The sequence below is a fragment of the Monodelphis domestica genome, chromosome 4 (assembly GCF_027887165.1).
Source record: "Monodelphis domestica isolate mMonDom1 chromosome 4, mMonDom1.pri, whole genome shotgun sequence".
Lineage (NCBI taxonomy): Eukaryota > Metazoa > Chordata > Mammalia > Didelphimorphia > Didelphidae > Monodelphis > Monodelphis domestica.
In genome coordinates, this window is record NC_077230.1 from 142,668,800 (window position 1) to 142,957,157 (window position 288,358).

Sequence of the window (288,358 nt, forward strand, 5' to 3'; positions counted from 1 at the left end):
GCTCTGTATTTTGTATTTTGGCTCCATAGAATGTGTCCAGAGTCGCCCCTTTCTTCTTATTTTTCTTGGTATTTTGGGGCTTCTGTGCTTCTGTGGAGTTTGTCATCTCTGAACGTGGAGGATTGGCTTTTCTTGTCTTTGTCTGGTGATCAGAGGCTTTAGTCCTGGGCAGATGTTGGTTCTATGAGCGTTCCCTGGGTTAAACTGAATATGCCTCACTGGAACTGGAATGGAAGGGTCGGACCACGAGGCCACACTCTCCCCCTGGCTCGATTTCCGGAAGTTGCCTTCAGAATCCCTGGCCGTGAGGCTGTTTCGTCGGCCTGCGGGGGGATGGGCTGCCGCTTCCCCAAGCTCCGAGAGCACAGACTTTCACTGAGACTTGGATAGCAGGATCCAGCCCGTGAGGCTGTCTTGCCCGCCCTGAGGGTTGCTGTTGTTTTGACTAGCTCTCTGCAGCGGAGGCCCCAGGCAGTAACTTTCACCCGGACCGACAGGCTCTTTGCAGCGGAGGCCCCAGGCAGTAACTTTCACCCGGACCAACAGGCTCTTTGACCAACCCGGCTCTTTGCAGCGGAAGCCCCAGGCAGTAACTTTCACCCGGACTGGGACTTGGGTAGAAGACCCTGAGGGTTGTTGTTCCTCAGACCCTGCTCTCTGAGCCCGGCGCGGCTGCCGCTTCCGGGAGCCTTGGACTCTGCGCTCCTACCCCTGAGGTCCGAGGGATCTCGGGTTCTGGCTTTTAAGGGGAGCCGTACCTTTTGAACCGGGTCCAGGTCCAGGAGGAGGGTTCCCAGGGTCTGTGCTGTTGATCGTTTTGAATTTCGGCGCCTTAGGAGCTTCTAGTTTGAGATCGGTCGGGAAGGGTTTTCCGGAGATCTGAACTTCAGCTTTCTCTAAGCCGCCATCTTCTCTAGGATTTTTTAAGTAGACCATCATGTTATCTGCAAAGAGTGATAACTTGGCCTCCTCCTTGCCTATTTTGGTGCCTTCAATATCTTTTTCTTCTCTAATTGCTACTGCTAGTGTTTCTTGTACAATGTCAAATAGTAGAGGTGATAATGGGCATCCTTGTTTCACTCCTGATCTTATTGGGAATGCATCTGGTTTATCCCCATTGCAGATGATATTAGCTGATGGTTTTAGATATATACTGTTTATTATTTTTAGGAATGACCCTTCTATTCCTATGCTTTCTAGAGTTTTTAATAGGAATGGGTGTTGTATTTTATCAAAGGCCTTTTCTGCATCTATTGAGATAATCATGTGGTTCTTGTTGGTTTGGTTGTTGATGTGGTCAATTATGTGTATGGTTTTCCTAATACTGAACCAGCCCTGCATCCCTGGTATAAATCCTACTTGATCATGGTGGATGACCCTTCTGATCACTAGCTGGAGTCTTTTTGCTAGTATCCTATTTATGATTTTTGCATCTATATTCATTAGGGAGATTGGTCTATAATTTTCTTTCTCTGTTTTTGACCTGCCTGGTTTTGGAATCAGTACCATGTTTGTGTCATAAAAGGAGTTTGGTAGAACTCCCTCTTTGCTTATTATGTCAAATAGTTTGTATAGTATTGGGATTAACTGTTCTCTGAATGTTTGATAAAATTCACTGGTGAATCCATCAGGCCCTGGGGATTTTTTCTTAGGAAGTTCTTTGATGGCCTGTTGGATTTCATTTTCTGATATGGGATTATTTAAGAATTCTATTTCTTCTTCTGTTAGTCTAGGCAGTTTGTATTTTTGTATATATTCATCCATATCACCTAAATTGGTGTATTTATTGCCATATCCTTGGGCAAAGTAATTTTTAATGATTGCCTTAATTTCCTCTTAATCAGAGGTGATGCCCCCCTTTTCATCTCTGATGCTGTTAATTTGCTTTTCTTCCTTCCTTTTTTTATTTATTAATTTTTATTTATTTTTTCATTTGAAAAGTTTTGTTTAATTAATTAATTTAGAATATTTCCCCATGGTTACATGATTCATGTTCTTTCCCTCCCCTCCTGCTAACCTCATCCCATAGCCATTGAACAATTTCACTGGGTTTTACATGTGTCATTGATCAAGACCTATTTCCATATTATTAATGTTTGGACCAGGTTATCATTTAGAGTCCTCATCCCCAATCAGATCCCCTTTGAGTCATGTGAGCAAGCAGTTGTTTTTCTTCTGTGCTTCTACTTCAACCATGAAGAAAAATCCTTTTATTTTATTTATTTATTTATTAAATTTTAATTTTAAACATTATTTTATTTGGTCATTTCCAAACATTATTCACTTGAAACAAAGATAATTTTCTTTTCTTTCCCTCCCCCCCCACCACCTTTCCTTCTCCCATAGCCGACGCACGATTCCACTAGTTATCACATGTGTTCTTGACTTGAACCTATTTCCCTGTTGTTGGTATTTGCATTAGAGTGTTCATTTAGAGTCTCTCCTCAGTCATATTGACTCAACCACTGTAGTCAAGCTGTTGCTTTTCATTGGTGTTTTTACTCCCACAATTTATCCTCTGCTTGTGGATAGTATTTTTTTAGGTCCCTGCAGATTGTTCAGGGACATGGCATTGACACTAATGGAGAAGTCCATTACTTTCTATTCTCTTAGCCAATACCAAATTGTTTTGATGACTGCTGCTTTGTAATATAGTTTAAGGTCTGGGACTGCTAGGCCCCCATTATTTGTGTTTTTTTTTTTTCATTATTTCCCTGGATATCCTTGATCTTTGTTATTCCAAATGAACTTTGTTATGGTTTTTTCTAAATCAGTAAAGAAATATTTTGGGAGTTCCATGGGTATGACACTAAATAGATAAATAAGTTTGGATAGGATGGTCATTTTTATTATATTGGCTCGTCCTACCCATGAGCAGTTAATGTTCTTCCAATTGTTCAAGTCTAGTTTTAGGTGTGTGGAAAGTGTTTTGTAGTTGTGTTCATATAGTCCCTGTGTTTATCTCAGGAGATAGATTCCTAAGTATTTTATTTTGTCTAAGATAATTTTGAATGGGATTTCTCTTTCTAGTTTTTGCTGCTGAGCTGTGTTAGAATTATATAGAAATGCTGGTGACTTATATGGGTTTATTTTGTATCCTGCAACTTAGCTAAAGTTTTTGATTATTTCGATTAGCTTCCTTCCTTTTTTTTAATTAGATTGACCAGTACTTTGTCTATTTTGTTTGTTTTTTCAAAGTACCAGCTTCTTGTCTTATTTATTAAATCAATAGTTCTATCACTTTTGATTTTATTAATTTCTCCCTTAATTTTTAGGATTTCTAGTTTGGTTTTCTGCTGGGGGTTTTTAATTTGATTGCTTTCGAGTTTTTTTTTTATTTGCATTTCCAATTGATTGATCTCTGCTCTCCCTAGTTTGTTAATATATGCACTCAGGGATATGAATTTACCTCTGATTACCGCTTTGGCTGCATCCCAAAAGGTTTGAAAGGATGTCTCGCCATTGTCATTTTCCTCGATGAAATTATTAATTGTTTCTATGATTTCTTCTCTAACAACGATTTTGGAGTATCATATTGTTTAATTTCCAATTAGTTTTTGATTTGGTTTTCCATGTACCATTACTGATCATTATTTGTATTGCCCAGTGGTCTGAAAAGGCTGCATTTATTATTTCTGCTTTTCTGCATTTGTGTGCCATGTTTCTGTGACCGAATGTATGATCAATCTTTGTGAATGTGCCACGTGGTGCTGAGAAGAAGATGTATTCCTTTTTATCCCTATTTATTTTTCTCCATATGTCTATTAATTCTAATTTTTCTAAGATTTCATTCACTTATTTTACCTCTTTCTTATTTATTTTTTAATTTGATTTATTTAAATTTGAGGTCTGAACTTTTGCTGCTTCTACTCCGCCAGCTTGACCGGAAGTCCTCTAGTGTTTTTAATAAGAAAAAGTGCTGTATTTTTTCAAATCCTTTTTCTGCATCTATTGATAAAATAATTTGGTTTTTGTCAGTTTGCTCATTGATATGGTCAATTTTGTGGATGGTTTTCCTAATATTGAACCATCCTAGCATTCCTAGTATAAATCCCACCTGATCATAATGAATAACCCTCATGATCACTTACTAGAGTCTTTTTGCTAGTATTCTATTTAAGATTTTTGCATCTATGTTCATTAAGGAGATTGGTCTACACTTTTCTTTCTCTGTTTTTGATCTGCCTGGCTTTGGAATCAGTACCATATTTGTGTCCTAAAAGGAATTTGGTAGAACTCCCTCCTTGCTTATTATGTGATATAGTTTGTATAATATTGGAATTAGTTTTTATTTGAATGTTTGATAGAATTCACTTGTGAATCCATCAGGCCCTGTTGATTATTTCCCAGGGAGTTCATTGATGGTTTGTTCAATTTCTTTTTCTGATGTGGGATTATTTATGAATTCTATTTGTACTTCTGTTAATCTAGGCAATTTATACTTTTGAAAATATTCATCTACATCACCTTGATTGCCATATTTGTTGCCATATAATTGGGCAAAATAGTTTTTAATGATTTCCTTTTTTTTTCTCTTCATTGGAGGTTAGGTTTCCCTTTTCAACTATGATACTGTTAATTTGGTTTTCTTCTTTCTTTTTTTATTAGATTCACCAGTACTTTGTCTATTTTGTTTGTTTTTTTCAAAATACAAGCTTTTAGTCTTATTTATTAGTTCAATAGTTCTTTCACTTTTGATTTTATTAATTTCTCCCTTAATTTTTAAAATCTCTAATTTAGTTTTCATCTGGGGATTTTTGATTTGTTTACTTTCTAGTTTTTTTTTTATTTGCATGCCTAATTCTTTGATGTCTGCCCTCCCTCATTTGTTAATATATGAACTCAAAGATATAAATTTGCCCCTGAATACTGCTTTGACTTCATTCCATAGATTTTGAAAGGATGTCTGATCAATGTCATTTTTTTCAATGAAATTAGTGTTTCTATGATTTGTTTTCTAACTAACCAATTTTGGAGAATCATATTATTAATTTTCAATTAATTTTTGATTTACCTCTCCATGTACCCTTACTAATTATTATTTTTATAGCATTATGATCTGGAAAGGTTGCATTTATTATTTCTGATTTTCTGCATTTGTTTGCCATGTTTTTATGCCCTAGTATGTGGTCAATCTTTGTGAATGTACCATGTGCTGCTGAAAAGGTATATTCCTTTTTATCCCTATTTATTTTCCTCCATGTATCTACTAACTCTAATTTTTCTAAGATTTCATTCACTTCTCTTACCTCTTTCTTGTTTATTTTTTATTTGATTTTTCTATATTTGATAGTGTTAAGTTCAGGTCTCCCACTATTATAATTTTACTATCTATTTCCTACAACTCCACTAGTTTCTCCTTTAGAAATTTGGATAATATACAATTTGGTGTATACATTTTGAGTACTGATATTTCCTCATTGTCGATAATACCTTCTATCAGGATGTAATTTCCTTCCTTTAATAAGCTTCCCCTTCTACCCCCTCCCTTTTTGTTCCCTTCTTATTTTTTTAGCATCTGTTATGTTCCCTCCCCCTCTCTTTCCCTTTTTTGTACTCCCCACCCCCCTACTGCACTTACTTTTTTCTTTCTTACTTTCCCTGTAGTGTAAGATAGAATTCAATACACCAATGGATCTAGATGCTCTTCCCACTCAGAACTGATTTCACTGAGAGTAAGGTTTAAGTATTACCTATTAGCTCCCTCTTCCTCTCCTTCTTATAAGAGTATCCTTCTCCTCCCTTTCCAATGTGTATCTTTGTGTGATGAGGATTATCTTATTTATTTTATTTCTTCAAGTATCTCTTGGTGCCAATTTTGATCATGACCTCCATTTTTCTTTTTTATAAATATCATCCTAAAGTATTTATTACTCCAATCTCTTTCTGTTGATGATTCCTCTAATTACTATTACATTGAATAACATTTTTTAGAGTTACAAATAACATTTTCCCTACATACTAATATAAATAATTTGATTTTATTGAAGCTCTTAAAGAAGAAAGTTTGAATAAAAAAGCATTTTCCCCCTTTTCCCTCTCTTATTTACCATTTTCATGTTTCTCTTGAACTTTGTGTTTGTGTATCAAACTTTCCACTTAGTTCTGGTCTTTTCTTTACAAATACTTGGAAATCTTCTATTTTGTTGAATGCCCATACTTTCCTCTGGAAGTATATAGTCACTTTGGATGGATAGGTGATTTAGGTCTAAGACCCAATTCTCTTGTCTTTCTGAATATCATATTCTGTAACAGTTAAAATTAGTTTCTCTCTCCTAGAAATATTATATTTTTAGAGGTTTATTATAGGTTAAGGATTAAAGAATATACAAGTAAGAGAAGCATGTGCTAGGTGGACTGAGAAGCTCATTTTAACCTCACCTACATCATGAAAGAGACCCAACTGCTTGCAAGCGGAAACAGAAAAAAAAGAGTCCCAGTAGCCTTTACAGCCAGGTTAAATAGAGATTTTTGACCTCACCCAGGTAGAAATCTCAGTGGGATTAGAGGGCATTCTGGGAGCTAGCTAGGACTCCTGGGGATTGGTGTCCTGGATTCAAATCTCTATTTTTACACTTCACCATATGATCATTTGGGAAAAAAATATTTTCCCCCCCAAAGGATAATGAAAACATAATCATTTTAAAGATTACAATAATTTGCGAATAAGAGAAAAAAAAAGAACAAAACCAATAATTTCTGGACGCATTGACAAAAAAACAGTTAGGGGGCAGTCCTCTTTGGCATGAAAGTATACATACAAATAAATGTTCAATCAACCACACCCAAAGTTCATTCTTGTGCAGCTTGTGGTCTGGAGGCTTCTTCATGGTATCTTCCCCAACAGTTCAATTTCTGTATTCAGAGAGGTATCATCTTTCTTTACCTAAAATTCTTCTTAAAAGGAATTTAAATAATAATATTTTTTTTTTACATTTCCCCATGTTGTGCGTGATTGAAAAAAAAACAAGATCACTTAGCATGCGTGGCTGAGTTATGAGGTATATGAATCAATTGGCAAGAGAAATTAAAGACATCAGAAAAATCCAAAAGAAAAAGAAAATTTCTTAATGAAGATATAGGCTATCAAAGTCATGTGTATAAATTATAAGTAAAAGAAAAAAAATCTATAACAGGTCATTGAATCAGGGCCCAATTAAAAAGATCTAAGCAAGTAAGCATTTACCCAATCAGTAGCCAGGATTACAAAAAGTTACCACACTATAAAAGACAGAAAAAAAGGACCAGATTATAGAAGCCAAGTAGTAGCCAGTTTGGGGATACTCATCTGTGAGTATTTTCAGAGTGAGTGTGGACACAAGGAAAGCCTATGTTGTAACAAATGTTAAACACAGTAACCTTGAGTCTTCACACTAGGTTCAAGTCCTTAGTATTGGCTTAGAAGTGCATCAATCCATCCTGGATTGGCTTTTCTTTGGCCCTGTGCAATGGCTCTTTTGTGTGTATCTTGTCCTGGAATCAGACAGAATTAAGTAGAATCCCATAATTTTTTTATAATAATTACTGGCATCATTTTTATAGTCTCAAGCTTTTGGGGCATGTATTGACAAATATATTTAAAACTTATATTACTGCAAACTCAAAAAGCCAAAGAAAGTCTAAATGCTGATGACATGTGCTTCAAACATAAAAAGGAGAGAAAAATAAAAAACTGAAATACTATATTGCACATGCAAGAAAAATATAATAAGAGTTTTAAAAAATTCAAAAACCTAGCTTGTAATAATTGACACACTGTGTCAGGTAAGAAAATGTAGAATACAAGGCTTTCTCACCAAAAATGTGATCCATTTCCTCTTCATATCTGGTCATGATCCACTGTGAGTGAAAGCAAATGAATTGAGCAGTAGTACAAATATGTAGTTATCAATATCCCCAAAATTCTCAGTAGCTCAATTAAGCACAATAGCAAACAACAACACTATCATATTTTATATAAGTTGCTGTATGGCATTTTTAAAAGCCTATGAATCGATGGATATTCATCATAAGTTTTTACAATTGTAGCAAATCTTTCAACGTTGGTAATAAACATATTTTTAAACAAAGTAAAACTCATGTTGGGTTTAGAACATCATCAATAAATCTAGATATCATTCTGGTGGAAGTAAAGTAATGAAATGAAGAGTTATAAATGAGAGGTGCTCATTTTGGAGGCTTTTTAGGCATACAAATGCCCTGAGATTAACTGCCCCAACATCCATTCACATATTTAGAAATGCGGGAAGGTCGGGGGTCATAAAATGTATTTCACTTCAGCTACTAGAATAGGCCTTACACCTCATGTTAGGGGCAGGCAAAAATGACCAGAAATTGTTAAAAAATTCCAAAAATCATGTTTAAAAAAACCCTTAAAATCAATAGAGATATTTAGCACATTAATTTTCCAAAGGTTGTTATACATTTGTAACCAGTTCTGATGAAATTCATCTATCCTCTATGTGACAAATTACAAAGGCAAAAATAGAAAAGCTGGTTTTTATATGGACTTAATTACAATGATATTTGTCTAATATGGTTATAGGGGGAAAGCAACATAATTTAACAGTATTTAAAACTCAGTACATTAAAATGAACAGTATAACAGAATAATGTTGAATTCAGTAATATATGAACTTAAAATCACAAAGTTAAATCTTAAACAAAGCAAACAGTAAAATGCAATAGAATACAAAGATTTGTATAAACCATTGGAGTCTGAAATGCCTTAAAAATATAACCTCCACTCTCTTTAAAGTTCCTTTGGGTTTTATCCATTTAGATGCCTATTCTCAGAAGGTGGAGTGCTAAGGGCTAAGCAATTGGGGGCCAAGCGATCTGCTCAGGGCCACACCGCCTTTAAGTGTCTCAGGCCAGATTCCAACCAAAGACCTCCCGTCTCTAGGCCTGGCTCTCAGTCCACTAAGACACCCAGCTGCCTCCCCAAAGTTAGCTAAAAGGTTGTACAGAGCTGAATTTTTTTCCCTGACAAGCATGTGAAGTCAATAAAAGGATCAATGCAATTAAAAGATATCCTTGTAAAATAGCCATGTTTTAAAGTTCCTGCTTGGGAAAAAAAAAAAAAAAACTTTCTTCTTTCCCTTTTTCTCTCTCCCCTCCTATGTTCCACCCACGTGGAGGCCAATACCCCCATTTTTTACCAGCTGGTTTTTTATCCTGAAGAAACTGGGTCTGCTACTGGAAGCCTGGGTGATGAGCTGGCTGGGGTCATGCAGGAGGGTCTGGGGCACAGAAACAGGCAGGTAGCGGCCAGCGGATGGCTGCAGGCAGGAACACAGGCAAGCAGGGCCAAGAGATCGGGCACCAGGTGAGAACAGAGAGAGGCCAGGAGCAGGAGCCAGAGCCAGAGCAGGCAGCTGGGGTGGTCAGGGCTGTGACCAGGTGATTTATATTGAATCAAGAAAGTCCAAAGCAGATGGCTGCCAGCAGGACCTGATCAAGTTGGTTGTCTAAAAAAGCATCTTGGAGAAACATGGCTTAGAAATCATTATCTAGGTTATCTTTCTTTAAAAAAATTTTTTTGAGAAGTTCTCATCCAATGTAGTGGTCACCATAACTGTAACAGTTAAAATTGGTTTCTCTCTGTTAGAAGTATTATATTTTAGAGGTTTATTAAAGGTTAAAGAATAAAGAATTTACTAGTAAGAGAAGTACATGCTAGGTGGGCTGAGAGGCCCAATTTAATCTCACCTACATCATGAAAGAGACCTATCTGCTTGCAAGCAGAAACAGGAAAAGAGTCCCAGTAGCCTTTACAGCCAGTTTAAATAGAGATTTTTTACCTCACCCAGGTGGAAATCTCAGTGGTATTAGAGGGCATTCTGGGAGCTAGTAAGGACTCCTGGGGATTGGAGTCCTGGATTCAAATCTATATTTTTACAATTCTAAGCTTTGAGGTCCTTTAATGTGGAAGCTGACAGATCTTGTGTAGTCCTGATTGGGGCTTCTTGATATCTGAATCATCTCTTTTTGGCTTCTTGTAAAATTTTCTCCTTAGTCTGGAAGCTCTTGAATTTGACAATTATATTCCTGGGAGTTACATTTTGAGGATTTTGAGTAAAGGGTGTTTTATGAACTCTTTCAATTTTAATTTTGCCCCCTTGTTCAAGAACATCAGGGCAGTTTTCTTGGATAATTTCTTGTAGTATGATGGCAAGATTTCTCTTTAGTTCTGGTTTTCCAGGTAGACCAATGATTCTCAAATTGTCTCTTTGTGCTCTATTTTCCTGATCTGTCATATTTTCAGTAATATATTTTATATTTTCTCCTATTTTGTCAGACTTTGCTTTATTAATTCTTGCTGTTTTGCAAGATCATTGACTTCCAATTGCCTAATTCTGGTCTTTCAAGACTGGTTTTCCCTTTTTGGTTTAGTCTATCCTGCTTTTTTTGGCTTCCAGATGTTTCTCCAATTGGGAGTTCTTGTCCTTTAAACTATTATTTTCTTTTTGAACTATTTCCCACTTTTCTTGCCAGAAGGCTTCCATCTTTTTGTTAAGTTCTAATTTAAAATTTTCAAGAGCTTGTAGACTATTTCCATTTTTTGGAAGGTTTTGGTGCATTTATTTGTATTCCCTTTTCTATTTCCTCTTAAGCCTGGGTTTTTACTCTGTAAAAATTATCCAGGTTCAACCCTTTTTTCTTGTTTTATCTTGGTGTTGGAAAGTTGTTCCTGGGCACTGTTTGACATTACTGTGGTGGTTTTTCCTTCCCTTTCCATTTAGAAATCTGAGTGAGATGGACAGGCTCTCTGTGTTTGGAGCTAAAGAGAAAGGATTTTGGCTGAGGCAAGCTCCTGAGTCTCTGCAGCTTCAGCTGTTTGCTGCCCCTCTCTGTGCTATCTCCCTGCTGGTACCAATGTCTGAGCTCCTCAGTCTTGTGGGGTCTCAGGTCTAACTGCTCTCAGGGGTAGGTCCTCAGTGGTCTCAGTCAACTACCAAGGACCCAGAGGTTCCCCTCACTTTCTCCAGAGCCTCCCCTCACTCACTTACTGATTTTAGGGCATGCTGACTCTGACTGACTCTGTAGGTGGGTTGGGGGAGGGTGGATCAGCTCACATTTTGGTCAAAGCTTTTTCACCCCTTATGATGTGGAAATGCCCAAATTCCACGTACCTTCAATGCTGCCACCTACTGTAGAGTCCCTTTGCTCATATAAATTTGGGTTTTTTGAGTTTTTTGAGGTAGTCTGTATTGGTAGATGGTGAAGAGAGGAAGAGTCTTGTGTCTAGATTGATGCCATGTTTACCCAGAAGTCCCTTTCATATCTTTATATCTAATCCATCACCACTTTTCCTATGATATCTCCATTCATGCCTATGTCACACATCCTTTTTGATCTTATCTTGGTTAATTTTGTAAGAGACTGGCCTGTATCTAATTTCTACCAAATTACTTTCCATTTTTCCCAACAATTTTTTACTAAATAGTGAATAGTGCTTAAATCTCTCTACAATCTGCTTCCAACCTATCTCTTCAGGCTTGTCTCACATTAATCCCCTTTACATTCTATAATGCAGTCAAATTTAATTAACAGCTTTTAATATTTTTTATAATCTCTCTTTATACATTTTCTTAAACTTTCCCCTATTTCTAGGATCATCTCTCTCCTAATCTCCTCTTTTCAGAATAATTATTATCTTTGAAGGTTAAATGTAGATATAACATTCTTCCTGAAGCTACCACCCCCATTTTAATAATTTCTCCCCCTTTAAATTGCCTTATATCTATGGAGATTATTTTTTTTGCTCAAAAAGAAGAGTCATAATTAGGAGTACAAGACACCTCTTAGGTTCTACAAGCTTTACCCATAAGAAGACTTTTAATTATCATGTTTAGCAGTGCCCTGAAACCACCTCTTACTGACTAGAGACACAGGTAATTTTCATTATATTTAAATGACAGAAATCAATAATCCTAGACTTAAGAAAGTATCAAAAATGAACATTTAACATAATAGTGTGCATATACATTTTTGTTGTTGAAGATTTATCAGTTCCTTATCATTGTTCAGACACTTTAGATGTATCTAACTCATCATGATCCTTTTTGAGGTTTTCTTAGTGAAGATACTGGAGTGGTTTGTCATTTTCTTCTCTATCATATTTTATAGATGTGGAAACTGAGGCAAACTGGGCTTCGACTTGCCCAGGATCACATCACACAGGTGGAAAGTGTCTGGGACTGGGTCTGAACTTTGGTCTTCCTGACTGTAGCCAGGCATTCTATTTACTTCACTTTCAAGTTGTACCTCCTCAATACAGCTCTATAAACAGAATTTGACAAGCAGGGGGGCTATAGAAGATTGAGGGAATGAAGTCATCCCCAGACTGAAGACCTAGGGACCTAAGGCTACTGATGTTGCTATTGCTGCTGATAAACTAAGTGCCATTTATATAGTATTTTATGATTTATAGAGTATATTATATCCATTATATTGTTTGAGCCTCACAACCTTTGTGTAGGCAACCCACAAAGTAGAATGCTAAACACCTTTCTAAGAGATATAGGATATTTGCCCTGACCCCTGAGACTTTCAGAAGCTACTTTTGAGCTATGGCAATGGTGTAACATGAATACAGCAAGAATAAGGTATATTAACACCATCACAAATATGTAATTAAATAAATATTTGCATTTCATTTCATCAGAAAATGTTTAATTTTCATCTTTGTGTTCCTGAAATCTAGCACTGTACCTTATACTCCATAAGGAATTAAGTTCAACTATATCACTTTTTATTATGAAACCAAGAGGTTTTATTTTTTTTAAGTTTCTTATTGGTTTGGATAAAAGCTAAATTTAAATTAGCAATTAGATGTTATAATCAATACCTTGTCTCTTGCTCAAATACATGCATTCTGATTTGCATTCATGGAGATATTGCCCACTCACCCCCTTTCATTTACCCATATTTACTAAATTTCTCTTCCTGAGGGTTTTTTTCCCTATATTTCATAATCTGTTTCTTGGAAGTCCATTAATTGTATTCAGGTTTGTGTTCTTAAATATGTCCATTTAATATTTACCTCACAGTGACTATTTAATGCCAGCTATATTTTGGAAAAGGGAATGTCCATAGTAGACTTCCTTTTTTTTTTTACTATTATTTTCTTCTTGGAAAGTTTCAGCTCTTAAAAAAGACAAAACCAGCAAAGTACTTGTCATTTTTTTAAATTGCTGTAGTGGGTTCTTTCTGGCATTTGGAAAAAGATTGTATATTTATTATTTGATTTATTTTACTGTCTCTGCTAGAACATTTGGTTTTGTGTATTTTAAACAGAGAAAGAAATTATTTAATAAGTAGTATCCATCAAAACAACCTAGAAACCACTTAAGATGTTGGTACTAAAACGCAGTCAAGATAGTTTTCCTGTCCAAGTGTTTCTGAGTGCTTCACCCACTAAAAAGATGACAAGAAAATTAAGAAGAAGAAACAGAAAAGGGAATTGAATTGGAAATTTGATGTTAAATATTTTTACCTACTCAAAAAAATAGACACCCCAGATAGAATAGCTTTGCATTTGATGGTAATGGTTTATAACATTTGGTCCAGTTGTTAATGTTTAATGTACTGCAGCAGAACAGTTATAAAAGTAGTACTGAAACATGGTCTTGTTATATAAAGGCAAAATTTGAGATGTGAGTTAGATTGACTCCTAGTGTGCCTTTCACATAGTAGGTACTTAATAAATATTTACTTATTTGAAATTTCTCCCTGATATTATAGTAGACAGAGTCACTTCAGCATACCAGCTTTTATTTATTGAAACTTCTATTAGAACATCAATACATTTGTGAACTCTACCAATGGACCAGCATTTAGACCAGTGGCAGAGGGAATATGCTGGAAATTTCAACAGAGGAAAATATTTAATAGTAACTTTTATAAATACAAGTGGATATTTTGATGTCAATCAATTCCACTTCCTAGATTTTAAGGAATAATTTGCGTCAAGGTACCTGCGCTTGAATCTTAGCAATTTTTTAAAAAAATTCTCTGTATGAGGTAAAACAAGTTACTTAACTTCCCTCATCTGTTTTTCTCAGTGAGAATGGACCATGTCATCTCTAAGGCCCTTTTCTAGGTCTATTTTTTTAAGTCTATCATTCTATGTATTTTTATGCATTATTTATCTTTCTCAAAGCTATTAGGTATAAATGCACATGGGACAAAATCTTTATCTTTGGCATGCTGCAAATACCTCTTCTTAGCTTTCCATGCATATTCTTTGAATTTTTTCTGACAGAAGATTTATGAAGGAACATGAATTGCATAGCCAAAATAATTCATTGTAATGAACCTTGAACACCAGTTAAGGCTAGCTCAGTAGAGAAGACCATATTATTTGATCTAGAAGGAACCTTGGATATCATCTATTCCAATCTCTCGTTTAATATATAAGGAAACCGAAGCACAAGAAGTAGAATTTTCTAAAAGTCAAATAGCTTAATAGGAGAGAGGACTTTGGTTCACATTTTCTGATGCCAAATCCAGTACTATTCCCACTCTACCATCTTGTTTATATTGAAACAAGAAAATTTAAGGAGGTGGAATAGAAATTTCCAACTTGAAATTTGGCCAGAAAATAGGGCCTAACACACACCCACACCCCCTCCTTCAGCAATATGTTCCATTCTATTTTAATTGACCACACATGGTTGGGTCTTCAGTTTCTTAGCTCAATGCAAATAAGAGAAGGGTGGGGCTAGAGCCCCAAATTCTAAACCTAGTCCTGCTGTTGCTACTGCTATTTATTCACCTTTTTATTGCTTCAGTTTCTTCCCATCCACACTTTTCTATGTGAGTTTATAGAAATAATCCCAAATGATTATAAAGCATTTGATACACAGTACTCTTAGCATGATAAATCAATATTATAATAATAAGTATTATCGCTTTAAAAAGAGCATGCTCATTATAAGAATATGAAGAGAGCATGGAGAGGGGAAGAAAATATTACCTTTAGAGCAGGAGAGATACTAAAATAAGACAGAACCATATAAGCCTTTTCATTTCATGGATTTTCTAGTCCCAGCTGCTGCCAATAGTTCTACTCCTTTCTGTGCCAGAATTAACACACCTTTGGGGCATGATTAAATCCCCAGTCTCTAACCTATGTGAAACATTTCTTCTGATAAAGGGGTAAACTAGCTGCCTTGAAAGGAAACCTGAGTCACTAAAGATCCTGTCAGCTGTATTCTTCCAAGCATGGGAAGATAGAAAGCAAATGGGATATTGGGACTGGAGGACCAGGATTACACATACACACATATACACACACATGAATGCACACACACATGCACATGTACACACAAGATGGCAGTACTTTCTCCCAACACATGGAATTGATGATATGTTTAGAAGGGGATAAATGCTAACATATATATATATATATATAATATAAATATATGTGTGTATCATGTGCATATATACATATGTATGTGTGCATATGTATATATGTATGCATATATATATATATACATATATAATTTTAGGTATAGATTGAGGTGGGGGAGCAGCAGTGGTTTAGTGAATAGAGTACTGGGCCTGAGAGATCAGGAAGATCTGAATTCAAATATGGCCTCAAATACTTCCTACCTCTGTGATCCTGGGTATGTACTTTAACCTCTCTTTGCCTGACAAAAGATGTCATTGCCAAACCACTCTAGTAATATTTCCAAGGAAACTCTGAGAATACCTATGGCCCTTAGAGTCATGAAGAGTTGGAAATGAATAACTATATACATATATATATATATATACACACACATATATATTATATACATACCTCTATGCACCTATGCACATACTAAAGAGGCTGAAACTTTGGGGAGAGGGAGATGAAAGGATGGACAGGGATACAGGCTCCTTCTGATAAGTACAACTGGCCCTGTCCTTTTATTCTAGTAGAACACTTCTGACAAATCTTATTTCTAATAAACTCTTTAGATTATCTCAGTTATCTATATTACCTTGTGATCCTTTGTTAGGACCACAAGGGCAAAAGTCATCACAAGAAAGGACTAGGGCAGGGCTTAAATACTAACACCTCCATCCCAATATTAGAGAGAGGTTGCTCTTATGAGGTCATAATTGCAAGCCATGCATATATTTCATAACTATGTTTCCAAGGGCATAATTGCCCTGAATTTAGGGCTTTTTAAATCTGCATCATCAACTATGAATTGAATATAGCAACCCTTAGGGTTACACATGTATCATATGTATTCATCCTTCCTCTCTCACTTGCTTTCCTTCTCTACACCATCCTATCTGGAACACATGGATATGTGAAAAAACTAACAAGATACTTTACTAGCACAAGTATGAGCCTACATGGTATACCCATAGCCATTGTCATGGGAACTAAGTAAGGATGAAGAAGCTTTCTGCTGGACAGATAAAAAATCCTATGTTTTCCTAGCTTCTAGGAATGTTGGACTTCATCTGGGATAGGCTATTCAGAGAAAGGAAGAGATGAAGGTATAACCAACAGCTGCAGAAAAGGCCATATTGGACTAGAAGAGGGAGAGGAATATGGGCAAATCACTCTCAGATTACTGAGGATTATGACTAACGAGTTCTGATGATCAGATGGAGATGAAATATGAGTAGAGGACAGTAGAATAGCAAGAATGCCAAAACTTTGGCATGCACAAAACCAAGTCAAAATGGTTATTAGATATCCCCCTTCTGGGGGTCATCTACTCGTTAAATGCCTGATCATTCACTTCCCTTTTCAATAGTTCTTTCTATTCTATTTGGGTAGAAACTGAGCATTGTAAGATTCCTTTAAATATTTACTTTCATTCTTGGGCCTATGATAGTCTTTTAATAAAATGTTTTGGCCTGCAAGCCCAGCTTACTGTTTGTTGAATATTCAGAGAGATAAGTAAAAAGAATTTCCCCTTTCAAGTTAGAAGTTCCTTTTGCTCAGTGAATGAGGGATAGTGGAAGAGCTCACTTGTGGCAGTGTAGGGACAAATAAACTTCATAGCAATACCAAAGAACAACTGTAAATTACCCCAAAAGATCATGAGCCAAGAGGAAAAAAAATGATAGACATTTTCATCTCCTGTCTGGTTCCTACCTGGAGACTTTTAAGAAAAGTAAAGCATCAGGAACAAGAATAAGCACTGACAGCTGGAGAACTTCAATAGAACAGGCTTAGCTGTTAGTGTTTAGTTTCTTGCATCTGGTAGTTGGAAAAATTAAAATTGTAATAAGATTAGAGTTGATGTATAAACTGATGCTTTTGGAGCTTTAAGTTTTGCAACATATTTTCCTATGCTACTTCATTTATACAACTCTGTGAGACTGGTTCTCTCACTTTCCACATTTTACATATGAGGAAACCAAGACTAAAAGAGGATAAATAATTCATCCAGGATGATAAAGCATGCAAGTATCTAAATTTGGGTTTGAATCTAGGTCTTCCTGACTACCCCCAACCCCACTCCTTGCTTTTGGTCTGGCTGGTATGTCCTGTTGTCTCCTTTCCCAGCATTCCAAGTAAGCCTTATCCAAGTAAGTGCTCATTACTACTTATAATGTTTTTCTTCATGAATTTTAGTTGTGTTCAACTTTTTATGAGCCCATTTGGAGTTTTCTTTGCAAAGATACTAGAGTGGATTGCCATTTCCTTCAACAGATCATTTTATATATGAGGAAATTCAGCCAAACAGGGTTTAGTAATTTGCCCAGAATCACACAGCTAGGAAGTGTCTGAGGGCAGATTTCAATCAAGGTCTTCCTAATTCTAGGCCTGGATCTCTATTCACTGTGCCACCTAGCTGTCTATACTAGATCCCTCCAAACAGATGCACAATGCCACTACTTTTTAAGATAATGACTTATGGAGATTAGTAGATCTGCTCACAGTGGGGAGCAGGGAGTAATGAAAGGAAAATAAAAGAATAGGAAAATTTTATGTGGATATTTTTAAAATGAGCCCTTTAAAATAGATTATCAGACCTTGGTTCGGTAAATAGAATCTTGGATTTGAAATCAGGTAACTGGGTCTTATATTGCTACTTCTGCCATATACCACTTACAAGTTGTTTAATCTCTCAACTGGAGTTTCCTCATCTATAAATAACATACATACATACATACACACACACACACACACACACACACACACACACACACACACATATATATATATATATATATATATATCTCAATATCAATACTTGCATTACCAGCCTTCATAGAGTCAATATGAAGAAAATTATCAATAATTTTAAAGCAGTATATGAATATTAACTATCATATTATAATTTCTACCTCCTTTCCTCTAGGTATGACTATACCTCTCACTTCTATTCATGGTTCTTCAGATTGGATTTCTTTAATTCCCTTAACTTTTTAAGGCTACCTTTGTTCTTATATTATAAAACTATTTTGATTCCACCTGTAAATGGAAAAAATGATTCTGAAAGAAATACAGTGTAAATTCTATTCTCTTCCCTCTAATCACTAATGTGAAGATTAAAATTAACTCTCCCCTGATTATGAAGATTAAAATTTTATCCCCTGCCTATTTTTTAGATTTAATCACCAAAAGTGTAAACACCCTGCTTAAAAGTTGAATATTATAAAAATTTTAATTTATATCTTTATATAGTAAAAAGTATATTTTAGAAGTTTATTAAACAATCATTAGAAATCAAGGAATAAAGAGGATACAAATTAAAAATGACATGCCCATGGCTGATTAGCCATTTTTCAAATTTCCCCACCTTACCATCATCACCACTGATGCTACATTATGCCCAAAAAGAGGAAGAGCCTCAATGCCTACTCTCTTTATCCTCTGTCTACAGGAAGTATGTAATGACAGGAAGTCATCAGTCTTTTGGGATATGTAGTCCTTTTTTAGGGTAACAGATTTTCAATTTTATAATATGGAGATCTGCCCATTTTTAGATCTAATCACCAAAAGTGTAAACATCCCACTTAATCATTAAGTGGGAGGTCTGTGACCTATGTGTGCAATACTAGGTGATGAATCAGAATTAAACTAACTGCCCCTGGGCAGTCCTAAAACAAAGCTTCAACTGTGATTGGTAGATGTTAAATTAGGAGAAGACATAGGAAGTTATGCAAAAGAAGTGTCTTTAAAAGGAGCCATCACTTCCTGTGAGAGATAGTTCTTCAGTCTTTGGAAATGGAGACTGGAACCCAACACCTTGTTCCTGGTGAGGCTGTTCTCAACTCTCTTCCTTTGAACTGATATGTGGTGAGTTAAAAGCTGACCCTTAACTGCTGGATTTATTGAAAAAATTTACTTCTTGAGAGAGACTTAGATATCTTACCTTATCCTCTCTCCGATTTTCTTAATTCACTCTTTCTACACTTTGTAAATAAATTGGAAATAAATCTTTTTAATAAATTAAATTCCTGGCAACCACACTCTTAAATAATCCAGTCCAAACCTTTTAAAATTAACCCCTTCCCCCTTTACACTAAGGACAGTCCAGACTCCAGATGGACCATTTCTTTGCTGATGGTAAATTAAATCAGACCTGCATATTGTCAATTATGTGGAATCAATGTGTAAAATTGAGATTTGAACTCTGGACTTCAATCCCCACAAGCCCTTGCTCCACTTCCCCAAAATGCTATTTAATCTCATGGGAATTCTGAGGTGGGCTGAGATCGAGAAAGGATTTAACCTGGTGGTAAAGGTTTTTGGGTATCTTTTTGGACTTCCATTTTGGAGCAGACGTGGCTCTTTCCATAATGTAGGTGAGGTCTTGTCTAGGCCTCTGGCCTAGGCACATTTTCCTTATCCTGTATTTTCTTTAATCATTAATCCTTAATAAACCTCTAAAAATATAATACTCCTTGCAGAGAGAAACTAATTTCAGATGCCTCAGTCTCCCCTAAATTTTAACTGTTACAGTTGGCATAACCACTTCAGGAGCAAAAAACTCTCAATCTTCTGATTTCTTTTCTGATCTTTAGTTCAACTTTTAATATCTAGTACCTAGAAATTTTTCTGAGCCTCATCACTCTGGCCAAGGTGATTTTTTTACCCTAGCAAAGCTGCTGCTCGATCCAGACTTGTTGCATTTGCTGCCCACCCTAACCGGCTCAGCCACTTTTGCCTGCCAGAGTTCAGCCTCGATCCAGACCTGATTCAACCAAGATTGCAATCACCTGGTACTTGATCTCCCAGCCCTGCCTGCCTGTTTCTGCTCCCCAGACCCACGAGTGTGACCCTAGCCGGCTCATCACCCAGCTCCTTGGAGCATACCTCTCAGGATTCATTTCTACCAGCTGGTAACTATTGGCCACGTCGGCGGATGGTAGCAGGGGAGAGAGAGAAAAGGGAGAGAGAAGAACCAGACTTTTCAAATACACTTTTAAGCAATGGGCTGTTTAAAAGGATACCTTTTGACTGTTATGGTAATTTCATTGATTTCACCTGCGTGCCAGAAGAAAGATTCAGCCCAAAGATTCAACTTTGAGGAGGCAAATGGGTGGCTCAGTGAACTGATAGCCAGGCCTACAGACATGAGGTCCTGAGTTAAAATCTGGCCTCAGATACTTCCCAGCTGTGGGGCCCTGAGCAGATCCCTTAAACCCCATTGCCTAGCCCTTACCACTCTACCTTCTGACAATAGGCATTTAAATGGATAAGAACCCAAGGAACTTAAAGACTGGAGGTTCTAAGGCATTTCAGACTCCAATGGTTTATAAAAAATAATCTCTGTATTGCATTTTGATATTTACTTTGTTTAAGGTTTAACTTTGTGATTTTAAGTTCATATATTACTGGATTCAATATTATTATGTTACACTGAAGGTTGATTGAATTTATTTTTAAAGTACTGAGTTTTAAAATTCTGTTGTTTTCCCCCTATAACTGTGCTGAACAAATATTATTGAATAAGTCCATATATGAAAAAAACAAAACAGCTTTTTTCCATTTTTGCCTTTGTCACATAGAGGATGGTTGTACTTCAGAACTGGTTACAATTGTATAAAACCTTTGGAAAAATTAATGTGCTAAATATCTCAAATGATTTTAAGGGTTTTTTAAATATGATTTTTGGAATTTTTTTAACAATCTCTGGCTATTTTTGCCTGCCCCTACCACGAGGTAAGGCCCATTCTAGTAGCTGAAGTGAAATATATTTTATAACCCCCAACCTTCCCTCATTTCTAAATACGTGAATGGAAGTTGGGGCAGTTAATCTCAGGGTATTGGTATCCCTAAATAAGCCTCCAAAAAAGGAGCATCCATTTATTTATACTCTTCAGCTCATTACTTTACTTGCACCAGAATGATATATAGATTTCTTGATTATGTTCTTAACCGAAAATGAGTTTTACTTTGTTTTAAAAATATGTTTAATTACCAAGGGTGAAAGATTGCTATGATTGTAAAAACTTGTGACAAATATCCATCAATTCATAGGTTTTTAAAAATGCCATACAGCAACTTATGTGAAATGTGAAAGTGTTTGTTTGCTATTGTAATTGATTGGGCTATTGAGAATGTGGGCGATATTGATACCTACATATTTGTACTACTGTATTTTTAAAAATGAAAAATTGTTAACCTTGTTCAATTCATTTGCCTTCTACTCACAGTATTCATGGCCAGATATTAAGAGGAAATGGATCTCATTTTTGGTGAGAAAGCCTTGCATTTTATATTTTCTTAGCTGACACAGTGTCAATGATTATAAGCTACATTTTTGAATTTTTAAAGCTCTTTTACTATTATATTTTTCTTGCATGTGTAATATACTATTTCAGTATTTTTTAATTTTTCTCTCCTTTTTATATTTGAAGTACATGTCACCAGCATTAAGATTTTCTTTAACCTTTTGATTTTTCAGTAATATAAATTTAAAACACATTTGTCAGAGAATGCCCAGAAAGGCTTGTGACTATAAAAATGATGCCACTAATTATTCAAAAATGATGGGACTTTGCTTAATGATTCTGTCTGATTCCAGGACAAGATATACACAACAGAGCCATTGCACAGAGCCAAAGAAAAGCCAATCCAGGATGGATTGATGCACTTCTAGGTCAATACAAAGGTCTTGAACCTAGTGTGAAGACTCGAAGTTACTGTGTTTATCATTGCTAGACATAGGCTTTCGTTGTGTCCACACTCACTCTGAAGATACTCACAGAGGGGTATCCCCAAACTTGGCTCCTACTTGGCTCATATAATCTGGTCCCCTTTTCTGCCTCTTATAGTGTGGTACCTTTCTGTAGTCCCGGCCACTGACTGGGTAAATGCATCATTGCTTAGATCATTTTAATTGGGCCCTGATTCAAGGACCCGCTATAGATTTATTTTTCTTTTACTTGGAATTTTTACACATAAGACTTTGATAGTCTATATTTTCATCCAGAAATCTTTCTCTTTTTTTGGATTTTTCTGATGTCTTTTTAATATATCTTGCCAATTGATTTATATACCTCATACCTCAGCCATGCATCCCTCAGTGATCCTTTTTTTTTAAATCACCATCTTAATGGGGGGAATGTAAAAAATACCATTATTTAAATTGCAAAGTTTAAATTCCTTTTGAAAAGAATTTTAGGTAAAGAAGATGCTACCTCTCTGAATCCAGAAACTGAACTGTTGGAGAAGCCACCATGAAGAAGCCTCCAGACCACAAGTTGCTCAAAATGGAACTTTGGGTGTGGTTGATTGAACATTTATTTGTATGTATACTTTTATGCCAAAGGGGACTGCCCCCTCACTGGCTTTCTGTCAATGTGTCCAGTAATTATTGGTTTTATTCTTTTTTTTTCTTATCCTCAAATTATTTTAATCTTTAAATTGATTATGTTTTTATGATCCTTTGGGGAAGGACTTCTTCCCAGAGGATCAAATGGGGGAAATGTAAAATTGAGATTTGAACTCTGGACTTCAATCCCCACAAGCCCTTGCTCCACTTCCCCAAAATGCTTTGTAATCTCACAGGAATTCTGAGGTGGGCTGAGATCGAGAAAGGATTTAACCTGGTGGTAAAGGTTTTTGGGTCTCTTTTTGAACTTCTGTTTTGGAGCAGACATGACTCTTTCCATAATGTAGGTGAGGTCTTGTCTAGGCCTCTGGCCTAGGCACGTTTTCCTCATCCTGTATTTTCTTTAATCCTTAATAAACCTCTAAAAATATAATACTCCTTGCAGAAACTAATTTCAGATGCCTCAGTCTCCCCTAAATTTTAATCTTTACAAATGTGAAAAGTAAGTTAATTTTTTTCACTTGTTAAATTTATATAATTCCCCTAAGATCTCATCAACATAATAATGTACACATGGCAAAATCCTTGACCTCCAGAAATTATCCTTCTGAAGATAAAACAAGAATGTACAAGTCTTCAGCTCATCTTTGGCATAAATGCTTCAAATTGGTGTGGACATTTTTAGATCAATCTTTGTCTCCAGTGCCAAATAACAGAAAAAAATTGCTTTAATTAGTTTCTCTAAAGAAAATAATTATTCTAAATTTGGTTTTCAAAGTGGATATTCATTTTGAAGGGCCTAATTACTATTGTGGAGCATTCCAGATGATCTCAATATAGGTCTCGGGTGAAAATATTATAGTTTCAAGAAACAATGGCAATTTCAGACAATATATAAAGACAGGATTTCAAAAGGAAGGTGATAGATTTGTGGAATCTTATTTTAACATACACATTAGTTCTGAATATTGTTTATTATGTATTACATTAATCCTAGCATTTTCTAAATAATGAGTTTGCTTTTAAAGATATTTAACTTAAATACAAATAGACAATGAATTATCTATCAAGAGACTATAAAAATGATGCTTCTGGAACTGAACATAAGCAATTAAATAGTAAGGTATTACCCTTATTTTCCCTGTAAAATAGTACATAAATCTACTCAAGTCATTACTTGGATTCATTACCTTCCTTGTTTTGTCTTTCTCCTGGGTAAATACTTAGTTCTAAAATCTTTAATTTTTATTATTTTGAACACTTTCCCCTCTTACTATATATGTTTTCAATAGCTGCTATAGTTGAAAATTATATCACCTTGTGGCCAACCAGCTGATGCATCTTGATAATCTTAATTAGTTTAGTTTACAAACAACTAGGATCTCTGTCTATGACCCCACAGCTAAAGCTTTCTCACCTTGACAGGACCCTCCAGAGTTTGAACTCTACTCATAGACTCTACTAAATCAGGGTCTTCTGATGTCATGATGTGTCAGGGCTAGATAACAACTGAGATTAAATACTTGCCTAATCTCTATCACATTATAATTTACTATCCTATAGAAAAAATCAAAATGATATATTTGGAAATAGAAATGGTAGAGAAAAAAATAAAACCTGGAATCAGTATGGATGAATATGGTAAGACAATGCGATCATCTTTGGGCAGCTTTACAATCAGCAAAATTACTTTTAATAAAGATAAATGCAAAGTACAGTACTTTAGTACAGCAATCTAACTACAAAAGTTTAAGGCCCTTGCCTTGCAGAGAGAAAGCAATATCTGTAAAAAGGTGATTTTCCCTGGAATTCAAGTTCAATATGGATCAGTAATATGAGGAAGCAACTAAAGAACCTTAATCAGAGTTATCTGATCTCTAAGAGCTTCACTCTTTCAGTCAATAAACTAGTTTCCTCATCTATAAAATGAGTGAGCTTGACCCACAAATCCCCTCTCATTCTAAAGCTATGGTCATATCTAATGAGCTTTGATTGCATACCATTACTCTAAGAAATTAAAAAAGTTATTATTATTTACATAGACAATTTGAGATTTTTCCAAAATGTAATTTTATCTTTACTTATTTTTCTAATTCTAATGTATGCTACATTTGGGCCCTACAAGGACAAAAACCACAACCATAGACTCATACAAATCCTCATTCACTGACAAAAAGGCAGTCTCCAACACGGATGCTACAGCAGCACTGAGTATCTTATCTTCAGCTAGTCCTTCATCTGTCTGCATTGCATTCATTTTTTTAAACTTTAGTTTCTCTGATAAAGAGCTCATTTCTCAAATATATATAGAACTAAGCCAATTTCACACACACACACACACACACACACACACAATTTACACCTTTCCACTAAATTTACTAAAATCTAACAAAACTGACTTATTTACAATTCTTCAAATACAGCACTCTATCTCTGGAATGTTCTAGTCCAGTGATGGCAAACCAATGGCATGCGTTCCAAAAAGGGCACATAGAGCCCTCTCTGTGGGTATGCCTGCAGTCACCAATCAGAGTTCATTACTAGAGAGCCAGAGGGATTCAGGGCAGAAGTGTTCTCATTCTCCTCTCCATGCATTCCTCACTTCACCAGTCCCTTTGTCCATTGGTCCAATGGGAGCACTTCCTCCTTCCCTTGCCTAGGGTAAGGAGTGGGTAGGTGGGGTTCATATACTGTGGGAAAGTATGGCACAGATGGCAGCCTGTTGATTCTGCAATGAAGAGGATTCCTGAAGTGGGATTGTAGGAGAGCAAAGTTTGAGGGGACCATAGCTCACAGCATGACACATAGCTGGAGGGGAGCAGAGTTGGAGAAGAGCATAATACTTGGGCAATGTTTCTCCCCCCTCCATACATACCTCTCATCACCCACCCCTCTGCCCAGCAGCACAATGGGAGTGTTCCCTCCCTCCCCTGTCTGAGGTAAGACCAGGGGTACAGCGGCAGTAATCTGGGGCAGGACCCAGTATTCTGTCTCTAAAAGGTTTGTCCTCATTGTATGAGCCCCTCATTTCTTCTTGGTTTCCCTAATTCCTTTTAAGAATCAATTCAAGCCACAGCTTCTTCAGAAAGCTTTCCCAGTCCCTTTACCCCTAGTCTTCACAGCTGTTTGCACAAATTACTTTCATCTACTTTGTATATTTATTGTATTTATTTAGCCATTTGCATATTGTCTATTCTATTAGAATGTATGTTCCTTGCCAGTAGGGAATGTTTGTGTTTTCCTTTGTATCTTCAGTGCTCAGCCTAATGTCTGGCACATAGACAGTGCTTTCTATAAATGCTTGTTGGGTTGACTGATTAATCAATGGTCTCATGTAGTTTTCCAAAAATCTTCTCATATGCATGTCTAAGGACACATTGTATTATGGTTTAAACTCCTAATAGGTGCTTTCATTCCTTACACGTTGTGCTCAGGATCTCTATGTTGGATTCTAATTTGCAGGGTGCTATTTTACATTATTGGTGAAAATTCAGTCTCATCTAAAAACTATTGCTTTCTGAGAAACATACTCTTCAAATGCACATATAAAAAGATGTGTTTGTTGTGGACCTCTTTGCAAACTGAATACATTGCTACAGTCATTGCGAGAAGTGATGCAAGAAGCCAGGATTTTCAATGAGGCTAGGACTTCTTTTCTGAATTCAACTTGTATGAACTATTCTACTTACACTCAAGTTCACCAAATCATTTCAATAAATATTTATTGAGCAACTAATATGCACAAAATACAGAGATAGATACTGGGGATCAAAATCCAAATGAAGGAGAAAAAGTCTCTCCCTAAGGATCTTTAATATTATAGCTGATCAAATAAGTAGAAAAATTGGCAATATTTTGGAGAAAGGTATAAAAGAAGGAAATATTTTTGTTTCATGTCTGGCTAGAAACTTCAGATTTATAAAATAGTGGCATCATTCAGCTTTCTACATGACTTCAAGAACTCCAAATTTAGTATGTGTGTAGCGCGCGCTTGTGTGTGTGTGTGTGTGTGTGTGTGTGTGTGTGTGTACTATCTCTCCCATTGATTCCTAAGAAGACCAACTTGCTAAACCATGATTGAGAATGAAGGACATCCATAGGTAAACAGTTCAAGAGCACTAATTGTTAAAGCCAAAAAATAAAGTTACAAATTCTACACATCAGGGTTTGACATAAACCAAATGGGATTATATAGTTGTCAATACATGATCTTGCATCTGTCTTTGTCCATCCCACCCATACATGCATTTCAATCATCACACCAAAATCCATAAGAAACATCTTCCCATAGGAAGGATAACTTGTTTAGACAAGCAGTTCTAAAAGGTCCCTTAAAGCAAGTGGCATTACTCTGAAAGAGTAATACAAACTTGATGTGCAGCCAAGATGTTTGAAAAAGGATTAATCACATCATTGATTAAGAAGTCCAATTGATTATAAAATTTTAATGCTCTAAAACATGCCACTCTAGTTATTTCCTCTGCACCCACTGACATATAATTACTTTAAAGAAGTTTCTTGATTTGCACTGTGACTTCAGGGAATGAAAAGAAATGAAGTAGAAATACATTGATGGTTATGATGAGTGAAGAGGTCAACTGAACTGGCTCTGCACTTTGTAGGCACTGAATTGGGAGGTGGTGACTTCTATAAAAAAGATCATTACCATAGGAAGAGAAAAATAAAAAATTTCAAAATGGAGGGCAGGAAAGGATAAGAAATTCAATTTTCATGAATAGCATCCAGGTGGATTTCCTATTTTTTTTTAAATTTCCCACTAGAGAATTCTTTGCTAAGTTAAATTTTTCCTTGAGATCTATAAGTATGTTCCCTTGTTACCTCGTCTTAGAGTACTAAGTTTAAGAAGTCATTAACTAAACAACAATTTAGACATACAAAATATATTTGAGTCCCAAGTAAATCAGTTTTAAGGAAGAAGGAAAGATATTTAAAAATCAGGGCCTAATATATCTTCTTATAAGTTAATATTTGTGTGGTTTAGGGGCACAGTATGAATGAAAGAAGTGGCATATTCCTGAAATAAGGGAAAAGTGGTCTCTTTATTCCTAGCAATGGAGAAATAGAATGTTTTTACTAAATGATATTGCCTCACACTGTAAATATATAAAGACCCATATATAATAATTGTTTCTTCCTCTAGCTTTTGTATCTTTTTATTACTGAAAAGTGTTAGTGTGCTCCTTATTTTGCTTTGACTGCAACCCCCTATTTTTATCCCCATTTATATTTACTCACATCATTTGTTTCAAAGAGCTTCTAGGTCTCAGAAGCAAAACAGAACTCACATTTTCTCATGGATGGTAATGTCATTTACATTTTTTTTAATGTTGGCAGGCAGAGGAAATGCACAAAAAGGGCAGCTTTTCAGAAATATCAATGAACCTAGTAACTTTAGACATTTAAGTTAATAAGACTGTAAGCTGGAACAGTAACCCAGGCTAGAAATGAAATGACAATGGCCATCTAGTTTTATGCTTCAGAACATACACTTATTAATATCTGAATTTAAAAGGAAGCCCCCCTTTTTTCCCTGGCACTCTAATATGCAATAAAGAATGTCAAAACTAGGCACATACATTCCATGGCATTTATGTCTTTCTCTGAAATGTTTATCAGTAGCAAGTGTCAGAGACAGGACACTGGGGTAACGTGTTCCTACAATCTATACAGAGAATCAGAATTTCACACCTCAAAAAGCTAGACACCATTAGGTGGAATGATCTGGTGAAGAGGTCACTGAACCAGAAACCAGAATACCTGAATTCTACCCCCAACTGACTCCTCTGACTTATTGTGTCATTTTATGGAGGACACTGACTCTATCTATCCTTTAGTTTCTCATCTTGCCAAACATAGAATAGTAACAATCTGCCCTGTCTACATACTCTGGGTGAATTATATAATGTCTTTAAATTTCATGGGTTTTTGTTTTTGTTTGATTATTTTAGGAATACAGAACATATAATTTCAAGATATGGGTATATATCGGAATTAGGGAATGTTATAACCTATTTTCTTTTATGAATCTTCATAATAATATAACTTATTTTATGACTCATCATAAAATTCCCTGCCACACTCCCAGCCTAAAGAAGTCTCTAACTCTTCAATTATTTTTCTAGATTTCTCTTTTACCCCCTAAGTCTTCTATATGCATGAATGTGGTATTCTGTGCTCCAGCCACTAGTACTGTCCTGGTGAACCTATGGCATGTGTGCCAGAAGGGCCACTCAAAGCCCTCTCTGTGGGCAGGTGCATTGTCACTCAGCACAGAGTTCACCAGAGTACATTATTAGAAATTCAGAGGGAGCTGAGACCAGGCTGCTTTCTTCCCCCTCTCTGTGGGTTCCTGAAGACATTTCTCATATCACCTGTACCACTAAAAGGTCCATCATCACTATCATAGAGTATAAAGAGAGACAGCATGCCCTAGCCATGTTGAGGAACCTATGGCACATAGGGGGCTTCTCTCCTCCCCATCTCCAGGCACACATGAGGACATTTGTCTCATGACCTTTCCCTCTGCCTAGCAGCCCCATGGGAGTGCTTCTTCCCTCCCCTGTCTGGGGTAAAGGGGTGGCTCACATGTGTTGTGAAGGTTGTAGTTTGGGTACTTATTCTCTAAAAGTTTTGCCATCTCTGCCGAAGTAGGACCAAATCATTTTTCTAGATCTGAAAAGATACTCAAAGGTCTGTGAGAGTAAAAATGAACTAATACTCCAATTTTCAGAGGTCATACAGTCAAACCCACTAATTTTACATGTAAGTAAGCAGAGGGTTAAAAATGAATAAGTAATTTATACAATCTCACAAGATAGTAACTCTCAGAGATGGAATCCAAAATCACCTGCCTGAATCTGAATCTATTTTGAAGATTGTTAAGCTCTTTACAGGTAGAAATTGTGACATTTTTCATTTTTCTTCATTCAGTAACCTAAATGTATAATATACTTAAATGAGCTCATGTATTAATTTTTGCGCCTTGGATCAAGACACAAAAACCCAGGGCAAATAGAAGGAAGAAACATTCTCCTCAATAAAGAGGCAAGGCAGGAATGGGACAAAAATCTCAAACAACCAGCCATTGCTAAAGAGATCACCTCATGGTGTGTTTAGGGATATGTAAAGAAAGGGAAAGGAGAAGAGTTTTTTTAATTACAGGAAGGAACTAGAATTGGGGTTCTCTGATGGGGAAGTCACAGTGATCATCTCAGTACCCTTCTGCATGGTAGAGCATCACAGCTAAGACAAGAGATCAATGAATGTCACATCAGAGACATGGGAAGTTATAGCAAAAGTCAAGTGAAAGATTACTTACTGGAAGAGGAAATGTGGCCCTATAAATTGTTAGACTTAAAATAGTTTTGAGTGTTAAATAGTTGTAGATAAGAGAGTGGGAGCCATAAACTGTGATAATTAAAATGTTTGGGAGCAAGGGAAATATATAACAATTATGACCGCTGAAATATGTTTTCTACTGTGTCTTGGTTTTATATAAATATAAGATGGTCACCAGGGAATATATTCCCAATTTATGAATATGCCCAAGCCAACTGGGTTTTATAGAGAAATTTAATTTATAATACACTGATTAATCAATAGAGAAAGAGAGAAAGTAAGAAAGGAATAAGAATGAAGGGCCTCAAGCCAATAAGGCCTAGACCTCAGTCCTAAGAGATAAATCAGTCAGTTGGTTTTATCACTCACCCAAGATCTCTCTAGGTAAGGCTTCTCATGCCAACCTCAGGCTCCACCTTCAAGAGAGCCTCCTTTCAAGAAATGTTTCCAGAGAATTCTCCTCCTGACTCCTCCTGAGTTCTCCTTCCACAGCCTCCTTCAAGACCCCTCCAGGAGCTCTCCCCCCAGGACCTCTCTCCTCTCAGACCTCCTTCCGAGCATCAACCTTCCTCTCAGACCTCCTTCAGAGCAAACCTCCTCCTCTCAGACCTCCTTCAGAGCAAACTTCCTCTCCCTCCATCCTCAGACCTCTCTATCTTTAAGCAAAAAATCTAAGTTCCCTCCCCTCAGTTCTCACATCTACCAATCACTGTCGATGTCTCCCCTGTGACAATAGTGGCTCTAGCTTAACCCAGGACAGCCCAGAGGTCTGCCCCCTTTGCACATGTCTGTTGAAGGTCATATTCTCAAATAATTAAATCTTGATCTTAGCTGCAGCCCTTCCTAAATCCTGTTATTCTGAGTAGGGTGGAGATTGTAGTTTCCAAGACCTGGTTCTGTCATTCCAAGTATCTCTATTGTATCAATTCTAAAATCAATCATGACTCAAAGAACTTCCTGTTCTATGCTTAAGCATAGGTCAAAGCCCTTTCCATTGTTTAGCAAAAAGGTTTCTGTCCTAAAGTAGTCTTAAGTAGGGAGGAGAAGGACTCTCCCATGCCAAAGAGTTTCATATTCCCATAGAGTTCTTACTATCAGTAGGAGATTTTTTTTAAGTATGAAATTTCCCAATGGGGAAATTTCCAACATTCATAAGTCTAAGAAATTTTAAGGTTTACAAAATGTAATCACACTAAGTAAAACTTCAGTGGTCCCATTCTACTTATAATTCTGATGCTTAGTGGATATTTATTTATTAGATTATATGAAGAAAACTTTTGTATCTCTTCTAGCATACTTAGCTCCTTTCCCATGCAAGTTTCATATTTTTATTCAGACAAGTGAAGTATTATATTCTGAGACTTGGATCCATGAGAGAAAGTCATCATAATAGCCCACTGTAGCAGGGTTGTCATATTGTTATGCTAATCATTTCAAATTCTTGTCAAGCTTCTAACATGATATAGATCCTAATATCTGACTGAGATAACAGTCTTCTTTTTCATTCCTTAGATACAGTAAAGAAAATGCAAATAGATCATCTTTTCCTTTTGCCTAATTTAGATTGGATTCATCCCCCAAAAGGTAATTTCTTAAGAATAGATCATTTTCTTCTTTTAATGCTGTTAGTGCTCAATAAATAATTAATTATTAGAGAGAGATTCATTAGTTGCTAGGAGGCTAGCCACCAGGCATAAACTGCAATAGTGGATAATCTTGAGAAAATAACTGCATAATGTAAAATAATGGCATTAAAAGAAAGAAAGAAAAAGCTAGGAGCTTTCTGTACAAAATCATGTCTGCCATGTTCCTTAAATCCTAAAGAAATACAAAACAAAGAGAGGTAATCATCTTTGCTTTTTTCATTTAAGGAAATCATTCTATAGCAAATGACTGATATGGGAAAATCAAATTCATAAATACATAAATGGTTGTGGTATTTGTTGTTGTTGTTATAACAGATAACTTTGAATAAGTAAACCTTCTTGAGATACTGAGCATTTCCTGTGGGATTGCTGGCAATACTTGAGAATAAGGAAAGAGATTTTGAATATTTCTACCAACTTTAAACAACATAATGGAAGAGATTCTCTCAGTTACAAGCTACTCTCTTATTTTATGTTAGGCACCTGGAACATGGGAGACTTTGGGTATTCTGAGTTGTTGGCAGGCCCTAGGTTATAGGGACATTGAAAACATCTAGACTACAAACTTCTGACTTGGTTTAGAAGAAGAAAAGCCAAATTGGAGCTGAAAGAGAGCAATGGAATATGTTGGAAATTTTATTTTCCAAAGAAATAGTCATATTGGAGTATTGGGTAATCTTTATAGACATTTTCAAATGCACTGAATGTATATCAGTGCTAGGCAAAAGGAGACTGGGAAATATTTCCACAGAATAACAGAGAGTAGGATGAAAAAGCACATGAGAAATTTTTAAAAATGCATTGAAAATAAGCTACCATTTCATTTCATTGCTCAAAACCTTGATGTCTCTTGAATTTTTGAGAATACCATCATATAAGCCATATATTTTTACCCTACTTCCTACCTCATACCCACAAAGATTTTAATTACTATTTAGAAGAACAAAATTAATGTGTACCTTTCAGAATTTTTCCTACTTTGATAGCTTTCATTCATCTTCTACTACCAATATATCTCCTCTTTCTTTTTTTTTCATGCTTACTCATCTAAAGTGAGTCTTTGATTTTGAACCCACAAAACAGTGTTGCTGTTTTTGACAGCCTACTTTTCAAGATATTTTAAAACAAAAGAAAAAATAACATAACATTAAATGTTTAGTGCTTAATTTCAGAGTATCAAAAGGGGAAAGGTTTGCTTGTACAAAAATATTTATAACTACTCTTTTTGTGGTATCAAAGAATTGGAAATTAAAGGGATGCCCCTCAATTGGGGAATGGCTGAAGAAACTGTGCTATATGACAGTGATGGAATACTATTGCATCATAAGAAATGGTGGACAAGATGATTTCAAAAAGAGTTGCAAAGATCTACATGAACTGATGTGGAGTGAAATAAGCAGAACTAGAAAAACATTATATATAGTAACGGCTATACTGTGGAATCCTCAGCTGTGGCAGACTTTGCTACGAAGAGCAATGATCCAAGACAATTCTGAGGTACCTATGACAAAGAATGTTATCCACCTAAAGAAAAAACTCTGTTGGAGGTTGAATGCAGATCAAAGCTTGCAATTTTTTGCTTTAATTTAATTTGAATTTTTTTTGTTGGTTTTAGATGATTCTCCTCTAACAAAAACAAGTAAGACAATATGCTTTGCATGATTATAGATATATAACCCAGATCAATTGCTTGCCAGCTCATAGATGGAGGAAGGAAGGGAAGAAGGGAAAATTTTTGAACCATATAACCTCAGAAACTTATGTGGAAATTTATTATGTGTAATTTGTAAAAATAAATATATTGTTCTACATAAAGAATTAATTAAACAAAGCATTTGGTCTTCTTTCTTATTAAAGCAAGATTTGAACCCAGGACCTCTCACTTCTAGGTCTGGCTCTCAATCCACTGAACTACCTAGATGGCCCCTCTATCTTTTATTTCAAATAATTCTAATGCTTTATTTTTGGAAAGTTCATTTATGGCCTCCTTAATTTCTTTTTCCTAAAATATGTTCATTTAATTTTTTTTAAATTCAATAGCAAATTTCTACATAAGTTTTCAAAAGTTATATGATCCATATTGTCCCCTCCCTTTATCCTTCCCTGCTCTTGGAGCTGACAAGCAATTCAATCTGGATTATACATATATTATCATGCAACACATATTTCCTTATTATTTATTTTCATAAGAAAATAATCTCATAAAACCAAAACTCAAAAATATATACTCAAATAAACAAATGATAAATCATATATTTTCAACTGTATTTCTATTCTAACAGTTCTTTATCTGAAGTTAGAAAGCATTGTTTTTGATAAATCCTCAGAATTATCCTGGATTATTGGCTGGTTAGCCATTTTTTAGTCAACTTCACTCACCACCCTCAATGCTGATTCTATATCAGAGAGAGGGAGCCACCAAAGCCCATGCCCTTTATGCTCTGTCTACAGGAAGTACATAATGACAGGAAGTCAGTGGGCTCTTAGAACATGTAGTTCTTTTTTAGGGTAACAGATTTTCAATCATATAGTGCCTGTGAATTGGAAATAGTTCCAGCAACACCAGATAAAAATCATCAGTCATTTCTTCACTATGACTAGAGGGAAGCTAATGGGTAATCTCTATGGCCTTGGTATTAATAATCAAGGGTATCTTCAGTAACTGACCTAATAAATTACCAGTATCTTTACCAAAAAAGAAAATGATATTAGTATAGCATGGTCCATTCTGGATGGGTTTTGTGTTATTTTTGCTTTTTCTTTTGTTTTGCTTTTAGAAATGACTAATCTTTCTAAATGTTAGACTTTTTCATGGAATCAAAGGCTAGCTTAGCAACTTACCCTTTGAAGACCCCACTCTTTTCTCTTTCTCAAAAAGTGAAATGACATTTGACCACCTCCAGTCCTGTGGCACTGATTCTATTTCCCTGGTCTTCCAGAGGAAGTCATGTAATCTCAAACTCCAATGTGTTATAAAGGAGGGAGACCCTGCGGTGTTAATACAGATGGGTGATCAGGAATTTTATGCAATCTGATCCCACAGGGTACTTCCCTCTGAGACAGAGTGTAAATATGTTTATACTCTCAGTCTTAAGTCAGTATAATCTGGTGGACAAGGTAACTCAATTATGTGGAAGAAAGGCCCTGTGATGACGGTCTACAAGGATTTTCCAAGCAGAGCTATTCTCTCCACTGTCTGAGAGCAGAGATTGCATCACCCTCAGCCTAGGCCAACATAAATAGATCAGACTGTGTGTTAGAACAACAGGGTTTATTCAGGAAGATGTCAAGGAAGGCTGTTAGGAAAGTGGGTTAAGGAGAAATACCTATTTCTAAAAATGGCTCCCTTGATGTCCCCTTATGTCTTCTCAGTGAAGACTCTTCTTTGCTTAGCAAGCTGAGGCAACTGTCCCCTGCTCTCTCTAACTCTGGATCCCCTTGCCAAATGTCTAACCTTAACTAAAAATCCACTCAGGAGTAAGAGTTTGTTAGAACAGACTTGTAACTCAGGAACCTTGGAGTCGAAGTGGTCTGGTTCACCTCTGAAATGAAACCCTCTCAGAGGCTCCCTTAGTCAGTTCAAACTTATTCCCTTCTCTGGTTATCTTTTCATATGCAGAAGTAGAGAGGAATCAGGTACTTATTCAATGGTAGAGAGGAATCAGCAGCAGCTTCTGTTCATGACTGGAACAGGATGGGAATGGGGTTTGGGGAAAGTTAGAGATCTCCCTAAGAAGCCCTGAGCTGGCTCTCAGAGTTGGCTTCATCCCTCAATCCTTCAATTGAGTCCCCCAGTTTAACCATTGGAATCCTCAGAACTCTTCCTTCCAGAATTCTAAATAGGTTTACCCCTGATTGTGTAAGTGCATCCAATTCCATTCCCCTTTGCTGTCAACCTGATTTTCTTCCTTTAAGTTCCTTATCCCAAATGGATCCGTGGTTTTATCATTGTGGTGTTTCCCCCAACATGGTAGTTCACACCATCCTGCTCAGCATGAGTCTATATTCTCTCCCTAATCCAATCACATATTCACATAATGTATTTTTTCAGCTTTTCTGGACATTCCAAGGATATCAAAGATGTATAACATTATACATACATTAAATACTTCCTGTGTGCCTGGCACTCTTCTAAGGAATGAGGAAAAGAGAAAAAGTTAAAATCATTCCTGTTTTGAGGAGAAAAGGTATATTTCAAAAAATACAATGTTAATACTGAATAGATAGAATGTAGCCTTAGAGACCAAAATAACAGCAGTCAAAAGAGACCAGGAAAGGCATCCTGAGGAGGAGGAGCACTGAATCTTACAGGAAGTCAATGATTCTAAGAATATGAGATTGTAAGAGACAGTATTCCAGTCTGGCTAACAGTGAAAAAGATAAATATAGATAACTGTCCTTAACATTCATCACCAACCTCAGTTCATTCTGGGCATTAGCAGTACAAATATTATTACTTGAAGAAATAGGTATTATTGAAGCATTAGGATGTCCCCATAGACATTTTCAATGTGCTGAATTTTCACAAATTCAAGGCAAAAAGATTTGAAAATGAAATAAAACATCTCATAGCATAACAGAAAATGACATGAAAATGTTAGGTAGAAAAGGAATAGAACTGTCAGGATTGTAACTTAATAAGAAGCAGCAATATCAAAGTAATGTGCTCCTTCCTACCCACTCTCTGTCTTCTTACTCTTGTGGCAATTTGTTATAATACTGGCATATGGGAACAAGACTAAAACCAAATTTTTCATAAAATCACTTCTTTCATTGACTTAAAATTCTTTAAGTCAGCCATTTTTTTCCTTAATGCATCAATGTTTGCAGTAATATATTTGACTCATGCCATCTCCAAACCAGGAGACAGTACCATATTGGGGGAGAAGAAATTTGCATTTGAAATAGCTAAGAATAGTTATATAGGAATAGAACTAGCAATTATAGATCACCCATGCTATACTAACTACTCTGTTAAGTTCTTTACAAATATTGTATACTTTGATTCTCACAATAACCTTGTTAGGAAAGTGCTGATATTATCTGATTTTTACAGTTAAGGAAACAGAGGCAACCAGAGTTTGAATTACTTGACCAGTATCACACAGCTAGCAAGTATCCAAAGCTGGATTTGAACTCCAGTGTTCTTGACCCCCAGCCGATTGTTCTATCCACCATCCCATCTGGCTGCTTCTATGGAAGGATTCTTACTTTCCACAAAATCTCTTTCTAGCAACTGTCTTTTATTATCAAATCTCCTTCAAATATAACTTTGGAATTTGAAAGATCAATATAAAAAAGTTCATTGAGAATGATCAATAATTAAAACTAGACCTGTCCCACCTTCAGTCCCTGTGGACTAATGCATCCAGGGAAAGTGTGATGATTTGGAATATGTACCATACTACTTTAGCATATATCATCTCATTTCTTGCCAAAACACCAATGTGAAAGTTGTTTTTCATGTACTACATACCCCTGCCTACTTTAGTAGGGCAGCAGTCCTTTGATTTTCCACACACTGCCTTCTGGCTCAAATCTTCTGCTATGTCACCATGGTCTCTACCAAATTCCCCAGATGCAGTGACCATTCTCATTCAGCCTGACATTGCTGAGCTCAGTTGCCATACAGGATGGGGGTGGGGCAGTCTTGGGTGACATAACCATGGTGGTAGGCCCTGTGGAGGTGGGTACCATAGAGACCAGTCCAACCTCTTCCATCTAGGTTGTAGAGAACACTTCAGAGGATGAGCAGTCCATCACTTAACTCCACCCATTCAGGATCCAATGCTGAGGAGAATGAGAGCAAGGCTTTCATCTTTAAGATTGAGATAAGTACAAAAGAGAAAATTGTGTCCAAAATAGAAGAGCACCAGCACCAAATAGACAATAGAGTGATTGTGATCCTAGAAAATTATCTGAAATCTGTGACTAGGAGACACATTCTTTGGAAATTTAACAGTTTGCTCATTTTACTACTCTTAAGCTCATTTCCACATAGGATCCTTTTGTTCTGTTTTGTTTATTCCAATTAAAAAATTCTTACATGTTCATAAAACAGTAATACAATGTTAGACCTGAACTGGACCTAAATGATTATTCAATTCAATTTCTTAATTTTATAGATGAGAAAAAGAAAGTTGAAAAGATACTTCTCCAAACCCATACTAATTAGTAACAAAAACAGGACAAGAAACAAGATCTCTTAAATATCAAATCTCCTCTTCAATCCTTCTTTCAGCAGATAGATTTGACTTAACTAAGAACTTGACTAAGAGCACTAAAATTGAATGATTTGTTTCCCCATTCCCTCCATTGCATTCCTTTAAGCTTCTCTACTTTCACATTCTTCCTTACAGTGTCAGAATATGCAAAGGCCTTTCCTTATGAGAGAAAATTTGTTCTACTTGTGACCTTGAAAGGTTCCCCTCCTTTCTTCTTGAGGAACATGTTACATGAATCATTTCTACTTTGCTTTTTTCTTCCACAATTTCTCCCTCTTTATTGGTTCTTGGTCCTGACTATGAAAGTTAAGGTTTCCTACTGTGAGACAAATTTCCATTACCTCTTCTACCACCTCAAGTCCCTTTTACTTTCTCTTGCCCTTTACTTTTTCAAATGTTAATTCCAAGATTTAGTTCTTAGTTTGGGTACTTACTAACTATATGACTATGGGGAAGTCATTTAACCTCTCAATGCTTCAGTTTCCCAACCTGCAAAATCAGGAGAAAGGGAACAAACATTTATATGGATCCTTCTATGTTCCAGGTATTGTGTTGCTATTAACCCTATTTTACAATAGAGGAAACTGAGGTAAAGAGAGCTTAAGTCACCTGATGAGAGTCACACAGCTTACAAGTATCCAATGATGGATGAAAGACTTAAGTCTTTATGACTCAAGGCCCATCATTCTATCCATTGTGCCATGTATTTGCCTCTAAATTACAATAATGGTGCTTATACAGGGGCAGTTAGGTGGTTAAGTAGATAGAGCACTGGACTTGGAATACAAATTTGGTCCCAGACTCTTACTAGGTATGTGACCCTGGAAAGTCACTTAAACCTGTTTTTCTCGGTTTCCTCATCTGTCAAATAACCTGGAGATGGAAAAAAGCAAACCATTAGAGTATCTTCACCAAGAAATCCCCAAATGGAATCATGAAGAATCAGCTATGATTGAAATAAAGGAAAAAACAAATGCTTATGCCACTCACCTTGCATGATTGTTAAAAAAAAAGCACTTTGTAGAGTTTTGACCTTTTATTTAGACTTGACTTGTAATTTCATTATTATAAAGAACTATCAGTGAAGAAATATTTTCTAGTAATGTGGATTAACAACTGTCCTGCAATTTGCAGTTTTACGGTCACCTAGGTTACACTGAGATGGTACAACTTTGCCTCAATCACTCTACTTGTATGTCAGGGAGCTGGAATTTAGACCCAGTCTGAGCTCTAAAGCAGCTCTTTATCTACTATGCCATGCTGCTTCCATGAACTCGTTCTTTTTGACTGTGATCCTAATGTATATCAGGGTCTCTCAGTGGCCTTCTTTCCCTCTCTCTATTCCTTTATAGGCTTTCTTGCTTCTTTTCAACTTCTCCTTCCTCTCCTTCCCTTGACTCTCTACAGAGCACAAGTCCTTCTAATTCAATACTTGCTGCTGTGCCTCTAAAAGGTAACCTTCAATATTTTATTAGAAAATGAAACTGACAGCTGCCTAATGATCCCAGGAGAAGGCACTCCCAGTTCATTGTGACCTCCAAACATTTGGGGAGGCAATTTAATAGGATCACAGTGGGAGAGGTCCCACAAAGCCACTGCTGTAACTAAGGTTTGAAGAAATGGCCACTTCTGTGCCTCCTCTTTGCTTTGAGCATAGCCATGGGGTCTAACTGTCATTTGCTCCCAGTGCAGCTGGCTTCTCAATTTCATTTTTATTTAAAAAACTAACAAAGAGCATTAAGCAGCATCCTGTTTAATTTCCCATAGAAAAGCAACAGTTTCAAGGAGCCTACTGGTAGAAAGCTATTTCAGTGTGCAGTTGTGCCAAGTGTATGTGCCAGAGTAAAAAGAAACTTTTTATTCTGTCTCATGTATATTATATATATATATACATATATATTTAATATTTCATAATATATATATATATATGTGTGTGACAGGTTAATACCATGGATTTTTGTTTCATTTGCCAATAAAATAGCTAATCAGAGCGTGTTAGACCAGTGGAGGGAAGTAAAATGAGTTAACTGACAGGTGGCAAAGGACAGCATATTTCAACCTTCTTTGGGGTTTAGTGTTATTTTAGTGTAGCTCTGGGGACTACAAAATGCACCCCTCCACCCCCCACCCCTGCTGCCCTTGACTTCCCCATCTGCCAAGAATGCATTTTCCTGTTTTCATTTACTCTTTTTTTTTGACTTTTTAAACATTATTTTATTTGGTTATTTACAAACATTATTCATTGGAAACAACGATCATTATATTTTCCTCCCCCTGCACCCCTCCCACCACTTCTCCCATGGTTATGGAATGGTTAGCATTCTGCTAGGACTATGTTGAACTAGGAGTCAATTATTACTAGGCTTCAACTATATTATACAACCTCCTTGAATAGTTTTAATGTAAAAAAATTGCTTTGGGAAAATCTTCTGCTTTCAAATTTAATAAGACTCTCATACTTTTGGATAACCACACCTAGGACAATTATTGATTAAATCTGTACTCTGTGCTATTTGTTGCATCTTGTCAATGTGAACTCCTGTTGTCCTTGACATGTCTAGAAAATGATTCCCCATGAATCCAGGTTTCTATTAGCCTTACTGCTTTCCCTTCCTTATTTTGTCTTTTCACTGTGTATGTTTTAAAACCAAAGATGGCCCATTAAGAGAAGTAAGTAGCATTGGTCTGAAATACCTGAGAATTCAATACCAGGAAATCCCAAGAAAGGATCCATGGCTGAACAAAAATAAGGTCACAGAAATGAATATTCAGTTTCTGTGGCTTTGACACAAGTTGAAACCTCTTGACAGAGTATCATCGGAAAATTAGTAGTCCCTTGAAACATTAATAAGATTCTGATCACAAATAGGATGAGAGAGTATATGAGTATGTAGGTGAGGAAAATTTCAGTAAATTATGTATTGATTATTTTTTGATTAGATTCTTTTTCTTCAAGTAATTTCTGCCATTGGTTACTAGAGAAATGTTTTAAAAGGGCTCTCTGAATACTAATGGTTAATGCTATTTTCAATAGATGACATAAATTTATATTAATGAATGACTGCTTTTAACCCAGACCTTTAGCTAATTAAGTTGATACATGATATTAGGAAAATCCCTTTTCAGGACTGAAGTCAATAATATTACATCTGGTAAAGGCTTTGAGGAAAGATTTTTATGTTTCCCAGAAAAAAAAGGGTGTCCAACTAGGTCACAATTAGTAAGAATAAAAGTCAATGTTATGTCTTCTGAGAAAAACTGCTTAGATATAGGATCTAAGTATAATACCAATCTCTAAATGCGGTATATGCATCCATTCTTTCATTTATTATTGATCTCCCAAGACCCTAGCCTTCTATGAATTCTGACCCATGACATTTGAAAGTGAATTACATCTGTAACATATGTATATATGAACTCTTTCCCCAATAATACATAGAGCCAAGGGAGTCCCATGTTTACTAGGGAGGGAGTATGGGGGATTCGTCAGCCCCTATTTCACAGATATCTTTGCCCACAATGTGCTGCCAAATGGCACAAATTCTGATCATACTGAAGAACCTCTGCTCCACAGGAAATTTTAAAAGATATACAAGTTTGAGTTTGGTGTAGAAACAGTGGCACAGGAAGCTAAAATTTAGCCTTTAGCAATAATATTATGAATTTTTTTCTATATTCCTCTACAGCAATGTGAGAGATCCATCAAAAAATCAATAAGCATTTATCATGTGACTACTAAGTGCTGTTATAGTAAAACTGTTATAGGGAAGGATTTAGGGAAAGGTTTCAGGGAAGGGTAACAGAAAATAACACTAATAAAATAAATAACAGAGGTATATTTAATTAAAAGGATAAAGGGAATTGAAGGGGATTTAGGGAAGTGCTACTTCTATTAAGCCACCCAGGTATCAAACCTAAATAAAACTAAACTACAAGGGGTTAGTAATGTCCACGGGACCAGATTCTCACAAACTCCAGATGGTTGGATCAGACAGCAGAGTCAAGATGTAGTGTCCTCACAAGATCCCAAAGGGGAGAAGGTTCTCACCATTCACATTGACCACCAATATGAAGGGGAACACTCACTCAACCTTACTTGATAATCCAAAGTCCTTGACAGCTCCTCAAATGGTTTCTTCAGGGAGACCACTAGGCATACCTTCCAGTCTGACTAGCTTGAGAGAAAAAGAGACTTTCCAACTGCCTTAGAATCCTGACCCAGTCAAGGTCTGTGGACTTTTGATCTGCACCATCCCAGGCTGCCAGCCTCCATTGCTATGCTCTGCTAGAATTCCTTTCTTACATTGCTAGGCACTGTACTAAATTGTGAAGACACATAAATAAATGGGATACAGTTTTTGCCCTTGATGAGGTAATATTATAAAGGAGGAGATAGCAGACATATGTAAAATTGAGAAGAGTACACAATGGATATTTAGTAATTTGGGAGTGTGGGAAGGAAAGGTTTCATGTAGAAGGAGGCACTTGAGAAAGTTGTGAAGGAAAACAAAGATTCTGGCAACTAGAGGTGAGGAGAGAGGGTAGTTTTGGCCATAAGAACATTCAGTACAAAGACAAACATACAGAAAATGGATATGGGTAGATTAATAAATTGATCAGTTTGGCTGGATCATACATTTGATAGAGGGAAAGGTAGAGGAGGGGAAGAATAGAAAAGTCAAAAGAGGAAAAATTTTAAAAGATCATAAATGTGAAACAGATGAATATTCATGATCCTACTGAAAACTTTAGGAAAATTTCTTTGAAAGTTATATGGAGGTTGGAGTGGAGTAAAGGGACATTTGAGGCAGGAGCATGAAATAGGGAGCCATCTATTTTTAGGCATATTTTAAATTAAAAAATTTTCTTCCAATTATATGTAAAACAATTTTAACATTTGTTTTTTTCTTTAAGTTCCAATTTCTCTCTCCCTGTCTATTCTCTCTCATATTTTAGAAAGCAAGCAATGTGATATGGAATTATACATCTGCATTCATGCAAAATATGTTACCATATTAGCCATGTTTGAAAGAAAGGAAGGAAAGAAGGGAAGGAGGGTGGGAGGGAGGAAGGAGAGAGAGGAAAGGAAAAATATGGTTTGATTTACAATTAGGATTCCAATATTTCCACTGGGGATGAATAAACTTTTATGACAGATGCTTCAGAATTATCTTGCATCATTGTTATGTTGAGAGTAAAGTCATTCACAATTAATCATCATAAAATATTGCTTTTACTGTGTACTATGTTCTTCTGGTTCTACTCACTTCTCTTTGCATCAAATCATATAAGTCTTTCCTGGTTTTCTAAAATAATTTCACTAAAAGTTCTTATACCCCAGACACTTCCCAGCTGTGTGACCCTGGGCAAGTCACTTGACCCCCATTGCCTAGCCCTTACCACTCTTGTGCCTTGGAGCCAATATACAGTATTGACTCCAAGACGGAAGGTAAGGGTTTAAAAAAATAAAGTTCTTATACCCACATATATTCCAAAACAATCACATACCAATACCTTTTCAGCCATTATCCAATTGATGAAAGTCCCTAAATTTCAAATTTTGCCACCTCCTAAATAATTGCTATAAATACTTCTATATAGGTAGATTTCCTTTTTGTATTTTAATCTCTTTATGATCCAGAGCTAGTAGTGGTATTGCTGTTTAAAGCACAGTTTTATAATCCTTTGTGATGAAAAAATTTTGGATGAACACCCCATTTGACAGAACCTGCTGGGAAAAGTAGAAAACAGTATGGATAAATTAGACAGAGACCAACATCTCTTGACATATACCAAGGTAACATCAAAATGGATACATGATTTAGAATTAAAGATTGATACCAGAAACAAATTTGAGAAACACAAAATAGTTCAACTGTTATACCTATAGATAAGAGAAGAAGTTAGGTCAAAACAAGTTTTAGAGAACATCATGAGACATAAAGTAAATAATTTTGACTAGTGCACAAATAAAAACAATGCAACCAAGATTAAAAGGCAAACAACAAAAAGGAAAATATTTATAACAAATCTCTCTGATAAGGTTTAATTTCTGAAATATTTAGAGAACTGAGTTAAATTTATAAGAATATAGAGTATTGCTCAACTGAGAAATGGTCAAGAGATATAAAAAAGGCAATTCTCAGATAAAAAATTAAGATGATATTTAATCTTATTAAAAATGCTCCAAATAATTTTGATTAGGAAAATAAAAATTAAAACAACTCTGAGGTAGCACCTCACTCCTACTAGACTGGCTAATAGGACAATAGGAATATGAGTAGTATTGGAGTGGATGAAGAAAAAGGAGGACACTAATACATTCTTGGCATGGATATGAACTGATGTAATCATTCTAGATTATCTAGATCCAGATATCTAAATTATCTAGAGCCTATCTAGATCCATCCCAAAGCACCATCAAACTATGTATACACTTTGACCCTTCAATACTACTACTAGGTCATTATCTCAATGGTATTAACAATAGGAGAATGTAACCTAACTATATAAAAATATTTATATGGCAGCTCTTTTTGTGGTGTGAGAGAACTAAGAACTGAAGGGATTTTCCTTAATTAGAGAACAGTAGAACATATGATGGTTTAAGCTTATAATGGAATATTATAATGCCATAAGAAATGATGAACAAGATAAACATATACACACAAATGCACACATACACACAAACCTGGAAAGACTTATTTGAAGTGATGCAAAGTGATGTGAGCAGTACAAAAAAAAACATCATATAGAGTAACAACAATAATGTATGATCAACTGAGTGACAACTTTTTTGAACAAGGCAACAGTCCAAGGGACTCATGACAAAAATATCCACTGCCAAGAAGGGGCAGATGACATCTCTTTGCAGATTGAAACATAGTGATCTTTATTTCTTCCAGTGTAAGCAATATGTGTCTTGTTTCACAACATGACAAACATAGATTTATGTATCATATTATAATATATCTACAATCTATCTCATATTATCTGCCTCCTTGGGAGGAGGAAAGGGTGGGATAGACAGAGAGAACATTAATTACAAAAGGCCAGAAAACAAATACTGAAATTTTTATTAATGTGAAATCTGAAAAAATATTACTATTACAAATAAAAACTTAAAAGAAGTGACAGAAGATAACAAGAAGTCAAGAGCTAACAGTATACTTAGGCTATAGCCACATACTTAAAAACAAAAAAAAACCTATAAATATATAGTAATATATGTGAGAATTACCAGAACACACATCTCATTCTTTCTTTTGAGTCACAGGATCATAGTCAGAGAGGTAGAAGAGGGCACAGAGGTCTTCCAGTTTTCCTAAATTAGTAAGACATTGCTTATCAACTAAAATATTCTTTCCTTTTCTGACTGTATATCTGTATGGGTCTGGCTTTTTTCATATGCTTCAAACAAAACAACTCATCATAACAAAGTGAATGGAAAAGCCAACAGGAGACATCACTGTCTTCCATTGTAAGTCAAACATTAAAGAGATATGAAAAAAATGCAAACAATGGTACTGTAATCACTATAAAGAGAGATGACATTATACGTGAAGAGGAAGAAATATATGCAAAAGTTGTGAATCTAGAAATGTACAAATTTGACAATAACTTGAATATGTCAAATGAATGAGAATGAGAAGTCAAGAATGACACTAAAATTTTGAACTTTAGTGACTAAAAATAGCAATGCCTTTTGTAGTAATGTGGAAGAAGATTAAGTTTGGAGAAATGGAATAATGATGAGATCTATTTTAAATGTGTAGATTTTTGTCTATTTGACATCTAGTTGAAAATGTCTAAATCAAAATTGGTGTCAAGGGGTTGGAGATCAAAAGAGAGAATAGAGATGGCTAGATTGGAGTCATCTGCATAGAGATAATCCTGTACCCACAGGAGCAGATGAGGTCACCAAGATTAATAAAAACAAAAACAATAATAAATAATAGCAAACATTTAGAATATACTTTTAAGTTTTGTAGAGTGCTTAAAACACACTATCTCATTTAAGGAGAGGAGAGGAGAGAAGAGAAGAGAAGAGAAGAGAAGAGAAGAGAAGAGAAGAGAAGAGAAGAGAAGAGAAGAGAAGAGAAGAGAAGAGAAGAGAAGAGAAGAGAAGAGAAGAGAAGAGAAGAGAAGAGAAGAGAAGAGAAGAGAAGAGAAGAGAAGAGAAGAGAAGAGAAGAGAAGAGAAGAGAAGAGAAGAGAAGAGAAGAGAAGAGAAGAGAAGAGAAGAGAAGAGAAGAGAAGAGAAGAGGAGGGGAGGGGAGGGGAGGGGAGGGGAGGGGAGGGGAGGGAAAGGGAGGGGAGGGGAGGGAAAGGGAGGGGAGGGGAGGTAGAGCAGGGGAGATAGGACATTGCATGGATGATGTTTTAGCAAAGGAAAATAAAGAGGAGTGGTCAGACAGGTATAAGAATTAGAAAAGAGCAGTACAGTGATCCCTCACCTATCAAAGGAATTATTTTCTAAAGACCCCAGATAGATGAAAATCCATGAAGCAGCAGATGAGCAAATAGACTGATGCTACAGTCACTGAGCCAATCAGCTCCCAAGATACAGAACATAGCTCTGTGATTGGTCTCCTTTCATTCCATCAGTCAATAGTGAGTCATATACAATATCATGTTAGCAAACTTGCTGAAGTGGTAGTTGCATACTGCATTTCCATTGTTTATAGTACAGTATTCACAAGTAAAATCCCATAATATAGTGAAAACACTGAGATATAAAATTATATATATATATATATGTTTTCATATATAGATGGATACAGAATTATATATATATACATAGATAGAGAATTGTAATTCTGTATCTCAGAGATTGTATATATGTATATGTATATGTATATATATATATATATATGTATATATAATTTTTAAACCCATGATAACAGTGCAGCCAGGATAAGTGAACTGCAATATAGTAAGGGAAAATTATACTACAAAAATTCAGCAAAGGAGGCAAAGAAAATAGAGGAAAAATGTTGAGAAACTAATTGTACTTAGATAAATAAAGGAGTTTGATTGCTTAAGGAAGGAAAAGTTTGGGGTAAAAGTTATTAGAACTGGTAGGATCTAGTGGATTTAAAAAAATTTATTTGGTCAATTTCAAACATTATTTTTTGGTTACAAAAATAATATTCTATTCCTCCCTCCCCTCCCCCCGCCCTTCCCGAAGCAGACATGCAATTCCACTGGGTATTACATATGTCCTTGATCAGAACCTATTTCCATGCTGTTGATGTTTCCCCTAGGATGTTCATTTAGGCTCTATATCCCCAATCATATCCCCCTTGACCCATGTAATCAAGCAGTTGTTTTTCTTCTGTGTTTTTTCTCCCACAGTTTTTCCTCTGAATGTGGATGGTGCTCTTTCTCATAGATCCCTCCCAGTTGTTCAGGATCACTGCATTGCCACTAATGGAGAAGTCCATTACATTCAATTGTACCACAGTGTATCAGTCTTTGTGTACAATGTTCCCCTGGTTCTGCTCCTTTCACTCTGCATCAGTTCCTGGAGGTCATTCCAGTTACCATGGAATTCCTCCACTTCATTATTCCTTTTAGTACAATAGTGTTCCATCACCAACAGATTACCAATTTGTTCAGCCATTCCCCAATTGAAAGGCATGCCCTCATTTTCCAATTTTTTGCCACCACAAAGAGAGCAGCTATGAATATTCTTGTACATGTATTTTCCTTATTATCTCTTTGGGGTACAAAACCAGCAGTGCAATGGCTGGATCAAAGGGCAGACCGTCTTTTAGCACCTTTTGGGCATATTTCCAAATTGCCTTCCAGAATGGTTGGATCAGTTCACAACTCCACCAGCAATGCATTAATATCCCCACTTTGCCACATCCCCTCCAGCACTCATTACTTTCCATTGCTGTCATGTAAGCCAATCTGCTAGGTGTGAGGTTATACCTCAGAGTTGTTTTGATTTGCATCTCTCTGATTATAAGAGATTTAGAACACTTTTTCATGTGCTTATTAATAGTTTTGATTTCTTTGACTGAAAATGGCCTATTCATGTCCCTTGCCCATTTATCAATTGAGGATTGGCTTGATTTTTTTTGTACAATTGATTTAGCTCTTTGTAAATTTGAGTAGTTAGACTTTTGTCAGAGGTTTTTGTTATGAAGATTGTTTCCCAATTTGTTACTTCCCTTCTTATTTTGGTTACATTGGTTTTGTTTGTACAAAAACTTTTTAATTTGATGTAATCAAAATTATTTATTTTATTTTGTAACTGTTTCTAAGTCTTGCTTGATTTTAAAATCTTTCCTTTCCCATAGGTCTGACATGTATAGTATTCTGTGTTCACCTAATTTACTTATAGTTTCCTTCTTTATGTTCAAGTCATTCACCCATTCTGAGTTGATCTTGGTGTAGGGTGTGAGGTGTTGATCCAAACTTTATTTCTCACATGCTGTCTTCCAATTTTCTCATCAGTTTTTATCAAATAGTGGATTTTTGTCCCAAAATCTGGGATCTTTGGGCTTGTCATAGACTATCTTGTTGGGGTCACTTGCCCAAGTCTATTCCACTGATCCTCCTTTCTGTCTCTTAGCCAGTACCAAATTGTTTTGATGAACACTGCTTTATAGTATAGTTTGAGATCTGGGCCTGTAAGGACCCCTTCCTTCACATTTTTTTTCATTATTTCCCTGTATATACTTGATCTTTTGTTCTTCCAAATGAACTTTGTTATGTTTTTACTAATTCAGTAAAAAAGTTTTTTGGTAGTTCAATTGGCATGACACTAAATAAGTAAATTAATTTTGGCAGGATGGTCATTTTTATTATGTTTGCTCGTTTACCCATGAGGAGTTAATGTTTTTCCAGTTGCTTAGATCTAGTTTTAGTTATGTGGAGAGTGTTTTGTAGTTGTTTTCATGTAGTTCCTGTATTTGTCTCAGCAGATAGATTCCCAAGTATTTTATTTTGTCTAAGGTCATTTTAAATGGAATTTCTCTTTCTAATTCTTGCTGCTGAAATGTGTTGGAGACATATAGAAATGCTGATGAGTTGTGTGGGTTTGTTCTGTATCCTGCACCATTGCTAAAGTTGTTGATTATTTCCACTAGCTTTTTGGTTGATCTAGTAGATTTTTTTAAGGAAAAACACTTGTAAAGAGTGGGAAAGAAACAATATATAGGACATTAGGGTAAGGTATGATACCAAGAGTACTTGATGAAAAAGATAGGATGCATGCAGAGGGACTAAAAAGTTGTCCAGCACTCTCTTTGAGGCACTAGAGAAAGGAGACATTTATTTCTACAATTCAACAAACATTTAGAGCTACTGATAAAAGGTGCTACATGCAAGGTACCTATTTAAGGTTTGAAGTACACAAAGATGAAAAAGAAAGTCTCTTCCTACCTTCTGGGAGCTTCTTTGCAGTTAATGTATTGAAGAGAATATTTATAATCTGCTTAAATTCCTTGTCATTTGTCTTGCTAGTCTGTTTTATTTTTCCCATGTTATTTGATATAATCTCTTGCAGAAATGTATTGTTGAGGACCCTACCTATAGCTGATGATATCCCAAAAGGTTCTCTGAACCTCAGCTCAAAGTTCTACTACATATCCAACTTTACTCTTTATTATTCATTGATTTCTATCCTTTGTTAATCATTATTCCCTCCCAGCAATATTGTTAAACATGAGTTTAAGGATTATATTTTTCACTTCTCTTTTTTCGTCTGGTAACACATAGCTTAAGGTATAAAATGTATGAAAGACAAAACATATAACTAAGCTTTAGATTAGTAGGTTCAAGAATTATACTTTTAATTTGCTAAGTGAATGCTTAGAACTTTGTATCAAACTTGAGAATAAATAGTAATCAAAGAATATCAATCTCTCCCTCCCACTCCATCTCTCTTGTGCTTCCTCTTTCTCCATATATATATATATGTACATATATATATACATATATATATATATATATATATATATATATATAGTTTCTTAATGAGATCAGACATAAAACCTTGTATGTAAAATATTGTTACTAACCACAAGAGGTCTCTCTTCTTTTTGTCTGAACTGGTTCTCTACAAATCTTTGCTAATGTCCTTTTTCTGCAGGGATCTTTCCTCCTCACCTTCCTATATAGCACTGCAACTGTATCTTGATGAAGCTTCTTATGGTTCAACTCCAGACAGTCATTTTCGGGTAATTAATTTAACTTCTGAGCACTCAAATTGAATTTTTAGAGAAATTTGCACAGATTATTTTTCTTCCTTTCCCCCATTTGCAACTACAAGTAGGCTCAAGTTACCATCATCTCACCTAAAGAGATATTTTAGTTGTTATTTATTATATGAAAACAATTTCAAAACTAATTTTGATCATCTTATTTGTTATAGCTACTTTATACATATTGGAAATTATATTATATCACTTCCATATAAAATAACCATAAAAACTTGTATCTAATCAGATAGTTACTAAATTCCTTTCTAGCTTCTAAATTGCATGATGCCATGAGAAAGTATTATTTTTCTCCTGTGTATAGGATGTTTCTTATTGAGCTTGCTAATATATTTTCTTAAACATATCTTTCTTTGTAGATTGCTTTTTATAGTGCAAGGTTCTGACAGGAAGGGGCAAAGGGACATTGCCATTTTTCTGGGTGAAATCCCTGTGTAAATCTTACCGACATGGATTTTTAGTGGGACTACTGACTGAGACTTACTCATCCAGAGAAAGTTAATAGGATAACTATAACCAAACCAGCATGATTTTTACATTTAATGTTAATAGTAATGAGGTCCAATTTGGCAAATTCAAGACTCAGTGGAAAAATGTATCACAGACTCGTCACTTTGTTCTCTTTCTTTTTCTTTGCTTTTACATTCTTTTCATGAAAACTTCAAAGAGGGAAAAATAGAGATTAGAGGGGAAAAGACACAACATTTAGAACAAAGAAAAATGTCCAAGAAGCTATGAAAAAGGAAAGAAAAATGACCAATAAGTGTTTAAATTTTTTTTAAATCATTAATTATGCATTATGTTTTTATATGTATAATGTAAGTTATAGTCATTTTATGGTATAGAGCATAGAGAGTCCATTTAAGGTCAAGAAGATCTGAGCTGCAGACTTGCCTTGATCCTTAATCTCTGCATGACCTTGAAAAAGTCACTTAACCTCTCGATACCGTAATAGTCCTCTAGCACTTTGAGTTCCAGTTAAACTATTGATTCATTCTGACAAAAGAAAGAGACTTCTTTTGATTGAACTCCTCACTGGGAAGTAAAATATTGAAATTGATGAAATCAAAAGTCTGGCTAAATATTTTGAGATACATGTATGCCTCTGTCTATATGTATGTGTGTATATATATATATATATATATATATAAAACATTACAATAAGAAAAAATGCTACATGGAAGCAAAAAACAAAACCACATGTTCTCAATACTTTATTTTAGTAATAGAAGTAGAAATAATAATACTAATTTGAACATAGAGATTTAAGGCTAATAAAGCACCTTTGTCAAAACAAATGTATGAATTAGAAAGTGTTATATAAACATTGGTTATTATTAATAGGAGTGTTATAAATACTAATAACATCATTACATGAATCCAAGGCAACCAAGCACCAGGGTCTAAGAATTACTAAAGAGCACCTTGTAGCAGGGTCAGGTTGTAAAGCCTGATTTCCAAAAAGTCACTGCTCTCCCACCCATGTGTCTACTACACTGAAGGAGGGAAAGAAGTATATTAGTATTTCATGCTTATTTATATCTCCAGATAAGGTCCAGTTTGTTCCACTAAAGGGAGATTTTTTTAAGTTACCTCTAGGTATTCCACTGGGGTTTGGAGCTATGATGGAAATTAAAATTCAGAGCTTAAGTCATGTATAGAAAACACCGAACTGTGCTTTTTCTTTTAGGGTTGTCTCAGTCATGTCTAACTTTTTGTCTCTCCATTTGGGATTTTCTTGGCAAAGATACTGGAATGGTTTGCCATTTCCTTCTCCAGGTCCTTTTACAGAGTAATCTGAGGCAATCGGTTAAGTGAATTGTCCAGGGTGGTGTAGCAGGTAACTGTCAGGCCAGATTTAAACTCAAGAAGATGAGTCTTCCTGATCTTAGGCCTAGAACTCTATCCATTACCCTAACCAACTGCTCCTATGATCTAGAACAATGACCTAGCTAAATTTCCCAGTGACTTCTGGTGAAATGGGTCATGTATGCATGTGTGTGTGTGTGTGTGTGTGTGTGTGTGTGCATGAATTTATATCAGGATTGTGTATATATATATATATATGTATATCAGGAGACCTTATTGATAGGACATATATATTGATTTCTTTACATTCACACATACTGTCTCCCTTCCCTGTTTAGTAGGTAGGCTTTCATATTATTGGGCAGCCAAACCCTGCTTGTGGTGCAGTTGAATATGTTAAGCCTGAATAGCTTGTTTAGAGGAAATCAATTCCACAGTCAAATGGCTTTTGGGATTTTTCTTTTTCTTTTAAATTTCTCTCTCTTTTTTTTTTTGAATTTTATTCAGTCAATTTAGAACATTATTTCTTGGTTACAAGAATCATAGTATTTCCCTCCCTCCCCTCCCCTCACCCTTCCCATAGCACATGCACAATTCCACTGGGTATTACATGTGTCCTTGATCAGAACCTATTTCCATGTTGTTGATGTTTGCACTAGGATGTTCATTTGGAGTCTACATCCCCAATCATATGGGATTTTTCTTTTGAAGGATGTACACAACTAAATTTCACAAAGGATCTAGCCAAAAGAATGTTTTGGAGTTGGCCATTTTATTTTATTTTTATTAGAAAAAGGAAGAATTTGGATGGTGCAAGGTCCTTCACAGTATGATCTATTTAAAGTTTTCTTTGATGTTAGCTACTGTTTCTCATACCTTTCTCCTTTTTGGTCATATGTAAAGTGGCTGGATAAAGTCATTCAAAGGGCACTTGCTTCACTTTCACAGAACCCAAATATATACCTGAAAAAATCAAAAGAGAAAACTTCACATACCCACCTTAGCATCTCAAACATAAGGTAAGGCATGTAATGAAGGTTGTATTTTTTGAACAAATGAAAAAGAAAACTTTATGATTAATAAGTCACTGCTCTGACTTTTGTTCTGTAACTTTTTAATGAACACTGATATCTGAGGAGTAGAGAGTTTTCTTCATTCACTCAAATGTGTGACATAAAGTTTCCACTCAGAGTTGAGGGGGGGAAGAGTGAAAGAGGAGAGAGAGAAAATGAGACAGACGTGTGGAGCACACAGATAACAAGGAAATGGTTTCCGTGGCAACAAGAGTACTTTGGATAGTTTCAGACAAGAGTACAACTGGGTACAAAGTATCTGATTAAAATTTATTGCAGGGAAGGAAACAGAGCAAACGTTAACAGATCTACAGTGTGTACTAGGGATCTAAATGTGACCAAGATAAAAATCATTTGAAGGATTTCTATCTAATTGAAATTATATTTTCTGCTGTGAAATAAAGTGTGGGTATGGAAAAAATCCAAATGACTCTGTTGATATATGTATTATAGAAATCATAATCCATTATCCAATTTAAAAATGGTGAATAAATAAAAAGACCAACTGGAAAAGCTCCAGAGAATTAGAGGAGAAATTAATGAGTCTTCCCTAGAGATTTCATTCCTTTAGAGAAGAGTGACATTCCTTTCTCCTGCCTGGAATTCTGAAGGCTGTGATTTTTAACAGGTAACTTCAAGCAAAATGACTGAGTCAATGATTCTTTGTAAACCTTTTGCCTTTTCATCACCTCAAAACTGCTAGAAATGTGCCAAATAAAAATACTCACAAGGAAAATTTCAAAGGGAAAAGAGAACCACAAAATGAGCAAGTCAAGAAACAAAAGATCTTAATATGATAAATTAATTCTATGTGTTAAAAGAAATTAAGAATTCTCTAGAACAAATTAATAAGACTGCAATTATAGATATCACAAAATGGGAATGAAACAATAAGATCCCTGAGTGGGTTAGGGACTGAATAAACAAACTGAGAGAAGTGATTTGGAGAAACTGAAATGATGAGAAATTGACAGTTTAGAACTGGGTTGAGAAAATCTTAAGAAAATAGTAGAAAAAGAGATTTGAGGCAGAAGCAAAGACAGAAACACAAAAATACAGACATATTCCAGTGGGCCACATTTGCTTATTTGTTGGATTGTTTGTTTTTTCAATAAGAATGTCACTTGAGATCTCTACAATCCTCTGCCATTGACCTTGAAGACAAAGCTCAGTGAGACCATTTAAGCATAATTGGTCCCCCAGAAAACCATAATGGACCAAGGAGCTGGGTTTTAATAGGTTGTTTACTGATGTTGATTCCAAAAAAGTAGTTTCAAACCATTAACTTTAAAATAGATGATTCATTTTTATTTGGAAGACTACAATTTGCTGTAGTTATGAGCTTTCAATGAGAAAAGCCAATTTCAATATGTCACATGCAATTATGACCCACTTGATTTTTCTAGATTGAGTGCAAGAAGAAGGCAGGAAGTAGAGTGATCTGTAGCAAATGGGGTTGTGGGTGATATTGAAGAGAAATGAGCATGTGGCAGATGGAAAAAGGATCAGAAATGAAGAGACAAAGGGAAAAAGATAAGTTTCAGGGTCAACATGCAAACAATAAACAAGTACTTATGGAAAGAGTAGGTCTGTATATCAAGATATAGGGGATCATAGAAAGAAAGTATCTCCTAAATGAAAAAGATCACCTGCATTAATTCATTGGGAAAACAACAAAATTGTTTCTGTTATTCTTCAATGTTACTATTCATTCTCCCCCAAGACTACTATAATAGAACCATATTGTGGAGTCAGGAAGCTTAGAGTAAAGGAAATGAATATTTGTAAAGATACTGACAACTAAAGCTTGCTTTAACATATGGAATTTCACATCCATGTTTCTTTTCATTGGTAGTATAATCTTACCCTATAAGAGCATATACTTTTGCCTAAAAATCATAAACTATGAAGTGAATCAAGGTTCTTATTAATGATGTCTAATTGTATTTGGAGCATTTTCTTTCCTTTGCATTGTTGTTGGCAAGTGTTTAATTATTGCTTATTGAATTGAATGATCTATTTATATCATAGAACTGTATAAAAACTGCAGGAAGTCACAAAAACTTGAATGTAACAAATTGCTCAGTGAATTTTATATAAAGCACCACTCAAGGGTCAGAATATATTCATGATTTTGTACATCCTTGAGTTTCCATTAGTCCTATATTGGAACCCTGAAGGAACTTATCTGTAGTTTAATTTCTTCCTGCATCAGCTCATGCTTTAAAAGCACATGGAGATCTTTTATTGAAAAGACCTAGGCAAGCACAAAACTGTTTTGTTTCATTCCTATTGCCTCGAGTTCTCAGTTAAAAATAGGTTTTAAAATGAATTAAAACCTCTATTTCTGAAGTTAACGATAGCTCTGGAAATACCAAAAAACTCCTGGAACTAATTCTTCCCAATAGCTCACATTTTCGACAGCTGGAGGGTTTTTTTCTCCTTTAATTGTGATTGGGAATTTAAAATATACAGTAAATAGAATCATAGTCCAAAACGTAAAGATTGTCCACTTCTCAATTTATTCTTGCCTTCTCTCTCAAGTACTCATTTTGGAAGATAACCCATTAAAATTTTAGAAAGAAATAAATATGTTTACATCTGTCCTAATTTTTAATTCTTCATTGTTCAGCTTTGTAAAATTATGTTTACATAGGTCAGTTTACTAGAGGACTGTAACCTTGGAATAAAAGGAAATTTATGCTGATGTAGAAAATTATAAACATTTCCCATTTTATAAAATTAGCATAACCACAATGGAACCAATTATTTTAATGCTAATTGACTAGCAGTTAAAATCTAATAGTTTAATATATAGTTAATTACTAATGTATTTCCATTAACATTCAGTGTGAAGTCTAATTCAATTCAGTAAGTATCCATTGTGCTCTCAGCACCATGTTGGGTTGGTCCTGTGAGGAAGTCAAATAATTCATTGGACCCTGCTTTCAAAGAATCTACAACTTCCCTGTGAAGACCAAACATAATACAAGAGGGTATATGTAAGTTCCAAATGATTGGTACAGGCAGTGCATGCTATATAAATTCAAGGAAAGAAAACAGCAATATAAGCTGGAATTCATAGGGGAGATTTCAGGGAAGAAGTGAGATTTGAGCTTTGAAAGGAAAAAAAAGATTCTTATAGATAAAGAAGAAAGAGAAAAAACATGAGGTAAAGCTTGAAGGTGGGAATAAATAAGATGTTAAGGTGATTGTAATCAACCTGACTGTAACCAAGCGCTCCAAGTAAAAAGTATGTTAAATGAAGTTGGATAGGTAGAGTGAAGGCAGATCATCAACACCAACCATGGAGTTAATTCTTATAGTGAATAGGGCACTAATGTAAGTGTAGTACAAAGGCAAGTAAGAAAGAAACTACTTGCTGCACTATTCCATGGTTCTATCAGTGTAGCTATGCCCTGGACTATATGAGATGCTGGAATGTTAATCATTTGTCATGTCAGAACTGACCTTCTTGTCTTATCTCTATGATATCTCTTCTTTTTCTAATTCCAACTGATTTTTCAAAGTTGACCTCAAACACCACTAAGGCAGTTTGGTACAGTGGAATGAGTACTTGCTCTAAATTCAAAGGATTTAGGTTCCAATTGTGCCTCTGACAATTATTACTTATATATCCAAGGAAAGTAATCTAACATCCCTGGGTTTGTTTCATCTTGGGTAGATGAACTATAAAGTCCTTTGCAGATCTACATCTGTGATCCTATAATTATAGGCTGTTTAAAGTTAGAAGGGGCCTTAGCAGCATAGTTCAGCTCCCTTGAGGCCAAAGAGGACACTAAAGCTTAAATGATGTGTCCAAAAGTAATATACAAGAATACAGAAGTTCAGTCCTTAAATCTGAATCTTCTAATTCAAAATCCAACAAACATTCATTGCCTTTTTCTTTGAAGCCTTCCCTAATATCATTAGTCACCTTTTCCCTTAAACCTCACAAAACACCTCATTTTATATTGCTACATATTCTTTAAAGCCAATGTTGAATATTAAATTTTAGAAAAAATATTTTAGCATTTTTATATACAAACCTCACATCTATAAGTAAAATACTTCTTAAAAACATATTTTTAAAAGATAGAATTCTCTTATCTGAAATAATATCAAAGTTGAATATGAGGGCAATTGATGCAGCTAGGATGACTGCCTTTTTTCAGTGAGTCCATTTTTTTAAGATCACTCTAGCCAACAAAAGTTAAAGTAATATGTCACAAGTCTACTACTCCATTTAATATTTTGGATTTTAGCCAGAAGTTGTCCAGATTTCTTTCCTTCCATAACTGTTCAGATGCCTACAGGAACACTTGGAGGAAATTTAATGCTTATGGCATGAGGCTTTTCATAAGAGTCTTAGCTCTCATCCTCATTGCATTGTTTTACATTATATTACTGATAAATATACTGAGCTTAAGGAACAACTTATCTTTGCAACCTCATCAATTTAAAAGCTACATTTGACTTAATTAATAGTGAGAGTTTATGGGAAAAGCTTTTATCAATGGGCATTGGTTTAAGATATCTTGGCCTCTTAAAGAACATGCACTCTGATAATTGGTCTAAGATCATGTTTGAGAGAACAGGTCACTTTATGTACTCTTCCAAGTAATAGAGAAGTCAGGTAAGGTTGCATCCTGACACAGCCACTTTTTCCTTTATTGTGCTGAAATGATATATCTCAGATAGAATAGACCTCCCCCAGGAACTTATTTTAGGATTGCTGGAGATTTAGAAAACAAATACCAAATAAATTCATAAGCAAGTAGACTTATTGTCATCTGTGCTACCTCTGTCAATTTCCCCCAGTTTTCTTCATTTTCCTATATGATCCCTTGCCATACATCCACATTGGATAATCTTTGAATCAAAAGTAATAGAAAGTGCAAGGGGCTCAAAAAATTCTTGAAGAAGAAAAAAGTACTCCATTGAGAAAGATAGGGAAAAAGGAAATTAGAGAAATTTAGACTGATACTTTCTTTTGAGTTTAAAGATGGTACTATTGGTTCATTTTTTTTGTAGCACAATATATTTAATTATCATTTGTTTTGAATAGTACATTCTCTCCACAATGTGCATTAGAATGAATGAATGGGTAAGGAGAAAATTATTAAGCTCCCACTATGCACCAGGTACTATTCTATGTGTAAGAGGTATAAATTCAAAGGATAGTCCATACCCTTAAGGAGCTTACACTTTAAAAGATGAAACAAAAATACACGAGGAGAGTGATGGCCTAGAAAGGGTGAAGTCATAAGGATGACGATGAGGATAATTGTGTAATTGAATGATGGACTTTTAGAATATTATTTTATAAGAAAGGTAGAAAGAGGAGGGGATATCCATGTATCAAGATGATGGAAAGATAATGCAATTTGTTCTTAGGGCTGACTAGATGTCAGTTGTTCTCATCAATCAGCAAAACTCCAGTGCTCTCTTCAGTAGAACAGATACTAAAATCAGCAAAGCTCCCAGGGAAAAGCTAGAGATCCCATTAGCAAGGTATGAAGAAGTGATGGTAAACCTTTTAGGGATAGAGTGTCAGGCCCCATCCCCAACCCCAGACCAGGCCAAGTGCGGTGCCCATCCCCACCTGTGACCCTGTGCACCTGCCCCTCCTTTTTACCCAACATAGCGGAGGGAGAAAGTGCTCCCAGTGGGCTGCTGGGCAGAGGGGAGAGTGAAGTGAGGAATGTCCTCAGCAAGTATAGAAAGTGGAAGAAGCATGTCAGGAGCACTCTGCTCTGCCACCTGTGAGCACCCACCTTACCCACTGTGTGCTCTCATTATGCTACTTGGCAGAGGGGTGGGTGAAGTAAAAAAAGTCATCAGGCAAAGTGGAGAGGGGGTGAGGAGCAGTTCCACCAGAGTCCCTCTGACTTTCTAGTAACCAAATGGGGTGGGATTGGAGGGAGGCCCCATTGCCACAGAGAGCACTCTGTGTGCCATCTTTTTTATCCATGCCATAGGATTGCCATAACTGTTATAGAGTCAGAAGTTTTAATTCCTATACTTTTAAGGCATTATTTTGCAAAATTGTTGCATATATGTATAATATTCTCCTATTAACCTCAGTGAAGGCAAGACCTATTTATTGCTTCTTACCTATGTACTCCTTCCATCAAGTATATTTTTCTATGTGCAATATATATTTATTAATTGGTAAACTGAATCATTAAATTAAATGTCAACAGACCTAGGAAATAAATGGGACATAAAGAGAAGAAAGGAGACTCTCTGCCTTATTCTTACTATTATTTCTATTATCAACTCTAATGTCTGCCATGTGTATAACAGAGCTCTGATACTTTCAATTTGTTTCATCTTAGACAAATCACTTAGTCATTTTGGGTGGACCTAAGCCTCCCCATTTGTAAAATGCAGAGCTTGAATTAGAGGATCTCTAATATCCACAGCTCCACTCAAATTTATCTCGCCTATTCTCTTTTATCTCCTTTTTTATAATATTTTCCTTAAAGATACTTTATTACCTTCTCCTCTAATAACAGTAATAATGATAACTAGCATTTATATAATGCTATGTTTAAAATATCTCCCCAAAACATGCCTGTCTCTCCTTTGACACTACTACCACCCTCATGTAGGCCCTCATCACCTCACACTTGGACTACTGCACTAACCTGCTGATAAATCCCTGCCTTAAATCTCCACTGTAATCATCCTCCATTCAGTCACCCAAGTGATTTTCCTCAAGTGTAGGTATGACCATGTCACTCCCTATTGGTCAACTCTAATAGTTCCTCATTGTCTCCAGATTCAAATACACAATCTTCTGCTTGTGGTTCAAAACTCTTCATAATATACCTCTCCTACAATACCAACCCTTTGACCCAATACTTTACCACATATTCTTCCATATAGTGACACTAGCTTCATTGCTATTTCACAGCACAATCTGAAATACTATCCTTTCTTATATCCACCTACTTGCTTCCCTGGAATTCTTTTTTTAATTATCTATTTTTTAGTATTACTCCAAGGTTACGTGATTCATGTCCTTTCGCTTCCCTCTTCCCTTCCCCCTCCTGGAGTTGACAATCAATTCTACTGGGTATACATGCATTATCATTCAATATCTATATGTCTTTAAATCTCAACTAAAATCCCATCATCTTTTAGAAGGCCTTTCCTTCCCCTCTGTTGTAGAGCCTTCCTTCTTCTATTTATTCTGTATATAGCTTATTCATATATGTGTGTGTATATATATATATATATAGATAGATAGATAGATAGATAGATAGATATATTATATAGTGGGATCTTTGAGATAAGGGCCCATTTTATTTCTTTTTGAATCCATACAACTTAATGCAGTGCCTGGCACATAGTAGGTTCTATAAGGATTAAACGGTAGGAGCTTGACAAAAGTAATGAAAGCAGTTTAATAAAACACTTAATTTGAGAAGTATAGAAAGAAACTAGAGAAAGAAGAAAGAGAGATTATTATTCTAATATCCTATGACTATACTTAAGTTCCTAATACTAACTAAAATTTCTAAAACCTTACTTCTAACTGTATTCTCAGGACAGGTTCTTCTGCCTGGCACACCAGTTCTAATCTACTCTACTCTGTAAAATATTCACTAACTACTTATCTTTCCAAATAAACATTCACCAATCACAAACTCCCTCATTCAGTTTCTATACCCAACTCTCAGACAGATCTCCTGTTCTCTAGAGATCTAGAGGCAAAAGGCCTCTAACTCCCAAATTTATCTTCCTTAACTTCCTTGTCTTCTAGGTAACAGAATCCTCAACTCTGGCTCATTGGTACCTGCCAGTTCTGTTCCACTTAGAAATATTTCTGCTCTCTTGCCTTTTAAAGAGACAAAGGGAGAGATTGAGAAAATCCCTTTAATATATCCCCCTGTGATCATTTGGGATACTAGTTTCCCCAGTAGATCTTTCAAACAAAACTATCTTAAACTCTATATTAGAAACAGTTCTAAATTAAAAAAACAAACAAACTATTGATTGAGGTATTAATTAGAATGTTATTGAAAAGTACTATCTAATTTTATCCCCATAAAACTCTGATAAACTCTTTTAGAGCAGAAACTCCACTCTTTTTAATCCTTGAGTAATATGAAAACAGGGCAGTCTCTTTCATATGGAAAGGAATCCATTATTTTGTTTTCATTCAAATGAGTCCATTCTGTGGAAGGCAAATAAAATTCTGAAAATTATAAATATATATTGGTATTAAAAAATTGGTGCATTTTTGTTTATAAGACTACTTGAGATTATATGATTATTTCTCTAGCAGAAAAAGATAATATGCAGAAAATGAATCTAGGTAGCTCCTATAATTATTTATAGTCATATAGAATATGGCCATGCTTCAATGGAAAAATTGTCAAGTGTAAGAAGTTCCAAGTAATGATACTTGGAATCCCACTAACTAGCTCTGTGTTTTTGACAGTCACCTTCCTTCTTAAAGTATCAATTTGTTCATTTGTATAATGAGTAAACATATGTCGGTAGCACAGTGAATAGAGTGTTGGGTCTGAAATCAAGAAGATTCATCTTTATGAATTCAAATCTGGTCTCAGACATTTACTAGCCTCATGACTCTGAGCAAATCCTTTAAACCTCTTTGTCTCAGTTTTCTCATCTGTAAGATGATCTGGATAAGGAAATGGCAAACCACTGAAGTATGTTTGCCTAGAAAATGCCCCAAATAAGATCATGAAGAATTGGACATGACTGAAATGACCCAAGAACGACAACCAAACAATAAGTGTATTTGGATAAAGTGATGTAAAATGTGAAGCACTCCTTTAGTTCCACAGTTGTCTGAATTGATTGATGAAATAGATGGCATTGACTTGAATGAGGATAAAAATATTCCTAAAATGTCCTCAATGTAGTGATACATTCAGGCAAATTAGCAATGGGGGATATAACTCAGAGCTGGAGATAGTCAAGAATAAATGCTTAATTTAATGTACAATATATGTTGCAATAAGAAAAATGTACTAGGATTTCCATAAGTTGCTTTGAAGCAATAAATGCAATACACTTGTCATAAGATGATTTATTGTATAGATAAGAGCAAAAAAGCAAATAAGACAAATGAAATGACAAATGAAGTCAAACTTTAGCCAGGTAGGAATGATTCATAAATGTCTTATGTCATTCAGTAATAAACAGATCAACTCACAAGCAAAATCCCTTTTTAAAAATTGTTATATGGGATATATTTTTAAACCATTGGTTATCATTATAATTAGTACCATATTACACCTTTACATAGCTTAATACTTTAGACTTCAAAGTTCCATTGGAGGTCAGAAGAAATGTTTGGTAGCTCCTCCATACTTTGCCCCATGTCTACTGAACTGGAAAAAGTTTCCCTGAAGAAGGAAACATTGACCCTTCAAAAAAACAAAATGCAAATGACAGCTTCATGTGATAGTGAATGTTATGAAAAAAGATGATCCTGTCCCCAAGAAGGCAGATCATATGATATAGGTTATGGATACATTATCATATAATACATACTTCTATGTTCATCATGTGAAATAAGACACAGATCAAATAATGAAATGTTTCATCTTGTATTCAGACTCTGTCTATTCCTTCTACTATAGCAGATATCCTTTATCATGAGTCTTGGAGTTTTCATGGATTCTTGTCTAGTTGATAATAGTTAAAAATTCACAGTAGATTATCATGTATTATTGTTGTTGCTATATACAACATTCTCTTGGTTCTGCTCCCTATACCTTATATCACTTATGTCTTTCCAGATTTTTTTGATGACCATTTTGTTTGTCATTTCTTATGGCACAATAGTATTCCATTAAAAATGTAAACCACAACTTGTTCAGCTATTCCCCAGTTGGTAGAAATCCCTTCAGTTTCTATTTATTTGCCACCCCCAAAGGGCTACTATAAATAATTTTGTACAGTTGGGCTCTTTCCCCATCTTTAATCTGGCAGCAATATTGTTTAGCCAATGGGTATGCATAGTTTGATGGCCCTTTAAGTGTATGTTCCAGATTGTTCTTCAGAATGGATGTATTAGTTCATAGTTACACCAGAAGTGTATTTAGTGATGACCACATTTTCCACATCCTTTCCAACATTCATAATTTTCCTTTTTTTCATGTCATCAGTCTGATATGTGTATGAGTTAATACCTCAGAGTTGTTTTAATTTGCATATCACTAACCAATAGTGATTTGGGGTATTTTTTCATACGGCTAAACATAGTTTTAATTTCTTCATATGAAGAATCCTATTCTTAACTTTTGACCATTTGTCAGATGGGAAATGCTTTATATTCTTATACATTTAATTCAGTTATCTATATAGTTGAGAAATAAACCCTTTGTCAGAAAGACTTCTAATAAAGATTCATTCCCAGTTTATGGTTTGCTTTTTAATTTTAGTAACATTATTTTTATTTCTGCAGAAAATTGAAATTTAATGTAATAAAGTTATCTATTTTATCTTATAATGTTATCTAAGTTTTTTTAACTAAATTCTTCCCTTATTCATACATCTGACAAGTAAACTATGCTGTATTTCCCTAATTTATTAATTTCTAATTTTCTCATTCTTCTTAAAAATAAACCTTTACATTCCATCTTAGAGTCAATATTGTGTATTGGTTCCAAGTCAGAAGAATGGTAAGGGCTAAGCAGTGTGGGTTGAGTGAATTACCCAGGTTCACAAAACATGGAAGTGTCTGAGGGCAGATTTACACCTAGGATCTCCATTCTCTAGACCTGGCTCTCAATCCACTGAGCATCCCAGCTGCCTGTCTAAACTTATTGTTAAATCAAATATTCATTTTGACTTTACCATGGGATTTGGTATGAGAAGTTGGTCTCTGTCTACTGTGAATTCCTGCCATGATTTTTTTTCCAATTTTACAAGAATTTTTTTTCAACAAAGTTCTTCTAAAACTTGGATCTTTATGTTTTTCAAACACTAGCTTAATATGACCATTTACCATTAAATGTTGAGAGTGCCATCCAAAAAAAGCTAGTAAAATGTGTTTTAAGCAAAAATGTGAAGCATATGATGAGCCAGAAAAAGTGTTATATATTTGAATCTATGCCTCTGCTAGAGCAGAAATATAACCATTCGTGATTGCTTCATTTACATTCGATTTCTATTTTCAAAGTCATTCTTTAATATTTTGTAATCAGACATCAAGTAAACTGAAAGGCAGATATATCATTACCAAATTATCTTTCCTTGCCCATAACCACCATTTTTCTCCAATACTCTAAAGTCTCTCATCTTTGATTTTTTTTTTCAATTGATAGTTGGTAGATGTAACCTTGTGTGCTTGGGATGTAAGATTAGTGTGAACTTGGAAGTTAATGAGTTTCAATAAGTTACAAGTCATTTGTGTCTGCACCAAGTCTGGCACCAATGTAGAGCCTAAGAGCCTTGGGGAGTCCCCCACAGTGCCTAAGGAAGGATGAACTGGCCCAGGTTAGAAATGGAGCAGATTGGGACAACTCCAAGAGATTCATGATGAAAAAGGCTCTCTACTGCCATAGAAGTACCTGATAGAATCTAAATTCAGATTGACGCATATCATTCTTCACTTTATCTCATCCATGACTTTTTCTACTAGCTCACCTCTTGCAGGTATTTTCAAATGAGATAATATAAGTAAATATTTTTGAAAAAAACTTAAGTCACTATGTAAATATAGTTTTCACATTTTCATAGAATTTTTAACACAGTTGAATCTGGTGAAGGTTTGTTTTTATAGAAGTTTTATTTCAACATGCTAGTAAGCAGCAGGAGAAGGACTTAGGGATAATAGAGATCAATGGTGAACAATGGAAAGGACCCAAGATGGTACCTTTCTGAGAAATAATAATATTGTAAGAACAAATGGAGGTATTTGAGTCAAGAAATAGATGAGAAAATTTACAATAGGGGACTAAAGAAAAATAGCATGTGTTTAAGAGAAAGATGTGTATCTTTTCACTCAACTATCTGATGAAAGAATTGTTTCAGTTGATAGTGGAGCAAGAGGCAGGAGGTCTTTGAGGAGGTAATTGAATACCAAAAAAAAAAAGAAAAGATGATCTGAAGTTGTATATAAAAACTACTAAATTCTAAAAATATTAAAAGATAAGTTTCATAGGATAGATTGAACTAACATGACAAGTTCATTGTAGGCTGTGAATGAAAATATACCCATTGCAACTAGACAGATAAGTTTTGATGGGATATGGAAATGAAATTATTTCCATAGCTGCTGGTTTTCAATTTTGTAAGAAATACTGAAAAACAATACAACCATAACCATACACATATTTACCTATATCTATAGCTCTATGTATATTATCTACGTTTACAGAAATAATTTTCCCCATCAGTGAAGAAGCAAGCTATGTGTATGCCAATACAGCTATCCAACTCATTTGGAAAGATGGTAGGACTAGTTTGAATTTAGGCAAGTGTCAGATTATTTACCAGTGACAATTAGCAGAGTTTCTATATAACAGTTGTAAATAAAATCATGAGGTATTTACTTAATATCTTTTCTGCACCTAGCAAAGGACTAAACCCAGAGATGAAGGACAAAAAGTAGGCCCAGCCTTCAAAGAATTTGGTTACTGTTACCAGAGACAGTATAATGGAAGTTCTTGAGAATATAATTTATAATTCACTTTTCCTAGTTAACCAAGTTCAGCAATACTTGGAGGCCATTATCATAGATACCTTCATCACCCTTGCCTGCCACCTCCTGAAGACCTGACCCAACACATATTTGAAAAGATATTTTACCATCCTTTCTACTAGATAAGAGCTTAAATTTAATTACAGTAAGCCTAAAATTATAGCTTTTGGGAAAAAGTCACATACTAAATCCTGGTTTATAGATAACCATAAAATTGAAAAAGTTCATACTTAGACCCAACCTAGAACTGACTTTTAATACCAAAAATGACTGGACAGACCACCACAGATTAAGGTAAAAGGAAAATTATTTCTCTCATGGGTTGCTGTCTCTTTAACACTGGTGAACAATGAATTGCTGCTGTTTGTTATGTCCAGGGCTGCAGTAAGTCTGGAGAAAATGTTTTATATTTGTAAATGGCAAAGGTAATTTGGATAGTTAAAGGCAATTCAAAATTAATTGGCATAAGTACCAGGCTATTTTAATATCTCCAAATTACAATATCCAAGAAATAAATATGTCCAGTTCACCTTTGTTCGACTTTCTGCCATATACTCTTGTACATGTTCCAAGACAATAAAAACCAATTATGTTCTTTTTGCTCCTTTTTCTTTTCTTTATGTTTTTGAAGAGCAATTTAGAATATCATTTGAAAACTTTCTTCTTTTTGTGAACTTCAAATGACTTGAAAATTTCCAAAGATTTGGACAAGTATGAGTGTAGGGAAGGATGTAGGAGACTCAATAGGATCTGAAGCAAAGCTTTCCTTTAAAAAATACATATATTCTGAATGAAGTTAAAGAAAAAAAATTGATTCTGGCACATAATTCTTTACCTCCCACCATCAATAGCTACCTCATTCTAATTCTAAATCATACTCCCATTTTTTCTCCTCTTCATTATAGAAATCCAGAGACAGAATTTTAAAACTCGGAGAAAATGTAGGAATTCTGATATCTATGAGTTCCATTTAACATGTCCTCCTCTACTCTCTTTATGCACATCTTAGCCTAAATTGACAGCTACATTTTTTGTAGAAAAATAACACCTTTTCATCATGTCCCTCAAACTAATTTTGAAAGAATTGTCTAACTGCTAATAATATTTGGGGAATCTCTGCTATTTGCAATGCCCTTCAGAACTACCTTGGTGTGATTTAGAGAATTTAGGACAGTTAGGTATAATGGATAGAGTGCCAACCCTAAAGTCATGAGGAACTGAGTTCAAATCCAGCCTCAGACACTTACTGGCTATAAAGCTGAATGGGGGTGGATATGGAAAGGAAGGGAAAAGACACTAGATCCCTCTCAGACTCAGCTTTTTTTATCTAAAAATTGTGTTAATGACAACTATTTCTCAAGGTGGTTGTTAAAAAGTGAATGAGATATTTGTAAAGAGCTTTGTAAATTTTAATGAAAAATATAAAATAATAGCTATTTATTGTTTTTAGTAATGGAAAGATCACTGTTTGAAAGTCAGGAAACCTACATTCCAATCATGAAAAACTTAATGTGTTCATAAAAGGGATCTATTAAACTATTAAACAAACCCTTCAACATTTTATCATGTAAAATATTCAACATTTTCTAGGAAGTTATCTCCAAAGTTTTTCACTCATGCTCCAGGAATCAATGGGAAGAATTGATATAATTCTGATCTGTGCTATGAAGGTCTTTGACTCAATTGATCCACCATAGAATGTGGTCAGTCTCCTTGAGTGGATGGAGTAATAAAAGTAGAGACTCCATGGTCAGGTGGATGCTGTAGAAAGACAGGGAAACAAAAGGTGTTCTTGAATTAAAAGAAACTCTAAAGGGATATTGTTTCAGCAGTGCTAAATGAAGATGTCAGTAGCCATGTTTCTTTTATACTGCCTAGATTAAAAGTACCCTTTTTACTTTTCTGAGAAGAGATTCAATATTTGGGCAGCTAAAATTGCAGAGACTATAAGTTTGGGGGAAAGCCTGAAATGTAGAGAATAAGTATCTATTCATCAAAATATATATGATTGAGGTTGAGTAATAGGGTAGTTCCCCAAATACACTCAGTGATATGATAGTGATTTGAACATACATTCAACATGCTAATTCTTAGTCTACTGTGTAAACTCTAGGGAAAAATTTCATACATGTCATGGACAATCCTTAAGTTTTTTGCTAATATAACAAAATCACACTGTACACAAATACATGTAGAGTATAACATGTCAGCTAATTTAAAAAAAATTTCAAGTTAATAAGAGAACCCTCTATCAGGCATATATAAGGGGAAATAAACCTCTTCTGAAAATGTATTTCTTATTCTTTTAAAGAGAGGAAATAATTCACTCCAAGAAGAATTCCAATTATTTGTATTGAATGCTCATGGGGTATGTAATCTAGAAGATTTTCTTTATTATGGAAAAATGTGTTTTCTGTATGTGCTATGTGAGCCTTATTGCATCTTCTGTATTCTTGTTTTCTCCACTCTTTAAATAGACCATTGCCAGCTTATGCCCAATTTGGTGCATTTTATCAGTTAACCTTTGACATAGTCACACACAAAATTCCTTTCAATGCCTATTAGTTTGTTAAAACACGAATTGTGAAATTCTAGAGGCCATGGTGACTAAATAAATGATAGTGAATCTTTCCATAACTGATATTATTGTTTAAACAATAAACAAATTTGGGAATTTAGAAGGCTATCCAACTTCTCCATATTTTTGGTTCTATCTCTTTTTCTTGCCTTTTATCTATAATCCCAAATGACTCAATGATATTGACTTTTTATACATGAGAGACATAAATGATAATGTGAGATCAAGGTTGGTAGTATAATCTGGAGGAAAGACATGACCTGCCAGTTGGGTGATTTGAATTTTTTTACCTATCTATGATATTAACTAGCCACAGGATCTTAGGCAAACCTTGATCTTCATTATTTCACAATTTCAGGTACAAGATTACACATATGTAAGAGAGTATAAATATAGCTGAAGGACAGAATAATTGTTTGTCTTTAAGCTAAAACCTGTTTGGGGGAGAACTGGAAAAAAGTATCAATTAAGGATTTTAATGTGTGTGATCAAGTAAGTAAGATGGCAATTATACAAAATTATATAAAATAAGTATAATAAAATCCTCTAAAGGCTGTTCTAAGACAACTCTGATGATGCCAGATCCTATAATGATTATTTCCAGACCTGTCCAGTGTCATTTTATAACATGGTAAATTTTATATTTGATTATGTTTATGGATTAAAGAAAAAGCCAATCCCCAAAACATTGTTTCAAATTATGATTATACACATGATTCTCATGATAATTTTTACCTTTTAATCCTTTTTGGATCCCAGGATTTCATGTATGGTAACATTTATGTTTATAATATATATATCTAATATGCATATTATATAATACACACTATATATATATATATGTGTGTGTGTGTGTGTGTGTGTGTGTGTGTGTGTGTGTGTATCATTTATCCTATTGCTTACAACAACACAGGAAGCAATCCATCCATATCTTCCCATCCTTTCCATCTCTTCCCACCAGTTAATTATAGGGGATTATTACATATTTCCTGATATCCTACTGATGTTTTTTAAAAGTTAAAATTAAAATCTCAATAGTATTATATTTTAATAGATTTATTAATGATCATTAGAAATCAAGGAATAAAGAAGAATCAAAATAAAGATGATGTTCCCATGGCTGGTAAGCCATTTTTTAGTCAACCCCACTTACCACCATCAATGCTGATTCTACATCAGAGAGAGGGAGACTCTAAAGCCCACACCCTTTATCCTCTGTCTATAGGAAGCATGGACTGACAGGAAGTCAGTGGGTGCTTAGGATATGTACATCATACATTCCCCCCTGAGACTTGCAGAAGACTAGTCTTTCCAGTGGGTCTTGTAAATATACCATCTTTGAACTTGCAATAATTTGAGAATAAGAGGAAAAGAGAACAAAACCAATAATTGCTAGGCACATTGATAAAAAATCCAGTTAGAGGGCAGTCCCCTTTGGTATAAGAGTATACATTCAAATTAAATATTCAATAAACCTTCAGTTCAATCAACCACACCCAAAGTTCATTCTGGATCTTCTCGATATAGCTTGTCTTCTGTGGAAGCATCTTCATGGTGCCATCTAAGTAGAGTTCATTTTCTGGATTTGGATACGTAGCATTTTCCTTAACCTAAAATTACTCTCAAAAAGAATATAAAATTTGCCATTTAAAATAATAATAATACATTCTCCCCTGAAGAGGATGTTGAAAAACACAGGGATCATTTAGGGATTCATGGCCAAATTATGAGGTATATGAATCAATTGGCAAGAGAAATCAAAAACATCAAAAAAATCCAAATAAAAAAAAGATAATGTCTGGATGAAATATAGACTATCAAAGTCATATGTGTAAAATTTCTAAGTAAAGGAAAAATAAATCCATAACAGGTCCTTGAATCTGGGCCCAATTAAAATAATTTAAACAATTATGCATTTACCCAATCAGTAGCTGGGACTACAGAAAGTTTGCCACAGCACAAAAGACAGAAAAGGGACTAGATTATAGGAGTCAGGTAGGAGACGAATTTGAGATACTTTGTAGAATGTGGGACAAGGAAGACCTGCCTTTCACACATCTTAAAAAGCCACAACCTCAAACCCCAAACAAGTTCAAATCCGCTTGTCTTGGCTTAAAATTTTCATGAATCACATTGGGTTTGTTTGGTCTCTCTGACCTTGTGCTCAACAGGAACTACTGTACAGTTTATCTTTGTGCTTCTTTGGCACTGTGCAATGGCTCTTTTTATATTCTCTTGTCCTGGAATCAGACAGAATCATTAAGCAAACTCTGATGAATCCTTTTTAAACAATCAGTGTAATCATTTTTATAGTCTCAAGCTTTTGGGGCATGCATTGACATTATAGCAAATATATTTTAAACTTATATTACTGCAAAATAAAAAAAAGTGAAAGAAAATTTTCTTAGTGCTGGTGACATGTGCTTCAAATACAAAATGGAGAGAAAAATGAAACTGAAATAGTATATTTCACATGCAAGCAGAAACAATAATAAAAGTTTTTAAAACCAAAAATATATGGCTTACAATCATTGACACTCTGTCATGTAAGGAAATGTAGAATATAAAGGTTTCTCACCAAAAATTAGATCCATTTCCTTTTCAAACCTGACCATGATCCACTATGAGTACAAGCAAATGATTTTCACAAAGTAACAGTTTTTTATAAAGAAAAATAGTAAAACATGTAATGCACATTCAAAAAGTATCAAAGTCCCCAAAATTACAATTGTCCATTTAATGACAATAGCTAACAAACCCACTATCATATTTCATATAAGTTGCTGTATGACCAAAGGGAAAAAAAAAAACAACCCTATGAACTGATGGATATTTCTCACAATTTTTACAAGCATAACAAATCTTTCAACCTTGGCAAGTATACTTTTTTAACAATGTAAAATTTATTTGGGACTAGAACATCACCAAGAAGTCTAGATTATTCTGGTGGAAGTAAATTAAACTGAAGAATTTTGCAAGAGCTCTTTTTGGTTTCCTACATCATAGAAATACCTTGGTAGGAACATTTCTTTGTTTCTCTGCCTTTAATACAACATTGTTTAAAATATAAATATTAAAAAACTCATCCATTCACAAACCACTAAATAATTAAAATTATTTCTGAAGACCCCTTAACATTATAATTAAATTCTTAGCTTACTGAATTCTCTAAAGGTTGTTAGCCAGGTTGAGCCCATCCATCATCTATGTGACAATTAGCAAATGCAAAATGGAAAAATAAAGGCTGTTTATGGGCTTTTATGATATTTTACAATATTTTGTTCAGTAGTCATAAGGGAAAGGTAATAGAATATATCTAATAGTTAAAACACAGTAGATTAAAATGATTCAGTGTAACAGAAGTGTATCAAATACATTTAATATATGAACTTAAAACAACAAAATTAAATCTTAAACAAAACAATCTGCAAAATACAATAAGATACAGAGACTTTCATTTAAAAAATGGAGTCTGAAAAGGCTTAAAATTTCACCTCCAGAAAAAGGAACCTTTAAAGTTCCTTTTTCCAAAATCAGATCCCTATTGTCAGCACTGTGGTATTTCCCATAGTGAGGGAGAACATGGGTTTTAGGAATCTCAAACTGGGCAAGCCCAAAAGGCAAAGGGTTGTAGGGGGATGAATTTCTCTCCTGAATCTCAGGAAAGATAATTGAAAGGATCAAAATGAAAAAAAATCCTAAAGCTGGAGGCTGCTTGAAAAAGGTAATGCAGTGCTCTTTCATAGAATATGCCATGATTGTAATCAATTTCTTGTTTGGAAGAGTCTCTTCCTTCTTCCTTTCCCCCTTGAGGTAGAATGCTAATTTCCCCAGAGGGAATTAGGAGGCTAATCATTGCCTAAGGAAAAAAAAAAACACACTGTTTTTTTTTTGTTTGTTTGTTTATTTTGTTTTGTTTACCATCTGACCTGAGGAGCAACTCCAAGGACTTCTAGATTCTTGGTGGCAGCCATCAGCCCAGCAGAGGTAGCAACAGCAATCAGGGTCATGGTGGAGGATAATTTAGGATCAGAGCTGGAGATCAGGAAGAGGATGTCTGGAAGCCAGGGGCCAGAGCCTGAAGATCAAGAGGAAGCAGTATCAGCAACCCTATATTCAGCAACAAGGAGGAACAAAAGAGGAATGAGGAATGAAGGACTCAAGCAGTTGGAGGAGAGAAGTGTTTTATTTCTTCTTTGCCAAGAGTCCTCCTGATAAAAATAGCTCAGCCAGTAGGGAGAGCAAGCAACTCAGACAAAAAGTAGGAAAAGAAAAACACAGCAGCTCCAGAGAGAGTTGGAGTTTGCAAAAGTAGGTGGGGTGGGCAAAAAGCCTTGGCAGGAGAAATGTGACTTAAAATATTTTATCTAGGCTATCTTAAAAATTTGAGAGGTTTTTCTTTGACTAGTGGCTGCCATCAATGTAAAAGTTAAAATTAGATATCAATAATACTATTATATTTTAAGAGATTTATTAATGATCATTAGAAATCAAGGAAAAAAGAAGATACAAAATAAAGATCATGTGCCTATGACTGTTTAGCAATTTTTAGTCAACCCCACTCACCATCATCAATGCTGATTCTACATCAGAGAGAGGGAGACTCCAAAGCCCAAACCCTTTATCCTCTGTCTATAGAAAGTATGTAATGACACAAAGTCAGTGGGCTTTTGGGATATGTAGTTCTTTTTTAGTGTAACAGATTTTCAATCATACAGTCTCAAGGAGATCAGTGAAGCATAAGGGTTGTGCACTGGATAGCTGTCATTCATCCTATAGGACTGACTCAACATCTTTTCTTTTATTCCTGAATCAAATCTGGCTAAACTTTTGTCAACAAAAGAATGGAAATAACAATAGAACCTATCCCTCAGGATGTTGTAAGAATCAAATAAAATAACATTAATAAAGCACATAGCACAGGGTCCAACATAGTAGGAACTTAATAAATGTTTTTTTTTCTCTTCTCCATCTCCCTCTCTCCATCACTGTGTTGAATTGTTGTCATATTCCGCAATTCACTACCACTCAATATTATTATTAAAAAAATATGTAAAATCATAAGCTTTTAGTTCTGGGAGAAGTTTTGTATTATTAAAGTAATTATGTGGTTTCTTCAAGTAAATTCAACCTATTTTTATTTTTGTTTAACTCTATGTCATGAGACCAGTTCATTTCTATCCAATTATTGTGGTTCTCTCTGTTTCTCTCTGTTTCTCAGTCTCTGTCTCTGTCTATATCTCTGTCTCTGTTTCTCTGCCTTTTGCCCAGTTTTGGAGAGGTTGCTTTACTTATGAAGGTTCACGGACTAGCACTTAGGGCTGGAATGGTGGTATCAGTGAGAACATTCATGGAGTTTTGAAACCCTGTATATGAGAAATACTTCATAAAATTAAAAAAAAATAACATTTAGAAGATGAATCAGTCTTGCATAATTGCCCTGTTTTGTTTTGCATTATCTCTATTGGAAGCTAATATTTCAAGTGATGACCCCAATATTCTATTCTTATCTTTGTGTTCCAAAACTTATTTTATACTATTATAGAAATCATGCTGATCTTTCATCTTAAACTTAGTTTTTTAAATATTGGGATACTAATTTACAATATGTCCAAGGATACATAAACTACTATATTGGGATTTTTAGTTTAAAAAATATATATGTATATATGATTTTATTTTATATATTGTCTATTACTCCAAGATCACAAGTTCTATATCTCTGATAAAATCCACACATGACAGGAAAAGATACAATGGCCTCTCAGCATTTTATCACTTTCCCTTTGATAGAAAACCCTGCTTTATAAAAGAAACATCAGAAAAATGAAGGAAAGCATTCAATTTATTATTTCATCATTGGGTATAACAAAGATAATTTAACATTCTTTATTTTCAGTTCTCTTTATAAATGCAGCCCAAGTGCCAGAAGTTAAAGATTAACTATACTAATTGAAATGCAAAGAAACAAATATATAATATAATTATCCAGTTTAAAGTTTAAAAAATTTTGAAGATATTTCTATGTGAAAAATCTGTTCAGACATTTCTTAACACATGTCATATTATAGAGAGAAATGAGCACCAATTTTTCTTGTGTTGCAAGTACCCAACAAAATATGGTTTTCCATTGCGAATTTGTAACTAGGCCCCATATTTTTAACATTGCCATTTTTCTTTTGATTACTGTATTCCATTATGAATCACTTTTGTTGGGAGATGGAGGAGATCAGAAGAAATTTTCTATTGAAAAATATAAATCTAGGTACCTGGAATATGCTGCATTCTGAATACAATAAAAATAATAAACAATAATCCATCTATGCCAATTTGAAATATCATCAACTGTTTGGAGCAGAAATATTGAGGCCTTGGGAGATATCTGTAAAGTCATTATAGCAGAACATCCAAAAATGGTATGCTTCTAAACCAATAAAACCTTTCAGTCTAAGCAAACAATAATTGACAGCAACACATATTGAATTATCTATAAAATACTCTATTTTTGTCTTATGGGATAGCAGAAGAGATATAATAGGCTATGAAGTTGTTAGAAAGTACTCTCATATTGCACAAATCAAGGCTTCTAATTAGAATTGTCAATTACTGATTGATTATCACCATAAGGCATAACGGTTACCGCAGTCTCACAATTGCATTATCATAAGGGTACAAAATGCAGCATTCAGCTCTCAATTGTCAGCAAGATTTCACTGAATGAAGGTCTCTCCTACCACTACAGTCTGTTCAAAGACCCTTCTGAGGAGAAAGATGGCATATTAAATTCCAGGAGATTGCTTTTCAAAAGAAAAGATATACTATAAGAAATTATCTATTTTAATTGAAGAAGGAAAGCACATGGTTCCCAGAAACCCAGTCTACAAAACTTTGGGAAATTTTGTTTTATTGTTTCTTAACAAATTGCACTAAATGTATTACTTCTATTTTTTTGTTTGTTTTCTTTGCACATCAACATTTTTATCACACACACACAAATGCACATGCATATTTCTGTCTGTTTCATAGGTGAAATTCTTCATGTAGAACATCATACTCCATTAAAAATGATCATTTCATTTAATAACTCCTAAATTATAAAACTTAGATCATATATAGGATGTTAATTATCCATAATGTGAAAAATATATGCATGACATATAAATGAAATTTCTTTGAAGCTCTTGTTTTCATCTTTCTCAAAAAATTCATCTGAACTTTTCCTTCAAATGTCTTAACCACAAAATTTTAGCAACTGTTTGTTTATTCGAGCTATTATCCCTTGGTTTAAATCCTTAAAACATGCCTTCCTTTTTATTGACAATCTAGTAATGACCAAAGTTAAACTTTATATATTTGTATTTTTCAATAAAGAATAAATTTAATGCCAATTCTAAGGTTTGTTTTCCAAAAATTCAGGTTCATTCCTCCAACCACCTTTTTTATATTGTTAAGTTTCTTAGCAATCACTTCAGTAGATAAAGAGAACTTGGTTTAGATACTCAAGGGACAGTACACTAATGGCCATCATAGTTACTGGGTCTTTGAGAGAAGAGCTTTTTTATCTCTTGGTTAGAGTACAAACCAGCAAATCAGAACCTTTCATTTCTCCACTTGGAGAAATCGGGGGCAACTAACACATTTATTTCTTTGTTTTCAGGGGCTTTTTAAAAAACTATCTATGAACAGTGGATAATACATGTCAACTGAATAGCACATGGGAATAATGTAAAGATTAGTGAAATAGAATGTGTGAAGTAGTCTTTGACACCAGGATATAAACAGTATTAGGAATAGTTTTCAGAAATCATTAGAAGTAAAAACATTTGCACATGACTCAACTATATTTGCTATTGTCTATCGTTCCCATTCCTAGTAATCTCCTGGGGTCAGGAGAGGAATTGCCATCAAAAAATGCAATTTTCCATTCAAGTACATTATTCTCTTACCTAAGAATTTAATATGTTTCCTAGATGCCTATTAGGTAAAGTTCAAGGTTTTCATCCTGATATAAAAAAAACCTGGGTTAATTTACTTGGCTTGACCTTCTCATCTTTATCTTCTCCTATTCTTACCAGTATAATGAACTCTCTTTTAGGTACTATCAAGCTGTGAAAATGTCTAATACAGTCCTCAAGATAAACTGAATATCTGTTGTCCAGGCGAGATAATTTCACCAGGTTGGTAATAGGTTGATTATTTTTTTAAACTACAGCAACCTTTAAAGATCATCTATTGACTTGTAGAGAGATTGTGTTAAGCATTGGTGGAGGGAGTGACAACAATGACTGTATAATACAGATCCTTGAAAGTGAAATCTTCTACATGAATTGCCAGTATCTTTGTCATTTCATGCACAGGACTCACTCATTCATGGTTCCCTGCATTTGAGTATACTATGATTATCTTTCTAATTTTATCTATTATTATTCAAACTTCTATGTTTCCTTTGAAGCTCCAAGTTCCTTCTCTCTCATGAATATTCCCAGTGAACCTAGATCACATTTTTGTTTTAAATAAATAATATTTATTGATGCTTTTTTGCTTTTATATCACCAATGCTTATAAATCTACATTACTTCCCACACATCCTATATGCCTTAGTTACCTGGAACTGAGCCATTCCAAAAAGAAAGAAAAGTACTTGAGTAAAATTAATGTCTACTTTTCTAGGTATTTCTTTCATTTCTTTCCTTAGGATGTGTATTATGGAATCACTGAGTCAAAGGTCAAGAAAAATTTACTATTGTTTCTTATGCATCTCTGTCTTATTGTGCAGAACAGTTGGAAAAATCCTCAGTTCCACCAATAGTTCTTTTCCCCCCTTTTTTTGGATGGGGAGACATGGATTTCTTCAGGGATCTTTAATATTGTCCTTAGAAGTCTTACCTTTACCACTAGAATGTAATGACTTTGAAGGCAGGAACCAAACCTCCTCCTTTTCTATTTTCAATAGTAAGTAGTATAGGATTGGGCTGCCCATAGCCCAGAATACCCATTCTTTTCCCAGTATTGCAGAATGGAAAAGAAATCCAAGGAGTTGGACTTCACACATGAAACTTTAGTTGTACTGATTCAATTCTGGAAATGATCAAAGAATCCAAATCTTCCAAAGCAGGCTTAAAAAATGGATTTCGGCTAGGTTTCATAGATCAATTCCAGTCTAATCTATGGTAAAACTTTTTGGTTAACAACAGAGCTAAAACTATACTTTTTATCCTCTATATTTCTGATAAATTACTATTTTTAACCAAAGATTTGGCTATATCACACCCTGGCTTAAGAAGCTTCAATGTCACCCTATTGATTGTGGGATAAAATACAAACATCTCATTTTAGTTTTTGAAGTTTTTCAATATGAACATTAGTCTATCTTTTTAGGCTTATTGTAATACCATCACTCTTCCTATATTCCATGTACCATGCAAAATGCTTCATTTATAATTCTCTATGTATGACATTCTATCTCCCATTTCTTTGCCTTTCCACTGGCTGCCCCCCTTACCTGGAATTTAATCCTTTCTCAGACATCTTCAGATGCCCAACTTTCTTTAAGTTCAGGTAAAATTACACATGTCTCTAAGAGGCCTTTCCTTATACTCTCAGTCCTTAATTCCTATGTAAACATCAAGCAATTACTTCATATTTAGTATATGAGAATTAAATATATGGGAGATCCCCAACCCAGTCCAATTCTAGAAGGCTCACCACAATAAGTAAGCATTGCAGAATCATGTGTCTTAATTTACCAACATGTCAGGCAAGATTCCTGAACAACAGCAGTCAGGAGATATGACATATGGGGACCCAGGTGAAACCTTGGCCAATTGGAAGATCTTAGGGGAAGGTTTAGACTGAGCTTGAATTGCCAGCATATGAAGCTGACTCTCTTCTCTCTCTCTCTCTCTGTCTCTCTCTGTCTCTCTCTGTCTCTCTCTCTCTCTCTCTCTCTCTCTCTCTCTCTCTCTCTCTCTCTCTCTCTCTCTCTCTCTCTCTCTCCCTCTCCCATTTTTGGTGCTTGTGAAAAACCTCTCTCTCAGCCCTCCCAGTGCTTATCTATGTAAGTTATCTCTAGCAAGTGGACTATGCTGGGATGAGAATAGAGGAAACATGTGTCTTGGACTATAGTCCCTTTGTGAACTCAATTTCCTCCTTGGCTAGTCTTAATTTGTCTGACTTGATCATATGGGAAATTGGGCTCCATGGAGAGCCCAATGGAGATTCTAGGGCCAGATAGAACTGAAGTAACTGTGCTGGAAACTTTATGTCTTTCTTTCTTTTTACTAATACGTACATTTATATTTAATATGAAGTCTATGAAATTAATGTTTATTTATAAGAAGTATATATATGTATATATATATATTATATATATATATAATGGGGCTAATGTATAATCTCTAGGAAAGATTAGTGGGTCATAAACCTTGTCAAAGAGATACTGAGTGCTCAGGAAATGAGTTGAAATCAGAAGAAACCAAATGAGATGTTGGGAGGTCAAGCTAAATTTTGCTCAGGTTCTCATGTCTTAGTCCTTCTATCATAACACTTTTATAGGCAGTACCCCAGAGAAAGACTTCTGGTCTGAATTCCATCAATCTTTCCCAAGAAACTCCAACATTTCTTCCATTTGGGTTTCATTTAAAGTGCTAGAAAGCTGATCAAAAGACATAAACATATGGAATCACAGACGATTCCTGGGAGAAGAAAATTTCTGCTGTCCAATAATGCTAGTGCTACTACTGCTTATGCTATGACTTATGACATTTCCTACTATGACTGTGACCAGCCAGAGTTGGCATATGGACCTTGGTTGAATATGCATGTTTCCAGTAAATATAGTAGGAAATGCCACTATCCATGCAAGTTTCAAAATGCTGATGATGGCTAATTATCACAGAGCTTAGCATGTCACCTGGCACATAATAGATTCTTCATACATACTTATTTATTGATTGACTCAAACAGGAGTAACAAGAACAACAATAACAAATCCTAAAACTTGGTAGAGTGCTTCCCCAGTCCCAGAGAAACAAAACCTATCTATACTATCAAGTTCAAAGTAGAGAAATATGTTTAGAAAATGGTCAAACAATAACAAGAAGAAAACACTTGATCACAAAAAGCTAATATGGTTGCAGGGCACACTAAGACATAAACCTAGAAGAAATCAAAATTGTGAAAACAGCTATAATCAAAACCTGAAAGGAAAATGCTAATTAGACCCAAGACCAACAAAAATTCCTAGGAGAATTAAAAAAAAGAGATAAAAGTAGTAGTGGGGAAAATTAGGAAAGGAAAAAAGAGTGATGCAAAAAAATATGCAAACAATAGACAGCTTGATTAAAGAGGCATTAAAACATGAAGAAAACTATACAGACACATACACACATGTACACACACAATGCAGAATTGGACTAAAGGAAAAAAGTACAAAATCTCTGTGATGAAAATAATTCATTAAAAACTAGAATTGGCTAATTCAAAACTAACTACCTGATGAGATAATGAAAAAAGCAGCAAAATAAATAAATAATAAAACAATTTAAATAAGGCCAAATAATTTTAAAAAGAAGAAAATATGAAACATCTGATTGGAAAAACAAAGTGGCCTGGGAAACAGAGTGACAAAAGATAACTTAAGAATTAATGTAATGCCTGAGAGCAATGATAAAGAAAAAGAGCCTGCATATTACATTTCAAGAAATTATCAAGGAAAACTATTCTGAAACTTTCACTCCAGTAGGTAAAATAGAAATAGAATGAACCTACTAATCACCTCCTGAAACAAGTGCAAAATCCAGGAATATTAGAGGCAAATTATCGCGATCCCAGGTCAAGGAGAAAAATATCACAAGTAGCCAGAATTTAAATGCCATAGAGTCACAGTCATTATCATATAATATCTAGGAGCTTCCAAGTTAAAGTGGAAGAAGGATTGGAATTCGATAATCCAAAGGGCAAGGGATCTAGGATTGCATCCAAGAATAACCTACCCAGTGAAGCTGAGCATAAAACTTCAAAGGAAAAAAGAACTTTTAATAAAATAGAGGAATCTCAAACATTTCTGATGAAAAAAACCAAGATTGAATAGAAAATCTGAGTTTCAAATACAATGTTCTAGTGAAGTATAAGATAAATATGAAAGATAAACCATAAGTAACTTAACAATATTAAAGTGTTTATATTTCTTTATAAGTTTTTAATACATGTAACTTCTAAGAACATTATTATTATTATTATTAAGACAATTAGAAGAAGAGTAAAAATATAGGAAATGGGTATGAGTCAATAATAATATAGGGATGAGAAAGAGGGATCAGATTGTCAGAACTGGTTGGAGGGGATTATATGTATGTGTGTATATATGTATATACATATATTCAAATTAGTATATGTGTATACACACATACACACTCATTTGGGTATAGAAAGCTATCTTACCTCATAAGGAGATTGGATAGGATAGGATATAAAAATATCAGGGTAGGGAAAGAATCATAAGGCATAGTACTTAAAAGCAAAGCAGACTTCAAAAGAAGGGCAAAATGACCGGAGGACAAGGATAAACAGAAGAAAATTGGGTGAAAGGCAAAGCACATTTAGTGATCATAATTGAATGTGATTGGGATGAGCTAACCCTTGGAACAAAAGCCAATAGCCAAAAAAAAATTGGAAATCAGAATCCCATAATATATTCTATATAGGAGACACACTTGGGAAAGAATGACACTCAGAGAGTTGAAATGTTGGGCTAGAGCAGAGTCAATTATGTTTCAAATGAAGTGAAAAGGATAGGAGTGTCCATCATAATCTCAGAAAAAGCAAATGTAAAATTAGTCCTAATTGAAAGAGATAACCAGGGAAATTAGATTTTCTAAAAGATATATTAGGCAATAAAGCGCTATAAAAATTTTACAGCAAGTTCCTCCAATAAAGACCTTATTTCTCAAATATATAGGGAATTGTGTTAAATATATAAAAATATGAAACATTTCCCAATTAATAAAGGATCAAAAGATATTATTAGGTGGTTTTCAGAAGAAGAAATCAAAGTCATACTTGTAGAAAAATGCTCTAAATCACTATTGATTAGAGAAAGACAAATTAAAAGAATTCTGAGATACTACTGTCAACATGGAGTGACTCTTCTTGTCTCCAGAAGCCTCTCCCAGTATATCACACCCTCCTTCTGAGGATCAAACTCTAGACCTTCAGCTTTCTAGAATGACATGGTGCCTATTGCACTAAAGAGTCACTCAGCTTGGGCTTAACCTCCACCTCAAGTGGATTGTATTTACCTTTGGGTCCATTATTGTAAGGGGTAGAAAATTTGTATGTTTTTTTATAAAAGGTTGGACTTTATTATTTAAGAATAGGGTCACCAGGGATTAATTAATTCCAAAGAGATTTATTTTAACAATTAACTTATAAAATATAGAAAGAGTGAAAGTAAGAAAATCAGAGAGAGGATAGGGTAAGATATCTAGGCTATACACTAAGTATTTTGCTCCTGCCCAGGGCTCAACACAGAGTTAATTAGTCCTTAGCTGGAGGGGCCTCAGCCTTGAGCAGAGGACTTGGGGATACAGGGAGCCTCTCTCAAGAGGTTATGTCTCACCTGAGGCTAGTCCCTTCAGAAAATGCAAAGAAAGGGAGTCAGCCTTTCACTCACCATGTATCAGTCCAAAAGAGAAGCAGTCTGAAATCTCAAGCCCAAGCTCCTCCAAAGTCAAGTCAAAGACCCCACAGTGAAGAACTCCTCACAGGAAGTTCTTGGCATTTTTAAAGATCATTCCTTTTCATCACTTCCTGTGACTTTCTTGCATTTGACATGTACCAATTACAGCTAACGCTTTGTTTAGGACTGCCCAGGGGGCAGCTGGTTGATTCTGATTCATCAATCACTATTGTACACATGGGTCACAGACCTCTCCCACTCAAGTGCGAGTGGACTGTAATATGCTTTTGGTGATTAAATCTAAAAATGGACAAGGGAGAATTAATTTAATCTCCACATTATTCAGTCTAAAACTGCTAGCTTGAGATTCCCTTCAGGGTGGATTCTCAAGGAACAGAGAACAAGTATAAACTTGGGGAACTCTGGATTACAATCTAGTTTTAAAATTTGCCTTACTCGGTTAAGAGATTGGGGTTTCTTGTTTCCATGTTGACACCACTTTATACTTATAAAAGTGACAAATATTTGTGAGGATGAGGAAAAATTGGGACACAAATGCACTGTTGGTGTTTGTGTGAACTAGACCAACCATTCTGGAGAACAGTTTTGAACTACATCCAAAGAACCATAAAACTATTCATGCCTTTGATCCATCACTACCACTACTAGCTCTATATCCCAAAGATATCAAGGAAAAAGGAAAAGAGCTTATATATATAAAATTATTCATAACAGTTCCTTTTGTGATGACAAGGAATTGGAAATTGAGGGGATTTTCAGCAATTGAAGAATATAATTGTGATAGAAAACTATTTTGATATTGAAAATAACAAGGGGGTAATTTCAGAAAAAAATTTATGGTATGATGTATAAGAATTGATGTAAAATGAAGTGAGAAGAACTGGATCATTGTGCATAATAACAGTAATATAATGATGATCAATTGTGAAAGATTTGGCTACTGTAATTAATATGGCAATGCACAACAATTCAAGGAACTCATGATGAAAAAAAAGTTCTATACACCACCATAAAGAAAAAGAACTGATGAATTCTGACTAGAAAATTGATTAAATTATGTCACTTTTTAATTTTTAACTATTTTGTGATAAGGCTAATATGAAAGAATGTTTTGAATGATTTCACATGCAAAATCAATTTATTTTTGCAGTTTCAGGGAGTAGAGGAGGTAAGGTGGAAGAAAGAGAAAACTCAAAGTTTAAAAAGAAAAGAATGCAAAGAATAAATAAATAATTTAAAACCCAATAAGGAAATTATATTGACCAAGTATAATTGTGGGGAAGGGATATTAGAACATACTTCTCTATTGTCTGCAGACATGAGAGGATTTTAAATGTAAAACACACTGAAGAAACTGTTGGATTAGATTAAGTGTTGATTAAGATGATTAGTGTTTTTTTTATTCTGAAGTGGTTTTGCTCTTTAAAAATAACAAAACTTTGTAAGAGATATATGACTTTTTTCAAAGCCCGATGAATATGAAAATATATATTGTATAATGACACATTTACAACCTATGTCATATTGTCTGCCATTTTGAGAATGGAGATGGGTTGAGAGAGAGGAATAGAACATAGATTGAAAAATGTCAGAAAAATAAATAGTTGTTGAAAAGTATGAATAACCTGGTAAAACTTTAAATGTTTAAAAGGAAACAAACTTTATTGTAAGTTGGCAAATTAGCCTTCTAGAAGGAGGAAGAAGAAGATTGTATTAGGAAATATAGGTCACATAAAATAGTAAAATATTTACTAAATATTTTTTTAAAATAAACATTTGAATCAATGAATAAAGTTGATCAAAAATAAAGAATAAATCAAGAATAATATCTCAAATCTAGTAGTGAAAGAAATATTGAAATTCTTATAATTTTAATATTTCAAAGTAATAATTGAATTTTCTTGGTCCATATCAATATTGAGTTGAAGCCAATGTCCAAGAGCCACAAATTATGTGAGCTTTGAGTGATGGGAAGAGAAATAGCAAACATTTATAGGCAAAAAGTCATCCATGAGAAGTGGGGAAACTAGTCTTTTGAGAAATCCTGCATTTGTCTAGTGGATTGAGGGCATCAGCACCCCCTAGTGACCAAATTTTAGATGATACTTCCCAAATGATTAATTGCCAACCTATCTATTTGTAGGTTGAAGTGAAATAAGAGAACAGTTTAAGCATGGATCTCTATTGTCTGAAGCAAATCCCAAGCAATGTGAAGCCCATACCAGCTACCTACTTTTATATATAAATATATAACTTGTATTTTAATTTCTTTGCACTCCCCCCCACACAAGTAGAATGTAATCAGTTTTAAGGCAAATACTTTCATTTTTATGATTGTATTCTCAGTACTTAACACTGTGTTGATTTAGAATTTTGAACCCTAGAGACTACATTTCCCATAATCCCCTTTTCCTTTTCCTATAATGCATCTCCATATGTGGTGGGAGCTTCCAGTTTCTGTTTTCCACCTAATTGCTCCCTGGTTCCATGGAGGAGGAGGGAGGAGGGGCTCTGAGTTTTGCTAACTTTACTTCCTTATACTTCAAGATAAATATTTAATAAATATTATTAAATATATTTGAAGTACTGGATATTAATTTTAATCTTTACATTTTTTGGCAGACCACAAAGAGATTCTAGAACTCGGCTTTTCTTTTTCCTTTTCTTTAAAGCCAGCAGCCCGGTTACACCCTTGAGAATCAGCAGTTTAAAACTGCTACTGGTTTTCAACCAAAGCTGCTTTCCTACTGGTAGTTTTCACACCCTTATTCAGGTGCCCAGCTGCCTTAATTTAGGGGACTTGGTGGAGAAGCCACTCATCAACCATGGCCTGGAGAGTAGCCCAATAAGCCTGATTGACCATTCTTGCCTGCAGTTTGGCCAAATCCCAGCTAAGCCGGCTCCTGGGATGCCTCAAATTAATACCTCAGCCACTGCACTCAGGGCCCACTCTGGGGCTACTATGTCCTCCAGCTGCTGAAGCCTAATCACACCTGGCTTGGCTTCTCCTTTCTGAGGCTCCAAAGCCCCTGTTGTTGTTTTTTTCCTTAGTCAGAGCTAGTTCCAGCCTGGCCCCCACCCCTGCATTGCTGCTGCTTCTGTCACTTCTGCTGCCCTGATCTCCATTCCAGCTGGTGAGTATAAGCTTCCCTGTGCTGATTTCCCCTTAGGCTCCACCAGTCTCTTTGTCTTGACTGGGAGAGTCCTAGCCCTCTCTCTTATTTTTTTTAACAACCCCTTACCATTCCCCTAACCCCTCCCAGTTGTAGTGCTGCCTCTTGGCCATGAGAGGTCAATATTAAGCACTGATTATTTTTCTTCTCATTTTCTTTTTCCTTTTCATCTTTTTCTTTCTTTCTCTTCTCTTTTATTTTTTCCCTTTTCCTTCTTAGCCACAGTGGTTGTTTGCTTCACTAGATGGCAACAATTTCCTCCTTTAAAAATCCAATAAAATTATAAAAAATTAAATAAGTTAAATACCCTCACCTTCTACCCCACCCCTCATAATAATAATTAAAAAATAAATCAATAAAATATATACATTATTATTTTTTTTCTTTTTTGATCAAAATGCTAAGCAGCATAAATGATACCATGCATGAAAGTCTTCTGCTTTTTGCCCAATTAGAAGCATGTAAAATTCCAAATTCCCTCCTCCTCCTTGTAATCCTAAGACATTTTTCTGATCTTCATTCTTAACACAAAAGATACCTCTATATGCAAGATTAAAGAAGAAATGCAGGCCAATGGGAAAATTCAATCAAAAAATTTCAAACACTTACATGACATAATAAAAAATACTGATGCCACCCAAAACAAGTCTGAATTTTGCAAGCCTGCTCCTGAACCACAAATAGAGAATGAAACTTTTTCTCCCTAAATGGAGATGAGACACTCCACTCATATATATCAGAGGCAGACCCTTCTCTCTCATACTTTGCAACATCTCTCTCATGCTCTGCAACTCCTGGCTGATCTTACCTCCCCTGATCTTTCTTACAACCCTCCATCCTCTCCTGCCCTTTCTCCCAACTCACGACTAGCCTGAAAAAATTTCTTTCTCTAAAGAAATATCATTCTGCTACTATACCTGTTCCTACCAATGTTGCCTCATCACCTCCTCAGTCAATTTCTAAGGAATCACAGACATCAAATGACTACTACGAAGGCCTTTTTCCATTAAGGGAAGTGCCTGAAATAGGATGCAATGGGGATGTGGTTATCTTAAGACACCATATTCCTTTTACTCCCCAAGAAATTAGAGAAATGACACATAATATACCTTCATTTGAATCTGAACATTTGATTGTGAACAAGAAGATGGCTGATTTTTTTTTTCATCAATATGACCCAGCCTATAAGGATGTTGAGAATTTGCTCAATGCTTTTTTAACGGAATGTGAGAAAAATAAAATCATCTCTCATGTTAACAAGGCCCGGGGGCATAGTGCACTACACTAGCCAGCTCAGGATCCTGCACAGGATTAATACAGTACTGAGGACCAGTTGCAATTACATCGTTGTAGGGATGTCATTATAACAGCTATGCAAGAATGCTCCGAGGATACAGAAGCATGGTCAAACTTTGAAAGTCTTAGACAAACCATGCCCCATGTGCCACAAACTTTGCACCTCAGCCTTTGGACTCCAAAGCCACATGAGGGTACATCAATAGATGATAATGCACAAAGACAATTGTCATTCTCGGTCACCAAGAGACTACCACTAGACAATCAGAAAATGAGACACCTTCAAAATTCATGGATGAGCTCATTGAGCTTGGGGGTCAATATCTAGGCCTTGATATTTCTAAAGATGAAGATATTATGCAAATAAGGAGGCATTTTATCAACAACTCTTGCAGTGTGGTCCAAGATTATTTTAAGATGCATTGCCCATACTGGCCTCAGTTGGACCTTGAAGAGTTGAGAAAAACTGCTTCTTATGTCTTTAACAGCCAAAAGGAAAAACAGGAAGAGAATAATAATATCATAGAAACCTTGAGAAAGCACATCAAAATTTTGGAGGAAAAGATTGATAAACAAAACAAAGGGCATGATGATCAACCAATGGTGCTAGCCCCTCTCCAAGAACCTAACTATGAATCCCTTACCTGCCAATTCTGTCATAATAAGGGCCACATAATGAACTGTAGAAATTTTCCCAGATACTGATGAACCATACCAACTAGAGAAATACTTTTAGCAACAATTACAGGAATGATAATTATAATGGTGATTTCAGAAATCACAATTTTAGCACTGATAATGATCCTGACCCCACAGCAGTATATTTTGAGTGGAGCTTTCCCCCAAAACAACCAGGTAGCTACTGCCCTTCAGGGGGAGCCCAAGGTACTACCCAAAGATTATGAAGGTGTACAGTGGATTTGGGGCACAGGAATCAGAGGATAACAACCTTTGATTTTCCAGATCCTGATGTCTTACTGCCCCTTGTCCCTATCCACTACCCCCAAGACTAATGACCCCCATGTAACATTAAGGGTTGGTAACATCTATTATGATAGCCTTATGGAACTGAAGCTTCCTGGTCTGTATTGAAGAGTACACCTGATTCTTATTGCTGTTCCATTGGCTCAGTTAATGTCAGGGGGGTATCAGGGACACCCCTAAAGATTTCCAAGTTTTCCCCTAGAATAGTGTCCATAGGACACCTTAGTGTGGAACAATCTTTCCTCTTAATGCCTGCCTCCCATTTAAATTTGCTGTGGAGAGAACTTTTGTGCAAGTTTAGGGCCACAATAACTTGCTCTCCAGATGGTTTTATGACACTGGAACTGCCTGAGGAATCCTTAACTTTACTCCCTGTACTTCTTTCAGATACTGATTAAATAAACAAGACTCCTATTTTTGAGATCCCAACTGATATTCCTGAGTCTCTCTGGGCCACATCATCTTCTGATGTTAGTCTACTTAAATCAGCTGTCCCTGTCCAAATTAAAACAAAAAATTCATTCCTCAGTACCAACTTTCAAAGGAGGCAATTAATGGCATTATATCAGTAATAAATCCCCTAATTGACCAAGGCACCACAATTCCCTGTAAATCTGAATACAACATGCCTATCCTGCCGGTTAAAAAGCCAAAACTGGAAGTTGTGGTCAAGATGGTGGCTTAGAAGGAGCAAAAGTTCAGACCTCTGAAAACCCTTCCTTACTGTTCACAAACTGAATGCTCCTAGGGGACTGAAATTCAAACTTAACAATAGGACAAAGTCAGGAAACCCTCCTTCTGAATTCAAATCAAATGTACCCCCCCAAAAGCCAGAATCCTAGAACACTCAGGTCTAAGGGGAAGGCAGAAGGAAGGTCCAGGACCCTTACCCCCTATCCCAGGGCACTGAGCCCGCAGCAGCAGTGGGAACCTCAGGGCCGGCAAAAGTGCTTCTCTTAAGTCCACACCTTAAAAGCAAACTGGGCCAGTCTCAGGGCATCCAACACTGAAGGCAGGAAAGCACCCAGAGAGACATGGGAGGGAGACTGTAGCCCCCTGGGTGGGTCCTTCCATTGGAATCTCACCAGATGTTTTTGCCTCTGGGTACATCCAGACCACTCTAGATGAACATAATCCCATCAGGAGTCCTCCAGTGCTCAGGGAGGCCAGGACCCCTCCCCCCTTAGAGTGCAGGACCCTCTGAAGGAACAGGAACCACAGGGCCTGCAAAGGCACTGAGATACCTTGCAGACAGTGCTGTGCCAGTCTCAGAGCATGGAAGTAAGGCAGCGGAGAAGCAACAGGAGGGAACTGAGAGCAGTAACACCTGAAAAGCCAGCAGGCAGGGGAGGGCAGACCCTAGGCCTCCCAGGGAAGACAGCACAGCTGTGAAGAAAGGACAATTTGCCTGGGTCGTAAGCCTTGGACCATCAGATAGATACACTAAGAACCAGTCCTCCTCACTCAGATTTCTGACTGGAAAGGGGAAGAAAAAGTATAGAGATAGCAAACAGTACAGAAGTGCAAAAGCCTCCAAACACCAAGAAAATCAAGAAGAAGGGGTTGACATTGGACACATATTATGGAGTAAAAATACAAAATACAGAGGAGATTGAAGGGGAAATACAAACAAATGCTCCAACATCTTCCAATGGAAATGGAAATTCTCCACAAACTCTTGAAGAATTTAAATTGGAAATTATAAAAAGGATGGAAACCTTCTGGCAGGAAAAATGGGAAACAATGCAAAAGGAACTCAGAAATCTGAGACCAAAATATGCAAATGCAGAAACATCTTGAAGCCTCAAAAAAAAAAAAAGGTCAGACCAAACTGAAAAGGAAAAACAGACTTTAAAGATCAAAATCAGGGCACTGGAAGACAATGATCTTACAAAAGAGCAAAAATTAATAAAGCAAAGTCAAAAAACTAAAGAATTAGAAGATAACATGAAATATCTCACTGACAAGGTGACAGACCTGGAAAATGGAGGAAGGAGAGACAATCTGAGAATCATTGGTCTATCAGAAAAGCCAGAAATAAACAATTATCTTGATATCATAATACATGATATCATTAAAGAAAACTGTTCAGAGATTCTAGAACAAGGGGACAAAATATGCATTGAAAGAGTTCACAGAACACCCTCTACACTAAATCCCCAAAAGACAACTCCCAGGAATGTAATTGCCAAATTACAAAGCTTCCAAGAAAAAGAAAAAATCTTACAAGGATCCAGAAAAAGACAATTTAGATATAAAGGAACACTAATCAGGGTCACACAGGACATAGCAATTTCTACTCTGAATGACCGTAAGCATGGAACATGATATTCAGAAAAGCAAGAGAGCTGGGTCTTCAACCAAGAATCATCTATCCATCAAAACAGACTATATACTTCCAGGGAAAAGTATGGGCATTCAACAAAATACAAGATTGCCAAGTGTTTGTAAAGAAAAGACCAGAGCTCTGTGGAAAGTTTGACATCCAAACACAAAGAGCAAGAGAAACATGAAATGGTAAATATGAAGGAAAGGCTAACCTATCAAGGGAAGGTAGTAGGAGGACTGAGTTAAAGTAAATCACTGGACTAAAAGGTAGAGCTGAAGAAGAAAGGTTAGAATTAGGGAAGGATATCATAATGCCAGGGAGTCCAGAAGTGGCAATCATAACTTTGAACGTGAATGAGATTAACTCACCCATAAAATGTAGACGAATAACAGAATGGATTAGAATTCAAAACCCTACCATATGTTGTCTTCAAGAAACACACATGAGGAGGATAGACACCCAAGAGGTCAGAATTAAAGGATGGAGTAAGACCTTCTGGGCATCAACTGACAGAAAGAAGGCAGGAGTTGCAATCATGATATCTGACAAAGCCAAAGCAAAAATAGACCTCATTAAAAAGGATAGGGAAGGTAAATATATTTTGTTAAAAGGGACTATAGATAATGAGGAAAGATCATTAATCAACATGTATGCACCAAATAGTATAGCACCCAAAATTCAATGGAGAAACTAGGAGAATGGAAGGAGGAAATAGACAGTAAAAACATATTAGTAGGAGATTTGAAACAATCACTATCAAATTTAGATAAATCAAATAAAAAATAAATAAGAAAGAGGTAAAAGAGGTGAATGAAATCTTAGAAAAAATAGAGTTAATAGTCATATGGAGAACAATAAATAGGGACAAAAAGGAATATACCTTCTTCTCAGCACCATATGGCACATTCACAAAGGTTGACCATACACAAGGTCACAAAAACATGTTATACAAATGCAGAAAAGCAGAAATAATAAATGCAGCCTTTTCAGATCATAAGGCAATAAAAATAATGATCAGTAAGTGTATGTGGAGCACCAAATCAAAAATTAATTGGAAATTAAATAATATGATACTCCAAAATTGGCTAGTTAGAGAACAAATCATAGAAACAATTAATAATTTCATCGAGGAAAATGACAATGGTGAGACATTATTTCAAACATTATGGGATGCAGCCAAAGCAGTAATCAGAGGAAAATTCATATCCCTGAATGTATATATTAACAAACTAGGCAGGGAAGAGATCAATGAATTGGAAATACAAATAAAAAACTTGAATGTAAATAAATTAACCCCCCCCAGAAGAAAACCAAACTAGAGATCCTAAAAACAAAGCGAGAAATTAATAAAATTGAAAGTGATAGAACTATTGTACTAATAAATAAGACTAGAAGCTGGCACTTTGAAAAAATAAACAAAATAGACAAAGTACTGGTCAATCTAATTAAAAAAAGGAAAGAAGAAAAGCAAATTAACAGCATCAAAGATGAAAAGGGGGACATCACCTCCAATGAAGAGGAAATTAAGGCAATCATTAAAAACTACTTTGGCCAATTACATAGCAATAAATATACCAATCTAGGCAACATGGATGAATATTTACAAAAATATAAACTTCCTAGACTAACAGAAGAAGAAATAGAATTCGTAAATGATCACATATCAGAAGAAGAAATCCAACAGGACATCAAAGAACTCTCTGAGAAAAAAACCCCAGGACCTGATGGATACACAAGTGAATTCTATCAAACATTCAAAGAACAGATAATCCCAATACTATACAAACTATTTGACATAATAAGCAAAGAGGGAGTTCTACCAAATTCCTTTTATGACACAAATATGGTACTGATTACAAAGCCAGGCAGGTCAAAAATAGAGAAGGAAAATTATAGACCAATCTCCCTAATGAATATAGATGCAAAAATCCTTAAATAGGATACTAGCAAAAAGACTCCAGCAAGTGATCTGAAGGGTCATTCACCATGATCAAGTAGGATTTATCCCAGGAATACAAGGATGGTTCAATATTAGGAAAACCATCCACATAATTGATCATATCAACAAGCAAACCAACAAAAATCACATGATTATTTCAATAGACACAGAAAAAGCCTTGCATAAAATACAACACGTGTTCCTAGTAAAAACACTACAAAGCATACAAATAGAAGGGTCGTTCCTAAAAATAATAAACAGTATATATCTAAAAGCCTCAGCTAATATCATCTGCAATGAGGATAAGCTAGATGCATTCCCAATAAGATCAGGAGTGAAACAAGAATCCCCATTATCACCTCTATTATTTGACATTGTACTAGAAACACTAGCAATAGCAATTAGAGAAGAAAAAGAAATTGAAGGCATTAAAGTAGGCAAGGATGAGACGAAGTTATCACTCTTTGTGGATGATATGATGGTCTACTTAAGGAATCCTAGAGATTCAACCAAAAAGCTAATTGAAATAATCAACAACTTTAGTTAAGTTGCAGGATACAAAATGAACCCACATGAGTCATCAGCATTTCTATATATTTCCAACACAGCTCAGCAGCAAGAACTAGAAAGAGAAACCCCTTTCAAAATTACATTAGACAAAATAAAATACTTAGGAATCTATCTGCCGAGACAAACACAGGAATTATATGAATACAACTACAAAACACTCTCCACACAACTAAAACTAGACTTGAGCAATTAGAAAAGCATTAACTTTTTATGGGTAGGACAAGCCAATATAATAAAAATGACCATCCTACCCAAACTTATTTATCTATTTAGTGCTATACCCATTGAACTTCCAAAAAACTTTTTTAGTGATCTAGAAAAAACCATAACAAAGTTCAACTGGAAGAACAAAGCATCAAGGATATCCAGGGAAATGATGGAAAAAACATACAAAGGAAGGTGGCCTTGCAGTCCCACATCTCAAACTATATTATAAAGCAGCAGTCATCAAAACAATTTGGTACTGGGTAAGAGACATATTGAAGGATCAGTGGAATAGACTTGGGGCAAGTGACTTCAGCAAGACAATATATGATAAACCCAAAGATCCCAGCTTTTGGGGCAAAAATCCACTATTTCATAAAAACTGCTGGGAAAATTGAATGACAGTGTGGGAGAGATTAGGTTTGGATCAACACCTCACACCCTACACCAAGATAAATTCAAAATGGGTGAATGACTTGAACATAAAGAAGGAAACTCTAAGTAAATTAGGCAAACATAGAATACTATACATGTCTGACCTTTGGGATGGGAAAGATTTAAAAAGAAGAAAGACTTCGAAAGAGTCACAAAATGTAAAATAAATAATTTTGACTACATGAAATTAAAAAGTTTTTGTACAAACAAAACCAATATAACAAAATCAGAAGGGAAGCAACAAACTGGGAAACAATCTTCATAAAAACCTCTGACAAAGGTTTAATTACTCAAATTTACAAAGGGCTTAATCAGTTGTACAAAAAATCAAGTCATTCTCCAATTGATATATGGGCAAGGGACATGAATAGGCAGTTTTCAGATAAAGAAATCAAAACTATTAATAAGCACATGAAAAAGTGCTCTAAATCTCTTATAATTAGAGTGATGCAAATCAAAACAACTCTGAGGTATCACCTCACACCTAGCAGATTGGCTAACATGACAGCAAAGGAATGTAATGACTGCTGGAGGGGATATGGCAAAGTAGGACATTAATTCATTGCTGGTGGTGTTGTGAATTGATCCAACCATTCTGGAGGGCAATTTGGAACTATGTCCAAAGGTCAATAAAAGACTGTCTTCCCTTTGTTTGTACTGCTGTGTTTGTACCCCAAAGAGATAATAAGGAAAAAGACTTGTACAAGAATTTTCATAGCTGAACTCTTAGTGGTGGCCAAAAATTGGAAAATGAGGGGATGCCCTTCAATTGGAGAATGGCTAAACAAATTGTGGTATATGTTGGTGATGGAATACTATTGTTCTATAAGGAATAATGAAGTGGAGGAATTCCATGGAGACTGGAAAAACCTCTAGGAAGTGATACAGAGGGAAAGGAGCAGAACCAGGAAAACATTGTAGACAGAAACTGATACACTGTGATACAATCGAACATAATGGACTTCTCCATTAGTGTCAATGCAATGTCCATGAACAATCTGCAGGGATCTGGGAGAAAAAAACACTATCCACAAGCAGAGGACAAACTGTGGGAGTAAAAACACTGAGGAAAAGCAACTTCTTGACTACAGGGCTTGAGAGGACATGTCTGATGAGAGACTCTAAATGAACACTCTAATGCCAATACCAACAATATTTAAAATGTTTTCGAATCCAGAACACATGTGATACCCTGTGGAATCATGCATCGACTATGGGAGAGGTGGTGGAGGGGTGTAGGAAAAGAAACTGATCTTTGTCTCCAATGAATAATATTTGGAAATGACCAAATAAAATAATGTTTAAAAAAAATCCTAAAAAAAAAAAAAAAAGCTAAAACTGGGTCCTGATGGTGAGTATCTCTATTGCTTTGTCCAGGATTTGAGAGCTGTGACCAATCATGTTATAAAGAAATACCCTGTGGTTTCCAACATAAATACTGTTATTTCTTCTATTCCTAGCAAAGCTACATACTTTCCAGTAGTAGACTTTTTCTTAGCATTTTTCTCTGTACCCATACTTGAAAACTCCAGGCATATCTTTGTTTTCACCTGGAAAATCTCGTCTGCCCCAAGGTTTCATGGGCAGCCCTACTCTGTTCACATATTTTTAAACTGCTGATATAGATGCCATAAAGTTCAGATACAGTTTTTAATTCAGTATATGAATGATTTACTCCAGGACTCACCAAATGATGAAGCATGCTAATTGTACAGCAAAACACCTCTTTTTAGAGCAGTGGTTCTCATCCTTTCTTTTTTTTATGTTGTAGGTTTTTTTTTTTAATATATTATTTTATTTGGTCGTTTTCATACATTATTCACTGGAAACAAAGATCGTTTTCTTTTCCTCCCCTCCCCTCCCCCCCCCGCCTTTCCCTCTCCCATAGCCGACGCATGATTCCACTGGTTATCACATGTGTTCTTGACTCGAACCCATTTCCCTGTTCTTGGAATTTGCATTATAGTGTTCATTTAGAGTCTCTCCTCAGTCTTATCTCCTCCAACCCTGTAGTCAAGCAGTTGCTTTTCAGCGGTGTTTTTACTCCCACAGTTTATCCTCTGCTTGTGGGTAGTATTTTTTTTTTTAGATCCCTGCAGATTGTTCAGGGAAATTGCATTGATACTAATGGAGAAGTCCATCACCTTCGATTGTACCACAATGTATAAGTCTCTGTGTATAATGTTTTCCTGGTTCTGCTCCTTTCACTCTGCATCACTTCCTGGAGGTTGTTCCAGTCTCCATGGAATTCCTCCACTTTATTATTCCTTTTAGCACAATAGTATTCCATCACCAACATATACCACAATTTGTTCAGCCATTCCCCAATTGAAGGGCATCACCTCATTTTCCAAAATTTGGCCACCACAAAGAGCGCAGCTATGAATATTTTTGTACAAGTCTTTTTGTCCATTATCTCTTTGGGGTACAAGCCCAGCAGTGCTATGGCTGGATCAAAGGGCAGACAGTCTTTTATCGCCCTTTGGACATAGTTCCAAATTGCCCTCCAGAATGGTTGGATCAATTCACAACTCCACCAGCAATGAATTAATGTCCCCACTTTGCCACATCCCCTCCAGCATTCATTACTTTGCATAGCTGTCATGTTAGCCAATCTGCTAGGTGTGAGATGATACCTCAGAGTTGTTTTGATTTGCATCTCTCTGATTATAAGAGATGTAGAGCACTTTTTCATGTGCTTATTAATAGTTTTGATTTCTTTGGCTGAGAATTGCCTGTTCATGTCCCTTGCCCATTTGTCAATTGGAGAATGGCTTGATTTTTTGTACAATTGATTTAGTTCTTTATAAATTTTAGTAATTAAACCTTTGTCAGAGGTTTTTATGAAGATTGTTTCCCAATTTGTTGCTACCCTTCTGATTTTGGTTACATTGGTTTTGTTTGTACAAAAACTTTTTAATTTGATGTAATCCAGATTATTTATTTTGCATTGTGTAACTCTTTCTAATTCTTGCTTGGTTTTGAAGTATTTCCCTTCCCAAAGGTCTGACATGTATACTATTCTGTGTTCGCCTAATTTTCTTATAGTTTCCTTCTTTATGTTCAAGTCATTCATCCATTTTGAATTTATCTTGGTGTAGGGTGTGAGGTGTTGATCTAAGCCTAATCTTTCCCACACTGTCTTCCAATTTTCCCAACAGTTTTTATGAAATAGTGGATTTTTGTCCCAAAAGCTGGGATCTTTGGGTTTGTCATATACTGTCTTGCTGAGGTTGCTTGCTCCCAGTCTATTCCACTGATCTTCCTTTCTGTCTCTTAGCCAGTACCAAATTGTTTTGATGACCGCTGCTTTGTAATATAGTCTGAGATCTGGGACTGCAAGACCCCCTTCCTTTGTATTTTTTTCATTATTTCCCTGGATATCCTTGATCTTTTGTTCTTCCAAATGAACTTTGTTATGGTTTTTTCTAAATCAGTAAAAAAAAAATTTTGGAAGTTCCATGGGTATGGCACTAAATAGATAGATGAGTTTCGGTAGGATGGTCATTTTTATTATATTGGCTCGTCCTACCCATGAGCAGTTAATGTTCTTCCAATTGTTCAAGTCTAGTTTTAGTTGTGTGGAAAGTGTTTTGTAGTTGTGTTCATATAGATCCTGTGTTTGTCTCGGGAGATAGATTCCTAAGTATTTTATTTTGTCTTGGGTAATTTTGAATGGGATTTCTCTTTCTAGTTCTTGCTGCTGAGCTGTGTTGGAATTATATAGAAATGCTGATGACTTATGTGGGTTTATTTTGTATCCTGCAACTTTGCTAAAGTTGTTGATTATTTCGATTAGCTTTTTGGTTGAGTCTCTAGGATTCTTTAAGTAGACCATCATGTCATCTGCAAAGAGCGATAATTTGGTCTCCTCCTTGCCTATTTTGATGCCTTCAATTTCTTTTTCTTCTCTAATTGCTACTGCTAGTGTTTCTAATACAATGTCAAATAATAGAGGTGATAATGGGCATCCTTGTTTCACCCCTGATCTTAATGGGAATGGATTTAGTTTATCCCCATTGCAGATGATATTAGCTGATGGTTTTAGATATATACTGTTTATTATTTTTAGGAATGACCCTTCTATTCCTATGCTTTCTAGAGTTTTTAGTAGGAATGGGTGTTGTATTTTATCAAAGGCCTTTTCTGCATCTATTGAGATAATCATGTGGTTCTTGTTGGTTTGGTTGTTGATGTGGTCAATTATGTGTATGGTTTTCCTAATACTGAACCAGCCCTGCATCCCTGGTATAAATCCTACTTGATCATGGTGGATGACCCTTCTAACCACTTGCTGGAGTCTTTTTGCTAGTATCCTATTTAAGATTTTTGCATCTATATTCATTAGGGAGATTGGTCTATAATTTTCTTTCTCTGTTTTTGGCCTGCCTGGTTTTGGAATCAGTACCATGCTTGTGTCATAAAAGGAGTTTGGTAGAACTCCCTCTTTGTTTATTATGTCAAATAGTTTGTATAGTATTGGGATTAACTGTTCTCTGAATGTTTGATAGAATTCGCTGGTGAATCCATCAGGCCCTGGGGATTTTTTCTTAGGAAGTTCTGTGATGTCCTGTTGGATTTCTTTTTCTGATATTGGGATTATTTAAGAAAACTATTTCTTCTTCTGTTAGTCTAGGCAATTTATATTTTTGTAAATATTCATCCATATCACCTAGGTTGGTATATTTATTGCCATATAGTTGGCAAAGTAGTTTTTAATGATTGCCTTAATTTCCTCTTCATTGGAGGTGAGATCCCCCTTTTCATCGTTGATGCTATTAATTTGCCTTTCTTCTTTCCTTTTTTTAATTAAATTAGCCAGTACATTGTCTATTTTGTCTGTTTTTTCAAAGTACCAGCTTCTAGTCTTGTTTATTAGCTCAATAGTTCTGTCACTTTCTATTTTATTAATTTCTCCCTTAATTTTTAGGATCTCTAGTATGGTTTTCTTCTGGGGGTTTTTAATTTGTTCATTCTCAAGTTTTTTGATTTGCATTTCCAATTCCTTGGTCTCTGTCCTCCCTAATTTGTTAATATATGCACTCAGGGATATGAATTTTCCTCTAAATACTGCCTTGGCTGCATCCCATAAGGCTTGAAAGGATGTTTCATCGTTGTCATTTTCTTCAACGAAATTGTTAATTGTTTCTATGATTTCTTCTCTAACTATCTGATTTTGGAGTATCATGTTATTTAATTTCCAATTAATTTTTGATTTGGGTCTCCATGTACCCTTGCCGATCAATATTTTAATTGCCTTGTGATCTGAAAAGGCTGCAGTTAATATTTCTGCTTTTCTGCATTTGTGTGCCATGTTTCTATGACCTAGTGTATGATCTATTTTTGTGAATGTGCCATGTGGTGCTGAAAAGAAGGTGTATTCTTTTTTGTCCCTATTTATTTTTCTCCATATGTCTATTAATTCTAATTTTTCTAAGATTTCATTCACCTGTTTTACCTCTTTCTTATTTATTTTTTGGTTTGATTTATCTAAATTTGATAGTGGTTGGTTCAAGTCTCCCACTAATATGGTTTTACTGTCTATTTCCTCCTTCAATTCTCCTAGTTTCTCTATTAAAAATTTGGATGCTATACCATTTGGTGCATACATGTTGATTAGTGATATTTCCTCATTGTCTATACTTCCTTTTAGCAGAAAATATTTACCTTCCCTATCCCTTTTGATCAGGTCTATTTGTACTTTGGCTTTGTCAGATATCATGATTGCAACTCCTGCCTTCTTTCTATCGGTTGAGGCCCAAAAGGACTTACTCCAACCTTTAATTCTAACCTTGTGAGTGTCAACCCGTCTCATATGTGTTTCTTGAAGACAACATATGGTAGGGTTTGGGGTTCTAATCCAATCTGCTATTTGTCTGCGTTTTATGGGTGAGTTCATCCCATTCACGTTCAAAGTTATGATTGTTATTTGTGGATTTGCTGGCATTTTGATATCTTCCCCTAGTTCTGACCTTTCTTCTTTAGCTTTCTTCTTTTGAACCAGTGAGAAAGTGTCAGTCCCCCTAGTCCCCTCCCTTGAGATGCTTCCCTTTCTAGCCCCTCCCTTTTTATGCTCCCTTCTCTTCCCCCCTCTCCTTCCCTCCCTTTTTGTACTCCCTCTCCCCTCCCCCTCCTTGATTTTCCTTTCTTTCTTGCCCTAATGGATAAGATAGAATTCAGGATCCCCCTGGATCTAGATGTTCTTCCCTCTCAGATTTGATTTCACTGAGAGTAAGGTTTAAGTAATTCCACTTCACGCTGTCTTCCTCTCCTTCTCATATGAGAGTTCTTCCCCTCCCCTTCCCATGTGTATCTTTATATGGGAAAGATTATTCTATTGATTCCCCCCCTATTTCTTGAAGTTAATCTTAGTATTATCGCGGTTCCCCCCTCCCTTTTCCTTTCTTTGCCCCAACTTTCCCCAAATCTTCTTAATGCCCCAATCTTTCCCTATGCATGTTTCTTCTAACTACTCTTATGATGATATAATTTATGAGAGTTACACAATACATTTTCCCCACATATTAATATATATATAATTTGGTGTAAATGTAGTCCTTATAGAAGAGAGTTTGACTTAAAGAAAAAGATAAGATTCATCTCCTTTTCCCTTTCTTTCATATTTACCTTTTCATGTTTCTCTTGCTTTCTGTGCTTGGATATTGAACTTTCCACAGATCTCTGGTCTTTTCTTAGCAAATGCTTGGAAATCTTCTATTTTGTTGAATGCCCATACTTTCCCCTGGAAGTATATAGTCAGTTTTGCTGGGTAGTTGATTCTCGGTTGGAGACCCAGCTCTCTTGCCTTTCTAAATATCGTGTTCCATGCTTTCAGGTCTCTTAGTGTGTTAGCCGCTAAGTCGTGTGTGATCCTTATGGGAGCCCCCTTATATCTGAAGCTCTTCTTCTTGGCTTCTTGTAGGATTTTCTCCTTTACTTGGAAGCTCTTGAATTTGGCAATTACATTCCTAGGCGTTGTCTTTTTGGGATTTAGTATAGAAGGTGTTCTATGAATCCTTTCTATTTCTATTTTGCCCCCTTGCTCCAGAACGTGGGGGCAATTTTCTTTTATAATCTCCTGTAGAATAATATCCAGTTTGTTGTTTACCTCTGGTTTTTCTGGGAGACCGATAATACGGAGATTTTCTCGTCTTCCTCTGTTCTCCAGGTCTGTGACCTTCTCAGTGAGATATTTTATGTTTTCTTCCAATTCATTAATTATTTGGGTTTGCTTTATTGATTCTTGCTGTTTTATCATCTCGCTTTCTTCGAGGTGCTTAATTCTGGTCATTAGGGACTGGTTTTGCTTTTCAGCCTTGTCTGCCCTTCTATTGGATGCTTCGAGTTCTTTTTCCAATTGAGCATTCTTATCTGTCAGACAGCTGATCTCTTTCTCCCATTTTTCTTTCCAGGTTTCCATCTTTTGGATAAGTTCCAGTTTGAGATCTTCCAGAGCTTGTTGATAGTTTCCATTTTGGGAGGTGTGTTCTGAATTTTTTTGGATTTCCTCCTCATTCTCCTCTTTTCCTTGGGTACTTCCACCATAAAAGTTTTCAATAGTCACTTTTTTCCCTTTCTTCCTGGAGGCTTGATTTTGGGCCATGTGAGCCATCCCTTTGGTGGTTTTATTCCCCTTTCCTTTTTGGTCTAGGGTCTGGGTTATATGAGCGGTTTTTCTGTGAATTTAGGTTGCTTCAGACTAGTTCTTCCCAGCCTCCAAGGTTTCTTAGAGCGCTGGGTCCCTGATCACAGCCACACTGCCCAGGTTTCAGCTCCACCCAGATAATCAGCGCATGGTCCGCGGTGTTAATCGCAGCCCGCTCCAAGTACAGTTCCGCTGGATTCTCCAGTGAAAACACCCTGAGACGTTTTTTCCTGGCAGTCCCCAGATCCCAAGGACCCTGGAGTGCCCCCCCCAGACAGAGACGCTCCCCACTCACTCACTGTCCCGGTGAGCGCTCAGGTAGCTCACTCTGGTTTAGTGGGGGAGGTGGGGTGGGGGAAGGGCGGCTCAGTTCACTTTTCTGTGCAAGCTTTTCCTTCTTATTTTAGTGTGGAAATGTTCAAGCCCCACGTACCTTTGCCTCTGTGGGGTACTGGGGAGTCCTTCTGTTCCTTCAAAGGTGATTTTATGCTCCTTTGATGTAGTCTATTTCGTTCGGTGCCGGGGAGAGGAAGCGTGTGGCGTCTAGATTGCAGCCATGATTACCCGGAAGTCCGTTCTCAACGTTTCTAATCACAAGACCTTGCAATATAGTTCCTCATGTTGAGGTGACCCCAAACCAAAAAATTATTTTGGTGGCTACTTCAAAACTGTAATTTTGCTACAGTTATGATTCATAATGTAAATATCTGATATGCATTATGTATTCTCATTGCTACAAATCAAACATAATTTAAACAAAGTTTTTAATCACAAAAACAATATTTAATTTTATGTTGAGAAATATTAATCCAACAGGAAGCAGCGTAAGAGCTGGGGAGGGAAGTAAGTCCTGCCTGGGGAGGGGGTCCTCACACACTGCCTTCTTCCTCCTGTCATCTGCCTCCAGCTCGAGCTGAGGCTTCACTTTGCTTGTGTTATTAGGCTCCATTATCTGCTCCTGGAGTTATCTGCTCCAGGACTCGTTCTTAACCTCACCCCCCCCTTGAGCCAGTGCCCGGGTGCTTTCTCTGGGTCTCTGTTTGAGTCCTGTCTCCAGGGTAGGGATGCTGAAAGGTAACTAATATTAGTACAATATGTGAGTAGCAGGGTCCCTGTTCTTTCTGAGATCTTGCTGTAAAGTAGTATGATTTCTCAGTGGCTAAAGCCATCAGAAATATGTATTTTCCAATGGCTTTAGGCGACCCCTGTGTTTTAGTCATTCAACCCCCTCTGGGGTCACGACCCACAGGTTGAGAACTGCTGTTTTACAGCTATATAAGAGAGGCCACAAGGTCTCCAAGGACAAAGTTCAGTGGTATCTCCCCAAGGTACAATATTTAGGCTTATTTTAAATGCTGGGTCCCATTTAATTTCTCCCAAGTGTATTAAAAATATCCAAAAGTTAAGTGCTCCTACCACTAAAAAGTAATTGAGAGCTATTCTTAGAGCAACAGGATTTTGTCCTCAGTGGATCCCTTGTTATGGGGAAATCTCTAAGCCCCTTCTAGCACTCACAAATAAACTCAGTCCCTGAACCACTTAAATTGGAAACAGAACACCTAATAGCTCTTTCAAATTTAAACCAACTATCCTGTCAGCCCCTACTCTAGGCATACCAAATTATGATAAAACATTTACCTTATATGTCCATGAACAAAAAAGGATATCTTTAGGTATTTTAACTCAACTTTTGGGACCTGCTCAACGCCCGGTAGCCTATTCAGACCAATTTGACCCAGTAGCTGCCAGAGCACCACCATGCCTTAGAGGAGTAGCTGCCACAGCTTTACTGATAACCAAATCTGCCAATTTGGTATTGGGATGCCCTCTGACCATAATGTGCCCACATGAGGTCAGGACATTGTTATTATAATATAGGAAACAGGCATTTACTGACCCAAGGATTACTAGGTATGGGATAACTATATTAATAATGAACATATCACACTGAAATACTGTGGAGTTCTTAATCCTGCAACCTTGCTCCCTGATTTGCTAATTTCCAGAGAACCTTTACACCATTGTACGTCTTTAGTGTCCACTTTTGATAAACCTCATAATGATTTATTGGTCACCTCTTTGGATGATTCATATTTAACATTATTTATATATGGTTCATTTATGAGGGATGGTGTGCGCTATACAGGAGCTACATTAGTCACTGGATTTGATACTCTGTGGTCAGCTTCCTTGCCCTCAAATGTAAGTGCACAGGGTGTAGAACTCACAGTTTTGAAATATGCCTGTATTATTGCAAAGGATAAAAGAGTCACTCCCGCCATACCTTTGGCATATGTCACACTGTTGGCATGCTATGGTTTCAGAGGGGATCCTTAACATCAGCTGGAAATGTATTGCCAATGCAAACCTTATTACTGAACTTCTTTCTGCCATCCAGCTCTCCAAATCTATAGCTGTTGTTCACTGCTCTGCACATACAAGTGGCACTGACCCTGTCTCCAGGGGAAATGATCAAGCAGATATCTCAGCAAAACTAGCAGCCTTAGAAGGCCCTGATTAATTGTGCCACTAACAATTACTGACAAATTGGATCTATCGCTTTCTTATAATGACAAGGAAGTGGAAAAATGGAAGAAGAAATTTAAAGTAAAACATACGAATGGAGTATGGCTATCATCAGATGGCAAACCCTTACTCCCTAGAGCTTTATATAAACAGATTTGTCACTCTATTCATAAACATGGTCATTTTGGCACCCAAGGCATTGTAGACTCTGTTAAAAGAGTATGGATAGCATCTGGAATAACTACAATTGCCTCCAAAGAATGTACAGCTTATCCTACCTGCCAGGCCTTTAATTAACATGCCTTTTGAGGAAAAGCCTTTGGTGGATGACCTCTTGCTTATACACCATTTGAACACCTACAAATAGACTTTTTCTCTGTGCCAAAAGCTGGATTGTATAAATGTTGTCTGGTCATAGTTGATCAACTGTCCAGGTGGCTTGAAGCATTTCCTACTGCTCATGCCACAGCAGTTTTTGTTGCTAAAATCCTTTTGAAGGAAATTATTCCTTGTTTTGGCCTGCCAGCTCATATTGATTTGGATAAAGGAACTCATTTTACCTATTTGGTGTTATCTCAAATTTATTCATGTCTGGGGATAACTCCTAAATTTCATACACCATATCATCCCCAGAGCTCCGGCCTAGTTGGATGAATGAATAAAGAACTTAAAACTTGATTGGCAAATTATGCACAGAGGCTCATTTAAAGTGGCCTGAAATTCTACCTCTGGCTCTATTTTATCTCAGACCCAGAGTTGATTTACACATCTTACCATTTGGGATGCTATTTGGACATTACCTATTCAGGCACAACCATTTTCCCCTGCCTATACCTCACTGTTAGAAGGGGATACAACCATTGCTACATATATCAGACAATTACAAATGAAATTGAAAGGACTCTATGACTCTGGAGCTGCTGTTCAAGCAGGTCCCATTGATTTCTTGCTTCATGATTTAAACCCAGGTGATAGTGTGTACATAAAGAATTTCAAACATACTGGGTCAACTGAACCTGCTTATGATGGACCATTCCAAGTCCTATTATCTATACAAACAGTCATAAAAATTGGAGAGAGGGACTCATGGATTCATTGTAGCCATGTAAAATGAGTACCTTCTTTTGAATGTGAATAATTGCTTGCACTGATTGTATTTGACTATTGATTGTGATTAGACTTCTTTATTGCCTGATTTGTACTATATTGTTATGCTTTATTTGATTGATCCTTGTATTTGCACAAATTGCCTTGTAGGGCAACACATGTACTACCTCATAGAAGAAAATCTGTATTAGTGAAATATATTGACATGATGTGCCTTTTGTAACATTTTGGGACTTTACTATTTTTTTTTATTTTCTTGAATGTATTATTGCTTTGTCTACCTCAATTACACGCACATTCTGGATCATGGCAAGTCAAAGAGTAAATGAATCTTATTTATTTTGAAAACTAGTCTCTATATTTTACCTTCGTAATTGTGAAATATACACAATTTTATCATTTTATTTTCTTCTTACATGTGTCATACAGTATTTGATTTTTTCCCCTTCTTTTCTCAATTTTTTTAGTTTGGCACATGTCACTAGGATTGAAAAATTTTAAACTATTTTTACTTCTTGCAATAGCATAACCTAAGATATCCATTTACCTAGCATATAAAACACCCCAAAAGCTTTAAACTATGGCAATCTGCCACTAGTTATTCAACTATTATGAGACTTTTGCTCAATGACTATGTCTAATCCAAGTACAAACGTACCACAAAGGAGCACAGAACTTGACTTGCAAAGTGCTGAACGAGCACACAAAAAAGTGAAAGAAACAAAACCAATCCTGTGGGGATTGATGACATTCTGCACATAAAGCATAATGACTAGATCATGTGAGACTCGAGGTTGCGATTGTTTAACATGTTTTAAATACGACTTCCTTGTATCACACTCTATATCAAGCATATGACATCATTTGTTATGGCTCCATTATCCCGAAAAAATGAAGACAGGGGTTGAACCAGGAAATTCTACTTCCCATTTGTCTCGAGATCTAGTGTCTTTTTCTAACCCACTAAATGGAAATGGGTTAGTGACTAATTGTTGTTGTATACTTACGGGACATGGATCATTACAAGAACCTGTTGTGAGTTCTGATTTTTGTTCCCCTCCCCCTTATTCCCAGAATTTTTTTCAAGTTTTATTTTTATATTTTTTATCTGACTGAGAATTTTTTTTTAGTTTTTAATTTTCTGATTCCTTGATGTTTTTTAATACCTGATTCATATGCCTTATGACTCAACCATGTATCCCTGTTTAATCCCAACATGAATCCATGTATCCTCATTGGGGGGTGGGGGACATATTATTATTTTCCTCAGGGGGGGCCACGTTATTGTTGTGAACTTTAACTTGAATTTGAGCCAAATTTAGAATAAGAGACTACCTCCCAGAATCTAGAAGGCACCATGAAGATGCCTGTAGAGACCACACGCTTGATCAGAAGATCCAGAGTGAAGTTTGAGATATGGCGAATTTGAACTTTCAGGTGGGTTGGAACGCTTTTGTTTTGAATGTACATTCTTATGCCAAAGGGGACTGCCCCCTAATTGGCTTTTTGTCAGTGTACCTATCATTGGTTTTGTTCTTTTTCCCTTTTATTTTCCTGTTATCCCCAAATTATTGTAATTTCCCTTTAAAAACTATAATATTTGTATATACCTCTAGTTCAAGTTATAAGCTAGTTATGTTTTCATGATCCATTGGGGAGACTGGTATCCCAAATGATCATGGGAGAATGTGTTAATTTAGAATTTTGAACCTTAGAGACTACATTTCCTATAATCCCCTTTTCCTTTTCCTGTAATGTGTTTCTGTATGTGGAGGGAGATTTCAGTTTCTGTTTCCTGCCAACATGCTTTCTGATTCCATGGTGGAGGAGAGAGGAGCAGCTCTGAGTTTTTGCTAGCCTTATTTCCTTATACTTCAAGATAAATATTTAATAAATATCATCAAATATAATACTTGGAGTACAGGTTAATAATTTTAATCTTTATAATACAGTGGTAGCCACATAATGAATTAATTAATAACATGAAAATAAACTGTATATTGTATTACTACTCCAGTCCTAAAGAAATATTTCCACCTCATTTCACAATGCACTCTTAACCACAATTCAAGACTGAGTAGTGTGACTTTGGGGGTGAAAAGTCATGATCTTTGGGGTATCCCCCCAACCTTCAGTTTATGGGCTTTTTATTTTCTTTATTATCTTTTTTTTTCTTCATAACAAATGGCTAAGGACAAAGCATATCCAATGAAAGATATATTTCTGAATTCTCCTACAATAAGAATATTTAAACAGTAGATTAAAGTTCAATAGTAAATCTCCATTTCTCATGGTAAACTTTAAGAGAATTTTGGAGCCCAAGAAGAGATATGTCCTTCTTAAGGAGCAAGAACTGGAAGTAACTTGGAGGGAGCTGAGTCAGATGGAAAGGCAGCCTTAAAATTGTAGGCCTTTAGAAATGTGGAATGAAGAATAGGACCTGGGGCCAGGAACTTCTATTTTACATACATATAGGCCAAAGATTACTCAATTGCCTCCAGTCCAGAGCTTCTTGTGCCCAGAGAGGATGATTACTGTTTCTAGGACTCCCAAAATACCTGTCTCCCTTAGGGCTAAGATTTGCCCAGCACCACTTCATGTCTCCTTTCTACTTCCCTGTCCAAGTGCTTTCATGCTCTACATTTCAGTCCTCACCCAGCCCCAAGGACCCTACATGTCTACCTTTTCTCATATTATTAACACTGCTCCAAAAATTAAAGCTGCTAACTCCTAACCTTCAGGGGCTGAGCCAGCCCCTGATCCACCTTCAGTGACTCTCAGCCTATCTCTATCAGTCTTGGCTCATTCACCTTTTTTGATATTGTCACCTTTACCCTAACCATGTTCTGAGTTTTTAAATGTTACCAACCTGCCCCCTCCCCAAAACAGGTCATGCCCCTAATAAAGTGTTTCTGCTAGAAAGCAACAACAAAAGCCTGAATGGATGGGTTAGATCTCCAAACAATTTTCTTCTGTTATATCTGCTGATTTGATGGTAATAAAGAGAGATCAAGCATCTCTAACTGTCTCAGGACCTTAATATCAACATCCCAAGTACATCTCCATTCTTTGGGGAAAGTTGAAGATAGGTATTCATAAAATAATTAAGGATCTCCATCCTGGAAGTATATTGTAATAAAAATAAGGTAAAAGAGAAATATTAAGAAGCTGTATCATAGTCAATTTTTCCCCATTAGGTCCAATATTTATCTTAGTGTTTCTACTTGTATAAAAATTCATTCTCAGGATTAAAATATATGTATGTATCTGGCATGAATTTGGGGTGTTTGTACATAAACTAAGCCAAAATTATCCACTGATGATATGAATTAGATTTTGGCTTGGAAACTTCATCATCTCAAAAGTGTGACCATGAAAATGTGAGTTCAAGACTGTGAATTGCCAAAACTGTAAAGATAATTTTTACTGTCTTGATTTTAAATAAAAAAAAAAATAAGTGATCGCCATGGGAAAATTCCCAAATATGAAAAATACCCAAGTCAGCTGGGTTTTATGGAGAGTTTAATTAATACAAATGAAGGAATTAAGGAAAAGGAGAGAGACAGAGTATGAGGAAATATTAGGAAAAAGGCTAGGGCCTAGGTCAAATGTCCTAGGCCTTTCTCTTTAAGAGAGGAACTAAGTCAGTCTTTTGTCCACTCACCACAAGATTTTGTCCCAAGCAAAACTCTAGTGTTCAGAGAGACCCTCCAATTCAGCTTCCAAACTAAACTATGTTCAGAGGCCCCAGCTCTGAGCTCCTGACCTCCTTTTAAAGAGAATTTTCTCCTATGTCACGTCCCCTAAATTTTCACATCTACCAATCACAGTAGATGCTTTCCACAGTACTGACCATTCTTAATTCACATCTTCTTTTGTTATCAACTTCTCTGAGTAGACTAAAACTTCACACCTCTTGCTAAGTTTGTTCTTTGTAAGTTGCTTGACCTTTTAGTGATTAATTTAATCCTTTTGTATTAGATCTAAAAATAGACCTAGTTTAAGGTTTTGGCCTCACTATAAGTATGAGTTGGGGGCTTTTCATTGTTCAGTAAGGAGTTTACAACTTTATCTTCCCCTAAAGTATGCCTAAGTATGGGTGGAGTAATGTTACAATTCCCAATACATTCCTGACTAAGTACCTTCATTGTTTAAAATAAGGGAATAGCCTTAACAAAATGTTCTAAGGTAGAGTCTGAGCAGTTTTAAGATTCACAAAAGATTAATCTATTGATATCTGTTATAAGGGAGAGAAGGTTAGAGCAAGTTTGCAGAGGCATGAGATTAACAGGGAGAGAATTCTAGAATGGAAAAGTAAGGGAGAGGCACTTAACTGAAGTTTATGGGTCTTTTTCTGGTTTGACCTGGAGGGACAGGCTGCTTTTCCCTAATAGCTGATACTACCCTATACTATCCTGAATTCCCTATCCTGTCTTGCTTTCTGGCTGTCCTGCTGCCCTGCTTGCTTTGCTGATCTGAGTTCCTGGTGTTTCTGCACCATCTGGCATCTATTTGTGAGACCAGGCCTGGATCCCTTTGGATCTAAGACCTTCCCTGGGCCCTATCAGACTTACACAGACCCTTTCCTTAAAACCAGCTAAGGGGAGTTTACTTTAGCTTAGCCAAGAACAGGGATTGGGGATTATAAGCAGTGTGTAGAGGATTAGAGTAGGAAAAATCACTCTGAAGAAGTCTCTGTGAAGAGATATTAGATTCTGGGGTATTAGTTAGACAAATTAGCTTTAAATTATCCCATACCCTTCTATCTTATTCTTTTATTAAACCTACTTCCCATTTCACTGAGACTGTCTTAGAGTCAGGCTCTGCCTATACTGGGCTCTGTTGGCCTTCCCAAACCTGTTATCTTCTGATACTGGCCCAAACCTATCCATTTGGTCCCATCCCCTAAATCACCCTCCTAACATATCCAAAGGGGTGGGTATTTTCTTGCAATAGTGTTTATATCAAATATGAAACTATTTACCAGTCCAGGATACTTGAATTATAGCCTAAGTTCATATTATTCTAAGCTGTTACTGAGCATTGACTCGGATTTAGACATGGAAAAGACCATGGAAAGCATCTAATTCTACCACTTCATTTTGCAGATAAGGAAAATGAGACTTGGGAAGCTAAGTAATTTTTCCAAAGGCACACAACTATTAAGTGTCAGAGGAAGTCTATGAGCCTGGGTAGGTCCTCTGACACTAGAAACATTTCTTTTTACATTGTACTACGTATACATAGATGAATTTACAAATGGTTATGCACATAAGTAACTTGACAATTTTGCTAAGATCATTTTAAGCAACTATTGAGTATCATTCTATATATGGCACTCTAACTCCTCTGGAATTAGGATACTCTCTTGAAGTTTACAATCCAGATACCACTGAAACTTTCTTATTCATAGACAGCAGAATAAGGAGGAGGCAGCAGGATACAGTGGTGTTCCCATTTGGTTTCACAGGACCTTTAAATTCTTCTTTCTATATTTATTGCTTTTGATCTGTGTGATTCCTCAGGTAAGTTACTTAACCTTTCTCTGCCTCAGTTTCCTCATCTTTAATATTAGTGGGTTGTGCACAATGATACAAAGTACCTTTTTTATTTCCAAAGCTATTATTTGTGAAATAAATTCATAGTACATAAATCTTTTGAGTATTTCATCTATTTTTTTCTTCTTGGCAAGTGTGTATATTCTTCTGATACATATTGCTTACAATAGAGAAAAATTCATGGAGGAAATTGAATGAAGAGCACTATGATCCAATCTACATTCAGACTCCCTCTCTTCTTTATATGGTGATGGATATCCTTTTTTGTCATGAGTCCGTTGGAGTTTTCCTGGATCATTGCCTTGCTGATAAGAGGTAAGCCATTCATAGTTGATCATCATACATTATTGTTTTGTGTACAATTCTCCCCTGGTTCTACACACTTCACAGTGCATCACTTCATACATGTCTTTCCAAGTCTTTTTTGTGATCATATTGTTTGTAATTTCTTATGGCACAATAGTATTCAATTACAAGCATATACCACAAATTGTATAACCATTCCCCAAATGATGGACATTTTTTCAGGTTCCAGGTTTTTTGCCACCATAAAAAGAGCTGCTATAAATATTTCTGTACACATAGTTTCTTTTCCTCTATTTTTTCTGGGATATAGATCTAGCAGTGGTATTGCTGAGTCAAAGGATGTGTAGTTTGAAGACAATTTGGGTATGGTTAAAGATTGCCCTACAGAATGGTTATATCAGTTCACAGCTCTGCCAACTATTTTAAAATCAGTGTCCTGATTTTTCCACATCTCCTCCAACATTTATCATTTCCTCTTTTGTCGTGTTACCCAGTATAGTTGATGAATCAATAATTTTATTTCATTTCTTTATATAAGGGGAATATATATGTATATATAATATATATAGTGTAATTTGAATCTGCTCCCTAGAACTCTACCTGCATGCATATGTATATAGGGAGAATATATATTTGATGTAACCTTGTCCCTCCCTCTCTTTTCCCCGGAAGGTGGTTGTAAAGGTGTGAAGGTTGGGGGAGAGCCAGGCAAGAGAAGTTTACTCATGTGATCATACTTAAGCTTTGTACTTTTGTTCTCTTATTTATTTTACTTCAAGTGATTACTAATAAATCTTATAAAATATAATACTTGGAGTTACTGATATTAATTTAAATTTAACATTTTGCATAGATTTAAATAAGCACTATCTTTATATATAGAAAAATAATACTACTAGAGCTGTATCACAAAGAAAATAAAGATAGAAGAAAAGAAAATACCTTTAAAATATTTATAACAGCTCTTTTCATGTATACAAAGACCTAGAAACTGAAAGCATGTCCATCAATTGGGAAATGGCTGAACAAATTGTGATATATGCTTCTAATGGAAGAGTATTGTGCCATAAGAATTGACAAACAACATGGTCACAAGAAAATCTGGGAAGATGTGTAATAAGTGTGATTCACAGTGAAATGTGCAGAACCAGGGAAACATTGTCATTCTTAATGTATGGAAGTATTATGGTGAGGAAAGCCCAAGAAAGGAGAAGAAAGGGTAATAGAAGGACTTCTCATGACTTAGGAAAGGGTTAATTTGATTTCAGCATTGCTAGCAAAAGAAGTTGAAACTGTTGTATTGGGACAGAGTAATTACTTGTCCATTAGCATTTTTATTTCACTTTGCCTACTAAAAGCTCCTGGAGGAAATGAGATTTGGGGGATTCTCTTAAGACCAGAATACTAGTAAGCAGTTTAATTTCCCAAATTAATCACAAAAAGGTAAAATCATAACACACAAGGCACTTTCATACCCCCAAAGGAACTATCTTTGGTATTTTATTTTTCCATTGAACAATTGCCAACCAACCCCTTAGACTCATGTAAACATTGGTATATTGTTAAATATCATTTGTAACATTTGTAACATTTGTAACACATGTGTATTGTAACCCTGAAAATTAGAATTGTACATGTACATAGAAACATGACTAAATATAGGTTGTTTTAAAAAATTCAGCAGGTATAGCTTAGCCAGCTGTGGAAATACAAATATTTTAGGGAAGAGATCAGTTTTGCCACCTTACTCAAAGGCAAGTTATACCAGCCTAGACCATAACATGTCTGTAGTAACAAAACAAATGTTTCTCTGCCATTTTCCAAAGATCTCTATGCTTTTGGCCATACCACCTTATTATCCATATATTTCCTTGATGTGTCAATACAATAGTTATTACAAACTAAATTTTCTCCTAAAAAGAATCAAAGTTATCTTAGTTTAATGGTATACAATACTATATTACTTCACTTAAAATGTCATTGATGGTTTTTTCATCCACTATGGACTGATAAACAGTGTTCAAAAATTAATACCAGCATTCATATCAAAAATCAAACTTTCTCCCATGTATTAGATGTTTTCATCGTCGAAGCTGCTTTTAAGCATTAAGTCAATAGGAATTCAGATCTTGATAAATTCAGACATTTACTCTCTTTCCTTGATTATCCTTGAATATCACTTGTGCCTCTCCTTCTATCCCCACAAATTACTTTCAAAGAGCCTTTGAAAATGCTTGATGGTTCCATTTGTGATATGAAAAATATGAAATATGCTCTATATTTGAAGTTTAACTCAATTTTTAAGTTTACTCAGAATTATGCAGTTAACTGTTATGAACCCATTAATTTTTTTCTTATTTTGTGAAAGGAGAATGACTGGTATTTAAAACTAGTTGCTTGAAAATTAAAAAAAAAAATAATTGTTTTATTATACTACTAGAAAATGTACATTTAGAAAAGAAAAAATAAATAAAACACTGGCTAAGCCTGCTGGCCTGAAGCATGCCTCATGAATAGTCTCTAGAGGTAAGAGTGCTCAAGGTCTAGCTCTGAGCTAAGCATTAATCCTTCAACACTAATACTGAAAATATCAGAATCTACCTCATAATCAAACATTTTTATTATCAATTTTAATTCATTTTATATTCTAAAATGTTCAATGTAATTAAATTAAACTAACATGTATTAAATACTTACTGTATGCCAAGTACTTAGTAGGTATAAATAAAAATTTGAACAACAGTTCTAAAATGATTTACAATTTTAGGAGTGAAAAGATTCATGAAATTAATGATAAACATGGGAGAAAGAAAAAAAGGGTAAGGAAGGTCCAGACCCAATTTTCTGAGATAGTTACAGTTTCAAATCACAGAACGAGTGGTAGAAGAGTAAGTGGATCCTGATTCATGGAGGAAATACTACTTAATTCTTATAAGCTGACACTTGAATAAAATAGAACTTCTTGGAAAAAAAAAAAGATTTTTTCTCTAAAACTATACAACATTGTCACATCTTTTATTAATATAGGTTCAGGTATGTTTGCACAAGGTACTGAGAGGGCAAATAAAAAGATAACACTATAAACATAAGTTTATAAGGCCTTGTGAAGGATACAGAAGACGGGCTCTTAGACCAATCTTGGCTCTTAATGAGCTCACACTGATAACTGTTTCTCAGTTTCAAAAACTAGGGGAAAATGTATATAAATAAAATTTAGAGGAAAGGAGGAACAAAGAGAGATTTCAGTTTCACAGAAGAGACTAATTTTAATAATGTTTTGGTGAGTATAAAAAAGAGTACAGAGATAAGAAGAGGGAATCAGTAAATAGTAGCATACCTCCAAGAAATATAAAGAACATGAAGGGAAATCATAATATTACTATGAAATTTGTTAAACACATGACATATCTTACCACATTCTCCATGTGCTGTGATGTTAGGAAACTCAAGTTTTCAGATGCCAAATAGCATTTTTGGATCCCAAGTTCACACCTTTAAGACTGCATTAATATTTTGATTGCATTTTACCCAGTAATAACACTTGGTGATTATTTTTTGCTGATGTTGAACTTCATCTTGGTGGTATAGAAAGGAAAGAAATAAACTTCAATCTGCATTAATAGAGGCTCAGGCAAAATGATATGTATATGTGACATAAACTAAAGCTGCCTGAGTTACATGGCAGAAACTCACAATGGCAGACCAATATTGAAATCAATCAAGCTGAGCTGAGTTAACAGAATTCAAGATATACTATTAGACTTCAGTTCCATTTAATCTCCTTGACTGAGTGTTAAAAGTCATATAATTAAAATTGTGTTTGGTACTCAAATTATTAAACAACTTTCCCAAACAAGGTTAGGTGAGAATATAGTTTCTAGTGCTACTTATATTCACCTGAAAAACCAGGGACAATGATTAATATAAATCAAAGGATGAAACTAGTTATTTTCTTCTTCTATAGTACAGTTTTCCTGAACCCAATTTCCTATATACAAGCAGAATATCTTCCTGCTCACTTGTCCCTCTTCCTTGTATGCATTTCTGGATTTATGAGGCAAATTCATACACCCTGCAACAAAATCTCAGGCACACATATCTAGGCTCTGCACCTTTGTCTTTCTTTGCTTTCTGTGAGGAGAAATATCACATACATACATGTTACTTTGTATTAGAAGTCCACTCAACATACAGAAATATGAGAAATGGAGACATTTCTGGGCATATTTGAAACTAGTAATTCTTATATTAGGGCCATAGCCAGAAAAAAATGCATCTGAGGCAAAAGTGGCAGAGCAGGGAGAATATGGAATACTACACAGATCTCAGAATATTTTTGTTGTTGAGTTGTTTTCAACCATGCCTGACTCGCCTTGACTGCATTTGAGGATTTCTTGGCAAAGATATTAGAAATAGTTTGCCATTTTCTTCTCCAACTCATTTTCCAAATATGGAAACTGAGGCAAATAAGGTTAATCTAGGATCACACAGCTAGTAAATGTCTGAAACTGGATTGGAACTTCGGATGATTAGTTTTCCTGACTTCAGAACTTGAACTCTATCTACTATGCCACTAGAAACCTCATCTTAAAACATAAAACCTCATGAATAAAAGTATTAAATAACATAAAGGATTCTTCAAGTACTTACCAAATGCAAAAAGAATATAAATAGAAAAATGAAGCAGTTTTTGATCTCAAAGAGCTCATATTCAAATAAAAGAAATTAATAGGTCTTCCGGGGTTTGCTTGAAAAAGATGGAAAGGTCCCAGAATTCTGAGGCTTCAGCTACAGAACAACAGTAAGACTCCCTGTTCTGTGACAGAAAGACCCTGACCGAAGACCAGAAGGGGAAAAACAAAGGCTTGGGGACATCAAGGGAACTTCTGGAAGTGCGGTTGATACTGAGAAGGTTGCCTATGAGAAGAGTGCAGAATGCAACTGAGACAATCACCCAGGGTTTATTATTTTGCCCAACTAGTGCAAAACACAAATTTTTTCTATCTATAGAAAAATAGGGTGAAAGAAGAGAGAGAAAAGACAGACAGACAGGCAAATAGCTATCAAGAGGAAAGAGACAGAGACTACATCAGAAGTCCTAGAGTTTCGCAGCTTGATTAAACAAGGATGAAAAATTCAAGATAATAATTATAAAACAGGTTGATACAATCCTTGGTTGATTAGAACTTGAAGTTGGAATAGCTATTACAGGAAACCTTAGCATTCTTCTTTGCACATACATCATTTTCTGACAAAAAAGTGTTGCATTCTTCTGACTAATGCTATAATCTGTCAATATTGTATAAATGGTGAGATTTGTAATCTAGAAGTCTTACTAAACTTTTAACATTGTGCAATTTAGAAAATGCAAAACTCCTTCGTAGAACAGATGGTTTTTTTGATTGATGTTTTAGTGCATAATTTCAACACTGTCGTGTCATTTTAACAAGAAAATGTTTTTAAGGAATCCACCAGTTGGCTTGTCAAATTAACATCAGGCACCACTTAAGGTGTAAACCACAAGCATAATTCATGTAGTGACCCATGTGTGGGTGAGGCTCTGTCTTCATTGAAAATACTCTGGTAGAAGGGGGAAAAATGAATATTATCTCAATCAGATATTATAAAGCAAAATCTGAGAATTAGTCAATCAGCATTAACTTCATTAATTTTCAATTTTGTGGTCAACAATTTGATGTAATTCAAGCAACTAGGTTGAACGATAGATCTAATGCTAAGTCTGGAATCAGGAAGACCTCAGTTCAAATTCAGCCTGAGACATTTCCTATCTGTGTGAGTAGGAGCAGAGCATTTAACATTTGTTTGCCTCCGTTTCCTTAACTGTAAGTTGGAAATAGTAATAAAACCTACCTCTTGGGGTTGTCATCAGAATGAAGTGCTTTAATTTTTATAAAGTGCTTAGCACAGTGGCTGGCATCTTCTAGGCACTCTATAAATAGTGGATTTTTAATATCATTCATTGTTTTCATCATCATTGTTGTCAATGATATTTCATTTAAACATTTATATAGTTCTCTAGGGGTAAGAGCTCTGGCTGTCTGGGGTGGAGTTCCTACTTTTCTATATATTTGCTTAGAACACTGAGCAAATTAATTTTTTGGTCATTATTTTCCTCATCTATAAAATGAGGAGGGGAATTTAAATATATATGTCTATACACATATATACATGTTTGTTAATATGTTATAACATACCTATACATTCATATATAAAACCATAAATTTTAGAAAATGATTCTTTCCTTTCCACCAAACAATTCTGAAAGGTTTATAATGCAAATGTTATCATTTTACATATAATTCAACTGAAGTTATTAAAATTAAAGGACTTGCCAAAGATCATAATGCCAGCTGGTGGTAAATGCAGGATTTTAAATCAGGTCTTAAGGCTCCATATCCCACTATCCTGTGTCATATTAAAAAGTCAACACTTCCTACATCACAAGATTGTTTGTGCAGAAAACTCTGCTAATAAATGAAATGCTATACTCAATTCAACAAATACCCATTAAACATCTGTTCTGGGCAAGACATGACATGGAGATTTTAACAATGACACAGTCCTTTGGGGAATTTATGATTATTTTATATGGAAGGCTCTGATAAGGATGAAAGGAGATATCTAAATAAATATAAATTAGTAAACACTCTAATTATTATTCATAATATTATGTATAAAATGAATGTATTAGTAACTTCTTGTGTTTCATGATTAAACTATTACCTTGAAGTGAATTTTATTTTTCTCAGCTGTAAAATAAAGCTTCTCCAGGAATTAAAAGACCCCCAGAGTATTTTCTAACAGTGGTTAATGATGCACAATACTAAAGAATTTGGAAATTTAACTCTAGAATTTTCTTAAGTAAGACACTGTCACTGAGCCAGATTTAAATCAATTGAAATGACTAAAGGAATAACATTTTCAGTTCACATATTCATAGTTCATTAGGTTTAATAGTGAGCAAACATCATATTTAGAACATCATTTGTATCACCCGCACAGTCCCCTTTTTCAGCTGCCAAAGTATTTTGTGTGTCATGTGGTACTAGCATAGGACTTAAAATTAGAAATCTGGCTATTTATCCCCTTCCCCTCACTTGGAAAATTGTGAAAGCCACTGCCATTCATCCATCTGATTTCATTGTATCTACAATACAAAAGGCCTAGAATAAAAAAGGAAGTCTTTTAGACTGTAATTCATACAAAGGCTATTTCTATGGTTTGGGGTAAATTATTTTTCCCTCTAAAAAGAGTATTGTTGGCTTCCAACTCTGATCTGTAACAAATAAGAATTCACTAGTGAATTCTTGAGATGGATTCAAAGAAAGGCACAGAGTTCTTTATGGGTCGTTAGTCCCTTGACCATTGATCCTAGTCACCTCATTGGCAGATCTTGGATATTGTGTATAAGTACATGTCTTCAAAATTCCTACATTTCATAAATCGGTAATATATAAATATATAATTACATTACAATGCTATTCTGTAGCCTTCTAATCATCTAAAACCTTTGGATCTTTAATATATTTGCATACATGTATGTAAATATACATATGTATAGACATAGATATGTTCAAAAATAGTTATTTTTCCTTGTTTTCCTTTGGGTAGTTTATTTTTCCTCTTCAAGCATTTCTCTCACTGTTACTGACTCTCTCTCTCTCTCTTTCTCTCACATACACATTTATTTTGTATGTCATGTAATTCTAGTATAGAATATAAAATTAGAAATCTCACTATTCCTTCCCCATCATTAGGAAAATTGTGAAAGCCTATGACTATCATCCATTTAATTTCATTAAGTACCTACTTTACTGGGTTGTTGTGAAGATCAAGTGGCACAATAGATGTAAACCATCTTGCAAACTTTAAAGCCATCTACAAATTGCTATTTTTATTATCATTAACTATTATTATGACAGTTAGGAGGCTCTTTGTCTCCTACATAGCTACACATACACACCATTTCCACTATCTATATCATCTATTTATTCTTATACTTGCCATATTCCTATACTAGTCACAAAGAATAGAATAATAGATAAGGGAGAATGAGCATTTGACACACTTCTCAAAACTTCTTTCCACTGACCAGTCACAATAGAATTTTAAAAGTACAAATATGATTTAAACATTATTATTTCTATTACTATTTCTCAGTTCTATAGTTCTATTAAAGTGAAAGTTGTCTGTTATTAATAAACTCCCCTGATATACATCTTACCTAGAATGTTCTCACACATTATCCTGGCCTTCTGCCTTCTTTGGCTTCCCTATTTTCTCTGAAGTCCCAGTTAAATTCTACCTCCTCCCAAAAGCATTTCTAAATCTATCTTAATTCTCTTGCTTCCTTCTGTTGAATATTTATAATTTATTTTGGCTATAGTTTCTTTGTATATAGTTGCTTACAAGTTGTTTTCCACCTTAGACTAGGAACTCCTTGTTAACAAGGTCTGCCTTTTGCCCTTTGTATTTAAGGCTTACCACAAGTCTAACACACAGTAGGTGTTTGATAAATGTTTATTGATTGATTGACCATCCTTGATCATGGCATACCACTGATGACAAAGAATCTATTTCAAGCTCCAATAATTTCTCTTCTTTGATTCTTAAATTTCATTAGACTTTTACACATGCTCTGCAATAAATAGCATTTGCTTGGTTAGTCCAGACATTGCTCCACGCTGGGGGAAAAGTCCCTAGGCTGACATTGTTCATAGCACAGGGATGAGTGCAGTTATGTTACTGGTTTTAAATTACCCTGGTTTTTGAAGACTAATGAAGGATCGTAAAGCCTACTTGGGTGGCCAATAATAATAATATTTGGAGATGGGAGGCAGAAGAATGACAGACAAGGAAAGTGAATCCCCCTGATGGTAGACCAGTACCAAATGACTGAAGGTATTATCCTTGAACAGATAAGGATAAAAAACAGAGCCCACATTTCTCCATGATTCCCCACACCCCTTCCACTCCATGGGTGAACTTCCTGATTTAATTACTGTTGCTCTCTCATCTAAACTAGTGGGGGCTAAGGAGCAATTGTCCTCTTTCTCATGAGTTTCAAGATCTCTTTTGTCATGAAGAACTAGACAATGACCTGATTTATAGACAGACTTATTTGTGCAACATTTCTGTTTTACTAAAGCCTCTGATATTTAGGGATAACTTTGACCAAGTTACTTTAGGTCATTCTGTGGTTAAGCCACAGATTTGATGACATTAATCTGAAAGTGGTAGATTAGTGATGATAATAGTAAGTTTTCTCTTAATTTCTTCTGGTAGCTAAAAAACAAAACAAAGCAAACACACAAAAAAACCTACTCCTGGTCATTGTGGAAACCTGCAGCTGTCTAGTCACTATAACATGCTGTGGTTTTAAAAGGAGACAGAAAGATGAAATATGTGGGATGCCTATTTGTAAAATTACTGGCTTAGAAATGCTTTTCCAAGTTGTTCAAGGAAGAAAAGAATAAATAAAAGCATAAATGATTAAGAGTAAACACTCCACATTGCAGCTCTTCTGATAGGAAAGGAAAGCTAGAGTGAAGCACCTTCTCAAAAGGTATTTTGGTTCTTTCAGACAAATTGGAAATAAATGTTGATAATCAGGTTGTATTTGAAGAAGATTATTATTGATGGTTGAAAAACTAAATAGGTTTGACTTTTTATAAAATTAGAAAATCTGAACACTTATGAAAGAAACAAAATAGACTAAATAAAAGTGAACACAGGTTGTCACATGTGAGGCTGGTAGTTGATAGTTGTATTAAGACAGTGTACCTTTTTAACCAGTTTTTCACTTTCCAAATTTCAAAGAACTTAGCTGACTTCTCTCACCCCTCACCCTTGTCTTAACACTTTACTTAGTTGTTTGTGTTGTATTTTTTAAACTCTGATTACATTAATTAATTGCTTTGGTAATCATGTGGCTATAAATATGATAGGGTGGCATGGGATATTTGTGGTAAAGGAGAGTAAATAGTAAGGTAACTTGTTTTCTACTAAACCTGTTCAAATTGTCTATCCTTCTCCATCAGTGGAGTTTCAGAAGTAACAGTCCACAACATTCCAAATGTGTAATTAAATATCAAACATATATCTATGAATTCTACTACTTGTTCCTTTGAAGATGCTATTCAAAAAATGGAAAATTAATTTTATGTAATGCCAAATAAATTATTGTTCATCAATACTGCTCATTAATGCTTTTTTGACAAACACAGTATTATCATATTTATACTAAATCATATAATCTTCATATATGCATGGTCAATACTTTTTAAGAATAATTCTTAAGAGATCAATCTAAGTTATAAAATCAATTGCTACATTTTTATTTTCATGATTGATAAATAATAAACACATGGAATCTTTTATTTTTATCTTTTAGTATGATCTTGTGATAGTTAAAGATGGGGTGTCCAGCAAATTGTTACTTACAGAAGTCTGCTTGTTCCCTTATTTAAAACAAATAATTTTATTGATACTATTTTCTTTAAACTTCCTCCCAAAATATCTCTCCTCATCTCCCTCAGGAACACCTTTTATAAGAAAAAATACTAAAACTGTTCAGAGAAACTATTATGTATTTTAAATATTTGCCATTATCTATTATGTTCCAAAACTATAGACATCCACCTTTGCCAAGAAAGTAAGTGCCTCTACATTTCTCTTCTTTGGGGCCAATCTGGTCATTATAAATTTGGAGAATTTCTATTAATATTAATATATTTATATGTATATATACATATATATGCTGTTAGTATGGTCTTTATACTGCTAATTTCACTCTGAATTGGTTGATAAAATATTTTCTTGCTTCTCAAAATACTTATACATAAAGATGTCGTCAACAAATGTGTGTATTATTCTCATATAATTTGTACATGTATAGATGAAAAAATTTGAAGATCAGTTTGTAGTTATTGATGATCTCAAATGTTTTTTTTAATTGTAGTTAAAATATCATGTGACTATTAATATCAGGACTGGCACAAAACAGGGTTTGGATATGTTCATCATTTGTGTTCTCCACAATAATGGAGGAAATCCAACACATAGATAGTCAAAGATAGATTTCTTAACAAAATAATAATACCTAACATTTATACTGTATATAGCATGTATCTTGCCCTGTGTTAAGTGCTTAACAAATGTTATTTTTTTAATCCTCACAACAAACATGGCATATAGGTGTTACAATTATCCAAATGTTTATAATTGAGGAAGCTAAGGCAAACGGAGGTTAACGGCAACCCATGGTCGTATATCTAATAAATATCTGACATAGGATTTGAACTCGTCTTTCTGACTCAAGGCCAATACTCTTTCCACTGTATCACCTTGCTGTATCTAATATATGCTCAAATATTCTAGCTGCTCCTATTTGTAAATGACATTATGTTGAAATCTGAGAACATTGTAAAGCTTCCTAGATGTAGTTTGTAAACATTCAAAAGAAAATGGTTTGCCATATATCTATCAAAAGGGGTAAAAATCAAGTAGATGAAAAGTTTCAAATGCTCAGAAGATTAAATGCACAACTTAGAGCTTACCCATCAGTATATTCATATATTTTTATATATTTTTTAAATTCTAATAGGCAATGGATCAGCTCCAGAGTTGAATAGATTATTTGGGAGTAATTTCAGATATTTTAATGACATCAAGATTACTTTTGAGATAAAGACCCAAGCTATAAATTTCTATATTCTTCCAGAGATAATATATGACTAAACATCACAGATTCCAGAATGAAATTAGAGACACAAAGAATAATAAAATGAGACACAACAGGTAAAAGCAGATTGCAACATGTTACAAAATGCAGAATTCTGAAGAAACCTAGATCAAAGAATAAAAAGATAGATTAGTTAAATGTTTGGATAATCATCAGGCAGCCTGTATACTCCATTGGCACCCTGAATATCTCTAGATAAACCAAGGAAGCATATGTGTCCTGGCTTTATGACAGCATTTTAAATGGAAGCCCTGGGTCAGCTTTATGAAGAGCAATCATGAGGCGCAGAAGATGGGTAGGCATGCATGGGTTGTTATCTGTATCAGTGGAGTAAATATCCACAATTCCCTCTAAGAATTTTAGAACCATTATCATACCTAATCAGAGTCCAGAACAAGTAATTTAATCTGGCAGTGACCTGGTTATCTCTCTAAGATTATAAATTGTAGAGAATGCACCATTTTACATATTGAGAGGGAGTTTCATTATTGGTAATTCTTTACATTAATAAATCATAGGAATGATTTTTAAAAATAATTACTGCCAACAATAAAAATATATAAAATATTCAAATAATTACAAATGGACAATTATTCTTAATCACATTATTGTACACACACTAAATTCATTGTGAATAAATAAAAGGCAAATTCTAATTGCATCTTTGATGAATACTTAAGAACTTGAAGAATATTTAAAATAATGAAAAAAATTGGAATCTCACAATCCAAGTTCATGTTACCTGGATGTATAATAATAAGGAACCCCAAAAGAATGAGAATAAGTGGACATCATAAGGATATAAAAATGCATTTTTACTATGTTAGGAATATTACTTCTTTATAATAAGACTCATAAGTAGTTAATAAACATGAATCATAATCTCTACTTGCTAGCCAATTTTAATCAACATTCACTATATTATTGCATTATTCAGATTTTTTAAAGTAGCTCCTATATCTTTCTATAACATCCCTGAAGACAAAGCTGTGATGAGCAAAACTGATTCTTATCAGAAATATCTCTGAATATATTTTCAAGTATCATGCCTTGGATAATATTGAAATGAAAAATTAACAAGAAATAAAGCAATAAGAAAAGTCCAAATTTTGATTTGAATAAAGTCTATTAGTTTATAAACAGGGATCTATTCTTAAGGCAACTCTTAAATATTGTCCTAAAATGATTCTGACATCCTTCACAAACATGAATGAAGTCAGATTTATTAAATGTATAGGAGACTGTTTACCCTAGCAAAAATTACAAGGTGATAAATATAAATGATGTCAAAGTTTAACTACCACAACCAGTGTTAATTACCTATCCCCAAGTGATTATTGGGAGCAAAAAGGAAATAAAAAATGATAGTTTCATTATATGAAATTCTGATAATATAAATTGTACATTACAACAGCATAAGAGTGCCTCCAAGTGGCATATGTCAAAATTCCATAGGAAAAAACAAATTTCAAGATCTTTTACATAGATATATGACAACAAAAATCTAAAGAAATGTTTTTACTCTTTTTTTGCTGATTTTATGTTATCCCTCATCTTTATGAGTTTACTTTATTGAGTTTTTCCATGTGACATTAAAACCTATAAACAAGGTAATCTTACATTCAACTTTCTTTTAGGAAAAATATACTACCTCTTATACCTCATCACTTTGTAGTCCCATTTAGTTTGATTTTAATAGCAAAATTAAACCATGGTATGTGGGAGTAGAATCAGTATTTACTTTATCTCTATTAAATTTTGATGGTACAGTCTGACTTCAGTTAGTTATTACTGTTTCCATTTTGTAGGCACATCAATTTGAAGGTTAAAGCTAAAATTTGGCAGAGTTAGATGGAAGAGGGGAAGAGAGAGGCAAGAACAAAGGATATCCCTACTGAAGCTCTAATTATATCTATAACTAAGACAGTAACCTCTCACATTTATATAGTACTTTGAGGTTTACAAAGTACATTCTATACACAAAATTCTTTGAGATAGATAGTGTAAATATTAGTATTAACATCTTACTGATGAGGAGACTGAGGCTTCATTCAACACGTGAAAGATGTTAAATGCCTTGCCCATGGTCAAATGGCTAGTAAAAGTTAGAGATAGGATTCAGTACATAGCAGATATGGAGCAACTAGGTGCTACAGTGGATAGATCAGGAGCCTTAAATTCGGGAAGATTTGAGTTCAAATCTGGCCTTAGACACTTGTTATCTGTGTGACTCTGAGGAAGTCATTGAATTCCTATTTGTCTCAGTTCATCTGTAAAATGAGAACAAGCTAGATAAATAAATGTCAAAACACCAAGAAAACTCTATGGACAAAATCCATTGGGTCACAAAGAATGGAACCCAATTAAACAACGGCATAGAAGACAGAGACTTAAAAATAGGACTGACCTTGTTTATCATTGTAACCAGCTTCTTATTTTATAGACAAGGTAGCTAAGCTCTAAGGAGGTATGCTCATCTAAGATCATACAACAAGGCAGGACCCAAATAGGGATCAGAAAGCCAACCTTATTGTTTTTCTTACATTCAAGGCTCCCATCCGGACTTCAAATCTTCCCACTTCTCTCCAAACAAATGATTACCTTTTCAGGATTGGAAAAGTTCTTCTAATCCAATAAAACTTATTTGCACTAATCAAGTTTCAAGATATGCAAGAAATAGAATTTTCCTATGTATTGTAAAATTATGTAATCCAGGAAATACAAGAATAGCCAAGGAAGAGGGCTGATCATGTTTTTGATAGCAAGGGTTCACAGATGAGCAGCTTAAAAAAAGTCTAGAGTAAGGCCAACAGTACCTTGAGTGAATCTTCTTTTAGGCATCTGTAAGAGAACATAGACAAAAGTAACATAGACTGAACTGAGGTTATGTTTTGTAGTGTGCAGTTGGGGAGAATACCCATATTCATAAGATCATGAATCCATTGAAGGATGTAAGTTAGGAAATTAATGAGAATGCTAAGTTTTCTCGACATATTGAGGTATGTTCTCCTGAAAGCAGGATAATATTAATTGGGGGGGGGAGGAGGAGAGTGACACAACAGATTCTACTTGAACAGGCAAAAGAGAGACTAAGTCTGTTGTATGCAGTCATATGCAAATATGATTGCATATCTGGTTCCAAGCAAGTCAAACTAGCTAGCATTTATTAAGCATTTATGCGTACAGCAACATCCTGAATGCTATAGATAAAAAGGACATAAACACCTTCCCTATGCTCAATTCATATTCTAATGAGAGAGCCAAGGCATAAACAACTAGAAAACTAGAAGACATATGTGAAATAGATGATCTAATAGTTTAAAGTGTTAGCACCTGGAATAGAAGGGAGGTGCAAAATGAGAAAATTTTTCAGAGTAGGTTTGAATTTAATTGAATCTATTTTTTAAGTCTTTACTTCATGTATTGGCTTCAAGGAAGAAGAGGATAAGGGCTGGGAAATCTGGGTTAAGTGACTTGCTCAAGGTCATGCATCTAGGAAGTGTATGAGACCAGATTGAAACCCAGCATCTCCCATTTTTCATTGAGTCTTAAAAGGAATTTAAAAATAAAAAACTAAGAAGTTGAGGTGAATGGCTTGAACATTCTAAGCATGAGAATGAGCTATTGGAGAAACATGGCAACAAGAGGTAGAGTGTCATATTTTGGGAACTGCAATTAGGCCAGTATTATAAAAGGTACCAAATTTCATTCTTTTCTAGTTGGTAGTGTAACATTTTTTTCATATCCAGGTTATATATCCATTTGTAACTTATAGTGGTGTAAGATGTTAGTCCAAGATAAACTTCTGGCAAAGAATTTTTCAATTTTCCCAGCAGTTCTTATCAAATATGGACTTCTTCCCCAAAATAGTATATTTTTGAAATTTATTTCCATTTTTCTCCACTTCATCCTTTCATTATGTCCACCATAGTCCCCTATCTCTAACATAAAATGATTACTCTAGCAAGGTTTTCTTTTCCAATGTTCCCAGAGGCATAATGGCAGTGCACTTCTTTCCTAATTCTTATTCCTTCTCTAACCTCTAATTGCTTTTCATTGCTCTTTTCTCTCCCTCCTGCCACTTCATCTACATCTTTCTCAAAATGAGTTAGCCAATATCGATAACAGAATGCAAACATCAGTCTCTCTGAGGGGTTAGAATGCACTCATATCCATATTTTAAAATACATTATAGATTTGCAATATATTTACATAGCTATGTGGCTGTCTTGATAAGCTCAATATATATTTTTGAACAAAATGTCAAATTTCTATTGCTCTTTGATTATTTCAATACAAATTTCTAAATTGATATTTACTATTCACTTTTCCAGACTATGTTTTATGAATTGAGCTCAACATTTGAATTCCTGTAGTTCTCATTTTTAGGTCTTATTTTCTTCTAAATTAAATGACTTTTAACTTTCTTGCCAAGAGTTTTACCATTATGAGGTCATTCAATATAATGCATTTTTTCCTTACTGAAGTTTTTAGTACCTGCCAATTTGATCTCATCTTAGAATTTCATTAGTATACAATTTACTCTCATTCCCAGATCATTAATGAGAGTTTAAGTAAGACCAGAGCTAACATTTATCCCTATGGTGTCCAAGTGGAGCTAACATTGTTGATCGTTATTCTTTCTTGCTTGTGCATTCGCCAGATTTGAAACCTTCTGATGATACTAAGAGCCAAAACTATTTAAATTAAATCCCAAATAAAGTTATGACTGAAAACCAATCAGCAATCCAATATTTTACTAAAAACAAGATATATTAAATTACATAGGTCTTTATTAATCTAAGAATTTGGTAATTTTTTTTCCAAATGCTTTTCTGGCATGATTTTCTCTTTGTATATTTATTTCCCCCTAAGAAAATGATGTAAATATGTTTTACTATTTGTTTTGTTATATGTTGGGTATCTTCAGTATGTTTCCATATGTAATTCTAATTATCTTATAATTTTCTGAATAATACTTCAATTGCTGTACTCCACCCAAATAAAGCCAGATGGCATTACCCATTAAAAACTTAAAATGCATATAATTTTGAAAATCCAGTTATTAATTTATCACATTTTTGATGACTTGTTTCCAGAATTAAGTCAAGAGGCAGACTAGAAAATGAAAAAAAGAAATGATAGTTCTGTATATTTTCTGGACTTTTATGGTAATTAAATTTGGTGTTAGAGAAAATAATTAAGCTAAAAGAAATAATTGAACAAAAAGTTGAGGTTATTCCAGGAGATATTCTATTAGAACATTTCATTTAAATATCTGGTAGTATTAGAATTGTTACTTCTTGCCCAGCTGATCAGGCATGTTTTTGTGTGAGTCTGTGTGATTGAAATTACCAAATCTTTATTTATTTTTCTTAATTTAGTCATCTTTCTTGCTTAAGAAAAAAAAAACAATAAAAAAGCCATAAAAGTAGCAATATAGCTACATTTTTTATTAGGGAAATTGTGTAATATTTTCAATGACCACAAGATTCTCTAAGACACAATAGCCCACAGCTTTAATACCATTATGTTCCCAGTGAACCTCAATGATTATGAACCATGGCGTTGCATGATATGCAAAAATTAAGATTACAGATGATCTGAAAAACTATAGGCAGATATGTAACATTTAAATTTTGTTTCTCTACTAAAAGTATTATTTTTAGAGGTTTATTAAAGATTATTATAATTAAGAAATAAAGAAAATACAAAATAAGAAAGCACGTGCTTAGGGTACAGAGTCCATTCACAGTCACTCATATCTTGCTTGCATGTAGAGAGATGCGTGTGCTTAGAAGTGGAAGCAGAGAGACCAAGTAGGTGTTACAGTCAGTTTAAATACAATTTTTGTTCTCGGCCCAGATGGGAATTCAGGTGATATTTTAGGGAATTCTAGGAACTGCTAAGGACTTCTGGGGATTGAAGTCTGGGGTTCAACTCTCCATTTTTACACTTCCACATTTGATCGTATTGGGAAAAATTTCCCCAAAAGAATCATGAAAACATAATCAACTTAAAGATTACAATAATTTGAGGATAAGAGGAAAAGAACAAAACCAATAATTGCTAGATGCATTGACAAAGAGCCAGTTAGGGGACAGTCCCCTTTGGCATGAATGTACACATACAAATAAATGTTCAATTAACCACACCCAAAGTTCATTCTTGATCTTTTTGTGTAGCTTGTGGTCTGGATGAATCTTCATAGGGTCTTCTCCAAACAGTTCAGTTTCTGGATTCAAAGAGGTATCATATTTCTTAACCTAAAATTCTTCTCAAAAGGAATTTAAACTTTGCAATTTCAAATAATAATATTTTTACATTCCCCCATGAAGTGGGTGATTGAAAAACACAGGGATCATTTAGGGATGCATGGCTGAGTTATAAGGTATATGAATCAATTGGTAAGAGAAATTTTTAAAAATCAGAAAAATCCAAATAAAAAGAGATAATTTCTGGATGAAAATATAGACTATCAAAGTCTTATGTGTAAAAATTCTAAGTAAAGGAAAAATAAATCTATAACAGGTCCTCAAAAGCAAGTAAGCATTTACCCACTCAGTAGCCAGGACTACAGAAAGTTTGCCACACTATGAAAGACAGAAGAGGGACTAGATTATAGGAGCCAAGTTTGGGATACCAGTCTGTAAGTATTTTCACAAAGAGTGTGGATACAAGGAAGGCCTACTTCTTAAAGTATGTTAAGTGTCACAACCTCAAGTCTTCACACTAGGTTCAAGTCCTTTGTATTGGTTTAGAAGTGCATCAATCTTCCCTGGATTGGTTTCTTTGGCCCTGTGAAATGGCTCTTTTGTATATCTTGTCGTGGAATCAGACAGACTCCTTAAGCAAAGTACCATAATTTTTTAAAACAATTAGTGGCATCCTTTTTATAGTCTCAAGCTTTTGAGGCATGCATTGACATTATAGCAAATGTATTTTAAACTTATATTACTGCTAAATCAAAAAAGTTAAAGAAAATCTTAATATTGGTGACGTGCTTCAAATATAAAAAGGAGAGAAAAGATAAAAAACTGAAATAGTATATTTCACATGCAAGAAAATATAATAATAAAAGAGTTTTAAAAATTCAATAATATAGCTTATAATCATTGACACACTGTGTCAGCTAAGAAAATATAGAATACAAGGCTTTCTCTCCAAAAATGAGATCCATTTCCTCTTCATATCTGGCCATGATCCACTGTGAGTACAAACAAATGAATTTTACAAGGTAACAGTTTTTTTTATAAAGAACAGTAGTACAAATATGTAGGTATCAATATCCCCAAAATTCTCAATAGTCCAGTTAATTACAATAACAAACAAACCCACTATCATATTTCACATAAGTTACTTTATGGCATTTTTAAAAGCCTATGAACTGATGGATATTTGTCACAATTTTTACAAACATAGCAAATTTTTCAACCTCGTTAAACATATTTTTAAAAAGTAAAACTCATTTTGGGTCTAGAATATCATCAAGAAATCTAGATATCATTGCAAAAAAATGTGGCAGAGGAGTCTAGGAAAAACCCAAACCTCTGTTCTGTTGATGTTGGGTAAAGTGAGCTGAAGTTATAAATGAGAGATGCTCCTCTTTTGGGGGGTTATACAGGAGTGCTATATGCCCTGGAATTAACTTCCCAGCTTCCCTCCACATTTTTATAAATGCAGGAGTTGGGGATTTTGATTGTATTTCACTTCAGCAACTAAAATGGGCCTTACCTCGTGTTAGGGGCAGGCAAAATGATCAGAGATTGTTAAAAAAAATTCTAAAAATCCTGTCTAAAGAACCCTTAAAATCAATTGTAGATATTTAGCTCATTAAATTTTCCAAAGGTTATTATACAATTGTAACCAGTTCTGATGGAGTCCATCTATCCTCTATGTGACAATTTACAAAGTCAAAAATAGAGAAGCTGTTTTTATATGGGCTTACTCAATAATGTTTGCTCAGCACAGTTATAGGGGAAAAGCAACAGAATTTAACAGTAATTAAAACCCAGTACATTGAAATGATTCAATGTAACAGAATAGTATTGAATGCAATCATATATGAACTTGAAATCACAAAGTTAAATCTTAAACAAAACAATCAGCAAAATGAAATAAAATACAGAAATTTTTATAAAACATTGGAGTCTGAAACGCCTTAAAAATATAACCTTCAGTCTCTTTAAAGATCCTTGGGTTTTTTATCCATATAGATGCCTATTGTCAGAAGGCAGAAAATTGGTAAGGGGTAGGCAATGGGGATTAAATGACCTGCCCAGGGCCACACCACCAGGAAGTGTTTGAGGCCAGATTTTAACCAAGGACCTCCCATCTCTAGGCCTGGCTCACAATTTACTGAGCCACTGAGTTGCCTCCCCATAGTGAGGGTGGGTTTTTGGAATCTTAAATTTGGCCCAAGAATTGCAGGGAGTTAAAATTCTCTCCTGACTCCCAGATGAGTTAAGTGAAAGAATCAATACAGTAAAAAGATATCCTCTTAAAGCAGCCATGCTTGTAAGTTCTTGTTTGGAAAAGTCTCTACCTTCTCCTCTTTCTCCCACCCTGTGCCCCCTGCCACATGGAGGCTAATTCTAGCCTAAGGAAAAATCACCCTCGTTTTTACCATCTGGTTTTTTATCCTTTAGAAATTGGGTCTGCTACCAACAGCCTGGGTCCTGGGGCTGGGCCTGAGGTGATGAGGCCTGAGTAGCTGGGGCTGGGCAGGGATGAGCCAGGTGAGCTAGAGCAGAGGTCACAGGTCCGGACTGCTGGAGAGCAGAAGCAGGTAGGCAGCAGGGGCCGGCTGGGGCAGGGCAGGAAGGTCGTGGACCAGGTGAGCGATATTGAATCAAGAAAGTCCAAAGCGGATGGCTGTCGGCAGGAGCTGATCAAGATGGTTTTCTAAAATAGTATCTTGGAGAAATGTGGTTTAGGAATCATTATCTAGGCTAAAAATTTTAAGAAGTTCTCTTTCAATCTCGTGGTTGCCATAACTGTAATTGATTGAAGTCTCAGGTTCAACTCTCCAGTTTTGCAGATGTGTCTCCACAACAAGTAGATAATTCCATATTACTTCAACTACTTGCATATGAGAAGTAATAGAAATGACCTAGCAAGAGTTGTACATGATTAAAAGAACACATTAGTCAATTATGTAGAAGAATGAGGGATGACAAGTGGACAGCATAAGCATTACATTGTTTTCTTAAAATATGGAGAACTTAAGGAAGAATATGAACAAAAATCACACAAAATGAAAGACATGAATAGTTTCAGATGTGTGCACATAGAGGAAGTATCTATGGTAGTTGGTCACAGATTCATTAAAGTTCCTGAAATGCAATGATTATTATAATCCATCATGCAATTGTCAGTTCTAGTGTTTTGCTCTGAAAATGCATTCTATAATTGATGTATATATTTATGTATATAAGTCTGTCTTTGCCTTTGAGTGAGAAATTGTACACATTTTCACTTCTCTACTGGAACATAAAATATTAAAGCATCCATAGTATTTTTGCTTGTTTTTCTACCACTAGGTCACCTCAGGTCATATAGCTTTTCACCTACCACAATATCTTCAGACATCTGATGGATAGGAGAAGTAGCACCTCATTTCACACCTCATTAAATGAATAGAAACATAAATAATGCTAATAATAATAATAACAGCTAACAAAAATATGCTTATTATACATCGACAACTAGGTTAACTACTTTATATCATTATGTCATTTGAACCTCAAAACAACCCTAAAAGATAGGTGTTACTATACATTCATTTTATAGATGAGACCTTTCAGACACATGGTTTCCTTTTACATTTAAAACATGCTCTTGTGAAAGTTGCCCTTACTTCAAAAGAGTGCATCAGAGAGTCAAAGTAATCATACAAAGAATTTAGCCTGAGATGAGATTGAGAATAAGGGTGTTTGCTATTGATAGTGTGTGATATTTACAATGCATTACCACATTCCTATTTATTATTGACTCAGGCTGAATTCTTTGTATGATCAGTGCTCCCAAACATTTTTCTGTAGTAAGGGTAACATTTATGTGATTATCATTTTTCCATCTGAATATACTGGTGTTTTAGAATGAGAAAAAGGATAAACAAATATGAATTTGGTTAGTTCTTGAGAGGATAGATCTAAAAATATTCCTTTTGTTCACATCAATAATGATGGATCAATTTGTCATCTAAAAATCATTATAGTTTAATTAACTAAGACTGAGAACACAGAAACCTTGAGTTTAATCACTTGTTCATGATACTGACTCATTTTCTACACAGGTGTAATATGTGGAAGAGTTATAAGATCCTTCCTTGTTTCCTTTTTTTAAATTTTTATTTAGTCAATTTAGAACATTATTCCATGGTTATAAGAATCATATGCTATCCCTCCCTACACTACCTCCAACCTTCACATATCCCACACCAATACCACTGGGTATTACATGAGTCCCTGATAATGACCTATTTCCATGTTGTTGATGTTTGGAGTAGGATGTTCGTTTAGAGTCTATATCCCAAATCATATCCCCTCGACCCAAGCAATTGTTTTTCTTTGGTGTTTCTACTCCCATAGCTTTTCCTCTGGATGTGGATAGTGTTCTTTCCAATAGATCCCTCTGGGTTGTTCAGGATCACTGCATATAAACTAATGAAGAAGTCCATTACATCCTGTTGTACCACAGTATGTCAGTCTCAGGGTACAATGTTCTCCTGCTTCTGCTCCTTTCCCTCTGCATGGAGGTCATTTCAGTTCACATAGAGTTCCTCCAGTTCATTATTCCTTTGAGCACAATAGTATTCCATCACCAACATATACCACAATTTGTTCAGCCATTCCCCATTTGAAGGGCATACCCTAATGTTCCAAATTTTTTGCCACCACAAAGAGCACAGATATGAATATTCTTGTACATGTCTTTTTCCATATTATCTCATTGGGGTACAAACTAGCAGTGCTATGGCTGTGTCAAAGGGCAGACAGTCCTTTAGTGCCCTTTGGACATAGTTCCAAATTGCCCTCCAGAATGGTTGGATCAATTCACAATTACACCAGCAATGCATTCATGTCCCAACTTTGCCACATCCCCTGTAGCATTCATTACTTTCCATTGTTGTATTGTTAGCCAATCTGCTATGTGTGAGGTGGTACCTCAGAGTTCTTTTGATTTGCATCTCTCTGATTATAAGAGATTTAGAACACATTTACATGTGCTTATTAACAGTTTTGATTTCTTTAACTTAATTATCATGTCCCTTGCCCATTGCATGATTTTTTCCTACAATTGATTTAGCTCTTTTTAATTTTGGGTAATTAAAACCTTTGTCAGAGGTTTTAGTTATAAAGATTGTTTCCCAAGTTGTTACTTCCCTTCTAATTTTGGTTGCACTGGTTTTGTTTGTACAAAAACTTTTTGTTTGATGTAATCAAAATTATTTATTTTATATTTTGTGATTTTTTCCAACTTTTGATTGGTTTTAAAATCTTTTCTTGCACAGAGATCTGACAAGTATATATTCTGTGTTCACCTAATTTGCTTATATTTTCCTTCATTATATTCAAGTCATTCACCCGTTCTGAGTTTATCTTGGTGTAGGGTGTGAGATGTTGATGCAAACCCAATCTCTCTGATATTGTCTGCCAATTTTCCCAGCAGATTTTAATCAAATAGTGGATTTTGGTCCCAAAAGCTGGGATCTTTGGGTTTATCATAGACTGTCTTGCTGAGGTCACATACTCCATGTCTGTTCCACTGATCCTCCTTTCTATCTCTTAGCCAGTATCAAATTGTTTTGATGACCACTGCTTTATAGTATAGTTTAAGACCTGGTACTACTAGGTCACCTTCCTTCACATTTTTTTTTCATGATTTCCCTGGATATCCTTGATCTTTTGTTCTTCCAAATGAACATTGTTATTTTTTTTTCTAATTCAGTAAAATAGTTTTTTGGTGGTTCGATGTCTATGGCACTAAATGAGTGAATAAGTTTGGGGGGGATGGTCATTTTTATTATGTTTCCTCATCCTGCCCATGAGAAGTTAATGTTTAAGCAATTATTTAGAACTACTTTTAATTGTGTGGAAAGCATTTTGTAGCTGTGTTCATATAGTTCCTGTGTTTGTCTCAGCAGATAGATTCCTAAGCATTTTATATTGTCTAGGGTGATTTTAAATGGAATTTCTCTTTCTAATTCTTGCTGCTGAGATGTATTGGTGATATATAGAAATACTGATGACTTATGTGGGTTTATTATGTATCCTGCAACTTTGCTAAAGTTGTTGATTATTTCCATTAGCTTTTTAGTTGATTCTCTAGGATTCTTTAAGTAGACCATTATATCATCCACAAAGAGTGATAGCTTGGTCTCCTCATTGCCAATTTTAATGCCTTCAATTTATTTTTCTTCTCTAATTGCTACTGCTAGTGTTTCTAGCACAATTTTAAATAATAGAGGTGATAATGGGCATCCTTGTTTAACTCCTGATCTTACTGGGAATGCATCTAGTTTATCCCCATTGTAGATGATGTTTGCTGATGGTTTTAGATAAATAGTGTTTATTATTTTTACAAAAGGACTTTGTATGCCTATACTTTCTAGTTTTTTCAATAGGAATGAGTGTTCTATTTAGTCAAAGGTTTTTTCTTCATTTATCGAGATAATCATGAGATTTTTGTTGGTTTGCTTGTTAATATGGTCAATTATGTGGATGGTTTTCCTAATATTTAACCATCCTTACATTCCTGGTATAAAACTCACCTCATCATAATGAATAACCCTTGTGATGACTTGCTAGAGTCTTTTTGGTAGTATAATATTCAAGATTTTTTCATCTATGTTCATTAAGGAGATGGGTATATAGTTTTCTTTCTCTGTTTTTGACCTGGATGGCTTTGGAATCAGTACCATGTTTGTGTCCTAAAAGGAATTTGGTAGAAGTCCCTCTTTGATTATTCTGTCAAATAGTTTGCATAATATTGGGATTAGTTTATCTTTAAATGTTTGATAGAATTTGTTTGTGAATCCATCAGGCCCTCATGATTTTTTCTTAGGGAGTTCTTTTACAGTTCATTCAATTTCTTTTTCTGATATTGGAATATTTAAGAATTCTCTTTTTTCTTCCATTAATCTAGTTAATTTATTTTTTTGTAAATATTCATTCATATCACCAAGATTGCCATATTTGTTGCCATATAATTGGGCAAAATAATTTTTAATGATTATCTTAATTTCCTCTTCATTAGAGGTGCGATCTCCCTTTTCATCTATGATATGGTTAATTTGGTTTTCTTCTTTCCTTTTTTATTAGATTGACCAGTACTTTGTCTATTTTGTTTGTTTTTTCAAAATACCAGCTTCTAATCTTATTTATTAGTTCAAGAATACTTTCACTTTTGAGTTTATTAGTTTCTCCCTTAATTTTTAGGTTCTTTAATTTAGAAGTCATCTGGGGATTTTTGATTTCTTCATTTTTCAAGTTTTTTTATTTTTATGTCCAATTAATTGACCACTGCCCTCCCTAATTTGTTAATATATGAACTCAAGGATATAAATTTCCCCCTGAGTCCTGCTTTGTCTGCATCCCACAGGTTTTGAAAGGATGCCTCATCATTGTCATTTTCTTAAATTAAATTATTAATTGTTTCTATGATTTGTTCTCTAAGTAAACAATTTTGGAGAATATTATTTAAATTCCAATTAATTTTTGATTTGGCTCTCCATGTATCCTTACTGATTATTATTTTTATTGCATTATGATCTGAAAAGTTTGCATTTATTATTTCTGCTTCTCTGCAGTTGTTTGCCATGTTTTTATGCCCTAGTACATGGTCAGTCTTTGTGAATGTATCATGTTCTGCTGAAAGGAAGGTGCATTCCTTTTTGTCCCTATTTCTTTTTCTCCATATATCTATTAATTATAATTTTTCTAATATTTCATTCACATCACTTAACTCTTTCTTATTTATTTTTTGATTTGATTTATCTAAGTTTGATAGTGGTAAGTTCAGGTATCCAACTAGTATAGTTTTGTTATCTATTTCCTCCTTTGACTCCACTAGTTTCTCCTTTAGAAATTTGGATGCAATGCCATTTAGAACATACGTGTTTATTACTAATATATCCTCATTGTCTTTACTGCCTTTTATCAGGATGTAGTTACCTTCCCTATCCCTTTAAATCTGATTTATTTTTACTTTGGATTTGTCAACTATCATGATTGTGACTCCTGCCTTCTTTCTATCAGTTGAGACCCAATAGGTTTTGCTCCAAACTTTAATTCTAACCTTGTTTGTGTCTACCCACCTCAAGTGTATTTCTTTCAGACAACATATGTTAGGATCTCAATTTCTAATCCACTCTCATATTTGTTTTCATTTTATGGGTGAGATCATTTGTTATATTTAAAATAGTTCTTTTGCCATAAACTGTGGCAGTTAAAAGAGTGGGAGACATAAACTGTTATAATTAAAAATGGTTTATGTTGTAAACTGTAGTGAGTTAAAATGGTGGAAGATATAAATTGTGATAAATATAAGAGAGGGTAAGTAAATTTGACCACAGAAAATATGTTTCACTACAGTGTCTTGGTTTTTAAATCAAATATAAGGTGGTTGCCAGGGAATATATTCCCAAATTATGAATATGCCCAAGTCAACTGGGTTTTATAGAGAATTTAATTAATAATACAATGAGGAGTTAAAGAAAGAGAGAAAGAGAGAAAAAGATATAAGTATGAAGGGCCTTAAGCCAACCTGGCCTAGACCTGAGTCTTAAGAGAGAGAGAATCAGTCAGTTTTTTATCACTCACCACAAGATTTGTCTTAAGCAAGGATGTCTGGGGAAGCTTCTCCCCAGAGGGAGTTCCAGCCAGAGTCAGCCTCCTAAGGGACTTCTTCTCAAGAGATCTTCAAAGGGCCTCCTCCAAAAGGATCTATCTCCAAGGATTCCAAGGATTTCCAAGCCTCTAAGAATCCAAGGATTCTCTCTCCAAGATGCCAAGGAATCCTTGCTCAAGAGATTGCTTTTCTTATATAGGGGTTTTTCCTATGTCACCTCACCTAAGTTCTTCCATCTACCAATCACTGTAGATGTTTTCCAAAGGACAACCCATTCTAAAAACACTGCTAGGTAGACTTAATCCCTTTAGTAAGTTTGAATCAGAAAAAACACTGCTGGGTCGACTAATCCCCTCAGTAAGTCTGAACCAGAGAAAACACAGCTGAGTCAACTAATCCCATCAAGAGAAAACCTGCCTGACCTTTATAGGTACCTAGAATCCCATTGTATCAATTCTAAAAACAGGCATGACTCAAAGAACTCCCTGCCTTATCATAAGCATGGATCTAAGTACTTTCATTGTTTAGCAAGGAGTTTTCTCCCCTAAAGCAGTCTTAAGTATGGGTGGAGTAGAGGTCCTCCCATTTCTGATCCTGGCGAGTTCTCACATCAAAATGGCGAATGTTTCCAGGAGGGAATTTGTTCCAATGGAGCATTCCTCAATGTGGAAAATTTTAACATTCACAAGTCTGAGAAATTTCAAGATTTACACATTCCATTCACATTCAAAGTTATGATTGCCACTTGTGTATTCCCCAGCATTTTGATATCCTCTCATAGTTCTGTTATTTCTTCTTTTGCTATACCCTTTAAAACCAGTGATTTGCTTTTAATCAGTCCCCTATTCCCCTCCCTTAATAAGCTTCCTTTTCTGCCCCCTCCCTTTTTGGTCCCTTCTTATTTTTTCAGGGTCTGTTAAATTCCCTCCATCCCCTCTTTCCCTCACTCTTTGTACTCCCTGCCCCCTATCACACATAGTTTTCCCTTCTTACTTTCCCTGTAGGTTAAGATAGAATTCAATACCCCAGTGGTTCTAGATGCACTTCCTTCTCAGAATTGATTTCACTGAGAGAAAAGTTTAAGTATTACCTGTTATAACTCTCTTCCTCTCCTTATAGGAGATTCTTCCCTTCCCCTTCACATATGTGTCTTTGTGTGAAAAAGATTATATTATTTAATTTATTTCTTTAGGTATCTCTTGGTGCCATCTTTGATCCCCCCCTCCCTTTTTCTTTTTTGCATATCATCTTATAGCACTTATTACTTCCCGTGGCTTATTCCTGTAATTGCTATAATAGTGAACATCATTTTTGAGAGTTACAAATAACATTTTCCCCATATACTAATATAAATAATTTGATCTTATTAAAGCCCTTAAAGAAGAAAATTTGAATAAAAAACATTTCCCCCCTTTTCCTTCTCTATATTATTTACCTTTTTCTGTTTCTCTTGATTTTTGTGTTTGGATATCAAACTTTCCACCGAATTCCAGTCTTTTTTTTTTTTTACAATCCATGGAAATCTTCTATTTTGCTGAATGCCCATACTTTCCCCTAGAAGTATATAGTCAGTTTTGATGGCTAGGTGATCCTTGGTTGAACACCTAGTTCTCTTGCCTTTCTGAATATCATATACCATGCCTTGCAGTCCTTTAGTGTGAAAGCTGCCAGATCTTGTGTAATCCTGATTGGTGCTCCTTGACTTCTGGATTGTCTCTTTTTGGTTTCTTGTAAAATTTTCTCATTAGCCTGGAAGCTCTTGACTTTGGAGATTATATTCCTGGGAGTTGCATTTTGAGGATTTTGTGTAGAGGGTGTTCTATGAACTCTTTCAATGTCTATTTTGCCCCCTTGTTCAAGAACATCAGGGAAGTTTTCTTGGATAATTTCTTGTAGTATGATGGCAATATTTCTCTTTAGTTCTGGGTTTTCAGGTAAACCAATGATTCTCAAATTGTCTCTTTATGCTCTATTTTCATGATCTGTCATCTTTTCAGTGTGGTATTTCATATTTTCTTCTATTTTGTCAGTCTTTTGATTTTGCTTTATTAATTCTTGCTGTTTTTCAAGATCATTGACTCCCAATTGCTAAATTCTGGTCTTTAAGGACTGGTTTTCCTTTTTGCTTTGTCCTATCCTGCTTTTTGTGGCTTACAGCTCTTTCTCCAAATGGGAGTTCTTGTCCTTTAAACTATTATTTTCTTTTTGAATTAATTCTTACTATTCTTGCCAGAATGCTTCCATCTTTTTGATAAGTTCCAATTTAAATTCTTCAAGAGCTTGTGGCCAATTTCCATTTTTTGGAAGGTTTTGGTGTATTTATTTGTATTTGCTCTTCTAGTTCCTCTGTAATTTGGATTTTTCCTCCATAAAAATTACCCAGGGTCAATGTCTTCTTCTTGTTTTTCTTGGTGTTGGGAAGTTGTTCCTAGGCACTGTTTGCCATCACTGTGGTAGATTTTTTTCCTTATATTTACAGTTAGAAATGTGAATGAGATGGGCAGGCTCTCTGTGTATGGAGCTAAGGACAAGGATTTTGGCTCAGCTGTTTGCTGCCCCTCTCCGTGATATCTCCCTGTTCTGCCCATGGTCTGTGTTCCTCAGACTGCTGGGGCCTCAGGTCTATGTGCTTTCAGGAGTAAGTCTTCGGTGACCTCAGTCAGCTCTCAATGACCCAGAGGTGCCCTTTACTTGTTCCAGAGGTGCTCCTTGCTCACTCACTGATTCTAGTGAGTTCTGGCTCCGACTATGACTCAATAGGTGGGGTGGGGGAGGTTGGATCAGCTTGTTTTTTGGTGGAAGCTTTTTCACCCCCTTATTTTCTGGAAATGCCCAAATCCCATGTACCTTCAATTCTGAGCACTAATGTAGAGTCCCTTTGTTCATATGAATTTGTTTGTTTGTTTGTTTGTTTTTGGCTTTTTGATGTAGCCTGTATTGGTAGGTGGTTAGGAGAGGAAGAATCCTGCATCTAGACTGCTGCCATGTTTACCCAGAAGCCCCTTTCTTGATTCTTAAAATATTTCTTGCCTAATCAATTTATTCTGACAAAAAGTGTATTTATGCTAGAGTAGAATCAGGTGCAAAGGGGAAAATCCCTTGCATATCTTCTTCTTGTAATTACTAGCCTCTTGGTATTCTAGTTTAAAAAAGCAAGAAGAGAAGTGATCATTTTCTATAACTACCAAGACAAAGGGAAAGGGCAACTATTATCTAAATAATTTCTTGACCTTTCTACATCATTTAGCACTGTCAGTCACTCCCTCTCTCTGGATAGCAAAGAGGTGTGGTCATTAAAAATTCATTTAAAGAGGCTAAGAGAAATTTTACTTTGATTCAACTATTCTGACTTTAATTCTCTTCACTCCATGATCATTACTTGACCTGTGCAAAAATAGGATTTCATAAAGAAACAAGTATGTGTAGGCATAATTATTTGAAATGAGATTTTAATTATTCAAATTATATATTTTTTCTAGAATGAATCCTTGAAGAGTTTTTCAGAGCAAGAGTAGTAAGGGCCTAAATGAACTACCTTTACAGGAAAAGGAAAAAAAATGATAAATATGATTGATGGACCATTGTCAGTGATCTTTGAAAGATTGTGGATAAAGGGAGAATAACCCTAAATTAGAACAATGCCTCAATTTTCTAGAAGAAAGGAAAGTTTGAAACCCATATCATTGTAGCCAGTACTCAAATTCCTCGTGGATTAAGTCACCTGAGTTCCAATATCCATCTCTGTTTGGGTGTGCTTTGGAAATTTATTTAATGACTCTAGGTCTATGTTTCCTCATTGGATGTTGGACTAGATTATCCTCAAAGGGTTTTCCTCCTCTAAATCTTAGATCTTATGTCAGAACCAATACTTGAACCCCTAAGACTACCTACCTGATTCTAAAACCAAGTCTCCAACAATAATAGTATGTGAAATATTCATATATACTTTAAAATATTAGCTTCACAGGGATAATAAAATGAGGAAAGCATTATGGGTCAATAAAGTTTATCTGAAAAAGTGCAAGGTGGCTTTTTGAACTATAAACTCAGTATAAGTCAACACAATTGAAGAGCCCAAAATTCTAATATAAATTTAAGTTACATCAAGAAGCATAATATGCAGGATGAAAAGGCAATAGTGCAATTGTACTCTTCTTTGTCCAGGTCATGTCCAGATCAAAGTGTTCAATTCTGGGTTCCACATTTTAAGAAGAACATTTATAAAATGGAAAACATTCATAAAAAAGAAAACAGGAAGGTGAAGGGCCCTGTAATGATACTACAGAAATTACAGTTGAAAAATGATAATTTTTAATCTGGAAAAGAGATCATCCAAGAGTTCAGACACATAACTATGAGAATAGTTCAACAGGATGGCATGGAACTAAAGAATCACATGAAGCACTATTTTATTTCCCCAGCATCTCCTACATTGTCACTCTTCCATTCCTTCCCTCCCCCCAGTTCCTCTGACCAATCAATGATGGTAGCTGTAGAAAAGGAAAGTCCTTTTCTAAACTAATACTTGGGCCAGCAGTTATGTCCTCAAAGTTCCACAGGTGCTGATAAAAAATCCAAATCAACAGGTATTTATTATGCTTGTTCCAGTCACTGAGCTAAATTCTAGGGATATAAAAAGGGGGGAAATAATTTTTAGTTTTGTGAAGCCTACAGTCTAATGGGGAAATATAATGCAGAGAACTATATACAAAAATATATAAAATAATAAATGGGAGATAATCAAGAAAAAAAGGATATTATAATTATAGTGGATAAAGAAATGAGTCTTGTGGAAGATGGAATGTTATCTGGACCTTGAGGGAAACTAGAAGATGGATATGAGAAAGAAAATCATGTCAGGCAAAGGGGAAAACCAGTTCAATATTGAACCAAGAGATTCAGTATCTTGGAATAGCAAGGAAGTCAGTTTCTAGAAATTGACTGGAAAAACAGTAGGTGTTGAAAATAGAAAACAGGAAATGTGGGAAGGGGTCAAGTTATTCAGGGCTCTCTATGCCAACAGAAAGTTTTATATTGCATTCTGGAAGTAAAAGGAAGTCACTAGTGTTGATTAAAGAGGAGTGTTGATATGATTAGATCAGAACTTTGGGAAGATCAGTTTATGTTTAAGTTTTAAGTGGCCTGAAGTATGAGATACTTTCCTCAAGCAGTCCAACAATTAGATTAGTCCAATAGTATCATAGCAGGATCTTGAGGACCTGCACCAAGGTGTTGGTAGTATCAGAGAAGAGAAAGAGAGAAAAGAAGCCAGTAAGTGAGATGTTTCAAAAATAGAATTGAAGGTACTTGGAAATAGATTAGAAATGGGGGTGAGAGAGTGTGAATACGAACTTCTTAGTTTAGGAACTGAGTAGATTGTGGTATCCTAAAAATAAAATGAAAGTTACAAAGGGAGAAAGATTTCTGTTTTTGGTAGAAGGGTAGTTAATGAATCCATTTTGGTCATAATGAGTTTAAGATGTTTATAAAATATTCAAATTGGTGAATGGCTGAACAAGTCATGGGACCTAGTTGTAGTAGAATACTATTGTGCTATCTGAAATGATGAAAAAGATAACATAAAAATCTGGAAATATTTATTTGAAGTGATGCAAAGTTAAGTTAGTAGAACTGGTGGAATGTTGTACACAGTAACAGTAATAATATTTGATGAATGATGAAAATGTGAATGAATTAACTATTATCAGAAATGAAATCATCCAAGACAACTCCAAGGGAATCATGACAGAAAAAGGTTATATACTGCCACAGAAGAAACTGACAGAATATGAAGGCAGATTGAAACATACCATTCTTAACTTTATTTCATCCATAAATTTTTTCTCTAGTATAAATCATGTGCCTCCTTTTACAACGTGAATTAACTTGGAAATATGTATTGCATGATAACGTATATACAACCTATAAAAATTAACTGCCTTCATTGGGAAGGGGGAGAGTTGAAAAGGAGGAAAAGAATATGGACCAAAATGTAAGAAAACAATAATTATATGATTTGAAAAATTAAAAATTAAAAAAGAGCTGTGGGTCAAAGCTTGGTGTTCAAGTTCAAGATTCAAAGATCTTAAAGCTATACTATAAAGCAACCTACAAATATGCCTATAAGAATCATCATAGATTGTTGGTACAAACACAGTAAACTTAGTATTTCTTATGTTTTCTGAAACAATCTAAGACAGACTAAGTAAATAAGAAAAAAATAGCAAACTTAAGAGGTAAGAACTAAAACAGATCTAGAGAAATATTACATTTAAATATCATGATGAACATGGTAAGAAGAATAAAGACTAAAGTTAGGGTACTAACTCCAAAATAAATAATAAACTCTCGCTCTCTGTCATATCAGAAAAGCTTCTCTTCCAGAGATTATAGTTACTGTGACTATAGTCTTTAGAACCCAATGGAATATTGTTCTTGTTCTATATATAAAAGAAAGGCTGACAGTAGACCCAAGATAAGAAAGGTAACAGAAATATCAATAGAAGAATAATATTGAGAGAAACAAAGAGACAGAACAACTGAAGAGGAGAAAAAAATTGTGTGTTTCTGACAATAGCAGAGAAGGAACAGCTTTTTTCATTAATAGTGAAATTATGTGGTATACTGTGTTGTAATTACTTAATGCAGACAAATAAGGCCATTTATGTTGTCAGAAACACTCCATTATGTTTCTTATTTAAGAAAGATGCCTTGTGTATTTTTTTGAATAAAATGAATAAAAAACTAATTATTTGAAGAGAATGTTTCCATGACATAGTGAACAACCTCATTTACAAAAAAATAGCCCTTGTTGAAACATCATTAATTTTGGTCAAGTTTGTGTTCTTTCTAGGCTTCATTTTCTTCTTTAACCCTTTTTTATAGCCCATATAATTTTCTTTCTGTTCTGCTACTTGATAAAAGATATTAAATAAATGCTAATGAATTTTCCACTGAAAAATTTAATGTTTCTTTTATATCTTTCAAAGAATAGAGCAAAAATTCTCCCTATTCAGTCTTATTGAAAGATTCACCAAGAATTGCATGTGAAGACAATGGGAGTTAATATAATAAAAGTATCATTGTTGTCACTGAATAAAATAAAAATCCAAACAGCTAAATATTCCCATACTCTTCTGATATTTAAATTAAAAGAAAATAGAAAATAGACAGTTATTTTTAGTTAGTATTTATTTTTCTCATGTGATTTTATAGTTGAATACAGTCCATGAATGATAGTACTAAACTTGCAACTAGCAAGATTATTTGGGAAATTTTAAAACTTCTTTTAATAACCTTGAACTTCTCTCTGAAACATCAGTCCATCCTTTTAATACCAACATTCTATTAGTGTAGTTGGATGGCTGCAAGTGATGGAACAATTACCCATCAAGTTTAATTAAATATCACCCAAAGGGTCAAGAGAGAGGTATGTGGTAGCTATAAGTAGAAGTGCATTAATTATAAGCAAGGGATTACAAAGGAAAAATCGAAGTAAAGAGATAATAAAAACAAGTCTGAATGAAAAAAATATGGAAAGACTGAGGGAAAACTGTGCTCTACTGGAATACTTAAAATGTCAAGAACAAGGTCTATTTCATCTGGCAGGCCTACTGTGATGAACTTATAAGTGGACATAGCCAGGTCTCACAAAATAAGTGGATTATCAGTTATATTACTGGAGGAAAAACCCACATTGATGAAACTAAAAGTCAGTTTAAGAATTAAGGTATTTGAAATAAAGCCTTTATGAGGATACCATATCTTCAACAAGTCATCTTTTAAACATAGGGAGACCTTCAGCATATACTCTAATATGGGAAGTTTTGGACTAGAGTAAGATACATCCTTACTCAAGGACACCATAGATACTTTTCTGTAATGGACATTGGCTAATTATTTCATTTATAATAAAGAAACAGATAGATTCATTGTTAGTGTAAAGAGGAGTTATTACTAAAGCAAAATTACAAAACAGAAAGCATTGTCTTTATCATCATCCCACCTTCCTTTCTGTAGCCAGATATCTCTAAAGTACACAGTGTTCTCATGTTCTCCTCTGACTTTCCAAAGTTTAGGACCCTATTTTTTAGGAAACTTTAAAAAAGAACTGTTAGTCAATAAATATTTATTAAGTACTTATTTGTACCAGCTATTGCACTAACATTTAATATACTTTCTGTCCCAAACTAATCAAAACACGTAGTCTTTACCATTTCTTTTACTGGGGAGCTTTAGAAAGAAATGTCATAGGTGTCCTTGACTAATTGTTATGTTGAATGGAGAGTGGATAATATTTATAATTCAAAAGAGATTGTTATAAAACTAAAGTTTTCTCTAATTGGTGAAATATGTAGAGATGATGCCATTGGAGTGGTGCCATTTCTTGAATTCCTTAGCTAATGTGCTATATTTCCCTTCAGAACAACAAAGATGAATTGGTTTTATACCCTAAAATAATTTTGACCCTTGTTTTATTGCAGTCATTGATTTCTTTCTAATGTACCATAGATTTATACTCCTCTCTTTGCTCCTTCAGACAATTGAATTATAAATTAGTTATACTAGCTTAAGTATCTTGTTAAAGGAAATAAAATTTATCAAGTGTTTTTTTATTTTAACCAAGTATTCAAAGGCCCTTTTGATTAGAATATGAAAAGGAGTGCAAATAAACAGTCAATTTCATTTTATTTGTCTTTCAGAACACAATCTATTGTTTCTCTTCCCAGTCCAATCTCATTTTCTATTTCTTTCAGCAAATAGCTTTCAAACACACAAAGGGTAGCTTGATTGGGTATATAAAGCACTTTGTCCTTGTCTGGGAAAATTCATGGTGATCCTCTTCAGAAATTTGAAATTATAGCTTAATTCTTTGGAATCTTATATTAATCTTACCTTATAATACTCTTGTCTAGAAATGATCATGACAAAACATTGTGAAAATGATTGAAAAAGCATTTGCATAAGATTTAGGTTCTCCACACCTGAATGCTTTCCTACCATTCTGGCTGCATTTCATGTTATTCCTTTCTAAGTTCCCTTCAGCCCAAACAAACTGGAATATTCTCTGCATCCTGTATCACTATATAGAAACATAACCGGGACTTTTCTCAAAAGTACAAAAATAGTTGAAGGATCACATGAGCAGTAAAGAGTATAGGTAGACCATGAGAATAGTCTCTTTTATCCTTTCAAAGGTAGGGGAGGAAATTCAAATATCATGGTAACCAGACAATGAGTATATGGTGGTTTGTGAAGAAAGGCTTTTTATGACAATATGGGATAAAAAAAGGACTATAGGGTGAGAGAAAGGAAAAGTGATCAGGTAAGAAGAAAGCTTGCTCACTAGATATGACTGCACTTAGACAAAGACCTATTTCCCATCTGTTAGCTGTGGTTCTGGAAGATAACTTCTCTCCCTACTTCTTCCATTACATTCCCATCCATCTACTGGAACTCAAAATTAAAATCCTCTTCCCCAGTGAAGATTTTGTGATCTATATTCCCAATAACAATTCCTCTCCTCTAACCATCCTTATTAAGTACTTTCCTTTACATATGCTATACAGATGTGAATCTTTGTTACAATTTCTTTTTCTTTTTCCAAGAAATATCTTCCTAGTTGAGTGTAAATAATGAGAAAAGTGACAATATATTATCTAACTTAATTTTTCCCAGATAATATTTCAACATAATTCTTTTAAAATTATTTATTTAGAATATTTTCCCATGGTTACATGATTCATGATTTTTCCCACCCTTATTCCCCAATAATTGACAAACAAGTTCACTCAGTTAAACAGGTATCATTGTTCAAAACCTATTTCCACATAACATTGAAAATTGCAAGTGTGCGTGACTGGGAAAACAGAGAGTGATGATATCAACTGGCAACTACTCCATTGATTTGGAATTGATGTCTACAAAATGCCCAAGCTTCAACATAATTCTTAGTAATCATTTTGGTCATTTTGTAACCATGTTATCTCCCTCCTTCCCATCTCTTCCCCCATCCCCTATATGGCAGGTAAAATGACTTAAGTTGTGCCTGTATTATCACACAATACATATTTCCTGAGTTCATCATGTCATGAAAGAAGACACACTAGAGAAAACCTCATGGAGGAAATAAAGTGAGGAAAGTTATATCTTATCTAAATCTTGACAAGACTCCATGAAGTTCTGTAGATATTACTATCTTCATTTTATAGATGTGGAAACTGAGAAAAAATGCCTTTCCTGTGATCTCATAATAAATGTCAGAGACTGAATCTGAAGTCAGGTTTTCTTGGCTTACAAATCTACCACTTGTTATAACTACACAATGTTGCCTGTCCATGTTTAACCATTTTATAACCATCAAGGATCTAAGGATTACTAAACAACCTGGAATCACTCTTGAAAAGTTTTTAAACAATGAATATGACAAATGTTTGGAAGGTTGTTAAAATGTGTCACCTTGCAACTCAGGTATTGCAAATCAGTGCAAGGCTTCACATTTCAAAGGAATAATTTCTACAAGTAAATTCTGTACCTGAGACTCAAAGAGCAATATAATAAAAGGCATAAATCTTTGAATTTGACATCTTTGAAGCATCCCACAGATGTCTTACATAGGGCTGGCGTCTTTATTAGAGGAGGGAAAAGTACACTGCAATAATAGGATCCCAAGAGCCTCAGCTGGCAATACTAAAGAGAGGTCAAAGGAAAGAATTTGGACACATGAGAGGATAAGGACTAGTGAGAACTACTGTTCAAGGAACAACTGAAAGTAGAAGAACTAACTACAAAGACCTTATCATCCAGTGAAAATATGTAAGCTAAAATTGTTGCAGCAGAAAGTGAATCAGATTTTTCCTATTGCCTAGGGTCTTCTCTGGTAATAATCAAATTTTTAGGGAAACCATAATTCTTCATGAAAATTAGGGACTACATTATATAATAATATTATTATGAAAAAAATAAAGGAATGAGAACAAACCTGTACAAGTATACCTATGTTTGCATTTGTGTGTGTGTGAGTTTGTGCATGTTACTTTGGATGAGAAAGAGCTAGGCCCTAGCCTCTTTTCTATAAAAAACCAATTGATCTGTGACCTAATTATACAGTGATATTATTAGGGACAATTTTTTTTCCCTATGATTGCTTTGTCTGGGAAATTGGTACTGATAGGGAATATCATACAATTGTGCATTTAGAACTGAAAGGAATATTAGAGGTCAACAACTGCAATTCTTTTATTTTTCATATAAGGAAACTGAAGTCCTAAGAATTTAAATATCTCTACAGAATCACATAACTAGTAAGTGTCTGAATCAAGATTTCTACCTATCTTCTTAAGTCCGTTACTAGATCTACGATTCCACACTGTTTCTAATATCTCCTTTTTGTTCCTTTGTAGGACTTTTATTTCTGCCAATGTCTGCACAATCAATCACTAGTTAACCACCATGTGGTAAAGAGAATTGAGAGACAACTGTTGGATCTAAGAATCAAGGTATGAATAAAAAGATTTGGGGTGTGATTCATGGTCATGAAGCTGACCAGAAATATTGCAGAAACAAAAGTATCTGATCTCAGGCTGACAGCATTGAAAAATGCATGTATGAGAAGAGAGTTTAGGTATTATTGACTGTTGCATTGACAGAAGCAGGCAGAACAAGACAGATACATGTCAGGCCAATTAAGTCAACAGTGATAATCAAGTCAATCAACAAGCATTTATTAAGTACCTGCTATAATCCAGAAACTGTTAAGTGCCTGGGATACAAAAAGGGCAAAAGACATCCTCTGCTTTCAAAGGGGTCACAGCCTACTAAAAAAGACAACATTTGAACCATGTAAGTAAACACAATATATACAGGATATGTAGGAGATAATCATCAAAGGGAAGGCACTTGTATTAAGGGGATTAAGAACTGTTTCTTACAGAAAGTATAATTTTAGTTGAGACTTGAAAAAAAAGTCAGAGAGTTGAGAGGCAGAAAAGAGGAGGGAGGGTAACCCAGGTATAGGGGATAGTCAGTAAAACTGCCTGGAGTCTGGAAATTAAGTTTCTTATGTGAAGAACAGAAAGGAGATTGGTGTTATTAAATCATTGAATATGTGTAGGAGAGTAAGATGTAGAAATGTTATAAAAGTGTTAAGGAGGCCAGGCAATAAGAAGCTTTGAATGCAAAACAAAGGGTTTTATATTTAATTTTGGAAGTGATAGAGATCTGGAGTTTATTGAATAGATGGATGGCATCATCAGATCAGCCACAAATCATTTTTTTGAGCTGTGGTGATAGCCTGAATCATTCACAAAAATGAATCATGGATTGAGACAACACTATGCCTTGATTCTAGTTCTATTTCTGATAATAATTACCTATGTAACCTTGAGCAAGTCATTTCACCTTACTCTTCCTAAATTTAATCATCTGCAACATAAAATGCATAGGTGAAATGAGATCTTTGATCCCTTTCATCTTTAACATTCTAGATAGTTTTTTGCACTTCCTATGCCTACCCACTTGTACAATTATTTTGACAGACCAGGTAGCCAGTGATGGGGATACATTGACTGTTGCTATGGAACAAAATGAATGCTTCTTTGACCCTATACCCTGAACCTATTTAGCATAATGCTTAAAGTAAGCTAAATAAACAAGGACCAAAATTCCTGCTTTCTCTGTTACAATTCACCAAATAGTACACTAGTGATCTAAAAGAATTAATGTACCATCCTTAATAGGTAACATGCTACCAGGAAGTGAGCTAGACCCTCCAGAGAATCAAAATCAATGACTCTACTACAAGGACATCAGTTGTGAGGGTAATTAACCAAATCCTAAATCTATGAAATTCGAAAATTGAAATGTACTCCAATGCATTCTTCCATCACTAATCATTGTTTTACATTAATGTACAGGATGTAGTTGTGATTGAATATCACGGTTTTGACAATTTAATGAAGAAAAGATGAAACACAGTGTATCCTATAGAGAACAAAAACTATAAAGTTGGGCTCCTATTTATCAACAAATGCATTAGAAATCCTCCAACATTTTATTATACATCAATAACATTATGGTTTTTTTAAAAGTCAGAAACACATGCTGAATCCATGTGCCTGTGTATATAACACTAGATAGTGTACAATCAAGCCCTAGAATCTTGTCTAGAGTTTCAACTGATCTATGACCTAATTGCATATATATATTAATAGATTTAGAGCTATAGTACTTAATCAGATAAAAACCTCATTGAAATCAATAAAGAATTCACCTGAATATAACATAGTTCCCAAATGACTCCACAAATAGTATGCAGCTTTTTTTTTTTTGCTTATATGCATCATTTAAAGTAACCCAACTGCTAAAGTCATTCAGTAACTTTCTAAGAACCTTGAAAAGTAGAAGAAAAAAACAAAACCTCTGGGACTAAAATGTAAGTGTTTTTTTTTTTTTTTGAGAGAGAGAAATAGATTGACTTTTAGAAGAAGAATTATTTAGGTTATACTCATATAACTATGACTTGAGAGCCATTAGGAGAGATAGGGGCTTTCTCCCTTTTTCCTGTATTTGATCCTGATTCTAAAGTCGTAGATCCTCGGTTTCTCAGACCAGTTGAGAGAGTTCTCTTTTGATTTTCCAAAATTTTAGTACCATCTCTCTAATAAAGATGAAGACAAATGTCTACCTTCTATTTGGGAAGTGACAGTATTAATAAAAACTGCATAATACATTTTATTTTATAAACAAAACATTTAAAGCAAAATTTTAAAATGGTCTAAGGAGCCTTCTAGCTTTAAAGTTACATAAATGGATTTTATATTTCTAATGGTTACCTATGACCATAAAAATAAAAGTTCTATTTAGGAATTGATGGAATATGCAGTTGTCAACTAATGTGATAAGCCTATACTTAAATCCTCGCCTAAAGTCCTACCTCAATTTTTTCTCTTGCTGAGGATGGGAACTTGACTTCTTTAAGATTACATCATGATACCTAGCTCCGACATTTACAATTTAGCTGAAAAAGCTTTGAGGATATCCCTCAGTGATAGGATTGTATGCCTCCATCTGTAGACAGACTAGATTTTCTCATGACAGCAAATATCAATATAACACTTAAATTTAGAGAATAAACATATACAATATTGAATTTAGACCTCACAACAAACCTGAGGGAGAAAATATTATTATCCTAATTTTAAAGATGATGAAATTGAAGAAAACAAAGGTTAAGTTACTGCCCAGGTTACATAGCTATCAAGTGATTATGCTAGATTTTAATTTATTCCTTCTTGACTCAAGGCACAGAAATCTATCCACTGTACTATCTAGATGACTATTTTTGCCATAGAGACTCATTAAATTATCTATTAATCTTTTAATGTAGTTATAATATGTATTGCTGGAAGGAATACACAGATAAAATCTGGAACCTTTTGAAGTATGGAAGTATCAATACAAATGATTTGCATTATAGGTTTGTTTATATATACACTCATTAGTCCTTTAGAACTTTGAGGAATATATATCACTTCCACACACTACACTGACTTCTAAATTAATTTGAGTTTAATTTAAATCGTTAAACATTAATGAGCAAACATTTCCCATGGTGGCTTCTCTAGATATTCAAACTATCCAGCCAAACATCATTGCAAATTTTAGTCACAATTTTCCTTATTTCATCATCTCTCCTTCCACCATTACTCCTTGCCCCCAAAATTAAGAGTAGGGGAAAGAAATGGGATAGTAAATTACACCAGCCAATCCTAAAAGAAAAGTCTTTTATATACATATATATTTTTTTTTCCTCTTAAGAAGAGGTAAAAAAAAAGCATTTCCACACAGAGCCACAGTATAGGAGCATTTTGTATAAAAGATAAGAGTAAAGGGGCAGCCAAGTGACACAGAAGAGTGATCTTCCTGAGTTCAAATTTGGCCTCAGATACTTTTCAGTTATATAACCCTGGGCAAGTTACTTAATCTTGTTTTGCTCAATTTCATCATCTGTAAATTGAACTGGAAAAGCAAATGGAAAATCACCCCATTATCTTTGCCAAGAAACCTAAATGGGGCCACTAAAAGTCAGAAATGATTGAAAAGACTGAGTAAGAACATATAATAATAATAAATAAATAATAATAATAGCCTTTTTATAGTACTTTAAGGCTTGCCAAGCACTTTACACATATCTCATTTTGTCCTCACAAAACCCCTGAGATTTAGGTGCTATTATTATGATTATATTACAGATAATGTAAGTGAGGCAGTCAGAGGTTTAAGTGATTTGCCCAGGCTTATACAGAGATTAAATATCTGATGCTACATTTGAGTGCAGATCTCCCTGGTTTCAGGTCTAACACTTTCTCTTCTACACTGTTTAGCTGCCAATGAACAATTAAAGCATATATATTCAGTAAGTTAGCCAGTGATAATCTACAAGCATCCTTAAATGGGCCCACTTGCTAACTATTTCATAATCACAGAATTATAAATTGGGGGCAGCTGGGTAGCTCAGTGGATTGAGAGCTAGGCCTAGAGATGGGAGGTCCTAGGTTCAAATCTGGCCTCAGACACTTCCCAGCTGTATGACCCTGGGCAAGTCACTTAACTCCCATTGCCTAGCCCTTACCACTCTTCTGCCAATACTGTGTATTGGCTCCAAGACAGAAGGTAGGGTTTACATTTAAAAAAAAAAAAGAAGAATTCCTTCTATAATATACTCTGACAAGTACTTTTCAGCCTTTTTCTAAGGCCCATCAAATGAGAACCCATAACTCTAATGTGGCTCTGCAAATTCCATCCTTTGCTTTACCCTCTGAGACCAAGCAGAACAAATCTAATGCATATTCTTCCTGACAACCCATTAAAGAGTATAAAACATCTATCCTCTATTCTTTCCCCATTAACTATCTTCTCTATGTTGAAAATCCCTCTTTTTCTTCAAACCATATTCAAGGGATGATCTTGAGGCTCATAGCCATCTTGGCTGTCCTCCCTTGGACACCCTCCAGTTTATCAATGTCCTTCCCAAAATTTGATATCCAGGTTTGATTATATTACCTCAAGCATGATCTGGGAAGAGTACAGAGTCAGTCATCCAGTCAAAACATTCATTAAGTGCCAACTATGTGCCAGGAAATATGTTATGTAGATAAGGATATAAATAAGAAAAAATAAGACAGTTCTTGCCCTCAAGGACTTTATAGTTTAATGAAGGAAAGCTTCAAAAGGATACTGAAAATGTCAGGGCTGGAGTGTGATGGGCAGTGGGCAGAGAGAAGGTTGACAGAGGTCAGTACAGAGGTATGATGTTTATGTAGTCTAAAGTCTAAAACTGGGAAATTCTGAGTCCTCTGTAAAGAGAGGTTTGGAGATTGCTCCTCCCTTTAGTCCTCAAACCAGAAGGGAAAGGTACCTTAAAATAAGAAGATGTTAAGTATCAAAGATAAATTGGACTCCATGATGATGAGAAAGTAGGTGAAGAGCTTATTCTGGGAGAGACATGATATTCACAGAGTTGAAATTTCACTTTATGGATACTCTGCCTCTCTTGACGCACATTGCTCATGTCTTTAATCCATGCTGAGCCAATCCACAAACCTCTCATTGCACCTTCTTTTTCAAATAGAGTATTGAACTATGCTTCCACCTTATCTGTATTTGTGATGTTAATTTTTAGCCCAACTGTATTTAATTATGCTTTAATTATATTTGACTCAATGAACATATCAATATCTTTGTTTATTTCTCTTAGAGGCTGCACATGTGCCTGTGTATGTTCATGTACACATGCATATATGTGTATGGCACACAGTAAGTGCTTAATGAATATTTATTGACTCTGTGTGTGTGCGCATAAGTGATGTCATTTTGCTTCCATTCACCTTACTAGCACAACTTCAAGGAAGTAACAGTTGAAGAATCTCAGAAAGAAATCATTATTTTGCTCTAAATAAAGTTTTGTTTCTTTGTTTGTTTTTAGGAACAAATTTAAGAAATGTAAATAAGTGTCTTCATGTTGCTATGTAAGAACCTTATTCGTTCCCTTCTCAAAAAAAAAAATTCACTTCACAGCTCTTCTGCATACAATTTCCAAATTTATCCAAATAGATATTTGTTTCCTACAAAAATGTCACTATTGCCTATTTGAGTTTGCACTGCTATGATCTATTAATACTCATTTGTGATGCATAGTTGTGTGAAATTAGACTCTGTTACCCCCAAAACTTTGATTCCCAGCAAAACTATGATCCCCAATAAAAATTACAATTCCCAGAACCCCACTCATTTCCTGTCATTATGTGCTGTTGTTAACGGGATATAAATTGGGTGGAGTTCCATATCTAGGCCTCTTTTGCTTCCTGTTGATGGCTTTGGTGGAGTTGGGATTTTGAGCGGGTAGAAAATTTAGTCACATGGTTCTATTTTGTCAGAAAATAAACTTTTAAAATATAGTACTTGAAATATTGGATATTAATTTAACTCTTAAAATTGATTATAAATTTCAGTATGTTCAAGGGTGAACAATAATAGTATTATACACAGAACATCTTGTAAGGCACTAGTTGAGACACATATATGATTCCTATACTCAAGAAGGTTACAATCCAGCAATAAAATATTGAAGTGTGACTAAGTAGTTCATGCACAGAACAGGGAGAAACCACTTTTCTGAGGCAGGAGAGGAAAGGAATGGAACTAGCATTTATTAAGTGTCTATGAAGGATTTTGTTAAGCACTTTGAAACTATCATCTCATTGTATACACACAATAACACTGAAAGATGCATTCTATTTTCCATCCCCATTTTATAACTGGAAAAACTAAGACAAAAGTTACATGATTTTCCCAGCATCATGTAGCAAGTAAATATCTGAGACTACTTTTGAACACAGGCCTTTGTAACTCTAGGTCCAGTGCTCTACCCACCATATCACCTAGTTGCCTTAAGGAAGAAAATTGAAGTGGGGAAATATAGACATCAAAAAAAATAATGTATTTCTAGAAGAAGGATGAATAAAGAGAATGGGGAAAGAGAAGGGGTATGGTCTAGGAGAAAAGAAACTTAAGAAAAACTTTGTATTCTTTAAAATTTTCCATACAGAGATGGAGCCAAGTTGATAGCATAGTATCAGTAGCCTTCTGAATCTCTTAACAAACCTATCATTTCAAAGTGTCTCAAAAAGAAAGAATTCAAAACCAGATGAGCAAAGGGTCTTTCCCACTAGATGTAGCACTAAAGGTAGGAAGTGAATGGAGATTCCCATGCTATAAGTGGACAAAACTGCACTAATCAAAATTTAAGCTGATCACCCCCTCTCCCACACAACTTACAGTCCCAGAATTAGAGCAAGGGATGAGATAATCTCTAAATTCTCAGGGGCTGGCTGAAAATATCACAGACTTACTCCTGAGGGAATTATAAGGCCATGGTAGTGAGACTTCAGACGTGAGGCTGAAAAGTGCAGAGCTCAGGAAACAGAGCACATAGAACTTGGGTAGAAACAAAGCTGGTCACAGGCCAGGCATCAAGGGCTAGGAAGATAACTTCAGGGCAAAAAGCATTAAAGCTCACTACACAAAGAATATCACAGATCTAGCTGCCTTCACTCAGGATTCTTATATGAAAGGGAAGATATTACCAAGGCAAAGCCCTGCAAGACAGAAGCTAAAAAATCAATGACCATCAACATATAGGAACCCCAATCCACTAGTGGCAAAAAGGAATAAGCAATGGCAAAAAAAAAGTTCTTAACCCTGGATAATTTTTATGGAGGAAAAAAGCAAACTACAGAAGCAATTGCATAGACTGACAAAGAAGCAAACACATCCAAACTTTCAAAAAAAATGGAAATTTGTCACAAACTCTTGAAGAACTCAAAAAGGAGTTCAATAATCAAGTAAGAAAGAAAGAAGAAAATGGGAAGAAAAGTGGGAAAAAGAAATGAAAGTAATACAAAAAGAAAACGGCTTAAAAGATGAAATTACCCATATAGAAAAAGAGGCACAAGAATTAAATGCCATAATAAGTACATTGGATTCCAGAATTGACCTGCTAGAAGCCACAGAAATCAGGATAGACCAAAGTGAAAAAGAAAATCAAAAGACCATAGCTGAAAACGAGACTTTAAAGATTAGAATTTGGCAAGTAGAAGCTAATGATCTCATGAGACATCAAGAATTAATAAAGCAAAATTAAAAGAATTTTAAAAATAGAAGGAAACATAAAATATCTCATTGAAAAGATAATTGATCCTGGAAACAGATCAAAGAAAGACAATTTGAGAATTATTGGTCTACCTGAAAGCCTGGAACAAAATAAAAACCTTGACTTCATATTAAAGGAATTATTCAAGAAAACTACCCTGATATTCTTGAATAAGATGGCAAAATAGACATTGAAAGAAACCATAGATCACCCCCTACATTAAATACTCAAAAGACAACCCCTAGGAAAGTTATGACCAAATTCAAGAGCTTCCAGGCCAAGGAGAAAATACTGCTAATGGCCAGAAAGAGACAATTCAGATATCAAGTAGCCCCGGTCAGGATTATACAGGATCTGGCAGCCTCCATATTAAAGGACCACAAAGCTTGGAATATGATATTCAGAGATGCAAGAGAATTGGGTCTATAACCAAGAATCACCTACCCATTAAAATTGACTATATACTTTCAGGGAAGTGTGGATATTTAATAAAATAGAAGATTTCTAAAAATTCCTAAAGAAAAGATCATAACTAAACAGAAAATTTGATGTTCAAATACAAAATTCAAGAGAACCATAAAAAGGTAAACAAAAGAGAAGGGAAAAAAAATTTAAGAGCTTTAACAAGGTCAAATGATTATATTCCTATATAGAAAAATAACACTTGTAACTCTTAAAATTGTTTTTATTATCATAGTAGATAGAAGAAATATTCATAGCCAGAGATTGTATTATTAAGCTATTTAAGATAATATGCAAAAAAAATGGGAGGGAACACAAAAAAAGGATGGTACTAAGAGAAACTCAAAGAAAGAAGTAAAATAGGATAAGGTGTATCACATAAAAAGGCACATATGGGTGGTGGGGAAAATACTGTTATAAGAAGTGGAGGAAGAGAATGGTAATAGGTAATGCTTGAACCTTATTCTCAGTGGAATCAGTTCTGAGAGGGAAGAACAGCCAGATCTATAGTGGTCTAGAATTCTATCTTACCCTACAGAGAAGTTGAAAGGGAATAAGGAAGGGGTGAATGTGAGGTGGGGTGTATTAAAATTTTCGATAAAACAAGCTTACTCTTTGCCAACCTCTCCCTCATGGACTTCCAGCAAAAAAAAAAATTCACAAATGAAACCAAAAATATATCTCTAAGTGAAATGGAAATTAATTTTCATAATCCCAAGCATTTTCATTAAAACATTTTAAAGCATTGATAAATTTTCGCTTGATTTAAAGTGTAACTATTTCTGTATAAGAATACTTTTTACTATTAACATTTATCTTTCTATTTAAAAAATCCCTAAAAGGTTAATTTTAATAGATTATTTTTTAATTCTAGGAAAAATGAAATCACAAAAACTTTACTCATCTAATTATGACTAATTTTAATTTTTTGGTATGAAGAAACTTGGAAGTCCCCCAAATTCATAGGAGGTACAAAAGAACGAAGGAAAATTAACTTTTGTTTTTAGTTTTTATAAGGCCTTAAGTGTAAAATAAATCAGAAAAGTCAAAATCACACTTGCTCCTAAAATAACTTTATATAAAACTATAATATCAAAGTTTACTCATCATGCTATAATTCTTTTGTCTACTATTTTAGAAGACCTGAACATTTTATTACCATTCCAGATAGCTTGAATTATCTACACTGACACTTTTGCCTTCAGGAAAATGAAAAACTAATGTGTCCATTTCCCATGTGGATATGATTAACTTTGTAAGATTGGACATAGGAAAGTAATTTATGCTTAATGGTAAATCCCACCAGCTTTTAGTTACCTCAGGCAAAGAAGAAAAACTCTTGGACCTTGTGTGTCTGTGGAACTATATTAGTTTCTGCAAATCACAGTGGATTTCACTGATGATAATGAAGTGAGCCCTAGTTCCTCGGTTGGGTAGTTGATCAGAAGCTATGACTCAGACTATAGGATCAGCCTCATCATACATAAGCTTCCCAATAAAATGTAATTCTATTTCATTTCTTTCATTCAATAGGGTCCTAACATTTTCCAGGAACTGGAAATACAGAAACAGATACTGAAAGAAATAAACCAATAAGTAGTCCCTGTTTTTCAGAATGATATGTTTCAATATCAACATGGCAGAAGGTCACCAATAGAGTACTCTGGGAATTGTGCTGTTTAACATTATTTATCAATGACTTGGATAAGGCATGGCTGGCATGAATATCACATTTTCAATTGACATAATGGTGAAAAGAATTACTCGGTTATTGTTATTGCTAACACAGTTGGAATCCAAAAAGAGTGTGTGAAGCTAAAGCACTATGCTGGATCTAATGGAATTCAATAGTGCCAAGTATTACTTACAATCTATTTCACGAATACAAAATGAAGAGGGTATAGGCAGCTAGGCAATAGAATGGATAGAATGTTGGAACTGGACTCAAGAATACTTAAGTTCAAATCTTTTCACCAACAATTGCCTATGTGACCCTGGACAAACCATTTTAAGCTCTCAACCTCAGTTTCTTCACTGTAAAATGGGGATAATAGTAGAATATACACAACAAAGGTGTTATGAGTATCAAATGAGATTATATACATATATATCATCATATTCATGCTAGCTATTAGTTATTATTATTATATATAAAACTATTGTACAGAATAGGTAGAGGCAGAGGGAAAATGAAACCAAAGCAGTGTTAAGTAGCAATTCCCTAAACTTTGCTCTAATCAGATTTCTTTTGGAAAATTAAGCCCAATTCTAGTCACCACAGTATAAGTCCACTAATATATGTTGAAGATTGTCCAGAGAATGGTGTTATACTTAAATGAATTCTGGAGCTGAAGTAAAGCAGATTTGAGTTCACATTCTGCCTCAAGTGATCATTAGCATCTTGACTCTGGGCAACTACCTTAACATTCTTCCTTGGGTTCATCAACTTTAAAATAAATATAATAATGATATCTACTTCACAGATATGTTGTGAGAATTAAATGGGATAACATATGTTCTGCTTTTAAACCTCAAGCATAAGCTACTAAAGGGCCTTGAGCTCATGTCACTTATAAACGAAAATAAAAGAACTTAATATATTTTCCCTGAAGAAGAGAAAACCCAGGATATGATGAAAGGCTCTAGTTAGTTGCTTTCAAAAATTATAAGACTAATATCTGGAAGAAGAGTTATCTTCATGGCTTCATGCAATAGATTTAAGAGTAATAGGTAAATTCATAAAGAAACACTTAATCTTGATTATGAGAAGTTTTCTTAACAGTTTTCTGCAAAAAGAACCTGAAAAACAATTAATCAAATGTAGTAAAATGTGGGATATTTTCATGTGTGTGTGTGTTAGACTAGATTGCCACTGAAGTACATTCTGACTCTCAAATTATATAATCCTATGATATTCTCTTATATATTAATGAAGGTAGACTTCTAAACACGGAAATGATAATACAGAAATGTAGATACAGTGCTCTAAAAGTCTTGGAGCTGTCTTAGTCTATAAAGATCAAAATGGCACTAATTCTTTAAAGACAACAGTATATATTAAATATCATGAGGTACTACTGACTAATTAGACTTTGGGGACACCCTGTATATTTTTAACATCTTAAAGCCCAGGCCCCTTGCTGATAGATCCAGTTCAATAGGTTCAATAAGGGTGAAGTATAATCAATTCAACACATTCTCAATAGCTATATGGTCCACCAGCACCAGAGTGTGTGCCATGGGATTTAAATCAAGTTGTCAGGGCTCTCAGAAAACTGGCTTTCTCAGTCTCTCCTTTGGCTCTTTGTCCCTCTGTTTATCACAGTTCTTATCTTCTTATTGTCTGATTTTATCCAGTCACTATTTTGAGTGGATACCCTCCAACTCACTCAAGAAAATGTCACTCCATATTCCTTCCCAGCTACATTTTCAATGAAGTTATTGGTGCTTTATATGCATTTCTTTAATGTTCTTCAAAAAAGATAAACCAAATATATATTTAAAAAAGCAATATAAGGTTAGAAGATATGGCTCCTTCCCAAGATCAGATAGCCTACCTACACTTTTCTCTGTCCAAGGGCATGAAAAATCATGAAAGTTCATTCTCTTCCTTTGGATTGTTTCCATAGAGAGCTAGCCAGTATCCATCAAGAACTTAATCCATTCATATTAAACTTTTTCCTGATGCTCACTTTCCAGCCAGTGGAGGGACATCAGGAACTTGAGGCACACCAAGTTGTCTCTGTTCTCTCCTCAAATGTAGTATGATTTGAACAAACAAAGCAGCAGCAGGCAGAGAGCATCAAAACTGATTTGTAGTTCAGGCAAACCTGCTTCCATCTCTCCTTCTAATGTGATCATTTCATTTTTTCTCTGCCTTTACACTTGTGCCCATGTGACCAGGGGAAAGATCATACAGGTATTCCTAGTCAGGTACCTATCTTCAACATCTCCTTCACTAAATTTCCTACTACTACCTTGTCTTTGTCTTCTGTTATTCCTTTCAGTTTCTCTTTTACATTACATACGCTTTGCTTCATTCTACCTTCACTGTCACTTCAAAGCTTTTTTAGATGGGGATCTCAGTTACATATTTGAGTAATGAATGTCAAAGGTATAGGTATGAATAAATTGTCAAGAGTATCAAAGAAAAGGAAGAAAAGGCCAAGGAATGAGCTACTGAGAATATCTACCTAATGGTTTCAAAAAACAAGGAAAAGCCACTGACAAAGGCCTTTATTGCAGGATTTTATTATCACCAACATTCTAGTCATTCCCTTAGCTTCTGTAAATATGTATTCACAATTACTCTTACTTTTGTTCTTTGGTAAAATTTGTCATCAAGAATCCCAATTTTTCTAGTATGTCATTTTTTTCTACTGTCCAAGCAATAAATTTCACCTTTATGATTCTTATTCCTCTCTTGAATCTAGAAAGATCCTGCTGTGGCTCTATGCCTTCCTGGGAATCTAGAGTATTCTTTTAAGAGATATTAATTTCCCTTGCAGTATTTGTTCAGAAGAGTGTGGACTCATTTAGGTCATCTGGAAATTACCTTCCCATCTGTTATCAATAAGTTAAATTATATACCTGCTTATAACCAAGATTTTAAAGTTATCTTCTTGAGATAATTTAGTCCTTTTTTTTTCCTTTATATTATTCTATCATTCACTTTCTGACTCATTCTCCTTGTATAAACCTTCCCTGAGGGGTTAAATCTAAAAACTGTCTTGGCTTCCTCTCATGGTATAGAATTCATTTTTCACCATCCTCAGTGACAAAGTCTACAGTGGATTTCTATACACATATTGATGTTCCTTCTCTTCAGTTCTCTGTATATTCACTATTATATAAAAGCAAAGACTCCATGGCTCCAAACAGCACATTTCCTGCATTCCTGTAGTTCTGTATCCTTTGCAAGGTATAGGAATTGGGAGGAGAGAGTTCAATTCTGTAGCTTGTTGCCATAGAATGGTGGAGGAGGGAAGGCAAAAGCATTTGATGGGGGGACAGTGAAGGAGCATAACTATCAGAGGCTACAAGATAATCAAGAAAATTGTAATGTGGATCCAGGAATAGAAGCCGATAGGTTCTGTTGTCTAACCCTGCTAAATCATAGTGATCGGAAAAGGAGGCAGTGTTGAGTGCATAATTTAGAGACTAGGGATTAACCTATCCTCTTGACTTATCAGATTGTTATCTTGTTAAGATTCTGGTTGGCTCAGACTGTGGAAAGGCAATTGTTTTGCCTTTAATATACAGTTTTTATTATGAAAAAGTTTGAAAGGTTGTGAAAATTGGCAAAAATGCTTTGCTTTCCATCTTATTGGTAATATTACCAGAAGACCTCAGTAGCTTCCTAATGTAATCTTCTCATTTCTCCCCTTTCTTGTCTTTTAACATCCTTGATGCTATTTCAAGAATTAACGTACTTGTATAAGGACCAAATCAAATCATTTCTCTGGTCATAACTCTTCAATGGAAGACAAAATGGGGTCATGGAGAAAGGAAAATCACAACCTAGATCTAGAGTCCAAGGATCTGACTTGCATCCTGTGTACCTTATAATCTGGATACTTCTGATTAATTCATAGAATCTTTCTGGAATTCTGTAAAATTTAACTCAGGTAGGTGATTTCTAATGTCCCTGGGGAATCTAAATTTTATAAACTAATATTGTTTCAATCTTTTTTAACTTTCCATATAACCTGATATACTGAATCACATTTGGAAGTAATGGGAGTATCCTGAAAAATACATTGGGAGCATTATTTTTAAATGTTGATGACAATTCTCAATTTTCCTCTCATAATAATAGTGTGCATTTTACAATGCATAATTTATACATTATTTACTTTGATTTGACAATAGATCTAAGATAATAAGAAGTGATGCCCAGTTAGTTGAATGAATTGTATATATTTACCAAATACATGATAAAAAGAAACATATACTTTTTTTTAATTTGGAAATTATTTTTTAATTTGGAAAATTAAATTTCATTAATTAGTTTAGAATATTTTCCATGGTTACAAAATTCATGTTTTTTTCCCTCAATCCCCCTACCACTTTCTTTAGTGACATGCATCTTCAATTGGAGAAACCTAAACTATTAACAATAGCAAAGAATGTGTTCACTACCTAGTATTTCATTTATTTCAATCATTAATCTAGATCATATGCAAACTCACTTTGATCAAGGTATATCTGATTTGTAAAAAAAATATTTAAAGTGCTTCAATCTGTTTTGCAAAACAACTTGTCTCTAGGGATTTAATAAAAGAAACTAATAGAAAAAGCAGGTAAGGATTGTATCTTCTTTGATTCTAAATTAGATAGGCTTGCTTTACCACAGTGTTTCAGGTCGGCAGATCTTAGCCATCTCTGCGTAATTTATAAAATTGCTCAAAAGGTTTTTTCCTATCCATTTGTGCTGTTGCTTTCTCCACTCAAGTCTAAAACATTTGTACTCTCGATCATGTTAAAGGTATAAAGTTGTCTCTCAAATAGAAGATTGCTAAGATGGACTGTTTCTTTGAGAATAATTAATATCAGGAGACCCAATTTAGTTCTTTTTGTTCTAATGCTCAACAAAGATCCTCATTTATCAATGTATGTTTCCCATGCGTCACATTGCCACAAGGAAAGTAGGTCACTGAGAGAAATGTATCGATGTTTAAAGGTCTTACACTTAAAGTTGCTGTTCCAATGAAATTGTGTGTTCCCAAAGCAATGTCATCAGAGAGGTCATTGCAGGGACAACGCAATCACCTAATGAACAAAAAGAGGCCTTGTCAAAAAGATAGGAACATAGATTTAGAAAAGGAAAGTGCCTCTGATGGTATCTAGACCAACCTTCTGATTTTTTTCACATAAGGAAATTTACTGCAGAGAGGGGAAGTGTGATTTATCCAAGGTCACATAGGTAGTAAGTGGATGACAGAGCCAGGCTTTAGCTCTAAGACCTCTAAACCTCAGTGTAGGACTCTTTCCACTAAACTATGTTGGAATGTAGTAAATCTTAGCACTTAATTAAAATAAGTACTTAGCTGAATTAACAATAATTTTACCAATAAAAATAACACATTTATTTGTATTTTTTTAATTTAGAAGAGAGTAGCAAAGTAGCAAATTAGATTATGAGCTGTTTAGTCAAATCTCCATAGTGGCATAGTAGTATACAGCTAAACTAAATCACCTGACCAAAGGGGTGAATCTGAGTCTAGGAACCAGGTTTTCTAACTACTATATGATCTACAGAAAGTTGGTTACTTCATTGCCTTTCTCCTATGGTCAGATCAAAATAGTCCATAGTATACAGAAAATATTGAACCATATTCTCAGTCTTCTCATTTGCTATGCAAATAAAACCTTTATTTATCCCCTATTATTTGCAAGGTTCTGTGCTAGTCATTGAGATATACATATAGGATGTAAATCAGTCCTTGACATCAAGGAATACATGTCTTCTGAGATATTAGTGGAAAATGGAAATATTTTAGCATTAGTCAGGAGCAGTTCAACAGTACTTAGAAATTAACAAATGATGGTTCTGTCAGATCAGTAGTATCAAAAGAATTGAATTTGTTTTAACTACAGCAAGCTTAGATTGTAGGGAAGATGGGTTAATTTGAAATGGTTTTGAGTCATATGCCCTTTGTCAACATCCCAATCAAAGTAAAAGAGAAGGCCTGAAGCATTTTGCTTTGGAAATGAACCTCAAAACTCATAGCATCATCCTGGATATCTATCTCCTACTAAAATATTTCCTTAAGAGCAGGGATCCAGGGGGTCAGTTCACTGTCCCTCAGGCCATTGAAGGGCCAGACTATAAAAACAAACAAACAAACAAAAACTATGAACACATCTGTATACCACTGTCTGGGATAGTGGAGGCTGCAGCGCTGACTGTGATGGGCCTGTCACTCCTTGCATAGGCTCATCACCACCACCACTTTACCAGGTAGCAGTATACACAGTGCGGAATCCCCTCCCCCAGATTGCCACTTACCATGCTGACATCTTCCACTGCTCAGCCACATAATCCTTTGTGCAGTGCCTCAGTCTCCTTCAGTTACTCTCAGAACACGGTGCCACACAAAGGATTATATCACTGGAAGTAGTACTGCATGTGAGCGACACCACATGCGGAGCCACCACATACGGTGCTCCTCTCACTAACCACAAATAAAAGAGGTACCCCTTCTGGAAGTGAGGTGGGGGCCAGATAAATGGCCTCAGGGGGCTGGATGTGGCCACAGGCCATTTGGGGACCCCTGCTTAAGAGCCTCAGTTTGCTTGCTTAATATGTTTTCATCTTCATCAAGTTCAAGTCTTTACACCTGGTTCTCAAGTTCTGTCTTCTCTCTACATCATATCATTTCATGCCAGAAGTAGAGCATAATTCTTTTTAGCACTTATTCAATGTGCTGATTCTTCACATGCTCTGGTTCAACCTTGTTGGGACCAGAAGCATACATTTACAGTATGGCTATTCAGATGTGGCAATATCATTTATAACCATGGAGCAGGGTAAAAAGAAAAGACTGACACAGGATAGAACCTGAGGATATGACCTCAGGATCTGAGGTTGGGAATCTTTTAGGTACGTACTCTAGAAAGCTGAGCTCAATATTTCTTTTCTTTTTTTAATCTGTATGTCCTGTGCTAAATTCCCAGGTCCAATCATACCATTACTGAGTAGAGCCAGGAATTTGGGGTCAACTTGGAAGGAATCTCAAAATATCTCACTCTCATGTACAAAATTCAAGTGACAAGTACATCTGAATCATTTTTCAAGAAATGAACACAGCCATTAATTTGGCATTCAAATGTATGATTGTTTCTCTTTCTCTGAGCTCATGCCTCCCCAAAATAAACAGATTTCAGGCAGAAATGAGACTGTTAGATTGATTTACAAGGAGCTGTTATTCTCCTAGCCCCACCTGGATTGCTGGCAGTAACACAAGCAGCACATCTGTTACATGTTGCCAGAAATCAAAACTAAATCAAATGTAATTTGAATAAATTACCCAGCATTTTGTAATCACTTAATGATTAATATGGGGAAAATTTCAAATGGAATGCATTATTAGACATTCAATTATTTTTAATTAATGACTTTGGAACTAATTAATGAACATCTTCCTTTTCTTCTTATCTTACACTTTGTACCCGCTGGTCAAAAGGCAGAAATCATTAGACAAGGGGCACATATTGGCCTACTGAGAAACTTGCCTTATGAGATGTCTTTTTTCCCCCCTTTACTTTAAAAGATACAACATATTTCTGATGGCTCCAGTAGTATGTACTGATCTCTCTACTGAGGCATTCACAGTTTAAACCTTCAAGGTAAAAATAATTGATGAGAAGAGAATTGATAGTATTTTATTCATTAAATGCATTTCTTGCATTGGATAAAACTTGGATTTGGGGCCAAAAAAATTGCAAAATTCAGGTGATGATCTAACTTGTATGTGAATTGGATTTAAGTCAGGCAGAGCTGCACAAAGTTGTCAGCCTCACTGTATTCCAGAGTCATTGAAGTTAAGTGGTAAGGCAATAGTCAGGATTAGTGGAAATCACCTGGGATGACTTTGAAGTCTCCAGTGTCTGACCAAGCTCTTTGCAAAGCCTGCCTCAACCACCTTCATGGCTATTAGAACAAATTGTTCTCTTCTACCCATTATGGGAGAGAGAGAACTTTTGGACAAATAATTCCAGTACTATCTTGAAACAATATTGATGCTCTCTTTCTGGAGATACAGAGAGAGGCTTCATATGTCTACTGAGGAATTAGTACAGTGCCTTGTACATAGTAGGGATATAGTAAATTATTACTAGATATTGCCTGGTATAACCTTGTACTTGGCTTGGGTAGTTTAGGGAAAGGAGCTTACTTTTGGAATAATTCAATTCTAGTAAAAAAAGAATATATTTTTGCCTACTATATACCCACATCCTCCGTAGACTGCAATAAGCTTGGTTTACCCCTTCATTTTGATTCATCTTGCCATTCTGGCTAGTGTGAAAGAAGAACGGTCTTTGCAGTAGAAGTTGGCCAGGTGTAAGTTTCTAAGGGAACACCTTGATATGCCTTCTTCTTTGAGGATTGTTACACTTTCTTATGATCCATTTATTAAATAATTGAGATATAGATGTCCAAGAGAGACAATAGTAAAGGACCAGAAATGAAACATGATACCTACCTGCAGTGAGGTGATTGATTTAATTACCAAATAAGAGATATATTTGATCAACATGAGAATTTGTTTTTGATAGACATTAATATATTAAGGCAGGGAGTGGAGAGAGAAGTAAGGAGATCAAATAAATAAATGTTTGCAAAAATTAACAGAAAAATTTATTTCTTAAAAAAGACGTATTTTAATAGCATCTACACATAACAAGGAGTGTTTTTTTCCAAACTATATTTCCTTTCAGGGGTGTCAGTTACTCATAGGCAATCATTAGAGAGACTCCCAAGGTATTATGCTGCTCTTTTAGAAATAGTTGCTTGGACATGGGGTTTTCTTCTACAGTGATACTTTCTATAGAGAGAAGTATCCTGTGTTTGTTTTTCAAGGATTTAAGTTAAAAAGAAGAAAAGTTAATTAACTTCAAAGCTTTCAGGACATCAAATAGAATAATCAGAAACTTTATAAAATATGCATTATGATATGTCAGCCAATATGAGTTATCAGATACTGAAAAAGGGTTTCTTTAAATGCTCAAACAATAATGATTTTCATGAATATAAACATTAATGCTCACTTCAGGCTGATTGTAATTCTGCTGAAATATTTAAACACCCTTTACCATATTGCTGCCCATCTTCAAACCCTTTTGACAAATAGTACTTTGCACAAAAATGTGAGACATTTGCAAGCAGATGATTCATTATCAATTCATAGGGTATGAATATGCCACTGAAATTAGCTAGACTAAAAGATATTAATAACTTGCAAATTTGCAAATATTTATTACAGTCTTCTATCACGAGCAGGTAGCACTGCCTGAAACATTTCACTTCCCACTTTGTATTCGCTACATAATATAGGATATATAAAAAAATAGTAGGTAATCTTGTGGGAAATGTCTAGAACTTGTATCATATTTGCTTAATATTACTCTCTCACATATATTTCTCAGCTGAGTCTAAATTTAGAGGATGAAATATGGAAGTTTTCATTCTTCTACATTTTTTTCATTTTGAGTTTATTTAGAAAGTTAGTAGAATCAAGAGCATCTTAGAAGGCTTAATCAGGGCAGGTAAATAAAATGAATGCTTGAAATGAATTCTCACCTTACCTCTGGCTCTTAAAAAAAAAACCTGGTTTCTTTTAAACCTAAGCTGGGTTTAAAACACATAGGTATGGAGTGAACTCCACTGTAAGTAGACTGCTGTTGCATAGTAGAGAAAGACTGAAAAGCAGGCCCCTAGCTCTATGAGAATAGACCCAAGCTAGTCATGAAGTGACCTTTGCCTTTTCACTTTTTCTTTCTCTGTCCTTTGTCCCATCAAACCAAGATCTCAAACATGAGTCTGGAAACAAAGCTAACAGCTAACATTTTGATTCTCCAACTAGGAACTACCCTGGAAAATAAAGAAAACTAATGCAACATAAAACTCAGGTCAAATAAAGCCTTTCCTAACTAAAAAGGGAAAATGAGGATGAGGGCTGCATTTTGTGGAGCTGCTAGCTTCTTCTCAAAGAAAAGCTTATCTTTTGAAAGTAAGATTTTGTTGTATCCCATCTCCACTCCTTCCTGAAGCCTCAAATGACTATTAAAAATCTTTCACTAAATATGATGTGGATACACAAGTCTTGAACACTTGTTTTATTTATTTTATATCATGGGCATTGATTTTCCACAAATCATTCAATTTAGAGTCATTTGCCATCAAATGAAGTGACTAAATGAGTACCACAATTTGAACAATTGTTTTTCATTCTAATACAAAAATGCCACAGACTCAAAAAACAGTTTTGATTCAACATATTGGGTGATATCCTTCTCAAAGCAAAGCATGTGAGTTTTCTAAAAATATAGATGTTTTGCCACTTAATTTAAAGAGAACTTGAACACAGAGCTCTTTACATATGAGACTGAGTGAGTGGCATATTGAGAACATGTTTTGAGGTTTGCAGAAGGCTCAAAAGTGTTCTAATGTTTTTCTCTCCTTATAGTAATCCTTCATAAAATTAGAGAGCATAATGTTTAGTTCATTGAAAGCAATTCTATGGAGAGTAGAGTTAATATGATTTAAGTGTGAGACCTTATGATAATCTAACTTAATAAAGAGATTGAGTTTAGAAAGTCTAGAACAATGGAAACATAGTTAACCATAATCATTGCTATGAACCACATATCATTGGGTGTCTCAGATAAATCTGGCAATTTCTAGATTTTAGTTAACCTTTAATTTCTATGTTGTTGATTGAGTAAGAGTCCTTGTGCTTTCAGTTCAGTAACAGGAATAGGATTTGTAGACTATCCCCTGTGTTATTTAGAAGTTTATACTTTTTTTGTTATGCTTTACTACACAAAACAAAGATCTTCTAACAGTTAGAATAATTACTGCAGATGGGAAAGACCGACATAAATAAAGCTCAACTAGAATCTGTTGGTCTTTTGAAGGCCAGATGTGTGGCAGATCACTTTGGCCTTAATAGTTTTATTGCTAAATTTTCCCAGTAACCAAGGGGAATATTTTAGGCAATGTCTAATTTTAAATGGAATTTTAACTTGGACTTGCTAAAATGAATACCTTAAAAGTACACCTTATCCTAAGTATCAAAATGACTTGTCATGACTGATATGATTATTCAATATTGTCAAATACTGGAAAACATTAACAAATCTAACAATTTCAACACAACTGCTATTAAAGTTTCTGTTTCTAACAATAAGTACCTAGAGGCAGTTAGGTGGTACAGGGGACATAGAATAAAGAACATGATTTCAAATCAGTCTGTGTGTTACTGAGCAATATACTTAACCTTTGTCTGCCTCTGTTTCCTCATCTGTAAATTAGGGATAATAATAACACCTATTTTAGGACTATTGTATGCATTAAATGAGATAATAGTCATAAAGTATTTTGTAAAGTTTGAAGTATTATAAATTTGTTACTTGGTAGGAGAATATGGAGGTTGAGCTTCTTTTTAAACCAAACTTTAGTGAGTTTAACAAGTAAAGTCAACACATGGCAAGAAGCTTCTTTTCAAATTGTTGCTACAGCTGGAAAGCTCACTTTCATTTCATCTAATAATTATACGAATTTGTTCAAATCGGTGTAAAAGAAAAGGAAGTTAAAATCCAACATATTATGCAATCTCATTCCATTAATTTAATTTGATAAACAGTTATTAAATGTTGCTATGTACAAAGCACAGTGGTAGATGATAAGATACATAGATATGAAACAGAAACTGTCCTCAAGAAGCTGGAAATCAAATTGGATAGATATACACCCATACACCCCACTCCCCCCCCACACACACACACACAAATAAGAAAAGAAGTACAAAGATATTTGAGCTATATGAAAAAAAGAAGCCCTGGGGAAATGTGATGGGAAAATTGCCAAGAGAGAGAAATTAGACTTTATGATACTTGAATGAAGTTGAAAGACAACTGGAGAGAGACCATTCTAGGCATTTGACCTAGTGTGAACAAGGATTAAAATGGATTTAGCATTATATTTCATTCAATTAACAATAAGCCACAGATTTTTAAAAGTAAAAAAGTACAAAAAAAATCCATCCAGAAATTTTCCCATCTGAAAAAATGCCAACACAAGAAATGAACTTATGAAATACCTTCATGACTTTTCTCATCTTGATTGAGACCATTTTAGCAGACAAGGCCATCATGATTGTTTTGTTTTGTTTTGTTTCCCCTGTGTTTTCCTAGTTTGACTTCACCCAAGGCTAACATCACCTTCAATGTAGTTTTCATTCTCTTGGTCTGGGAAATACTCTTCATTGTGTCATTCACTTGTCATTGAAACAACCTCATCATAAAGTTTTAGTCCTCTTAAGGTATTAGAAAGATCCTATCTAGAAAAAATAATAATTTTCAAACAAAATGATCAAAAAGGTAAAATTGCCCAGAAAAGTCTTTCTTGAGGTTTGCAGATCTTTCCTTTCCCCTATGGTTATTAGGACCACTGATAATACAGTCATGTTCCAATTGCCACAATCACTCTTCTATTTCTTATATTCTCTACCCCAGCTTAGGTTTCTAAAGAAGATGCAGCCATTTTTCCTTTTATCTGTCTTGCTCCCGAAAATAGTTGACACTCCTTTAGATTATTTATTTATAGGGTTTGATTCTGTAAATGATAGGGAATTTTGTTATAAAAAGGAAAATAGAGCTAAGAGTTTATGAATTTTCAGTAAATCCAAACTAACATGGAATCTGAATCTTGAAGGATGAGTAGAATAAATTCAGGCAATGGTTCATATGTCATTTTAGCTGAATAGAGGGCATAAGGTATAATTGTAATAACAACTGAGACAAGAGGTGAACATAACTGGGACTATTTAGAAATATATATATATATTAAGCCTGAAGTCTTGGACTTCAATGTAGCAATTATATATCCCAATTTTCCAAGACAGTCTCAATTTCACTATCTACCAGAAACTGACTATATTTCAGTTATATTCAGTGATATATTACTTGTATGGCTCTAGCACCCATCAATAAGCATACTATCCTCATTGGCAATATCTATCTATGCCTTCTAATCCTGTGTGCCTTGCCTAATTCTTCTTAAAACAATGGATTCAATTCATGTGCTGGAGTCCTTTTTCTTGATGTTATAGGCATAAAAGTGCAGCACATAGTCTGTCTGTTATTATCCTAATGGCTTATGGTCCATTTCCTTTTCTGGTCATCCTTTTGTTAATGTTTTTGTACCACTCAGTACATGGTTCTTTGACAGTAATGTGGTACAGCCTCTTCACAATTGCCAAGCATTTCTCTATTGCTCTACATCTCTCTTGCCAGTGGCTTACAGCTTTCATTATTCTGAGAACATGGTATTTCATGATTTCTACTCATAAAGCATCACTTTAAAAAACTAGCATTAAAAGACAGATTTGAACCAACTTTCTCCTATAATATTTTAAATAATGCAAGAATTTCAAAAGATTATGAAAGAGAGAAAGTTTTTAATGACCCTCAAAATGGCTTTAATTAAAACATTTTCCAGGATTTCCTGAGATGTCTAGGAATTCCTTTTGGCAATAATAATATTCTAATTGCATAAAGCCCTGGAATACTACAGAACATTTAAAAGAAGATACCAAATCATTACCAAAAAGTTCTACCTAAAATGTTCAGGTAGGAAAATTTAAGTGGGAGGAAAATGTGCATTACTCAAACTATGTACCCTTTCCCACAAACATTGAGTGGAGCCCACCATTAAAATGAAGTAAGAAGAAATTCCTTTTGTGAAACTGCAATTCTCTTCATGACCAAAAGCTTTGTCCTAAAGTAAATTTGGTGTCTTAGTTTGGCAGGGGACTGTGTAGGACACAGTGGAAAGGATAAAAAGAAGCAAAATATAGGTTATGATCATTAAAACAGAACAATATCTTTCATAATCAAAACTAATTGCCCAGAGCAAAATATATATTTTTTAAAATGAAAAGGGCTCCAAACAAATGTAGGTCCTTTAAACTTAAGTAGTAGATATTCCAATATTTTAATGATCTAAAATAGCTACTTCCTCCAAGAATACAGATCTTAATCCCTCAGAAATTCAGTGGATAGTATTGAATTATTGCACCTAAAAATCCATAATCCTCAGTCAGTCTGATGTTTTTTTTTTTGTTTGTTTGTTTTTTTGGCCAATCTCCTGAAATCAGACATGTCTGTCAGCCAAGTTTAGGTAAAGCCATGCCACTTTGGTAGGATCTGAGAAAGCTTTAATTTTACTTACAAAGTCTTTGAGAATACAGGGTGACCTGGACACCATTATGAGGCAACTTCAATTGTAACTGAAAGACAAATAACAACATAGATGTTAGATTCATGAATTTTCAGAATTTCATATTTATATCCATGCAATTTCATTCTTAGCAATAAGGGGGATTTTTTAAGATGTAGAAATGATACTAGTTCTTCCATTTTCAAGATATGTGATTTGGGATGTTGTTTTCCTTTGTAATCAAGATCTATAACCACATAACATCACCTGAAGAATATTAGTTTTAAAAAGATGGCTTTGAACCAAGTATTTCCTACATCGCTGTTAAATAATGCAAGTTCCTCAAAATATTTTCTCATCTATAAAGTTAGCTTATTGAATTTTATGGTCTTGGCTCTAAATCTAAATTGTTGAATAAATATTACTTTATTTTAATGATTTCATGACCCTTTTCACATGAATAAATTGATAATCAGGGGAGAAGTCTTCCTTCAGACTATGTGACATGATTTTTGGTTCATGAAAACATGGAAATTATTTTTCTAAAACTTAGATACTTAATAAATAGATGGTATTCAAATCTGAGTACAATCATAACACATTTCTATTGTACTACAAAGTGTTTTTATAAGAGCTCCATAGACAATACAATAATTACTAATTTTATTTTCAAGATAAGAAAACTAACACTCGGAGTGATTAAATGATTTGCCAATGAAGACATAACCAAGTAGAGATAAATCGAGAACTGACTCCAGCTCTAATATTCTTTTTACTTAGATTGTGCTATTTCTCAGTGGGAAGTTAGAATTCTCTCAATTTGCTTCCTTGTTCTGTCATATTTCAGAATAAGTTATGTAGTTGTTTCAAAATGAAATTTTTAAAAATACCAAATGTCATAGGAGAAAAGTATCACTATCAAGAGTGGATGGGTCTACACCTGTGCTTTGATACATGCAGAATAGCAGTCCGATTTCCTATACTGGGTGGTGGGAGGTATTTTGTTCACCCACACTATCTGAGAAACAAATGACCTTGATTCAATGTAAAGCAATCTCTTCTGGAGAATTATAGTCACTGAATAAAGAGATTTGAATTATGTGAGGAAGAGGAACAGCTTGATGTCTGAGTCTTTTAGTTGATGTAAACTCTGGAGGAGAATTAGGCAAATGGTTAGTGGTGTAATTAGAATAGTGAACTGTCTGGTCAGATTGTACTAATGATTCAAGATTTACAAGGAATGTTGCTAGAGAAGGCTCTAAAAGGGCAAAAATTAATTCCAAGTTCTATATGCTGATCTATCGGTTTGAAATGACTTAATCCCTTCCTCAGATAGTATCTTCTTAATTGTTATTTTAATATCAATTAATAATAGTAATAATAACAGGCAATTTTAAGAATTATTCAAGAGGAAAATCAATGTAAAATTATTCTAATATCTATATTGAAGATGTCTCTTGTTTCCTCAATAAGAATCATTGCAGAAAGATTCAGATTCATCTCATTATTTTCTAAAATTATACTTGTGGAGGGTTCCTTTTATTAGAATGCCATCCTTGTGTATGATTTCCTACAAAATTCCTTTTTACCTCATGACTTGAGCTGATAATCGTACAGCTGGCCTAATGTCTGAAAATTATGTAGGCTAGAAAATATGATTTTTAATCAAGGATATCATCATATAAAGAAATGGTTATAAATATAAAAAATAATTCCTACCTACTAGTTCCCCTGTTCTAGTTTCAGTATTAGGATTATTGCTGTCATGAGAGTTTAGGATTCTGCTGCTTTTCAAAAAACCTTCCACTTTCAAAAAAGTCTTGCTCTTTAGGTAAGTTCTTCTTCAACAACCACCTTTTAAATTTTGCCTCTTATTACCTCCAGGTTAAATTATTCCAGCAGCCTACTGATTGATCTCTCTACCTCAGATTTTGACATTCAAATTTACCAAACTTCCACATATCTACCAGAGTGATTTTCATTCCATGAAAATATGCCCCTCATTGCCCAATTCAGTGAACACCAATGACTCCTAAATTGTCTATAATAAATTATCATCTCCTCTATTTAGCTTTTTAAATCTCTAATAATTTGTCCCAAATTATATTCTTGTGTTTTAATAGCCCAATTTCCTAGTCCTTACCATTATTTTGTCTTATAATAGATAATTAGAATCAATTCTAAAACAGAAGGTACATTCCCCGATTCATAGTCAAATGATATAAATAAGCAATTTTTGATGAAGAAATTAAAACTGTCTCTAGTCATATAAAAATGCTCCATATTATTATTAATTAGAGAAATGCCATCTCACACTCATCAGACTGGCTAACATGACAAAAAATTAAAAATGACAAATATTGTAGAGAATATAGAAAAATTGAGACACTAATACAGTTGGTGGAGCTCTGAATTGATACAAACATTTGGAAAACAATTGGGAACCATACTAAAAGGGTCATAAAACTGTACATACCTTTTGGTTCACTACTATATATGTATCTTAAATAAATTAAAGATAAGAGGATCTACTTCTACAAAAATATTTATAGCAGAGTTTTGGGGCTAGCAGAGTTGGAAATTCAAGTGATGTCCATCAATTGAGGAATGACTGAAGAAGTTGTGGCATATGCTTGTATTGAAATTATTATTGTTCCATAAGAAAGATTTATATGAAGTATGAAAATTGAAGTGAGCAGAAATAGGAGTATATTGTACATAGTAACAAAAATAATATATGATGATCAGTTATGAATGACAACTATTATCAGGAAGACAAGGATCCAGGACAACTCCAATAGACTTATGATAAAAAAGGAAATATATTCATCACCATAGAAGGAACAGAGGGAGTCAGAATACAGATTAAAACACACAGTATTCTTTGCTTTATCTCCTCTATGGATTTTTCTCTATTATAAACAATATGTCTTGTTTTACAATATGGCAATAATGGGAATATGTGTTATATAGTATATATACAAACAATATTACATTACCTGGGAGGCAGAGTCAAGATGATGGTGTAGAGGCAGCAAAATTTCAGGCCTCTGAAAACCTTTCCTTACCAATTACAAACTAAATGCTCCTAGGGGACTGAAAATCAAACCTAATAACAGGTCAGAGCCAAGGAACCCTCCTGCTGGACTCAACATATAAGGTATGCCCCCCCACAAAAGCCTGAATGTGAAAACACTCAGGTTTAAGGGGAAGGAAGAAAGAAGGTCCCATAACCCCACCTAGAGTGCTGACCCTCCAGGGATAGCTGGAACCTCTGGGTGGGCAAGGATGCTAGTCTGGAGGGAGTACCTTAGAAGCAAAGCTGTGCCAGGCTCAGAGCATTGAACACAAGCTGTGGGGAAGCAGTAGAAGCACAGAGCAGGCAACCTGGTGGCAGCAGCAGAGACACTCCATATTGCACCCCCCACTTCCCACGGTTTTGGCTAAGGGCACATTCAGTTCTGCAAGTTCATCTCCACTGTGCTTAATCTCATCAAGCATTCAGAGGTCAGGGAAAGGCAAAATCCAACACCTCTCCCCTACAGACTGCTCTGAGAGATTTGCTGACTAAGCTCCAAGGGTGAAGCCTGACAGTAAAGCCCAAAACCGCAGATCCAGCACACAATGAGAGGATCCAGAGCACAGGCAACTACAGGTGGGAAAGAAAGGGCAAATATGAGCAAATAGCAGAAAAAGGAAAAAGAAAATACAATCAATAGCTTCTATCCATGCAATGAACAAAGAGAAAATATAACAGAGAAGGATGAAGGAACACTAAGCAAAAACACACAAACTCCAGCAAATTGGACACAGGCTTTGGAATAATTCAAAATACAATTCAAAACACAATTAAGAGAGGCTGAAGACAACTAGAAAAAGAACTTAAAAAGCAAGATAGGCCATCTGGAAACAGAAAATAGTGTCTTGAAAGCCAAAATTAATCAGCTTCCAAATGAGGAAAAGGAGATGAAAGATAAGGCAAAGAAAATGAAAGTTGAGGCAAAGAAGATGAAAGATGCTCTCCAAAGGAAATCAGACCAGAAAATGGACGATCAAAAAACCATGGATGAAACTCAGTCTTTAAAAACCAGAATATAACAATTAGAAGCAAGTGAATTCACAGGGCAGCAGGAAACTATGAAACAAAATCAAAAGAATGAAAAAATTGAGGAAAATATGAAGCATCTCATTCAAAAAATAGAAGATTTAGAAAATCATTCCAGGAAAGACAAATTGAGAATCATTGGTCGATTGGAAGACCATGACAAAAGAAAAGGCCTGGACATAATACTACAGGAAATTATCCAAGAAAACTGCCCTGATATTCTAGAACAAGAGGGAAAAGTGGAGATTGAAAGAATCCACAGATCACCTAATGTATTTAATCCCCAACTGACAAAACCCAGGAATATTATAGCCAAAATCAAGAACTCTCAGACCAAGGAAAAAAATATTAAAAGCTGCTAAGAAGAAGTCATTCAGATACCAAGGAAGTACAGTGAGGATAACACAGGATCTAGGTGCATCTACCCTGAAGGACCAAAAGGCATGGAATATGAAGCAAGGGAACTAGGTCTACAACCAAGAATCAACTACCCAGCAAAACTGACTATATTCTTACAGGGGAAAGTATGGTCATTTAACAAAATAGAATTCCAAGCATTTGTAAAGAAAAGACCAGACCTAAACAGAAAATTTGATGCCCAGACACAGAACTCAAAAGAATCATCAAAAGGTAATTAAGAAAGGAGGAAAAAGAAAAAAAACTTTTTAAGGGACCCATTGAGTTAAAATGATATGTATCCCTATAAGAAAAGAGGTCATTGGTAACTCTTAAAAATTGTTATTATCACATGGGTAATAGAGGAATTTTACTTAGAGGGAACAGTGACAAACTGTATAGGATAAACTCTAGTTGTATATACATAACTAGAGTTTAAAAAAGAGGTTAATACTAAGAGAAATGGGAAAAGAAATGAAATGGGGTAAATTTATATGTCAAAAAGAAGCGCATAGCAGGAGGGGGGGGGAACATCAATACACTGGAAGGGTAAAGAGGTTAGAGATAGGAAATACTCAATTTTTACATGCATTGAAATTCACTCAAAGAGGGAAGAACAAACAAATACAGTGAGACAGAGAATTGATTTGTGCCCTATAGGGAATGAGAAGGGAAACAAACAGACTGGTGGGGAGGGAAGCAATACAAGGGAGGGAGAGGATGGTGGGTAGTTTAAAAAAGACTACAAAGAAAATAAGAGGGAAATAAGGGGAGTAGAAAGGGAAGTAAAATAAGGGTGGGAAATAGGGGAACTGATTAAAAACAAAACATTGTTGTAGAAGGAAATAGTGAAAGAAGAAAAGGCGGGACTAGGAGTGGAAATCAAATGCTGGGAAATACACAGCTGGTAATCATAACAGAGAAAGAAAACTACAGAACAATCTCCTTAATGAACATAGATGCAAAAATCTTAAATAGGATACTAGCAAAAAGACTCCAGCAAGTGATCACGAGGGTTATTCGCTATGACCACGTAGGATTTATACCAGGAATGCAAGTATGGTTCAATATTAGGAAAAACATACACATAATTGACCATATTAACAAGCAAACTGACAAAAATCATATGATTATCTCAATAGATGCAGAAAAAGCCTTTTACAAAATACAACACTCATTTCTATTGAAAACACTAGAAAGCATAGTAATAGGAGGGCCTTCCCTAAAACTAATGAACAGTATATATATATATATATATATATATATATATATATATATATATATATACATAAAACCATCAGCAAACATCATCTGCAATGAGGATAAACTAGAAGCCTTCCCAGTAAGATCAGGAGTGAAACAAGGATCCTATTATCAACTCTATTATTTAACATTGTACTAGAAACACTAGCTGTAGTAATTAGAGAAGAAAAAGAAATTGAAGGTATTAAAATCAGCAATGAGGAGAACCAAGCTGTCATTCTTTGCATATGATATTATGGTCCACTTAAAGAATCCTAGAGAATCAACTAAAAAAAAACTAATGGAAATAATCAACAACTTTAGCAAAGTTGCAGGATACAAAATAAACCCACATAAGTCATCAGCATTTCTACATATTTCCAAAACATCTCAGCAGCAAGAATTAGAAAGAGAAATTCCATTTAAAAGTACCTTAGACAATATAAAATACTTCGGAATCTATCTGCTAAGACAAACAGGAAATATATGAACACAACTACAGAACACTCTGCAAACAATTAAAACTAGTTCTAAGCAATTGGAAAAACATCGATTGCTAGGATGGGTGGGATGAACTAACATAATAAAAATGATAATCCTACCCAAATTAATTCACTTATTTAGTGCCATACCCACTTAACTATAAAAAAAAAACGTTTTTACTGAATTAGAAAAAAACATAGTTAATTTGGAAGGACAAAAGATCAAGGATATCCAGGGAAATCATGAAAAAAATATGAAGGAAGGTGGCCAAGCAGTACCAGATCTCAAACTATACTATAAAGCAGTGGTCATGAAAACAATTTGGTACTGGATAAGAGACAGAAAGGAGGATCATTGGAATAGACTTGGAATAAGTGACCTCAGCAAGACAGTCTATGATAAACCCAAAGATCCCAGCTTTTGGGACCAAAATCCACTATTTGACAAAAACTGCTGGGAAAATTGGAAGACAGTAGGGGAGAGATTAGGTTTGGATCAATATCTCACACCCTACACCAAGGTAAACTCAGAATGGGTGAATGGCTTGAATATAAAAAGGAAACAATAAGTAAATTAGGTGAACACAGAATAGTATACATGTCAGACATTTGGGAAAGGAAAGATTTCAAAACAAAGCAAGAGCTAGAAAAAATCACAAAATGTAAAATCAATAATTTTGAGTACATCAAATTAAAAGTTTTTGAACAAACAAAACCAATGCAACCAAAATTACAAGGGAAGCAACAAATTGGGAAACAATCTTCTTAATAAACACCTCTGATAAAGGACTAATTACTCAAATTTATAAAGAGCTAAACCAGTTGTTCAAAAATCAAACCATTCTCCAATTGAAAAATGGGCAAGCGACATGAATAGGCAACTTTCAGTTAAAGAAATCAAAACTATTAATAAGCACATGAAAAGTGTTCTAAATCTCTTATAATCAGAAAAATGCAAATCAAAACAACTCTGAGGTATCACCTCTCACCTAGCTGATTGGCTAACATGACAGCAAAGGAAAGTAATGAATGCTGGAGGGGATGTGTCCAATTTGGGACATTAATTCATTGCTGGTGTAGTTGTGAATTGATCCATCCATTTGGGGGGGGTAATTATGAACTATGACTAAAAGGTGATAGAAGCCTGTCTGCCCTTTGATCCAGCCATAGCACTGCTGGTTTTGTTCCCCAAAGAAATAATAAGGGAAAATACATATACAAAAATATTCATAGCTATGTTCTTTGTGGTGGCAAAAAATTGGAAAATGAGGGGATGTCCTTCATTTGGGGAATGGCCAAACAAATTTTGGTATATGTTGGTGATGGAATACTATTGTGCTCAAAGGAATAATAAAGTGGAGGAATTCCATGGGGACTGGAACGACCTCCAGGAACTGATCCAGAGTGAAAGCAGCAGAACCAGGAGAACATTGTACACAGAGACTGACATACTGTGGTACAATCGAATGTAATGGACTTCTCCATTAGTGGCAATGCAGTGATCCTGAACAACTTGGAGGGATCTATGAGAAATAGAAGTATCCACATTCAGAGGAAACATGGTGAGAGTAGAAACACCCAAGAAAAACAACTGCTTGAATACATGCATCAAGGGGATATGACTAGGGATGTAGACTCTAAATGAAAATTGTAGTGCAAACACTAACAACATGGAAATAGGTTCTGATTAAGGACACATGCAATACCCAGTGGAATTGCATGTCAGTTATGGGAAGGGTGGGGGTAGGGAAAGGAGAGAAAGAATATGATTTTTGTAACCAAGGAATGTTCTAAATTGACTAAATAAATAAAAATGGAAAAAATAAACGTAGTATATTTCCTACCTTCTTATGCAGGGGACAGGTAAGAGGAAGGGAAAGAAAATAAATGGCAAAATGTCAAGAAATGGATATTAAAAATTCTATCACTATGCAATCTGGAATTTTAAAAGATAAGGAAAGTATTTAAAAAACTAAACAAAGAAATTGTATTTTAATAACTTCAGAAGTCATGGATCAAAATGTTAGTTTCCTTTCCTCTTCCCATCCCCTTTTTAACTCCTCCTCTAACAGTCTAAACTGTCTTCCTCTCTATTGCTCTCCTTCACATCTCTATTTCCTGTTCCATTACTTTGCAGTGGTCATCCTCCACCTCTGAAATGAACTGCTTCCTCACCTTGGCTTCATAGAATCCCTCTTTTTCATCAGTATAAAGCATAAAGACAATATTGTCCATGAAATTTTCCATGATACCTCCCAAAAGCCTTGTCTTCCCTCTCTACCTAATTTATTTTTTTTTAATTTGAGCATTTACAAACATTATTCACTGGAGACAAAGATCATTTTCTTTTCCTCCCCGCCCCGCATGTCTCCCATAGCTGATGCATGATTCCACTGGGTATCACATGTGTTCTTGATTCAAACCCATTTCCATGTTGTTGGTATTTGCATTAGAGTGTTCATTTAGAGTCTCTCCTCAGACATGTCCCCTCAACCCATCAAAAGCAGTTGCTTTCCCTCCGTGTTTTTACTCCCAGAGTTTGTCCTCTGCTTGTGGATAGTGTTTTTCTCCTAGATCCCTGCAGATTGTTCAGGATCACTGCATTGCCACTAATGGAGAAGTCCATTACATTCAATTGTACCACAGTGTATCAGTCTCTGGGTACAATGTTTTCCTGGTTCTGCTCCTCTTGCTCTGCATCACTTCCTGGAGGTTGTTCTAGTCTCCATGGAATTCCTCCACTTTTTTATTCCTTTTAGCACAATAGTATTCCATCACCAACATATACCACAATTTGTTCAGCCATTCTCCAATTGAAGGGCATCCCCTCATTTTCCAGTTTTTGGCCACCACAAAGAGCGCAGCTATGAATATTCTTGTACAAGTCTTTTTCCTTATTATCTCTTTGGGGTACAAACCCAGCAATGCTATAGCTGGATCAAAGGGCAGACAGTCTATTATCACCCTTTGGGCATAGTTCCAAGTTACCCTCCAGAATGGTTGGATCAATTCACAACTCCACCAACAATGAATTATTACTTTCCATAATTGTCATTTTAGCCAATCTGCTAGGTGTGAGGCTAATTTATTTTTACTATCTTCTATTTGTACTTTTTCTCTGTATATTTATTCTTCATTCACTTTTAATTCTAACTATTGTCTGCCCATCATGGTGAACGTTCCTTGGAAGTAAAAAAAAAAAGTTTCATTCTTTGTATTTCTATTCCCAATGTAGTAAACTGCACAAAGAATTTAATCCATGATTGTTGATTGACTGTGTGATTTGCTGGTGATACTTTTCCCTTCTTAACTACATTTATGACTGTAGACTTTGCCAAAATGATTCAGCTGCCTTTTCACCTTGGAACATATCTCCATTATTCTATCTTCCTTTCTAGAATCTCAATTTTAAGGATAAACCCAGAACAGTCATGCTTCCTTCCCTTTCTCCCTATGCTTTTGATTCTCCAAACTTCAGCTGCCATGTTTTCACAGGGGGGTACCTTGTCTTCCTCCCCAACCCTTTCTCAGCTTTTTAAAATTTCTTTTATGTGTTGCCTTCCCCCATTAGAATGTAGGTTTCTTGAGGGCAAGGACTGGCTTTCTTCTTGCTTATATTTATATCCCCAGCATTTAATAAATTATCTAGCACATAGTAACTCCCTAATGAATGTTTGCTGATTGCCTGACCTTTAGTTTTCAGCTCAGGCTACAATAAATAGCAGTTATTAAAAAATGAGGTCCACAGTAACCTTAACAACTTCCCCAACACCCACCTCCAGTAGTCCACTGATAAATTTCAAGGATGTCATGATCTTGTGTGGAAATAAAAAATACATCTTTATTTTCACTAATCTCTAACTAAAACTGAATAATTCTTTGAATTATTAATTTTAAAAAGAAAAAATAGCTATGATTCTGAGAGTGGTCCATGGAATTTACCAAACTTACCAAAAGATCCGTGACAGAATAAAAAGCTAAGAACCCTCCTCACTGCCCCTTGTATTGGGGAAATTTAGGTCTCTGGGAGAGGGTTATAATATTGTAATGGTTAAGAATGTGGCTACAGGATTTATGTAATATTAAACAATGGCCGCCAAGGAATTTACTTATGAAATTCCTAAAAATGAAACACTCAAGTCAGAATGAAGTTTATGGAGGTTTAATCACACTGGGAGTAGGGAAAAGGATAGGGAGAGAAGGAGAGAAGAGAAAAAGGGAAAGGGGCTACTCAACCTCTGACCAAGGCAGAGGGAGTTTTAGGCCCAAAGGCCCAGGTGGAAAGAGTCAGTCCTTAACTCACGTGACCAATCTGAAGGAAAGCTGTCTGCGGGCGTCCTCCCTCTCCAAGCTCCTAACACCAACTCTTCCTCACACCAACTGGCGTCTCCCTCTCCCCACAGGAAGTGCGCGAATTCCAGAGGCTGTTCCCTACCTCACTTCCTGTGTCTCACAAAATCCAATGGTTGGCTCTAGCTTGGCTTAGGACAGCCCAGGTGGGCAGTTAGTTATTTCTGATTTGTCATTGACTAGCACATGCCCGTGTAGTGTGGGTGTGTACAATTTCTTGGTGCTAGACCAAGATGGAGACTTTTTAAAATTCACACCCTAGTTCATCCATTGAATACCTGAGCAGGTGTACTCAGTCAAATCAGGATATGCTTCACCTGTTCTCCCCTCCAGACAACTTAACAAATGGCCTCATTACTTACAGAAAATCTGTCGAGCATTTTTGTTTGGCTATGGATATCCCAACAAAGTCATCTTTTTGATTCAGCCTATGATTGCTTTTTCTTTGTCTCAATGGCTAATAAATGATTCATAATGAACTAGATAAATACTCTGCCTTATCATTAATAACCACTTCAATTTTATGTTGATACTCAACATTCGTTCTTGTTGAAAATTGAAATTTCTTAATCTCTAAAGCACTAATTTAAGGAAGAATTCATTTTAAATGAAATTCATTTTCCCTTTTCAATAGTTAGTTTATCAAAATTCTCATGAAATAAAAGTTACTTACATTCTTAGATTTGTTTCTTTTAAAAAATCTTACATTCATCATATGATCATAGATTTAGAGTTGAAAATAGTCTTATAAAGTATCTAAACCAATCTATTGATCTTAAACTTAAGGAAACAATAGTCCCCCAAAATTCTTTGAATCTCTGTCCAAGTCCCACAGATTCTACCTAATTCTCTATTTGCTTTTTTCATAGAACTTAGCAAAATATTTATTTTTATCCACTTTACTATATGCAACTCATTCTTATTGAGGTAGATGGAAGAGAAGATACCATTGTTTACATTTTAAACAAACTAGTGTCATCAGGTTTCATGTTAAATCTTATCCATAGTCTCTTAAACTTAGGAATTGATGAAAAAAAGATAGTCATACATTTATGGAATCTACATGTGGAAAGAATTATCTATCTCATATACATACATACATAAATATATGTACATATATATAGGGGGGAATATAATACAATCTCTGACTGAAAGTTTAAAATCTTTAGCCATTTAATCGTAATCTCATAATTACTAGGACCTATGTGGAAGATAGGTAATAGCTGGATGGTTAGCCAGTTTCAATATGAGCTGTGTGTATATCTCTTAAGGTAAAGAAAAGCCCAAAGTATATTGTATCAGTCATGTAAGGAAGTCTGAGTCATACTCAAGTTTTTAGATTCCTAATCAGAAAGACAGATTGCTATAGTTTAAAAGAGATAGGAGCATAAACACTAATATTTACATCTATACATATATTACTATAGCTAGAGATGTAATTTCAAATATTTGTCTTCTTAATAGATGATTTCTAGGCTTTTTTTGCCTAAATATACCATATCAGAAAATACAACTTTCCCCATAATGTTTCTATTGGTAATAAACATAGTGAAACCAAGTTATTTCTATCACAGTTGTATGGTTATAGTACTTTACCTATGAATTATGTACATCTCTTTCAATTTGAGGCCATGGCCAAATGACCTACCATAAAAACTCCCTACAATGACCCTGATCATATGAACACTTGGCAATTTCTCTGTTACTTGCATGAGTTTGTACTACCATCTTTCCAGTCACAAAGACTCTCAGCCTCAGTATCATTCTTGATTCTTCCCTCTTTCTCACCAATTTCATATGCAACTTATTTCTAAGTTCCATCATTTTATATGATTTATCATATGCCCTCCCCTTTCTTATCTAACATCATTCTCATGATGCAGGTCCTCATCACCATATACTTGAATTTGTATAATATCCTGCTGGTTTTAAGTATGTATTTCTTATTATTCTAAGTAAAATTTATGCCTATGCTATCAGATGTTTTTATAGAAATGAGTGCTATATTTTTTCATAAGAAACTTCTGCATCTATTCCTATAATTATCACATGTTTAGTTTTTCATTGATGTAATCAAATCTATGATGACCTTCACAGAAAGAACTCATAAATAGAAATAAGTAAGATGTAGTTTTATGTTACATATATCTCTTTTGTGAAATGAGGCCTCTGATGGGAGGGAAACTTTGGAAGGAGTTAGTTGGATATTTTAATGTAGTAGACAAATTAATTAATTTTAGAATAATCTGTTTAAAATAGCCTGGTCTTACTGTCTCAGTTCTTTCTTTCATCCAATTCATGCTCCATTCAATTATCAAGCTGATATTTCTAAAGCACAGGTCTAATCACATCACCACCCTATTCAATAAACTCCAGTATTTCTCTAAATTAAAAAAAAAATTCTCCTAAAATTCTTCTTATCCTGGCCTCTTCCTACCTTTCTAGTCTTCTCTCCAACCTGCTAACACATACCATGTGATTCAGTAACAATGATCTCTTTTCTATACCATGTAACCACATATAAGACACTCCTTCTTCAATCTCCATTCATTTTTATTGGCTATTGTTCATGTCTAAAGTTTTTTACACTTCAATCTCATGGTTTGATCCTATTAACTTCAAAGCTTTATCCAATCTTTCATTCCCCCTTGTTAGAGGTAAAATTTAGGGGTTGAGACTGAATATATTATACTAGTGGTTGCCAGGGATTTAAATTCAATCCCAATGAAATACTCATCAATATAGGATTTTATGGTGGTTTATTTACCATAGAAGGAAGAAATTAAGAAGAAGGAGAAGAGGGAAAGGGTAGAAGATCTGTTCTGGAAACTCCTCTCAGTAAACTTCACCATCAAAGTCAAAGTCTGCCAAAGCCTCAAGCACACCGAATGCTGCCAAAAGCTCCCAACACCACCTAGAGAGAGAGAGTCTCACAGAAAGTGACATGAAACATATAGCCAGTTCTTAACATCATTTCCTGTGTCTCACATGTACCAATGGTGGCTTAATCTTGGCTTAGGACAGCTCAGGGGGTCAGTCATTTGTTTCTGCTTTATCACTTGCTAGCACATGCTGTCCTAGGCCATCCTCCCCTACAGTTGATCCTTAAGTGGGGATGTATACATTCCTGGTTGCTAGAGTTCTAAAGACTAAGCAGGGTGGAATAAATCTAAAATTTACACTCTTTAATGTAAAGAAATAGCAGTCAGGAAGGGGAGAGTACAATATACATGGCAGTAACTTAACAATGTAATGATGATGTCTTAATACTCCAAAGATTTCTTCAAAAGAATAATAATCTTTTTGTTTCTTTGTTTACATATAACACATTTCCTGATTAATTACTCACAGAAAGGTTCATGTACGAACCTATCCAATTTTATTTCTCATTGATTCACTGCCTTATCTTTATCACTGTCTCACTTGGAGCTCTCTTTTAGGATTAGCAAAGGAGAAAAAGGAACAAAAAATATTTCTGAATATTTGAATTGTGCAACAACACATAAATGTAGATGTGTGCAGTCCTTGAAATAATGAAAAAATGTCCAATAGGTTTTAACAAAAAGATGGATATGCCAGTGGACAGACTCTACTTATTTTGAATGTGGATAGTTCAATGGCTTCATAAGGACACATGCCAATGATATAGTCAAAAAGTTTAGATAACAACAATTATCTAGCATTTAATGGTTTCTCTATTCTTTGTTTCATGTATAGAAAATACAGAACAATATAATTAATATTTCAGAGTTTAATAGGCCCTTAGAGGTCAACTAGTCTAGGTCCCTATATTTCAAAGATAAGGAAACTGAGGCACAGAGCTATAGTTAAATGGTTCATCCAAGTCCTTTAACTTGAAATCAAATGCTCCTTATGCTACAAAAGTAGACAATGAGGTTGCTTCCTTCAAGGAACTATTATTTTATTTGAGGAATATATCACAATTTATGTATACCAATGTGGAGAAACCACTTGTAAGAATAAAATCAAATTGAGATAATATACATATCGCATAATCCATGTGAAAGAAAAATGATATGTTAATATAAGCTTAAAAAACATAATCTTCATAGATTAGGCAATATAGTTTATGGATATTGATTTTTAACTTTTGGTCCTTTATAAGAGGAGAATGTATGTTTAAAAGGGAAGAGAGTATAACATATGAAAGATACACATTAATGTGAAATAATGTGAACAGTAAGAATACTAAAGAAAAATTTTCATATCTGTTAAGGAAAAGCAAAAGATTACATTTGATTTATATTTAGAATCACAGAATTTTATCACAAAGAGAACACCTGACTTGCCCCAGGTCAAACAGAAACCATAGTGCTTCAAAGAGTCTTGCTTTTACAGGAGTAGTTTTAAACTAATTTTTAGTTAGGTTTTTGAAGTCATTGAAGATTTTATAAATAACAGGTATTGGAAATATCATACTCATTTATGAGTAGGAGACCAGAGACAGACAAATATCCAGAATTTTCAAAAGAAGGGAAGATTCATTACAGAAAATGATATACCAGTAAACCACTGAGCTTTATAGCTGTCCCTAACAGAATTCTAGATTGGACAGTCAGAAAGTCAAAAAGCATTTATTATGTATTCACTATTTGCACTTTACTGTGCAAAGTGCTGGGTTATAGAGAAAGGCAAAAACACAATTCCTGTCTTTAAGGAGACCGTGTCTAATCAGAGAGTTGTATGTATTGTTAATGTTCATTTGATTTACTTCAGTTTCAATGATATCAAAGTACAGCAGGAAAATCATCCTTGTTTTAAAGTGCTTTTAATATGTTTTTATACTATATACATATGTATGTATATATATATACATTTATATGTATACATATGTATGTATAGACAAATAAATATGTAAATAATTTAAAAAATAATCTAAAAACTTTTCCCAGTCTTGAAGGGACTTTAAAGCATTTTGCCCCATGATAGGTAAAGAAAGCCTCTCCCAAAGCCCATAGGACTCTCTCCTTATTCATGGAGATTCATGCCCTGCCCTCCAAGAAGCAGGATAGAGTTGGCAAGAAATAAAAACTTCAATTTTTGGCCAATCTTTTTTAGGAATCGTCAAGTGAGAATTCCATTTGAATCCCACTTTGGACCTCATCAGGGTCAGTTCCCTTTGGATATTTGTCAGTACTTGTTCAAGTATCTAATCACTTCTGGCACTCCTGGCTTTCATTTTCAAGACAGACAGTGGAAGATTCCAAATTCCAAAATTCCAAATTCCACTTCAGGTTGATGAAGGAAAAGAATTTGGGAAGAAATGAAAGGTACAGGCAGTTTTTACTTTGCTTTACCCTTATTTTGCTACCCTGGAGACTATGGGGGTTTTCACTTGGATAAAAACTAGGTTTCTCTCTCTTGTATTGTCTAGTACATGTTCTCCATTGAATACCTCCAGGTTTCTATTTTGCTAACTTGGATAAATGGTCTTCTTTGCTATTCTCTATGTGAATTCATTAGGGAGCTGGTCTTAGGTGAGAAAGGGAAAATTCCTTGGATATAGAGTTTGGAGTCCTCCTTCCCTCCCAAAATGTCAAAGTGATGAAAAATTAGCTCAAGTCCAATCATGGCCCCTAGACAAATAATATTTAAAGGAGCAGATAGATATTCTTCTAACCTAATACACCTCCCTCTGAGAATAGTAAAGTGTTCATCTCCAACCCCACCCTTCTGCTTCTTTTCTTGGTGGGAATAAAAACTTCCCTTGGAATGGGAGGATAAAAAGCTAGAGATGTCTATTTTGCCTTCAAATTACACAACAGGCCCCTCACTGCAGGTGAACCCTTAATCATTCCTATTTCTTATACTTAGGGTACTTTTCATTACATTTGCACTTGGTTGTCTGTATATTTTTTCTTATTAGGTTTTGAATTCTTTAAGAGCATGAAATGTACACACAAAAATACATATATATACACTTATGTAGATATACATATTACCTAATATAATGGTACATATAGTTTATATTCATTCAACACATTAATATACATACATATACGTATATGTTTGTATGTATGTATATATATATACATATATATATATATATTTGAAACTTTTTATCTCCAGTACCTTGCACAGTGCCTGGAAAATAGTAAACACTTAATAAAAGCTTGTGGACTTGATTTGATCTCTAAGTATGAGTCTAGAAAGTGAAAAAATATGAGGTTAGGATTTGGAGTGGTCTGTGAAACTATGAGGAACATCAGAAAGACAAATATGGCTGGATCATAACATATATGAAATGTAATAAAGTATAAGAATACTAGGAAGGTAAAAAGAGTTAGATTTATTATAGAATTCTTCAATCCTTCCTTCTTTGTGGCTACATAGGTCCAAAAAATATGAAATGGAACTTAGTCATCAGAGAGCAATACCTTGATCCCAGTTTAAAACTATGAGGGGACTATGATTTTGAGAACCTATACTTGTCATCATATTCTTAATTTTTTACATGTAAAAACACTGACAATTGTCTTTAAAAATTTTTAAATTAAAATTTTCTACTCCCCCCAACTAAGTGTTGAATAGTCTGATATATGGTATACCAGCATTTTCATGTAATGCATATTTCAATATTGCTCATGTCACAATAGGTCACATACAACACTTACTGTGGAAATCTTATGAAGAAAATGTAATGGGAAATGGCATGCTTTGACCTTCACTTGGATTCCAATAGTTCCCTATTTGGCTGTGTAGAGCATTTTCATGAGACACTTTTGGGAATCTTGCTTTGCTAATAATGGTTTAGCTCTTCACAATAAATCATTGTATAATATTTCTTTACTCTGTACATTGTTCTCTTGGTTCTGACATTTCACTTTACATCAGTTCATGTAAGTCTTTCCAGGCTTTTTTTAACAAATGTATTTATAAGTATTTTTCCATGGTAACATGATTCTTCTTCTCTCCCCCTCCTCTTCCCTTTCTCCTACTGGAACTGACAAGCAATTCCACTGAATTATATATATATCTACATATATATATGTAGATATATATATATATATATAATCCCACAATTCATATTTCTGTATTATTCATTTTTATAATAGAGTAATCTTCATGGAAATCTTCCCAGGTTTTATAGAAATCAAAAAGTTGATCATTTCTTATAGCACAATTCCATCATTACATTATACCACAATTTGTTCAGCCATTCCCAGTCAAGGACATCCCCCTCATTTTCCAATTCATTGTAACCACAAGGAGCATGGCTATAACCATTTTTGTACAAACTTTTTCTTTTTTTGAAAATTGTATTTAGTCAATTTAGAATATTTTAACATGGTTACAAGAATCATGTTCTTTCCCTCCCCTCTCCCCAACCCTTCCTGTAGCCAACATGCAATTCCACTGGGTTTTACATGTGTCATTGATCAAAACCTATTTTCATATTATTGATATTGCACTAGTGTGATCATCTAGAGTCTACATACCCAATCATATCCCAATTCATACATGTAGTCAAGCAGTTGTTTTTCTTCAGTGTTTCTACTCCCAGTTATTCCTCTGAATGTGGATACTGTTCTTTCTCATAAATACTTCCAAGTTGTTCAGGTTACTGCATTGCCACTAATGGAGAAGTCCATTACATTCAATTTGTAGCACAGTGTATCAATTTCTCCTGTACAATGTTCTACTGGTTCTACTTCTTTCACTCTGCATCAATTCCTAGAGATCATTCCAGTTCACATGGAATTCCTCCAGTTTATTATTCCTTTGAGCAAAATAGTATTCCATCACCAACATATACCACAATTTGTTCATCCATTCCCCAATTGGAGTGCATCCCCTCATTTTCCAATTATTTTTGCCATCACAAAGTACACAGATATGAATATTCTTATAAAAGTCTTTTTCCTTATTATCTCTTTGGGGTATATACCCAGCAATTCTATGGCTGGATCAAAGGGCAGACAATCTTTTAGCACCCTTTGGGCATAGTTCCAAATTGCCCTATAGAATGGTTGGATCAATTCCTAACTCCACCAGCAATGCATTCATGTCCCAATTTTGCCACATCTCCTCCAACATTCATTACTTTCTTTTGCTGTCATTAGCCAAACTGATAGGTGTGCAATGGTACCTCAGAGTTGGTTTGATTTGCATTTATCTGATTATAAATGATTTGGAACACTTTTTCATGTGTTTATTGATAGTTTTTATTTATCTGAAAATTGCCTATTCATAACTCTTCCTTATTTGTCAATGAGTGGATGGCTTGATTTTTTGTACAATTGATTTAACTCTTTATAAATTTGAGGAATTATACCTTTGTCAGAGGTTTTTGTTATGAATATTTTTTCCCAATTTGTTGCTTTCCTTCTAATTTTGATTGCATTGATTTTGTTTGTACAAAAACATTTTGAATTTAATGGGATCAAAATTATTTATTTTACCTTTGGTAATTTTTTTCTATCTCTTCTTGGTCTTAAAATCTTTCTTTTCCCAAAGATCTGACATGTATACTATTCTGTGTTCACCTAATTTACTTATAGTTTCCTTCTTTATGTTCAAGTTATTCACTCATTCTAAGTATATCTTGGTGTAGAGTATGAGATGTTTATCCAAACCCAACTTCTCCAATACTGTCTTCCAATTTTCCCAGCAGTTTTTCTCAAATAATAAATTTTTGTCCCAAAAGCTGGGATCTTTGGGCTTATTGTAGACTGTCTTGTGGAGATCATTTACACCAAATCTATTCTGCTGATCCTCCTTTTCATCTCATTGCCAGTACCATATTGTTTTTTATTATTTATTTAATTGAATTGATTAATTTAGATTATTTTCCTAAGCTTACACAAATTATGTTCTTTTCCTCCTCTCTCTCCCCAACCCTCCCCCATAGCCAGTGCACAGTTCCACTAGGTTTTACATGTGTTGTTTGTCAAGACCAATTTACATATTGATATTTGTACTAGGGTGATCATCTAGGGTTTATGACCTCAATCATATCCCCATGGACCCATGTTATCAAGCAGTTATTTTTCTTTTGTGTTTCTATACCCATAGATCTTCCTCTGAAAGTGGATAGTGTTCTTTCTCATAAGTCCTTCACAGTTGTCCTGGATCATTGCATAACTACTTGTAGAGAAGTCCATTGAGTTCAATTTTACCATAGTGTATCAATGTCTGTGTGCAATGTTGTCCTGGTTCTGCTTCTTTCACTCTGCATCAATTCCTGAAGGTCGTACAAGTTCACATGGAATTCTGACAGTTCATTGTTTCTTTGAGCACAATAGTATTCCATCACCAACATACACCACAATTTGTTTAGCCACTCCCTAATTGGAGGGCATCCCCTCATTTTCCAATTCTTTGCCACCACAAAGGGCACAGCTATGAATATTATTATACAAGGCATTTTCCTTATTATCTCTTTGGGGTACAAACCCAGCAGTGCTATGGCTGGATCAAAGGGTAGGCTGTCTTTTAGTGTCCTTCAGTTACAGTTCCAAATTGCCTTTTAGAATGGTTGTATCAATTCACAACTCCAACAGCAATGCATCCATGTCCCAATCTTACCACATCCCCTCCAATATTCATTATTTTCTTTTGCTCTCATGTTAGCCAAACTGCTAGGTATGAGGTGGTACCTCAGAGTTGTTTTTATTTGCATTTATCTGATTATAAGTGATTTAGAACACTTTTTCATGTGTTTAATGATAGTTTTGATTTCTTTACCTGAAAATTGCCTATTCATGTCTCTTGCCCATTTATCAATTAGGGAATAGATTGGTTGTTTGTACAATTGATTTAGCTCTTTATAAATTTGAGTAATTAGACCTCTGTCAAAGTTTTGCATAATAATTTTGGTTTCATTCATTTTGTTTGTAGAAAACCTTTTTAATTTAATATAAAATTATTTATTTTACATTTTATAATTTTTTAACTCTTTCTTGGTCTTAAAATCATTTCTTTCCCAAAGATATGACAAGTATACTATTCTGTGTTCACATAATTTACTTATCATTTCCTTCTTTATGTTCAAGTCATTCACCCATTCTGAGTTTATCTTGGTATAAGGTGTGAGATGTTGATCTAAACCTAATCTCTCCCATACTATTTTCCAATTTTCCCAACAGTTTTTATAAAATATTGGATTTTTGTCCCCAAAGCTGGAATCTTTGGGTATGTCATAGACTGTCTTGCAGAGGTCACTTACCCCAAGTCTATTCCACAGACCCTCCCTTCTGTCTCTTAGCCAGTACCATATTGTTTGGATGACCACTTTTTCATAGTATAGTTGAGGTATGGTACTACTAGACCACTTTCCTTCACATTTTTTTCAATATTTCCCTTGGTATTCTTGATTTTTTTGTTCTTCCAAATGAAATTTGTTAGAGTTTTTTTTTCTACTTTAGTAAAAACTTTTCTTAGTAGTTTAATGGGAATGGCACTAAATAAGTAAATTAGTTTGGGTAGGATTGTCATTTTTGTTATATTAGCTCATCCTACCCATGAGCAATTAATGTTTTTCCAATTATTTATATCTAATTTTAATTGTGTGGATAGTGCTTTGTAGTTGTGTTCATATAGTTCCTGTGTTTGTCTCAGGAGATAGATTCCTAACTATTTTATATTATCTAGGGCAATTTTAAATGGAATTTCTCTTTCTAATTGTTGCTGCTGAGATGTGTTGGAGATTTATAGAAATGGTGAGGACTTATATGGGTTTATTTTTTAACCTGCAACTTTGCTAAAGTTTTTTATTATTTCACTAGCTTTTTGGTGGGTTCTCTAGGATTCTTTAAGTAGACCATGATATCATTTGCAAACCATCATCGCTTAGTCTCCTCATTACCTATTTTAATACCTTCAATTTCATTATCTTCTCTAATTGCTACTGCTAGTGTTTCTAGTACAATGTTAAATAATAGAGTTGATATGGGCATCTTTGTTTCAATCCTGATCATAGTGGAAATGTTTCTCATTTATCCCCATTGCAGATGATACTTGTTGATGGTTTTATATATATACTGTTTATTATTCTTAGGAAAGGCCTTCTATTCCTATACTCTCTGGTGTTTTCAATTGGAATGAGTGTTTTATTTTGTCAAAGGCTTTTTCTGTGCTTATTGAGATAATCATGTGATTTTTGTTGGTTTGCTTGTTAATATGGTCAATTATGTGGATGGTTTTTTAATATTAAACCATCTTTGCATTCCTGGTATAAATCCCACCTAATCATAATGAATAACCCTTGGGAGTCTTTTTGCTTATGTTCTACTTAAAATTTTTGAATCTGTGTTCATTAAGGAGATTGGTCTATAGTTTTCTTTCTCTGTTTTTGACCTGCCTGGCTTTGGAATCAGTATCATATTTGTGTCATAAAAGAAATTTGGTAGAACACTCTCTTTGTAAATCATGTCAAATACTTTGTATAGTATTGGGATTAGATATTCTTTGAAAATTTGATAGAAATCATTTGTGAATACATCAGACTCTAGGGATTTTTTCTTAGGGAGTTTTTTGATAGCTTGTTCAATTTCTTTTTCTGATATGGGGTTATTTAAATATTCTATTTCTTCTTCTGTTAATCTAGGCAATTTATATTTTTGTAAATATTCATCCATATCACCTTGATTGCCATGTTGATTGTCATATAATTGGGCAAAATAGTTTTTAATGATTTTCTTAATTTCCTCTTCATTGGAGGTGAGGTCTCCCTTTTCATCGCTGATACTGTTGATTTGGTTTTCTTCTTTCCTTTATTTTATTAGATTGACCAGTACTTTGTCTATTTTATTTTTTTCAAAGTACCAGCTTCTAGTCTGATTTATTAATTCAATAGTTATTTCACTTTATATTTTATTAATTTCTCCTTTAATTTTTAGGATCTCTAATTTAGTTTTCATCTCAGAATTTTTAATTTGTTCCCTTTCAATTTTTTTTAAATTTGCATGCCCAATTTATTGACCTCTACCCTCCCTAATTTGTTAATATATAAACTCATGGATATGAATTTCCCACTGAGTACTGCTTTGGCTGCATTCCATAGGATCTCATTATTATCATTTTCTTCAATGAAATTATTAATTTTTTCTATGATTTGTTCACTAACTAACCAGTTTTGGAGAATCATATTATTTAATTTCCAATTAAATTTTATTTGCCTCTCCATGTACCCATGCTGATTATTATTTTTATTGCATTATGATCTGAAAATGTTTCACTTATTATTTCTGCTTTTTTGCACTTGCTTGCTATGTTTTTATGCCCTAGTACATGGTCAATCTTTGTGAATGTACCATGTGCTGCTGAAAAGAAGGTATATTCTTTTTTGTCCTTATTTACTTTTCTCCTCATATCAATTAACTCTAATTTTTCTAAGATTTCATTCACATCCATTACCTCTTTCTCATTTATATTTTGTTTTGATTTTTCTAGATCTGATAGAGGAAAGTTTAGGTCTCCCACTAGTATAGTTTTACTATCTATTTCCTCCTCCAACTCCACTAGTTTCTCCTTTGGAATTTTGGATGCTATACCATTTAGTGCATATGTGTTGATAGCTGATATTTCCTCATTGTCTATACAGCCTTTTATCAGCCTGTAATTACCTTCCCTATCTCTTTTGATCAGATCTATTTTTACTTTGACTTTCTCAGATAGCATGATTGTAACTCCTGTTTTTTTTTTCTTTTCTCAACTGAGGCCCAATAGATCTTGAGCCTATCTTTGATCCTTATTCTATGAATATATACCTGCCTCATATGTGTTTTTTGGTAGGATTTTAGTTTCTAATCCACTCTGCTATTTGATTTTGTTTATGGTTTACTTCATTCCATTCACATTCAGAGTTATGATAATCACTCCTGTATTCCACAACATTCTGTTATCCCCTCCTAGTTCTGCCCTTTCTTCTTTCACTATATCTTTTTAGGCCAATGGTTTGCTTTTAGTCAGTCCCCCTATTCCCCACCTTTATTATATTTCCTTTTCTGCCCCACCCTTTTTGTTCCCTTCTTTTTATTTTTTTAGTGCTGATTAAGTTCCCTCCTACCCCTCTTTCCCTCATTTTTTGTATTCTCTGCTCCACTCCCCCCCTTAGTTTCTCCCATATCACTTTCCCTGTAGGGTAAGATAGAATTCGATACTCCAATTTATCTAGATGGTCTTCTCTCTCAGAATTGGTTTCACTGAGAGTAAGGTTTAAGTTTTGCCTTTTAGCACTCTCTTCCTCTCCTTCTTATAATAGAATTCTTCCCTTCCCCTCTCTGTGTGTCTCTTTGTGTGATATAGATTATTCTATGTGAACTTTAGATTTACTCCACCCTCCTTAGTCTAACAAAACAGAAATGTCTACACCTCTACTTAAGCATTAAGTGTTGAGGAGGATGGCCTATGACAGACATATGCTAGCAAATGACAAATCAGAAACAACTGACAGAAGCCTGTGTTGGGATGTCCTAAATCAAGCTTAAGCTACCATTGTTACATGTGAGATGCAGGAAAATGATGTAAAGATCATCTATATATTTCACATCACTTCCTTTCTCTGGCTCTTTTTGAGGAGAAGTGGCTCTGGTGGAAGTGTTCTGAGCATCTTGGTATCTTGGCATGGCAGCAGCTATTGTCTGGGTTTGGCAGTGAGTTTCCTTGATACAATACTGGAAGAAGCTTAGTAGCCTAGTTCAGGTGAGGGATCTTCACTGAGCTCTCTCAGAGTTAGGCTGATTCTTTTCTCCTTTACCTTCCAAACACTATCCTCTTAAGAAAGCCTCTAATCTTCTGAAAAAGCCTTGTGGTGGAGGTCTTTGAACTCCTCATGGCACAGACCAGGTGGGAGAAATCTTATACCCTTTCCCTCTCTCTTCTCCTTAATTCTTTCCCTCTATATTAATTAAACCACCATAAAATTTTCAAACTGACTTGGGTATTTTATTTGGGATATTCCCTGGGGACCAAATTAATTTAGATTAAGTCACAACCCTAAAATTACCCTTATACCTATTTATCTCATTCCTTTGAGTTTCTCTTGGTGCCATCTTCTATTTCCCCCTCCCTTTTTCTTTTTTTTGCATATCATCTTAGACCACATATTACCCCAATCTTTGTCTATGAATGATTCTTCTAATTATTATAATAGTAAATATAATTTTTGAGAATTACAAATTACATGTTTCTATATATTATTATAAATATTTTGATATTATTGAAGCCCATAAAGAAGAAAATTTAAATAAAAAAATATTTTCCCTCTCCCCTCTCTTTCTTATTTATCTTTTCATGTTTCTCTTGAATTTTGTGTTTGGAACCACTTAGTTCTGGTCTTTTCTTTACAAATACATGGGAATCTTTTATTTTGATGAATGCCTGTCCTTTCCCCAGGATGTATATAGTCAGTTTTGATGTGTAGGTGATCCTTGGTTGAAGACGCAATTGTCTTGTTTTTCTGAATATCATATTCCAAGTCTTATAGTCTTTTAGTGGGGAAGCTGTCAAATCCTGTGTAAACCTGATTGGTATTCCTTGATATATGAATTGTCTCTTTTTTGGATTCTCATAAAATTTTCTCCTTAGTTTGAAAGCTATTAAATTTGGCAATTATATTCCTTGGAGATGTATTTTAGGATTTAATGTTAGAAGGTCTATTTTGTCCTCTTGTTCAAGAAAATCAGGACAGTTTTCTTAGATAATTTCTTATATCATGATGTCAAAATTTCTGTTTATTTCTGGGTTTTCAGGTAGACCATCATTCTCAAATTGTCTCTTCTACACCTGTTTTCTTGGTCATGTTAGGGGTAAATTTAGAGGGTTTTGCTAATATATTATACTATGGTCCCCAGGGATGTAATTCAATCCCCCAAAAAACATTCAAATCAGTTTGGGAATTTTATGTTGGTTTAATTAATATAGAGGGAAAGAATTAAGAAGAAGAGAGAAAAAAAGAGGCATAAGAATTTTCTGGCCTAGACTAAGCTAAAGTTAGTTAGAAATGCTTATAAAAATTATGAATTTTACTGACTGTATTAAGACTATAATGGAATTTATACTAATCACTTTAGAATCACAATACTGAATATCTTAAACCTATCACTATCACTAAATCTAATCAAGTATAAGGAGGTAGGGGTCTTTTTTCCCACATACATTTGTTATTTTCCTTTACAGTCATTTTGGCCAATCTGGTAGATGTAAGGTAATAAACATAGTTGTTTTGATTTGTATTTCTCTAATCAGGAGTGATTTAGAACATTTCTACGTGATTTGTGATAGTTTTGATTTCTTCATCTGAAAACTGCTAATTCATATCCCCTGGCCATTTGTCAATTCAGGAATGGATTGATTTCTTGTACATTTGACTCAGTTCCTTTTATATTTGAGAAATTAGACCTTTTTTGGAGAATATTGTTATGAATTATTTTTCTCAGCTTGTTGCTTCCCTTATAATTTTGGTTGCCTTGGTTTTGTTGATATAAAAACTTTAAATATTTTATACCTTGTAATATTCTATGTCTCTTGTTTGATCTTAAATTCTTCTCTTTCCCTTAGATCTGGCAGTCATACTATTTTATATTCCCCTAATTTACTTATAATCTCCCTCTTTATGTTTAAGTAATTTACCTATTTTGAATTTATCTTGTTACAGAGTGTGAGAAGTTGATCTAAACCTAATTTTTCCTATATTGTTTTCCAATTTTCCCAACAATTTTTGTCAAAGAATGGGTTCATGTCCCCAAAACTGGGATCTTTGGTTTTATCACACACTACCTTGATAAGTCACTCCACAAGTCTATTCCATCCATCTACCCTTCTATCTCAGCTAGTGCCATATTGTTTTGGTTATCACTTTTTTATAGTACATTTTAAAATCTGATTCTGCTAAGCCACCATACTTCACATTTTTTCATTAGTTTCCTTGATATTCTTGATTGATTGTTCTTACACATAAGCTCTTACATTTACTCTTGTAATATATGACCAGAAGGAGGTCACACACTCACACCCTAGGGAACTGGAAAGAGCAGGTGAGAGAACTGAAGAAATGGAGAGATGGAAGAGATTGATCCTCCCCTCTCTTCTATTTGTCTTCCTGAGGAACACAATATGTCTCCTCAGAGATTGGGTTTGGGAGGTGGAGGTTAAGGAATAGAGGAGAATGTCTTAGCAAATGACCCACTACCTCCCTTCTTGATCTGAGCTGTTGCTAAGATGCAGGTAAAGTTCCTGCCTCTGGATCCTCCCAATATCCCAATACCACCTTTCTCTTTAATACCTAATTCACTCCTTAGTCCTGGTCTTGAACTATTCTCCCTTTTTGGGAATGGTATGATTCCCCCCTTCTTTGATATCAGAAAGCAGGCAAACTTGATCTAAAGGGTAACGCATTATTTTTGAGGACACACAGGGAAGGGAGGTTGAGGGTGTTTGGTTAAGGAAAGTGGGAGATAAGAATTCCCATAGATTAGCAACTGACCTCCCCCCCAATGCTGAGGGGTTCAGGCTGTCTGCCTGACCCTCCTTTGGTCAGTTATTGGGTTTGTCCTTCCTCCTAAGCTAATCTGGGTATGAGTTGACCTTCAGGACAACTAAAGGAAAGAAATATCTTATCAGTAGATGGCTTTCTAAAAAGTCTCAATCAACTTTTATTTTCACTTGTAACCAGAGAGATCTAGAGGTTCAAAGGTAGTCAATGGCCAGAGGTATCCTCCATCTCAGAGGTCCTCTCTCAGACCCCCCACTCCAGGAGAGAGCTGATCAGAAGTGAACTTACACTTTTGGAATCCTCTTAGCTCCTCTGTTCCTTCCTGGAATCTTGAGTCTTCCTTGCCCTTCCCCAACTTGAGCTGTTCCTTTGCCTTTTTGGATATGATTTTTTTCTTCTTTTTCAACTTTTCCCTTACACCTTGTATGTGGCTATCTGCCTCACATGTTTCTTGTAAACAACATAAAGAAATAATTTGTTTTCTAATCCATTCTGCTATCCACTTCCATTTTATGGGTAAATTCATCCCATTTATAATCACTGTTGTGATTACATTTTGTATATTTCTCTGAGGGGTGTATGGGGTGCTCAGGGAGGGGTAGTATCTCTGGTATGGAGGGCTTGTTGTGCCCTCTTAGGGAAGCTCTCCAGCCTCTGACCCTCACCCAGCTCTCACTTGTGGCTCCTAGTAGCTGCTAGCATGAGGCACCAGCCACACCCCGGGGCAAGGGCTTCGACAGGCTGGCTAAACCTTATGAGGGTAGCCATTGGGTCATAGACCCCTGGTGAACCAGGGCTTTGCTCACCCAGCATGTGAAGACTGCTTTGGCTGAACAGATGGAAGAAACCAATATGACAGTTGACAAAGGTATTAACCCTGGCATCAGTATTAGAGATGGCAAAAATCTAAGAGGAACAGCTAATCTATCGAATGACAACCAAAATCCAAAAAAATCTTTAAAAACTAGGTAGCCTGTAACTTAAAAAATTAAGTATAATAGTGATAAAAGTTGAAGTCCTATGTTTATGTGTAATATGAACTGCACAAATACATTATATAGGAAATCTATCTAGGTAGTAATTGATATTTTTTATGATTAAATAGTTGCAAATGAATGTAGATTCAATATAAGCCAGAAACATGATGTGACAAAAAAGACAATGCAATTTTAATTTGAATTAATATAGAAAGATGCACATAATCTAAGCTATTCACTTTACAGATGAGAAAGCTGAATTTTAGGTAAAGACATATATACATATAAAAACACAATATAGTATAAATAATATCCATATTGTGCAACAACACATATTTATATTTGCATATTTATTTTTTAATTACCAAGGATCTTTCAACTTCCATCTTGCCATCTAGTAAAAAAGAAGTTTAAGGTGGCATAATAACTAACTGATTTCAAATATATGATGGTTTTTCCTGTGGAAGAGGGTATAGTATTGTATGTAATGCTAGAGAAAAAAATAGGACCAGTAGTTAGAAATTATAGAGAAGCAGATATCAGCAAATAAAGTGAAAAAAAATTCTTAAAAGCAAGGATATTTAAAAACTAGATCAATTGCTAAATTAAATAATGACCTCAGGCACCATAATTATTCAAAATAAAACCAGCTCTCTATGTCCTAGAGAAGATTTAGAGAGAGTTCCTAAGTGAAGTGAGAGGATGAACTGAATGACTTTGAAGGTCCATTTCAGTTGCAAAATTCTGAGTCTATATTGAAATATAACAATGTTTAGCTAATTCTGACAAAACATTATACAAATTGCTGACAAATTAAAATTAAATTTTGATCAAAATCACCCAATAATTCATAAGTCTTCTTAAATCTTACTTGAAGTATAACAAAAGACTATTTTCACTAGCTCTAGTCTTTTAAAAGAACAAAGAGAAAAATTATAGTATAAAGGTGAGAGGAAAGTGTGAGGCCAGAGTAGGCTGCTTGAGAGTTGCTGTGATAAGAGTGGAAGAAAAATTTTGAAGTTAGCATTTTACAAGTAATGAAATAGCAGCTTTGACTCCCTCAACTCCTACATAGAAATAGAAATAAGTGATAGTAACTGAATGAAAACAATAGAGAATTCTTAAAGTAGTGATAAATTGTAAAAAGCAATGCTGAGCACTGAATATTGCTACTCTCAAAAATTGTATAATAGTGTCTATAAAGACTTAGAAAGGCTTTTTAATGGGCTAATAAAGGCAATTTATTTTCTTTGGCACAATATTAAAAATAATAATGTTTCATTTTGTTTCATTTTTCATAATTCTTAAAAACAAAACAAAACAAACAAACAAACAAAAACTTTAGCTCCCAAAAAGTATTGAATGGAGCACTGTTTCTTAGTCAGCATGCTTTTCTACATTAATCTACCATGGGTTACACAAGGATATGGTTGGTTGATTTAGTACTCTGTTGATTTTGCAAATAAGGGAAATTAATCTCATTTTACACATTTAGCATTGAGTCTCCCATGAATTACACCATGGTGTCCCTATTTCCAAAATCAATGTGTTATTTGGGATCATTATCTATTTAAAATCATGATTTAAGTTCCTGCCACACTATTCCAGACCACACATAAGATACATGAAATCCAAAGCAAAAAGCAGTTAATTAAAATACAAGAGCAAGACAAATAATAAAGAATTAAATAAGGAAATGGTCTTTTTACCAAACCTCATTTTCTATGCCACCATGGCAGAAACCTTTTAATTCTTCTATTCCTCCAATTCTTTCTCTGTGTCTGTCTCTGCCTCTGTCTCTGCCTCTGTCTCTGTCTCTCTGTCTCTATCTGTCTGTCTGTCTGTCTGTCTCTCTTTCTCTCTCTCTCTCTCTCTCTCTCTCTCTCTCTCTCTCTCTCTCTCTCTCTCTCTCTCTCTCACACACACACACACATACACACATGCACACACATTAAAGGAAGTAGGACATTCTCAGGAAAAATTCAAAGTATTGGTGGTAAAGCTTATTATTTGAATTTATCTATGGGTGTCTTTCCCTCTAGTCTCAAGTGTGTCTGGCTAGAGGTTCTGTTCACTGAAGTTTCTCCTTGAGGAGATATTTGTTAGTAATGTAACTAATCCATACTGCATGGCTTCACTTTCTTTTCCTCCCTACTCTTTTACTGACCTTTTTTTTTGTTCATTCATATCCATAGTTATTTTGATCCTCATAATTATATGCATACTTGGAGAAAGGGTTAACAGATTAAACTGCATTTGTATCCCTACTATATAGCTGAGGAATATAACTAAAGCTAGAAGTTGCAGAAAATTAAATTTTAATATTGCATCTCTAATAGTTGTGGCTGCTGAGGAGGCTCCTGAAGTGGCAGTTACTAGCTTACATCTCCACAATGTTTGACACTGAACAGTAACTGTGAGTTCTTCTGGGAGAAGGACTGATAGGCTAAGTTTTACTGATATTCCTAGACCTCTTAACAATTAGGTGCCCAAGGGGAGCAGTTAGGCAGTGGTTGGTAGTGGGAATGGCAGGGATGATGTACTTCTTCTTGACTGGGAGCCTCCTCTGGATAATGGGCTTGTGAAACTGGCTATGAAATCAGAGTCTGTTGGTTAAGGGTAGGATTTCTACTATTTTGGGAGGTTCTTAGCCATAGGCTGTCTCTATATGGATCTGAAGAGAAGTAAAAGTCTAAATGGAGGTGGTGAAGTGACCCTCTTACCACATGCATGCCATTCCTCTTGATGGTGTCTTGCTACTTCAGTTAGGCTAGTTAAACCTGACCATTGATGGTAATAGGGCTGACATTGGTTTGGGAAGGGATAGAAAATACCTTCTCTTCAGAGGATGTTCCTCTAAATACTTACATCAAAATCCTGTATCAATGTATACAGTAATGCCATTTGAGTATTTTATGGAATTTTTCACTGAATTTATGTCATTTTTCATGGGCTGCAACAGCTGCAATTAATTTTTGCAATGATATTTTTTGTATATATTTATCATGAATTTTGCAAAACTAAATTGTTTTCCCAGAAATTATGCTTTTTGGTTGTCTCTAGACATAATATGTTGTTTAGTTGTGTCTTACTCTTTATGAAACATTCAGTATTTTTTTGACAAAGATACCATAGTGGTTTGCCACAATCTCCTCTTTTACATTTTAAATATGAGGAAACTGAGGCAAGTAGGGTAAAATGAGTTAAATAGGGTCACCCCACCAGTATCTGAGACTAGATTTAAACTCAGATCTTCCTGAGTCCAGGACCAGCATGATATCCACCATGTAATCCTGGTCATATATAAAAGCAACTATTTTATTTGCCTTTCTTAAATTTAACTACATTTTTCTATTGCTTTCTGATTTCAGAATAAAAAATAAAAATTATTGTAATTATTTCTCTGATGGTATGCCCACTTACTGAGCCCTGTCTTGTTTAGATTATTAAAAGTTAATTTATCATCTATAGATATCCTAAAATTATATTAATTTTAAATGTATACATTTTAAATATGTTTAATTTTGACCAGCTTCAATGATCACAAACATTTCTCTATGGAAAGAATAGAGAAGATTCTATATAAAACAAAGTGTGTTATTTATGAACAGATGATTTTTAAAGTATTTATTATATAACATATAAACCAAGTATCTATTATTTAGGTAGCTGGTGGCTCAGTCCACCATGCTTCTGCAAGGACATGAGTTGTGAATGGCCACTGAATGAATCAGGTTCTTAAGTCTTTTAAAGTGCTTTTCCTTTTCAATATTGAAGTCAGCATTTAAGCTTCTTGGTTTTCTTCAAGTCATCCTGTCTTGGGTCAGATTTCTCCCCAATTTTCTCTGAGTCCTTTCATAATTTCTTAAAATTGAATAATATGGCATTATATTAATATACCATAATATGACCAGTCATTCCTCAAAAGAGTGACTTTTGTTTTAGTTCTTTTTAAGATCCAAAAGTGTTGTGATAATCATTTTGTACATGTGGCTTCTTTCCCTTTTTCTCTGATCTCTTTGTTGTTGGTCTAATAATATTATTATTGGTCAAAGGTTGTTCAGTTCATTGATTTTTGGAATGTAGTTTCGAATTACTTTTCTAGCTTTCCAACCCTAGTTGAACTGTGTTGCTATGTTGACATCAAATCTCTTAGGGTTAACACCAACCCCTGCCCAAAATCACTGAGGTTCAGAGTACTATAACTTTAAAGCCCTTTCTGGCATTTGAAGTCAGAATGCTAAAGATATTAGACACTATGGATCTGAGATGCCAGTGACTGAACACTGGTAAACCATATTGTTCTCTGCCATACACTGAAACTTCCAAGATTCTTGGCCTGGGGCTTCTTGCTTATCTTTTGATTGCCTTTCTCAAGTCACAGAGCTTTGTAGACTATATGAATCTCTGACCCCTTGCCTGTAATACTGGGAAGCTTAGCTTCTTTGCTCAATTTAGTACTGACTGGTTTAATGTGTGGCCTCCTTTCCTATTGTCCAAAAGTTTCTGGCTGATTTTTTGTGTAATGCTGGGTAGGAAGAAGTGCAATTTTTCACTGCATTTCTTAAAGATTATTTGATCTGGTGTGGATGTCATATTTGTGGTGGAATGTGACCAAAATGGTACACCTATATTCAGGGAATCATCTTATCCAGATATCAGTTTGTAAAATTTTTAATTTTCCAATTATTTTTTCTTCATTTGTCATAATTGGGTCTTCAGTAGCAATAGTCCTTGATGATTCTGCCATTTCCTAAAAGACAGAATTATGATGAAGAAATTTTGAGGTTTACAAGATAAACCTAAAATTTATTGGTTGCTGCACATTATGAGGAGAAGATTTATAGCAAATGCTTAGGTGGTGAGTGAACAATCAGAACCTTATTCTGCTTTGTTCCCAGCTTTCTAATCTTTATCAAGAACTTGTCAGTCAAGTCCTTGAGCAGGCTTGACAGCCTGAAGTATATAGACTTATCACCATAGAATCTCGCATTCCATTCTTATCCAAATTCTCTTTACTATGCATTTACCCCCCACCTCAGGTTTACACATTTCTAAATATCTGAATATCTGTATTTATGAAACTACACTCTTTCTCATACATCTTGAGAAAATTCTGAAGATTACTTATCAGGATAAGGTAAAGGATGCTCAAGTCCTCTTAAGCTGAACTGCCAAGCATTCAAACTCTAGTAAAGAACACAACACACTTGGAATGACCACATAGCTGGAATTTCAAAGGCATATTTATCTAAAAGACTGTTTCCCAGGCATCTCTGCCTGAGCTAGCTGGGTATGGTTGGTGGCTTGTTCTCTTTCCCTCTCCTTTTCCCTCCCCCTTCTCCCTTCTCCCTGGTCCTCTCTCCCACTCCCTTCTCCCTTATCCCCCCTCCCTCCCCTTTTCTCCTTGTTGCTGGGGTGCAGGCTATCCTTTAGGACCCCTGCTGTGTGTCTGTCTGATGAGATGGGTCCCATTTTAACTGTTCAATAAGAGCATCCTGAATTTAACCTTCCATGTGGAAGAATGTGGGGAAAACAGTCAGGCTATTCTGAAGTTGCTTGGAACAGAATAAGGCACTTGTGAACATAAAGCCCAAGTTTTACTGCAATTACTGTGATATCTACCTCACTCATGATTCTCCATCTGTGAGGAAGATCCACGGCAGTGGAAGGAAGCACAAAAAGAATCTGGGAAACTATTATCAAAAAGGATGGAAAAGTAATCCTGGAGCCTGATTGATAAAAAAAACAACTACCACATTTCAGCAAGGGAGAATTCCCCACAGTATTTTCTCTGATCTTCCACTAGGAGGGCCTTTGATAACACCTCCTTACCCTAGCAGGATGGGGCTTCCCCTTCCTGGGATGATGCTTGTTGGGCCTCCTTCTGGCATGAGGATTCCCATGGGAGGTCACATGCCTATGATGTCTGATCCTCCAATGATGGGACCTCTTCCCCATCCCATTATGGTACCCACTCACCCAGAGATGCCCAGACCAGACAGATAAAAATTAAGGAAATATGAGGAAGCCCATTTTTCAGTTTTCATTTCTTTGTTCATTTCATTTCACCAAAGTATCATGGTGCTGGGCCTCAGATATGTTATTTTTTCCCTTTCTTTTTTTTCCCCTTTCTCCTTTTAAAACATTGATACTCTTTTATAGTTGTAGACCCCTGGTGAACTAAAGCTTTGCTCACCCAGCATGTGAAGACTGCTTCAGCTGAACAGACGGAAGAAACCAATAAGAAGGTTCAACGGCTGAGAGGGTGACACAGCAAAGCACTGTGGAGTGCTTAGGGCGTGTAGGAGCACAAAAGACAACAAGGCCATCCAATGCAGCTGAGGAAGTCTCCAGGTGTAACGATTTTTTGTGCCAATGGACCTAGGCTTCCAATGCCAAGAGAGTGGGACTGTCTGTGCATCGACTTACCTACTTAAATCTCCTTCATGCACAAGTGTTTTTGTGCACACTCATCTACATCACAGATGAAAGCGTATAAAGACAATTGTCAACCTCGGTTACAGAGAGACTACTACTACTCTTTTATATCCACTGTCACTTTCAGTGGTCCAACACCTTACTGTATCCTTCAGTATTTTTCTCCCCTGTGATAAATAAGCACAGTAAAGAAAAAAAATTATAAGCTTATTGATGTTATATTTAAAATTAATATACCTACCAGTTATTATTTTTCATAAAGTTTATTAATATAAAAGGTAGATAGGCATAGATTTAAATCTCTTCCTTATTCTAAGTTCTCAGACCACATGTCTTGATTCTATCGGCTACTTCTCTCTCCCTCACCTCTCTCTACCCACCAATCGTCCATGCTCCACATACTTTCTTTTATTGACCTTTGGATGTTCACAGACACTACTGTGGTAATTGAGCAATGTTTATCAACCAATTGGCCCTCCAGGAGGGAGAGGGAATGAACTTCCCTTGACACATAGGACATGTCTAAAAATTCTCTCTTTTTTCCATACCTATGTAGTTTTTGATACCTCTCTGCTGAAGTAAAAGAAAGGAAACATCCTTTACCTGTCCTCTGAAGTCACAATTTCATAATACATTCATTGATCAGAGCTTTGAAGTATATTGGTTTTGTGTTTCTTAATATTGTGGTGGTTGTGCAAACTGTTTTTTTCTGTTTCTGCTTACTTTCCCTCTACTATTAGTATATAGAAGCCTTGACATATTTCTCTAATCCATGTCCATTTCTTATAGCACAATAATATCCCATCACTTTCATATATTTCATATGTTGTTTGATGTTTTTCCATTGGTGAGTATTGTTGGTTTGCAGTTCTTTGCTACTACAAAAAGTGCTGCTATTGATATTTTTGTATATATGGAACCTTTCCTGCTATCTTTGTCCTTCTTTGGTTATATGTCAATAATGTTATCACTGAGTCAAAGATGTGTGTTTTGGTGATTTTTAGAGCAATTCCAAATCATTTTTCAGAACTCTCAGACAAATTCCTAGCTCTACCAAAAGTGCATTAGTGTGCCTGTCTTTCCACAGTCCCTCCAACACTGACAATTTTCCTCTTGTCATTTTTCTCAAAATCACTTGTGAAAAGTGAAGCTTCAGAGTTTTAATTTACATTTCTCTCCTTAGAGAGTTCGAAAATTCCGTCATGATTATTGATAGGTTGCCAGTTCTGTTATTGTTGTTGTGTGTATGTATGTTAACTGCCCTGTTAAATTTCCCTTCTTTAAAAAGAAAGAGTGGGGTAGAAATGCAGCTTATATTTGTATTGTGATGTATAAACAATAAAAATATTAGCTGTTTTAGCATTGAAAAAATAAACAAAAAAAAAACAAAATAATTTTTTTCAGAGAATTTGCTCAAAGGAAATACTCATAAAGATGTCAGAAGAAGTGATACAAGAACTATTTCAAAATCACCCTGAAAAACTTTAGGGCCACTTTTTGAAACTTGAGGGATGCTGGTACAGGACTATTCAGCAAGTCATGCCTTCATCAAAGAAGGCATTGTACTCCATAAGCAAAACAGAATTCCAATAACATAAAGGAAATGTGAGATGCACAAATCGTCACACCAGTGATAAAGCCTTCCAAGCTCATGTTGTACTTATTAGCCGCAGTCAAAACACATTATACCTTGACCCCAACATCATTGTATCATTGATCCCTTTTTGAAGACAAACGACAAACAACAGCTATCTAATATATTTCTCTTAAACAATACATTTTTCAACTCTTTAAAAAGAAACAACAATCATCAGAAAACCTAAATAATTTTCAAAATACAGAGGGAAATTATATAAAATAATTTAATTGTCAAAATAACCCAGTAATCTCTTTAATCTTCCATTGCCACCAGACTATTTTGAATCCCTTTAATTTTTTTTCAACTGCTAAACAATTAGTCCCTAATGTAGAATTTATTCCAAAATGTAGTACTGTGTCAAAGGCTATTGTCACTTGAGGCTAAGGAATCAGCTGAGTATGACACAGAATGAAGGTATAAAAAGAAAATGAGAAGTTATTAACCTAGACAATCTAAAATCCAAAGTACAAAAGAAAGAGTTGAAAGCTGGTGGTGTCCTAGACATTAATAGGTAGATATGAAAATGATATGACAAGTCAGGGTCAATAAATAGAGCCAATGTTCTATACATAGAGAATCTAACAGAGAAGTGATGTGCAAAGACCTTACACAATGTCCTTGCTGATATTTGCTGGCTCAGGGGAGGCAGGACTTAATCTTGCCTGTCTGAGCCTTAGGGCAGGTACATCCTTTATAGGGGTTAGATTAAAAAATAATGTTAAGTTTAATTCTATAGTGGAATTTATGCAGTTTGAATTATATTTAAGATGTTCAGACTTCAAAAAGATAGTTAAATATTAATTATTTAAAACTCAAAAACATACTTAGAGAAAGTTCTAAATAGAATATAACAGTGTTTAAAGATGGGAACATTATTTGCTCAATAAGCAAATAACCAAAGTTCAGTTGATCTTCTTTCAAGCAACACTTAACTTGCCAAGGCAGACAGAAGTATCTTCCTTTTCTAAATTTGGTGTAATCAAAATGCTTCCATTGATCTAATGCATTTTGTTAGCACTGTGTCTGTGGCATCTTGTTGGCAAGAATAATTATAACCTCCGCATTCCTCACCCTACCATCTGTTTTCCATGATCCTTAGTCATAAAGAGGTAAATATGAGTGCTGTTCAACACCACTATGAAACTAATGCAATGTCGTAGTCCCATTTACTTCCCAGAAGGCTAAGCTTTTGTATCTGTTTTCTAGGAGGTATAAGAAAAATGTGAAAATGATTCATGCAACTTTATGGAGGAATGCTTTCACATCTGAGATTTGTCTTTCTACCCTTTGGGTCCCCAAGGAATAAAGCTCAACTTTTCCACATCATATAGAAAGTGGCTAGAGCATACTTATCAATAATGTTGTTAATTCTGACTCTCAATGATATGTGTATATATATATACACATATCATTGAGAGTCAAAATATATAAAATGTATGTATATATACATATATATAAAGCAGGAAGTATACTTTTGATTGGACAATCAGTGATCTCCATGAACAAAATTTAGAGCTTTATGTTTTACTTTGTTATCTGATCATTGTGTGGGAATGACCTTGGGTTCTTGAAGGCTATATGAAAATGAAACAAGTTCTAAATGGTCCTTCTAAACTTGGAAGAACTTAAATGTTGGTAGTAGAACTAGAAAGAATTTGAATGGTCATCAATTGGAGAATGGCTTAAAGATTATAATCCAAAAATTTAATGGAATATTAATGTACTCCAAGATATAAAAATATCAATATCAAGAAATACAGAACTTAATGAGCTGATGCAATGTGTAGTGTGTTAAGAAAACAACATGTATGATTATGGAAATAGAAAGAAAAACCACCACAAAACAACAGAAAATTAATATTGCAGAATGAAAACCCTTCTCCACACTCCTTTGGAAAGACATGGAGTTGAGGGAAGGGGAGAATTCACAAGTGTGAAACATTGCATGCATTGTAATATTTTTTTCAAAGTTTTTTTTATGGTGTGGCTCTCTGGATTGAGGACACATTAGGGGATATTTAGATCGATTAATAATATACAAATATGCTAAAATTATTTTTAAAATATTTAAATATAGCACTTGTAATTACTATTTTCAAAGACCAACTTAACTATATTCAGAGGGGCTGATCACTTGAGGGCTGGTCTTCAAGTTTTATTAATTTTTTCATATTTTTTCCTTTGGTAACACAAAATCATGAAATAATTTAGTAGCATATGACAGGGTGATGATATTTATAACCATAATGATGAAGTCACAGCTCTATCAAGGTTAAAAATATATATCAATAAATAAATTTGGTACTAACTCACATTTCCATGCTATAATTAGAAACAGGTGACAGCCCTTCATTAAAGATTTTTATAATCCTTACCTTCTGTCTTAGAATCAATGCTGTGTATTAGTTCCAATGCAGAAGAATGGCAAGGGTTAGGCAATAGGTGTTAAGTGACGTGCCCAGGGTTATGCAGCTAGAAAGTGTCTAAGCACAGATTTGAACCCACTACTTCTCATCTCTGGAACTGTTTCTCAATCCACTGAACCATCTATATGCCCCCCACTTCATTAAATTAAAACAGAAAAAAACCCTTTTTTCTTAAATGGCCTTTATGTCTCTAATAATTTTTAAATAATCCTTTACTTTATATGAGTATATAGACAGTACTTTTTTTAAAAAATAGTTCCTCATTTAGAAATTATTTTTTTATTTCCTCCACCACTTACAATCCTTTTCTGATACTTAATGGAGGTGACCTAGAATGTTCGAAGACTATGTCACTGTAATAATACGAATCTAGAATTCTTTTAGTACAGGCCAGAATTGTAATTTTGCTCAAGTTGTATCCTTTTGGATGGTCATATATATGATATGTGCTGTTAATGCTTCTGGAGTATTCCCTCTTACCTAGTCCCCACCAACATATCAATAATATTAGTGAACTGTGATGTTACTGATATAGTTATTCCTCTAACAATGTGAATGAATGAAAAAGTATTCATTATTTCTGCATCAGATATTGTGAAAAGCACTAAGGATATAAATCTTAAAAAGATAATCTCAGACCCCAAAGTGTCTGCATTCTAATGGAATAAGACAATGTATGTCAGAAATGGTAAGGTGGTCTATAAGGAGATGATTCCATAGCTTTGCTAATATCAAAAGGTGAAAATATGGAGAAGGATAGAAGCATTGCAGAATAGAGAAAGCAAACTGGCTTGGGAGAGCAGCTGAATGAGATTTAAAGGTCCAGTGTATTCTGGTCTATAGTTGAAGAGGCTAAAGTAGGTTAGTTAGATGAACATAGTCACTCTTTAAGATGGCTGGGTTTCTGGACAGATTTTTTTCAAAAGAGTGACTTAGCATCCCTGGGCAATGGAGGCATGAGTCTTGAGGTCCTGTGTACGTACATACAGGTCCCATTGAGTTGGGACTCATTTGGGTGAATCATGCAACATTTTTTTTTTCATCTTGTGTGACTCTCATCTATGTCCTCCTAACAGATAGCCAGACAAGAGTCTGCCCAATATGTGTCTTGTTCTAGTTCTCTGACATTGGATACCCATAAAGAATAAGGGCCATACCTTAGCTATCTTTTCTTTCTTGATCACCTATACCTCTGATTATTAACTCTACACTGCTAATTTTGCAAAATTCTTGGCTGGCAATGTGCTCCATTCAACTTAGATTCATGAAACACCCAGATATGTGTACAATAAATAGTTTCTCTCGAATCATTTTGCTTGGTAAATCAGAAATCACATCAATGCTCAAAGAGTATGTTGTAAACAGTTATTACAAACCTGTCAATCTGAGATGGTGGTGGAAAATAGATGATCTACTTTACATATCTAAGAAAATATATTGTTCATATAATCCAGATGTTAAAAAAGAAATCAATACAAATATTAATTGAAAAAGGTACAGCATAATTACGAATAGACTACATCATTAAAACATTGCTTTATAGTATTTGTTCAGACCTTTAAATGTTTCTAACCAATTACTGTTTATGTTACATTACCCCCTATGTGGCAGCATTTTAGCAGTAATCCAATTTTTTGTGTGTTTTTTTCCTTGAATGACAGCATTTTTATCAAAAGAGATACAATTACAAACAAGTATTTATCATACTGACAAAAGAACATTATAATTCTATTCAGACAGAAACCTTTGTAACTGAGAGCTACAATACAGTTTTGCAGGGGGGGAGAGAGAGAGAGAGAGAGAGAGAGAGAGAGAGAGAGAGAGAGAGAGAGAGAGAGAGAGAGAGAGAGAGAGAGAGAGAGAGAGAGAGAGAGAGAGAGAGAGAGAGAGGGAGAGGGAGAGGGAGAGGGAGGGAGGGAGAGGGAGGGAGGGAGAGCATCAGTTCCAGGTAAGGCATTATTGAAATATTTCCAAAATGCCTCTGTTGGTCCATAGGGTGGTGATAATTGTTGGACTACGCATTTATGATTTTCTGCAGCATCAACTGCTTTGGAAAACTTCGTAATCATCTGAAGTTACTCCCCATGAATGATTACAGCTTTCCTTTGGGCATTCAATGCAAGCCTCATTGATTCCTTCAATGATTTATTAAGCAAGGGCACTTCAGAGCTTAAGGGACACAATTCAAATTTTCCAGGAATATATATATTTTTTGAAAAATTGAATCCAGCTACATGTAAGAATATTAAATTGTTCATTACTCATTTGATAGTTATATTACTCTAAATCTATGTCTCTAGTTACACAAATATCTGTGCTTTGTTTTGACAATTCCTTCAAACTAATATCCTAGAATAAGAAGAGGTAGTAGGTATTGGCATAAGTATGGAACTTTGATTTTATCCATTATCATAAATGAGTCTCATTTCTGAATTGGTCAGGATTCCAGGGATCTGAAAGATACAAAATAATATGGATAAAATAGGTGTCAGAAAAAAATTGCAATGGGAGCTGTTCAGGGGTTCAGGGGTAAGATGTAGGTACAAATAACTATCGTCAGTTCCCAATACCAAAGTAAATGTTAGACAGGATGCCAAGAGAAAGATCTAGTTAATAGAACAAAGGTCTAGTTTTCAGAATCAGCATCAAGCCAATACAAAAGGCTATTATTAAGTATTGTTAAGGGTAAATTTTTAGGGTTGAGACTGAATATATTTTTAGTGGTCACCAGAGTTTTAAATTCTAAATCCCAATGAAATACTCAAGTCAGAATAGAATTTTATGGTGGTTTATTTACAATAAAAGGAAGAAATTAAGAATGTGGGAGAAAGAAGGAAAAGGGTAGAAGATCTACTTCAGAGGCCTCCACCAAGAGGCCATCTCAGAAGATTAAATCTAGCTTGGCTTCCATCCATGAGGCTTCTTTCAAGATGAGGGGCTTCCTTGGAGGCTGGTGACTTCAGAAAGACAGGGAAAGAGGATTCAGCCTTAACACTCATCACATGGTTGCCTAAGAGAAGCAGTCTCAGGTCTCCATGCACCAGCCCTCCAAGTCAAGAACCACTGCCAAAAGCCACCAAAGTCCCTCTCACAGGAAGTGAAGTGAAATATAAAGGCAGTCCTTTATATCACTTCCTGTGTCTCACATGTACCAATGGTGGCTTGAACTTGGCTTAAGACAGTCCAGGGGTCAGTCAGTTGTTTCTGATTTGTCACTTGCTAGCACACATGGGTCACAGACCATCCTCCCCCATGCTTAATCCTTAAGTGGGGGTGTATACATTCCTGGTTGCTAAAACTCTAAAGACTAAGCAGGGTGGAATAAATCTAAAATTCATAGTATGCACTTATTTTAAGCCTGACACTGTGATAAGTTCCAAGGAAACATATATAAGTCTAAAGATAGTACCTCTTCTGATGTTGCTTACATTCTAACAATGAAAGTGTGTGGGAACAGAGGAATGTTTTAGGAGTAGAAAATCTGGCCACTCATTTAAGGATACCTCCAATGTGAGAAGTACATTAGGGGAGGAATCAGTTTCTAAGGTGAAGAGATTTCTATAACATTATAGGGAAAATCATATGGAGATGAATCATCAGGCAACCTAGAGACGAATGGAGAAATGTTAGAAGTGAGACTACAAACTCCACACCTGATACTAAAACCCAACCTTAGGAATCCTTATATTTCATCTAGAACTGGTCCCATACAATAGACCATGGTGAAGTGTATGAATTAAATATCCCCAAGAAATCCAACCCAGTCCAATCCCAGAAGTATCACATAATATCACATAATAAATCACACAAAGAGTCATGTGTCTTAATATGCCAGCACGGCAGGTAAATTCCTGACCTCCTGTATGTAGTCAAGGGAGATGAAATGTAAGGACTGAAGAGAAACCCTGGCCAACTAGAAAATCAAAGGAGAGGGTTTAGACAGAGCTTTAAAAGCCAGAACATGAAGAAGACTGGCTATCTCTGCCATATTTTTGGCTTGTGAGAGGAACTTTCCCACAACTTCCCAGGGGCTTATTTTTGTAAGCCATCCCTTCAGGACTACAATTCCAGTCAAATTCAGGAACAACAATTTGCAATCCAGGGACTTTAAGTTAGAAATACCAGAAACCTTATTTATCTCTTCCTTTTTCTTGACTAATAAAAATTTTAAAATTTAGTAGAAAGTCTAAGATCAAATTTTATTCATAACAATTTGACAGACCATGAAGTTGGAGATGTTCCTTCTCATTTCCTTTTGTTCCAATCCTTTTTCTTTTCCTTTTCCTTTTTACTTTCATTTTCCTTGAGTCACAAAAGTGACTTACTAGAAAGAAGATTTTTTTTTTAGGTACCAGGTTTCTGAGATGAAACTACAATCATGCTAGGGATAAGCTTAGTGAAACCTTAACCTTGTGTTCTATTAAATTATATTGTTAGGCTCTGAGGTAGGAAAGTGGAAAGCATTGAACTCAGCCCAGAGAGTAAGGGATGAGTGTGATTTGAGCAGACAGATGACTATCCTTTTCATCAGTACATTATCTTTAAAATTACTCAGTGTGTAGGGTGGTTTATGAAAACTGTGGTGCTTTAAGAAGGAAGTTTAAAATAGATTTTTAAAATGAGACTTCTTAAGGAACAAGTTTAAAGTAAAGTTTCAAAGCATGTTCTTTTGAAAGTAAGTCCTACAGTAAGATTGAAAAACCAGATTTTCCCCCTTTTTCTTCTTTTTAGAAAAGTTTTAATTTTTTTCAGTTTTTTTTAAAGTCTTTTACTAATTTAGACAATAGGACATTATCCAGGTACCACCAATGTATGGGAATAAGCTGAATGGAATGATATGATGAGCAAAAATAATATATCAAGGGGTAAGAAAAGAGAATTGCACTGAGAGAAAAGGGAAGGGAGAAGTGGAATGGGGCAATTTGTCTCATTAATTTAGAATATTTATCTATGGTTATGTAATTCATGTTCTTTCCCTCCCCACCTCCTACCTTCCTCCAATAGCCAACAAGGATATTCCACTGGGTTTTGAATGTGTAATGGATGAGGGACTGTTTCATATTGTTAATATTTGCACTAGAGTGATCATTTAGTCATCTGCAATCATATTTCCATTGAATGATGCAATCAAGGAAACGTTTTTCTTTTGTGTTTCTGCTTCCACAAATCTTTCTTTGGATGTGGATAGCATTCTTTTTCATAAGTCCCTTAGTATTGTCCTGTATGATTGCATTGCTGCTAGTAGAGAAGTACATTACATTCAATTGTGTCACAGTTTATCTCTCTCTGTATACAATGTTCTCCTGGTTCTGCTCCTTTCACTCTGCATCACTTCTTGGAGGTCATTCCAGTTCACCTGGAATCCCTTCAGTTCATTAATCCTTTTAGCACATTAGTATTTCATAATCAACAGATATCACAATTTGTTCAACCATTCCACAATCTGAGGGCATCCCCTCATTTTACATTTTTTTTGCCACCATGAAGAGTGTTTATTTATTTTACAAATATTTACAAAATATTTTTATAAAAGTCTTTTTCCTTATTTTCTCTTTGGCGTATAAACTCAGTAGTGGTATGGCTGGAAAAAAGACCAGTCAGTCATTTAGTGGCCTTTGGGCATAGTTCAAAATTGTCATCCAGAATGGTTGGATCATTTTACAACTCCACCAGCAATGCATCCATGTCCCAATTTTGTCCTGTCCCCTCCAATATTTATTATTTTCCTTTGCTGTCATGTTAGCTAATCTGCTAAGTGTGAGGAAGTACCTCAGAATTGTTTTGATTTGCATTTCTCTAATTATAAGAGATTTAGTACACTTTTTGTGTGCTTATTGACAGTTTTGATTTCTTTATCTGAAAATTGCCTATTCATGCCCCTTGAACATTTATCAATTAGGGAATATTTTGTTTTTGTTTTTTTTACAATTGATTTAGCTTCTTATAAATTTGAGTAATTAAACCTTTTTCAAAGGTTTTTGTTATAAATATTTTTTTCCCAATTTGAGACTTCCCTTCTAATTTTGGTTGCATTGGTGTTGTTTGTAAAAAATATTTTAAATTTAACATAATCAAAATTGTTACATTCTCATTTTGTAATACTCTATTTCTTGCTTGGTCTTAAAATCGTTCCTTTCCCATAGATCTGGCAGATATACTATTCTATATTCACCTAATTTATTTATAGTTTCCTTTTTTATATTTGTCATTCATCCATTCTGAATTTGCTTAATGTAGAGTGTGAGATATTGATCTAAATCTAATTTCTCCCATAATGTTTTCCAACTTTCCCAGAAGTTTATGTCAAATAGTGGTGTTTTGTTCCAAAAGCAGGAATCTTTTGGTTTATCATTGACTGTCTTGCTGAGGTCATTTACTCCAAGTACATTCCACTGATCTCCCTTCTGTCTCTTAGCCAGTTATTGTTTTGATGACCACCACTTTAGAGTACAGTTTAAGATCTTATACTGCTAAGCCACCTTCCTTCACATTTTTTTTCATTATTTCCTTTGATATTCTTGATCTTTTGTTCTTCCAAATGAACTTTGTTATAGTTTTTTGTTTCTAATTCAGTAAAAAGTTTCTTAGTAGTTTGATAGGTATGACATTGAATACATAAATTAATTTAAGTAGGATTGTCATTTTTATTATGCTAGCTCTTCCTACCCATGAGCAATTAATGTTTTTTCCAATTGCTTAGATCTAGTTTTAATTGTGTGAAAAGTGTTTTACAGTTGTGTTCATATAATTATTTTGTTTGGTCTGGCAGATAGATACCTAAGTATTTTTTATTGTCTAGAGTGATTTTAAATGGAATTTCTCATTCTAATTCTTGCTGCTGAGATGTGATGGAAATATATAGAAATGCTGATGATTTATATTTTGTGTCCTGCAAATTTGCTAGAGTTTTGATTATTTCCAATAGCTTTTTAGTTGATTCTCTAGGATTCTTTAAGTAGACCATCATATCATCTGCAAAGTGTTAGCTTGGCCTCCTCATTGTCTTTTTCTTTTTCTTCTCTAAAAATTGCTACTGATAGTGTTTCTAGTACAATGTTAAATAATAGAGGTGGTAATGGGCATCCTTGTTTCACTCCTGATCTTATTGGGAATGCTTCTAATTTATCCCCATTGCAGATGATGTTTGCTAATTGATTTTAAATATATTCTGTTTATTGTTTTTAGGAAAGGTGCTTCTATTCCTGTATTTTGTAGTGTTTTCAATAGGACTGAGTGTTGAATTTTGTTAAAGGTTTTTTCTACATCTTTTGAGATAAGCATATAAATTTTGCTGCTTTGCTTGTTGATATGGTCAATTATGTGAATGGTTTTCCTAATATGGAACCATCATTGCATTTCTGTTATAAATCCTACCTGATCATAATGAATAACCCTCCTGATCACTTGCTGGAGTCTTTTTACTAATATTTTGTTTAACATTTTTGCATCTATGTTCATTAAGGAGATTGGTCTGTAGTTTTCTTTCTCTGTTTTTGATCTACCTGGCTTTGGAATCAGTACCATGTTTGTGTCATAAAAGGAATTTGCTAGAACTCATTTTTTTTGCTTATTTTCTTGAATAGTTTTTATACTATTGGGATTAGTTGTTCTTTGAATGTTTGATAAAATTTACTTGTGAATTCATCTGGCCCTGGAGATTTTTTCTTGGGTAGACCTTTGGTGGCTTGTTCAATTTCTATTTCTGATACGGGATTATTTAAATATTCAATTTCCTCTTCTGTTAATCTAGGCAGTTGATAATTTTGTAAATAAGCATCCATATCACCCAAATTGCTGTATTTGTTGCTATATAATTGGGCAAAATAATTCCTAATAATTACCTTAATTTTCTCTTCATTATGGGTGATGTTGCCCTTTTCATTTTTGATACTATTAATTTGGTTTCCCTCTTTCCTTTCCTTTTATTAAATTAACTAGTACTTTATCTAGTTGTTTTTTTTATCAAAGTACCAGCTCCTATTCTTATTTATTAATTCAATAGTTCTTTCACTTTTAATTTTATTACTTTTTCCTTTAATTTTTAGGATTTCTAATTTAGTTTTTATCTGGGGAATTTTAATTAGTTCTCTTTCTACTTTTTTAATTTTCATACCCAATTCATTGAATTTTTCCCTCTAAGATTTGTTAATATATGCACTCAGGGATATAAATTTCCCCCTGACTACTGCTTTTGCTGCAACCCTTAGATTTTGAAAGGATATCTCATCATTGTAATTCTATTAAATGAAATTATTAATTGTTTCTATGGTTTGTTCTTCAACCAATTTTTGAGTTTCATATTATTTAATTTCCAATTAATTTTTGATTTGCATCTCCATGTAGCCTTACTAATTATTATTTTTAATACATTATGAACTAAAAAGGTTGCATTTGTTATTTCTGGTTTTTTTGCATTTGTTTACCATGTTTTTATACAGTAGTGCATGGTCAATCTTTGTGAATGTACTATGAACTGCTGAAAAGAAGGTGCATTCTTTGTTGTTCCTACTTATTTGTCTCCATGTATCTACTAACTCTAATTTTCCTAAGATTTCATTCACATCTCTTACCTTTTTCTTATTTATTTTTTAAAATTTGATTTAAGTAGGAAGGTTCAGGTCTCCCACTAATATAGTTTAACAATCTATTTCCTCTTTAAGCTTCAATAATTTCTTTTTAAAAAATTTGGATGTTATATACTTGGTGCATACATGTTGAATACTGATATTTCCTCATTATCTATACTGATTTTAATCAGAATGTAATTACCTTCCCTGTCCCTTTTAATCAGATCTGTTTTTACTTTGGCTTTGTCAGATATCATGATTACAACTCCAACATTCTTTTTCTCAGTTGATGACCAATCATTTGCTCCACTCCATCCTCTTACTTATATCCTGTTTGTGTCTACCTGCCTCATGTGTGTTTCTTATAGATAGCATATGGTAGGATTTTGGTTTCTAATCCACTTTGTAATTTGCTTCCATTTTATGGGTGAGTTCATCCCATTCAAATTCAGGGCTATGATTACCACCTGTGTATTCCCCATCATTTTCATTTCTTTCCCTAGTATTGCCCTTCTTTCACTATTTCCTTTAAATCACTGGTTTATTTTTAAACAGTCCCCCTAATCCCACCCTTATTTTAATTTCATTTCCTTTTTATTCCCCTCTTATTTTTACTCTCTAGTATTCTTCCCCTCCCACTCCCATATTCCTCTTTATGTGGTATAATTTATCCTATTATTTTCCTTTTTCATCCAAGTTTCTCTTGTTGCCATCTTCTATTTCCCCTCCCTTTTTTACATATCTTAATTCACTGAGTACCCCAGCCTCTACCTATGAGTAATTCTTCTAATGAATATGATAGTGAATATAATTTTTGAGAGTTACAAATATGATTTTTCCATAAAGGAATATAAATAATATGATCTTACTGAAGCCCTTAATTTTTTTTACTTCTTTCTTGTTTACTTTTTTATGTTTCTCTTGAATTATTTATGGTTTGAAGAAAGGCAAGTAAGGAAGATTCTTGGATCAACAGGATGTTGTCAGCAGTGGATACCTTGTTATGGGGAAATCACTAAGCACCTTGTATCACTTGCAAAAAATTCAGCCCTTGAACCACTTAAATTAGAAAAGGAACACCTAACAGCTCTTTCAAATTTAAAAAATGCTATTCTTCCTGCCACTGCTCTAGGCATCCCAAATTATGATAAACCATTTACTATATATATATATATATATATATATATATATATATATATATATATAAACAAAAAGGGGTAGCTACAGGTGTTCTAACTCAAATTTTGGGACTTGTTCAATGCCCATTAGCCTATTATTCAGCCAAGCCAGATACAGTAGCTGTTGGAGAACCACTATGCCTTAGAGGAGTGGCTGCTGAGATTTTAATAGTAACTAAATCAGCCAATCTGGCATTGGGATGCCTTCTTTCTCTTTTCTCTTTATCTCTAACTATTGTAATTTCCTCTTAGAAATTGAAATATTGTATACATCTGTAGTGAAAAAGGTTTTAGAACTACAAGATTATTTTGTTAAATGATCAATGGGGAGACTAGTCTCCCAATGATCATCAGGGGGGATTGTGATGATTGGATTTAGCTATCTCTCAATTGTAACAAGGAAGATACTTAGTTCTTCCTTTATTGTCAAGATTAAATTGTAATACCCTGATTGTAACAATAAAGGTATTTAGATCTTCCTTTATTGGGAAGATTGAATTGTAATCCACAATCTATTTTTAGATTTTAATCCCCAAAAGGTGATAACTCAGTATTTTAAGTAGGTCTACCCATTTTAACTAGAAAAAGGTGTTAAGTAGCTACAAACAGTGAACTAACCATAAAAAGCTGTTAAGTAACCCAAAAAGGTACAATCTAACCAAAGAAGGTGTGAACTAAAGAGTGGGCAATACTGGAGAAAAGTGTCTGCTGTAATTGGTAGACATAAAATTTAGGGGAGGTGACACAAGAGTAAAAGATCTTTAAAAAGAGGACCAGAGGTCAGAAGAAGATACATTCAATTTGAGATTTCAGTTGGATGTAGGATCTCTGACTCAGAGTTGGACTGGAGGAACTAGACCCCTGGAAGAATTCGTGAAGGAGACCTCAGACTGCTTTTCTTTTTAGAAAGTCACCACTGGTGAGTTAAAGACTGACTTAGTGACCCTGCCTTTCCTGGAGGCTTCAGGCCCATCATCTTGAGACTCTCTTCCGCTGACTGGGGTTTAGAATTTCTAACTGATATCAGTGGAAGCCAGATCTTCTTCTTCTTCTTATTCTTCTTCTTCTCTCTCTCTCTCTCTCTCTGTCTCTCTCTCTCTCACTCTGTCTATCTGTCTGTCTGTCTGTCTCTCTCTCTCCTTTTCTCTCTTCTTTAATATCCTACCAATATTGTAAATCAACTACCATAAATTCCATTTACTTTAGTTATTCATTTTCAGATTTAGAAATTAAATCCCTATTGACCACCTATATAAATATTCAGAATCCATCCACAATTTAAATTTAATAATGAGAACATCAAATTTTCCATTTATTTCTGGTCTTTTCTTTAAAAATACTTGGAAATCTTCTATTTTGTGAAATGCCCATACTTTCCCCTGGAAGTATATAGTCAGTTTTGATGGGTAGGTGATCCTTGGTTGTAGACTGCATTCTTTTGCCTTTCTAAATATCATATTCTAAGTCCTTTAGTGTGGAGGCTGGAGATCCCATGTAATCTTGATTTGTACTCTTTAATATCTGAGTTGTCTCTTTCTAGCTTTTTACAATATTTTTTCTTTGGCTTGGAAGTTCTTGAATTTCACAATTACATTGCTGGGGGTTTTCTTTTGAGGGTTTAATGTAGAGGGTGATTTATGGAATCTTTAAATGTCTATTTTTTTCCTCTTCTTCAAGAATATTCTTGTTCAAGAATATAGTTTTCTTGGATAATTTCTTGTAGTATGATGTCAAGGTTTCTGTTTGTTTCCAGGTTTTCAAGTAGGCCTATGATTCTCAAATTGTCTCTTATAGATTGGTTTTCAAGATTGGTCATTTTCTCATTTTCTTCTATTTTGCCTGTCTTTTGACTTTGCTTTATTAATTCTTGTTGTCTTGTGAGATCACTAGCTTCTACTTGCCCAATTCTAGTCTTTAAAGACTGATTTTCAAATATAATCTTTTGATTTCAATTGTGGTGTCCACTTAACTTATCATTTCATTTTATTTCTGGACTTCTTTTTCTAAGTGGGAGATTTTGCTTTTAAACTGTTATTTTCTTTTTGAAGTATTTCCTACTTTTTTAGCCAAGTTTTTTCTATTGTTCTTGATTTTTAACTCAATTTGAATTCCTGGAGAAATTTTGACCAATTTGCATTTTAGTTTTTGGAATCTTTGGATGTATTTGCTTGTTTGTCACCCTCTGCTGTCTCCTCTGAAATCTGTGGTTTTTCAACATAGAAATAATCCAGACTTTTTCTTTATTTCTTTTTTTTGGAGGGGCGGTTATTGTTGATTGTAGTTCTTGGGTGTTAGTGGCCATTGCTGTGTTAGTTTTGGCTTCCCTTCCCAGCCAGAAGTCTGAGAGAGGAGGATAGTCAACTCTTTGTGTATTGAGCTATAGAGTGGTTTTTCCCTGAGGCTTTTTTTTCATTCTCTAGTATATCTGCTATGGGCAGCACCTCTCTGCCCTATCTCTGTACCCAAGCTCTGCATTCCTCAGCCCCCTAAATTCCCAAGTCTCACTGCCCTCAGGGGTAGGTGTGTGATATCCTCAGCCAGCCCCCCAAGAACCTAGAGGTTTCCCTGCCCTTGCTCTGACTCTGGTGCCATAGGTGAAATGGGGAAGAGATGATCAGCTTTATACCCTTATAGCCTGGAAATGCCCAAACCTTCTCTACCTTCAATGATAGAGTCCCTTCACTCATCTGATTTTAATTTTTGTTCCTTTCAGGTGTTTTATATTGGTCAGAGTTGAGGAGAAGAAGACCCTTCCTTCTACTCTGTGGCCATCTTAGCTCATGAAAGTAATTTTAAAATGATCTATGGGCCATTTTTTTTCTTTAGTTCTCTATCACATACTTAATTTAAATAATAAGCCTGCCTTCCTTATCTCTCTCCTTATATCAATATTCCCTCCAATGTACTGCCAAAGAGTTGGTCTGTCTATGTCTTCCTTCTTATTACTCTTGAACTCTACCTCCACTCAAAAAACCTCTATATTTTTCCCATTATATGCAGAAACAAATATAAAATTGTCTCTTTGGAAATTGAAACTTTTAATAATCTAGACTTTTTCTATCATTCTAATCTTCTTTTGTTTTATTTTCCTCTACAATAAAGCTACATTGCCCTATATGTTCTTTCTCATACTTGACACTTAATCTCTACTCTTTACCTTTACAATTTCTGTCCCCTGTATGCCTGGAATCCTATTCCTCTTCACCTCTGTCTCCTACTTCCACTAGCACAAAACTCACTTCAACTCTGACCTTCTATAGGGGATATTCATATTCTTTCCTCTTCCCTTCTCTCTTATTACCTTCTGTGTCTTTTATTTGGCAGTATCCCCAATTAGAATTTTGAGTACCTTAAGAGTAGGGGCAATGTTTTGTTAATATTGCTGCTTTTGGTTTGGTTTGGTTTTCCCTTAACAATATGTACCCATAACTTAGCTTAGTGTCTGGAACATAGTAACATTTTTATAAATACTTGTGACTAATTCCTGTTTAGGAAAAAAAGGACAATTAGGAAAAAAAGTTCAGAAGAATGATTTCCAAAAGGAGGAAGAAAATAGCAAATGGTATATGTGTGATTTTTTTCTCTTTTTCTAAAGTGTTTCTTTTACATCCCCTCTCAACATAAACAAAAATCCCCAGCTGTAGATGGGTCTGTTTTCCCTTCAGGTAAAAAGGAATCAGTGTGTGGTATGAGCACATAATTCACCTAGAAGGTCACTGAATTAGATCACTGCCTATATGGAAAGGTTAATGAAAGTAGTGCCTGCTGTGAGGAGTGCCTTACTTTATGCACAATTGATGTAAGAAGTCTTAATAATAAATGATAATTAGACTTTCTATTATATATTTCACAAATATCACAGATTTTGATAGCTTATTTCTTTCAGGAGCCCAAAATACTTTTCAAAACCAAATGCTTTATATGCATAAATGTACTGTCTAAAATAGTACAAATTCATAGACCTAGAACTGTGGAGAAAGCAGACAGAGCTTCAATCAACTAAAACAGAGGACCAGAATGAATTACAATTGTCAAGGAGGCAAATGAATTAATGAAAATGATCTGCCCAAATTTCATTTAATTTTCAGCATTGTAGGGTGAGCTCCTTAAGAAGATTCCTTTTGTCTGCTTATCGATTGAGAAAAGTAAAAAAAATAGCATTATGTCTATCATATAGTGTTTTTATTTATTTTGTTAAACATTTCCCAATTAAATTTAGTCCATTCCTTGGAGTTTTGCGGGATAGGAGTTTGACTCCTCTGAATTAGTCTATTACAATAATTTCCTAATTTCTTAATTATAAGAATTCCCACTATTCTCCAAAGTATCTTCCTCACAAAGGTCAAAATCATTTCCCTAGGGCAAAGACTGACCCTGTCACTGTATTCCAAAACTATTTAGTGGCTCTTTATTTCTTCTAGAAAAATACAACTTTTCAGCCAGACACTTAAAATTTTTTTAAACGTGATTCCATCCAACCCAGAAACTGACTCCTCATTTTACTCTGTGGCTTGAGAACATTGGATTTGCATGTAGGTTTAAATACTGGTTTTACTACTTAATGTGTACTGTTGGGTCACATTTAACTCTAGACCTCAGGTTCCTCATCTATAGAAAGAAATTACTAATCTAGCTAATAATTTCCAGCTCTAAATCTTATGATCCTCTTGAAGTTCATATGGTGCATAGCAATTACTTTTAGTGACCAAAAGAATGAATGAAGGTCATTATATTGTTAGAGTTATCAAATCAGATGTACACTGAGCTAAAATCTTAGAACTATAGGCTTAATGAAACAATAGCTTTATAGTTAAACTTGGGCCACACCACTGGTTCTTTGAGTTAAATTTAATAATATTGTTAAATGACTAGATCAGTCTTATTGATTAATGTAGCAATCTTATGTAATAATAAAGCAAAAAGATTACTGGATTTGAAATTAAAAAGATTGCTTTTAAGTTTCCACTTATTTTTTTGCCACTTTGGATAAGTCATTTAATCATACTGAATCTCAGTTTCTAAACCTATAAAATAGAAATTAAAAAAGTTATAAAACTCTAATATCTGAATATTTATATAGGTGGTCACTAGGGATTTAATTTCTAAATCTGAAAATGAATATATATATATATATATATATATATATGTGGATCCACAGTTTCCTCATCTACAAAATGGGGAAAGGAGAAAGGGATATCTAACCTACCTGCGTTATCCAAATATTAAGAGTTTAAAAAATAGAATAAAATACCCTGAAAAATTAAAAGTTGGCTAAACTGTATTGTTATTACCTATGAAATTTCAAAAAATATCTTACTCTCTAATTACCTAATTATCTAATACAAAAATTGTAGAATGATTTTCCTTCCATCTTCTTTCAGAACTAGTCTAGCAGCATTCTAAGGATATGCATTTTCATTGCCAAGAAAAAGGGGGCCTTAAGGATTATGTTATTGGGCTTCCCTTTTATAAAAGTCTACCCTTATTAACAAAAAGCATCAAATAAATATTTAGCCATATAATCAATTTAAATACCCAATTTGGACCAAGACAAATTCCTACCTTTTTCTTCAATAAAAAGCTATTATTTTATTTTTCCTGTGAAATTGATGAATAATTGCTATCCAAATGAATAATTAACTTTTTCTAAAATTCCCACATACAGATATATTTTCAAATATGTTTGAAGATATTTTGTCTTTTGCCAAAGACATGGCAAATGAGAACTTTGTTCTTTAACTTCTTCAATTTTCTGAATTCAAATCTCAAAAGGCATAGAGAAATTGCCCAACCCCTAAAGTTAATAGTATCATTGGGATTTGCACACATAGTTGAAGACTTGCCATAGTTCACTGGGACACTCTTCCTGGTGCCAAGCAATTAGGTAATTTCTAGAGATGACAAGTCTTTGATGCCTCCTTCTAACAAGCAAAAAAGAATGAAAAAGCACTTCATACCAAGACAGTATGCTGAGGAAATATCAATCATATCTTGTCCTAGGGTATCTCAATCATGACCATGTGTAGTTTTATAAGAATTCATTCAATTGATATTATTTACATAGTATAAGCAAACGTTATGCACATGCTACATTTGAGAGTTAGGAAGACAAAAATAAAACCAGTTCTAAAAAAGTTTACAATCTATTTTAGAATATATAGGTACATACACAGTACAAGTAAGGCAGATGCAAAATAATCCTGGAGGGAGAAAAATCAGAAGGTTCCTGATAATCTGGAAGAACCAGTAAAATTAATATGCAGAAAAAGGTACTTGAACTAAATATTGTAGGAAATTAGAGATTTTCAATAGGATTACATATGTGTCCCACTCTATTCTTTCTTATGAAAGAGAATCAAATTTATTTGAAAGTAATGTGTTAACTATCGAACCAAGACATAAAACCTCCTCTGTGATTATGATTTTTCCATCATATACTGAGACAAAGAATATACTCACAAAATGGAAGAAATAATAGCAATGTCAAACTCATAGGGAAAGAATAGAAAAAAAATATGTCCCCTTCTCAAGAATCATAGCATCCCAAATTAGAAAGGACCTTGGAGGTCATCAATTTCCATTCATCTCTGAAAAGAAATCTCAGTAACACTCCTGACAAATTACCACCCAGCTTGTATTCAAAGATCTACAATGATGGGAAATGTATGACCTATTAATCTATTCCTTTTTACTTTGGGAAAAGGCCAATTTTTAAGCCAGTGAAGACAACTATGGTACTCAAGAAGGGTCACTGATGACCCTGAAGGCATTGCATGATTCTGAAGCATCTCTCCTAGTATCAGTCTCAATGGAACCAAGTAAAATAACTAAATTATCTTTTTTATGGCAATCTATAGATAGTTTTTAATAGCTATTATATACCCTATAAGTCTTTAATTTTTCAGGCTTAACATCTTTTAATATATTGTAGAAAGGAAAACTAGAGCAAGTTCTGGACTTTCTGCCACTGTGTTGGAAAAAATAACAGTGGGAATATTAGAGAGAGAAGAAATTGACAAGACTGACAGTTGGTGGGGGAAGGAGCAACTGGGAGTGGTAGTTGGTCTTGTGACTGGGACATCCTTCCTGGCCCTGGAAATAGAAGGAGGTCTCATTCCCTTTTTTTGGATAGACGTGCCTCTATTTTCCTGATTTTCCCAACTGTGTTCTCTGTGAAGATTGGATTTAGCTAGCTCCTGATTGTAACAATGAAGATACTCTCTTTAACAAAATCAGGAATGTCTACCCCAATACTTAAGTATTAAGTATTCAGGAGGATGGTCTTTAATAGACATGTGCAGAAACAGCTGACAGACCCCTGGGCTGTTCTAAGTCACACTAAGCTACCATTGGTACAAATGAAACTCAGGAAAGTGATGTAAAAACGTCCATATATTTCACATCACTTCCTCTCTTTGGCCTCTTTCCCTGGAGATGTTGCTCTGGCTGGAAGCATGCTAAGCATTCCAACATCTTGGCCAAGGTGGCAGCAATTTGTCTGGGTTTTGGCAGTGAGTTTTCCCTTGAGCTAATTCAGGTTCAGGCATCTAAGCTGAGTCCTCTTGGAGTTCAGACTGATTCCTTCCTCCTTTACTCTCTAAACTTTATCTTCCTAGAAGCCTCTAATCTTCCTCCAGGCACAGGCCAGGTGGGAGAAATCCTACAACTTTTCCCTCTCCCTTCTCCTTAATTTCTTTCCTCTATATTAGTTAAAATCACCATAAATTTCCAGCTGTCTTGGATATTTTATTTAGGATATCCCATGGAAACCAATACTTAATATAGTTTAAGTCACAATGCTAAAATTATCCTTTACAGCTCTCCCTGGATTCCTGTGATCATGTCATTGACAAAAGGACTTAAAGAAAGCAGTTTAACTGTAAGGCTGGTCTTTAGGGGAATCAGCCTGATGAGACAGGCTCAACCAGCTCTGAAAGTCAGAACTTTTCTTCTTGCTGTCTACTGCTAAGACTTTTGAAATTAAGAAAGCTAGCACAGATATAACATAGACAGGAATAAGAGAAACCCTCCACCAGCCTGTGAGGCCTGGCCTCAGCTCAGAATGCTGAGAGAGACTCCAAAACCTCATCTAGGGAAATCCCTCTCTTCTCTTCCCTGATACCTCTCCAATCCAACTTGTTATTAAAATTTATTTTTATTTGAATATCACAGTCAGAAAAGAGGACTAACATTTTAGGAGACATAGAGGGAGCTGAACCTCAGGACAACCATTCAACAATAAGTGGTCCTTATTGGACCCCTGTTGGGCAACCTTGGTCTGGGGGGAGGCTTGTCCCTCAGGAGGGTCCATGCTTACCTGTTCTGGGATATCTGCAACATCAATCTATATAAAAGATGCCCCCTCAGGCTATCATAAATGGCCCATTTCTTGGGAAGCCCGTTTTTTCAAAAATAGCCTCTCAGCAGGGGAATCTCTCTCCTTTTACCTCACCAGCAGCCATATTCCCTCTCTCTCTTCAACTCCACCATTCCCTGTTATAAAATATTCAGTATCCCCTGTTTTTCAATCCCATCCCATTTTCTAATAAATATTACAAGTATGGGGGGGGGGGCAACTGGGTAGCTCAGTGGATTGAGAACCAGGCCCAGAGACGGGAGGTCCTAGGTTCAAATCTGACCTCAGCCACTTCCTAGCTGTGTGACCCCGGGCAAGTCACTTGACCCCCATTGCCTACCCTTACCACTCTTCTGCCTTGGAGCCAATACACAGTATTGACTCCAAGACAGAAGGTAAGGGTTTAAAAAAAATATTACAAGTACAACACAGTCAGTGGTATAATAACCATGCTGCTAAACCCTCTCTGAGCCTGCCTTGATGTATCAGTGTTCTCTAATTTTATCCCTAGAACTAAATCAAATATTCTAGAATGGGTTAGACCAAAATACATTGAGACTATAATGTGCCCCATTTTAGACAGTATTGTTTAACGAATGTATCCAACTTCAACAACTATGGGGTTCATGAAGCCATTCTGTTAAGTTTTCTCAAGTTCTTGTATGGTAATATTGTTCCTCTCCACTATCCTATAATTTGTTTAACTGCATTGAGTTATTTTTTTCCTGATCATTAATTCAGGTTGTCTGTTGATTTCCTTTGGAGGAAATCTTGCTTTTATCTCCTTTCTTCTATTACTTGTTTTTTGAATTTTTACTTTTTGTTAAAAATTCATTTCATTCATCTCTGAGGTAAGGAGTTTTTTCAACATCATCTCAAATTCATCTATCCAGAATTTTCCCTATCTTGAAGTTTGTAGATGACTTTATTCCTTTTTATCTTCATTTTTTCTTTTCCTTTTAAGAAAGATTTTTGCTGATTAATTGCTTGCAGAATATAGCTACAATAAATACACCCAAATTTTTATTATCAAACACTTTTAAAAAAACTGACTACTTAAAACAATCTGACAGAATTTCAGTTAATGCACTATTTGGTGCTGGGATGGTGGTATTTAACAAGTTGTTTTTTCTTACTTCACTAAGCTTTTAGTACAAAGAAGCAATAAATTAAAAACTAATAAAGATAGTAACAAAAAAAATCCTATTTGAATTAAAAAATAAAACAACTTCCCTTGCTCATTATTATGCCCTTGGAGCCTGTGAAGATATCTATGGTATTCAAAAAGAGTCACTAATGATCCAAAAAACAATGCATCATCCTGAACCATAATATTTAATCATGATCATTGTCCTGGATTACTAAGGCAGGAAAATGTCCAAAAATATTTTATACAAGCTTTCAATTGTAATATGAATTTTAAAATATATACTCTTAATGAAATGATTAGTTAAACAGAAAATGCAGTTGATTCAAACATTCCCTCAGTATTCTGATTAATTGAGGATTGACTATAGGAATTTCCACAGTCATTCTTGAAGCAGTAGAATCAATATGGAAAGTTAAAATCCCCAAATGTTATAATCAAGAAGTATCATGTCAGCAGCCTATTGACTTTTACATACTTGGTCAGACCATTATCCTATTTATTTCAATGAGTCTCTTCTAGAGGGATGATTGTAATAAGCTACCTATGAGTCACTTCTATGCTTTATTTTCTAACTATTTGTTGTTGTTCAGTCATATCTCTTCATGATGCCATTTGGAATTTTCTTGGTGAAAATTTGTCATTTTATTCTCCAGCTCATATTAACAGATGAAGTATTGTATATGATCGCATAGATGATAAGTATGTGAAGCCAGATTTGAGCTCATGAATAGGAGTCTTAATTCCAAGCCCAGGACTCTATTGTATCACCTAGTCAACCCTTCTTAACTATGGCATAATGTTGTAATTACTAGAAAAAAAAAATTAACAAACTAATTTGCAAAAAGGTGAACAATTCTGGCATTAGGGAAAGTAGTTAGTTGTTTACATCCTAGAGTTATTACTCTAGGATGTAAACAACTAATTAAGATGGTAGAATTGATTCAATTCAATCTACAAACATTTATTAATCTTTTATTAAAGTTAAAGTACTGGCCTTGACTTAGGAATACAAAACTCAAACCAAGATAGTCTCTATCTTTCTAGAGTTTATATTCTACTGGGTAGAGGCAAGGGCATGGCAAGAAAGATTTCAAATGGGAGGAGGGACCTAAGCTAAGCCTGAAAATAAACTAAGATACAGAAGTAAAGAAAGACTATTTTTCCTGGTCATCTCCATTCCATGCTACTGGCACTTTGGACACCATCAACATCTTGTATTCTACCCCCCAAACTCTCTCACTGAAATGTGAATTACTCCTGGACTTTCATAAATGATTTGTCATCTTATTTGACCTCAAACAAGGCCTCAATTCCATTTTGCAGCTGTCTCCATTCCAAACAACCAGGAGGGAATTCCCCATTTTTCCCCTCTACATTTTCCTTTAACCTACTATCTTTCTCCAGGTGAAAATATGTCAATATAAAAAATAAACCATGTTGTTTATTTATAGTTATATGCCCAGCATTTTCAATATCAGGAGCAAGTATATGGACCTGATTCTCAAGAACTTAAACTCTTATGTAATCCCCTTGCTGTTCTTCATACACAATATTCCTAACAGCTAGTCTGTCTATGGATAAATTTAATCCTTCTACCTTGAATTTTTCTAGGATTCAAATAATCAGAGATTTAGAATGTGAAGGAACCATTGAGATCATCTAATTTATGAGGCTTGGGAGGGATTTTTGGTGTCTAGCTTAAGGTCACATAAATAATCAGTCATGGAACCAGGATTTGAACTCAGGTAGAAAGGACAGATGTTATAAAGGAATAAAGAACAACTTGGGTATAACAAAGAATTTAGCATTTCTCTCTGTTTATCTCAATCTCTCTCTGTGTCTCTGTCTCTGTGTCTGTTTGTGTCTCTGTCTCTCTGCCCCTCTTACTTTGCTGTCCCTCAATTCCCTTCTCACTTCACTCTCTATTACCTTCTCCTCCCCCTCCTTTCTCTCCCTCTCTGTATCCCCTCTCTATTTCTCCCTCTTCTTCCTCCCCATCTACATCTCCCTCCTCCTTTCTCCTCTTTGTTTGTGGGTCTGTGTGTGTGTTTGTGCTTAGAGAAAGGTTGTTCTTGTGTTTTGCCTGGAGTGGTCCTAAGAGACAATGTCAGAAGGACACTGAACAGCCTTGAATGCATGAAGGCATTGAGCAGCTACTTGACCTAGTGAAGGGATAACCAAAGAAGAGGAGACTAAGTGGAGAGAGATGGAGAGTTCAGACTCAAACCTGAATGGCTGTGAATTCATCAAGCCTTACTGTGTTTAAATACTATCTCTTTTGCTTCCAATTAAATATCTGTAAATGTACTTTAATTTATACATATGTGAATTGAACGCCCTTTCAGGGTCACATGAAAGTTGGGAAAGAGAGTAGAATCCTGTAAAACAGAGGTGAACATAAGCCAAGTGAACTGTAAATTATGATGATTAGTCATATTATTTTTATGATTAGTCATACTCTTAGTCAGAAAACTAAGGAGGAATTAAAAGGAAAAGGCCAGGGAGATTTGAGTGTGAAACAGACCATCTACATATATGCAGAGGAACTGAAAGGCACTTTGGCCAAATTACTACTTCTTTTCATGCATACATTCTCCCTTCATCTGGCAGGATTTTTGTGGAGTTCTCATAAAGCTTATTTATTCTAGCCACATATCTTTGGTGACTTTGTATAAAAGCTGTCCCTGTGTGTTTGAAGCACATGTACCTTTTCTCTTCAATATATATAAAGATATATAGAAATTATTGTTTTTGGAACATAACTGTCATAACTTGTAAATTATTCACATAAATTCCTTTGGAAAGAAAGGGATAAGACTCACCAATGAGCCTAGTCATTTTTTTTTTATTTCTTCAATTAATTAAGATTTTTTTTCATGGTTACATGATTCATGTTCTTTCCCTCCCTTCCTCACTCCCCACTTCCAGAGCCAACATGCAATTCCACTGGGTTTTGCATGGATCATAGTTCAAAACCTATTTCCACATTATTACTATTTGCAATAGAGTCATCCTTTAAAGTCTATATCCCCAATCATATCCCCATCGAACCATGTGATCAATCAATTGTTTTTCTTCTGAGTTTCTACTCCCACAGTTCTTTCTCTGGATAGTGTTCTTTCTCATAAGTCCCTCAGAACTGTCCTGGATCATGCATTGCTTCTGGTAGAGAAGTCCATTACATTTGATTGTGCTACAGTATATCCATCTCTCTATATAACATTCTCCTGATTCTGAATGAGCCCAGTCTTTTAAAGCATGGGCTACATGTTCTGCTGATCCATTTCCCATGTGGCCTGCACAACATGTACAGGTATTGTTTCAGTTCTGCTAACCAGGTGAAGAAGAACCTTTTGATAGACTACTAAGTTGGGCAAAAGGAACTAACTAAGTGACTCAGCCCATCTGTTTCCCAACTGCCTTTGAGTGAGAAGAATGTTGTAAGCCTCCAGATGAGAAGCAATACCGTGGACACATGGCAGAAAGCAAATATGTTTCAGCTATTCTCTGTCTATATTATGTCTATTCTTTCCTGAACTTAGGTAAAGACATATCAGACTAGGTTGCTAGCTTGTGAACATTAAAAGTTCAGGAGAAAGAGTCTCTAGAGAGCTAAGAGCTGGAAATCATGCCAAATTGTATGGACAGCCAACCCAGCAAAGTCAACTGAAGAGTAATTTCTAAGAACCAGACTGTGATTGGATCTTTTTGAGAATGTGTGTCTTATCCTTCCACAAGGGCCTGATTCTTCCAATGGCACTTCAGAATTCTGCAGGGAAATGAGGGAATGAATATTCATAGCTGCCACTTTTAAATTTGAAGCTAATCTTCAACAGGGACCAAGATAATATAGAAGAGAGTGTTCCTTCAGGTGGGTAATGGCATAACTTCTGTGCCTACTATAACTACTCAGTAAATATCTCCTTGTAAAAAAAATTAATTGATATAGAAACAGCTAGGTAGCACAACGGATGAAGTGCAAAGTCTGGAGTTGGGAGGACCTGGGTTCAAATTTGGCTTCGGATACCTCCTAGATGTGTGATCCTGGGCAAGTCAATTAACTCTAATTGCTTGGCCTTTGCTCCTCTTCCACCTTAGAACTGACACTAAGATAGAAGCTAAGAGTTTTTTTTTTTTTAATATTGTTATTAATTGTTTAAATGATCCTGGGGTTTAAACTGGTTATTGATATTGAGGAGCATATGCTAAAATGGAGGCTGTGTGCTAGTAAATGTTTAATTACTGGTTCTCCAAGAAACAAGTTCATATTTTATATATACACACATATATTTAAGTTCAATCTTTATTGTTAATATTTTCTCTAACACTTTCTTAGGTTTAGACAGTCAACAAAATAACAAATCAAGCATCAATTTGTAGCTTTTGTTGATTTTAAGGAATAAAGCTTCAGGCTGAAATTTTAAAAATGATTTCTTAAGAATCAATATGAGTTGGCTCCAGCATACCCCTCCTATCAATCTGACTCCACAGTGTTATCCCTAGAACCCTGGAGGAGGAGTATAGAGTTGTTCTGGTGATGACTCATCCATGAAAGTCTAAATTGCAAGAAGAATCCATAAAGCTTTTAGGTAAAAGTTATCTTAACTTCCACAAAGTCAACCAGATTTTTACTGGTTCTCCTTTTCCTTTCCTAGTTTTCCAGTATCTACAAGTAGTATCATATTTGACAGTTTTGATTGAGATACCAAATGCAATTTAATTATCTTAGCACACATGCCCTTTGATACTCAAACTTGTTTAAAACAATGTGTAAGCTACTATTTTTGTCTTTTTTTCTTATTGTTATTGAGCTTTCCACTTCCATTACTCACATCTGAGCCCCTGCACCCTTACTTATTACTACTCTATCCCCTCCTCACCTCTATATTTTCCTATTTGATGAACTCTTTAAATAATTCTGCCACTCCTGACATCCTAAATGGAATGAAAAAAAAAATCACAATTTGGAATTGACCTCGAGTTGGTTCTAACTTCTATTCTATTAGCTTTGTGACATGAGACAAACTATTTAATTTTTATGGGCTTTATTTTCTCCATCTGTAAAATGTGGGAGTTGGAAGAGAGCTACTGCATAATATTACATGAAGAACACCAAATCAACCATTGGAAGACTTGAGTTCTAAACATGGGTTTAAATATTAACTTTTACAAGATAATCTTAGGCAATACAGTTAACATTTTAGAACTTAGTTTCATTGAATAAAGTTCTTTTAGAAAAGTTTTAAGTTACTTTCCCATTTTGGAGTTCAGAGTTCTATGAGTCTAATTCAATGACTTGAACCCTAAACTGTTGAAGCCTTAGCTTATGGCGGAGATAGAGAATGCACAGGAAGGTACACTGAGTAATTTGAAAGAGTCCACAATTCATTTATACACAATGTATTTTTAAAATCTTTATCTAGTTATGTACCATGTACCATGTACAATGTAGCATGAATACAAATTCTCTACTCTAGCAATCATAATTCTTTTTTTTTTAACTTTAAAGGAGTCCATATAATTTTAAAACCATTGAGTCCTTTCTGGTCTTAATAAAGTAGCTATGAGGTCATATCTAGTTCTAAAAGTCTTGGGATAATTAAGAAATCTTAGGTTTCCTTTTTATTCTATCAAAGGAATCAAAGAAGAAAATTATAATATAAGTACATTAATAATTACCATTTCATAGCAATTTAAGGTTAGCAAAGCACTTTGTAAGGATTATCTCATTTACTTTTCACAACAACCCAGAGGTAGGTGCTAATTAATATTATCCCATCTTTTCAGATGAGAACATTAAGATAGGCAGAGGTAAAATGACTTGTCCAGAGTCACATAGCTTATAAGTTTCTGAGACTAGATCTCCACTTATTCCTCATGACCTCAGGCTCAGTGCTCTTATCAGTTATGCCCCCTAGGTGTCTCAGGAGGTTACAGTTAAAACTTGCAATACAATAGCAAAATCTCTCTACTTTGTAGCTGAGGTGAAGGATTGGGAAAAAAAAAAAAAGAAGGCCTGGCCAGGAAAGAGTGATTGTTATTGTTCATGGAAAAAGGCAACCTTGAGAACAAACTCTGGATCCCCTAATTATTGGAAAGAGGGACTCTGGAGACATTGTTCTGGCAAGGTAAGCTCCATATTCTGATGTCTTGACAATGTTTTTTTGTAAACTGTTTATCTGAAAGTCTAAGCACAAAGGGGCCTGGTTTATTTTATTTAGGAGGGCAAGAATAGGAGGTAATGATGTTTCTCATGACTGAGACGCTTAACCAAAAAATGGAGAAAAAATGACAAACCCACAAACAAAACGATGTTTTAGCTGAACACTGAAATGAATTCCATGTTTGCCAGCCCACTGGATATCTATCACTTCATGCCTAAAATGCTCTTCCTCTTGGGTCCTGCTTAGTGGAAATCTTAGTTCCTTTCAAGGCTAAACTAATGCTTGATTTTCTAAATAATACTGTCCTTCATATCCTTAGTTATTAGTGCTTTCCACTTCTCTCTTCCACGTCCAAATTGCTTTGCTTATACTTAACATATATTATTGCATTGATCTCTACAAAAAGTTTCCCTCAAATAGAATATAAATTCCCTAAAAGCAACTCTACTAGTTACCAGCCAGACCTCAGGCAGGGAATATGCTTTAGCAATTCATGCTCTCCAGCTCACTACCTTTCTCCAAATTCAGTAGGTGGGAGCTGAGGGAAATTGGGAGGGTGATGTGTCTAAGCACAATTAATAACAAATTAATCCCCCAGGCTTCAGCTACTGACCAAAGCAATGTCCTCTCTGGAATTCAATTACACTGAAGTTTATAGCCAGGAAATGTCAAGGTTGCTAAGCTCCTGGAGGGCAGGAATTTGTCTTGCCTCTTTTTGTATTCCCAATCCAATTAAATTTGATTATTCTACCATATCCAGGCATAGTTCTTTATGCCGGGGATACAAATTAGGAAAATATAGCACTTGTCCTCAACGAACTTACAATCTAATGGGGAAGACAACAGAAAAGGATGCTAAAGTGGGGAGACAGGACTGCCAGAGAGTACCTTTAGGGTGGGAATATTCCACAGATCAACACAGATAGAGCTCCTAATGCAAAGGGAATGCTATGAGCCCAATTTTTGTTCTCTATAAAGAATAACATTAGGAAGAATTTGTATTCTACCCTCTAGTTCTCCAATTAGAGGAGAGGAGGCTGAGGGAGGTGATATACAAGTTTCAGTTAATAGCATTATGATGATATTAGAGTGGCATTTAGGTGTCACAGTGATTACAGTGCCAGGCCTGGAGACAAGAAGATTCATCTTCCTGAGTTCTAATCCAGCTTCAAACATTACCTGTGTGACCCTGGGCAAATCCTTTAATCTTGTTTGCCTCAATTTTTTTCATCTGCAAAATGAAGGCAATGACAAACCACTCCATTATCTTCCCTAAGAAAACTCCAATTATGGTCACACAGTGTCAAACAGAACTGAAAAATGACCCAATTTGATGATTTTATCTTTGAAGAGTCAGCTTGTTCCCTGGAGGTGGAACTAGGCAGAATGAAGAGGCACAGTGCCTGACACATAACTGGTCCTTATTAAATGTTTTTTGAGTGATATGAGATCCATTTTTGAGCAGTTAAGAAGAGATGACATTGTCCAGTGTATAGAGAACCAGAATCATTTATGGTGAAGTGGAAAAAGAACTTATTTTGTATTAATGGAAATTGGGTTCACATCCTAGCTTTACCATTAAGAAGTGTATGACCCAATGCAAATCATTTAACCTTTCCAGCCTCTGTTTTTCTGTGGTGACATGAGGGAATCTTTCTTTAAATCTGTGATCTTTGGCCTGGGTTCAGTCTTTCTTCTGACGTAAATTGAATGTTTGAGGCAATTCTATTGAAACTTAAGTTAAAGAAGAGTTACTACTGATCTATGTTGCTTAAGACAATTTTCAAATCCAGATTTCTCCACATCACTTTTATTGCACATCTGCCCTCTAGCCCAATTGCCAACCCCTACCCCTTCACCAAACTACCAAAAAAAATGTGTGTCTGTGTAGGTGAATCTAATTCAAAACCTGAGATACAGTGACACCACCTAAGTCTCTTCAATTTTATAATTTGGGAAAGGGAACTGGCAACAGATAAGGCAATAATATCCTGAATGGAGCAAGTATTTTCCTCATCCCCATAGCCTTTGGAACCCCATTAGAATGAACCAGACTATAGCAGGAAAAAGGCACTAGTTTCCTCTTCTTTAACTTGTCCTCAAGATGGCACTATTCTGCAGTTCAATGCTATCCATTTGTGTCATTTTTCACTGACATCCTTCTCCCTCTAACACAATACATTACCTGTTAATGTTATCTATGCAAAGAGGAGAAGAGAAGGGGCAGGACAGGGTAGATTAAGAGAAGAGGAAGCTGGAGTTAACAAAGACAACTGGGTTGACTTCATAGTTTTATTGCAAATCAGACCAGTTTCCCTTCTAATACATAGGGACAGATTAAAGAGGCATATGAAGGTGGCGTGATGGATTAAGTGTCCAATCTGAAGTCAGTAAGACTCATCTTCTTGAGTTTAAATCTGGTCTCAGACACTTTCTAGCTGTGTGACCCTAAGCAAGTCATTTCACCTGTTTTGTCTTAGCTCCTCATCTGTAAAATGAGCTGGAGCAGGAAATAGCAAACCCCTCTAGTATCTTTGCAAATAAAACCCCGAATAGAGTCACAAAGAATGAAACATGACCGAAAAGACTGAACAACAAATGAAGGCATTAGAGAAATTTGATGAGGACAGTGTAGGAGTCAGGTCAGGATGGAAGAGACAGGATAGGAAGGGAGTACAGTAGAGAATTATTTATTAATTAAGAGTTCATTAGGAAATAGAGTTAAGTAGCATAAGCTATTGATAGATGCATAGGAGTTATAAGTTAGGTTTGTTTATTTTTTAAATCTGAATGGCATCTCAGATGGATTTATGGGTAAGAGAGAATTTTCCCAGAGTGCTTTGAGAGACAGTTACCCAACTGACTTTCATTCTTTGCGCTCACCTTGTTCTGAAAGGAGGTCCTAAGAGCTGCTCATTTAGATTGGGAAAAAAATCTCAGTGTTTTTCACATCTAAATATTCATTTAAAAGACCTGAGAAGTGAAGGAGATTGTTGAGTGAAACATTGGTGCAAGCCCCAACAAGTTTGCTGTGCGAGTGGAGAGAGGCTGTGGAGATTCAAAGTTGTTCACCTATATAGCAAGAAAGAGAGAGGGATCTAATTTATTTCTCTTGTTTATAATTTAGAGTAGGGTAAATACATTAAGGTTTTAGGTGATGTAGATAAAATAGGAAGAGAGGGTAGCCTTGACTCTGTTTGAGGAGGAAAATCTTTACAGGTCAGAATTTAGATGGTTAGAGTAAAAAAATAGTAGCTTAGGGACTCATATATTATAAGAATTTTTTTCCACTTGTTTCCTCTTACTACCCCTTTCATTAATTTTTGTTTATTTGTTTATTTTTACCTATAATATATATATATATATATATATATATATATATATATATTTTATACAAATGGCTTACCAGAATTCTTAGGCTGCTCTGAGAAGCCATTTTTCTCAAACAGTTGCACCAATAGCCTGTCCACACAGGACAAATTTATTGGTATTATACTATACCAGTACTATACCAATGATCAATAAGGGTTAGAAAACCCTTGTAACACTCCACATAGGCACAATGGTAACATAAGTGACAATCATAGCCTATTCTAGAGTGAGAAGACAGTGAAACCTAAAGGAATATTCAGAATTATATAATGGCATAATATTATAATGTATCTGTAGTCATAATGCTGACACTAATTTTACATGAAAAAGTTAAATCATGTTGAGCGTCATCTGTTTAAAATGACAAGGAAATTCAAATGTTCTAAATCTACATCAATATAGGACAAAAATGGTCTGGTGCTTGAAGACAGGCTTCAGATGCTTAGAAATGTTACATGCTTAGAAAAACTCATTTTTCAAGAATCCAAAAAGAATTAGATATTAATAGTATTATGCTAAATTTCCTTTGTGACTCTCACAATATCTCATACCAGTGCTTGATGTTGATTGTGCTTAATTTGAATACATATTGTACCATCTTTGCATGTGAGTAGTTTTTGTTTGTTTCTCTTTGTCTGTTTCTTTTATGTTTTTTTTTTAATTTTCATAAACCAGCAAAGTAGAACATCAAAGCTATTGATTACAAAGACCATGTGGACTGGTAAAATCATGGAGTAACGAAAAAAGGCTTGGGAGAAGAACTATGATTACTTATTGACATTGTTTCCAAACAGAAATTGTTTTCATCAAAAAACCAATTTGTAAGAGATTAATACCATTTAACATTTGGCTGGTGATGTCTGTTAGTACAGGAGCTAGAAAACATATGGATAATTTAGGCTGATGACAGTCAAGATAGAATGCCAAATTTAGGCAAAAAAAATTAAAATAAATAATACTCACTAAAAGGAAATTATGTAACTTTATGACTAATCATTTAAAGCATGAGATTACTAGAAGCTCAGAATTTGTCTTCGTGTGAAAAATTAGACATTTCATGTTATGAAGGGGTTGCATGGAATGAGGGAAAGAATAATGAGCCTAGTGTCAAAGGGTCTCACTTCAATATCTCCTTTGATGTGTGATTCATATGTGACTTTAGGCAAATCTCTAATATCCCTGAAACTTCATTTTTTCTTCTATCAAGTAAAGGGGTTGTACTAGATGATCCCCAAGGTTCCTTACACCTCTATATCAGTATTTCTGCATGTAAAACATAAATCTTTTGAATACTTGGCCACATGAGTCAGATCAATTAGCATTTAAAACTATGTGCCAAGCACTCTTCAAAGTGCTATGGATACAAAGAAAGGGCTAAAAACAGTCCCTGATCTCAAGGAGCTCACAACTTAATAGGAGAGAAAACATGCAATGAGTGTGTGTGTGTGTGTGTGTGTGTGTGTGTGTGCGCGCGTGCATGCACTGGCTGGAGATAATCACCGTGGGAAGGTATTAAGATAAACCTTGAAAATCTCCTTGCAGAAAATGTGATTTTAGTCCCCTTAAAAAGACAGGACTTCAAGGTGTCTAAGGAAGGCAGGAGATAGAGATAAGGAAGAAGAGAATTCCAGACATGAAGAATGTCTAGTTAAAATGTATAGGTTCAGGAGATGGATTGTTTTGGGCAAGGAACAACAAGAAGGCCAGTGTTCCTGTATTGGAAAATGTGTTAAAAGACTGAGAAATTAAGGAGAAGCCAAATTATTAATTTCTCTGAATGCTGATCAGAGGATTTTTATTTGATCCTGTCAGTAATAATAGCCAGCCATTGGAGTTGCTGGGTGTATCTATGTGTGTTTGTGTGTTTGTATTTAATGGGGATGGGGTGGGGGGAGATGGTTTTTTGGTCAGACCTGCTTTTTTAAAAGGTCACTTTGATAGCTGAGTGGGGTGGGAAGTGAAACACTGAGATGAGGAAGATCAACTTTAGCAACCTCACAGAGTCACTGTGAAGCTCAAATGAGATAATGTAATAAAGTGCTCTGCAAATTCTGAAAGGACTATATTAAAATAAACATCTCCAACAACTCCACTCATTGCATTAAACTTCTTTGACAACTCTTTTATACCATTCCCATCACTAATGTTCCTGACTTTTATCTTGCTGCTAGACTTACATATGACTCTGGAAGAGAGAGTAAGGCTGATGACTTTCTGCAAAGCTGCCCCACTTAAATTCAACTCATGAACAAATCAAGACATGCCATTGGTCTTCTTCAAAAACAAAGGACAACCAACAACCTCTAATTTAAGAGGGCAAAGAAAGAGCTGAAAAAGTCCTATTGTAATATAAGGTGGTACATCTATTGGAGGAAGCCAAGCAAATCTGAACTTTGAATATCCATTTGCAAGTTAATTGAGCTATTAATTTGGACAACTTAAGAGTCTAGAAGATTGCTGTGAAAATATCTTGAAAAAATGGAACTCATTTTAAGTTTTCTATGACTCCTAAACATCAAAATGCATCTTACACAAATCTCACTTGAATGGTTTACCTTTCTACTAGAAAGGAGATAAACAGCATAACATTTATATGGGCATAGAAGAAATTTACCTTGTGACTCTACAGAGATATTGGAAAAGCAATTCAAATGCTGCCCTCTATTATTAAGAATATTGATGATTACAAGGTAACCTAAATGTGATACAGAGTTTGGTATGGAAGCTTAGCTCAATTGTTATTCAACACATTGACCAGGCATCACCAAAACATTTGCTAAGCAAATGTAATTGAGCATCTGTCTTCAAAACATTTAAATCAATAGCAGAGACAAAGTTTATTTGACTTGTAGTCAGATTCTAATTCAACTCTCACTTTTTCTACAGGCTAAATAATTACAATTAACAACTGATTAATGCCTTAGCTGATAAGAAATTAGGGCATTCTTTAATTTCTTCCCTAAACCAAACAGGACATTTAACTAAATGAATTTCATTTTAGACAAGATAGGACTGGCAGTACACATGGCCTTGTAAAAATAGAGTAGTTTGTGAAGAAGTATGTTTTTAAAAGTTAAATGATGATTTTTAATTCTTTTTTAGTTTAACTTTAAAATTCTGATTCATCTTTTAGTTCATTAATATTTATTTTTCCAGTATTCATATATATTTGAGAATTTTAAATACCATATTTTATTTGCTTTGTGCAAAAGGAAAGTGATTTTCTTTTCCCCTATCATTCTACATTTTTTACAAATAAATTCTATAACATCCAAGATGAAAAGCTTTGAAAACACTGACATATAATTTAAATAATACATTTACCTTCTACTTCATTTTTTTTTTACACATCTAATTTAATCCCATTGCTTTGCTTAGTAACGAAACCATTTTCAGTGGTGTAAATTAGAAGAAGGGAATTTGGAGGCATTTAGAGGATCAAATTTACTTACCATTATAGAAGCCAAAATCTCAATTATCACAGGAAAATGCATTGAACTAGTGCAATTAACTGGAGAAAGACCATGATCCTAGAACGGTCACTTCATTTTAACCTTCAAAAATGTAAATTGTATTAGCTATTGGCCATACAAATTAATTACTTCAATTTCAGTGGCAGGGTTAAATGAATGACTTGCTTCCCAGCATCATTTTCATTTCACCAAGAAGAGAGCAAACAGAAATCTAACAGAAATCAGTGCTAAATATGATGAGTATGTTTTCTGTCCCCAAAACAAAAAGGATTGATCTAACAAAGAATGTATTTGCTTTTTCTTAAAAGCCTGACTCTCCTGGGAAACATAGGTCAAACAATTGTCATAATTTTAACTCTGGTAAAACTTGTATATAACAGCATTGCCTTAGATTATTTAGTGAAGGAAGATTGGAGATAAGTTCAAGCTTACAGAATGGTAAATTCTTGATTTTTAGGTACTTAATATTTCTGGAATGAAGTAAAGTACAAATACTTGCAAAGCACTGAAAGGGAGACTGGGAACATAAAGATCAAAAACAACTCAGTCACTGCCCTAAATGCCTTACAATTGACTGAAAGGGATACAACATACACATAAATATTATCCAATGTGAAGGAGGAGAAATGGAAATAAAAAGAATTTTAGGAAAATTTGAAAGTGGAATAGACATTTTCATCTATGGAAATTGGAGATGCTTGAAAGTATTAAGGAATTAACTCATCACTACATTTTTTCTAGCTTACTGAAGACAATGTTAGTGCTTGTGTATACAAAGCAAAAATAGGACTTTGGACATCTAAGCAAGACTTACAACTGTCTTCTTCAGCAATGTAAAGTTTAGCTGGCCAATTATGCTTTTATAACTGGAAAACAAGAATACATTGGGAGTGTGGTAGAGGTGAAAAACAAATACAGATAGGAGAGGGAGATTCAGTTAAGAGACTGATAAAAGCATAGCTATTAGGACACAGAGACCAAGTTGTGATTAGCAAATTCTAAGAATAAGTATTACAAATTAAGTAGGTACTTTCCATCTTCCTTGTCAAAGATACAATTCTTTCTTCTGTGAAAGGTGGGCTATAGATAGTCATTCCAAAGGCCTCTGAAATAAGGTCAGATTCCTTAGAAGCCCAGGAAAATAAGACTGATTTTGTGTTCTGCTTCTGCAAATGAAAAGAAGGATTTAAATTGAAAAAGATGACAAAGGGATTCATTCTGGGCATGGAAAGCAGTCTGTAGAAATGCACAGAGGCCAGAGAGCACCTGATGAGATCATGGGTTAGTAGTGTTGTTTGACTGGAATGTAAATCCTGTGAGATGAGATTGGGAAGAGAGATAATAGACAGACTGTGAAGATAGTGAAATACCCAAAAAAGAAGTTTACATGTATTCTAGAGCTATTAGAAAGTCAATGAACATTTTTGTACACCTATATGACATGGTCAGACCTGTGCCTCTCTTACATTATTTTGGCAGCTCTGTTAAAGAGTCCTGGAGATTTCATAGCAGTGAGGAGATCAGTAGTTACTGACCTTGTAAGGGACCAGATCCAACACATATATGGAAATGTAACCCATGACCTTGAGACTGAAGAAAACATTTTTATACCAAGAGGAATGAAAATGAGGGAGTTGATAGATGGCCTCAATCTCAGTTAGCATCCAGGTCTTCTCTTCCTTCTCTACTCTTAATCTGTCCCTTTCCCTACTTCTCTTATTTCCCCACACCAATCTCCTGACTTTGGCTTAAGATTCAGAACACTTTTTATTCTGTTTAATATTTTATAAAGTACCTACTGTGTGCTCAGCATGATGCTAGGCACTGTGGCATATAAATGCCTGAAGGATCTGTGATGTCACAGTCTGACAATAGATACATCCTAGCCAAATGTCTTTAGCACACAAAAATTAACTTTCCCAAGTTCACACAGCTTAATAAGCATAAGGCTTGAAATTTAAACTCACCTCTTCCAGAATGTCAGCTTAGAACAATATTCCTTATACTATACTGCCATAAGGGAAAAGAAGGTCCTTTTGAAGAACTGGGTAGAATTATATACCCCAACTCCTTAGAACTCACCCAAAGCATTTGCCTACATATTCACATTCAGGTCATTATTTATTTTGATATTTTATACTTATTATATTTAGATTTACTGGATTGTGCCCTTCTTGATAGCAGTGATTGCTTTGTCATCATTGTATCTGCTGTTGTTCCTTATACATGCTAAGTGTTATGGAAGATAAAAAGAAAAACAAGTTAAGATCAAGTATACTATAAGGAACTTATAGTCTTGACTAGTGGGAGAAATGTTACATAAACAACTAAATGTACTAATGTCAAAAGTGTTATAGGAGCTTACTACTCCTTTTCACTCTAGACTCCCAGATGCATATTTAATAGTTAATGAAACATTACATATTATTTTACTTTGTATTTCCAGATATATTCAAGATATATATTATTTTACCTCTTTGCCAATGGCAAACTAAAACACTTCACTATGGCCCTATTTTATTTCTGTCTCAACTAATAAGGTCTCTAAGAATCTTGTTGTCAGAATGCATTTTTTCCACAAATAGTGCTAAAACTGTGTAAAACAGTGTTTGCCTTCCAAAAGCTTATAGCCTAATTCAAGGAACAAAACTAATACACATATAAGGCAGTATAGTGTAAAGGATAGTCTGAACTTGGAGACAGAAAACGGCTTGAATTTATGCCAGGAAATTTATTATCTGCTTGAAGATGAAGAAGTTAGTTAACTTTTTGATAATGATGGTGATGATGATGATGATGATGATTGTAGTGGTGGTGGTGGTGATGGTGAGGGTAGCGTTTATAAATGGCACTGTCAATCCACTACCTTCCTGCATCTGACCCCACAAGACCAGAGATAGCCTGAGTGAGAAAAAGATTCCCGAAACAGAGAGGTAAAGGGCATGTTTACTGTATTCTTTTCAGTAGAACATCATGCATGTGGGAACTCCTATCCTAAGGAGAAAAACCACTTAGATATAGGAATTAGTTATTTTTTTATTGCTTCACAATGAGGAAGAAGAAAAAGAAGAAAAATACCAAATTCTTGAAGTGGATTTAACAGTAAATCTTTAGATTAACTCTGGGTCCCAGGGAGATAGGTTGATAACAGATATTTTATCTGGAAATCTCTAGAGCATCTCCTGGTCAAGATAATGATAGTCTTGTCAGGAAAAGTTCTAGGATTGTTTCCAGTCCCGGTTCAGATGGAACAGTCTGATCCAGCCGGGATTCAATTGGTGGTCCTCATATCTCAAGTTTAACTTATAGTCACAAGGGATTCTTGTTATTTATCAGTAACCTCTGGGGGGGGAAATAGAGGCTTGAACGAATCTAACTAATTATTATAGACAGTATTCATTTCAATTTCTCAGTACCTACTATGTTTTGGACATTTTGTAAAGAATTTTAGAATATTATCTCATTAGATCCTCAAACTTTGAGAGATTACCTGCAATGATGTTATTCTCAATATACAGTTGAGGAAACTGAGGCAAACAGAGGCTAAGTGATTAGCCCAGAGTTAGTGTTAGTAAATTTTGGGGTAAAATACAATTTGGGATTAGAATTCCTGAATAATCACTACTTAGTTGCTAGACTACTCCCCACAAGAATTGAGAAGAATTTCCCTCCCAGAATCAAAATCTTTACTTTGAATAGAGGAAACTACCCTTGGATAGATAATGGTGGTCAAGCACTTTAGGTAGGCAGGAAAATAATATTTTTGCCTAGAAGACTTAAAATGAGCTATTATCCTTAAACCATTTGGGCAGCCAATTAGTCAGTATGTGGAGTGCTGTGTCAAGAATCAAGAAGACAAGAGTCAAGATTTCAAATGTGAACTCAGCCTGATTAACTGTGTGACTGGATAAGTCACTTAACACGGTTTACCTCAATTTTCTAATTTGTAAAATGAGTCAGAAAAGAAAATGGCAAACCAGTATATTTGAAAAAAAATTAAATTAATAACCCAAATGAGATGATAAAGAGTCAAATAATACTGAAATGACACAACTTAACCCATTTCCCTGAGATGTTTCTCCCTTCTACTTTTCTAAAGGAAAAAATCTAGAAAGCATTTTAGCTTAGAGAAAACATTACTTCCTAGTATTTTCAGTTGTACTCAAAATTAGATTTTTAAATATGCTTCCAGAATGTACTTTTTTACTTCTCTCTATTTATAAATTTTATGACCTGAATTTTCAGATTGCTGATCCATTGTTTTACTTATAAATGTAGCAAAACACTGAGATGACAAGAACTACTGTAGATGTTACAATGATATACCAAATGATATAAAAGACTTGGATCATTGCCTTGAGTTGCCCTTGATGTATTCCCAATTATGCCAAGCCAAGAATCAAACTTGAATGACTCACTATTTGTCACCTTCTTACCTTTGAACATACTACGGAATGAAGGCAGGGAAAATCACGTGACCATTCTGATTAATTCCACTATAAATTTATGTTGCACAGCCTCCAACTGGTCCTCACTGTTCCTGAGTAATCCTATTATACAGCCCTTTTCAATCCCCTATCCCTTTTTTAGACACTGCTTCAAACCTTTTTGTCCCTCCTCAAACTTCTAATAGTTCCCCCACCCTAATTCTCTCAGTTGAGATCCTTGCCTCACATTTTACAGAGTAAATTGAGGCCATTTACCATGAATTTTCACTTCTCTTTTCTCCCTCTTCCTCTTCTATCATTTAAGTGCTTTCTTCCACTTTCTCTTCCTTCACTTCTTGCGTTTCCATCAAAGCCATGATACTTTCTGAGGTTCAAAACAGTTTCAATTGCACCAGCTATCCATGGAAGGACAGGATGAAGAAAAAGGAAGCATTTATTAGGCTCTTAATATGTACCAGGCACTGAAGTAAGCATTTTAAAAATATTTCATTTGACCCTCACAACAACCTTGAGAAGTCAGTTGTACTATCTTCATGTTATCATAGAGCACCTAAGTGGCATGATGGGATGGCTAGAGAACCAGGCCTATAGTTAGAAAGTCTCAACCTCATGAATTCCAAAATAGTCTCAGACACTTACCAGTTGTGTAAGCCTGAGCAAATCACCTAACCCTATTGACCTTAGTTTCCTCATCAGTAAAATGAGCTGGAAAAGGAAATGACAAACTATTCTAGTATCTTTGCCAACAAAACCCCAAATAGGGTTGCAAAGAGTTGGTTATAATTGAAATAACTGAATAAATTTCATTATTACCCCTATTTTATAGTTGAGGAAATTGAGGCACCCAAGTAGTTAAGTGACTTACCCAGATTTACATAGCTAGTAAGTGTTTAAGGCTATATTTGAAAATACTTTCCTTAACCTATGCCCACTATATAGATTCCTCTGGGAATTGAAAGAGCACACAGAAAGAGATTTGTGAGATTTGTGTTATCTTCAGCATCAGCAGTATATGCTAACCACAAAGTACACTTGGCATTGTTGCCTGGGACATTTGCCATTCTAGTGTTTGTTTTTTATCTTATCCAAGGATTTGGGTGTGCTGGTGTCCCTAATGGGAGCCACAGCATTGGAAAGAAAGGATGAGAGTGAAAGCCATTGCATGCACTTTTCCTTGGAGATATAATTAGTATTTATAGTTTCTATTCAGTCTCCTTGCCTCCACTTGATTCCACTTTTTACCTAGGTTTCTATTTTGGCACATGTAATAAAATGTCCAAAATAGCATGATGAAGCATTTTCTACTGAAATGTAAATGAATTCTGCCTCTTTCATTACAGACTCTTAATTGGTGCTTTTGTGTTTTCCCACAGGGTCTAAGGGAAATAAAAGAAAGTTAAGAGGAACAAATACAAAGGAGCCTTTAGACTCCTCTATCGAAGGTCTAGGTCCTCATTGTTGCTACCAAGGGATTTGGGGACTAGAAAAACTCAATTTAGGTATAGAGGTGTGGACTTAGTATTGTATAAAATAACAACACAAGGAAGATTTCCCTTGTTCTTCTACAGGGCAGTTATTGTTCAGTCATTTTCAGTTACATCTGACTCTTCAAAACCTCACTTGGAGCTTTCTTAGAGAAGGTACTGGGATGGTTTGCCATTTCCTTCTCCAAATCATTTCACAGAGGAGGACTTGAGCTAAACAAGGTTAAATGACTTGTGTAATGTCACACAGCTAGTGTCTGAGGCAAAATTCAAACTCATGAAGATGAGACTTCCTGATTCCAAGTCCAGGACTCTCTCCATTGTATAATTTAGAAATACATGAGACCAACTGTGGCTATGTGGTATTGAAAAGGAAACCAGGTCAACCTGCCTCGGTGGCAGGATGGAAAGGGAGGCAGTATCCATTGAGAGTTGAACAATATATTTGTGAAAGTGTACAAAGACATACAGGAGGCATGGGCCCTCCATTCCCTGGACTATATGAGCTGCTGTTCCAACCTCTCTCCACATTTTTGAAGCTCCCTTCTAGTCTTTTCCCACCGTCTCCCTTATTAGGAAATATCAGTAGTGTCTCAGAGCTGAGAAAATCATGATTGCCTGGCTTCTGGAGTCTGGGAGTGAGGTATTGCAGTAGAGAGGGCATGAGATCTTGTAATAACAACTGGAAACTATGTTCCTTTTACCCTAGAAATGCTGTTATACAGAGTTTGCTCATTGTTTAGTCATTTCAGTCCTGCCTGACTTTTCATGACCCTATTTGGAATTTCCTTGACAAAGATATTAGAGTGCTTTCACATTTCCTTTTCCAGTTCATTTTATAGTTGAAGAAACTAAGGCCAATAGGGTTAAGTGACTTGTCCAGGATCACACAGCTAGTATCTGAGGACACATTTCACCACAAGTATTCTTGACTGTAGACCTGGCACTCTCTCCACTGTACATGTCTATCTACATGGTTGCCCATTATAGAGGGTAGTTAGGTCTTATGAGTACCTTAGTTAAGGTAATTTATGAATTAAACAGGTTTTCATGGTTTAGCACCTTACCCTAATTACCAAATTATTGCTTGATGAGAAGGATTGGTGTAGTGAAAGGGACAATTGCTTTCCATTCAGAAGACCCATGCCAAGTCCTGTATCTGCTAATCTCTCAGCAAAAATACTATCTGAATTTCAAGTAATGATTAAACTAACATTTGGAACAAACCTTGTTAAAAAAAAATTTAAATTACAGCCTTCTTCTCCAGCATAACTTTAGCTGCTTGTAATTCATTACACTTCTTACATAATTTCCTTTTTTCTATCCTTCAAGCACATAAGCTTCCTTTAGGACTTTATTTCAACCAGTATGAATACAAATAAGGAAGAACACCCATGACAATTTTGCTTGAACAAATTTGGTTTAAGCAAGCTTAATTCCAGTGATCCCTTGTTAGAAAGTAACACGATCCTTGGAGTAATTTTTAAAAGCAATTTTTTTCATGTAGCAAACTCCCAATTTGATATGATAACCCAAATAATAAAAATAGGAATAAAGAAGCCACATAATCTCTTCTATTTTCCTTAGCCATCATGGTGCAGGGAATAGAGCTCAGGTTCAAGCGTCAGGAAGGCCTGAGTTCATATCCATCCTCAAACACTTCCTAGCTATATGGCCCTGGGAAATCACTTAACCCTGTTTACCTCAGTTTTATCATCTCTAAAATGAGCCAGAAAATAAAATATCACAAATCACTCCAGTATCTTTGCCAACAAAAATCTCAATTGGGGTAAAAAAAAAAGTCAGACATGATTGAATGACAATTAATTTCAGGTTATTCTTTTGCCAATTTTTCATAGTTGTGGTTAAGATTTTATTGTAATGCAAATTTCACTAATATTGCATGTTTCACTCCATTTGTCTTTGTTCATCTTCTTCCTGTACAGTTTGAATCCTTTCATGTTTTCTAATATGGTTAGTATGGTTTGACCTATTATCTTAAATTCAAGCAGCTTTCTTCACAAGGTTTTAAAAGATAATGCTTTGGGACATGAAGCCATCTCTAATGCCATTATCTAGAACTTTCACAGATTATGTTCTGACCAGTGACACCTTGAATTCCATTTAATTACTGAATATCAATTAGTTTTCACGGAAATGTAAGACATAGCAAGAACAAAAGTACAAACATTCCTTCTCTCTCTCGTCCAATACCTCAGGATAATATTCTCCCCTCTCCTGGTTGTTTCTGGGAAAAGTAAGTTCAATTTAACAGTTTCTAAATGGCACTGGTCCTACCAACTTCACTTTTAAATGTGGTATTCCTACTGAGTAAATCCATGACCTATCTACTATTGAGGAAAATATTGAATGCCATTTTCAATGGTCATGCTTTACTCCTCAGAGCATCAATAATAGCCTGGCTTCAAAATCTGATATGGCCTCAGACTCCTGAACTTCGGATGTTCACTCTTATGACTTTTCAAAACTTATAAGTCCAAAGCCTCCAACCTTAACCAAAAGTAGAAAAGATCAAACAGAGGCAAAAGACCAAGGCTTGTTTCATAGGTCCACATGTAAACCTCAAAAGAAAGAAGACCCATCACTTCATTGTCTCTCATCATATGACATTAGCAAGGGTAGCACACCAAAAGAGAAAAGCCAAACAGAATGTCTGAAGCTGTCAACAGCATCTTGAAGGCAGCCTCCAGTTCTAGCTATAGAACTCTTCAAAGAGACATGACATGATTGGCAAACATCATGGAACCCATTAAACTATGTCTACTCCTGCTCCAATATTTCTCTGAGCTTCTTCTTTTACATAGCCTCTTGGCTTTCTGAGGAGTTTCTTTGTCCTCTTTCTATGTACAACATCTTATTATCTAAATGCCAGTCCCTTTCTACATAGTTCAATATTTCTCTAAGACTCATCCATTACATGTCCCCAAAATTGTCTAAGAATCAGCTTCCCCAGCCTTTCCCTCATTGGGGTACAATGTCTGAGGCACAAGTGTCCCCATTACACTGTCACGTTTTCAACAGCCAGATGGATGATACTTTCCCAAGGGATGCCTTTTGTACAGATTAGGAAATGGAAGTTTTCTGAGGAGACAGAAGCTAAAAACAGCAAAATGTGGACATAAGCTTGATCTTCTGCCTCTAATTCTGGTCTTTTCAATATGCCACAAAAGAAAATAGTTTCCTTAATACTGGCATTTCCAAGTTCATATATCTGAAGAACTCATTAAAAAAAATTCTAGTCCCTTCATTTTAAAGATGAGAAAACTCAGGTCTCAGGAGGCTCATTTAATATAATCAAAATTATTCATTTTAGGTAGTCAAGATGGTGGCCTAGAAGGAGCAGAAGTTCAGACCTCTGAATACCCTTCCTAACCTATCACAAACTGAATGCTCCCAGGGGACTGAAAACCAAACTTAACAACAAGACAGAGCTAAGGAACCCTCCTGCTGGACTTAATTCAAAAGGTACACCCCCCCCCAAAAAAAAAGCCGGAATCCGAGAACACTTGGGTTTAAGGAGAAGACAGAAGGAATGTCCCAGGACCCATCCCCTCTCCCACCCAGAGCGGTGAGATTCCAGTGGTAGTGGGAACTTCTGGGCAGGCAAAGGTCCTGGTCTGAAGGGCATACCTTGCGAGAAGAGCTGGTCAACTTCAGAGTGTCCAACACAGATGGTGGGGAAGGAGCTAGAGAGGGAGCATAGACCTGGCAGCCTGGCCAGAGCTTTGGTGATCCTCCATATTTTCTCCAACCTTCCAGGGAATTTTCGACTCAGAGCACATCCAGCCCAACTAAGCTGAACTTAATCGCATCAAAAGTCTCCAGAACTCAAAGAAGCCCAGGCTCCACACCCATCCTCATTGACTGCTGGACTTTAAGCCAATCAAAAGCCTCCAGAGTACAGGGAAGCTCAAATCCCAACAACTCCCCACCAGAGACTATACCAAGAGATCTCCTGTTAAAGCTCCAAGAAGGGAGACTGACAGAAGCCCCCAAAACAAACAAAAAAAATGAGAGGAGTAAGAGCACAGACAAATACGGGGAGTATAGAAGGGGTGAATTTGAGCAAACAACAGAAAAAGAAGTAAGAAACTACAATAGACAGCTTCTACTCAAAAATGGAATAGAGGGGGAGAGATCAGCAAACGATAAATCAGAAATCCCAGCGAATTTGATACAGGCTGTGGAATAACTCAAAACACAATTAAAAGAGGCTGAAGACAATTGGGAGATGAACTTAAAAATTAAGATAAGTCATCTGGAAACAGAGGCACTTGAAATAAAACGAGAAAATAGCATCTTGAAAGCCAAAATCAACCAGCTGGAAAATGAGGCAAAGGAGATGAAAGATGAGGCAAAAGAGATGAAAGATGAGGTAAAGAGGATGAAAGATGACCTTCAAAGAAAATCAGACCAGAAGGAAAAGGATGACCAAAAAGCCATGGATGAAATCCAGTCTTTAAGAACCAGAATACAACTGAAATTAAGTGACCTCACAAGGCAGCAGGACACTATAAAACAAAAACCAAAGAATGAAAAAATAGAGGAAAATATGAAGCATCTCATTCACAAAACAGATGATTTAGAAAATTGTTTGAGAAGAGACCATTTAAGAATCATTGGTCTACCAGAAGACCATGACAAAAGAAAATGTCTGGACATAATACTACAGGAAATTATTTAGGAAAACTGTCCCAATATCCTAGAACAAGAGGGGAAAGTGGAGATTGAAAGAATCCACAGATCTTCTCCTGTATTTAATCCCCAACTGACAACACCCAGAAATGTTATAGTCAAATTCAAAAGCTATCAGACCAAAGAAAAGATATTAAAAGCTGCCAAGAAAAAGCCATTCAGATACCACAAAACCACAGTGAGGATAACACAGGACATGGCTGCATCCACACTAAAGGACTGAAAGGCATGGAATATGATATTCCAGAAAGCAAGGGAACTAAGTCTACAACCAAGAATCAAATATCCATCAAAACTGAGTATATTCTTACAGGGGAAATTATGGGCATTCAACACAATAAAAGAATTCAAGCATTCATAAAGAGAAGACCAGACCTGAACAGAAAATTTGATGTAAAAGCACAGAACTCAAGAGAATCATCAAAAGGTAATTAAAAAAGAGGGGAAAAAGAAAAACAAAATAAAACAACAACAACAAAATATTTTAAGAGACTCAATAAGTTAAAATGATATGTATCCCTATAAGAAAAGAGGCCATTGGTGACTCTTAAAAATGGTTGCTATCACCTGGGCAGCTATAAGAATTACACTTAGAGGGAACAGTGACAAACTGTATAGGATGAAAGGACAAGACATAAATAGGCATATAGATATATGCATGCATAAATACATATACATGTGTGTATATATACATACATACACACAACCAGAGCTAAAAAAAGAGGTTAATATAAAAAGAAATGGTAAAAGAAACAAATGGGGGTAAATTTATATGTCACAAAGAACCTCATGGCAGGAGGGGGGAGAACATTGATACACTGGAAAGGTAAAGAGGCTGGAGATAGGGAATACTTAACTCTTACATGCTTTGAAACTGACCCAAAGAGGGAAGAACAATCCAATCCATTGGGGCAGAGAATAGATTTTCCCCCTATAGGGGAATAGAAGGGTAAAAAACAGACTGGTGGGGAGGGAAGCAGTACAAGGGAGGGAGAGGGTGGGGGGATTTTAAAAAGACTACAGGGGAAAATAAGGGGGTGAATAAAAATGGAGGGTGGTAGAAAGGGAAGTAAAATAAGGGTGGGAATAGGGGGACTGATTATAAACAAACATTGGTGTAGAAGGAAATAGTGAAAGAAGAAAAGGCAGGACCAGGAGTAGAAATCAAAATTCTGGGAAATACATAGCTAGTAAGCATAACTCTGAATGTGAATGTAATGAATTCACCCATAAAATGCAAGCGAATAGCAGAGTGGATTAGAATCCAAAACCCTACCATATGCTGTCTGCAAGAAACACACATGAGGAAGGTAGATACGCATAGGGTGAAAGCAAGAGGATGGAGCCAAATCTATTGGGCATCAACTGATAAAAAGAAGGCAGGCGTCGCAATCATGATATCTGACAAAGCCAAAGTAAAAATAAATCTAGTAAAAAGAGATAGGGAAGGTAATTACATCCAAAGTAATGGACTTCTCCATTAATGGCAATGAAATATCCCTGAACAATCTGCAGGTATCTATGAGAAAAAACATTAACCTTTAAGCAGATGACAAACTGTGGGAGTAAAAACACCAAGGAAAGGCAACTGCTGTTGATTACAGGGGTTGAGGGGACATGATTGAGGGGAGATGTTAAATGAGCACCCTAATGCAAATACCAACAACAGGAAATGGGTTCGGAACAAGGACACATGTGATACCCAGTGGAATCACGCATCGGCTAGTGAAGGGGTTGGAGGGGGAGGAAAATAAAATGATCTCTGTTTCCAATGAATAATGTATGAAAATGACCAAATAAAATAATGTTCAAAAACTAAAAAAAAAAGTATTTATTTTACATATTATAATGTCCTCTTTCTCTTGTTTGGACATAAATTCTTCCTCTCTCCATAGATATAACAGGTAAACTACTTTGTGTTCCCCTAATTTATTTATAATATCACTATTTATGTTTAGATCATATACTCATTTTGACATTATCTTAGTATAGGGTGTGAAATATTGATTGAAACCTAATTTTTGCCATACTGTTTTCTAATTTTCTCAGTGTTTTTGTCAAATAGTGAGTTCTTATCCAAAAATCTGGGATCTTTGGGTTTATTAAACACTAGATTGCTAAGGTCATTTACTCCTAATCTATTCCATTGATCCACCTTCTATTTCTTAGCCAGTACCAGATAGTTTTGATCTTTACTGCTTTATAGTACAGTTAAAGATCTGTTACTGTTAGGCCAAAATCCTTCACATTCTTTTTCATTAGTTCCCTTAATATTCTTGACCTTTTGTTCTTCCAAATGAATTTTGTTAATATTTTATCTTGTTCTATAAAATTGGTTTTTGGAATTTTGTTTGGAATGGTACTCAATAAGTAAATTAATTTAGGTAGGATTGCCATTTTTATAACATGTAAAATGATTATAATATTATAATAATATAATATATTCATCCTCCCCAGAAGCAATGAATGTTTTTCCAATTGTTTAGAACTAATTTTATTTGCATGAAAAGTGTTTTGTACTTGTGTTCATGTAATTTCTGCACTTATTTTGACAAATAGATTCTCAGGTATTTCATATTGTATAGAGTAATTTTAAATGGAGTTTCTCTTTCTAATTCTTGCTGCAGAGCTTTTTTGGAAATATGGAGAAATGCTATTGATTGTCATGGGTTTATATTGTATTTTACAACATTGCTGAAGTTATTAATTCTCTTAACTAGTTTTTTTAGTTGTTTTGCTCATGTCCACTATGTATACTGTGACAAGGAAATCACTTTAAAAGACTGATATATATTAATTTAAGGTCGCCAAGGAATTCAGCTATGTAATTCCTAAATGAAAACTCAAGTCAGCTGTCAGCCTTTTATAGAGCTTAATTACAAACAGGAGGAAGAAAGGAATTAGAGAGAGAGAGAGAGAGAGAGAGAGAGAAAAGGGGAGAGAAGGGAATAGGGCTTAAATACCCCCTCTGTTTAGGCTGGGCCAAAAGGCCCAAGCCCTTAGATAGCTGGGGCAAAGAAAAGAGATCAGTCCCTATTACTCACGTGACCAAAATGGAGAAACAGTCTCAAAGGCCCCCACCTTCAGCTTCCTTCAGAGCAAGCTTCTCAGAGCACACTCCAATCACTCAGACAAACTCCTCCAACCACCCCCTGAGTCTTCAGACCCCTCTATCTTTAAGGAAACCATCCAAGTTCCCTCCCCTCAATTCTCACATCTACCAATCACTGTCCATCAATTTCCCTGTGCCAATGGAGGCTCTAGCTTAACCCAGGACCACCCAGAGGTCTCTGGCTTTGCACATGTCTGTTGAAGGTCATATTCTCAAATAATTAAATCTTTGATCCTTTGCTACAGCCCTTCCTAAATCCTGTTAACCTGAGTAGGGTAGAGATTGGAATAATTAAATTTTGATCTATGCTGCAGCCCTTCCTAAATCCTGTTAGGACTGAGTAGGGTGGAGATTGATTCCAAGTATCTCCATTGTATCAATTCTAAAATCAATCATGACTCAAAGAAATTCCTGTTCTATGCTTAAGCATAGGTCAAAGCCCTTTCCATTGTTCAGCAAAAGGTTTCTGTCCTAAAGTAATCTTAAGAAGGGAGGAAGAGGAACCTCCCATGCCAATGGGGTTCACATTCCAATAGACTATAAGTAAGAAATTTTCCAAGTATGAAATTTCCCAATGGTGAAATTTCCAACATTTATAAGTCTAAGAAATTTTAAGGTTTACAATACCATCAGATCATTTGTAAAGTGATAGCTTAGTTTCCTTATTGACTACTTAATCCCTTCAATTTATTTTTCTCCTCCAATTACTAAAGTTTCCATTTGGAGTACAATATTAAATTATAGTGGCCATAAGGGGCATCTTTGCTTCACTCCTGTTCTTATTGGGAAGGCATCTAACTTATCCTCATTTCAGATGATACTTACTGATGATTTTAAATAAATACTACTTTTTATTTTAAGGAAAGGTCCTTTAATTCTTGTGTTTTGTAATGATTTTAATATGAATGGTTATTGTAATTTGTCAAAACCATGTTCCACATTTATTGTGATAATAATGTGATTTATGTTAGTTTGATTATTGATATGGTTGATTATGATGATACGTTCCTAGTATTAAATTACCCTTGCATTCCTAGTATAAATCTCACCTGGTTGTAGTAAATAATTCTTGTGATATATTTTTCTAGTCTTTTTGCCTGTATTTTAGTTAAGATTTTTGCATCAATATTTTATAAGGAAATGGGTCTGTATTTTTTTCCTCTTTTTGGCTTTCCTGACTTATGTATTACCACTATATTTGTGTCATAAAAGGAATTTTATAGAACACTTTCTTTACTTATTTTGTCAAATAATTTGTATAAAATATTGATATTAATTATTACTTAAATGTTAAATTCATCCATCTGGTCCTGGGGAGTTTTTCTTGAGGAATTCATTGATGACTTGTTCAGTTTATTTTTCTGATATGGTATTATAAGTATTCTGTTTCCTCTTTTGTTAATCTAGGCAATTTACATTTTTCTAAAATTTATCTATTTCAACTAGATTACTAGATTTATTGTCATATAATTGAGCAAAATAGTTCCTAGTGAGTAATTTAATATCCTCTTTATTAAATGTGATATCACCCTTTTCATTTTTGTTACTGATAATTTGATTCTCTTCTTTCTTTCTTTTAAAAAAATCAATTTAACCATCAATTTAAAAAATCAATTTAATCTATTTTATTTGGGTTTTTTTTTCATGGAAACAGCTTCTAGTTGTATTTATTAGCTCAATAGTTCTTATGTTTTCAATTTTCTTAATTTCTCCTTTAGTTTTTAGGATTTCCAATTTAGTTTTTACCTGGGGATTTTTAATTTGTTCTTTTTATACTTGTTTTAGTTGCATGCCCAATTCATTGACGTGCTTTTTCTCTATTTTATTGATATAATCATTCAGAGATATAAGTTTACCCCTAAATATTGTTTTGGTTGTATCCCATAAATTTTGATAATTTATCTCCTCATTGTCATACTCTTCAATGAAATCAGTGACTATTTCTATGATTTGTTTTTTGACCCACCTATTTTGAAGAATTATATTTAATTTCTATTTAATTTTAATATACCTTTCCATAAACCCTTATTTATTATAATTTTTGTTGAATTGTGATCTGAAAAAAGTTGAATTTACTATTTCTGCTTTTCTGCATTTGGCCATGAATTTGTTATGATCTGGCACATGGACAATATTTGCATATGTACCATGTGCTGATGAAAAGAAGGTATATTCCTTTTAATCCCTATTCTGTTTTCTCCAGATATCTATTAAATCTAACTTTTCTAAAATTTCATTTACTTCCTTTACTTCTTTCTTATTTTTTTTGTTAAACTTGTCTAGTTCTTCCTAGGAGGTTCAAAGAGTTGCCCATAAATGTAACATCTGGAGCAGAATTTAAATACAGGTCCCTTTCATCCTATAGTTGTTGCCCTGTGACTCCAAGGAATTCATGTCACTTTATGTACAGTTCATTTGGGTCTATGTGGCTTTATCCATGGTTCACTCTGCCCACTCAGATAACATGTAATGTAAATAAGATGCTCATGATATGTTAAACAAAGTTAGGTCACATTTTGTTCTTTTCTGTCCAGACCCTAAGGAAGGAAGAGAATGTGGAAATTGAGTATTGTTTGAACCTAGTCCTATATGACTGGGGAACTGAACCACCTGTTTTTGCTATTCAGAGAGCCCAATCAATGACCTATAGGTTATCTGTAAAGATAAATATGAGAAGTGTTCTCATAATCGTGAATCTAAGAAACTCATATGCCTTATATGAAAGGTAGCACCATTCTAATGAACAAGTTATTGTTTATATTCTTTGGATTGTGTAGAGCTAATTGGCAGGGTTTTGGGAACATTTTGTCCCTCATTACTAGCACTTAATATGTGTCATGAACTGGGATACATGCTTTTTTTTTTTTAAACCCTTACCTTCCGTCTTGGAGTCAATACTGTGTATTGGCTCCAAGGCAGAAGAGTGGTAAGGGCTAGGCAATGGGGGTCAAGTGACTTGCCCAGGGTCACACAGCTGGGAAGTGTCTGAGGCCAGATTTGAACCTAGGACCTCTCATCTCTAGGGCTAGCTCTCAATCCACTGAGCTACCCAGCTGCCCCCTGGGATACATGCTTTATAATTATTATCTCATTTAATCCTCATGACAATCTTTAGTTAGGTGCTATTATTAACTCCATTTTATACATGAGGAAACTAAGGCAAACAGAAGTGCAGTGACTTTCCCACAATCACACAACTAGTAATGTTGAATCCAAATTTGAACTTAGGTCTTCCTGATTCCAATTATAGAGCTATATCTACCTTGCCACCTAATTGGGAAAATTCTACAAAATATAATTTAGACTACCCATTTTACCAAACAGCAAAGTCTTTTTTCTTGCTGTTATTTGTGTGTGTGAGTGCATGTGTTTTAGCATGGAGATTCATGGGCTCTTTTGATTTCCTTGGTTGAAACAAAAGTTTCACTTACATTAAATTTTGGCAAGAAATAGTGATAATGAATGAATTCATTTTTGTTTTTATTTAATTATGATTTTTCAAAGTCAATAGTTTGTTTAATAGGTCAAATGGGATATAATATAGATATAAGCAATCTTCCTTAGGTTAATTCTTCCTTCTAATTTGGTAGTTATTCTTATATTTGCCTTTATGTGATATGTTCCCAATACAAAAGCTGATTCTAAGATAATTGCTAAAACTATAAATAATTACTCTCTGAAAATATAGTTGAGTTCATTTTTATATTGTTCACTAAGTGCTTGTTCTCTCCAACATGTTATACCTTTCTCTCTAGACATGAAGCATCTAAATGATAGAAAATTCTCCATTAAACTCTTTCATTTCTTAATCTGAAGCCACATTTTTCTGTATATATATATATATATATATATATTAGTGTATTCTTGAGGTCACTCAATAATAAAGTAAATATTGATTTGATTTAGAGAATTTTATAAAGGTCTCATTAGAATTTCTCTTAATCTCCTAGAATATTGGTTCATAAACTACTTTGTTGTCCCCTTATATATTCTTCTCATGAAAACTTCAAGATGAGACAAACTGAGCATTCTCAGTTATCCTAAGTATATGAAGAAACCAACCCTTTATTAATCTCTTTGTGGAGAACATATGCACTGCCTTTTCCATTATGCATCCTGGTTCCATAGAAATAGAAAGGCAGTGTGGATGTGGTTCATTTCTTCCAGTTTATCAACTTCTTCATTGCTAAATGAGGGTCTCACAATTATTGTACCAAATGTTAAATTAATGTTCCTAGTTTGCCTTCATAAAATGTGATTCTTAGCACTCCAGCCATTTTGTGACTATCACTTTGGAACTGGGAGGAGGATGCCCAGGACCTTGAAAAACCATTTAGAATTACTGGGTTTTCTTGGGTACAGAGTTCATCACTATGTGACCAGTCAGTAAATGATGAGTCTCTCTATGTTTAAGTAGACTGATCTTTGGACAGAAGTCCTGATGTATTGAACTGTATCTAAAGCTTTTTTTCAATTTTGTAGGAAATGGAAGCTTAATTCCCTCCATCAAAACTTTAGAACCCAAGTCCATTTCCACACCACCATAAAGGAGAGAAAGACTTTTGAGAGTGATGTTTACTCAGTGTAATTATGTGCATGGGAGTTTATTTGAAACACTATAAATCTTTAGCATTTTCATATGTTTTCAGAAACCATAAAAACAAATATCCACCATGATTATAGTCTTAAATGTTGTTGTTGTTGTTGTTTTCGCTGGCATATAAAAATATCAATTACTTCATCAAGGTGTGGAATTCTAGGCATGGAAACTTACTCCACTCAGACAGATCACCACTTGTTTAAGTTGAAGTGATTTGTCCAGAGCCATGTAAATAATAACTACCAGAAATGGAATTTAAATCAGGGCCTTACTCACACCAAGATGCTTTATCCACTGTGAAAAACTGGGTCTTAAATCATTCATAATAATTATAAGTAGGGATAATCTCTTAATATTTCAAGATTATTTTATATTTTGAATAATTTTACTGTATCAGTATATGGTAATAGATATCAGGTATTCTGAACCTCTAAACTTAATAGAAAATGATATATATCTTCAGAATCATACATGCAATTAATAATGTCAAAATATTATTCAACTTAGATATTTACTATTTCCTAACAGAGTTATCAGTGACCCAAATATCTAAATAACATAGCAGCCCTTTGCTAATTGCCATTCAATTAAAATACAAAACACAATACTAATGATATGTCCGTTGTTTATTAGCAGAAAGCTAATAAAGAATAGGGAAATGTCACATTCCAAAAAAAATTGTTACAAAATCACAAATATGCCATAGTATATGCATTAGTGTAGCACTATACCTTAGTTTCACTTCTACTTGTCAAAATACATCAACTTTTGCTTCCAGAAATCCTTTATACAATTTTAAGACTAATCGCAAATATTTCGACAAGTCAGAAATAAAACAAAAATAAGGGGGAAAATAGACCCCTGAATTGGCAAAATAGATTTCTTAAAGTCCACAAATCTGAAGGAGTCTACTATAGATCCTAACAACATTTTGAAATGAAATGCGACAATCTAAAAGTAGGAGAGGAAATCTTAAGCAGTCACTACACTATAATTATTACCATCCAAATGATTCTACTTACAGTCAAACTAAATAAGGTTTTATCATTAAGAGCACTAAAAAAAAGAAAAAGAAAAAATCTCAAGTTAGTCTTCACTTTGATTAATTGCATGCTTTAATTGTTGGATGCTTTTTCTTCTTAAATTTACTAGTGTTCTTTAAGTTGAATGTTTCCAAATTCACTTCAAAGAAAATAAATCATCTGTCCTTAAGATGTCACATCAGCTATCTCTGCACTATCTATCTACTGCAGTTCTTTCCTGCCCTCTACATTTCCAATATATTAGTCTTTTGGCACAAAAAGCAACATTACATTTGTGAACAAATTTCAAATTTCATCAATTTTTCAGAATTTATGAATAATGAGATTAAAAAAGAGTCTGAGATTCTTATGAAATTTTATAAAAGGTTGATTTTAGATCCATATTTTTATCCTAGCAAACATTCCCAACAACATTTCTGGACTCATCAAGCCTATATTTGAATCTTCTGCACAGAACCCTCTACTAAGTGGTAGGAAGGATATAAAGATTGTGTACAGTGGGGCTACTATCCTAATGAACCTGTAAATCTAGTGGGGAGGTATAAATTCTATACAAATAACTATAATATCAACTTCTTATGAACATTGTTAAGGTATATGTGTAATAGAGGTAGTTTAGTGTTGAAGATGGGCTTTAATGAATGAATCCATTAGGTAGAAATGAATGATGACACATCAAGAATAAAAGGTAGTATAGACAAAGGCATTGAGGTAAAAAAGTGTCGGGTGCCTATAAGATATAGTAATCATAGAGTAGTAATCAGCATTGCATTGATTAATTGCCACCAGGGACTACATGAATCTCTTGGGAATATACAGAAACTAAATTATCCTCCTTCAAAAGTTTCTGTTCTATCATAGGAGGCACCATATACATATGGAAGTATATATAACATAAATATAAGGTGCCTGTTTTCGAGGGTCTGACTTTTTTTTTATGGAGAAGGCATTAAAAGATTAAGGAATGACCTAAAAGAGAGACAAACAAATGCAAAGGCCAAGGATGAGTGTCCACTTCTCAGAACCACATGGCCTCAGAGGGAAGAATGCCCCAAGGCCTGGAGCATGGTGTCTCCTTGGCTGCCATGGCTACATTAGTCATCAAATGAAATGCACAGAAATTGAGATGAACTTTGAAGGAAACTAAAGATTCTGAGAAATAAGGTGCAACATAGTCTTTTCCTCAGCCTTTATTTAAGGCCTATCAGCTTCGTGTTAGTCTTCTATAATCTACCACTACAACACTGTAAATTATCAATGTAGGACTTTAGTGAAGAATAGGATAGCAATGGCATGAAAATGCTTATTTCTTGTTTCCTTCCACTAGTGACTCCCTATAGGAATTGAGCTGAGTTGCAACAAAAACTCTTTGTTATTCCATTGATTCCCTCTTCCTCACAGAGTTCTTTGGAACTTCCCCAAGATAAGTAGTATCACTTCATGGTTTAAATTTCTGGATAAGTTAAAGACACTTCTCTGTTTACTGAATTAGTAAACCATCATCATCAGCGATACAGTGTATGAATAATTCACCAGTTTTTCTCTTCAAATAAGATGTTGCACAAGAGATCTTTATTTGTAGAAAATTTATTGCCTAAATATTCAAATTCAGAAAATCTTAAATGTGCAACTCTCAAATTTTCCAGATTGTTTACCAAGGAACTATCAAGAATGAGAACATTAATCATTAAAATTTCTCTTCTAAGCACATATGCAATCACATATCTATCACCATCCTGGGCATCAGCTAGTACTCAACATTGTCCTCTTTCTGCAATATTTTAGAAATAGAAAATTTATTCTCAGGAACTCTGAACTCACACCTGATAAATGTTTATAGGTCAAAACCCCCTCTCTCTTTCCCCTGTTATCACCCCCCCCTACCTCTACATGTGCTGGAATTCCAGAACAAAGCAGTTGTTCCACTTTATAGGGCACTACTACTTCCCTTGCTGTGATCTGACAGGTCCATGATGGATTAATGTTCTGGACCTATACCATCTGTTCCATGTTAGGAACTAAACAACCATGAGAACCAGCTAATTTCCACCCTGAAGCAGCTGATGAGACAAGTCCCAGATTACCTAAGCCCTGCACCTCTAACTTACCAAACCCACAAAAATCTAATTATCCCCCCATCCAGTAGAGGCTCTTTACCAACTCCCAGCATTAAGTCTCTCCTCTCTGTCTTTACCATGCCTAATGAACCTGGCTTGATCTCCCAACTTTGATGTCATATTGCCTCCTGCCTCAGAATCCCTGTCAACTAGGTCTGACCATAACTGTTCTTGGGAAAGGAATAAAAAAGAAAGAAGGAAGTTATGAATTAGAGGTCCAGGGGTTTTGCTCTGAGGCTTGCCAGGTGCACTTCCTATAATTCATTATCGAGGCTTCTGGGGGTAGAAGTAGGGTAGAAGTTCTAAAATAATCTTTTCCACATTCGAGCCTCAGCTCAGTTGTCTGTAATCTTGAAATCACTCTCAGTCACTAGGAACTAATCAGAAGAATTCCTTGCACTCACCCAAGAAGATCCCATGTGCATGGCCAATTCCATATGAGGTGGGCCAATGCTCTATATTTTCATCAAGATGACTAATGACAATAACGCTTGAGCAACCCTTTTTTTCATTTAAGTATTGGAATGAACATTTCCCTTAGAAAAACTTGCTCCAGTGAATAGATTATTAAATAGTTATTTGTACTGATTAAAATGGAACTGGCTTCAAACTAAGATAGAAATGTATTCGCAAGAATCAGTGTCAGATAGTGTTTCGAATAATGAGTTATACAGGTAATCAGCTCTGGCAGGAATCACCCACTCCCCAGACCCCTGTCTCCAGAGATTTTTCCCAAAGGAAATTGATTAGAAAAAAACCCATATATATATATATATATATATATATATATATATATATATTCATTTAGAATGTTTGAATAAGCAATTTAAATAAGACTTAGATAAAAGAACTATATACAATTTAATCATTTCTACATCATATAAAAATAAAGCAAAAGAAGAGAAAGCAATAATTCCAAGCCATTTTAATAGGTTAGCACATTCAACTCCATGACATTTTTATGACTTCAAAAGTGTGTCTTCTAATCATAGAAATTAGAAAAAGGAATAGAAAAAGATACCCAGCAGCTTAGCTCCCTTGTTCCTTTATCATCTAACAAAGAATTGTTCCCTTCAAAAGGCTCTTAAATGTTTTGTCTGGTTAGTAATAATGTAAGCAATTGCATTTGTAATGTTTTATCTATAATCAAAAATCCAATCTTTTTCTTTATCCCACTAATTCTAGCTAAACCACTCCAAGAGTCCTTGTGTATCATTGATCCTTGATTTAATGTATGATCTATAAGGATGCTTTTATTTATATTCACAGTCAATTGGAGGTATCAATGAATGTTTACTTTAAGGTTTCATTCATCTTTAAGAGGTTGGAAAATACTTGAATATATTATTATAGTCATTTCTTTGAGGTATGAGTTGCACTTGATGGACCCTAAGGCTTCTTCCATTCTCAGGTTCTAGTATTTGGGATTCTGTGCAATAACTCTCCAAAAGTTCCTTGACCCTTTGCAGTCTGACTCCCAGCATTTCCTTACTGGCTAAACTTCAACCACAGATAACCCCTATCATCCAATTTTCCTAGTCCTACATTAGGACTACATTAGGGAACTTGATGGTGAAATTTTCCCCAAATAAAATTGATCTAACTTACTTTAAATTTATAATGAATAATTTAATATGGATATTCATTAAGACTGAACCACACATTTTACACTTACTATCTCTCTATCATAACTTTCACTGTCCAGTCTTCAAAGGAATACCTGACGCTAGAGTAGGAACATGTTTCAAGAAGCTCTCCCTTTTCTCTTTCCTCATCTCCATTGCCCAATTCCAACCAGATACTGAATATTCCTTTCCTGGATGCTGACATCACCTCTCCACCCAACCTCACTCCATTTAGAAATAACTCATGGCTCTTTTCCATTCTGGCCTTGGTCATGAGCATGATCCTGATTATTCTTGCCATTTGAATGAGAATGTAGTCAAATATAAATTTAGTTGATAGTAGACAAATAAAAAAGATGAGCTCAAAATTTACCTCAGACTCTTAATAGTTGCAAGAACCTGGGCAAATTATTTAACCTCTTTGTGTCTCAATTATCATCTTTTGAAAAATGAGAATGATGATAGCATCTACCCTCCAAGATTATAATACTGAAAAATGAGATAATATTTGTAAAGTGTTTTGCATATCTTAAATACTAATTCAATGAAATTATTGTTGCTACTGTTGCTATTATTTTTATTTTAAATTAAAATGGCAAGTTACCAAACTTTAGCATCATTCTTGATTTACAAGAATCAAATAGAGGATTAATTACACTTCAGATTGACTTCTTTCAAGTATTAGTTATCTTCTTTTAACCTTGACATTCAGCAACTTTATCTAAACAAGACAGATTTTGGAAAAATCATTAGATATATTAGATAAATTAAAAGACATCCTTTGAAAACTAATCACAGAATTGCAGAGTATATGATAGGAAGTTAGGTATAAGAAGATTAGAAAGGTAATTGGGATATAAAAGGTTTTTTAATGTCTCTGAGTATTTTATATTTGATCTTGAAGGTAATGAAGAGCCAATAGAGTTTACTGAATTAAATTGGGGAGTTATATGTTCAGATCTTCCCATCAAGAGGTCAATTTAATAGCCAAGTAGAAGATGAGTGAGAATGGGAAAAAACTTAAATCAAAGCCTATATTTGAAACCAGGTCCTCAAATCCAGTACCCTTTCTTATACTATGCTGCGTCTCAGGAAGTGATATGTCCAAAGTGATACTAATAGTAGAGTCAGTAATTGAACTTAAACCATATAACTTTTAAGCAGAGTACTCTTTCCAACATACCACAATACAGTTTTATGCAGTTTAACAAATGGTTATTTAAAAACAAAATGTAATACAAATAGAAATACTGGCAGATAAAAACAAATTTCCCTATCTCTCTATCTAAATGATTATATGTAGTATTAGAGAAAGATAAATGATGCATGTCTTCTAGATGTTTATAATCCACTTGGGAAGATAGGATTTACATATTCATAAAACAGATATACTGTACCACATTATATAGTAAGATTTTTTTTCTTAAACAATGCTTTTTCTTTTTTTTTAGCCCTTACCTTCCATTTTGGAATCAATACTCTGTATTGGTTTTAAGGCAGAAGAGTGGTAAAGACTAGGCAATGGGGGTTAAGTGACTTGCCCAGGGTCACATAGCTAGGAAGTATCTGAGGCCAGATTTTAACCCAGGACTTCCTGTCTCTAGGCCTGACTCTCAGTCTACTGAGCTACCCAGCTGCCCCCTTAAACCATACTCTTAAGATTGTTAATCTAGAGCAGAAATGGATCTCAATTCCCCTATAAGCTATCTCCCTTTGTTTCTAGTGTGGTGTAGTGAATATAACAAAATAATTAGAGTCAAGAATACCTGGGTTAGAACCTATGTCATACATTGACAAATTGTGTGACCAAATATACAAAGGAGCTAAAAACTGTAGCAGTTTCATCATCTGCACTGACAACATCTACCTTACATGGTTGGCATAAAATTGAGAGGAGATAATATAACTTAAGTGCTTTGAAAATTTAACAGTGCTACAAAAATACTAAGTATTATTACAGATGAAGAAACTAAGGTAGAATGAAGCTAAGGGTTGATTAAAGCCACACAGCTATTAAGCATCATAATAAGAATAGCTAACATTTATATGGTAGTTACTATGTGCCAAGCACTGTGCTAAACACTTTATAATTATTATCTTATTTTATCCTTACAAAAATAAACCCTATGAGTTATGGTCAATAATCATTATCATTTTGCAAATGAGGAAAATGAAGTAGAGGTTAAGTAACATGTCCATAGTAGAATATGTGAGACTGCATTCCACTATCCTCTGTGCCACAGCGTGGTAAGATTTGAACCTAAACCCTCTAACTCCAGAGAAAAAAAAGAACTACTCCTTCTCAGTGCCATAGCCACCTGTATAACCTGAGGGATTCTTTCCAAACCATCTGATTCCCAAAATCTGTATGCAAAACAAAACAAAGAGATTAAACAACTTCCGAAAACTTGGAATCTCAGAGTTTTAAGGTACTTAAGAATCCACCTAGACAAAGACATATCTGATCAAGAATTCTTTCTAACAATTCCATTCAGATCAAAATAATGTCTGCCCCCATTCCCCAGGATGAAAAATATCAAGTCATCTCCTTCCTCTCTACTTATCCCCCCTTTTTCTGACCTAAATCACCCACCTGAAGCAAGGAAGCTACAAATATTTTAAGGGGAAAATGACAGAAATAAAGCCAGGGTGAGTCCTTGTACCAAGAATTAGGGAAAATCCAAAGTATTTGTGCTTACTGAAGGCCATTATATATGTCCAAAGAATTTCAGTCCATCAGAAACTTTTCAAAGAAAATTATGTAGGAACATGAGAAACTGGCAGTCCCAGATGACATCAGTCAAATGATTAGGTTGAACCATCAGAGATATTGATGGGCATGGGTCTGGAAAAACTCTCTAGTGGTACAGAAATCAAATTAAAATATAACTGAGGGAAGCTAAGTTGCTCGGTGGTTAGAGAACCAGGCCTGGAAATGGAAGGTTCTGGGTTCAAATCTAGTATCAGACACTGCCTAGTTATGTGTCCCTGGGAAAGTTATTTGACCCAAATTCCCTAGTCTTTACCACTCTTCTGCCTTGGAACCCAATGCTTTATATTGATTCTAGGCCAGAAGATAAACATTTTTTGAAAATGTAACTGGGAAATATTTGACAAAATAAAAAATACTATACAACCTTAACTTGTGGTTTTCTAAATCAATATGCAGTCTACAGGGATATTTTTCTACTTTAAATTGATATCACTGGATTATATGATCTCTAAGGATCTCCCTCTAAATGCTACAAATATCACTCAGTTTTGGATTTGCTTCCTTGGAATTTTCAACATCTGGGGTGACAGAAACTGACAGATAGACAAATAGATAGGGACAGAGAAAATGAGATAAACAGAAAGAAATAGATTTGTGTGTATATATATGTGTGTGTGTATATATATGTGTGTGTATGATACATACAAACATGTACATATATCAATAATGTTCACTGATAGCCAATAGGTATTCCTGTGCAGGCAACTGCATGCATGTTACAGTTATACACAAGATTTGTACTGATCTATCCACATTCTCTCTTAATCTTCCTTGTGACCAAAAGCAAGCATTGTGATGGCAGTTTTTTGAAATTAGGTTCTCACTGCATAGCTATAGATGTACCTTCAGTCTCCTTATCTATAAGGTGAGGATGATATTGACTTTTTTGATATTTCTCAAGGGAGTGATGTACTGAAAATGTCTTGTAAGCCTTAAAACACTATATAAGATAATAATCATGAAAGACAGTGCCCTATACTTGATATAGTTAAATTTTCTTCAGTTGAGAGAGCATTGTATTTAGAAACAGATGACCTAGGTTCTAATCCTGGCCATGCAATTTACTACCTATGAGGGTTTGGGAAAATTGCTTAGTCTCTCAAGTCCTGAGTTTCATACTTTGTAAAATGAGAAAGCTGGACTCAGATGGTCTCATAAGGACCCATATTGCTTTAAATCTATAATGTTATGATCTCATTAAAACATCTATTAGCTCCATAACCTTAGAAAAATTAATTTGTACTCTTTAGCCTTAAGTTTCCCCCTAAAAAAAGGAGTTTGACTCAATGATTTATAAGATTCTTTTAGATCTCAATCTATGATGCACTATAAGGATGATGATAATAATGTAATTTGGTTTGTTCATATCACATTGGATTTTTGTTTTATTTTAAAATTTTTAATTTTCTGGTTTAGATGTAGATATTTTTTAATGATAATTTTCTGACATTTTGTTATCCATGTTCTCTCCTTCCTTCCCATCCCTCCTCTCGTCTCAAAATGGCAGGTAATAGGATATAGATTGTACTTGTGCTATTATGCAATGGATATTTCCATGTTCATATTGCAACACATTGGAATTCCAAAAATCTTCTTCATACCTAGTTTAGTTAAAAATTTTAAAAGTTACTTGAGCAAGCAAATACAGCCATTGGAAGGATTTTTTTTTTTTGGTCACTCTTCATATTCCCCCATTCTTCCCATGGGTGAAACTCATACTAAAAACAATTACATTAATATCACTAAATCATATAACCTGAATTTAACCTATCATCCTCAACTCATTGCCTCACCAGCACAGATAAATGATGCACACAAGAATTAAATCCATGAGTTTTCATGACCTTGGTTTTATTAGCCTTTCTCCTTCACAGGTCATTGTAAGGAAAGTGCCGTGTAAACTACAAAATGCTATATAGATGTGACTTATTATTGTGTTCAATATCAGCATCCTGCTCTAACCAACTGAGCTTATCATTCACACTTATTTATTCAACCAGCATTCATATCTCATATTTGAAATGCAGCGTACTCTACTAAACACTTGTATGTTACATAGACAAAGACATAAGAGAAAAATATTTATATTTAAGAATCTCAGAATCAAAAAATAAATATTAAAACTATGGCACATGCTACTACTTGTGAATGTTAAGAAAGTCATTTTTCAATGGGTCTTAGTTTCATCATTTTTAGATATACTATTATTATTACTACTAATGTTAAATTAGACTTGTTGATCAAGAAAGATTATGCGAGGAAACAACAGAAACCATGTGATATATTAATGGTTATAAGTATACCCTCATGGCAAGAATTAGATATAATAAGTTATTGTCTTCCATGAACTAACAGATGACACATTCCAATAGTACAAGAAAAGACATCACCATATCCTAGATAATTTAACAAATAAACTTTACAATACTAAAAATCTCATTGCAGACCAAAGCATGGATCAAAAACTTCAATCATACAATAAAAAGGGTTTTCATAGCTATCACCACACCAAATATTCATAATGTCCACAAAATTCAGAATAAAATATTTACAAAATATGATGATTGCTCTGTCAAAGGCTTTTTTCACTGTTTCATTTCTGGGTCATAACTCCAAATTACTTTACAGAATGGTTGGACCAATTCATTGGTCAGCCAACAGTGCATACGTTTCTTTTTTTACAAACTCTAAAACTTTTATCAATTTCTTTTTTTTTAAGTTTTGCCAAACTAACAGCTATTAGGTGAAACCTGTAAGTGGATTTAATGCAAATTTCTAAAATAAGTACTGATTTGTAGTATTTTTATATAGCTATAGATAGATTTATTTCTTCTCTTGAAAACTACTGGTTCATAACCTTAGACTATTGATCTACTGGAGAATGGCTCCTCTATTTATAAATTTGAATCAGTGACATTTATTGTGCGTATGAGAAGTTTATCAGAGAAATATGATATGAGGATTCCCTCTCTTCCCCTAACCCCCCAGTTTACTGTTTATTTTCTAAAGTTAGCTGTATTGGGTGCCTTTTTGCAAAATGAAGGAATAAATAAATTGTATGGAAACAAAATAGTCCATTTTATCTTCTGGTTCTTCTCTGTTTCCTATTTAATCAAGACATCTTCCTTCCTAAATTCATTAACCTAATATATAATGGCTTCATTGTTCCTCTAATTTGCTTATGATGTAATTAACAATTTTGAATGACTATGATCAACTAAATAATTAACCATGATTCCAAAAAATTGATTAAAAAAGAAAACTAACCACCTCAGGCTGAAGAAATATGCAGAATAAGATACATTTTGGCACATGGCATATTGGACTTTCTTCTGATTGACCTTGTTCACATTATGTGAGTTTTTTTTACTCCTTCTTTCCTCCCTTCCTTCCTTTCTTGCTAACCTCCTTATTTCTGTCCCTTCTTTTCCTCTTCCTTCCTTCCAATTGTCAACATGCAATCTAGAAGTCCCTGGACTTGCAGCTTGGAGGGATTTGGTGATTCCCAGTTTATTTAGTTTGGAGGTAGAAACCCCAGGTCCTACAATAGACCTTGAGATAGTTCTGAGTGGGGATGGCTAATCCCATCAGATGCCTCTTTTTGCCTTAGAAGATTCTTCCAGTGTATCACATCACCCTTTTGAGGATGGAACTCAGGGACCCTTGGCTTATGAGACTGATGTGCTATGAATGCGCTACCTACTGCACTATAACTCAAGGTCTATTGTTAGCCTGAGATCAGTGAAGTAGGGCTTTCCCCTCAGGGAGGAACTCTCATGTTACAAGGTCAAAACCTGGGGTTTATGCTTCTGAACTAAATAAACTGGGGATCACCAAATCCATCCAAACTGCAAGTCTGGGGATCTCTAGATTCCACATTGACACCATCATTCCTTCTTGTCTTCCTCTTTTCCTTCCTTATTTTCTTTTTCTCATTCTTTCCCTCCCCTCAATTTATTTTTATTCACATTTTATAGCTCATTCAACTCTCAGAGATATATCTGAACAAAGTCACTAGCATGGTCATACAACTAGTAAGTTCTGAAGCAGGATATTTGAATCCATGTTTTCTTGAAACATTTAGTATTCTATCTACTGTATCCTGCTGTCTCATTAAAATATGAAATAAAGCAGTTTTACTAGATAACTAATATTGTCCTTTTCCAGCTAAGATGTGTTTTGACTTATTTGATCCTATCAAAAAAGGTGTGAAATAGGTTCTATTATTCTTCGTGTTTTTTTTTTTAATAAAGCAAATAAGCCTCAGATAGGCTTACACGACTTGTATGGGTTTAAACAACTATCTACTGAAGGAGTCAAGTTTTGATCTCCCTGACATAAATGGCAATACTTACTCTATTTCACTACCCACTTTCCAGTTAATTTCAATTGTGATCAACATTTCTCCCTGAAATTCTGCATACTGATAGAATGTATGCCCCATTAATGTAAAATCATGGCCACAATGAAGAGAGCAACTAGTGTTCAATAAAAGCTACACTTAACATACAAAGGTATCCACATACACTATCAGGCAGTTTGCTAAAATACTAAGATAAAGTACAGATGTATATATATAGAATATAGGAAAGAAGTAGGTTTAATCATGAAGCAGGGATGAGATCCTTTGTCATATATTAAGATCATTCTAAACAGTAAAGTATAATATAAATGTCAATTGTTAACATTATCTTAGTTCCCATCTTTTGTTTGATGGGGTTCAGATATAAATTACTCAGGAATGTAGTTGATTCTCCTTGTACATTTCTGTTTACTGGACAGCTAAATATGGTGCATATGGATAGAATGATTTCTTTTGATAACTGAATAAAAGCAATTAGATGCAGATGTCCCAAAAGTATCTTTGAAATCAGTTCTGTAGCAGACAGAATGATAGGGATGATACACATTTATTTATACATCCTGGTTTTACTTTAAAAATATGGTGGTATGTCAAAGGAATAGGCTAGAAAAGGAAGAATCAGAAATAATGGAACTCAAAAAAAAAAAAACAGTGGCGGCAGCTGGGTGGCTCAGTGGATTTAGAACCAGGCCTAGAGACGGAAGGTCCTAGGTTCAAATCTGGCCTCAGCTACTTCCTAGCTGTGTGATGGGCAAGTCACTTGACCCCCATTGCCTAGCCCTTACCACTCTTCTGCCTTGGAATCAATACATAGTATTGACTCTAAGACGGAAGGTTAGAGTTTAAAAATTAAAAAAAAAAAACAGTGTTTGATTAGTAGAAACCATATACACAAGTGAAAACTCCTTATTTGATTAAAAATAATTTCTGGGAAACTAAAAATCAACCTAGCAGAAATTAGGATTATACATATTTCTTAAACTGCATTCTCTACTACATTCTAAATGGGTACACATCTTTTATATTAAAGATCACTATTTTTAAAAATTGGAAGAAAAATGGATCACATATCTCTTACTGCCATGTAAAAGATGTATTCTTAGCAGAACAAGAGACAAAGACAGTTTCAAAAGATAAAATAAAAAACTTTGAAACTGAAAAGCTCCTACAATGGCAAAATTAATTCACTGACAGTAAGAAATAAAGAGGTTGAAATGGAAAAAAATTGAAGCAAATTTATCTGATAATGGCACAAACATATATGCATCTATGTATTTATACATGTACATATGTATGTATTATATTATATAATGCATATAAATATGTATTATTGAAGTATGTATTTATATACATATACCAACAATTTTATAACTCTTCTCCAGTAGATAATTAGTCAAAGGATGTGAACAAAGAATTCTAAAAAAAGTTGAAAGTATTCCTAGCCACATAAATATCTTTCAAATCACTACTAATAGAAGAAATGCAAAATAAAGCATTCCTATAGTTTAGCCTTGCACATTGAAAACTGGCAAAAGTATCCCAAAATGTCAATAGTCAATGATGAAAGAATTGTGGATTGACATGAACACTAATACATTGTCAGTGGAACTGTAAAATGATACAACCATCTGGAGAATAAATTTTTATTTTGTTAATATAATCCTTAAAATTTTCATACCTTTTGATCCAGATATGCACTGGATTTAAACCACAAGGTTACCAATAAAAAAGAAATTGCTCACTTAACATCAAAATATTCTTAACATCACTATTTTTGATAGCAAAGAATTAGGGTATAGGGGATGCCTGTCAATTGGGGAATGGCTAAACAAATTATGTTATATGACTGTAATGGAATATTATTGTGCTATGTGAAATTATGTATGTAATGAATACAGTTAAGCATGGGAAATCTAAAGTAATGTAGAGAAGGTAGCTGAGGCAAGAAAACAATACACATAATAATTCAATGCTATAAATGGAAAAATTATATACCAAAAAATAGAAAATGAAGTTACAAAATTACAAACATCATGCATGTCTCAGATGAAGAAATATTGGAGAACAACCCCCAACCTGCCCTTTCGTGGAGATAGAAATCCAGAGATTGCATTTTTTGAGACTTTTTCAATGTAGTGATCAGTTAAGCTATTTAAAAAAAGTAATTGTTTTTCAAATACTATTTGTTACATGGAACTATTTGTTACATTGCACCAGGAGCCAGAAAAAGAAAAATACTGGAGATAATTATGATAATATAAGGAATAGAATACAATAATGAAAACTTAGAAAAAATGGCCTTTGCTTTTTCTTTTATAGACTTATGCTCATCATGTCTTTCCTAAATAAGTATAAGGTATTTGTAAGGCTATGTCATCTTTATCCATTTGTTCAATTTGACCTCCAGATTCTGGCTAAAAGTCTTTAATGTATATTCTTCCTGTTTTTCTTTAATAAGAGCTTCACATTTATTGAATCCAGGTGATTTTTGACAATACTAGGGAAGAAGAAATAGATGGATAATGTATATCTCTTTAGAACTATATAACTTAATGCCATCCATATATTAAGTGACGAGTATGATGATTTGATTTAACTCCCTTTGGGCTTAAAAGTCACACTCATTTCCTTTCAGGTGTGTTGGGTTTTAGGCTCGGGAGAAGTATAGTAGACTTAGAATATCTTGTGGGGAAATGGTTCATTTTATATCATTTGTTCATGGAATTATTCTGTTTTGTTAGACTTATGAAAATTAAAAAAAAAGATGCCATGTAACTATTTCTATCAGTTTCGCCAGAGCAGGTTATTATCAAATGTGTTTCATAATCAATATACTTCTGGTGCCCTATGAACAGAGGTGCTTCTTAACAATATCATTGGGATACCATTTCCCAATATTCCATTTATATGAAGTAGTGCTTCTCCCTTGGAGCTATTCATTTGGATTTGGAATCAGAAGATTATGTCATGTCCATATTTTCCTAGGGCATCTGGGTGGCACAAAGGAGAGAGCACTAGGTCTGACTAGAATCAGAAAGACCTGTGTTAAAATCCAGCCTTAAACCCTTACTAGTTATGCCCCCACTGGACAAGCCACTTAACCCTGTTTGCCACAGGTTCCTCATGAGCTGGAGAAGGAAATGGCAAACCACTCCAATATCTTTGCCAAGAAACCCCCAAATGATGTCACAAAGAATTGAACACAATTGAAACAACTTAACAGCAACTGATTATTCCTAAAGAGAATGAGGACCTCTTAGAAGGAATTGTGTCTTTCTCTGGACAGGAGAAGGTAGTGATGGAGGTGCTCTGAGTCAATCATATTATAAGGGAAACTATCACTAATGAAACTTCACAACATGCCAAGGCTAAGTCAACTATTGTTTCAGAGACTAACAACAAGATACTCCTTACTCATATATAAAACAAAGGGAAATAATAGAGCATCTAAAAGATGTAGCATAAAGGTACAATTGTCATTGGTCTTGAGAATATCCCACAGTTGGCAAGATGCCATATATATGGAGGTGTATATCTGATAAATACTTTTATGTCGTGATTTTCTACAACCAGCCATCAGAGGAAAACTATATACAACATGAATAGCTATGAATATGAATACAATATGAGTAGCTATATAAATATGAGCCATAAATGACTCGTATTTATATAACACATGCCAGGCTCTACTAAGTGTTTTACAATTATTATCTCATTTCATTCTTATAACAACTCTTAGAGATACTTGCCATTATTATACCCATTTTATAATTGGGTAAACTGAATCAAACAGGATTAAGTAACTTGCTCAGAGTCACATAACTAGTGTCTGAGACCAGATTTGAACTCAGGCCCTCTTGACTCAAAACTTAGCACTCTATCCACTGAGTCACCTAGTTGTCCTGTAATTTCAGCTTCTTAGATTTTGGCTGCTGTATAATTGAAAATCTGTTACCCTAAAAAATAACTACATTTCCCAGGAGTCCACTGACTTCCTCTTGTTAAGTACTTCCTGTAGAAAGGGGATATTAGACAGGGACTATCTCTAAGAGTTGTTATAAGAATGAAATGAGATAATAATTGTAAAGCACTTAATAGAGCCTGGCATGTGTTATATAAATATGAGCCACTAGCTATTCATGTTGTATATAGTTTTCCTCTGATGGCTGGTTGTAGAAAATCCCCACATAAAAGTATTTTATCAGATATACACCTCCATATATATGGCATCTTGCAAAATGTGGGATAGTCTCAAGACCTAAGGATCCCACCCTCTTTTTGGCATCTTGGTTCAATGGTGGTGAGTGGGATTTTCAACAGGCTGATCAGTCATGGACATGTGGTCTTTATTTTTCCCCTCTTGTTCCTTTATTTCTAATGATCATTTAATAAATCTCCTAAAATACAATATTTTTATTATTGAGACTTAAATTTTTAACAGACAAAAGAGTGGTTGCCTTAAACTGTTACCATGAAAAATGTGGTTTCAAGACAGTGTCTTGATTTTTAATATTAAAAATAAAGTAGTCACCATGGGAAAAATTCCCAAATATGTAATACCCAAGTCAGCTCGATTTTATGGAGATTTTAATTAATACAAATGAAGGAATTAAAGAAAAAGGAGAGAAAATAAGAGAAATATAGTATAAAGGGCCTAGGCCAAAATGGCCTATGCCTGAGCCTTAATAGAGAGAGTAGTTAGTCTTTAATCACTCACCATAAGATCCTTCCAAGCAAAAATCTAGTGTTCAGAGAGACCCTCCAGTTTAGCTTCTCAGCTCAACCATGTTCAGCCACTGAGAGAGAGAGAGACCAGCCTCCACTTCAGCTCAAAAGCTGAATCCCTCAGAAGCCTAAACCTCTTCCTTTTCAAGAAAATTTTCTCCTATGTCACCTCCCCTAAGTTTTCACATCTACCAATCACAGTAGATGTTTTCACAGGACTGACCATTCTTAATTCACATTTTGTTATCACCTTCTTAATTCACATCTTGTTATCACCTTCTCTGGGTAGACTAAAACTTCTGAGTATTTCACACCTCTTTGCTAAGGCTGTCCCTTGCAAGTTGCCTGACCTTTTAGTGACTAATTTGACCTTCATAGGTACTTAGCACCCTTTTGTATTAGATCTAAAAATAGACCTAGCTTAAAGGCTTTTGGCCTCACTATGAGTTAAGTACCTTCCTTGTTAACTAAGGAGTTTTACAACTTTATCTTCCCCTAAAGTATGTCTAAATATGGGTGGAGTAATGTTAGAGTTCCCACATTCCAGACCAAAGTCCTTTCATTGTTTTAAAATGGGGAATGGTCCTAACCAAATGTTCTAAGGTAGAGTCTGAGAATTTTTAAGATTCACAAGTCTGAGAAATTTTAAGATTCATAAATTTAATGCTTACATTTATGGCAACCACAAAGGGATGGAAAAAAAAACTTTTGTTTTTGTTTTTTTTAAGATAGCCTAGATATATATTTTTAAGCCACATTTCTCCTCCAAGGCTTTTTGCCCACCCCACCCACCAACCCTCCCTCCCAAACTACAAGAGAACTTTGAACTCTCTTTGGAGCTGCTTCCTTTTCCTTTCCCTACTTTTTGCCGAGTTGCTCTCCCTATGGCTAGGCTATTTTTAGCTGGAGGACTCTTGGTAAAGAGGAGACAAGTCACTTCTCTTGAGCATCTGCTTGAGCCCATGTTCCTCAGTTCCTCCCTGCTTGCTCTGGAATTGCTTATACTGCTGCTGATCCAGCCTCCTGGGTTGTCCAAGCCATCTGCTCCTGACCTTCTTGATCTCAATCTCTCCTCCTCCTGCTCCTGCTCTGGCCCCAGCCCCAGCCCTTAGCCCTGAGCCCAACCCTGGTAGCTGTCCCTGTTGCTGATCCTTTTGGTGCTGCTGATTGCTGCTGCCAAGAATCTGGGAATCCTTGGAGCCCTCTCTGGGAAGGTGGTAAAAAGATCTGGGTGTGCTTTCCCTAGTCAATAATTATCCTCCATGAGGCAGGGGACCTTGGGGGGGGAAGGGAAAAAGGAAGTTACTCATCCAAAGAGAAAATAAATTGCAAGCATGGCACATTCTATGAAAGAGTAGTGCATTACCTATTTCAAAAAGCTTCTACCATTCATGAGTGCACTGATTCTTTCAATTATCTTGCCTGAGATTCAGGGGAGAAATTCATTTCCCTATAACTTTTTGCCATTTTAGCCTGCCCAGTCACTAAGATTCATACAGTTTGAGATTCCTCAACCTCATATTCTCTCTCACCACAAGAAATCCCACAGTTCTGACAAAAGGAATCTTAATGAATAGAGAAAGGAACTTTAAAGAGACTGGAGGTGAAAATTTTAAGCCTTTTCAGATTCCATTGTTTTATGAAAGTCTCTGTATTTATTGTATTTTTGCTGATTGTCTGCTTTAAGATTTAATTCTTTTGTTTAAAGTTCATATATTAATTTATTCAATACTATTGTGTTACACTGAATCAGCTTAATTTACTGTGTTTTTAACTATTAGATATATTTTGTTACTTTTTCCCTATAACTACTGAACAAAATATTGTAAAATATTGTAAAAACCCATAACCAACTTTTTCTTTCATATTAACTTTGTTAAATTGTTACATAGTTGATGATGGACTCCATCAACTTGGTTAACAACCTTTAAAGAATTTAAAGAGCTAAATATCTCAAATTGATTTTAAGGGGTCTTTAGACATGATTTTTAGATTTTTTTCAACAACTCATTTTGCCTGCCTCTAAGTTATTTATAACAAGAGGTAAAGGATCCATTTTAGTAACTGAAGTGAAGCACTGTTATAATCCCTATCTCCCACATTTAAAAAAATGTGAATGGATGGGACATAACAATATCATACTAAAGGAACTGGGAAGTTGATGTCAGGGCATGGTACCCCTGGATGGTGCCCAAGAGGGAGAATTTCTCATTTTAACTCTTCAGCTTACTCTACTCTTCCACCAGAATGATCTAGATACTTGGTGACGTTTTTTAGACCCAACATCAACAGAACAGAGGTTTTATTTTTTTTCTAGACTCCTCTGCCACATTTTTGTAATGATGGCAGTAATAGATTTTTTAAATATCTAAGCCAGGATTGAAACATTGCAGCACCTGAAAAACTTGTGACAAATACCTATTAGTTTTCAATGTCATACAGCAGACTCATGGGAATTCTAATGATAGTGGGTTTGTTTATTATTGTCATTAAATAGGCTATCATAACTTTAAGGATTTTGATACCCTTTGAATGTGCATTACCTATTGTACTTCTGTTCTTTATTAAAAAAACTGTTAGTGGATCATGGTAAAGTTTGAAAAGGAAATTGAAAAGGAAATGGATCTCATTTTTGGGTGAGAAACCTTTGTACTCTACCTTTCCTTAGCTGACACAGTGTGTCAATAATTGTAATCTATATATCTTTGATTATTTAAACTTTTATTATTTTTTGCTTGTATGTGCAACATACTATTTCAGTTTTATTTTTTTCTCCTTTTTGTATTTGAAGAATGTCACCAGTATTGAGATTTTCTTTAACTTTTTTTTATCTTGCAGTAATATACATTTAAAATACATTTGCCCTAATGTCAATGTATACCCAAAAAGCTTTAGGCTATAAAAATTATACCATTGATTGTTTAAAATAAAAAAAATGGGACTTTGCTTAATTATTCTGTCTGATTCAAGGAGAAGGGAATACTAAAAGAACCACTGCACAGTGCCAAAGAAGTACAAAGGTACTTGCATAGTGCCAATCAAGCACAAGATCAAAAAAAGACCAAGCCAATCCAGGTAGAACTGATGAACTTCAAAGCCAGTATGAAAGAACTTGTACTTAGTGTGTGTATAATAGGGAAAGGCCAGAAGCAATGGGAAATTTGAATTTGACAGACTATCTCAGGAGAAGAAAAAAATGGAATCCTAGCTGACTTTAGGGGATGCTATGGAACTTTTTCCTCCAAGCTCAAAAGGGAGCAGTGGGAAAGCTGAAAAGGTTCTTTTGCTCCATGAGCTGAGAGGAGAGGAACTACCCTTTGCTGTGAAGATGCATATTTCTCCATCCTTTAGCTTGAGCCATAGAAATCTTATCTTTCAACTGGTGACACTTTCATAATAAAGACATTTTTTTCCCTTAGGAGAACCTCAGAGCTTATCCTGAAGAAGACCTTGGTTCAACCCCCCCCCACCCCACCCCCATATCTATATAGGAAATAACTAGGGATTTCCTTTTCCCACTGTCCTCATTACTCTTCAACCCTTCATACCTAAATAAATAGATATCTTGATTTTAATAGAGACTTCAATTAGATTCAATGTGTCAGGAGGGAGACTTCAAAAAACATCATTTCAAGGAGGGCTGAGAGGAAATCTTACTTATGATTTTAGTTCAATCAGAAATGACTGCATTTGTTAATAGCCCAACTTGGGGGAAGGGGAGGAAGGAAGAAAGTTTTACTTTATATTTATTCCCCAAGTAGCTGATAACTGTGATTCCTTCTTAATTTCCCCACTAATACATGTGAGACTCAAGGTTGAGGAGTTTGACATATGTTAAGACTCAGGATGCCTTGTATCCACACTTTTTGTGAAATACTCACAGACAAGTACCAAATTTTGGCTATCATTCTGGCTCCCCTTATCCCTGAAAGTGAAGGTAAAATCAGACCAGGGAATGACACTTCCCTATCACAAAAATCTAATCATTTTTCTCTCTTATAATATGGCAACTTCCTTTAGCAAATGGTGTAGCAGTTAAAATTAGTTTCTCTGCTAGAGGTATTATATTATTTAGAGAGTTATTAAAGACTAAGAATTAAAGAAAATACAAAATAAGAAAGCATGTGTCTAGGCCCAGAGATCCCATTCACAATCATTCACTCTACATCCTGCCTGTTAGAGCCACATGTGCCCAGACGCAGAAGTCAAGAGAGCCAGTAGGTGGATACAGTCAGTTTAAATAGCCATTGTGTTCTCAAACCCAAGTGAGATTCAGAGAGATTAGAGGGCAATTTGGGAACTAGCAAGGACTTCTGGGGATTGAAATCCAGGGTTCAAATCTCCATTTTTACAATGGGTAAGTGATATATCATTGCATTTTCCCCTACAGACTTGTGGGACAGAAATCACTTTAATTGGACTCTGATTCAAGGACCTGTTATAGGTTTATTTTCCATTACTGAAAATTTTTACATGTAAGACTTTGAGTTTATATTTCATCCAGAAATTATTTTTTTCTTGTTTATTTTTATTATATTTTGATGTTTTTGATTTCTCTTTTCAATTGATTCTTATACCTCATAACTCAGCCATGCATCCCTAAGTGATCCCTTTGTTTTTCAACACAATCTTCAGGGAGGGGATGTATTATTATTCTAAAATTCAAGGTTTAAATTCTTTTTTGAGAGTAATTTTAGGATATGAAACATGCTACCTCTCCAAATCCAGAAAGTGAACTGTTTGGAGAAGGCCCCAGGAAGATGCCTCTGTCAGATTTATGCTTGGACTTAATATTTAATTGGTAACCAGGGATTTAATTTCTAAATCCCAAAAAGAATTACTGAAATAAAATGGTATTTACAAGAGTTTAGAGGGAAGATAGTAAGAAGAGAGGAAAGGATAGAGAGAGAGAGAGGGAGAGAGAGAAAGAGAGAGAGAGAGAGAGAGAGAGAGAGAGAGAGAGAGAGAGAGAGAGAGAGAGAGAGAGAGAGAGAGAGAGAGAGAGAGAACAAGAAAGCTTCCTCTGAGCCTCTGAGCCAGGTAGCAATTCTAAGGCCCAAGCCAGGGGAAAGATGTCTCCAGATGATGGGCCTTTCCCAAAGGCTCACACATCCAGCAAGGGCAAGGAAGGAAGTCAGCTTTTATATTTACCATGTTGTCAGTTCAATTAGCAGATTATTTTATCAGCCTCATCTCCAGCAGGCTCCACAAGTGTGTCTCTTTCAAACACCCAGAAGAACAACCACCAACAACTCCCAGAAGACCAACCCTCAACAACCAACAATGTTCATGACCTCCTCTCTTTCTTTTAAAGACCTTTTTTATTGAGTCACTTCCCCTAATTCCACATTTACCAATCACAGCTGACACTGCTGTAGGACTGCACAGAAGACAGTCAATTATAATCTGTTACTCACTATGGCACATGTGGGTCACAGACCTCCCACCTCATGATTAAGTGGGAGATTTACACCCTTCATGATCAGATCTAACATGAGTAGATCTTCCCACTAAATTTCAAGTACTGGTACTATGCTTACATTTCTGGGGATTAAATCAACAAATAGATAGGGGATTACAATTCAATCTTCACAATGAAGGAAGGGCTAAGTACCTTCATTGTTACAATCAGGGAAGAGTCAAATCCAATCTTCACACTTCCACAGACCACACACTGCTCCAGAATATCCAGAGTGAATTTGGGATGTGGTGATTTGAACTCTATCGGTTGAATGCATTTGTTTTGTATGTATACTCTTATGCTGAAGGGGACTGCCTCCTAACTGGCTTTTTGTCAATGTGCCTAGTAATTATTGCTTTTGTTCTCTTTTCCTCTAATCATCAAATTATTGTAATTTCAAAGTTGCTTATGTTCATAAATCATTGGAGAGACTTATCTTCCACAGTCCTCAGGGGGGGATGTATAATTAAAAATCTGTTACCCTAAAAAAGAACTGTATTTCCCAGGAGCCCACTGACTTCCTGTTGTTATGTACTTTCTGTAGACAGGGGATATTAAGCAAAGATATGAAGAGTCCCACTCTCTTTTTGGCATTTTGACTCAATTGGGGTGAGTGGGATTTTCAACAGGCTGATCAACCATGGGCATTTGGTATTTATTTTGTATTCCTCTTATTCCTTTATTTCTAATGACCTTTTAATAAATCTCCTAAAATATAATATTTTATTATTGAGATTTAAATTTAATTCTTACACTGACAAAATTGTTTACTCTGAGTAAGAGTGACAACTTTCAGACCTGGTAACAGTTTCTCACACATACATGTAAGACAGGGATTAGGGATGTTTACAAGGAAAAAGCAGCTATACTCAAGGTTATGAAGGCATGTAGGTTCTATCAGTACTTCAGCAGTTTTACTTAAGAGGAAAGCTGCTTGCTATTAATATTAAAAGTGTGGCTGGGAAAAACAAAATGAAATAAAACCAAAACAACTAATCCTTTGGGTATGTAGAATCATTGCAAGGAGCTATAGAAATATTGAGTTATCTGGGTGGTTCAGTGAATAGAGTAACAGGGCCTAAATTCAAGAAGTCCTGAGTTGAAATCTGACCTCAAGCACTCACTAGTTATGTGACCCTGAGTAAATAACATAACCTCAGTTTGCCTAATCCACTGCAGAATAAAATGGCAAATCATTCCCTTATCTTTACTAAGAAAAAAGAAATATATATATATATATATATATATATATATATATATATATATATATATATATATATATATCATGAAGTTGGACATGGCTGAAACAAACAAAAAAAAAAGAACTATCTTATTTTGGTGATCTAGTTTAAGAATCAAAGATGGGCAGCTAGATGGTTAAGTGGATTCAGAGCTAGGCCTAGAGACCAGAAGTCCTGGGTTCAAAGCTGGCCTCAGACACTTCTTAGCTGTGTGACCCTGGGAAAGTGACTTAATCCCCATTGCCTAGCCCTTCCCACACTTCTGCCTTGGAACCAATACACAGTATTAATTCTAAGATCGAACTAAGAATTTTTTAAGGAATCAAAGAGTATAGTAGTAGGAATGGGAGGGAAAGAGACAGAGACAGAAACAGAGACAGTGAAAGAGAAAGAATCAGAGAGACTATGAAATAGAGAAATAGAGGTAAAGACACTAGGAAAGATAAAAAGAGGCAAACAGATATAAAGGCAGAGAGAAAGAAGGAGATAGAGATAGAGATAGAGAGAAAAATAGTGTGAATAAGATGAAAAAGAGTTATATGAGAAAAATTGGCCTTGAAGGAGCATAAAATGGACACTAGAGAAAAATGTTGAAACTAGAATAGGTGGCCTATGCCATGTATAGAATTCTAAGAGACCCTTATAGAAATCTGGAGCCTTATATTTTTCTATGCTGCAAAACCAAATTTAGAGAACAATAAGTGGTCACTCATGATGTTTTCTCTCCAAAATATTTGTATAAACACCACATCTTTTGAGTTCCTTCTCATCTCTGCATAGGATAGAAAGCCTTTGGGTAATGTACAAGTGGACCCCAAGTTTGAGACTTGAGTAGGAGATGCATTTCTACAAGCAAGTACATGACATCAGGCTGGACATTTCCTGAAGCCAAAGGAGCTGAGTTGTCCAATTCTAAATGTACTAAGAACTAAGCTTACCTGATTCTAATTGGAAATTCAAACCTAATACAGTCATTTATCCTTACATTCCATGCCATTACACTTCATCTGTTATTTATGATCTCACTTGTATTTCAGGGAAAAGTTCTCTACTCTACCATACATCTTAATTTATATTTTACTGTTAAGATCCAGCTACACTTTGAGTCATATGCACAACACCCATAAAATAAGTAAGAATTATGAATCTCTAACAATGTGAATATGCTCTGATAATAAAGAGAGAATATTTGGCAGTGATTGGTCATATGAGCAGTGATAGGAATAGTAATCTCCCCCTGGAATCTGCCCATGTCACCATCTAAGACTTTTGGCCTGCCACTTTCTTCAGCACTGGTAGGCATAGAGAAGGATTGGGCTATCCTAATAGCCACCCTAGAGAGAGCCCTTCATTAACTTCAACAGCTGTAGGGTAATGTAGACACTGCCAAAGGCAGATCCTCATATGATGTTTCAGCAACAGAACATTGAATACTGTTAATCTGTTAATGAATGTGAAAAACTGAACAACCTCCCTCACCCTGACCTACCCTCCCACCCCAAAGGACACCAAAAGGCACAAAGGCAGAACCAAGTGTAAAAAACTGAGGCAAATGCCAAGCAATAGGGATAAAATTTAAAAGATATGGATCACAAATCTTGGACACTATGATAAATATAGGGACCTTCTGAATTTTTCAAGGTTCAAGTCACAATTTCCAAAGAAGATGATTCAGGGGCATTAGAAAAGAATATTTACTTAATTACAAAAATATCTTACAGCAACTTTACAAGAGTGTTCTTTTTTTTCTAGCAAAGGAGGGGAATGATGAAAGGGAAAGAAAATATTTTTTTCTGAAAAATACAAAATGTAGTTTAAAAAAGTGATGTACAATTCCTTGATAAAAGGATCCTTGCTACTTAGAAACTGTAGGGCAGTTGGTGGTCAACTAGTGGACTTTCTTTTTTCCCTTTCTTTCAAATCTCTTTGTTTCCTCACCAGACACGGCATAAAAGAAGAAAAGAGAACAAAAATAAGAAAAGTCTAGGGAAATTTTTGCCAATCATGGCTTCCTACTTCCAATTAAAAGTTCTCAAGGAGAACAAAACTTTGGGTCTCTTTAAGGCAATTTGCATGTCATGGCTAGAAATCTTAATTAATTAAATCTTAATTGTAATGCAGTTAAAAACAATTTTAAAAAATCAATAATGTACATGAATAAAAATATTCTAATATAATACCACAATGTTGAAAATGCTCTTGTAGATAGAATATTAGCATTATCACTGACTTAGCAACACAAAAGAGCCACCTTAGTGAGTATATTTTGTGGTTTTCAAGGAGACAAAAATGGTAAGTTGGTAAAGTACAGTGATGCAAAAAACAGAAATAAATTTTTATCCAAATGACAAGTCTAGACTATTTTGATGAAAAGATTTGGGGGATATCATATAATCAAAGTAGAAAGACCAGAAAAGGTTAAGAGATGAGAACAGAGGCAAGCAGGTTACATGACAAAGAATAGGTAACATAGCTAATGAAAATTATTTATAACTGAAAAATTGGCAGAGCATTTAAAAAATTTTCTATCAGCACTAGATAAAAATGTCGATATATACATATATACATATGTGTATGCATATATATATATATATATATATATATATATATATAGCTGGAGTTTACAGAATGATCAGGGAAGACTAGTAGAGAGGGCTTGCCAGAAACTTCTCAGGGCTTCCCATCGATCTTTGGTGTCCTTCCTTCACCCAGCTCTCATCTGTGGCTCCAAAAAGCTATAGAATGCACAATGCCCATATTGCAGTAAATCCTATCTTGGCAGATGGACTAAACCAAGTTGAAGGTAACTAACTGGCCTAAAGCTCATCAGTGAATTAGAAGGATGTTTTCTCCAGGCTTGTGAAGATGTCTCCTAGTAGAAGGGGGTGGATGAGAACAATTCATTCCAACAGTCATAAAGGAGGCTGAAGCAGGTTCTGTGGAATGTTTAGAACTTTGTCAGATGTTGATGATGCCAAAGCTATACCTTGTAGCCAGAGCCATAACTAGTCATCCTCACTTTTGTCTTGCCCTGGACTTTGAAGAGAATGGAAGAGAGTTAGGCTGGCAAGTCCACACAATTCTGACTCACTTAAACCCAATTTTCACCCTTGAGTCAAGAAATCACTATCACTCAGTGATGTCTTGGGTCTTCTTCAATTTTTCCAGTAAACTTACTGCTTTAAGAAAGATTATTTATTTTTCATTTTAGTGGGGGGTGGGGAAATTCACATGTGTGCATGTGTGTGTGCTGTCTGTGTGTATGTGTGTTTAAGCTTCCAACTTGTGCTATCAGAAAACAATGAACACAACAAGCAGCACCAATGATTGGGAATTTGTTGAAAGAAATAGAGTGGAACTTTCAAGTCGCTAGCAAGACACACACCCAGAGATACATCTGCAAAAACCAAAAATTTGAAGAACAGCTAGAAAACCCAGAATATCTAAGCTCATTGGATTTTCTAACAGAGATCATTGCTTACTTTAATATTTAACTGTAGGGTT

The 288,358-nt window shown here is 34.9% G+C and overlaps 1 pseudogene; it reads left to right on the forward strand.

The window, feature by feature from the left end:
* The first annotated feature begins 58,501 nt into the window (after positions 1-58,501).
* Positions 58,502-206,389, forward strand: LOC130458953 (U1 small nuclear ribonucleoprotein C-like; annotated as a pseudogene).
* The last annotated feature ends 81,969 nt before the right edge of the window (positions 206,390-288,358 follow it).